This window comes from Delphinapterus leucas, unplaced genomic scaffold, assembly GCF_059928025.1.
Source record: "Delphinapterus leucas isolate spDelLeu-1000000601 "Yukka" unplaced genomic scaffold, BTC_Dleu_Yukka2 spDelLeu_asBTCV2_sq60, whole genome shotgun sequence".
NCBI classification, from domain to species: domain Eukaryota; kingdom Metazoa; phylum Chordata; class Mammalia; order Artiodactyla; family Monodontidae; genus Delphinapterus; species Delphinapterus leucas.
In genome coordinates this window covers 171,880-456,527 of record NW_028322269.1, presented here as the reverse complement: position 1 = coordinate 456,527, position 284,648 = coordinate 171,880, and the positions used below count along the sequence as shown (strand labels likewise).

At 37.0% G+C, this 284,648-nt stretch overlaps 4 protein-coding genes and 2 pseudogenes across 23 annotated transcripts; 5 read left to right on the top strand and 1 right to left on the bottom strand.

Annotated features, from left to right (window-relative positions):
* Window positions 1-49,130: 49,130 nt before the first annotated feature.
* Window positions 49,131-54,839, bottom strand: LOC111168145 (vacuolar protein sorting-associated protein 45-like; annotated as a pseudogene).
* Window positions 54,840-56,551: 1,712 nt separating this feature from the next.
* TMPRSS11E (transmembrane serine protease 11E) lies at window positions 56,552-106,792 on the top strand. Of its 8 annotated transcripts, none has more exons than XM_089906066.1 (10): window positions 56,552-56,661; window positions 78,402-78,526; window positions 83,039-83,160; window positions 85,339-85,406; window positions 88,893-89,056; window positions 96,757-96,795; window positions 98,276-98,453; window positions 99,307-99,566; window positions 100,173-100,315; window positions 102,907-106,376. In XM_089906066.1, the coding sequence occupies exons 1-10, from the start codon at window positions 56,609-56,611 to the stop codon at window positions 103,522-103,524; spliced, it is 1,770 nt and encodes a 589-aa protein (XP_089762192.1). In that variant the 5' UTR covers window positions 56,552-56,608; the 3' UTR covers window positions 103,525-106,376. The 8 variants fall into 8 exon arrangements, with proteins under 8 accessions (XP_089762192.1, XP_030616012.2, XP_089762195.1 ...); XM_030760152.2 differs by lacking the exon at window positions 102,907-106,376 and adding an exon at window positions 106,383-106,792 and having other exon boundaries at window positions 56,553-56,661; XM_089906069.1 differs by lacking the exons at window positions 83,039-83,160; window positions 85,339-85,406 and adding an exon at window positions 77,756-77,827 and having other exon boundaries at window positions 56,554-56,661.
* A 765-nt stretch (window positions 106,793-107,557) lies between these two features.
* LOC149743896 (uncharacterized) lies at window positions 107,558-129,582 on the top strand (annotated as a pseudogene).
* Window positions 127,485-142,763, top strand: TMPRSS11B (transmembrane serine protease 11B; the record flags this gene model as incomplete). Its single annotated transcript, XM_022561719.3, is given in 11 exon segments — window positions 127,485-127,596; window positions 127,599-127,632; window positions 129,571-129,682; window positions 129,763-129,794; window positions 129,796-129,828; window positions 131,031-131,191; window positions 132,578-132,616; window positions 133,427-133,604; window positions 135,127-135,386; window positions 135,746-135,886; window positions 136,525-142,763. Coding segments are annotated over 11 exon segments (1,266 nt in total), but the record flags the coding sequence as incomplete, so codon positions are not given.
* Window positions 142,764-147,324: 4,561 nt separating this feature from the next.
* On the top strand, window positions 147,325-174,206 carry TMPRSS11F (transmembrane serine protease 11F). Its single transcript, XM_030760114.2, is given in 5 exon segments — window positions 147,325-162,736; window positions 166,483-166,653; window positions 166,655-166,740; window positions 167,983-168,125; window positions 172,155-174,206. Coding segments are annotated over 5 exon segments (819 nt in total). The 5' UTR covers window positions 147,325-162,476; the 3' UTR covers window positions 172,314-174,206.
* Window positions 174,207-199,952: 25,746 nt separating this feature from the next.
* Window positions 199,953-259,085, top strand: TMPRSS11A (transmembrane serine protease 11A). Of its 13 annotated transcripts, XM_089906058.1 has the most exons (15): window positions 199,953-200,129; window positions 207,288-207,520; window positions 207,863-208,008; window positions 210,123-210,322; window positions 228,224-228,342; window positions 228,770-228,819; window positions 230,349-230,467; window positions 240,545-240,709; window positions 242,571-242,638; window positions 244,601-244,761; window positions 249,237-249,275; window positions 251,185-251,356; window positions 253,518-253,777; window positions 256,383-256,525; window positions 258,298-259,085. In XM_089906058.1, exons 5-15 carry the CDS (start codon window positions 228,263-228,265, stop codon window positions 258,457-258,459), a joined length of 1,419 nt encoding a protein of 472 aa, XP_089762184.1. In that variant the 5' UTR covers window positions 199,953-200,129; window positions 207,288-207,520; window positions 207,863-208,008; window positions 210,123-210,322; window positions 228,224-228,262; the 3' UTR covers window positions 258,460-259,085. The 13 variants fall into 13 exon arrangements, with proteins under 13 accessions (XP_089762184.1, XP_089762185.1, XP_089762186.1 ...); XM_089906059.1 differs by lacking the exon at window positions 210,123-210,322; XM_089906053.1 differs by lacking the exons at window positions 210,123-210,322; window positions 228,770-228,819 and adding an exon at window positions 227,902-228,130 and having other exon boundaries at window positions 199,955-200,129.
* Window positions 259,086-284,648: the final 25,563 nt, after the last annotated feature.

Sequence of the window (284,648 nt, the reverse complement as noted above, 5' to 3'; positions counted from 1 at the left end):
AGCAATCTTGCCAAAAAACTAAACCTGGATCTCATCAAGACTTTTGTCAGTGGTTCTCTAGCAGGGGGTGGGGGTGGGGGGGGTGATTCTGCCCCCAGGGGACATTTGGCAGTATTTGGAGAACTATGTGGTTGCCACAACAGAGAGCGTGCTGCTAGAATATAATGAATGGAGGCCAGGGATGGTTTTAAACATCCTGTAAGGCACAGGAAAGCCTCCCACTTTAACAAAGAACTATCTGACCCAAATGCCAACAGTGCTTGTGCTGAGAAATCGAGCTCTGGGACACAGACAAAGCACAGGTGACTGTGTTAAGCTATCCCCCACAAATACTATTAGCAAAATCCAGACAGTAGGAAACTCTACAGAACAAACAAGCAGATGTCTTCAAAAATAAATTGCAATGAAGAAGGAAAGAAATAGAGAGGAGTAAGTAATCTATACACTAAAATAAACTTACAAGAAATATAAAAAATGTAAACCAATTGTAGTACATGGATGTTATGGGTTGAATTGTGTTCCCCCAAATAATATGTTGAAGACATAACCTGCAGTACCTCAGATTGCAACCTTATTTGGATATAGGCTTGTTTCATATGTAACTAATTAAGATACGGGTATACTGGAGTAGGGTGGGCCCTTAATCCAATGACTGGTGTCCTTATAAGAGAGGAAAAGAGACACAGAGACAGAAGTACACACGGAAAATTTGGCCATGTGACAAATGGGGGCAGAGGTTGGAGTGACGCAGCTAAAGAATCCCAAGGGTTACAGGCAAAAACCAGAAACTAAGAGAAGCAAATAAAGACTCTCCCCTGCATATTTCTGAAGGAGTATGGCCCTAGTGACATCTTGATTTCAGACTTCTAGCCTCCAGAACTGTGAGACAATAAATTTCTGTTGTTTTAAGCCACCCAGTTTCTGGTACTTTGTTACAGCAGCCCAGGAAACTAATGCCATGGATCTTATTTAGATACTGATTTGAATACGTGAATACACTTGCGTACACACACACACACACACACACATACAGAGTCATACACATATCAGCAAACTTAATATTGAGTGAATGATGATTTTGAAAGAATTGCTATTAATATTTTTAGTTTAATAAGTTAAGTTTAAAAAATAGTTCTCGGGGCTTCCCTGGTGGTGTAGTGGTTGAGAATCCGCCTGCTAATGCAGGGGACACGGGTTTGAGCCCTGATCTGGGAAGATCCCACATGCCGCGGAGCAACTAGGCCCGTGAGCCACAGCTACTGAGCCTGCGCGTCTGGAGTCTGTGCTCTGCAACAAGAGAGGCCGAGATAGTGAGAGGCCCGCGCACCGCGATGAAGAGTGGCCCCCGCTTGCCACAACTAGAGAAAGCCCTCGCACAGAAACGAAGACCCAACACAGCAAAAATAAATTAATGAATTAATAAACTCCTACCCCCAACATCTTCTTTAAAAAAATAATAAATAAAAATAAAAAATAGTTCTCATAATTTCATGATATATACTAAAATATCTGTAGATGAAATGACATGTTATCTGAGATTTATTTCAAAATAAACTTGTATAGGGCAAGGGGATTTGGGTGGCATCATACAAGTCAGCTCATGAGCTGCAGATATGTATACATTCATAGAAAAACATATTCTCTCTACCTTTTTTTAAAAATATTTTAGATTTTCTTTAATAATTTTAAAGAAAGGCAGAGCAAGAGAAACCAATGAAGAAAGTTAAGGCGATATCAAAATGCCATTTTCCCTAATCCATATTTATCCTATCAGAACTAAGAAGTAATTGAAAGTAATCTTTAATGTAATTAGAATTCTATATTTAAATATTTGCTATTAAAATAAGGTTATGTGATCAATGACAACAAGGACCTACTGTATGGCACAGGGAACTCTGCTCAATACTCTGTAATAACCTAAATGGGAAAAGAATTTTAAAAAGAATAGATACATATATGTGTATAGCTGAGTCATTTTGCTTTACACCTGAAACTAACACAACATTGTTAATCAACTATACAATGTAAAATAAAAATAAAAAAAATAAGTTTATGTGAGAACAAGGGTACAACTGTTTAAAAAATGCAGTTTTCATTTCAGTCATGTTAATAAGGAAAAGTTATAGGGGTTATAAAGGACTGAACTCTAGATTTGTTGAACATTCAAGTAAACTATTGTGTACTTATTAAAAGCACAGATTTTGCAGTCATAATAAGCTGGTACAAATTCTGGCTCTGCCATTCACTAGCATGTGATCTAGGAGAAATTAACCTCTAATCTTTAGTGTCTTTATGAATGAAAACTTAGAAATCATTTTCAGAGTTGCTATAATGTTTAAAATGGTTAGAAAAGGGCAGTTAAATGTTCAATAAGCTGGAACTACTGTTATTTTTATCATTTCTGTAGTTCAGGGATGATGGATTGTTTTATCAATTGTTGTTGGTGAACTTAATCAGAAAATGTAGCACCAAATGACTCTAAATAGATTTTTGGCTTAGCTGTCTATGTATACATATGATTTCCTGAGTAAAGATTAGTAAACTAAAAACATACAGCCAAAACTTCTCTTCAGATCTCAGGGATCATCAAAATATTATTTAAAAAATACAATACAGCTTCTAAAGTGGGAAGTTCCTTTTAAACTGATGGTAATGAATTGTGAATTGAAATTAACAGAATTTAGATAGCAGTAAAGTGCCCAGAGCTATACATATGGAGAGAAGAACCATGATAGGATTGATTACCAGATTTCAGTTACTATTGGGTTAATATCAGAACAGAGATATTAGGGGACAAGCAAAGCTAGAGGAGGAGCAGTGGGAGGGAACTTTGGAGATCTAGCCCTTCTGGGGTAGAAATCTCATTCATACCTCCTAATACCCCAGGTATCCACCTGAGACACCAGAAAGGCCACACCATAAGAATAAGGACTTTAGCCTAAAGTAAAGTCTAATCATGACCTACTCAGACAAAGACTAAAACCAAGGCCCAGGAAGACCCACAGGGGAAACAAAATGTGGAAGTTGCATCTTGCATATTAGAAAGTATTTAAAAACTTGGATTGTTCCTATAAAGCATAAGCATACAATCTACACAAGTTCAAGGTGATTAGCCTTCATATGACTGCAGCCTTAATCTGACCTCAACTTCATGAGCCAGAACTGCCCAGCTGAGTGGTTCTGAAATACCTGACCCACAGAAATGGCAAAAGATAATAAAGGTTATTTTTAAGCCACTAAACTTGGGAGTGTGCTGTTTCATAGCACTAGATAAGTAATACACAATGTCATATGTAAAAATCAATTATATTTCTAAATATAGCAATAAACAATTGGAAAATGAAATTTTAAAACATTTACAATAGCATTAAAAAACATAAAATACTTAGCAATACTGAAAACTATAAAAGTGTTGACAGAAAGAAGACCTAAATAAATGAAAAAATACTCATCATGCATTGAAGGACTCAATATTGATGTCACTTCTCCCTAAATTGATCTATAGATTCAAAGCAATCTCATTCAAAATCCCAATGGATTTTCACAAAAGAAATTGACAAGGTGAATTTAAATTTGTAGGGAAATGAAAAGGATCTAGAATAGTCAAAACAACTTTGGAAAACAACAATTTTGGAGCATCAGCATTACCTGATTTCAAGACTTATCATAAAGCCATAGTAATCAAGACAGTGTGGTACTTATTAAAGTAAGACAGGGGCTTCCCTGGTGGCGCAGTGGTTGAGAGTCCACCTGCCGATGCAGGGGACACGGGTTCGTGCCCCGGCCGTGGAGCGGCTGGGCCCGTTAGACATGGCCGCTGAGGCTGCGCGTCCGGAGCCTGTGCTCCGCAACGGGAGAGGCCACAACAGTGAGAGGCCCGGGTACCGCAAAAAATAAATAAATAAATAAAGTAAGACAGATAGATCAATAAATCAATAAAGTATGATATAATCATACCTAGGCATGGAATACAGAATTAAATGTAGAGATAATTTGTTATATTCAAATACAGTTACATAATACAGCATTAAAAATGAACAAGAGCTACATGTACCAACATGGTTAGATTTCAAACACATAATGTTAAGTGAAAAAGGAACTTTCAGATTGCTATGGTAATATTGTTTAAATGTTAAAAACACACACACAAAAATACTATGTATTCTTTTATAGAAATAGATATATGTATGAAAAATACAAAATTATAGACCAGAAGTAATCTTCAAAACAGTGTTTATTTCTAGGAAGGGAGGAAGGAATAGAACTCAGAAGGGGTACAAAAAGGATGAAAAGCTCATCAGATATGCTTTATTTATTTAAAGACAAGAAAGACCTGAAATACATGGCAAAGCAATAACATTAGTGAGCACATGAGGATTACATTACTGTCATCAGTGTCTGAAATATTTCATTTAAAAAAATTACACATGGAATTTCAGGCAAATTTTTAAATGGAACATGTTGCATTATGCAATTGTGTTTAAAATAGTTGCTCAAAGCTGTAGAGAAACTGAGCCTTTGTCTCTTGGCCTTCTCCACTAGAGTCCTTGTTTCTGCTCATTCTAGCTTGATGCAGACTTGACAGCATTTCCTATTCCTAACCAAGTATGTGTAGGTGAGAGGAGAGCACAAGATAGGACTCATATCCTTTACTGAAATGGTTATCTGGATCTCCAGATGCATAAAGCCTAGCTTGCCTTCACAGCCCAGCCCCTCTTCTATTGCCTGCCTGAGTGCCTCTGTAAGCTGCTATGTGAGCTAATGTGCTAGGGCCTGATTTGCTGCTCCTGACACTATATTTTCCCATCTTCACCCATGCCTTGTAAGGATGAGGTGTTTTTATAAAATAGCACATCAAGAAGTTTAACATAATAACGGAATACATTATTAAGAGAGATACAAACTTTCAGCTTTAAGGTGACTAAATTCTAGGATCTAACGTACAGCATGGTGACTATAGTTAACAGTACTGTATTGTATACATGCTTGCCATTGCTTAGAGAGTAGATCTTAAGTGTTCTCACCACACCAAAGGAAAATAAAAAGGTAATTATAACTATGTGAAGTGACGGATGTGTATATTAACTTGATTGTGGGAATCATTTCACAAAGTACATGTACTTTGTACATGTACAAATACAAATACTTTGTATTTCTAAAGTACATTTTAGATCTTAAACATATACAATTTTTACTTGTCAATGATACCTCAATAGAGCTGGGAAAAAAATAAAGTAGAAAAAAAAAGGAGAGGAGTTGTTTGTACTGTAGCTGCTCCACTCTGAAAAAAACATTCGTGAAGGACCTAGGCCTCTTAAGGGCAAGTTGGTCTCTCTAGGCTTTTTCTCTAGGAGAAAAAGAGGCCAAAGTGCTCAAAATCCTGAGGAGGAGAGCAGAAGGCTAGAAAAGAGAGTCTGAAGGAAAGCCTTAGAGAAGGGAACTTCCTGAACCCACTTGAAATAGGTTTATAAAGACTTAAAGATACACCGATAAGAATCATTTAAAATATTTAAATATGTATTCTGCACCACCTTCTGGAATCTGACTGAATTCATGTTTGGCTCCTAGTAAGGACTCGGTCCTTTCTGGTATTGGACTTGCCTGAAGCTCTTACAGAACTTCCCAAACATGAGGAAAGGTTACATTAAATATACCACAGTAAACATTGCTGAACTATTGAGTATAATGCAGCAGAGTCCTTGATATAGCACTGAACTGCTGCCTGCACAATTTAGTATATTATGTAGTCTTAAAATAACTAGCATTTGACTAGCACATTTACTGAGAACTTCTCTTTCACATATCTTATCCCATTTAAACTTCACAACCAGCTTCTGAGTTAGATTCAATAAACATTTATCCTAACAGCAATTATAGTTTTAATTTAAAAAATCAATAAAAATAGGCCTGTTTAAATATTACAGGGTATTTTTAAATTTGGAAATGTATTAATCTTTTGATTTGAAACCAGGTACCTGAAACTGTTCTTCTACACTAAGATGTTAATGTCAAGTTTTCATTTAGTTTTTAAGTGTACCACAGTAGGCAGCCTTGCATTCTTTAACAGAAATTCTATTGGTTTAAGCCTTTTAATAGGAAATAAATTTTCAAAATATAAATACTTCCAAAAAAGAATATAATTTTGCTCAGCTTTTTTAAAAAGTATCTAATCCTGGGATATTTAAAGAATTCTGGAATTTCAAAGTTGTTCTGCTTCCTTTTTAACAACGTTGATAGCTGACATTTACTGAGTACTGACTATATGGAGTCTACTCTGAACTCTGCCTGTGTTTTACTTCCCTTAATCCATCTAACACCCCCATGAGACCTTATTGTTATATTTATTTTACTGAGGATGTAAATTTCTTTTGAGTAAACGCTTAAGCTTTCAGGGTTTTCCTTCTTTTCCTCTTCTCTTTTCTTGGTAGCATCTTGGCACAGGGGTGTGCTGGATCTCTCTGGCTGCCCTGATCCATTTTTCATACACTGTATCCTGCTCTGTACCTTAGAAAGCTGATCCATAGAGACTCGCCAATTGGCTCCCTTCCTTGGTTTTGTTTGAGTGCAGTCAACGGAAGGCACAAACAGAAGACCTGAGAGTAGAGTAAGAGTTGAAACATTTATTTTCGTGACTACCTCCATGCAGGGTTACCAGAGGTTGGCTCTGTTCTTTTATCCATGGTCCCAGTTCCTAGCAGTCAACACTATCTGTACAGTTATCCTAACTGGGCTCTAGTAACTCCAACCTTCATTTGCTCATCCTGGCTTAGGGTACTACTCTGGACTGAACTGTGTCTCCCCAGGACCCTTATGTTGAAGCCCAAACTCCCAATGTGACTGTATTTGGAGACAGATCCTGTAGAACCCAGGGACAGCCCCTGAATACCAAGACAGAATTGTTCCAGTGTCACTCTTAGTCTTCTGCTCTTTTGAGGGGGACTGTAATGGGAATCCAGGCTGACAGACCTGGAGCAAGTTGAGGAGGATTCTGGGAGCTCTACAAAATCAGTAGCAAGTGCTGTGAAAGACACAAGCCAAAAAGGTAAAGGGAACCTGAGGCACTGAGTACCTCTCTGACCTGCTTAGGGCTAGCCCAGTGAAGAAGAAAAACTTAGAAACTCATGTTTACAGAGTTAAATCTGTCAAGCAGGAAGAACCCAGGGTTGGAAACCAGCTCAGTCCTTCAGGTCTGAGAAGTCCAATGCGCCTGACGGTGCTCTACTTTCTGGTTCTTTAAAGAATGCTGTTTTTGTTCCATTCTCCCTGTTTGAATGGGTACAAACTTAGTTCTCTTCAGCAGCTGGAAGACATTCCTCCTACACTTTTCCCTTCTTGGCCCAAGAAAGTACCCACAAGACAGTAGCACCTGGTTTCTCAGGTGCTGAGGACAGTCAGATCACTGCTTGGACTCTGCTTTGAGTAGGGGTGGTAAATATCCTGCCTGAGTAGCTTTCCCTTTCCTTCTCCCCTCCTGTTCCCATGGTGAACTGCTCTGGTTATCACAGAGTTTTACTGAACCCAGCTGCAGCTGCCTGGCCATCTGGATGCTGTCTGCTGCATAGCCATATGATACACTGGAGCGGGGAGGCTGTTCACCTCCCCTGCTCTACAGGATGTTGTGGAAATCAGGGAAGAGAAGGTGGTGAGCCGACCCTTATTTCTCTCTCCACTCCCTCTCTTCTATAATACATTCCCCATCTGTGTCTCTTCTGTTTAAAAGGAGAGGAAGCAGCATTAACGGATGGAGGAGACTATGTGTTACTTATCCACTTCTGAATAAATATTTGTTACTCCTAAAAAAAAGGGGGAAAAGGATATACAGTGTTGGGAAAACTGGATATACACATACAAAAGAATGAAACTGGATCCCTATCTCACATAATACACAAAAATCAACTCAAAATAGTTTGAAGTCTTGAACATAAGACCTGAACCATAAAGCTCCTAGCAGAAAACATAGGGGGTAAGCTTCTTGACATTGGTCTTGGCAATGATTTTTTGGATTTGGCAACTAAAGCAAAAATAAACAAATGGGACTACATCAAACAGCAAAGGAGGGCTTCCCTGGTGGCGCAGTGGCTAAGAATCCACCTGCTAATGCAGGGGACACGGGTCCAAGCCCTGGTCCGAGAAGATCTCACATGCCACAGAGCAACTAAGCCCGTGAGCCACGACTACTGAGCCTGTGTGCCACAACTACTGAGCCTGCGCGCCTAGAGCACATGCTACACAACAAGAAAGGCCACTGCAATGAGAAGCCCGCGCACCACAACGAAGAGTAGCCCCCGCTCTCTGCCCATGCACAGCAACGAAGACCCAATGCAGCCAAAAATAAATAAATAAAATAATTAAATTAAAAAAAAAAACAGCAAAGGAAACCATCAACAAATGAAAAGGTAACGTATGGAATGAGATAGTCATATATCTGATAAGGGGTTAATATTCAAAATATATTTTACAAACTCACAAAAGTCATTAGCAAAAAAACTCAAACGATTCAATTAAAAATAAAGGAAATGAATAGACATTTTTCCAAAAGAGGATGTACAAAGGGCCAATAGGTACATGAAAAATACTCAACATCACTAATCATCAAGGGAAAGCAAGTCAAAACCACAATGAGATACCTCAGATCTGTTAGAGTAACTGTTATCAGAAAGACAAGAAACAGCATGTGTTAGAGAGGATGCGGTGAAAAGGGAACCCTGGTGCACTGTTGGTGGAAATGTAAATTGGTGCAATCATTATGGAAAAGAGAAGAGTAGGGTGGGGTTTCAAAAAATTAAAAACAGAACTACCATATAATCCAGCAATTCCACTTCTGGGTATTTATCCAAAGGAAACAAAAAACACTATCTTGAAAAGATATCTGCACCCCCATGTTCACTGCAGCATTATTTACAATAGCCAAACCACAGAAACAACTGAAACGTCCATCAATGGGTGAATGGATAAAGAAAATGTGGTATAAAAAAAGAAGGAAGGGCTTCCCTGGTGGGAAGTGGCAGTGGTTGAGAGTCCGCCTGCCAATGCAGGGGACACGGGTTCGTGCCCCGGTTCGGGAAGATCCCACGTGCCGCGGAGCGGCTGGGCCCATGAGCCATGGCCGCTGGGCCTGCGCATCCGGAGCCTGTGCTCCGCGACGGGAGAGGCCCACATACCACAAAAAAAAAAAAAAAAAAAAGGACATTTTGCCATTGGCAACGATATGTAGGGACCTTGAGAGCATTATGCTAAGTGAAATAAGTCAGACAGAGAAAGACAAATACAATAAGATCTCACTTATATGTGGAATCTAAAAAAAAACCAAAACCCAAAACCCAGAACCAAAACCAAAGAAACTGAGGTCACGGATATGAGGTAGGGAGAGGGATATGGAGTGGGCAAAATGGGTGAAGGGGGTCAAAAAGTACAAACTTCCAGTTATAAAAAGAGTAAGTCATGGAGATATAATGTATAGCATAATGACTATTGTTAATAATACTGTACTGTATATTTGAAAGTTGCTAAGAAAGCTAAGTTTAAAAGTTTTCATCACAAGATGAAATATGTGGTGATAGATGTTAACTAAACTTAACATGACAATTGTTTCACAATACATACATACATCAAATCATAGTGTTGTACACCTAATACTAATACAATGTTATATGTCAATTATGTCTCAATTAAAAAACAACAACAACAATAGTAAGGTAGGCAGAAGTGGAGAGAAACAGGAAGAGAAGCCAGAGGCCATGAATTTAAAAAAACCATAGGGTCAAGAGCAGAACACTACAGTATGCTGTTAGTGGCGTAAATGGCAAAAATGAATCAAGGCTAACTCGCTGTAATGATGGACTGATAGCAGGAGAAGGAAATAAGAAATTCCCACTTCTGAGATGTATTTATTAGCATTGTTATTAGATCAGTATAACTTGTGAAACAATTAGAGCTATTTTTGTATCCTAAATTATCTTCCAGTTGTTTATTTTTTGTGGCACTTGCCTAAAAGGCTACGAATTGGGAAAATGGCTACTCCCTACAAGGAGCCCAACATACTTCCCAAATGTAACATTTTCTTTCTACTTTCCTTTAATAGAATTTAATTTTAATCAATGTTCTATAAGTGTGTATACTTTGTATAAAGGAAAACTATGTATTTATTTGTATATTTCTCTTTTTTTTTTTGAGATATCATCCAGCCTGCCTCAGTTAACCACTCCCTGCTCTGTAGTCCCATGACACTTTCTGTTCTCACTGTGGTTACTTGTGAACATCGCTATCCAAACTGCTATGTAGCTATCCAAACTCACAGTCATCTCTTAGCAGTAACTTATCCTTAAAACTGCCATCCTATTTTTTGAACCAACTATACTTCAATTTTAAAAATAATTTAAAAAATTGTAGAAGAGGCAACTGTATTGTTATTGTGTTATAGCTAGTTTAAAGGAACCTATCTTCTAGTACAGTAGAAGTAATAGAAGAGAAAAGGGTACTTTGACTCCTTTAATTGATAGTGAGCTGATAGATATTTAACAACCAGCACTCCAGAAGGAAAAACCGTCTTTGTAGTGTTTGACAATTTCTGTGGTATAAGTACTTCCATATTATCATGACCTATTTCAAGCTACCAATATGACACCATATCATTGAACAAAGTTGAGAAGTGTGCAGTAACACACAATTATATAGTATTTTCACCACACACATGCAATAGATGTAAATGTAAATAACCTCAAGAATATAGATAATATTGGATTGGCTCAAGATGGTGGAGTAGAAGTACGTGCACTCACTCCCTCTTGTGAGCGCACTGGAATCACTACTAAATGCTGAACAATCAATGACAGGAAGACACTGGAACTCACCAAAAATAATACTCCACATCCAAAGACAAAGGAGAAGCCGCAATGAGACAGTACGAGGGGCACAATCACAATAAAATCAAATCCCATAACCACTGGGTGGGTGACTCACAAACTGGAGAAAAATTATACCACAGAAGTCCATCCACTGGACTGAAGGTTCTGAGCCCCAGGTCAGGCTTCCCAACCCGGGGGGTTGGGAAACGGGAGGAGGAAATCCCAAAGAATCAGACTTTGAAGGCTAGTGGGATTTGATTGCAGGACTTCGACAGGACTGGGGGAAACAGAGACTCCACTCTTAGAGGGCACACACAAAGAAGTGTGCTCATGAGGACCCAGGGGGAAGAAGCAGTGACCCCATACGAGACTAAGCCAGACCTACCTGCTAGTGTTGGAGGGGCTCCTGCAGAGGCAATGGGTGGCTGTGGCTCACTACAGGGACAAGGACACTGGCAGCAGAAATACTGGGAAGTACTCCTTCCTGTGGGCCTTCCTGGAGTCGGCCATTAGCCCCACCAAAGGCCCTGGAGGCTCCAGGGCTGGGTTAACTCAGGCCAAACAACCAACAGGGAGGGAACTCAGCCACACCCATCAGGAGACAAGCGGATTAAAGTTTTACTGAGCTCTGCCAACCAGACCAACACCCAGCTCTACCCACCACCAGTCCCTCCCATCAGGAAGCTTGCACAAGCCTTTTAGATAGCTTCATCCACCAGAGGGCAAGACAGCAGAAGCAAGAAGAACTACAATCCTGCAGCCTGTGGAACAAAAACCACATTCACAGAAAGAAAAACAAAATGAAAAGGCAGAGGACTATATACCAGATGAAGGGAAAAGATAAAACGCCAAAAAAAAACAACTAAATGAAGTGGAGATAGGCAACCTTCCAGAAAAAGAATTCAGAATAATGATAGTGAAGATGATGCAGGACCTCTGAAAAAGAATGGAGGCAAAGATAGAGAAGATGAAAGAAATGTTCAACAAAGACCTAGAAGAATTAAAGAACAAACAGAGATGAACAATACAATAACTGAAATGAAAAATACACTACAAGGAGTCAATAGCAGAATAACTGAGGCAGAAGAATGGATAAGTGACCTGGAAGACAGAATGGTGGAATTCACTGCCATGGAAGGGAATAAAGAAAAAAGAATGAAAAGAAATGAAGACAGCCTAAGAGACCTCTGGGACAACATTAAACTCACCAACATTCACATTATAGGGGTCCCAGAAGGAGAAGAGAGATAGAAAGGACCTGAGAAAATATTTGAAGAGATTACAGTCGAAAACTTCCCTAACATGGGAAAGGAAATAGCCACCCAAGTCCAGGAAGTGCAGAGTGTTCCAGGCAAGATAAACCCAAGGAGAAACACACCAAGACATGTAATAGTCAAATTGACAAAAATTAAAGACAAAGAAAAATTATTACAAGCAACAAGGGAAAAACAACAAATAATATAAAAAGGAACTCCCATAAGGTTAACAGCTGATTTCTCAGCAGAAACTCTACAACCCAGAAGGGAGTGGCACGATATATTTTAAGTGATGAAAGGGAAGAACCTTTTCACAGACAAGCAAAAGCTGAGAGAAGACAGCGCCACCAAAACCAGCTCTACAACAAATGCTGAAGGAACTTCTCTAAGTGGAAAATACAAGAGAAGAAAAGGACCTACAAAAACAAACCCAAAACAATTAAGAAAATGGTAACAGGAACATGCATATCAATAATTACCTTAAACATGAATGGATTAAAGGCTCCAACCAAAAGACACAGGCTGGCTGAATGGATAAAAAACAAGACCCATATATATGCTATCTATAAGAGACCCACATCAGACCTAGAGACACATACAGACTGAAAGTGAGGGGATGGAAAAAGATATTGCATGCAAATGGAAATCAAAAGAAAGTGCAGTAACAATACTCATATCAGTAAAATAGACTTTAAAATAAAGGATATTACAAGAGATAAGGAAGGACAATACATAATGATAAAGGGATTATTCCAAGAAGAAGATATAACAATTACAAATATATATGCACCCAACATAGGAGCACATCAATACATAAGGCAACTGCTAACAGCTATAAAAGAAGAAATCGACAGTGACACAATAATAGTGGGGGACTTTAACACCTCATTACACCAATGGACAGATCATCCAAAATGAAAATTAATAAGGAAACACAAGCTTTAAATGACACAAAAGACCAGATAGATTTAATTGATATTTATAGGACATTCCATCTGAAAACAGCAGATTACACTTTCTTCTCAAGTGCACATGGAACACTCTTCAGGATAGATCACATCTTGGGTCACAAATTAAGCCTTAGTAAATTTAAGAAAATTGAAATTATATCAAGCACCTTTTCTGCTAATAACGCTATGAGATTAGAAAAAATTACAGGGAAGAAAAGTAAAAAACACAAACACATGGAGGCTAAACAATACCTTACTAAATAATCAAGAGATCACTGAAGAAATCAAAGAGGGAATCAAAAAATACCTAGAAACAAATGACAACAAAAACACGATTATCCAAAACCTATGGGATGCAGCAAAAGCAGTTTTAAGAGGGAAGCTTAGAGCAATACAATCCTACCTCAAGAAACAAGAAAAATCTCAAATAAATTATCTAACCTTACATGTAAAGGAACTAGAGAAAAAAGCACGAACAAAACCCAAAGTTAGTAGAAAGAAAGAAGTCATAAAGATCAGAACATAAATAAATGAAATAGAAACAAAGAAAACAACAGCAAAGATAATAAAACTAAAAGCTGGTTCTTTGAGAAGATAAACAAAATTGATAAACCATTAGCCAGACTCATCAAGAAAAAGAGGAAGAGGACTCAAATCAATAAAATTAGAAATGAGAAAGGAGAAGTCACAATGGACACTACAGAAATACAAAGCATCCTAAGAGACTACTACAAGCAACTCTATGCCAATAAAAGGGACAACTTGAAATAAATGGACAAATTCTTAGAAAGGTGTAAAGTTCCAAGGTTGAACCAGGAAGAAATAGAAAATATGAACAGACCAATCACAAGTAATGAAATTGAAACTGTGATTAAAAATCGTCCAACAAACAAAAGTCCAGGACCAATGGCTTCACAGGTAACTTCAATCAAACATTTAGAGAAAAGCCAACACCCATCCTTCTCAAACTCTTCCAAAATATTGCAGAAGAAGGAACACTCCCAGATTCATTCTACGAGGCCACCATCACCCTGATACCAAAACCAGTCAAAGATACTACAAAAAAAGAAAATTACAGACCAATATCACTCATGAATATCGATGCAAAAATCCTCAACAAAATACTAGCAAACAGAATCCAACAACACATTAAAAGGCTCATACACCATGATCAAGTGGGATTTATCCCCGAGATGCAAGGTTTCTTCAATATATGCAAATCAATCAATGTGGTACACCATAATAACAAACTGAAGAATAAAAACCATATGATCATCTCAATAGATGCAGAAAAAGCTTCTGACAAAATTCAACACCCATCTATGACAAAAACTCTCCAGAAAGTGGGCATAGAGGGAAGCTACCTCAACATAATAAAGGTCATATATGACAAACCCACAGCATACATCATTCTCAATGGTGAAAAACTGAAAGCATTTCCTCTAAGATCAGGAACAAGACAAAGATGTCCACGCTCACCACTATTATTCAACAGAGTTTTGGAAGTCCTAGCCACGGCAAACAAAGAAGAAAAAGAAATAAAAGGAATCCAAACTGGAAAAGAAGAAGTAAAACTGTCACTGTTTGCAGATGACATGATACTATACATAGAGAATCCTAAAAATGCCACCAGAAAACTACTAGAGCTAATCAATGAATTTGGTAAAGTTGCAGGATACAAAATTAATGCACAGAAATCTCTGGCATTCCTATACACTAACAATGAAAGTTCAGAAAGAGAAATTAAGGAAACACTCCCATTCACCACTGCAACAAAAAGAATAAAATACCTAGGAATAAACCTACCTAAGGAAGTAAAAAACCTGTATGCAGAAAACTATAAGACACTGATGAAAGAAATCAAAGATGACACAAACAGATGGAGAGATATAACATGTTTTTGGATTGGAAGAATCAGTGTTGTGAAAATGACTATTCTACTCAAAGCAATCTACAGTTTCAATGCAATCCCTATCAAATTTCCAATGGCATTTTTTACAGAACTAGAACAAAAAAAATCTTAAAATTTATGTGGAGACACAAAAGATCCTGAATAGCCAAAGCGATCTTGAGGGAAAAAAACGGAGCCAGAGGAAGTAGATTCCCTGACTTCAGACTATACTGCAAAGCTACAGTAATCAAGACAATATGGTACTGGCACAAAAACAGAAATATAGATCAATGGAACAGAATAGAAAGCCCAGAGATAAACCTATGCACCTATGGTCAGCTAATCTATGACAAAGGAGGCAAGGATATACAATGGACAAAAGACAGTCTCTTCAATAAGTGGTGCTGGGAAAACTGGAAAGCTACATGTAGAAGAATGAAATTAGAACACTCCCTAACACCATACACAAAAATAAACTCAAAATGGATTAAAGACCTAAATGTAAGACCAGACACTATAAAACTCTTAGAGGAAAACATAGGAAGAACACTCTTTGACATAAATCACAGCAAGATCTTTTTGGATCCACCTCCTAGTGTAATGGAAATAAAAACAAAAATAAACAAATGGGACCAAATGAAACTTAAAAGCTTTTGCACAGCAAAGGAAACTATAAACAGATGAAAAGACAACCCTCTGAATAGGAGAGAATATTTGCAAATGAATCAATGGACAAAGGATTAATCTCCAAAATATATAAACAGCTCATGCAGCTCAATATCAATAAAACAAACAACCCAGTCAAAAAATGGGCAGAAGATCTAAATAGACATTTCTCTAAAGAAGACATGCAGATGGCCAAGAAGCACATGAAAAGCTGCTCGACATCACTAATTATTAGAGAAATGCAAATCAAACCTACAATGAGGTATCACCTCACACCAATTTGAATAGGCATCATCAGAAAATCTACAAACAGGACTTCCCTGGTGGCGCAGTGGCTGAGAGTCCACCTGCCGATGCAGGGGACACAGGTTCGTGCCCCGGTCCAGGAAGATCCCACATGCCGCGGAGCGGCTGAGCCTGTGAGCCATGACCGCTGAGCCTGCACATCTGGAGCCTGTGCTCCGCAACGGGAGAGGCCACAGCAGTGAGAGGCCCGCATACCGCAAAAAAAAAAAAAGAAAGAAAGAAAATCTACAAACAACAAATGCTGGAGAGGGTGTGGAGAAAAGGGGACCCTCTTGCACTTTTGGTGGAAATGTAAATTGATACAGCCACTATGGAGAACAGTATGGAGGTCCCTTAAAAAACTAAAAATAGAAGTACCATATGACCCAGCAATCCCACTACTGGGCATATACTCAGAGAAAACCATAATTCAAAAAGACAAATGCACCCCAATGTTCATTGCAGCACTATTTATAATAGCCAGGTCATGGAAGCAACCTAAGTGCCCATTGACAGATGAATGGATAAAGAAGATTTGGTACATATATAAATGGAATATTACTCAGCCATAAAAAGGAACAAAATTGGGTCATTTGTAGAGACGGGGATGGACTTATAGACTGTCATACAGAGTGAAGTAAGTCAGAAAAACAAATATATACTAACACATACATGTGGAATCTAGAAAAATGGTACAGATGAACTGATTTGCAAAGTAGAAGTAGAGAACAAACATATTGACACCAAGGGGGAAAAGCCGGGGGCAGGGTGTGGTGGTGGTGGTGGGATGAATTGGGAGATTGTCATATATACACTAATATGTATAAAACAGATAACTAATAAGAGCCTGCTGTTGGGACTTCCCTGGTGGCACAGTGGTTAAGAATCCACCTGCCAAAACAGGGTTCTCGGGTTCAATCCCTGATCCAGGAAAATCCCACATGCCATGGAGCAACTAAGCCTGTGTGCCACAACTACTGAAACCCGTGCGTTTAGAGCCTGTGCTCTGCAATGAAGAGTAGCCCCAGCTCACCACAGCTAGAGGAAGCTCAATCACAGCAACAATGACCCAACACAGTCAAAAATAAATTAAATAAATAAATTTATTAAAAAAGAACCTGCTGTATAAATAAATTAATTAAATTAAATTTTTATAAAAGAACATAGTATTAAATTTTAGTTGAAAGAATTAGAAAGCGGTGAGTTTTGAAATTTATTACTTTTGTTTTTGATATAGTTTACTTAACTACAGTTTCATATAATCTAATTTTTAATAATCCCTGTGTTTAACAACCAGTTTGCAAAATTTCTAAAAATCTCACAATTGACTCTCGTAAGTCATTATAAGCCACTTCCAGCAAACCACTGCCCTCAGATACACTGCTCTCAGTGGCCAAATCTGTACAACATCATTGTCTTTCCTGGCCACAGCTAATGAGAGTAATGCAGAATTTAGATGTGAATTAAGACCGAGAATCATTTTCTATGTGTGACTGAAGCTATAATTAACACGTGAATATTTGATCTAATCACTTTTCGACCATAATGTAGACTGAGTAGCAGATAAGACTGATCTTCCAGTAAAGAAGAAGAAATGCAAAGGGAAAGCAAAGGAAAACACCAATCTTGGTTTTCTTACAGTATTCTATTGTCAATAGTTTTCAGCTGCAATTTTTTCTGAGACTTGGCTGCATTTTATCCCTGGATTTGGACAGATAACCTTACATTCTGTGGAATTAATTAATCAAGGAGGCCATTATACTGTGATGGCTCTAATGCCATGGTGGCTGATGTAAGCAAACCAAAACCTAAGCCTGTAAATGCCTCAAGGCTATGAAATCAAACCACTAAGGACAACCCATCACAAATAGCCAACTAGGCTTGAAGCTATAGCCAGTCAAATATATTCCTTTCTTTGTTTTTATGCTTTCTTATATAACGTCTTTCCCCGGACTCTTGTCAGCAGAGTGCTCCTAACCGCTTCCAGTTTGAATCCATGTTTGCTCATTTTTGCTCAAATAAACTAAAAAATTTTAATATGCCTCAGTTTATCTTTTGACACTGGTGACAATGCAAAATGGTACAGCCATTAGAAGGCAGTTTGGCTATTTCTTACAAATTAGACATACTCTTACTACAGGATCCACCAATCATCCTTCTTGGTTTTTACCCAAAGGAGTTGAGAATTTATGCACACAGAAAAACCTGCACATGGATGTTTATAGTAGCTTTATTCATAATTGCCAGAGTTTGGAAGCAACCAAGATATTCCTCAGTAAGTAAATGAATAAACTGTGGTGCATCCAGACAATGGACTATTAATCAGCATTACAAAGAGATGAGCTATTAAGCATGAAAAGATGCAGAGGAATCTTAAACACATTTTAGTAAGTAAAAGAAGCTAATCCGAAAAGGCTACATACTGTGTGACCCCAAATACATTCGGGAAAAGAAAACTGTGGAGACAGTAAAAAGATCAGTGGTTGTCATGGGTTGAAAGTGGGGAAAGGATGAATAGGTGGATCACAGAGGATTTTTAGGGCAGTGAAACTACTCTGTATGAAACTGTAATGATGGATACATGTCATTATGCATTTGTCCAAACCCAAAGAATGTACAACACCAAAGGATTACCTAAGATAAACTGTGGACTTTGGGTGATTATGATGCATCAATTTAGGCTCATCGATTATAACAAATGTACAACTCTAGTGGGGAATGCTGATAATGGGAAAGCCTATGCATATGTGTTGGCAAGGTTTATATGGGAAATCTCTATATCTTCCTCCCAATTTTGCTATGAACCTAATACTATTCTAAAAAAATAAAGTCTTAATATCATTAGGACACTTTTTACTTGGGTAAGTTTGGACTTAAATTGTTCCAGACTTTCTGAAACAGCTTTCAGGTCAAATTTCCAGGAACATTTTAGAAATTCTGTGGGCTAAGTGGAACACAGATGTGCAGCCACTACTTTTGTGAATGTGTGACTAGGACGTCAACACAAGCTGTGCTCCTATACATCAGTGCTTCCATCTAAACGGACTCATTTGACCAGAACAACAAGTTCACCTGCCAGTGCAAGGAGAGAAAGGTATAATAAAAAGAGGAAAAGAATGAAAGGCATTTAAAAGTTGAATAGTTAAAATTACACTTAGTTAATCATTGCATTTGTTTTTCAAGGGCTACAATCTTTTGGAGAAAGAAAAACAAGGCAGAAAACAGATTGAATGTTGGAATTAATATGTGCAGGATTTCTGTAAAGAATCTAGTCTATCTTCCTTATCTCCATATTAAGCCTTAATTTTATCCAAAACTTAAGTAGTCGAACCTACTTCCCCACCTTCCTCCCCTTCTTGCCTCCTTGGGTTTTTTCCCACAAGTATTTATTGTACATCCATTACATGGTAGATACTGCCCAAGACACTGTTTTTTGTGCCAAAATAAGGAGTCTGAACTTGACCCTCTTGATCTGTAGTTCTCAAAGTATACTGTGCATAAGATTCATAAGGAAAATTTATTGAAAATGTAGATTCCTGGTCTTGAACCCAGAAATAAGATTCAGGGGTTTGTTATAAGGCTGGGAACCTGCTAATTTTTTTTTTTTTAATAATTTATTTATTTATTTATTTTTGGCTGCATTGGGTCTTTTGTTGCTGTGCCCGGGCTTTCTCTAGTTACAGAGAGCGGGGGCTACTCTTCAGTGCGATGCACGGGCTTCTCATTGCGGTGACTTCTCTTGTTGCAGAGCAAGAGAACAAGCTCTAGGCACACGGGCTCAGTAGTTGTGGCACACAGACTCAGTAGTTGTGGCACACGGGCTTAGTTGCTCCGCGGCATGTGGGATCTTCCCGGACCAGGGCTCAAACCTGTGTCCCCTGCATTGGCAGGTGGATTCTTAACCACTGCGCCACCAGGGAAGTCCCAAACCTGCTATTTTAACAGGCATCTTGAGTGACTGGAGGGAATAACACGATTGGATCGTTTTAATACGATAACTCTATCAAGTTCTCTACGCATCTAGTAATTTCATTTGCGACAAGCCTGACTCTGCAAGTTTTTGTCTCTCTTTAAGAACTGTGGAATCAGGCTCTCTGTTCTAATCCAGACTCTGCCACTTAGAAGCTATTGATCAAATTAACCTCTTTCAGCTCTGCATCCTAATCTGAGGGTATGTGGAAATCAGAATAGCTGCCTCAAAGAGTTACCTTGCAGATTTAGCAAGGAAAGCATGTATGCCACCTGGTATACAGCAGTAAGCACTTAAAAAATAGAAGTCATTACCATTGTTGTTATTGATAGTAGTTTTACCACAGCTTTATTTTTTAAGAGGGAAGAATAGTAGGACATACAGTTTTTGCCCCAATAATTAGTTGGGCTCCTGGGGCATGACTAGACAGATGATTGCTTCAAAAGAGAAAATGGTTCTGACTGATTCTATTATCTAGAAATAAGGCAGAGATGATTGTGTTAGCAAGAATTTTATTTTACACTTTCCATGTATTTACTTATTAAATCCCTGGATAGTATTTTCTACCATTATTGCTGCTCTGAAAATTTCTTCTCATTGTTTAATTTAAAAGAATTGAAATTATACCTAGCCCAGAGAAGGAAATATCATCTGCTCTTGACACACACCTAAAAGATGTCATTAACAGAGATAAGGAATATAAAAGCAGAATCAGGATTGTAAAGAAGATAAGTTCAGCTTGGGTCAATTTCTTCACCACTTACATACACCTAGGGTCTTATATTCTTAAATGCTAAATTTAATTGCATACATTATCTTATTGATTCTTCATAATCACCCTATGAGGACAGTACATATGCAGAACATATGGGTGTGTCCTCAGGTTTACAAAAGTGTTTGCAAGTGAAAATATGGTGATTTAGAAGTCTTGCAGAATGGAAGTAGAAAAAATCATTTAAAATTAAAATTGACTCTTCTGCTTTTAAGTTCTGTTAAAAGATAAACTGAGACATAGTAAACGTTTTAAGAGTTTATTTCAGCAAAAATCAAATCAGCCAGTACCAATCCAGAAGTAGTTAGGAGAGCTCCATCCACATGAGCTGGGGGAAAGACAGTGAAGGCTGAGTGCAAAGTAAGGAAATAACTGATTGGCTATAGCATAAGGCCTAATTGGCTATTTGTGACTGACTGTCCTTAGGTTTTGATTTGGTAACCTTGGCATTTACTGGGTTAGGTTTTGGTTTGCTTACATAGACTGACATGGCATTTAGAGCCACCTCAGTCTAACGGCCTCCTTGTTTAATTAATTTAACACAACTAAGGGAACAAGCAGAAAACCACTAGATTAATTGTTCAGAAAAAAGTCAAACCTACCCTCCCACCTTCCCCCTTTACCAAGAATTAGCTGAGGAATAGAAACACGGAGGAATGCAGGATTTCTACCATTTACGTGGGTTTGAGCCAAATTTAAACAATACAGAACAGACTACTTTAGTTGATAACTGGATTACACCTAAAAACAAATGCCTTTGAGGGAAACTGGGTAGTGTAGCAACAGAATCGTGGCTTACCTGAAGACAGAAGGGAAATCTTTTTTTTTTTTAATCTCAAAATCTGAAGCTAAATTTTTTAAATTTATCTTTTTTTATATTTTTATACAGTAGGTTCTTATTAGTTATCTATTTTATACATAATAGTGTATAAGGGAAATCTTTTTAAGCGCTGTGTTAAAACATCATTTTTAATTTTCCCTACAACCAGGTTGAACTACTCACATGTGTTCAATTGTTAACTCTTAAAGGTATAGAGGCTCTTTAAGAAAACAGTTTTTGGCGTAAATGATTAAATTATAAATCAGTGAAAAAATGAGCCAGTAAAAATAAAGTTACAGAATTTACTCCTATATCATTAAATATTAACTTTGACCATGGATTTTTAAATTGATGTGTCATATTCCATCGTATGAATGAGCTATTGGCTACGGTCCAGTTGCACACCATTGTATCTAGCTCCAGCAGGAAGGAATTTATTACCCGGTATTAGATGGCTTAAACTTGTAATGGCAGGCGCTAAGGAGCTTCCGGGAACGACTTCCACTCGCCAAAATCACACCGCCAACCCTCACTTCCGAAGCAGCACTGCCACTAGGAAGTCACCAAACCAAGAGGTTTCGGCGGACAGAACAATACTGGCTCCGCCTGGGTTCACAGCATCAAAACCCGCCTCTGCGGCGGTCCAGTGTCCACGGATCTCTTGTCCCTGTGTGGTGGAACCCACTCTCGACCCTAACAGCTAGGGCATCTGGGAAATGTAGTTTTTACTTTCCAACCTCAAAGGCACAGAAAGAATACTAGAAGCCGACTGGAATGCAAGTAGAACATTGTTATAATTTACTTAACCATTCGTTAGATTTTTAGGTTGTTACATATTTTTCTCTATGATAAATAAATAAAATAAATTCCTAAAAGTGGAATCTTAGTCAAACAGTATGAATACTTTTCAAGTTTTTAATAATTATTGCAAAACTCCCCTCTTAAAAACTTATACCAGTTTATATTCTTTCTGGCCATCCTGTTCCATATTGTCAATCATGATTAATGCATTTGCTCATACTTTTAAAAAGGAAAATGACACATCATTTAAAAACTTCTAATTTCTTTTGCTAGTAAATTTGAACAGTTTAATTCTCACTGTAGGTGAAGTACCATCAAGTCCTTAGATTACCCATTTCCCCAGTATTTCTCAGCAATGAATTCATATGCATTATCTCTAATGATGGTAATCATCCATATATATATATATATGGATATATTTTTCCATATATATCCATATATATCATCCATATATAATTACTATTAGTTAAATAAATAACTTTAAGATCTAGTGACCCCTTACTACAGCCCTGTGTTGGTAGGTAAACCATCCTCTTTAGGTCTTTCAAGTAAACACCAAGGAAACTTTCTTCTTTTACTGTCTCCAAAATTAAATTAATTAAAAAATGAATTAAACTTAATTAAAGCCTGTAGACCATAACTTAGAAGTAAGATTATGTAACTTGATTATGATGCCATCACTTTAATTTAGGTGCAAATACTAGACTTGAATCGTAAGCATCTGAATATCTATGGGTATAACTTTATGAGATTTGTGGGTTACACGTGCACGGGTCCAGGCTCTGAATTTCTTGCCACTCACAGTAAGAGCCATGGAAGGAAAGCTGCTTTGTGAGGAAGAGCTCTATAGCTCGGGGAGGTCTGAAAGGTCCAAACATAGGCTGTCATTACATCTGCTTGAATCCACTGACAGAATCACTAGGCCTCCCTGATTTAATGCGGCTCCATGAATTCCCAGGGAACCCCTGGGCTGTCAGGACAACAGTTCCCACATCATTTTCTTCTAGTAGGCATCATGTGAAGCATCTACTCTGAAATGGTAAGAGATTGATTGATTGATTGATTTTTTACTATTCTTGAGGTTAAAGATCCTCTATTTTCTTCCCAAAATAAGCATAAGGAGATTTAGGGAAGGCCTTAATGAATTGTTTGTTTTATTCATATTTAGTGATTTAGAGGAGAAAGAACTTGTTCTAAATTCACCTTTGAAACTAGAATATTGATTTTTCACCAGATTAAGACCCCATACATATGTATTATACTTAAACAGCTATCTTTAAAAGCTGAGTTTACCACAAGAACATAAACTGTCATTACTCTCCATCTAGTGGCAAGATAGGTTATCTGAAAGCAAGAAAAATTCTGAAACTCGAGTACTAGAGCCAAATATTTAAAAATAGAACAGTAAGTATTATAGCATGGAATAAACCTCACCCCTGTTCTGTTAAATTTTGATATAAATAAAAACTCTACGTAGGGGCTTCCCTAGTGGCACAGTGGTTAAGAATCTGCCTGCCAATGCAGGGGAAATGTGTTTGAGCCCTGGTCCGGGAAGATCCCACCTGCTGTGGAGCAACTAAGCCCATGCATCACAACCACTGAGCCTGCGCTCTAGAGCCCTCGAGCCACAACTACTGAGCCCGCATGCCACAACTACTGAAGCCCGCGCACCTAGAGCCCGTGCTCCGCAACAAGAGAAGCCACTGCAATGAGAAGCCTGCATGCCACCATGAAAAGTAGCCCCCGTTTGCTGCAACTAAAGAAAGCCCGTGAGCAGCAATGAAGACCCAGCACAGCCAAAAATAAAAAAGTTTTAAAATACTTTATGTAAAATAATCCATGATTGTAATTTGATATTGTGTCAAGTCATCTAATTTGGAAATGAAAACCCTTGCTGGATGATAACAACCACAGGCCTTTTCTTGAAAGCATTTCTTCTTAACACTTTAAACATTTTATGATCTTAAAAATCTTATTGTTCTTAAGAAAATGCCAAATTATATTTTAATTGTTGCAAGGAGAAGATTTAGAAAATATGTTGCCAAGCAATTTAGAGCAAATCAAAATCAGAATTGGGTCACTGGCAGGATATTTTTGGTGCAAGAACTTTGTAATCTGGAGGTGTTAATCAGAATATGATAGTACATATAATTAGCAAAGGTAGCTGATAGTCCCAGATTAAGCTGACATTCAATATTGAGCCCATATGGAGTGGTTGCAGTGGGCATCTACCTACTCCAATGTGTTCAACATTCTATTAGGATTAGTTCATGCCATCTAGTTATTAAATCATTTGGGTATTACTCCAGATCCTAAGGGACACAAGAAAAAATAACAAACTAGGAGTAATGCAAATAGTATGAAAAGAAAGTAAACAAATTGAGAAATCTTTAGAGGAAGCCAAGTGAATGGACCAGACCAAACAAGAATTTTTTTTTTTTTTTTTGCGGTATGCGGGCCTCTCATTGTTGTGGCCTCTCCCGTTGTGGAGCACAGGCTCTGGACGCGCAGGCTCAGCGGCCATGGCTGACGGGCGCAGCCGCTCCGCGGCATGTGGGATCTTCCCGGACCGGGGCACAAACCTGCGTCCCCTGCATCGGCACGCGGACTCTCAACCACTGCGCCACCAGGGAAGCCACAAATAAGAAGTTTTAAAAGCATAATAAATAACCTTAGAAAGCTAAAGGAGGAAACTGGAAACAGGAAATAAGAAAATCAGTTATGAAGGACCAATTGGAGATATTGAATATGAAAACTCTACCAGATGAAATAGTATAGTAAGAATTGTATCAGAAACACCTTACTACTGTTTTGTGGATACTGTTTATCAGAATGAATATATTTGAAAAACAAATTAGTAAACTGAAAGATCAGGTCAATTAACATTTCTGAAGAAATTAGGAAGGGACAAAGTGGTAATAAAAAAACTGAGAGAAAAGTTAAGACATAGTGACAGAATTTTGCAAGATTAAAGAATGATATTAGTATCTAGATGGAAAGAGTGCAGAGAAAGTGTTGAAACAGGAGAAATTTCAAGGTAGCATTTTAAAATCTAATTAATTATATGTAAGGCCCAAATAAGTTATTGTAAGGTGCACAAGGCCTGAGAAGGCTGACACAGAAATATCCTATTTGAAAACATTGTGGGATGAAGTGTCTGAGCAAGAAAAGGAATGAATCCAAGAGGTAACTAGGAGATGTGGAAAGTGTGGGAGAAGAACTTGTCCTTGGATCAGAAGCTGCTGGAGCATCTTTAATTCAAACAGCTTCAGGGAGAGACAAGATTGGACTGCTTCCTTTACTCCAGAGATTTCATAGAGTATACATATGTGTGATATATGTCACTGGTGTGTGTGTATATTTGCTGGAGGAACAAAGGCCAAAAAAACCTCCCATGAGTTTATTTAGAAGTTGTACATGTGAATATATATGTACTATTTCCTATGATCAGAGGTGATATTTAAAATATATAACATGTAGTACAGCATGGGGCACTGACCCATCAGAGCAGATGTCAGTCAAAGGGCTAGAGTAGATTCCGGGAGGCTCCTGCTTGGTCCTTCACCTGGGGATTAGGGGTAGATTTGGGACAGGCTGGGGCAGTGGGAGGCACAAGGATGGGGCTCAGGGTAGCTTCTATTTACGAACAGATATAGAATTGTTCAAAACTTTAACAGTTGGTATGGTCACGTATACTGGCAGAATAGCAATATGCCTTCATGTTTGATGATGTAATGCAGTTTTCTAAAACGTACTTTACTTTTTTTTTTTTGTGGTACGCGGGCCTCTCACCGCTGCGACCTCTCCCGTTGCGGAGCACAGGCTCCGGACGCGCAGGCCCAGCGGCCATGGCTCACGGCCCCAGCCGCTCCGCGGCATGTGGGATCCTCCCGGACCGGGGCACGAACCCGCGTCCCCCGCATCGGCAGGCGGACCCCCAACCACTGCGCCACCAGGGAAGGCCCTACTTGTTTTTTAAAACAAACCTTGGGTAGATGTTATATTCCTGAGAGATGATGACAGTTCCTGAAGTAAAACGATTTGGTATATTGGAGTGCCTTATCTTCTTTACATGGCAAGTCAGAAAAAATAAATAAGGGATATTAAGTTATAATAAAGAAGAGAGAATAATCAAATAATCTTACTCAAGATATTTTCCTGACAAGTCAGCTTGCTTGGGTTTTCACTAAGTGTTTCTGGGTTATAAATATCATGTACCATTTTCTTTCCTATAGTTTAAAGAAAGGTGACTTAAGACATGAAACCTATTAAGCTAAGGTTTTTAAAAAAACTTTAGGATAGTTTCCTCTCATTGCATACCTAAACCAAACTGCAGGCTAGTGCCAAGCCCAGGAGATCTGAGCAGAGTCACAACTTCCTTCAGACCAGTCTGCACACCCATGAGTGAGAAATAAACGTCGTTTATTCATTGAATTGTTCAGTTGTTTGTTACATAGCAAAAGACATTCCTTTGTCATTTATTAATGTATTCATCATTCATGTGTGCTAGGTATTGCTGTAAAAATCTAAAGTTGGTTTTTCTTGTAAAAGATTGATTAGGCCAGTTTCTGATAAAACTAATGAGGAAAAAGGGAAGAAGATGCAATAAATAACAGCACCCATGAAGTTTGCATTCTGCTATTGAAACAGAAAATACACAACTAAACATGGAAACCCAAATGGCTGATAAGAGTTATTTACCATTACTAGTAATCAGAGAAATGCAAATTAAAGCATCAATTAGAAAGTCTTATATCAAGTAGAGGTGAGAATGTTGGGAAATAAGAAATCTCCCAGGGACTTCCCTGATGGCACAGTGGTTAAGAATCTGCCTGCCAATGCAGAGGACATGCGTTCGAGCCCTGGTCCGGGAAGATCCCACATGCGGCGGGGCAAACTAAGCCCGTGCGCCACAACTACTGAGCCTGCACTCTAGAGCCCATGAGCCACAACTACTGAGCCCACGTGCCACAACTACTGAAGCCCATGCGCCTAGAGCCTGTGCTCCACAACAAGAAAAGCCACTGCAACGAGAAACCCGCGCACTACAAGGAAGAGTAGCCCCCGATTGCCGCAACTAGAGAAAGCCCACGTACAGCAACGAAGATGCAATGCAGCCACAAAATTAATTAATTAATCAAATTAAAAAAAAAAGAAATCTCCCATAAAGCTTGAAAGAAAGTAAGTGCAACCATTCCAGAGAGCAACCTGCAAGTACTTGGTACATTAACTCTACTTATACTCTCTATAGGATGTAGCAATTATATCCTAGGTCTTCTGCACATGTCCCTAAGAATATTTTTTACAGCACTGGGTGTGGTAATAAGAATGGAAGAAGCCTAGATGCCCATCAGGAGAGAAATGAGAAGTAAAGTGAGAGATAGACACATAATAAAGTTATATGCAGTAATCAGAATTAATGTTCTAGATTAATATATAGCTAGGTGGATCTTAAAATATTTTGGCAAGTACAAAAAAAAAGAAACAATATGAGATTTATAAAAGAATATCTTTCAAGGAGATTAAACACACACACTCAGAAAACAACCCTACACTTATTTCTAAGGATACATGTGTATCTAAATAAACATGGAAGAGCATATATTTTAATACATGTATTTTTACACAAGGGTGGAAGAGAGATGATGGATGCGTGGAAAAAATAGTGAAATGAAAGGAGGAAAAATAAGAGAAATTGGACAGATGCTGATAATGTACGGTGAAATGGGAGAGAGTGATTAATTCAACTTTGTGCACTTGATCATCTAAAAGTAATAATACATAGTAGAACCTGAAGTATGGGTTCTGGGGTAATTTGAGAGCATATGAAAGTCAGTGCTATCTGAGCATGAGCATGTTGAATTCTCAGGCTTCTAATGATTCCCTTCTCTTATATTCTTTCTGGGGTAAAGGAAAGATAATAAATATCATAGCAGTTATACTTTAATTCTGTTTTGGCAAATGATAATAACAAAATAAGCTATAAAGCTCTAATTGATGCATCTATGTATACTAGCAAACATAAATGTAGAAAATATATTTAAAAAGAAGATGATGTACCATGATCATCAAAAACTTCACCTTTCCATGTGACAATTATGGTGATTTTTTTCATAGTGGGAATTCTTTTGCAATTATCTCATTAACTGGTGTAACATGAGGCTTAAATTGCATTCTCAGATTTTAATATGTTATCATTAGAAATTACTTCAATTGTAGCTACCATTTTATCTTTCTTTAGTTATCATTCATGACCTTGAATGAGGAATATCTTTGGAACTCAGTGCCTCTAAAAATTATTTGTCTTGCACTTACCCTCTGTTCTATATTCTATTTATTGTCTTGCTTCCTTTGAAAAATCACAAAAGGAAAAGAAGGCAGTGGAGTATACAGCACAGCCTGTTAGAGGAAATAGCTGAAATAATAGTTTCTTAACTGTTGAATGTGAATATTAAGAGGATATTATGCTTCCATGTAGAACATTTAATTATATTCAGTGTGTTTTAACATCACTGACTGCTCCTTAGTTGATGGTGTAGGGAACGTTTGTCATGTGGAAAAATGCCAACTTTACATCTCAGGGAATCTGAAGAATGTCCTTGCTTCCTGATTAAAATGCTTAAAAAAGTTTAAATAGAAGAGTGTGTGTGTTTGTTTTTTGTGGTGAGGAATGATAGACATTACCATTTGAGAAAGAAAAAGCTTGTTATATCACTCAGAGTTGATGATTACAATTCAGCTGTCATCTGTTTTTTTCATCTAACTAGTGAAGGTTAGGTTACTTATTTCTTTGACTAGGTGAATTGAGAAGGCATAGGTTCAGAAAGATTACCTAAGGAAACTGATAGTTGTGGTGAATTGATTTATATTCACTCTGTAAATGGGTGGTGATGTGGCTTTCCTCTTTATTTTCATCATAATTATGCTTTTCTGGTTATTTCATGTGAATGTTTATACATATTGCATTTCAAAATGATTTTATAGTTGCAAAAATGACTATTTTGAAATCTATAGACAGATGAACAAGCTAACCCTTTGGGATCTGACTGTGTTGGAACTATGAGGTCCCGCTTATTTTTCTTAGCATTTGTCTTCTGGTTGCTGATTATTGTTACCATTCCTCATGATTTGCTCCCCAAAGAAGTAGGATCTGTGAGACCTGGTTCCTCCGCTTCTGATTTTGATCCATCCCTACAAAACAGGCTAAGTCACAAACTCCCTGGTTCATTGCCACAATAAGCAGGGTAACTGAGAATGACCTATAGTACTTTCTTTCAGAAGATCAATCATTCAACTCACTGAATGTTAATTACTAATTTAAGCCTGGAGAAGGACATTTCCTTTGTTATTCTCTGTAGGAAGATATATTCTTCAGAGATCCACAGTTCTTTTATATCATAATGTAGAAAAGGTAATATATTCTTTTATGAAACATCTGAAATTCCAGTCTCTATTTAATGACATGACTGTATATGAAAACAGGTGATCCTTCTGCTAGATCAGGAACCAGAGCTTCAGTAGTTAAAGAGAAATCATAGAAACTCATCCACATGTACTGTATTTTTGTAACTTTGGAGTTGCTATCTGCTGATATTCATGAAAAGCTATTGGTTAAAAATGATACTGTGCATATGAGGTCAGATATTTAGGCTCCTATATCTTTGAATAGAGTCAGGTAAAATACTTTCTTTTATAGCTTTTTGGAGGCAAGAACTATTTCATTGACTTCTTTCCCTGGAACCCAGAAATTACCAGGCATAGCTCACTAAGCGCCTGAAGTAAATGTTTGTCTTTTGTTGTTCTTTTTGCCCAGAGTACAAACTCTCTTTATATATTTGGGGAATTCTCCACCATAGGCATCTTTGACAGAAGCCCCAGAGTCCATATGCTCTGTATCCCAACTTCCTTTTCAACTAGGGCACAGGAACATGACCAGGGCTCAACCAATCTGCTGAACCCACTCAACTTTACATTGGGAGCTAGAGGAGAACCTACTCTGATAGTGGTAGCAGTATGTAAGTAACAACCTGTGGCAGGGCACCAGGGAAAGTAGAACCGGTATGGCATATGGTGTCTGGTTGCCAAAAGTGAGTGGCTGTCCAAGTGAGTAGGGGGGCGGGGTGGGGGGGTAGTGGAGCTGGAGCCAGGGCTGCTTGAAGAGCAAAGGGCTGGGAGACCCGGCACCTGCCTGGCTCTCAGCTCGGTGCCCTGCCCGCCGGTGGTGCTGCATCCGCAGAGCTACAGTCCCTGCCAGAGGAGCTGCAGAGGCAGTATGAGCTGCGGGTGCAGAAGGACCTAGATGAGGCTTAGGCGGTGCCTCTAGGACCTGGAAGAGGCCCTGAATGAGTGAGCCTCTGCCACCATCCACCACCGCCCCAGGGGGACTACAGGCTCCTGGGGCACTCTGGCATTTCTGGGTCTCCGGATTCCCCCATGCATGAAATGGGCTATGATTATCAGCACTCCCACCCTGGGGCCCTCTGACCCTCCTTGGTTTCGACATTAGGGGCCCCACTCCCATCAGGGTCCAGGAGCTCCCCACTGCCCCTGCTTGCTGAGGCCCCACAGCCCTCTGACCCCTCTCTGCCCCTCTCGCCTGCAGGCCCTGATCTGTCCATTTGCAGTCGAGGAGGATAACAGACAAGGAAGAGCCTTCCAGAGGTTGAGAACATTGGATAATGGAGTTCTCCCCAGAAAACACAATTGGAGCCTAATCAAGAATCGTGCCTGGGCTTCCCTGGTGGCGCAGTGGTTGCGAGTCCGCCTGCCGATGCAGGAGACGTGGGTTCGTGCCCCGGTACGGGAAAATCCCACATGCCGCCGAGCGACTGGGCCCGCGAGCCATGGCCGCTGAGCCTGCGCATCCGGAGCCTGTGCTCCGCAACGGGAGAGACCACAACAGTGAGAGGCCGGCGTACCGAAAAAAAAAAAAAAATCATTTTAAAAGTTATTAAGAGACTAGATCTATTATTAAAACATTTCTTTTTAACGGTAGGTATTTGGCATGGAGAGTTTAGCTGTATTCAACCCTGTTGATTTGTTCCTGCATTTGTGCAATTTTATTTCTAAGTTTTCTTCAGTTCTTACATATCAAAAGCAAGTGAGAAATAGACTCTGTATGTGCATGTATTCTGAGTTTTTATTAACTGACTGAAAGAGGCTTTTATTTTAGAAAATAAATTATATTTGTATTGTATCTATCCTCATAGTTATTATTCTACATCCAAGTAAGTACCTTGTTACAGCTCTTATCTTTTACCTCTCAAAGTAAGGAAAATGAAAACGTTTATCATTTGACAACTGTCTCAAATCCTTAAGTATACCATACCCTAGATAAAATGTCTACTACTGGTAAGAAGAATGAGCTTTTTATGGATATGATATCAAGAACTGACAATATGGAATAATGGAGAACACACAAAAAGAGTTCCCAGAAAAAGTTCTTAGGGATTTGTATTTCTTGTGCCTTGAATATTTTGATAACTAGCCTAAAGGAAAGGATCTCAAATCTCAGACCGGTTTATAGAAGGGACCACTCACTGTCATTATGGCTCCATGGGTATTCATGGAAAGTCCTTGTTTGGTGGGACTTATGCCTTTTTCTTACATACAAGACCAAGTTCAATCATGCTTCTCTTTTACTTAGACCTCTTACTTCGATCCTCCATTGTTCTCAGGAATGCTGCCCTGCTGCATCCTCAGCCATTCCTTTCACTAATTTCTCATTTGTTCCCTATGCTCATCCCTCATACAGTGGCTCTGATTTTTTGAACCATTGTTTAAAACCTCCTACTTTTGTCCTCAGCATACTCCCAAAACAACCTCTGCCTCACAGATCTTCTGTCTTGAAAGTCACTGTTAATGTCCCCTTAGCCTGATCCAGCAATCTCTTTCTGATTCCCTTTATGGACTCAGATCTGTAGCCAGACGGCCTGTGTCCTAATCCAGCTACGCTATTTACCAACCGGGAGACTTGTGGTATATTATTTATCTTCTCTAGGCTTCTGTTTCTTTATCTGTAAATTGGGCTAATACTTGTTGTGAGTGTTAAGTGAGCTAAACATATAAAGAACTTAGTATAGTGCTCAGCACACTATAGAAAGTTCTCAGCAATTGGAAACCATTATTGCTGTGGTTGTAAATTTTTCTCATTCATTTGTTCAGTAATATGTATTGAATTCCTACTACATGCTAGGCACTGGAGCTATAGAGAAAGGGGTCTAGTCCCTGTGTTAAAGAAGATCATAGTCTAGTTAGGAAAATATACAGGGAAAGAGAAAATAATAATGATGTGAGATGAGAAATACATACAATGAACCACCAAAATTGACATTGGACCTAGATTTACTGATATGGAAAGATATCCATAAAATATTGTTAAATAAAAAATAGATAAAAACCCATTTTTATTACATATTCTATTATTTTTCCTCTAAGCAATGCTGAGCACCTGAAATACTTCAAGTACATGGTAGGCACTGGGAATACAGAGGTGAGTAAGACAGACATACATATGGAGTTCGTAAATTTGGTGGTGGGGAAACTGGTACTGAACACATAATTCCAAGTAGTATGCCTGCTATGAAGTAGATGTAAGAAATGCTATACCAGCTTTTCCAGAGCTAAAGTAGATTAGAAAATCACTTCTCTGAAAATGTAACTTCTAAAGTGAGATTTGAATGATAAATACAAGGTACTTCCATGAAGCGCTGGAGTAAAAGTGTTCACAGCGGAGCGAATAGAATGACAAACTCTAAGGTGGACAGACCATGGTATGTATAAAAAGGTGAGAACTCCAATGTGGCATGAGGAGGAAGAGGTGGGGAGAGCGGCATATAGTAAATATGGAAAGGTAAGTAGTGACCAGATCTTTCCTGGCTTTACAGGTTATAGTAAGGGTATAAAATCTTTCCCTAAAGGCAATATGAAACTTTAAAAGACTATTAAGGAGAGGAAAGGTTTGAATAATCTATAGTTTAAAAAAGATAATTGCCCGCATTGTGGAAAGTAAGAAGGGGCACAAACACACATAGGGAGGAGGATATATAGCAAAATGTGTTCACTTGTGGGCACAAAGTGAATGTCTGGGATAGTAACAGGTTTGACTAATTTGATTCTCTTTAAACTTGTTTTCTATATTTTTTTGAAATTTTCACAGTGGATCAGTATCATTTTTTTAATAATAAAAATCAATAAAACATATATTAAAAATGCTAATACAATATAATAGGTGCTATAGCTAAGGAAAGTACAGATTAGGAAGGACATCTAATCTAGACTGATGGAGAACACCTACCTAGAAAAGGTGAAAGATGAATTAACTGCTGAGGGATGAGTAGTTCAGCCAGACTAAGAAAGGGAAAAGAGATCTTCATCAAAAGCAGAGCATTTATAAAGATATGTTGATTAAAGGGAAGGTAGATCAGAGTGCAAAGTATGCCATGACCAATGATGTGGCTGAAGAGGCAGGCATTAGATATTATGCTAATAAATTTAAAATTTATTCTTCAAATGGTAAATAGTAATTGAAGAAATTTTAGCAAGAGAGTGACATGGTGAGATTAGCATTTGAGAATGATCATCCTAGCAAGAAGTGGGATAATGTACTTCATGAGAACAAGATCAGATATAGAAACACCGATTCGGAGTTTGACTCATGTATTCAATAATAATAGTGCCAAATGCCTCGTAGGTAATAACTATTAGATCAGGCATTTGAGAAACAGTGGTAAACAAGGGAGCTCCAAGGTGCAGAATGGCTCATCAAGAATGTTTCCTCTACAAGTTAATGACATTTTATAGTACAAGTTAATGTTTCCTCTACAAGTTAATGACATTTTATAGTACATGCTCTTAACAAAAGATCATTTCCCCCCCTTCTTTTAAAATAAGATATTTTATTATAGGTACTCTGTCTTTGGTGTGTTTTTATTTGCCCTTCTGAATCCACTGTCCATCCTTCACCCCTCTCTACCTTATTCTTATTCTTCTCTATGCCTTATTCTTATTCTACCTTTGTCCTGGGAAGCAGACCTGTTTAGACAACATTAATAGATTCTTAGACCTTCTGACTTCCATTTAGTTTCAGCCAATAAGGAGGCATAGCAGTAGATCAGGGACGTGGGAAAGGATGAGGTAAGGGTACTTACCTCCTGGCTCCCTCCCTGCAAGTCTGCCTTCTGTGTCCCTCAACTGAAGGTCACTGCTCATCTCAAGCCAAATCACTCTATGTGACTTTTTCTCTCCTTTGACTTCTGGCCTAGGAGCTACAGATTAGCTGCTACAAAACCTCGGGTTCCTACATTATACCTTATAATTCCCCCACATCCACACCTTAGAAAATAGTCTCTTTATAAACAATCCTCCCTGAAAATAATCTATTTAGTTGTGCCATCTATTTCTTCTTGGGACCCTGATTGAAGAAGAGTGAGTTCATTGTCTAATCCATGACTGATATTTTGAAACTTCACATTAGAGTGAGCTGTACTGAAGGATATTGTACAGAAAGCTTGGACTTGAAGAACACTGAGCTCAAAACATTGTATGAGGGAAGGTCTAAAAGAATGACTTCATGTAGTTTCCCGTTGGGCAGGAGGTGGGTGTTTTTGGTGGCACATGAGTTATGCTTGGTGAAGACATTTTTAGAGGTATAAGCATGTCTCTGGATATGTGCTAAGCAATGGAAGAATAGATTGTAGTGAATATCCACTATGGTTCTATTTTATGCCAATAATTTTTCTTTTAATCTTATATTCATAAAATAATCTGGATTAGGACACTTGCTAATTCAGCAAGACTTTTATTAGAACAAAAGAGTATGATAGGACATAAATTTACCTGTCTGGGACTTCCCTGGTGGCACAGTGGTTGAGAATCCACCTGACAATGCAGGGGACAGGGGTTCGAGCCCTGGTCTGGGAAGATCCCACATGCCACAGAGCAACTAAGCCCGTGCACCACAACTACTGAACCTGCACTCTAGAGCCCACAAGCCACAACTAGTGAGCCCATGCACTGCAACTACTGAAGCCTGCATGCTTAGAGCTCATGCTCTGCAACAAGAGAAGCCACTGCAATGAGAAGCCCACGCACCGCAATGAAGAGTAGCCCCAGCTCGCTGCAACTACAGAAAGCCCACGTGCAGCAATGAAGACCCAACACAGCCAAAAATAAATAAATAAATTTATAAAAAATAAGAAAAAAATACCTGCCTGTGCATGAAATCCAAAATGATACGAGTAATTGAGATTTTTTGTTTTGTTTTGTTTTGGCAGTACGTGGGCCTCCCACTGCTGTGGCCTCTCCCGTTGCGGAGCACAGGCTCTGGACATGCAGGCTCAGTGGCCATGGCTCACGGGCCCAGCCGCTCCGCGGCATGTGGGATCCTCCTGGACCGGGGCACAAACCCACATCCCCTGTATCGGCAGGCGGACTCCCAACCGCTGTGCCACCAGGGAAGCCCAGTAATTGAGATTTTGACAGCACTCACCTTAAATTAAGGCAAGTAACCAGGGAAGTAGCACAGATGCATTCAAATTTAGTAGAACACCAATATTCGCAATATTTATGGTTTAATCATGTTCTTTTTATCATGATATGGTATTTGATATGACTATTGAAGTGACTATTCATATTTAAACTATGGCCCCTTTTCACATTTTCTTCACCCATACTAGGAGTCCTTAATAATGAATAAGAATGTTAGGGTTAAAAGAGAAATTATTGTCTAGTCTCTTTAGATAATCCTAATCCTAATGTCGTAATACAATATCCTTTTTGAAAAGATTGCATCCAGTCAAAGAATAATTGGTTAACATGACATATCAAGCTTAAAAAACCCTAAATGGGACCTTCTTAATACCTGTCTTTCCCTACAATAAGCAGAGTTTCTTAAGAGGTCACTATTTTCTGACCCTTCTGAATGATGTGTGAGTATACCAGGAAGACAGTCATAACAAATCTCTTGACACTGAGCCCTACCTTTTCCTGCAGCTCAGTGAGAAGGAACTTTGCATAGCATCCTATATGAGGTGGCAAAATTGTTCTAGTATTGGGTTATAGTAACCTTTTCCCTGATTAAGAGTAGAAAAGAAGACAGTACCATGTAAAACTTCCCATGGATTCATAAGAAAGAACTGCTAACTTGGTGTCAAATCTTGAACTTTAGATACAATGGTTTTGAACATTGTTGCTATCTTATTATAGTGGTCATTCAATGGAGGGGTAGTCCTGCCTTCAGAAAGGGTACTGATATTTAGATCATGTCCTTAATGGATTCATTGATAAAGAACTTCATGCATTTGATAGTACAAGAAGATTGCAATTAAACTTTGGAGATGTTGGAAGAGTATAAGTGCACAATAAAATACTGTATGGGTATTCAAAATGATGCTGTAGAAATGAATTTGTTGACATGGGCAGATGTTCATGATATATATACTTAAGTAGACAAAAAGACTAAACTGAATGTGTGAGTTAGGATAGTTTTGGCAGCAAGTAACAGAACATCCAACTCAAAATGAATTTAAAATGATGTATTTATTATTATAATTATTAGATGTGTTAATCCAATTGATCTAGTCCAGAGACAGGGCAGGCTTTACAGTTGGTTGATTCAGTAATCTAACAATGTTATCAAGGAAACCACGATAGGCAGAGCTTGTTTCTCTTTTTTCTATCACTCAAAATATCTGCTTTATCCTCCAGCTAGTTCCCCAAATAACTGTAAGATGGATTCCAGGTGCCATTTGGTATAACTACTTGATTCCTCATTAACACTCAGATGGAGAAGAAGAGAATGGCTATCACTTGCTGTAAAGACTGAAGAGGAACCTTTTTAGAAGTCTCTAGCAACCACCTCCTCATTTATCATTGGCTAGAATTGCATCATATTCAGATTTCTAAGCTCATAGTTGGCAAAGGGAATGTGACTCTCTTTAGACTAGTCAGGCTTACTCACTGAGCTAATATCAATTTCCCAAACCAGAGTATTGCCATTCAATGGAGTATAGGTGAAATGCATTTGGAGAGTCAAATACAGTTTTAAAAATATCTATCTAATGTCTGTCTTTGAATAGAATAGAAAATTAATCCCACAGTATGATAGCATTGGGCAATGGAATTACATTTCTTTCACATGTTTTCCTTTTCCTTACCTGCATGTAATAGTCTTCTATAACTAAGTATGCATTGTTGTTGTCTCTTTAACCTTTTAGTATGGAAAATTTCAAGTCAATCCAAAAATAAATGAAATAGTACAATGAACCCTCAGGTATCCATCACCTAGCTTCAACAATTATCAACTTGTGACAAATCTTGTTTCATGCATTTTTTTGTAATAAGAAAAAAGTTGATTTTAGTTAAAAAGATGTTAGGATCTAGTCACCTACTTATTTTCTCTAATCCATAGAATTCACCTTTATGCAAATCAGTACGATTAAGCTAAGGATAGCCCAATATTGTTCTTACCAGGTGCTTGAGATACTTCTCAAATTGTGCCCAATGTATTTCTTTGAAAGTTTGGTTTTGCTCAGCTTCTTAGCCTGCCTATCCTTCTCAGAAATTTGTGCTGCAGTATCCCCAACATCAAGAGGAAAAGCACATGACTCTAGGAACTTGGTATCAAAATAAAGTGGCTCACTTGAAAGCATAGAGTTCTTTTGAAATTTCATTTTTACTTTTAAAATCCATGAAGCATTTTAGTCTATGTTTATTAGAAATAGAATGTTCTAAATTACTCACGGTTTAATAAATTTGATACTGTAGGGAAATGGTCCATGTTGGTCTTTTGACTTCCTGTCTTCCGAGGCACCCTGACAAATACCCCTGTGAACACAAGGTCCCCAGTTTGAGAGGCACAGCCTTTTGAGAGGCACAGGCTTTTTTTGCATTTCAGACCCTGATTCTTCCCTCTGACTTTGTTTCCTTGACTTTGAAACCCCATTCTTTTTAAGGACTTCGGAATTCAGTGTTCTTGCTTTTCTCCACTGCAGACCTCCTCAGTTAGTGTACCCTACCCTAGGGACTAATCCTTGGTTGTCAGCCCTACTGACTCACCTTGACCAGGTCTGGCCCAGTACACTGCAGGAAGATCTTGGACCCACAAAAACACAAGGTTGAAGATATGTGTTCGTTTAACAGATCTTTATTGAGTGCCAACTATGTGTCTGGCACTTAGCTAGGCCTTGGGAATAGTGTAGTTAAAAGAAAAGACACAGTTCACTGTCATTAGGGACACAGGAATATACAGACAATTATAAAATGGGCTGAGAAGTGCACGTAACATGAAGTATAGCATCCTATGAAGCTCAGAGCAGGGCTCCTTAAGGGGCTCAGGAATGTCTTCCAAGAATGTGATGCAGTATAATGAGAGGGGAGACAAGGAAGGAGTAGCTTGGTGGTAATTTTCTCTATTTGAATGAAAACTTACTCTGGTTCAACCACACAGAATGGTTTCTTAGAAGTAAAGGGATAGTCAAAAGTGGCATTCAGTATGGGAAATTATTTCCAGGGTTGCTTATTACACTGATCCAGCAAGAAGGGACTAGCACAAAGACTTTGATTACTTACGGGGAGAAATTAGAAAAAAACAATTGTATTCTTTTCAGACTGAATTTTTTTTGTCAACATCTTACAAGTGTATTGTGTATTTTATTCAAGTCTCAGTACTATTTACTCGTGCTGTTTCTTCTTCCCGGAATGAATTTTTTTTATATCTTGGTGAAATCTTAATCACTGGTGAGTCTTTGGCTTTCTATAAAATCTCTGCCAAGCAGAATCAGTTGCTCCATTCTCTCTTTCTCCTTAACCCTTTGTTTCATAACACAGGTGGAGCTTCCATCCCTATCTGCCTCTCCTCCTACGCCTTCCTGCTTGCAAAAAGCAATTAATCATTCTACCTTCTAACCTCAGAACTCTGTATAGTATTTAAATATAATAAATGTTTTAAAGAAATATGTGTATTAAACGGATTAAAATTTAGTTTAATTTTCATAGTCAACTGATTATTTTGATTACTCTATCTTTAAGACTATACTCTCTCGGTATTCAAAAATTTTGTTTATTTTTTCTTTCTTGTTTCCCAACAAAAGAATGAGGTAGTGGTGGTGACGTTGGCATTTGTTCTGAAATCATCTTGATTAGGTGAATAAGACGTGAGACTGATTTCCCACTGAGTAATTCAGAAACAAACACACCCAAGCAATGGTGAACTCCTCTAAGGCGGAGATAGAGGGATAGGCCTTGTCCATGCAGTTAATCAGGGCTGCGTAATGGAGTCGAATGAGAAAACAAATGAAGAAAGGCCTGTGCCTACCCTTTCCATGCTCTTCTACAGATGTATAGTCCTGCACCTCAAGTTACTTAAGCAAAAGACTGTCCTATATTTGGACTTTTTCTTTTCCACTGTTAGCCCTCCTTTCTCTTCCATTTCAGGTATATATCAGATACAAAAATGCTGTAGAGTGACTCTTGATACTGGATGTTCCCCCTTAAATCTTTTTTAGACCATGAAAAAATGGCATAGCAGTTCTGACAGCCTGTTCAGGTGTTCTATTTTTAATAATTTGTATCTCATACTTCCACATATTCCACACAGAGGGCAGATCTCATTATCACTTGTGTATTTTGTTATAACTTTATTAGGCCCAAACAGAGCCACTAATACGTAGGAAAACATATTACTGTAATAAATTAGGATTTGGGATGGTGACAGGAAGTTGTGGCTTTCAGAGACCAAAATAGCCTCGTTTGTGATCTTAGAGGAAAACCAAGAGTTGTTCACTTAGGGACAGTTTTAAACAAGCAGAACATCGTATTTTACAACAATATTTCTGGTAATTTTGCAAATGCTTTTGAGTGATCCTGCTGTACTAGGCACTGTGCTAGATGCTTTGCAGAATAAAAGATGAATAAAATAAAGTTATTTCCTTAAAAGATACTGTAGTATCAGTTAACCTTTCCCTTCACTGTAATCAAAATCATTTGTAACTTCCAAACAGAGACGTATGTGCTAAACACAACCTGCTAGAACTTGTTTAAATAGCTATTCTAGGTTCCACAGTTCAAGTTCAATTAATTTAGCATCACTTAACCTCATTTAATTTGGACACTTCTAGTATTAGAAAATATCTTCTATACTATCATCCATCAAATTATTAATATTGTTAAATATCTACTCCTATCTCTTTTTTAGAATGAGGCTTACATAAAACTATAGGTAAATTTTAAAAAGAAACCAACTAAGACTTTGTATCTTTGGATGTTGAATAGTGAACTCCTCCTCTAAGGCAATTTAGATAATTTACATATATATGTATATGTATATATATATATATATATATATATATATATATTCTCCTTATGATTAGATTTATAGATTCAAAAATGGCAATACTTTTGGTCTTGAATTTAATGACTTATCAAACACAATTTAAAGGTGGAAAACCACCAATCTAGAAGGTAAAAGTGCACTATTAAATTATGGTAGTTAGCCTATAAACAAGAACTAGACTCATTTGGCTCAAATCCAAGATTAGATACCAGTGTGTCACCTAGGTTAAGTTACATAAGTCCTGTCAACACAACCAAAAATAAACAAGTGGGACTACATCAAGCTAAAAAACTTTTGCACAGCAGAAGAAACAATCTACAGAGTTAAAAAACATGAGAGAAAATATTTTCAAACCATTTATCTGATACAGGGTTAACCTTCAAAATACATAAGGAACTCCTACAACTCAAAAGCAAAAATACTAGTAACCTGATTATAAAAATGGGCTAAGTATTTGATACACATTTCTCTAAAGACATATAAATGGCCAACAGATATACAAGATAAAAACATCACTAATCATCAGGGAAAAGCAAATCAAAACCACAATGAGATATTACCTCACACCTGCCTGGCTGGCTATTACAAGAGAAAAAGACATTGGTTAGAATGTGAGGAAATTGGAGCTCTGTGCACTGTTGTGAGAATGCAAAATGTTACAGCTGCTATGGAGAAAAGTATGAGGTTCCTCAAAACATTAAAAATAAAACTACCACATGACCCAGCAATCCCATTTCTGGGTATTTATTCAAAAGAATTAAAATCAGGGTCCCAAAGAGATATCAGCACTCTCATATTCATTGCAGCACTATTCATAGTAACCAAGACATGGAAACAACCTAAGTGTCCATAGTCAGATGAATGGGCGAAGAAAAAGTGGTATAAAAATACAACTGAATACTATTCACCCTTAAAAAAGAAGGAAATTCTGAAATGTGTGACAGCATGGGTGAACTTTAAGGACATGATGCTAAGTGAAATAATTCAGTCACGGAAAGACAAATACTTTATTATTCCAATTATGTGAGGAATCTATAATAGTCAAATTCATAGAATCAAAGAGAATAGTGCTTTTCAGGGGCTGGGGGAGATAAGAAGTTACTAATCAATGAGCATAAAGTTTCAGTTAAACAGATGAATAGTCTCTAGAGATGTGCTGTACAATATTGTACCTATAGTAAACAATAATGTATTAGACATTTAAAAATTTATTAAGAGGTAAGATCTCACATTAAGTGTTCTTATCATAATAAAATACAATTTCAAAAAAGTACATAAATCTTTGTATCTCAGTACCCTTGTCTGCAAAATGGAGATGGTAATAATGCCTATTTTATAGGGTTGTTGTGAAGATTAAATCAATGAATGTGTGAAGTCCTTAGAAGAGGCTATGGCACAGGTAAACACTCCATAAGTGTTACCTGTTACTATTTTTACTTGAGTGTGTGGGCCTGCTCCCTAATTATACCAGTAGTCTCCCACTGTCTCCCACTGTGACACAAAGTGGCTTTGTGTCACTTAGGTGGCTTCCATGTCCTGGCTATTGGAAATAGAGCTGCAATGAATATTGTGGTACATGACTCTTTTTGAATTATGCTTTTCTCAGGGTATATGCCCAGTAGTGGGTTTGCTGGATTGTATGGCAGTTCTATTTTTAGTTTTTTAAGGAGCCTCCATACTGTTCTCCATAGTGGCTGTATCAATTTACATTCCCACCAACAGTGCAAGAGGGTTCCCTTTTCTCCACACTCTCTCCATCATTTATTGTTTGTAGATTTTTTGTGATGATGGTCATTCTAATTAGTGTGAGGTGATACCCCATTGTAGTTTTGATTTGCATTTCTCTAATGATAAGTGATGTTGAGCATCTTTTCATGTGTTTGTTGGAAATCTGTATATCTTGTTTGGAGAAATGTCTATTTAGATTTCTGCCCATTTTGGATTGGGTTGCTTGTTTTTTTGATATTGAGCTGCATGAGCTGCTTGTATATTTTGGAGATTAATCCTTTGTCAGTTGCTTCATTTGCAAATATTTTCTCCCATTCTGAGGGTTGTCTTTTCATCTTTTTTATGGTTTCCTTTCTTGTGCAAAAGCTTTTAAGTTTTATTAGGTCCGATTTGTCTCTAGGAGGTGGGTCAAAAAGGATCTTGCTGTTATTTATGTCATAGAGTGCTTTGCCTATGTTTTCCTCTGAGTTTTATAGTGTCTGGACTTACATTTAGGTCTTTAATCCATTTTGAGTTTATTTTTGTGTATGATGTTAGGAAGTGTTCTAATTTCATACTTTTACATGTAGCTGTCCAGTTTTCCCAGCACCACTTATTGAAGAGGCTGTCTTTTCTCCATTGTATACCCTTGCCTCCTTTATCAAAGATAAGGTGACCATATGTGCGTGGATTTATCTCTGGGCTTTCTATCCTGTTCCATTGATCTATATTTCTGTTTTTGTGCCAGTACCATACTGTCTTGATTACTGTAGCTTTGTAGTATAGTCTGAAGTCTGGGAGCCTGATTCCTCTATCTCCGTTTTTCTTTCTCAGGATTGCTTTGGCTATTCAGGGGCTTTTGTGTTTCCATACAAATTTTGAAATATTTTGTTCTAGTTCTGTGAAAAATGCCATTGGTAGCTTGATAGGGATTGCATTGAATCTGTAGATTGCTTTGGGTAGTATAGTCATTTTTACAATGCTGATTCTTCCAATCCAAAAACATGGTATATCTCACCATCTGTTTGCATCATCTTTAATTTCTTTCATCAGTGTGTTAAAGTTTTCTGCATACTGGTCTTTTGTCTCCTTAGGTAGGTTCATTCCTAGGTATTTCATTCTTTTTGTTGCAATGGTAAATGGGAGTGTTTCCTTAATTTCTCTTTCAGATTCTTCATCATTAGTGTATAGGAATGCAAGAGATTTCTGTGCATTAATTTTGTATGCTGCTACTCTACCAAATACATTGATTAGCTCTAGTAGTTTTCTGGTAGCATCCTTAGGATTCTCTATGTATAGTATCATGTCATCTGCAAACAGTGACAGTTTTACTTCTTCTTTTCCAATTTGGATTCCTTTATTTCTTTTTCTTCTCTGATTGCTGTGGCTAAAACTTCCTAAACTATGTTGCATAATAGTGGTGAGAGTGGGCAACCTTGTCTTGTTCCTGATCTTAGAGGAAATGGTTTCAGTTTTTCACTATTGAGAATGATGTTGGCTGTGGGTTTGTTATATATGGCCTTTATTATGTTGAGTTAGGTTCTCTCTGTGCCCATTTTCTAGAGGGTTTTTAAAATAATAAATGGGTGTTGAATTTTGTCAAAACCTTTCTCTGCATCTGTTGAGATTATCAGATGGTTTTTATCCTTCAATTTGTTAACATGGTGTATCACATTGATTGATTTGCATATATTGAAGAATCCTTGCATTCCTGAGATAAACCCCACTTGATCATGGTGTATGATCCTTTTAATGTGCTCCTGGATTCTGTTTGCTAGTATTTTGTTGAGGATTTGTGCATCTATGTTCATCAGAGATATTGGCCTGTAGCTTTCTTTTTTTGTGACATCTTTGTCTGGTTTTGGTATAGGGGATGGTGGCCTCCCAGAATGAGTTTTGGAGTGTTCCTCCTTCTGCTATATTTTGGAAGAGTTTGAGAAGAATGGTGTTAGTTCGTCTCTAAATGTTTGATAGAATTCACCTGTGAAGCCATCTGATCCTGGGCTTTTGTTTATTTGAAGATTTTTAATCACAGTTTCAATTTCAGTGCTTGTGATTGCTCTGCTTATATTTTCTGTTTCTTCCTAGTTCAGTCTTGGAAGTTGTGGTTTTCTAAGAATTTGTCCATTTCTTCCAGGTTGTCCATTTTATTGGCTTATACTTGCTTGTAGTAATTTCTCATTATCCTTTGTATTTCTGCAGTGTAAGTTGTTACTTCTCCTTTTTCATTTCTAATTCTGTTGATTTGAGTCTTCTCCCGTTTTCTCTTAGGCTGAAATTAGTCTGGCTAATTTTATCTTCCCAAAGAACCAGCTTTTAGTTTTATCGGTCTTTGCTATTGTTTCTTTCATTTCTTTTTTCATTTCTTTCTGATCTGATCTTTATGATTTCTTTCCTTCTGCTAACTTTGGGGTTTTTTTGTTCTTCTTTCTCTACTTGCTTTAGGTGTAAGGTTAAGTTGTTTATTTGAGATTTTTCTTGTTTCTTGAGGTAGGATTGTATTGCTATAAACTTCCCTCTTAGAACTGCATTTGCTGCATTCCATAGGTTTTGGATCATCGTGTTTTTGTTGTCATTTGTTTTTAGGTATTTTTTGATTTCCTCTTTGATTTCTTCAGGGATCTCTTGGTTATTTAGTAGCCTGTTGTTTAGCATCCATTTTTTTAATTTCTTACAGTTTTTTTCCCTGTAATTGATATCTAGTCTCATAGCATTGGTGTCGGAAAAGACACTTGATACGATTTCAATTTTCTTAAATTTGCCAAGGCTTGATCTGTGACCCAAGATATGATCTATCCTGGAGAATGTTCCATGAACACTTGAGAAGAAAGTGTATTCTGTTGGTTTTGGATGGAATGTCCTATAAATATCAATTAAGTCCATCTTGTTTAATGTATCATTTAAAGCTTGTGTTTCCTTATTTATTTTCATTTTGGATGATCTGTCCACTGGTGAAAGCGGGGTGTTAAAGTCCCCTACTATGATTGTGTCACTGTCGATTTCCCCTTTTATGGCTGTTAGCATTTACCTTATGTTTTGAGGTGCTCTTATGTTGGGTGCATATATACTTATAATTGTTATATCTTCTTCTTGGATTGATCCCTTGATCATTATGTAGTGTCCTTTTTGTCTCTTTTAATAGTCTTTATTTTAAAGTCTATTTTATGTGATATGAGAATTGCTACTCCAGCTTTCTTTTGATTTCCATTTGCATGGAATATCTTTTTCCATCCCCTCACTTTTAGTCTGTATATGTCCCTAGGTCTGAAATGGGTCTCTTGTAGACAACATATGTACACTGTTGTTTTTGTATCCATTCAGCCAGTCTATGTCTTTTGGTTGGAGCATTTAATTATTCATATATATGTTCCTATTACCATTTTCTTAATTGTTTTGGGCTTGTTATTGTGGGTCTTTTCCTTCTCTTGTGTTTCCTGCCTAGAGAAGTTCCTTTAGCATTTGTTGTAAAGCTGGTTTGGTGGTGCTGAATTCTCTTAGCTTTTGCTTATCTGTAAAGGTTTTAATTTCTCTGTCAAATCTGAATGAAATCCTTGTTGGGTAGAGTAATCTTGGTTGTAGCTTTTTCCTTTTCATCACTTTAAATATGCCCTGCCAGTCCCTTCTGGCTTGCAGAGTTTCTGCTGAAAGATCAGCTGTTAACCTTATGGGGATTCCCTTGTGTGTTATTTGTTGCTTTTCCCTTGTTGCTTTCAATATTTTTTCTTTGTATTTAATTTTTGATAGTTTGGTTAATATGTGTCTCGGCATGTTTCTCTTTGGGTTTATTCTGTATGGTACTCTCTGTGCTTCCTGGACTTGATTATTTCCTTTCCCATGTTAGGGAAGTTTTCAACTATAATCTCTTCAAATATCTTCTCAGACTCTTTCTTTTTCTCTTCTTCCTCTGGTACCCCTATAATTCGAATGTTGGTGCGTTTAATGTTGTACCAGAGGTCTCTGAGACTGTCCTCAATTCTTTTCATTCTTTTTTCTTTTTTCTGCTCACTGGCAGTTATTTCCACCATTTTATCTTCCAGCTCACTTATCTGTTCTTGTGCCTCAGTTATTCTGTTATTGATTCCTTCTAGAATATTTTTAATTTCAGCAATTGTGTTGTTCATCACTGTTTGTTTGCTCTTTAGTTCTTCTAGATCCTTGTTAAATGTTTCTTGTATTTTCTCCATTCTTTTTCTGAGATTTTGGATCATCTTTACTATCAATACTCTGAATTCTTTTTCAGGTAGTTTGCCTATTTCGTCTTCATTTATTTGGTCTTATATGTTTTTACCTTGCTCCTTCACCTGTAACAAATTTTTTTGTCCTTTCTTTTTTTTTTTAAATGGGTGGTGCTGTATTCCTGTCTTACTGGTTGTTTGGCCTGAGACGTCCACCACTGGAGTTTGTAGGCAGTTGGATAGAGCTGGGTCTTGGTGTTGAGATGAGGACCTCCAGGAAGTCCAGTTGATATTTCCTGGGATCTGAGGTTCTCTGTTAGTCCAGCAGTTGGGACTCAGAGCTCTCACCACAGGAGCTCAAGCCTGACCTCCAGCCTGGGAACCAAGATCCCACAAGCCAGTCACTGGAGGCTCCTCCCATCCCTTTAAGTGTCCCTTTAAGTGTCCGTGGTCCCCTACCGGTGCCTGGTAGGTGCCCTAGTTGTCCAACAAGTATTTGAGTGCTTATGTTTCAGGTGCTCTGTAGGTCCTAGGGATAGAGTCAAAGAGAACAAGATAAAGATTTCAGCTTAAGGGCTTTCATTCTAATGAAGGAAATTGACAATAAAAAAGAAACAAACACATGTATAAATAATTTTAACAATTAATAAGTACTTTGAAGAAAAGGCAGGCTAATGGGATGAAGAGTGATGGGGGGATATTAATGGGACAGACTGTTTCAGATGGAATGGTCAGGACTCTTTTGAGGAGATGATATTTGAGCATAGATATGAGTAAAGTGAGAGAGTAAGTGCTAGGAAAATCAATGAGAAGAAAATTCTAGAAAGTGGGAACAGCAAGTATAAAGGCCATGAGGCAGATCTGAATTCAGGTGTTCAAGAGCAAACAGAAGGCCCATGTGGTGGTAAAGTGAAGTGACATCTATATTTGGAAATGAGGTAGGAGTAGGCAAATAAATTTGGATTAATAGATATATTCAATGAATCAACAAAAATGATGGAGCATTTTGATTAAAAATACCTCAAGAAGTATAAAATATTATAGAAATTAGGGGACATACTAGATATATTTGTAAACAAGATTTTAGCTTGTTGAGTAGGACTTTTTCTGTTGCTTATAATTGAAAAGAAGAGCTAAGTAATACCCTTCGTATGAAAACCTCCAAAGAGATGCCAAAAATTGGGGTCAGTCACTGCCCTCCACCAAGGGTAGGCACACTGTGAGGTAAAATAACCTGCTGTCCTAACAAAAACCAGCACTCAACTCCTCATATGTATAAGGAGAAAACTAGGGAGAAGAGTGGTAAAAGCCAGTAACCCCTGAAGATCACAGACCTCAGAGGAAAAGGTTTCTCCTCTTCCCAAGGGAAGAAGAGAGATTATTCTCTTCTCTTCCTGAAGCCAAATTATGACTGCCCATTGGGAGAATCATGTGTAAAGAATGTTCTCTTTACATTCTGGAGAGCACTAGAATGGTCATTTTGACAGGCCAGTCTGCAAGAAGCAAGAGAGGTCCACCTGGAGCTGCTATGGCAGAGCCCTGTTGTGAAAGTCTTCTTGGGGAAGTTAAGCATTTGCCATCTGATGTTTAAGCACCACCTGTGAACCAAAGACAGCTGCTCACTTCTAGTCTTCACATTTTTGAAGAGGAGGAGCTCACTGCATTAGCTCACATTAACAGGGAAGTAAGGGACTGGAGTTTGTTCCTGAGAGGGAATACATAGCCCCCTCTATCCCATGCTGGTGTTCTGTGGCTCTTGGAGGGTTCAGAAGATGATGTCAGTGGTTACCTTGATTATATTTGAAGCAGCACAGAGGAAAGGAAAGGGGCAGGATAGCTGCTCAGTGAGGCAAGGGAGGCTGGAGCAGAACCAGTGTCAAAGCCCAAAGTGGACATGGTTACTTTTCCCTGAGGAATTCCTCAGTGATTGGGAGGCTCGGATAAAGCTGAACACCATCCAAAGATAACCAAGCACATCATCAGCAAAGAACTCTCAATAACAGAATCTTAGCAGTAGACACAACTGGATTGAACCAGAGAAAGACCTGGGACGCTTTCCCACACCAACACATAGCTGATTATGTAAAATCTCTACTACCCTATCTCCTCTGTCTGACCCCAAGCTAGAAGAAATAAGCACTGAGGAGGAGGGGCCAGACCTCCTTCCAACTTCTCTACTCCAAGCAGCCAGCGTCATAGTTTATGCTTGCGTTAAGGGGAAAAGGAGGTGATCGTATTTATATCAGATTCACTATTGAAGTTTTACACTAGACAAAGGTTTAAAATTAGACTATAATTAATAGAAAATGATCGTATGTACCAAGATTTCTTTAAGGAATATGAAAAGGAGATTTGGCACATCATGGATAGAAGCTTTTATTGGAATAAAGATTAACCTATGGTGCATTTATGCACCTATTGAGATACATTATACAATCCAGCAAACTATGAGACATAATAATACAAACTACACAGGAGCTAATAAGGAGTCAAAGTGCACTAATCTAAAATCATAATCTCATGGGGTTTTATGTTATTTAAAAGTAAAGTTTCCTCCAGCTCCTCAGTTTTGATAAAGTATCGATATTGTCAATTGCCTCTTTGGTGTAACAAAGTAAATTAATCTTCCCTCAATCAGCAATGCATAATCCTAACTCTCCAGGCCTTTGTCAAGGATATGAATTCAGAATCTCCTTTTCTGTTCTTATAAAGGTCTTCTGAGAGAAGTGATATTTAGGAATGTTCATCTAAGGAACATAGTATCCCTAGTTAAGGTAATTCAAGTTCTACCTTTGGATCAAGCTAGACCAAAAAGTTTTTTCTTTTCTATAATGAGAATTGTCTAAGTTTCTGTTGTTATCCTTACTGCCAGGAAGTTCAAAGCCAAATTGTCAGCTCTATCAAAGCAAGTATAAACAATATAGAGAGATAGTATATTTGCATTTGTAGTTTTTCTTGAATTTGATCCTTATTTTATCAATATATTTATACATCTTGGGGTGTCTATTTGTAAAGAGGTAGAGTGTAGATAAATACATTTAATTCATATCTCAGGAAAAGTCTGTTCAGAAGACTGAAAGGTGATCCCTCAACATGAAATTCATAAATCTTTTTTTTATGCTATCAAATACAAGGAATACATTTATTTATTTGATAAAGAAAACATGAGAAAAGTGGGTTGGAATGGGCTCAGACTTATTCTCAACTCACCACTGGAGTCTTGGTGTCTGTGCCAACAGTTCAGGAATCAGCAGGCTACCTGGAGATGGTTTATAACAAGAAGTACAAAACCCAAGGCTCTTCTCCAACACCCCTCTGGTCAGTGGAGAAAGCCTGCAGTGAGGCAAGAGGGGAAGTTGTGCCATTCTTCTCACCTCTCTATCACCATTTCATCTTCTGCTTGCTAACCTTGATGTAACTTGAGAGCTGTCCTCGCTTTGGCTGTGCAGTCCAGAAGCCAGAACTTCGTCTAGGAAGCTTTTCGTGTTATGCACAGTGGTTCCCCCCAGGACAATCCTCACTCCAGGAGTGGTACGGTTCAGGTTATAAACTGTTAGAGCCTCTTCATAGGTGGCTCCTCCAATTATAAACACAATGATATCCTGATGTCTGTCTCTGAGTGTGCTGGGGCCTAGATAAGGATACAGGTTTTCCTTAAGCTTTCCTTTGATGAGATGGTCCAGGTTCTCATGTAAGAAAGGCTGATGCTGAGCATATACATTTTCTACTCCCTTCAATCCTTTGAGGAAATGTTTGGTAATAGCCACAGTGTCTTTGGGGCTGAAGAGGTCACTTCCTCTGACCCGTTTACCACCATATTCAACAACTGTAGACACAAGCTTTCGATACCTCTCAGAAACACCTTTATTCCTAAGGTCCATCATAATCCTGGTAGGCTATTGCTGCTGTGTTGCTCATAATGTAGAGGATAAAGCATCACCAGGCTGCACGCATCAAACTCTGTCACTTTGGGGTTCTGCAGGAGCCTCTTTACATTCTGGAGAGCACTAGAATGGTCATTTTGACAGGCCAGTTCTTGCTCAACCTCCAAAACCTCCAGCAGATTCCACTCACTGACCAACCGAGACAGCTCTCCAACCACTGTCATGTGCTTTGATACAGTCCCAGACATCTTCTTGAATTGTGGGTAATTCTCAACAAAGGCCTTCAGGTCTGCTATTAATTCTAGTTTTTGCTGTTCTTTTGGTTTCTTCTTCTGAAAGACTTCCATGAGATTCTTTATGTTGCTACCAATCTCAGCAAAGTTCAGGTACATATTGTTAGTGTAGAATTCATCATTTTCAGCAGATAGGACCACCTCTCTCATGTCTTTACTGATCCCTGGCACTCTGGAAAGATCAATCGATTGTTGTTTATGCCCAGTAGTTCATGGACCATGGCCTGATATGTCCACTGGTTTAGCAATGGGGTGATGGCATCATCGCAACGATCTAAAATAAGTAGCAAGGGAGGAACCTCAGTCCGCCGGAATTCAAACAGTTCATATTCTTTAGTTATCACTTGCCTAACTCATTCTGCAAGTCTCTTTGCTGCCTCTGATGAAAGCTGGTAACGAATCATGGGACATTTCTTCAGAGATAAAAGGAGAGCTGTCAGTCCTTGAGTTGCTCTGGATAGTTGGACTGGATCCCAATTTCGACCCTGGCAGCAAACCAGTATATTGAGGGAAAACAAATGTGGATTCACAGCAATGTAATCACCATAAAATTCCTGAACCTCAGCCACAACTTCCTGTTCATCAGGTTCAGCTAATGACTTCACATCACTCTTGCTGATCACATTACTGAAATAAATAAAATATATACTGTATTTGGGTCTTCAGAGCTCCTGAATCAGATAATCCACATTCTCCTGCTAGTGTGGGATGGTCTCCTGCAGAGGCAGAGGGTGGCTGTGGCTCACCATGGGGGCAAGGACACTGGCAGCCTGATAAATCTTAAAAATGTTTTTTAAAGACTAATTAAAAAAAAGTTTTAAAATTAAAATGGGTCCAAAAATGTTATCCTCATTCACTCACTAGTTTAACGACATTAACTAGTCTATACTGTATATCCCAATACATTAAACAATAAAGATTGTTTTAGCATTGTTATTGTCTTTTAATTGTAAAAACCATATCTCTGGTTTTTGCTATATGTATCACTATGTATTGTAAAGCTTAGCAGATCCTCATGTCAATGGCCAGGAAAACTATCCCTAGCATAGGAGATAGTTATAGCAGGTGCGAAACATCTTATAGAGGACTTTGTTTTTCATTTCATAAAACTTTATTTGATTAAAAATTTGCCTTTTCTGTGTACACTGGAATGCTTTATTCCCTATGCATTTTACAGAGTTACAATCTCTCATTTTAAATATTACCCCAAAAGTAATTTCAGAAAAAAAAAGGTTTTTTGAAACTAAACTTGACTTTTAAAAAACCATATGGACAAACAACTCTCAAACAAAATTGGATTAATAATATTTCTTGCCTGCTTAACTACATGACAGATTTCTTGTCCCAGTCCCCTTTCTCAAAAAAAACATCATGTGGAAACTAAGCTAGAGAAAAGATTCTTCCCAAGGCAGTTAAGGGAAAGGGAAGGGCCAGAAATTTCTTCGGCAAACAAGTATATGCATAGCCATTTGTGTGTAACTGTTTTGCTTCAAGTACAGTACACTCTTTGGAGGGAAGGCGAGATGTTGTTCAGAGTGGGAGTGGTACTCTCCAACCAGCTGAAGTGCAGGAAGTTATCTACAGCCTCTTCCCCATGCTTGTGGTTGCATCCTGGAATCAACTCTGCCAACCCTATGAGTGCAATACCAGGTTAAAAGCCAATGCTAGTTTGGCTGAGATGGTCTCTTCCACTGCAAAACAATGGATAAGATGGGACTGAGAAACAACCACTACATGATGACATTCAATAAAAAAGGTTTAGGGGAGATAAAAAAAGGATTTCAGAGACAGGGACAGATAGGCTGGTGAAAAACAAATCACATTTTTGCTAAGAAAATTAGATAAAGGAGAGTGACAGAATGGTGATAGCTTGTTCTTCAGAGGAGCTCTGCATGATCTCTTTTTGCTGAAATAGAGGCCAAAGGTTAATTAATTATATTAATGCTCTTTGTTTTCTCAGCTTAAACAAACTAAGGTGCATGGGTACCTTCAAAACAATACATGATAGGAGGAAATGGATCCACAAATGACAAAATAGCTATGTTTACTCTGATAACTAGCTCATTCACTAGTTTAACATTGGTCTGTTTGTTATGTACAACCCAATAAACTGGCCAATGAAAGGATCGCTTTAGCATTACAGAGACATAATCTAGGTATAACTTTGAGGGTTTCCGTAAATTAATCAGATTACTATCCTTAAGCATCCATGCATTGATATTATCAGGCATAAAAGAACTTGGTTCAAGCCAGGGGACTTGAACCACCCATGACTAGCCACACTGGCACTATACCTCTTTAGCATACTCATCCTTGTGGCCATCAGATGCTTCATTGCTATGACATTGCTAAATATGTAAAGAACTATGGAATAGTTTGTTGGCTGGTAAAAATGCCTGTGGTCTAGTTGCTATTTTACTAGTTATGCAATGTGACATATCTACTGTGGGTTTCTAAGAGACTTGAATCCACAAATATATTCCTCCTGACTCTGCTTCTACATTGCACAGAAGGACACAGGTAAGACAGATTGTCGTATCTCAGAAACAAAGAGGTGGATAACTCTGAATACATTTTCTTCACACCATAGCTTAGGGCAAAGGATTGCAGAATAAAATTTATGATTTCAGAAAAACAGTATAAAGAAAATAAATATTTGAATGAAAGAGAAATTTTTGCTCTAAGATACTATTTTTCCCTCTTAGAGATCAATTAATTTAAAACTGATTGGCTTTGTTTTGGTACCCCATAACTCTAAGAATGACTTTTTTTAAATTTTGTTTTATTTATTTTTTTATACAGCAGGTTCTTATTAGTCATCAATTTTATACACATCAGTGTATGCTTGTCAATCCCAATCGCCCAATTCAGCACCACCATCCCCACCCCCCCATGGCTTTCCCCCCTTGGTGTCCATACATTTGTTCTCTACATCTGTGTCTCAACCTCTGCCCTGAAAACTGGTTCATTTGTACCATTTTTCTAGGTTCCACATACATGCGTTAATATATGATATTTGTTTTTCTCTTTCTGACTTACTTCACTCTGTATGACAGTCTCTAGATCCATTCATTTCTCAAAAAATGACTCAATTTCATTCATTTTTATGGCTGAGTAATATTCCATTGTATATATGTACCACATCTTCTTTATCCATTCATCTGTCGATGGGCATTTAGGTTGCTTCCATGACCTGGTTATTGTAAACAGTGCTGCAATGAACATTGGGGTGCATGTGTCTTTTAGAATTATGGTTTTCTCTGGATATATGCCCAGTAGTGGGATTACTGGATTATATGGTAATTCTATTTTTAGTTTTTTAAGGAACCTCCATACTGTTCTCCATAGTGGCTGTATCAATTTACATTCCCACCAACAGTGCAAGAGGGTTCCCTTTTCTCCACACCCTCTCCAGCATTTGTTGTTTGCAGATTTTCTGATGATGCCCATTCCAACTGGTGTGAGGTGATACCTCATTGTAGGTTTGATTTGCATGTCTCTGATAATTAGTGATGTTGAGCAGCTTTTCATGTGTTTCTTGGCCATCTGTATGTCTTCTTTGGAGAAATGTCTATTTAGGTCTTCTGCCCATTTTTGGATTGGGTTGTTTGTTTCTTTAATATTGAGCTCCATGAGCTGTTTATATATTTTGGAGATTAATCCTTTGTCTGTTGATTCATTTGCAAATATTTTCTCCCATTCTGAGGGTTGTCTTTTCGTCTTGTTTATGGTTTCCTTTGCTGTGCAAAAGCTTTGAAGTTTCATTAGGTCCCATTTGTTTATTTTTGTTTTTATTTCCATTACTCTAGGAGGTGGATGAAAAAAGATCTTGCTGTGATTTATGTCAAAGAGTGTTCTTCCTATGTTTTCCTCTAAGAGTTTTATAGTGTCCGGTCTTACATTTAGGTCTTGAGTCCATTATGAGTTTATTTTTGTGTATGGTGTTAGGGAGTGTTCTAATTTCTAAGAATGACTATTAAAGAAATACCTTCAGTGCATGAAAGGCTCCATTCAGTGGATAATTTTGTATAATGTTTCATTCCTCCTTCTTTCCCTGTTATTCTTCAAATTTCTATTAAAAGGTAAGTAATATCATGAAATTTGATGATACGCACCGTTAATGCTCTTTGTGTAGGGTGAATGAAGGCCTTTTATATAGGAAGGAAATCGTTATGGTTATATTTTGACCGACATCCACTCATCCTCTATTTACGTATCCTTAGTCTCTGGTTTTCTATAATTTCTAGCTTATATTCATAGGGTTTTAAAAAAATTCATGAAAGCCGTCTCATTTTTTTTTTCATTTACATGTTCAGGTATACATAAACTTAAGTAACTAGACCATATGAAGGATTTATTTGAGTTTGGAGTCTGGATTTTGGTAAAGAGAAAGAGTCATGGGGTTCTGTTAAAATGAGTCTGACAAGTTTTGGCCCAAAGTCACTCTGAGGGAGAATATGTCTTCCTTTGAAAGCAAGAGTATAATCAATATTTTCATAAAATATTAATATGAAGTAGAATATAGTATGTCAAGCCAGTATTAACATTTCATTAATGAGGATTTCATTTTTTAAAGGCTATATAACAAGAACAGATTAATCTCATAACCTGAAAGTTTTTACTTCATTATTGTTTCTTTATTTCTGGCTAAATTGTACTTTCAAGTGAGTAGACAGAAACATGATACTATATATTAAGTAACTTCAAGTAAATATCCATGCTATTCTTCAGTGTTAAGTGATCTCTTGGCTAATAAAAAGGGTAGATGTGATGCTCTCTCTAGTCCTAAGTACAGTGTGCCCCAACGTAGAGGTTTCTTGAGTTACTGTTAGAGAATGATTCCAATTCTTGGCAGCCTAATCCCACACTTCAGTATGGATCCCAACTTCTACATCTGTTCAGATGAGCCATTGGCTAAATGGCTGTGTAGTAGTATTCAACAATATTTATTTGTCTTCTTTATGGTGATTTTTAGGACTGGTCATACATACCCCCTTCCTCCTTCATCCCCTCTCTCTTTTCCATGCATATTTTTGAGAGCCCATATGTCTTAGGAATAAAGTTACTGTCTGTTAAGAATTCACAGTCTACTGGGGTTGAGATAAAAATAAAAAATTCTAGTACAATATGGTAAGTGTTATGATACCATGAGGACACAGAAGAGAAACACCTTATCTAGTTTATGGGGATTAGGGGAGGCAATTTAAAGATTATACCTGACACAAATACACAGATATTTGCGTATACATGTGTTGGCACACATTTTTAAAAACTAGGTTATTATCATTTCAGAAATAAGGTAGTAATGCCTCAGTGTTGGCTGATATGCCTGTCTCCACCATAGTAAAAGAAACACGCTGTCTTAACTGGGGGTTAATATTTGCAAACTACTTGACTTTTCTAGTAGAACGGTGGCACATAATTTTGAGATATTAATGCTTTTCTAATCTCCGCTGACTTAATCAACAGCTGACTTATAGTAAATACCAAAGTAAAACTTTTATAATATGCATGGTAGGGTGGAAAGCATGTCAGATTAGTTTTAAAAAAAATAGGTGTTAGTCCTATATAGAGGCATTAACTATGTGATTTTGACCAATTTAACTTAATTAAACCTCAGTTTCTTCATTGGAAACATGAAGAAGCTTAGCAAGATGATTTAAAAAAAGTTTTCTTCTAGAGTTAAACATCTGACTTTTATTGAAAAAATCTGGTTTATATTAACATTTTGAAATCATTATAATCAGAAGACAATAGATTTTAAGTTCCCACTCCTAGGAAGTGCTTGTATTATTGATGTTCTCTCCCTCCCTATAAAATTTGACTTCATCTTACTAGTCACACAGTTCCCATCATACTAGCCAAGACTTGTCAGACTGGTTCTAGTTAGATCATCAGTGACTTCTTTCTTCACCTCAGTCTAGCCTACAAAGTTGCTGATAGAGCCTGGATACACACACTTGATGGCAGACCTCGGTCTCCACAGGACCAATCCTTGCTGGTCAGCAATGTATCGGTGAGTTTTCTTCTCTTTTCCTTTGTCTTAAGTTAACTTGCTTAAAGTGGCATGAACCACACCAAGGAATGTGTAGATCTCCAATTTATTATTTGCTTAATGTGGAAAAATACTTTTGATATTTAACATAAAATTATGTCAAGAAATAGGTTTCTCTTCTTTCCATACTAGTGTTCCCTGTCCTCTTGTGACCCATCCCAAATGTTTATGTACTTTCAGAAGAGCTCAACAAAAGATAAAGGCACATGGTGTTTAACAACTGTCTTTTAGTTTGTTTTGTTTTGAGAAAAATAGAATGTGTTTTTAGCTTGGGTTTTATTTGTCCCAAGTTTATTATATTATATTATATTATATATTATATTTAATACTCAAAATTATACATGAGAAAAAAATCTAAAACCATGAAGATCAAACTTACACTTCTTTCTGTAAGTAAATAGTATAAACTAAAAAAAAAATATGTTTTAAAAGAACAAGAAACAGTTTAAGAAGACAATGTGATTAAATTATTATAGTTGGATTTTTAAAATAAATCCAGTGATGTACCTGGTCACAATCAACTTCTCTAATAGAGAAGTCATAATTATTCTGAGGTTGTTTTCTTTAAAAGTTAGAAACTAAACAGTAACAAGATTTCAGTGTACCAGTTTGGGCTCTGAAAATAATTTTATCTTCATGTTAAAAATTCATTTTCTCTGATTGAGATATTGGCATGCTCTTTTTTGTTAATTTCTGTTTTGAGAAGAAAACAGTTTGAAAAGTATAAAGCTTCTAATGGAATCTTAATAGTGAAAAACACTCAGGCTCTGTAGTTGATAGGAAGAAAGTTCTACATAGTCCTCATGAGAAATTTAATACTCTCTATATTTGTTGATGAATCAACTAAGAGCTACAGACATCACAAATTAAATCAGACTTTTCAAGGCTTCCTGCCTTCTGCAAGTGCTTCTCTATAATCCATGATGGTTTTGTGTCCTAGCCTTTTTACCTGGATTATCTTTAAGAATATTACTATAGAAAACAGTGCTTTTATTTAAACATATAATTTCTATCAAACTCAAGATTCTAAACTGATTTCAGGCTTTGTCTATGCTAAATCTGAGTGAGTCTGGAGTTTGTGTAGGGGAATTATAATTTGGAGGTATTGGAACGAATTTTCCTGAGTATAGTCTCTAATTTGAAGCAAAGATGTTTTCAGTCTTGCTTCAGAGTAGATGGAAGATACCTCTCAAGGAAAAACAAACAAACAAAAAACTCCTTCCTGATCTAAAACTTGTATACAAAGTGGAGCATATCGATGTTTGAGTCAGCCTAGGAGATGTTCAGAGAATGGGCTAGAGTGAAAAGGGATTAAATTTATTAGCACATTTGCTGGAATAAGTGTACCAACAAGAATGCTTTGAAAAAAGAGGTATATTGAGATACTTGGCAATTTCTTTTTAAGGCCATTTGCTCATAACTGGGAAGGCATATCAGAAACAGGTGGAGAGTTTTATCAAATGGTATGTTCCTTCCTCTTTGACCAAATTTTTGATAGCCCCTTCCTCACTCCACCTGTTCTAAATGAAAACCACTATGTTAGAATTTAAAGGTTAGAAGAAAGTTAGACCAGGTAAACATTATTCTTCAGATGCTATCATTTTTTCCAAACTCTGATTTTATACTATCCTTTGAATATGAAGAAATCAACACATTAATTTTATAAAAACACATACAACAGAAGGTTATACAAACACATAAAAACACATTAATCAACACATTAATTTTATAAAAACACATACAACAGAAGGTTATACAACAGAAGGTTATACAAACACATAAAAACACATACAACAGAAGGTTAAAGAAGACTTTTTCAGGTATAAGTTTATAGGGAAGAGATTTGAGAAGAGAAGAATATATTTATTCTTCTTGAGAAGAGAAGAATATATTTATTAAATATATTTATTATTGATAGGAATGTCTGCCAACTGTATTCACCAGCAACCACTGACAACCAGCAGACCAAATTTGTAGACATTAATATCTACACATGTTTAGATAGATGAAGGTAAACTGAGTAATATTCAAATGAAACAAAATGGACAACTTTAATTTTTACTTCATAGGGTAAGCATTATCTCTCAACATGTGACCCATGGACCCCCTCCATTAGATTCACTGGGTACTTATTAAAAACAGAAAAGTCCAGTTCCCATCCAAGAAATTCCCGTGAATCTCTGGTTGAGGCATGGGAATTGTACTAAAAGTTACACAAGGTAATTCTTATTTACTGTACAGTTTGAGAAGAACTGATACAGTACAAAGCCATAAAAAAAATGAACTTGTAAGATAGAAAGAAATTAAAGTGGAAATGAAATAGGTCAGTTTTTGAAGTGGTAACTCTTTGTTTTATTTAAACTGGTATAATTATACCTCAATGGGAGGTGTTCTCTCGCAGTTTACCTTTTCCTCCAAGGGAGAAGAGTAGTCATTTATGCAACATAGTGATGATTAAGGAAAAGAGGATAATTTCAGAATGTCTGGAAAACTGAAGGGAGGATACAGACATAATTTGGGTAGTTTGTGTCAGACAGGGAGGGTGGTCTTATTTGGATTAAGAATCTATTTGTTTACAGGCAAAAATCTCAATGTAAAATTAATCTATTGTAGCAACCTCTTCCTTTTTGCCCTGAAATTAGTCAATAGATAATGATACTGAAGGGTCCCTCTACTGAGGTGCAGGTCCAGAGTTGCTTTATGATAGTGTTCCAAGCGTTTAATGCTGTGCCTCACTTCTCCTTCAGCTAAGATCAGTCCTGGTCCATGTAACAACTTTTAATGAGTTCTCATTGTGTACTAAGTTCTGTATGGAAGAAAACTTTGTTGAGCACCTATTATGTATTGCACATTTTGTAAAATGTTATCTGATTGAATTTTGGCAATACTTTGAGAAACCATTATTGTTATCTCTCCTTAAAAAGATGAAATAACTGCAGCTCAGATTGTCCAGGGTTAGTAAGTGTTGGATCTAGAACCTGACCTTGGCATTTCTGGCTTTAAAGTCTATGTTCTTTCTACTGTAACACACTGTCTTATCATGTGTGGGAAGCTAAAAGAAGAGTCTTTGGAAAGTTTGCCCTCTAACAGAGAAATGGAAAACGTGCACACATGCATATACACACACAGAGAAAATGTGTATGTATGTGTAGGCATACATGTTTATATAATGTATAGGCAAAGAAACAGGTCAATACAGGTTAATATGAAAGAATGCACATATGTGCTGACGGAGGAAGGGTGGTGGTATACTTTTACTTTCATTGACAGGTCTTTACAAATGTTTTGAAGAATGCACAGACTACCGTTATATAATTTTCTTAAAACGGTCTCTGTATTTAAACAAGATAAGAACATGACCTAACTTTTCCGCACTATCTCAAAGGTGATCAGTGACTGAGAGTACAGCACTTCAATTATATCATCACTGTTTTCTAAAAAAGATTGCAACATTTGCTATTGTGTGAAAATCAAGTTCATCTTAGTGCAGCATTTTATGGAAGGAATTCATCAGTCTGTAATAATTATAACTGTCTAGTGAACCTTTGTTATTTTTTCATTATTGTCTGCTTTCCTCCAAAAATATAATTGCTTCAATATAATAAGGGAATAAATAGAAACATTCAAGAAAAAAAGCAACATCATGTGCTTCCTTGTCAGCACTGAGATTTATAATTATGCCTGATGCTTTTGTGCCTGAGGATGGGGCTATTGGGCAGTTGTGGAGCAAGTCTTCTAACATGGTCGGTGGTGAAATGAGTGCTCTGTCTGCGTTTCATGGCTTTATCAGGGTTAGATTTTAGAGGAACTCCACTAAGTACGTCTCAAAGCACACTCCTTTGGACATATTCTCATCAAAGATGGTGGATAAGAATTGTGGAGAATGTTCTCACGGTTTCAAGCATAATTTGATAGGTTTGAAATGAGTGGATTAGAGGGTAGGAAAGTTTTAAGAGGTTGAGGAAAAGAAAATACGCTGCAGACATACCAGGTCATGCCAGAACCTGCAAGCCGAACCTTCTCCCAGGTACATATATGGCCTGCATGGTTGAGCAATTTCTGAGAATTTTACAATAGTAATTCTGAGATGATAGAACTAAGTTTAGGGGAATCCAAAGTATCAGTCACCATTAAATTCTATCTTGCAGTCTTTCAACCTTTTATCTGAAGATGTCAGATGATGTCTTTTTTTTGAAGCTGCAAAAGCAAATACAGAAGGATTTAGCACTCTGTTTAAAGTTGAGCTATGATTCAGTGCAGAACAAATAATAATTGCTATCATTTGTTTCACATGTACTGTGTACCAACTACTGTTCTAAAATAGTATGCACATTTAATCTTTATAACGAACAATGGTTATATTATTATACCCATTTCACAGATGAGGAAACTGAGGCTCAGACAGTATTTGCCTAGAGGTGATAATGACAGAACTGGGAATTAACCCTGGTCTATCTGACTCCAACCCATGCTCTTAATCACAATGCTATACCATCCCCACAATTCCTCTTTTATCTACCTAGGTGATGCTACTGCTATGCTGACTTAACTGTTTTACTGTGTTAAAAGATATAAAAGTTATATTTACAAGGAACAATGTTATTGTTCAATGAATAATCTTCTAAGTAGACCTCTGAGGATTGTAGACAGGAAGCATCTCTGTGTTCTATAAATTAAGGGATACCACAGTCAAAGATCAGGTAGTTTGCATGTGGTCACAGGAATGGGTGAGTCAGTCAATACTAAAGCTTGAATCTGTCCTCCCAGTTCACCTGTGTACCGAGTCCAATGTTGTCAAGTAGAAGAGTTAAACCAACACAGGTGTCTACCTGACCCAGGAAATATTGTTATTGTTATTACTATTACCATTTGAATTTGTATAGAATTATACGGACTTTTAAAAATTGGTTATTGCACATTAAAAGCTTAGCAGGTCACAGCAAAATTCAGAGAGGGTACATATAGTAGGATATATATGTATATACACATATATATGTTCTTTACACATAATTCCAACATATATTCTTATTTGATACCTATCAACAACTGTGAGGCAGACAATTTTAATATTATCATGATTTTACAGATAGGAAAACCAAAGGTTAGGAAGACTGAGATTTCCAAATCTCTGAGTAAGTGATTGGTAGAACTGGAGTTTGCCATACATTTCTAACTATGGTCCTGAACTTTCTAATACTCTCTGCTGCCTCCACTACATCATGATCCCTGGAATCACAAGTGTTCCCCTTGGTTAAGCAGGGATAACTTTCCTTTCTCTTTAAACAATTAGCTTAACCCTTGTGTCTCAACTTTCCTAGTCCAGGAAATACCAAAGATAATAAATAATACATCTAAAATATTTCAAACCAATCTTTCAAACCTTACAGTACATTCAAGTTGTAATTAAGCACTTGGATATATATTACTGGATTCAACAGCAAAGCTAGATTTGGGATTCCTTTTTTTTTTAACATCTTTATTGGAGTATAATTGCTTTACAATGGTGTGTTAGTTTCTGCTTTATAACAAAGTGAATCAGTTATACATATACATATGTTCCCATATCTCTTCCCTCTTGCATCTCCCTCCCTCCCACCCTCCCTATCCCACCCCTCTAGGTGGTCACAAACCACCGAGCAGATCTCCCTATGCTATGCGGCTGCTTCCCACTAGCTAGCTATTTTACGCTTGGTAGTGTATATATGTCCATGCCACTCTCTCACTTTGTCACAGCTTACCCTTCCCCCTCCCCATATCCTCACGTCCATTCTCTAGTAGGTCTGTGTCTTTATTCCCATCTTACCCCTAGGTTCTTCATGACCTTTTTTTTTTCTTAGATTACATATATATGTGTTAGCATATGGTATTTGTTTTTCTCTTTCTGACTTACTTCACTCTGTATGACAGACTCTAGGTCCATCCACCTCACTACAAATAACTCAATTTCGTTTCTTTTTATGGCTGAGTAATATTCCATTGTATCATCTCACACTGGTGAGAATGGCCATCATCAAAAAATCTAGAAACAATAAATGCTGGAGAGGATGTGGAGAAAAGGGAACACTCTTGCACTGTTGGTGGGAATGTAAATAGATACAGCCACTATGGAGAACAGTATGGAGCTTCCTTAAAAAACTAAAAATAGAATTACCATATGACCCAGCAATCCCACTACTGGACATATACCCTGAGAAAACCATAATTCAAAAAGAGTCATGTACCAAAATGTTCATTGCAGCTCTATTTACAATAGCCAGGACATGGAAGCAACCTAAGTGTCCATCAACAGATGAATGGATAAAGAAGATGTGGCACATATATACAATGGGCTTCTTAAGTAGAGTTCTAAATCCTTGCACAAAACTGTATATGTCATGGCTGACCATTGGCTTGATGTATAGATTCTTAGAGCTAAAAAGGTCCAAAGATGAGTAGTTTTACACATTTTCTTTACCAGTTGAATCCCTTTCACACATAAGGCTAATGCAAGCCCCTGCTGTGTGGAGCAGTGTTGCTCTGGGTGGAGTGGGAATAAGGCTTGGGAGCCTCACCTGTTCCATCTTCTCCTTATCCCCTCAGTCACATGAGGCAATTTGAGGGATTTTTCAACCTGTTTTGAAAACAAATTAATTCCTCATTATGAAGGAGGAATAATGACAAAGCCAACATTTGCTGTGCATGTACTGTGTACTTGGTATAATGCCAATTGCTCCATAAGCGTTATTCCATTTAATCCTTAGAAGAACCCTATAGTTAGGTTCTATCATTATCCCCATTTATGGGAGGGGAAATGTAGACTTAGAGAAGGTGAGTAACTTGCTTGGAGCCATCTAGCTAGTAAGAGGTAGAGCCGGGGCGAAACCCAAGCTGTTTGACGCAAAAGCCCAGACCTATATCCACTAAGCAAGAAAACAGAAGTCATTTGCTTAAAGTCGTAGAACTTTTTACAATGAGATCGTCGATGAAAACTTGGCCTCCTTATTTATTAGCATCAGATTTATTACTTGTATCTCAAAATTGTGCAGCTAGAAAATATTAAGTAAAAATATTTTATTAAGTAAATATATTTCTTGAATGTCTTCTTCTCCCAAAGATAATTACATAAAAAATCACAATTTACCTTGATTGCAACTAATCTGTTTTGCATATTGCAATAGTATCAGCTTAGATATGAGTGACAGGAAGCTTAGGATAAAGTGGCTTACATAAAATGTCATTTTATTTCAGTTTAATGTAAAACAAGTCTGGAGATAGTCAGGTAGGGGCTGATAGGGAGGTTTACCAAGTAATTAGGAATCTACTGCCGTGCTGTCCTATCAACATGAACATATATCCTCCCAGTCATGGTTTAGTATGGTTGCCAGAGCTCCAACTAGCACATCAGGATTCTACCCACTGGAATAGAGACTCCATTGGTCAGAACTTATATTCACAGGGAGAGTCATGGATAAAGGACGTTATTCTATTTTCCAGGGGGCCATATGCTCAACCAAAAATCAAAGATTCTATTATTAAGGAAAATATTTGGGATAGGCACATATGAGTCTGTAGCACAGACATGCTTAGTTCGAATGATGAGAGGTATATCCTGTTGTGATGAACAGTAGGCAGATGAATATATGGGTCTGAAGTTTAGACAAGTAATCTGTATTTCTAGATTTGGTAGCCATCAGCATTTAGATATGAATTAAAGACATGGACATTAGTGACTGAAAATATTTAGCCCTTTTGGATAAAATAATACTTTTTAAAATAAATTTATTATTTTTGGCTGTGTTGGGTCTTCATTGCTGCTCACGGGCTTTCTCTAGTTGGGGCGAGAGGGGGCTATTCTTCGTTGCAGTGCGCAGGCTTCTCATTGCGGTGACTTCTCTTGTTGCGGAGCACGGGCTCTAGGCGCACGGGCTTCAGTAGATGCGGCACATGGGCTCAGTAGTTGTGGCTCATGGGCTCTAGAGTGCAGGATCAGTAGTTGTGGCGCACGGGCTTAGTTGCTCCGCGGCATGTGGGATCTTCCTGGACCAGGGCTCGAACCCATGTCCCCTGCATTGGCACGCGGATTCTTACCCAGTGCACCACCAGGGAAGCCCTAGATAAAATAATACTTTTATAATTTTATGGTATTTGCACAGTAAATTCTACCTTATTCTAATATGAATCTGAGCATATTTCACTATGTTATTATTAAAATGCCAATATATTAAAGTATAATTAAGTAAATATATTTATATTAAGTAAATATATAATGATCAACTTCACAAATTTGTGTTCCATCCAAAAGTTAAGACTCAATACTTCCATTATATTATAGGTCAACAACTGAGGCAGGAAATTCATTAGTCAAGAAATCCCTCTTTTGGAAGAATAATGCAAACACTAACAAGAGTCAATACATTTCCAGTTGTCTCTCATTGCTAAATTAATTCAGAGAGGGTTTTATTATATACAGAAATTTCTAGATTATCTGAGGGATTCTTTGTGTATGGCTTACAGTACTTGCCAGGGAAACAGCAGCCAGAAGGACACCACACAGTCTAGCACATGTTGCAGCTGGCACACTCCAATTTTAAGGCCCATCAGTGGCTTGCACAAAATGCAGTTTTACAAGTCTAGAAATTTTAAAACTGGCTTAGAATGCAAGTAGTCAAGAAACTTAATGACTTCCTCATATGAAACTTGGATTATTTCAAATGACTTGCAGGCTCTTAATTTGACCATTTCAAATGATCTGGCATGTAGCCATCAGAAAAATAACATGTGAAAAATTATGTTAAAGTTGATTGTTTAAAAAATGCTAAATTTTAATTATAATAATGTTGAGCATTTTTAGGTTATTTGAGGCATGGAAGGCGAGCTTTGGTGGAAACTAAAGAGCAGCTAGATCAATTAAAATTCTCATTGTTTTCTAATAAATGAAGAAAATGAGAGCATACTTCGCATCATTTAAGTTGGGGGTTACAGGATGCTGGAACTTCCGTGATGTTGAATATGCTCTCAGATTTCTCATCTGAGAAACTTAGGACTTAGATGAAAGGACTTAGTCTTTCAATAAAAGTTCTAAGATGGAGACACAGGTCACTGGTCTTCCAGTTCAGAGTTATTTCCACCATATCATGCCAACTTTCATAAGAGGCATCTAGACAAAGTCATGAGAAAGATTTGGTAGAAAGATATCTAATGTTACAAAAAAATTTCTGAAAGGGAGTGCTATACATTAGCAGCTTCAAGAGTGTCTCTAGCTCAGGTTTCTCAACAATTTTTTCTTCTGATACAACAGCCACAACATAGTCACACACTCCCTGTTAATGCTTTTTTTTCCTTCCACATTTTAAAGTGCATACAATTCCCTATGACTAGCTGCAACGGTGTCTCTTGTCAACATTTCTGTGGGAAACTGCTGCTTTTAAAATTGCTTACTCAGATCATTTTGACTTATTATCTTGAACTGCAAAGAGTGTGAAGAAAATAAAGCAAATATGTTAGTGTAATTAAGTGTTAAAGTAGCTCACTTTATAATTCTATAGACCCATACCTAATTACTTAATAATATCTTTAAATTTTTTGCACCCCATCTATCTGTGACTGTAAATTTCTAGACGTCAGGCAGAGTGCCAACCTAAATCTCAGTTTGTAGTTTCCTGTGACACATCATATCTGGCTGGGAACTTAATAAAGAGCTAGATGATAACACAGTGGAGACCAGAGACATTCGTTACAGTTGAATTGTCACTAATAGTTATATAACACACGTGTCCAATAAAAGCCTGATGATACCATATTTGTAATCACAAATTCCTTTTAAAGTAGGTGGGAGGAAACATATTATCACTTGAGTTTTATGGTTAGTTAAATATAGGAGTCATTAAGCTATGGGTTTTACCTAAGTTAACAGTTAGTGGTAGGGTTTTCTTTCATTCCCAATATTTATTAAAAACTTACTATTGCACTTAGTAATACTATGCTTATTAAAAATTTATTATGGTACTAAGTAATAATATATTTTTATGTCTATGATTTCAACTTTTAGGTACTTTATAATGTGAAAGTGCCACACAGAGCCATTTCAATAATTCGCAAAGTGTTGTCAGATATTCAAAAACATTATCTTAGAGCTTGGTATAAATAATTTCACACTGCTTCCCCCACATAAAATTGTTTTTATTGAATAGTCATTGGTGCCATTTTCCAGTATTGAGGGGCATACTAAGAGTATTATAAAATTAATTTTTGTTTCTATGCTAAGAATATTGTGGTGAATAGAGTTCATGATATTACACAGTATTCTTTTTATTAGAATCTGAAAGAATTGTATTGTGGCTAAGTAATTGCTCAGTTTTAATCTTATGGGTGACATGAAGAATGTAACTGAATAGGGTTTAGTTGTTTTCTTGTTTAGTTTTGTTTAGTTTTGCTTTTGAGTTGGCTGCTAGAAAGCTACAAAGTTTGTCATCTGACTTAAGGAAATATCTAGATAGGAATTATGATATGTAGTTTTAGTACTCTTCTCATTTTGTGTTTTCACTTATGTTTTGCTTTATTCTTGCATCTCTATGTTTAATTTAATACCATATATGTAAATGTAATTTAATACTATATATCATTTAATAATTATATAAATGTAAATATATATCTTTATAAGCTACCTTAAATCAGTCTAGAACAAGGTAGAATATAAATAAAAACATTTAGAATAAAAACAATGAGTTTCCCACCATTTGTCTTGGTGCTATTAAAAGAAAATGGAAACAGTTGTCTGGTAATTAGACTACCACCTTGTTATGATTGTAACTTCTCTTTGAGAACTATTCACAGTTATTATGGTAGGGAATGCACACATAATTTAGTCCAAGGGCCTGGCTGATGCTATCAGACACTTTATAGGTATGTTTGTATAACAGTGGACACGACAGCAGTAGGCTATTTGTAATTTATTTTTTGAATTGTATTTATTTTCTTATACAGCAGGTTCTTATTAGTCATCAATTTTATACACTTCAGTGTATACATGTCAATCCCAATCTCCCAATTCATCACACCATCCCCACCCCCCAGCCGCTTTCCCCGCTTGGGGTCCATACATTTGTTCTCTACATCTGTGTCTCTATTTCTGCCCTGCAAACTGGTTCATCTGTACCATTTTTCTAGGTTCCACATATATGCATTAATATACGATATTTGTTTTTCTCTTTCTGACTTACTTCACTCTGTATGACAGTATCTAGATCCATCCACATCTCAACAAATGATCCAATTTCATTCTTTTTTATGGCTGAGTAATATTCCATTGTATATATGTACCACATCTTCTTTATCCATTCATCTGTCGATGGGCATTTAGGTTGCTTCCATGACCTGGCTATTGTAAACAGTGCTGCAATGAACATTGGGATGCATGTGTCTTTTAGAATTATGGTTTTCTCTGGATGTATGCCCAGTAATGGGATTGCTGGATTATATGGTAATTCTATTTTTAGTTTTTTAAGGAAGCTCCATACTGTTCTCCATAGTGGCTGTATCAATTTACATTCCCACCAACAGTGCAAGAGGGTTCCCTTTTCTCCACACCCTTTCCAGCATTTGTTGTTTGTAGATTTTCTGGTGATGCCTATTCTAACTGGTGTGAGGTGATACTTCATTGTAGTTTTGATTTGCATTTCTCTAATAATTAGTGATGTTGAACAGCTTTTCATGTGCTTCTTGGCTATCTGTATGTCTTCTTTGGAGAAATGTCTATTTAGGTCTTCTGCCCATTTTTGGATTGGGTTGTTTTTTTTTCACACACACACACACACACACACTGTATTTTATTTTTACAAGAGATAAATTAACTGACACCAAGCATTATAAATGGATGACTACAACAAAAGCAACAATGATTGCATTTACCAAACACGAAACACACTCAAACTATATCATAATATTGACATTCAGTCCAGTAATCCTCCACTGTAACAGCTCCTTTACTTTGCAGTGAAAATTGATTTGTATATTTTTTGCCTCTGAGTCCTTGTGGGGTTTTTTTGTTTTATTCAAACAGAAATTCACAAAAATTATAATCATCCTCATCAGTTCACTCAGTCCCATGTAATTTTTTTCCTCTTCATCTTTTGTTAGCACTTTTATGAATTCATCAGTTTTCCATTAGAGTTCTGAAAATGCTTATTCATACTGCAGTATAGTCAGTTACTAGAAACCTGTACTTGTCAGTCTTTTCCATGAATTCCTTGAAGATGAAACCCTTTATAGGAACATATTTGCAAAAGCATCCCAGTGGGTTGTTTGTTTTTTTAATATTGAGCTGCATGAGCTGTTTATATATTTTCGAGATTAATCCTTTGTCCATTGATTAGTTTGCAAATATTTTCTCCCATTCTGAGGGTTGTCTTTTCATCTTGTTTATGGTTTCCTTTGCTGTGCAAAAGCTTTTAAGTTTCATTAGGTCCCATTTGTTTATTTTTGTTTTTATTTCCATTACACTAGGAGGTGTATCCAAAAAGATCTTGCTGTGATTTATGTCAAAGAGTGTTCTTCCTATGTTTTCCTCTAAGAGTTTTATAGTGTCCAGTCTTACATTTAGGTCTCTAATCCATTTTGAGTTTATTTTTGTGTATGGTGTTAGGGAGTGTTCTAATTTCATTCTTTTACATGTAGCTATCCAGTTTTCCCAGCACCATTTATTGAAGAGACTGTCTTTTCTTCATTGTATATCCTTGCCTCCTTTGTCATAGATTAGCTGACCATAGGTGTGTAGGTTTATCTCTGGGCTTTCTATCTTGTTCCATTGATCTATATTTCTGTTTTTGTGCCAGTACCATATTCTCTTGATTACTGTAGCTTTATAGCATAGTCTGAAGTCAGGGAGTCTGATTCCTCCATCTCCATTTTTTTCCCTCAAGACTGCTTTGGCTATTTGGGTCTTTTGTGTCTCCCTACAAATTTTAAGATTTTTTGCTCTGGTTCTGTAAAAAATGCCATTGGTAATTTGATAGGCATTGCACTGAATCTGTAGATTGCTTTGGGTAGTATAGTCATTTACACAATATTGATTCTTCCAATCCAAGAACATGGTATATCTCTCCATCTGTTGGTATCATATTTAATTTCTTTCATCAGTGTCTTATAGTTTTCTGCATACAGGTCTTTTGTCTCCCTAGGTAGGTTTATTCCTAGGTATTTTATTCTTTTTGTTGCAATGGTAAATGAGATTGTTTCCCTAATTTCACTTTCAGATTTTTCATCATTAGTGTATAGGAATGCAAGAGATTTCTGTGCATTAATTTTGTATCCTGCAACTTTACCAAATTCATTGATTAGCTCTAGTAGTTTTCTGGTGGCATCTTTAGGATTCTCTATGTATAGTATCATGTCATCTACAAACAGTGACAGTTTTACTTCTTCTTTTCCAATTTGTATTCCTTTTATTTCTTTTTCTTCTCTGATTGCCATGGCTAGCTCTTCCAAAACTCTGTTGAATAATAGTGGTGAGAGTGGACATCCTTGTCTTGCTCCTGATCTTAGAGGAAATGCTTTCAGTTTTTCACCATTGAGACTGATGTATGCTGTGGGTTTGTCATATATGGCCTTTATTATATTGAGGTAGTTTCCCTCTATGCCCACTCTCTGGAGAGTTTTTATCATAAATGGGTGTTGAATTTTGTCAAAAGCTTTTTCTGCATTTATTGAGATGATCATATCTTTTTTATTGTTCCATTTGTTAATATGGTGTATCACATTGATTGATTTACATATATTGAAGAATCCTTGCATCTCTGGGATAAATCACACTTGATCATGGTGTATGATCCTTTTAACGTGTTGTTGGATTCTGTTTGCTAGTATTTTGTTGAGGATTTTTGCATCGATATTCATGAGTGATATTGGTCTGTAATTTTCTTTTTTTGTAATATCTTTGTCTTGTTTTGGTAACACGGTGATGGTGGCCTCATAGAATGAGTTTGGGAGTGTTCCTTCCTCTGCAATTTTTTGGAGGAGTTTGAGAAGGATGGGTGTTAGCTCTTCTCTAAATGTTTGATTGAATTCACCTGTGAAGCCATCTGGTCCTGGACTTTTGTTTGTTGGAAGATTTTTAATCTCAGTTTCAATTTCATTACTTGTGATTGGTCTGTTCATATTTTCTATTTCTTCCTGGTTCAGTCTTGGAAGATTATACTTTTCTAAGAATTTGTCCATTTCTTCCAGGTTGTCCATTTTATTGGCCTAGAGTTGCTTGTAGTAGTCTCTTAGGATGCTTTGTATTTCTGCAGTGACTGTTGTAACAGTTCCATTTTGAACTGTTGAAACTGTTCCATTTTCATTTCTAATTTATTTATTTGGGTCCTCTCCCTCTTTTTCTTGATGAGTCTGGCTAGTGGTTTATCAATTTTGGTTATCTTCTCAAAGAACCACCTTTTAGTTTTATTGATCTTTGCAATTGTTTTCTTTGTTTCTATTTCATTTATTGTTGCTCTGATCTTTATGATTTCTTTCCTTCTGCTAACTTTGGGTTTTGTTTGTTCTTTTTTCTCTAGTTCCTTTAGGTGTAAGGTTAGGTTGTTTATTTGAGATTTTTCTTGTTTCTTGAGGTAGGCTTGTATAGCTATAAACTTACCTCTTAGAACTGCTTTTGCTGCATCCCATAGGTTTTGGATCATCGTGTTTTCATTGTCATTTGTCTCTAGGTATTTTTTGATTTCTTCTTTGATTTCTTCAGTGATCTCTTGGTTGTTTAGTAACGTATTGTTTAGCCTCCATGTGTTTGTGTTTTTTACATTTTTTTCCCTGTAATTCATTTCTAATCTCATAGCCTTGTGGTCAGAAAAGATGCTTGATATGATTTCAATTTTGTTAAATTTACTGAGGCTTGATTTGTGACCCAAGATGTGATCTATCCTGGAGAATGTTCCATGTGCACTTGAGAAGAAAGTGTAATCTGCTGTTTTTGGATGGAATGTCCTATAAATATCAATGAAGTCCATCTTGTTTAATGTGTCATTTAAAGCTTCTGTGTCCTTATTAATTTTCTGTCTGGATGATCTGTCCATCGGTGTAAGTGAGGTGTTAAAGTCCCCCACTATTATTGTGTTAGTGTTGATTTCCTGTTTTATAGCTGTTAGCATTTGCCTTATGTATTGATGTGCTCCTATGTTGGGTGATATATATTTATAATATTTGTTATATCTTCTTCTTGGATTGATCCCTTGATCATTATGTAGTGTCCTTCCTTGTCTCTTGTAACATTCTTTATTTTAAAGTCTATTTTATCTGATATGAGTATTGCTACTCCAGCTTTCTTTTGATTTCCATTTGCATGGAATATCTTTTTCCATCCCCTCACTTTCAGTGTGTGTCCCTAGGTTTGAAGTGGGTCTCTTGTAGACAGCATATATATGGGTCTTGCTTTTGTATCCATTCAGCAAGCCTGTGTCTTTTGGTTGGAGCATTTAATGTATTCCCGTTTACGGTAATTATTGATATGTATGTTCCTATTACCATTTTCTTAATTGTTTTGGGTTTCTTTTTGTAGGTCATTTTCTTCTCTTGTGTTTCCCACTTAGAGAAGTTCCTTTAGCATTTGTTGTAGAGCTGGTTTGGTGGTGCTGAATTCTCTTAGCTTTTGCTTGTCTGTAAAGCTTTTGATTTCTCCATCGAATCTGAATGAGATCCTTGCCGGGTAGAGTAATCTTGGTTGTAGGTTCTTCCCTTTCATCACTTTAAGTATATCATGCCACTCCCTTCTGGCCTGTAGAGTTTCTGCTGAGAAATCAGCTGTTAACCTTACGGGGATTCCCTTGTATGTTATTTGTCATTTTTCCCTTGCTGCTTTCAATAATTTTTCTTTGTCTTTAATTTTTGCCAATTTGATTACTATGTGTGTCAGTGTTTTTCTCCTTGGGTTTATCCTGTATGGGACTCTCTGTCCTTCCTGGACTTTGGTGGCTATTTCCTTTCCCATGTTAGGGAAGTTTTCGACTATAATCTCTTCAAATATTTTTTCTGGTCCTTTTTCCCTCTCTTCTCCTTTTGGGACCCCTATAGTGCGAATGTTTTTGTGTTTAATGTTGTCCCAGAGGTCTCTTAGGCTGTCTTCATGTCTTTTCATTCTTTCTTCTTTATTCTGTTCCACAGCAGTGAATTCCACCATTTTGTTTTCCAGGTCAGTTATCCGTTCTTCTGCCTTAGTTATTCTGCTATTGATTCCTTCTAGTGTAGTTTTCATTTCAGTTATTGTTTTGTTCATCTCTGTTTGTTTGTTCTAGGTCTTTGTTGAACATTTCTTGCATCTTCTCGATCTTTGCCTCCATTCTTTTTCCGAGGTCCTGGCTCATATTCATTATCATTATTCTGAATTCTTTTTCTGGAAGGTTGCCTATCTCCAGTTCATTTAGTTGTTTTTCTGGGGTTTTATCTTGTTCCTTCATCTGGTACATAGCCCTCTGCCTTTTCATCTTGTCTATCTTTCTGTGAATGTGGTTTTTGTTCCACAGGCTGCAGAATTGTAGTTCTTCTTGCTTCTTCTGTCTTCCCTCTGTATTATTTGTAATTTTATAAGTAGTAATTTATTTGTATTTCTTTTAAAAACATAGCAATGAAAACATATGATCCATGAGCATGTATTCAAAATTTTAGTTCTGCCCTGGATATTTTAATAGTCTTGTTCAAGACTAAAATAAGAATCTAATAAGATTGAAGATTTCACCAATGCCAGCTGATATGATTCTTTCACAAAGCACAAAGCATCTGAAGTGTTTGTGTGAACAAGACAAGCAGGCACAATCTATAAGGTAAAGAAATGAGCTAGTGCCAAATACTCAACAAAAACTGAATAAATATTTATTAACTACTATTTTAAAACTTAAGCACTGACTTAGGGAATTAGTAATGTCATGAGGTACTATGCTGTTACTTCATTGTGGTATCTTTCCTTATGCTTTTGTTTGGATATTGTAATTATATACAGACATTCAATGACCACAAATAAGAAGTGTCTCCTGAAATTAATGTCTCCTTATTTTCATTTATCACTTTCTGAACTATGATAATACTTCACAGTAGATAGATAAAATCATAGTTGGAAAATTATATATTTTAAACAGGTGAAATAGACATATCAACCACAAAGCTTGATTATTATATAAAGTGTTTTATGGAAATCAGGTTTTACTTAAATAGTAATTATTCTTCACAACGTCTGACCTTTCCTTTCTTTTTGTAATATTCCAAGTTCTTTTCTAAGACTAAGGCAGAACAGAAGTGCTTTGAGAGAGGTTGAAACCCATATTGTGGTACTGACAAATGGTCAGTTCAATTTGGCTTAATCAACTTCAGTTCAATCCCCTCTGTGAATATATATTGAGCATCAGAGTGGTCAGAGAATAAAGAGATAAGTAAGGCACAGACATTATCCCCAAGGGGCTCAAGATGTATATTATGATGTGATACTTAGGGGTGAATATAGTTTACTGAAATAAAGGAGACTTTTCTGAACTGGCTCTTAAATGCACAAAGGCTTTTATGATGCAAGCAAATTACAGACTCTGAGTTACTCCATATAGGAGGCAGCAGGAACAAAGGCAAAGAGCTAGAAAGCTCGTGGGGAAGAGGGGGAATGCCAGGCTAACTGAGGCCAACTTGGGTTTCAAGTGATCCTAGCCATTGGCTCTATCACTTCCAGAAAGAGCACTTACTGTAATGGACAATGATTCAGAGATTGGGGAGGCAGATGAGAAACCTGTCATCGAGCTGGACGATGAGTTTTAGTGACAATTATCAGAACAAAGTTAGTGGTAATGGGATTGGAGACACACTAAATTAGATTTGCCATGCAGTTGAGACTAAAAAATGAAAAGACTATTATAACTTCCCAACACAATTATCATTGACTTGTAGGCTATTGCTTATGTCAGCCATCAGTAAACTATGGCCCAAGGGTGAAATCCAGCCCACGACCTGTTTTGAGCTTGAGTTAGGAGTGATTTTTATACTTTCTAAATGGTTGAAACAAATCAAAATTTAAAAAATATTTCATGACAAGTGAAAATTATACAAAAGTCAAATTTCAGTGTACAGAAATAAAGTCTTATTGGAACACAGCCATGTTCATTTGTATATATATTGTCTGTAGCTGCTTTTGCAGTACAATGGCAGAGCTGACTAGTTGCAATAGGGAGTGTGTGGTCCAGAATATCTAAAATAGTTACTATCTGGACCTTCACAGAAAACTTTGCTGACCTCTGGCTTAAGTAGTTAATGATGCATTAGCATCACCAACTTTATAGATATTGTGCATGTGTTCATTCAAAACAGCTCAGCTGGACTGAGCTGATGAAACATTCCAACTAAGAATATCAGCACTGCTTACCATTACAGAGAATGGGCAATGAGTTGGACATCTACTATTAATCGGTCCATGGTGGTGGTGTTAGGAAAGCGTTTGTTCTAGTAAACTTTCCTCTGAAGCACTGTGAGCCTTGACTTATGGTTCTCCAGTGCTTGCCATGTGGTTTATTTGTGGTAGTATGTTTTTTCCTCTCCTCTTTTTGTTGTTGTTTCTGCTGCTTTTCTTTCTTATACTATTCTAGAAAAAGACACATTAAGAAGTGATAATGATAATGCACCTCTGGACTTGTCTTCTGGCAATTTGGAGATTATAAAAATATAACCATATTTTAACTGCTATATTCACCTGCTACATTCACCGTCTAATTACACATCCTCAATTGAAAAGAAAAATCATAGAAAGAAATCTGATACCACTGAAGCTATTAGAATTTATCCAGTCTGTCTGAAGGTGGTTTTATAAGAGCAGGTTCATGTAAGTTTCAACAGGCCCCAGTAATGATTGGACAAGTGTTTATGTGCAGGAAGAGGTTAGTTACACAAGTGTCTGTTGATATGTAAAATAGATTTATTCCTCCATTTTACTTATTTTTTTTAGCACACTTCTACTACATCTAATTTGGAGCAATTCAGTATAGAATCACTTGCTGAGAGAGCAAACAAAAAAAGTAATTAAGAAACAGGGTGAATCAGTTTGAAAATCAATCTCATACAGACTGGGAAGGGAAGAGATAATGTTTCAAATGAAAAAATCTCAGTAATGTGGTCATTACCATTCTTATTAATAATTAAAATAATGATGATAATAATAATAGTCCTTACTATTTGTACAATGATTTTCTACTGGGCAGCTCAAAGTAATGAAATACTTCATCATTTTTATCTCTAAGAGCTCATCAACTTAGGAAGGGTCTGGAATTCTTATCCTTGTTTTTCATATGGAGAAAATAAGGGAGAGAAGTGAATCTGCTGGTACCACACTATACAGTAGGTTGGTGGTCAGAAACAGAAACATACTCTCTTAACTGTTTATTCAAAGTGTTTTTGATGGATTCTCTTTTTTCTTTATCCCATACTATCCCTATTATTTCCCTCAAAGCCACCAAAGACAGAGCATCCCTAAAATAGTTTTGAAAGGTGGGAGACAGGAAAAGAAGACACAGCAGTACCTCAAACAAGATAGTGATAGGAACTCCATGAAGAGACATGTATAACCGTCCTCGTTACTTTCTCTCTCTCTCATTTAATTCGAAAGCCATGATTTTTTTTAAATCCATCATAACATAAAAAGTACCTAAATTAAAATTAAAGTTGCTCTCTCACTTCTGTTATTCCACTTCTTACTGTTAAAAATTTTGTGTGTCTTTCTATATACTTCACTATGCACCTACACATATAGCTTTATTGTACAAAAACTGGAACATAGTATGCATATTATTCTGCAATATTTTTTCATTAAAATATATCATTGACATTTTGCATGTTAATATGGGTAGCTCTACCTCATCAATTTAATGGCTGCATTGTTTTAATTTTCTGTCTTGATTAAGAGTTATTGTAGAATAAATAGAACTTCTGTCTTATATTTCACAGTTCTACATATTCTTTTGATGATTATCAATATCAATTGTTTCCTACATTTACAAATTCATATTCTTCATCTGACATGTGTTGAAACTAGTTGAGAAGCCCTTCCCTCCCCATATTCCCTCCAAACTTTTGCTTATGTCTGCTATATGCATCTCCTTTCTTCTGCAAGAAATGAATAGCAAGCATTCAGGCATGAAGGAACAGGAGTCAATTTGTAAGTTTCTTACGCATGTTTTCACGTAAGAAGTGTGCAGAAGAGAAGTGGAGAAGTCTTTTTATATTACAGTAATTGTCATTGTAGGAACAGGTGCTTGGAATCCCACTCAAGGGAGAACTGGAGATGGAAGAGATTGGGGAGAGAAAGATAGTTTCCTCGGCTACAGCCCCATGGGGATATCACAGAAATAAGGGAGGAGACCAAGTAGAGTCCCTGGAGCCTTCCACTACATTCCAGTGACTTCAGCAGGGCAGAGTCATGTAGCGATGAAACTGTTGACTTCTGCAACAGTGTTCCCACCAAACAGGACATTGAGACAGAGCCAAGATGGGATGATGGTATGCCAGGGACCAGAATGATTATGTCACTTCCTGGTCTTGTATCATCAGGAAACAGAGTTCTCTTGATTTCTGTAAGCAACGATTATTTACTGTGAAATGCTTCACAGTTTCCGAGAAGTTTTCACATTCATGATCTCATTCTGGGTCCCACAGTCAACCATGTGCTTTAAACAGAATGGGTAGGCTGTCTCTTATTGACAGATGGACAAACTTAGTTCAGAGTCTAAATAACTTGTCCAAGCTGGTAAGGAAAGGGCTGGACTTGGAATTCTCTTTATTCTGAAGCAACCCCAGGTGCTCATTCAGGATAGCACTTCCCTTTCCCTCAGTTCTTGTACCAGACTGCTCTGGAGATAAGAACACATGCCTTGACTCTACCAACGTGCTAAATACCTCAAGAAATTTAAAATAACAGCATCGTATTTAAACAACTTGGCCAACTCTGACTTATTTCATTTTCCCTAACTTTTGAGTTTGTTTAGCAGCTATTTTAACACAAGGGAATGACAGCTTTACTAATCAAACAAAAATCAGGTTGATCAACATTTTTCAGTAACATGTATTTTTGAAGGCAGAACAAATGGGAGAGGTTGAGGAAGTTTCATGCAGAAGGGATTTCCTGCAGCATTGCTGAAATTTAGAGGTAAGTATTAGCTCAAACACTCAGGTTCTTTAGAAGAGACCTCTGGTTATCTCTTATGTGTATCTTCTAAGTTTGTTTCAGAAAAATAGTAAGAGAATAGAATTAGAAGCTCTGCCCTCAACCTAATATGGTTCAAACTGTAACATATATCATAGGCCATTTAAGATTCTACAGTGGAAGTGCCCGACTTGGTATCTTGCACATAGCTGGCTCAGCAAATCATAGCTAACTCTTAAATAGCACTTTCTACATGCGAGGCACTGTTGTAGGCACTTTACATACAGTAATTCATTTAATCCTTACAACAATCCTATAAGATTGTACTATCATTATCATCTTCATTTTTTGAATGAGGAAACTGAGATACAGAGAAGTCAAATTACCTGCCTAAGGTCAAGCAACCAGAGCCAGGAATGGTTTCAGCAGCCAGGGATTAGGGTGTGTTCTAAAACAAAACAGTACTCTTCCTTCTAACTGAGTGTCCTGAATTAGTTCCCCAGGAATATCTACTTCACCTAAGGAGTGGGTATGGGTGTGCACTGTAATATAATCCATCGTTTGCTTTCTTTCTCAGGCCAGCTGTGGTGAGGGCCAGGAGGAGAGCTTGTTTGGAGCCCTGGGTTATTGGCCTCATCACCTTTATATCCCTGATTGTCCTGGCAGTGTGCATCGGACTCATCGTTCATTATGTGAGATACAGTAAGTATGGGTTGCCCTGGCATCAAGTGATTTACCTCAAATATTTCCTGATTATATACCTGTTTTGATTTGCCTCAAGCTTATTCATTCATTTCTATAATTTGTTTGCATAGCTGGTACAAAGGACTCTTCACCAGCCTTGTTACTCATTTAATCCTCACAAGCCAAAGAGGATTCTTTCTTCTATCTTTGATGTAGCAATACTTCCTGCTGGGAATAGCATGCTAGTTTTCATATTCATTAACAGCAATAATCAAGTCTTAATTAAGGGAAAACCATAGGAAAGCTACAGTCCAATGTTTGGAGTTGTTTGAGGTCATAGGACAATCATCTTGATTTAAAATAACTCCAACTCATTGAAATCCCGACAGCTCAATAAATTGTACAATCAGGGATCATAGGGAAGTAGGCTCTATTTTGTACTAGTAAGTCGGGAAAATGCTTATAGTAATATATTGTTGAATAAATGCCTATTCGTTATTTTAAAATCATCTTGGTATATATTGCAAGTGATTAAAGGAGATAGGATATGCTGAGAATATTAATTACAAAGAGGTTCACTCTGTGGTAATCAGGTACCTCCCTGCTAGATGAACCCTGAACACTGCTATGTTATTAGAAAGGTCCCCAGGGTACTTCAGAACTGTTCTTCTAGGGCATAACAACCCTTCTGAAGTTTCCTTCTTACTCTGTCTCAGGTTTTAATTTGTTGACTCCACTTTGACCTATTTGTTTAATATCTCCCTTAGTGACTAGATAATGCTTTGATGTTCAAGACCCTGTAACCAAAGAAGCTAATCACTGGATTCTAATTGAATTGGGAATTTGTAGCAGTTGCTTTTTTGTAAAGAGAGATGGTGATCTGTAAATTGGTTATCTTCTACTAGCAGACACAAATCCAATCTCAATTTCCTAAACAAGGTGGATTATTCCTGAAAGAAAAAGTATTCAAAGATTTTTTTTTGGGGGGGGGTAGAATTTGCCCACATGCAGTTCTTTGAATTTGGACTATCTGCATTTTGATAATTTCTCTGGAGCATGTTTTTTAGTATAAAAAGAATAGCTAAAATAACTTTATAATTTTACAGTTCTGTTCTGAATATATTAAGTCCCATTATGTTGTAAGCATCATTATTCCTCTCCATGGACGCCTATGTTTTACTCATTTTTATATTTCTAGAACTTATTAAAGAACTTATTAGGCGCATATTAGATAATTAATGTTTACTGAATACTGAATGATAAAAATAAATGAATTATACCTACGATATTTTCTTGGGGCATATTTTGGTTTGTCTGACTTAACAAGGAATTCCTAGTCATGTTAGGGATCTTATTACTTCAGTGAGAGAAAATGTTCTTACTACTTCTCCTTTGCCTCTTCCCAAGCCAAGTATTACAAGGCTTACAAATCTTACTCATATGCATACAATAAAAACCTGGTAAGATTTCAGTAACCTGTTCCTGTGTACCCTATTGTTGGGATGATCAGCTGAGTAATATGGAACACACAACGTCCACGGCCCACACACCACACCTGAATAAACAGCAATTGTTATGATATGTGTTACTGTCATATTTGTGATCTGTCTTTTGTTTAGAGATATAACCTAAGAACAGAGTAGATATAACACATGAGAATTTAGGTGCTGGCACGCCTAGATAACCAAACTGAGCCAAACAAATCTATTGTAGAAACAGGCAGATAAAGATGGAGGTGATCAGACTGCATCATTTTGGCATAAAACCCAGGACAGCATAGAACTGTGTGTTCAGTTTTTATCCAGTGGCCTTTGGGACTGCGTTTCTGTCCCTTTTGTGATTTGACTGACAGCAGGTGAATCTATTATGAACATCACTGTAGGTTATAGAATCACAAAGCTGTTAGAAAATTATCAGCAAACTCATGTTCATCCTTATTTTTCTTTTCTGTTAATATTCTCAATAATATTTTTCAACAACTGCACATGCCATATAATTCTGGTAACTGGAAATATGTTTTGACACCTAGCAACCTATTTGAGTCTATCAGGCAAATTAAAATATTGACTATAGATAAGTTGTTCATTTGGTTGAAGCATATAAAATTGCTGATATTTGACCATTTTTAACCTATATAAATGGCAATTTCAAATAATTCAATCTAATAACGAAAAGAAACAGGTCTAAGGATGTAGAAGAGTATATTTTCCTCCTCTTTAGAACCTTACTATTCAACATGTGGTTAGGTACCAGCAACATCCGCCTCATCTAGGAGTTTGTTAGGAATGCAGAATCTTGGGCCCAACTTTATTTCTTTAATTAATTTTTATTGGAGTATAGTTGATTTACAGTGTTGTGTAGTTTCTGCCGTACAGCAAAGTGAATCAGTTATACGTATTCATATATCCACTTTTTAAAATTCTATTCTCATATAGGTCATTACAGAGTATTGAATAGAGTTCCCTGTGCTATACAGTAGGTTCTTATTAGTTATCTATTTTATATCTAGTAGTGAGTATATGTCAATCCCAATCTCCCAATTTATCCCTCCCCCCATTTCCCCCTTGGTAACCATAAATTTGTTTTCTACATCTGTGACTCTATTTCTGTTTTGTAAATAGGTTCACTTGTACCATTATTTAAAATTCCACATATAAGCAATATCATATGATATTTGTCTTTGTCTGACTTCACTCAGTATGACAATTTCTAGGTCCATCCATGTCACTGCCAATGGCATTATTTCATTCTTTTTTATGGCTTTCTTATTCCACTGTGTATATGTACCACCTCTTCTTTATCCATTCCTCTGTCAATGGACATTTAGGTTGCTTCCATGTATTGTAATAGTAAATTTACAATACAATACAACTTACAATACAACACAATAGCTATTGCAAATAGTACTGCAATGAACATTGGGGTATGTGTATCTTTTTGAATTATGGTTTTCTCCAGATACATGTTGGGCCCAACTTTAGACCTAAAGTAAACTATTGGTCAATATTTAGATAAATTTAAAATGTTACTTGAAATTATGTATATTGTGATCTGCTTGCATTTCAGGTCAAACAGTCCTCAGGGCAAGGGCAAGGTCATTCAGTGAAAGAGAGGGAGAAAGGCAAATCCTCCCTAGACCCTCACTTAAGTGGCTAATGCTCAGGAGACCCTGACCTTTCAGTGTCATCCATCTCCTTTATGCATAACCAACCCCTCCCCAGGCCTTGTCCGAGTCTGACCAGAGGTTTCCCTTTCTGTCCCAACAAATCCTCTGGATGGCTAGAACGTTCTTTTGGAATTTACTGGTAGTTTTTTTTTTTTCTTATATAACTCTCATGTAAAACTAGAGATTTCTCCTATAGTCTCAGTGAGTGTATTTGGTTTTTTCCACTCCAAGAAGCAATATATAATGAAAATTTGTGCTTTGGGAATTAGACCTTAGCTTGAAACCCAGTTCAGTCTTTTCCGGCCATGTCATGTTAAGGTTGGGCAATTTATTTACACTTCTGAGATGGTAGTCCTTATCTGTTAAATGTGGATAATACTACTTTCTTATGGGAGTTATTTTAAATTGAATGAGATATGCAAATATGCTTGGGACACAGGTGTCTAATGTTAGTTTCCTTTCCCTCTGGGGTTTAAGTGAGGGAAAGGTTGAGAAGAGAGCATCTGAGATTGATGAGGCACACTCCATTTTCCTATCATAACCATACGCAACCATCATGTTCCAGATGCTTGGCACAGAGTCTCTCACAGAAAAGATAGTCAGCTGAATATTCATGGAATGAATCTTCTGAGCTCTGTGCTTGCTTCATGTACAGGAGGGTAGAGGAAAAGCTTGAATTGTTGCACTAATTCTTCAGCAGACCAAAAACATGGGCTGCTTGAACTGGATGCAGAAAGTGGAGACAATGGCTAAAGAAACAGACAAACAAATTCCTATGGCTGGTGGGAGAAAATAAATAGAGTGACAAGGGAACCAGGTGAAACTAAGTAGTGTCTCTGGAGGGTTATGTCCAGTGGCAACTCTACCTCCTTAAATTTTTATATACTGAGCTCCTAACATTTTAATCCCTACCCTCATCTCCTTATCCAAAATAAATATTCTTACACTAGAGTCCCTATGGCAAGAATTGATGTGTAGTTTATGGAATTGGAAGAAATCTACTTTTAAAATATAAAAATGCATTTACTCTTGGGAAGCTTCTGAATCTATTCCTGTTGATATGCTCAGATGGTGTGACTTACTGCTTTTTGTGGCTTATTCAGGAATGGATAACACATGACTAATTAGCCTACAGGAACACCAAGCATTTCACATGGCTTTTATACTCTAAATCTTATGATGATGAACGTTGTTGTCTTTTACTTTGAGATAACCATGAAGGTCAGAACAGGATGATAGAGATGTTGACCAGGGTAGCATTGTTTCCTGTCTCAGTCTGTCTAGCAACTACCAAATGGGGAAATGATGATGCTTTACACACATCTGATAAAAAGTATGATGAGTTTTTTCCTCTATCCTTGTAGATAAAAAGACAACCTACAATTACTATAGCACATTGCCATTTACCAGTGACAAACTATATGGTGAGTTCGGAAAAGAGGCTTCTAAAAATTTCACAGAAATGAGCCAGAAAATTGAATCAATGGTAAGCATTTTATTCCCACTTCTAGGGTATTTGCTATCACTTTTTACCATAATTTTTAGTATCCTAGCTTCTCAAACATCCATTCAACTGATCTTGTATATCTTGCAAAATGGGGAGAGGCCCTACCTGAGAGATATAAGACAAAACTAACAATACATGAATTGGAGGAATATGTCTTACAGGGCTAAACCTAGTGACGTTTAGCCATTTCTTTTTGTACCTCCTACTCACCCTTCCTTAGCTAGTGCTACAGTATTGATCAGCAGAGTCTAGAAATTCTGAGAATGTTAGGGTGACCCAAGATACAGTTGTTGTATCATTGATTTCCTAAAGAAGAGACCTTTAGCAAAAGGACACAAGATTGAAACTATTCAGACACATACTTGAGAAGTATCTTAGTATTTTAAAATATCCAACCTTGGACAAGTTTTTGGTACATAAGTCTATAGGAAATCCTTGGATATTCATCTTTATCGTTAGGGCATCAACATTCATCCTGAGGAATGAACTGAATATTTTAAATAGTGGAAAATTTAGCAGTATAGGCCAAAAAAGCAAGAGCCTGGGTGATGACTTCTCTTCATTGTCAGACTACTTAGAGAATAATTTAGACTTTTCCTGGTAGTCTGTGAAGTAATTAGTGAAATGATGTGATGGAAAGCACCCTAAACTAGGAGTTGGGACACCTAGCTCTAGTACCATTTACTAGCCAGTGATGTGTCATTGACATATCTCTTTATCATTCTGGAAAAATTCTCTTATGTGAAAATTAAGGCACTAGACTAGAAAATTTCCAAATTGTCTTCCAGTTCCAATATCCTGAGTGAGAACAGAATGGCAGTGGCCCACCTAGAAACTGCCTGGTAGACTAGGAGCCTGAGGATTTGGATACTTTGCTGAGGAGAGGGTCAAATCCTGGTTGTATTTGTACTTGTAAACACCAAACCAGGGAAATATCAAATAAGCTCTTTTTAAGGAGCTATATTTTAGGATATATATATATATATATATATATCTGCTTAAAATATAACATATATTAAAGGAAAGGAAATAGAACTAAAGAGATCAAGTAAAGATGCAACTATTTTCCTTGTTTTTTGTGCCATTCACTAAAATTTTTATAAGATCCATACTGACTTAAATATATAGGAATATAAATAAGACTCTAATACTCTTAAAAATTAATAATTTTGAAATTGTTTGATAAAAAAATAAACCTTTAAATAAATATTTCCAAGTGAATGCTGTCATTAGAGAACTCATTTGAATTGTGCTGATTTGTCTCATAATTGAAGTAACTTTCCTTGGGCACAAAGACTCAGAAGTCAAACAAAATGTAAGAAAGAATAAAAAGGCTCATTGTTTCTGTCAATCAATTATCAGCTTGTAGTATCTGTATTTGGTAAATATCCATACAGTGAAAACAAGAAACACTTGATATGTTTATCTTGACTTTTACTTTAAAAATTTAAGTTGGCTAGAATTCTTATTTGTAGAAGTAAGAAATACCTCCACAAAATACATTCTTCCACCCTACTAGAATAAACCTTACAGGAGGTATTAGCTATGTATCCCAGTTCACCTGGGCCTTCCTAAGAGCATCTTGAGTGCTGAATTGAGTGCAGATTATGACAGGATATTTGGTAACTTTTTCACCAGGTTTGAGAACCATGTGACACCATTATGCGTTCATTTCCCTCTTCCAAGTACTAATCAAGCCCGACCCTGCTTAGCTTCTGAGATTAGATGAGATCCAGCATGTTCAGGATGGTGTGGCCATAGATTGTCCTTATTTTTATGATCTACCACTTGACAGAGCTTTTTCATTTCCTTTGTTTATCTACTGTAAAAGTCTGTATCTCACGGTGTGGGTGCTTACTCTTACTTTTCAAAACCCAATCTGTTTATTCTCTTTTGTCTCTTTCTGAGTGTAACATAGAAGATGTCACTCCTGGCCCCCCTACTATGGTTCCCCAGCTCCTATAATTCCTAAGGCAGAGTTCAGTTGAAATCACTGAGTAGAATACAAAAAGAGATTCCTCAAGTTTAGCACATTGTGAAATGTCAGTCAATGTGTTTTGTTTTTAAGTTTTTTAAAAATGTTTTTAAGCTTTGAATCAATTTGCAAAATTTCAGAAAATTATCCTTGCCGACGTATTTTGAATATTTTTGGAACAGGTGAATAATGCATTTCATAAATCTTCATTGAGGCAAGCATTTGTCAAGTCTCACATTATCAAGTTCAGGTATGTAGATCTAAAATGCTGACTTCTGAATATAATTTAAAGCTAAAGCTGTTAACCTGGTCAGTAATAAATACTGTCTGAAGTGTTAATGATATGATATAATTCAATTCAATAGACGTTAATTTGGTACCTGCTCTGTATAAGTCATGGGTTACAATGTGCCTTACTCATTCTTTAAATTCAAAAGAAGGCATTTGCAAGATGATTTTGAGGAACAGAAGTGTTATTGGTGGCTATGTTATAGAACTGTTTTTTTGTTTGTTTGTTTGTGTGTTTTTTTGGAATCCCTAATTAGCACAAATAGGAACCTGAGCCACATCCCTCGGTTTAATAGCAAGTAAGTGTCCTATGTAAAATAGTGTAGTAGATGAGATTTTTCTTCTCCTCTTGGTTCTCCTTCCTACCAATTTTCTTTCCTTTCTTTCATTCCACTCATTTTTTCTACAAATACTTAAGATCTCAGATCTGATCATCAACCATCAATAAATAGAATCCAGAACATAACATTTTAAGCAAAATACTATACGAGGATCTTAAGTAATGTATCATCTTAATACAAATTATTTTTATTTTTCAAAATAAAACAAGAGCTATTTCCAACATTATTTCAATGACAAAAACTCCAAGTTACTTCTCAGTCTATTACTTAGTTGACATCTCTGAGGTGTTAGTTTGCTCACTTTCTCCTGAAAATTCCATACTCTTTGGTGTTTGAATTTTTACTTTTTCTTAGATCTGCTTCTCCAGTTCTTAAATTTTCACTCTCTCAAGGGGACTTCATCCACCCACAACATGGTTTCATGTGCTATTGAAACCCAAGTTTCTATTTCCAGTCTAAACTGTTGTCCTGATTTTTAGAACTATATGCCTGCCCACGCACACCTCCACATGGAGGTTTCACAGAAAATTCTTAAACTCAAGAAAAACCCAATCACACTAATGAGAAAACTGGAAGTCATCCCACACTCCTCCCTTTCCTGGGCCCCTCGCACTTTATGAATAACTACCAATTCTGTCTTCCAAATAACTTTCTATTTTGTTTACGCCTTCATCCCAGAAATCTTGCTACTCATTATTCTTTCTTCTGTCACTACAATATGAAGAAGTGTAATTTCTTGGAAAGATAAAGTCAGTCTTAGAGATGTTGATTTGAGGTACTAAGGGACCTTACGAGCCTGAAATATGCGTCTGACGTAAGGGAGGAAATGGAAACTGAGCTGAAGACATAAATTTGCTCAACATCAACTCAAAGTATTAGAAAGTGTGGGTGTCAACAGAATTTCTCAGAAAAGGAGTAATGCAAGAAAAAAAAGGATGATGAAGAAAGCTTGAAGAGTGACAGTATTTAAGGAAATAGAAGAAAAATAGGAACCTAGGAAATAGGGAAGGAGCAGGAAAAATGAAGAAACAAGAGAGGCACCACTGAAGCTAACAACAGAACGTTTCAGGGAGTGAGTGGTCAGAATCAACAAGACTCCTGAGATGCCAAGTAATGTGACTAGAAAGAATCCATTGGAAATGTCAATGAGGAAGTCATTAGTGTTCAAGCAGAGAAACAACTCAGTGGAACAGAAGGGGAGGATGCAGACTGCAGTGAAGTAAATATGAGGCAGAATGTAATTTATCCATTTAAGAAGGTTTTCTGTGATATGAAGGTGTGAGATAGCTGGGGTAGAGGGAGAGTTTTGTTTGTTTTTGTCTCTATTAGCCAGCCAGTATAGGAATAGTTTAAGATAAATAAGAAAGAGTAAGTAATAGATTATAGGGTTGCTGAGGCAGTGAAATGGGATGAGATATATAACAATAATCTCTTTAAAGTCCTATTTGTTTTTTTCAGATTACGAAAACAATAGAAAATTTTATAAAATTCAAATAACACAGTATTACAAAAAATAGAAAGCGAAAGCCCCCTCTCCAATAATTTCACACCCAGAAATGATATGTTTTGTTAACAACTTATATTTAACATTTTCCCAATGACTGCATATAGATCTATTTCATTCTTTAGCTGGCTATATAGTATTTCACTACAAGTATATGTCAAGATTGATTTAGCCAATGCCCTTTTGATGAACACTTGGGTTGTTACATATTTTTCTGATTTAAAAATAAGGTTATGACAACATATGTGTACGTATCTCCTTGCACACAAAAGAGTGTATTTGAAAATTAAACTTCTAAAAGCAGAAATGCTGCATCAAAGAAGATGGATAGTCAAATTTATAACAGATAAACTGCCTTCCAAAAGTGAGATTCTAATTTATATTCACACTTACAGTTTGGGAGCATAGGAGTTGATGCAGTATACAGTGAGGAGTAAAATTGTTTGGGGTTCTGGTTCAAGATGGTGAAGTAGGAAGAACTGAACTCACCTTCTCCTATGGACACACTGAGTCTGCAGCTACATAAGAAACAATTTTCCCTTAAAAAAAAAAAAGTTGGCTGAGTAAATACTACACATTGGGCAAATGAGAAGAAAACCACATTGAAGCAGGCTGGAGACAATGGGACACAATTTTGTCATAAACTCCACCCCAGCAGAGCAACCCACACCAGAAGAAAACTCAAAACCCAGAGATTCTCCCTGGTGACTGAAGGGTTTGAACCCCATATCAGGCACCTCAACTTTTAGGATGTGCACCTGAGAGATGAGCCTCCAAAACAGCTAACTTTGAAAATAAACAGTGCTTGAGTTCTGAGAACCACAAAACTGTAGCCATCTGGGAGATGGCTCTTAAAGGGCCCATGCCCTTAGGCTCACCCATCCCAGGGCCCAGCACTGAGGCAGCTTATTGCACCCAGACTAAAAGGGAACTGATTGCATTTGAAAAGAAAGGGTAGAGTAAGTGACAGAGAATGAGAAAGTGTAGTCAAGGATGATTCCAAAAAAAATAAATAAATAAATAAAGGATGATTCCAAAGTAGTAATTCATTCAAATAATGCTAAAGCTAGTGAACACTCTATCTTGGAAATATAATCACGTGAAGTCAAAACAACTTGCTCAAGCTTTCTAATGTCCTTAGGATTGGGAGTTGTTTAGGATAGCCTGAAGGCTGCTTAGGAGAAATCACTGGATTTACTTAAGCCACTGGAAATTAAGCCTGAAAGCCAAAGCCAGAGTTGATTTCATATTTACCATACATTTTATTTGATAATTTTGAATGGTTGACAAGAGAATTGTTTTTTATATTAATAACCCAAGTATTTAACTAGATCCTATGGTGGTAAGGGAGATCATGAGCATACTAGTTGCTTATCAGAGAGGCTGAGATGGGAGTTCTATATATGACAAACAATAGGAGTATAGAAGAAAATAAATTAAAACTTTTAAAATTGCATTTATGGATTTGTTTTGTGTTTGTGTTTGTGCTTCAAATGAATGATAAAGAAAAAAATAGAATTTGATATTACCATAAATCTTATTTGGAACTTTATCTTTAAAAAACCATCTTTCTCTTTTTTTTTTTTTCCTTTTTGGTCCATAGTCAAGAGGAACATGGAGTATTGGCTCATATGCTGCTGATTTTTAGATTTCCCTCTTCTGAGGATCCAGAAACCATAAATAAAATTATTCAACATGTTCTACATAAAAAGCTGCAAGATGCTGTAGGACCCCCTAAATTCAATTCTGAATTTGTTGAAATTAAAAGTAAGTTTATTTCCTATTATGTAGTTCAATTCTCTTACATAGAATAGCTCCATGTTAAGTTTGGCCTTGGGCACTGATTTTTTAAAACGTTTTTGGATGTCTTTGTAGGGATCTTGCCACCAACAGAATATTTCTTTCGGACTAAATTGGTTCTAATGAAGTTTAAAATTTTTTAATACTACCTTAAACTTACACCACCCATGCAAGTCTGTCATTAACCCCTGAGCCTGTGTTCTTTTTCTATGTTGGGGCTTACACTTTAGCTATAGAATCCAATGATAAATGGAGAAAGTGGCTTTGTGCGTTTATTCCTCTTCTTTTTCTTGTTGCTTACTTTTTATGTTCTGAGTATGATGGATGGAAAGGTTCATGCCATCCACATATTTGCTTTCAAATGTCATTAGCTTCTTTACTTAGGCCCTTTACTGATGAAAAGTTTATAATTTAGTTTCTGGTATAAATTATTTTTGGTATATTTTACAACTAATTTGAAAAATCTGAGGTTTTTGTTTTAGCTTCTTTACTTAGGCCCTTTACTGATGAAAAGTTTATAATTTAGTTTCTGGTATAAATTATTTTTGGTATATTTTACAACTAATTTGAAAAATCTGAGGTTTTTGTTTTTGTCAGGGCAGGGGGACAAGATAAACAGTGATAGGTCCTCATTACTAGAAAGTATAAAAATAGGAGATCCTTAGGGAAAATAAAAGACTGGTTAAAGCTAAGTCATGTGCTATAGAACAATGCTAGTCTGTGGAAATATTGTGCCAGCCACATGTATGATCTTAAACTTTCTAGTAGCCACATTAAAAAAGTAAGAGTAAACATGTGAAATGTATTTAAATAATTTATATATTTAACCCAATATATCCAAAGTAGTACTATTTCAACAAGTAGTCCAATAACTGACTACTGGTTGAAATGCTAATGTAATTTACATTGTATTCACAATGTAATTTATATTGACAAATAGCCCACGTAAATATTACTCGTGAGATTTTTTTTTGTAATAAGTCTTTGAAATCTATTGTATATTTTATATTTACAGCGCATTTCAGTCACATTTCAAGAGCTCACTAGGCGCATGTGGCTAGTGAATAGAATATTGGATATGGCAGCACTAGAAACTACAGAATAGGGGACAAGTAGAAAGAATGAATACAAGTGCTGATATAAAAGCTGACAGATGTAACTAGAGGCCTAACCTGGTGGTCAGCCCCTCTACTTGCTTAGAAAAGGAGGCTCACTTGTCAGGGCCAGCTATGTAATTTGTCGGGCCCAGTGCAAAGTGAAAGTGTAGGACTCTTTGAAAAGCAATTAAACAATGCTGTTAAAGGTACTAAGATATAAGACTTTGCTTTCTTTCATGGTCTCTCTCAACTTATCATGGCATTTTTACTTGTTAATTAATGATTTCTAAGTGAAAAAATCCAAACTTTAAATTACTAGCATGAGTTTTGCTGTTCACCTTTATATTGTGAAATGTCAATTTCAAATGTAAATATAAAAGCATTTAACTTTTATTTGGAATCATGAAAATTATACAACTGTATTTCATAGCTCATCCATGCATGTACTTTGGTTCCATGCAATGGAAACACTACAGAAGTCTAGCTCAACATTTTTTATTTCCCTTCTTGATACAGGCACATTTTACCAATGCTCTCTACCTTCAGCTTATGTGAGGAAGAACCAAAGATCCTTCTATGTCATTATTTTCAGCTGAAGCTGTTGGCTAATACAAAGAAATAACAGGAGCAAGAAAGGATATGAGAGGGTCCCTTAGTCATTCATGTTTATTAGAATGCCATTGCCTTCTTTTGTGTTCTAAGCAAGTTCTGGTTCAAACAGAAAACAGCCTCCTGAGACTGTCACGGCCCTCTGCTTACACAGTGGTAGACATCACACACTTATACTCACTTTGAGTTTGCTAAACATTGTGGGTCCACTGGAATTCTTAGTTCTTAGGATGTTGTGCATGATATATACAAATGGGGTAGCAAGAATCCATGGGCACACCTATTGTGTATATCTCCTCTGCCCATGCCATCTCTATTATCCTGTCAAAATTCACTTCCAAACATGTTATGAGATAAAATTATTATGAATTTCAAGACAGTGAACATTAAACCAAGTGAGATGTCATGCTGAGAGCAGGACTCAGTGCAGATACACAAGTCACACACCCATGAAGTCAGCCCTGTTAGTAGTATTGTATAAAAAAAAAAATTCAAGTAAATAAATTTAAAGATCTAATTGTCTTTATTTAATGATTCACAAATTGTGCAGCATTCTGCCTTAGCAGATAGATAGGAGCTCTGAGGAGCTGTACAAAATGGAAGATTTTTATAGCCAGAAGGAGGTGAGACAAGGAAGCTTTCTAACAGAGTGGACTGTGTCATGAAAGGGCAACTTCATTTGGGAGTAGGTGGGGTCTATCAGACAGATTACTTCACTGGTGCCGACCAGGTAATTCCAGATTGACTGATTAAAGGTCACATTCCTGAGACATGCTGAAACTGCAATTAGGCTAGGTATTAGGTGGTTTGCTGATGTAGGACTTACAACAAGTCACTCCATTTTGAGTCTCCTTATTTCCTTTTTTAACAGTATCAACATGCAAAGCCATTTAAAGCTTGTGTTTCCATATTTATTTTCTGTTTGGATGATCTGTCCATAGTGTAAGTGGGGTGTTAAAGTCCCCTACTATTATTGTGTTACTGTCAGTTTCCCCTTTTAATGTTGTTAGCATTTGCCTTATGTATTGAGGTGCCCCTATGTTGGATGCATAAATATTTATAACTGTTATATCTTCTTCTTGGATTGATCCCTTGATCATTATGTAGTGTCCTTCTTTATCTCTTGTAACAGTCTTTATTTTAAAGTCTATTTTATCTGATGTGAGTATTGTTACTCCAGCTTTCTTTTGATTTCCATTTGCATGGAATATCTTTTTTCATCCCCTCACTTTCAGTCTGTATGTGTCCCTAGGTCTGAAATGGGTCTCTTGTAGACAGAATATATATGGGTCTTGTTAAATAATACAATAGACCAGATAGATTTAATTGATATTTATAGGACATTCCACCCAAAAGTGGCAGAATACTCTTTCTTCTGAAGTGCGTATAGAACATTCTCCAGGATAGATCACATCTTGGGTCACAAATCAAGCAGTGGAAAATTTAAGAAAATTGAAATTGTATCAAGCACCTTTTCCAACCAAAATGCTATGAGATTAGAAATCAATTACTGGAAAAGAAACTGTAAAAAAACAAACACATAGAGGCTAAAAAATATGTCACTAAATAATCAAGAGATCACTGAAGAAATCAAAGAGGAAATAAAAAAATACCTACAAACAAATGACAATGAAAACACAATGACCCAAACCTGTGGGATGTAGCAAGAGGAAAGTTTATAGCAATACAGTGCTACGTCAAGAAACAAGAAAAATCTCAAACAAACAATCTAATCTTACACCTAAAGCAACTAGAGAAAGAAGAACAAAGAAAACCCAAACAGTAGAAGGAAAGTAATCATAAAGATCAGAGCAGAAATAAATGAAATAGAAATGAATAAAACAATAGCAAAGATCAATAAAATTAAAAGCTGGTTCTTTGAGAAGATAAACAAAATTGATAAACCTTTAGCCAGACTCATCAAGAAAAAAAAGGAGAGGACTCAAATCAATAAAATTAGAAACGAAAAAGGAGAAATTACAACTGACACCACAGAAATACGAAGGATCATAAGAGACTACTACAAGCAACTATATGCCAATAAAATGGACAACCTCAAAGAGGTGGACAAATTCTTAGAAAGGTACAATTTTCCAAGACTGAACCAGGAAGAATTAGAAAATATAAACGACCTATCACAAGTAATGAAATTGAAACTGTGATTAAAAATCTTCCAACAAACAAAAGTCCAGGACCAGATGGCTTTACAGTTGAATTCTATCAAATATTTAGAGAAGAGATAACACCATCCTTCTCAAACTCTTCCAAAAAATTGTAGAGGGAGGAACTACAACTGTAGAGGAGGAATTGTAGAGGGAGGCCTCATTCTATGAGGCCACCATCACCCTGATACCAAAACCAGACAAAGATACTACAGAAAAAGAAAATTACAGACCAATATCACTGATGAATATAGATGTAAAAATCCTCAACAAAATACTAGCAAACAGAATCCAACAACACATTAAAAGGATCAAGTGGGATTTAGCCCAGGGATGCAAGGATTCTTCATGATACAAAAATCAATCAATGTGATACACCATATTAACAAATTGAAGAATAAAAACCATATAGTCATCTCAATAGATGCAGAAAAATCTTTTGACAAAATTCAATTCACATTTATGATAAAAACTCTCCAGAATGGGCAAAGAAGAAACCTACCTCAACATAATAAAGGCCATATATGACAAACCCACAGCAAATATTCTCAGTGGTGAAAAACTGAAAGCATTTCCTCTAAGATCAGGAAGAAGACAAGGGTGTCCATTCTTGCCATTATTATTCAACATAGTCTTGGAAGCCCTAGCCATGGCAATCAGAGAAGAAAAAGAAATAAAAGGAATCCAAATCAGAAAAGAAGAAGTAAAACTGTCACTGTTTGCACGTCATGATACTATACATAGAAAATCCTAAAGATGCCACCAGAAAACTACCAGAACTAATTGATGAATTTGGTAAGGCTGCAGGACACAAAATTAATGCACAGAAATCTCTTGCATTCCTATACACAAACCACAAAAGATAATAAAGAAAAATTAAAGAAACAATCTCATTTACCATTGCAACAAAAAGAATAAAATACCTAGAAATAAACCTACCTAAGGAGGCAAAAGACCTGTCTGTACTCAGAAAACTATAAAACAATGATGAAAGAAAACAAAGATAACATAAACAGATGGAGAAATATACCATGTTCTTGGATTGGAAGAATCAATATTGTGAAAATACCTATACTACCCAAAGCAATCTACAGATTCAGTGCAATCCATATCAAATTACCAAAGGCATTCTTCACAGAATTAGAAGAAAAAGTTTTACAATTTGTATGGAAGCACAAAAGACCCCAAAGCAATCTTGAGAAAGAAAAACTGAGCTGGAGGTATCAGGCTCCCTGACTTCAAACTATACTACAAAGCTATAGTAATCAAGACAGGATGGTACTGGCACAAAAACAGAAATCTAGATCAATGGTACAGGATAGAAAGCCCAGAGAGAGACCCATGCACATATAGTTATCTAATTTATGATGAAGGAAGCAAGAACATACAATGGAGAAAAGACAGCCTCTTCAATAAGTGGTGTTGGGAAAACTGGACAGCTACATGTAAAAGAATGAAATTAGAACACTCCTTAACACCATACACAAAAATAAACCCAAAATGGATTAAAGACCTAAATGTAAGACTGGAGACTCTAAAACTCTTGGAGGAAAACATAGGAAAAACACTCTTTCACATAAACCACAGCAAGATCTTTTTTGAACCACCTCCTTGAGTAATGGAAATAAAAACAAAAATAAACAAATGGGACCTAATGAAACTTCAAAGCTTTTGCACAGCAAAGGAAACCATAAACAAGACAAAAAGACAACCCTCAGAATGGGAGAAAATATTTGCAAATGAAGCAACAGACAAACGATTAATCTCCCAAATATACAAACAGTTCATGGAGCTCAAATCAAAAAAAACAAACAACCCAATCCAAAAATGGGCAGAAGACCTAAATAGACATTTCTCCAAAGAAGACATACAGATTGCCAACAAACACATGAAAGGATTCTCAATATCACTAATCCTTACAGAAATGCAAATCAAAACTACAGTGAGGTATCACCTCACACCAGTCAGAATGGCCATCATCAAAAACTCTACAAAGAACAAATGCTGGAGAGGGTGTGGAGAAAAGGGAACCCTCTTGCACTGTTGGTGGGAATGTAAATTGATACAGCCACTATGGTGAACAGTAAGAAGGTTCCTTAAAAAACTAAAAATAGAACTACCATATGACCCAGCTATCCCACTACTGGGCATATACCCTGAGAAAGCCATAATGCAAAAAGACACATGCACCCCAATGTTCATTGCAGCACTATTTACAATAGGCAGGACATGGAAACAACCTAAATGTCCAATGACAGATGAATGGGTAAAGAAGATATGGTACATACGTACAATGGAATATTTCTCAGCCATAAAAAGGAATGAAATTGGGTCATTTGTAGAGATGTGGATGGACCTAGAGTCTTTCATACAGAGTGAAGTAAGCTAGAAAGATAAAAACAAGTATTGTATATTAACGTATATATGTGGAATCTAGAAAAATGGTACAGATGAACCTATATGCAGGGCAGGAATAGATACATAGATGTACAGAACAGATATGTAGACACAGGTAGGGAAGGGGAGGGTGGGACAAACTGAGAGATTAGGATTGACATATGTACACTACCATGTGTAAAATAGCTAGTAGAAACATGCTATAAAGCACAGAAAGCTCGGTGCTCTGTGATGACCTAGATGGGTGGGATGTGGGGTGAGTGGGGTGTGAGGGAGGTCTAAGAGGGAGGGGATATATGTATACATATAGCTGATTCACATCACTGTACAGCAGAAACTAATACAACATTGTAAAGAAAATATACTCCAATTAAAAAAAATGCAAAGCCAGAATTTTCTCTAGGAAAAGCTTGAAATAAAGAACAGGTTATTGAAATAGGGAGACTAGTGGTGGTGTTTTATTTACTGAGAATAAATGGTCACTTCTTCCTCATTTTTGTCATTTTCCCCAAATATAGCCAGAACAGAGAAAGTCAGAAAGAAGCCTCTCAAGAATACAGATTTTTTTTTTTTGGTAAATCAATACTATTAAATACTAAAATAAAAATTAACTTTAAAACTTTTTGCATTTAGAACTCCCATTTACCAGGTTCTAAGAAAATAGGTTGGGCCATTGGAAATCTACTGAGTCAGGAAATTTGAGTTCTTAAAGTTTTATGTATCTGTCGGTTAGTTTAGTGTTTGGATAGCATTAGGGCCTGATTGTTGACAAGTCAACAAACTAAGGAGCCACTGGCTAGAGTTGAATGACAATTTGAGGGCAAACTGTCTTGCTAAAACTTCAGCAGAAAGAAGACCTGGAAAAGGATAACATTTGCTTTTAAATGGGAATAAGGACAAATTTATGGCCACTGGAATATGTTATACAGATGGAACTATGCCTATGAGTTTGGTAAAAAAAAAAAAATCTGAAATAATGGGCAATAAAAATACTATCGCATCTGGGGAATCAATACTCTGGTTTAGAATAGTATGTCCCACGCAAAAGGCTGAACTACCTGCATCTTATTTTTGGCTATAAAATTCAGATTCCTGTGTTTCAGCACAAAGCTACTGAGTCAGAATCACTGGGAAGAGGAACAGGAATTTACAGTATAAAGATGCTCTCTAGGTGACTTTTAGCCACACTAAAGTTTAAGAAACGCTGTTCAAATCTCCCTTCTCCCCAAGACAATGAACGTTTTCTATCTATGATAAACTAACTGTGTTGCTTTTTTTTTAACAACATAGAGATACTATCCAATAATGGAATTGAGCAACCTTTAGTATTTGAAGTACTCAGAGGCATTATGAAATTCTGATGTGCAGACCCTGTTCTATTCACCATTTCTGTGTGTTTCAGAAATCAACAAGACAGAAACAGACAACTTTCTAAACAATTGTAAGTTTAATATATTTATTAAAATTGCATTACCTGAATGAAAAATTTAACTCTGGATTATTTAGGCTTACTTTGTTGGTATTATAGGGTCAGAACAAAGTTTGATCTGTGCACAGCTCATGGTATTTTATCTTATTTCTGAGGCACATTTTATTGCAAAAGGATAAAAACTGGGAGGACTTTGGAATGGGTGTATGGGGCTTGTGGCAGATGTGTAGTGGAAGAGAGTAGTACAGTTGTTAAAGAAAAGGCAAAAATACTTCTCAATGTTCTGATTGCAGATATCTACAATATACTCTCATGAACATTTTCTAAAGATTATATAAAAGTAATCTGTATGTTGCTATTTGTCAGCTAGAGGCAGAAATTTAGTGTTACTCTACACTAAATAAAATCTTGATGTTATTAATCCCTATTGTAAAAATTACAGACAATTATGGGGTTGGAGTATAGACTGATGAAATTATTGAAGGCCCAGATAATATCTTCACCCATATTTTAAAAAAATACTGACTCAAGGCTTAGTATTTCCTTTCCCCTATAGCAGAGTACCCTACCATGATTTAGAGAATACATTTGATATTTAACAGAATTAGTACACAATACATTTATGTTAAAAGATGAAAGGAAGTGTGTTATTCACTAGCTCAGAATGTTGGTTAATTCACAAACTTAACTAAACATAAAAACCAAAGGATAATCCCATTACCTAAATGGCATATATTTTTGTCACCAATATTTAGTGGGAACTTGCTATGTGCTAGTGCTGTGCTAGTCAACAGGGATATAAAATGGATAAGATTTACTCCTTGCTTAAGGCAGCTCATACTCAAGTGAGACTAGATATATGAGACTAATGCATAAACAGAGTTCTAAAATAATAGTTCTCAAACAGGGGCAATTTGGCCCCCAAGTGACTCTGTCCTATTGTGGCATTTTGGTTATCATGATTGTAGTGGGGGGATGCTACTGGTACTAGTGTATATAGGCCAGGGATCCTTTAAACATTCTATTATGCATGAGACGGCTGCCCACACAAGGAATTATCCATCTAACAGTGTCAATAGTGCCAAGATTGAGACATCCTGTTATAAACAATATCCCTCATACTAATATTAGACATATATACATACAATAATATAAACTAATATATATTAATCTATTATATATAGAGAGATATATACACAGAGTATTATTATTGTTATTATTATTTTGATGTAAGCATCAAGAAAGTCATAAGTAATCCAGTCTGGAGGCAAGGGAATTATTAGGGAAGGCATCCTAGAGAAGGTCATGACTGATTTAAATCTTACAAGATGAAAAGGAGTTAAATAAATGGAACACTATAGTTTAAGCAAAGGTAAGCGCAAGAGAAAATATTTGATACTGTTGGAGCACAAAGTATAAGAAATTTGAGACGCAGTAACACAATTTGATACTTAAAAAACAACTGCTAACTAACGCATCATGTCTTTTGCAGGCTGCGGGACACGAAGGAACAAAACTACAAGACAGAGTCTCAGGATTGTTGGTGGGACAGAGGTACAAGAGGGTGAATGGCCATGGCAAGCTAGTCTGCAATGGGATGGGATCCATCGCTGTGGAGCAACTTTGATTAATGACACATGGCTTGTGAGTGCTGCTCACTGCTTTAGAACGTAAGTCCTAAACCTTGAGAATGACTAAGGGTAAGCAAAGTGCACTGCAGCTTGGCAGGAAGGAAATACCTCATAAGAGATGAGTTTAATACAAATTAAAGATCACATACATATGAGAGTGGGAAATTCATAAATCTTAGTAAGAGGTTTTATAGTTTAGAAATGGAAATGGTACCAAAGTACATGTAGATAAATTATCCATTGACAACTACACAATAATTTATCAAAGGAAGCAGGAATTTGAGAGTCATCTATCAGAGATGGAGGCTAGGTGGATTGTAGGTTTGACCCTGATAGGGAAATTCCATGTTGTAAGAAAAAATTAAATATGAAGAAATTTGGTAGTAGCAAATTATACAACTGAATAGGTCGACTAGTTATATTTCAATGAATTTCAATTCAATCTTCCAACCCAGTGCAAAATGCCTACAGTATACAGGATAAGTAATGCTTTGTTAAATTATTGTATAACATTTTTGATTTTCAGAGAAATGTGTGGATAGGCAACATGGTGCACATAGAATACATTCAGTTCTCTCATTCTGTACAGGATATGCTTTCCATATGTCCCCTGGAGTCAACTGATGCCCAGAAATGTCAAAAGGTCCTAGGATCTGGAGTGGGTGACTCAGCATGCTGAGTGGCGTGCATATCCTAAGAAACATGCCAAGGTGGAATTTCCACCTGATCTGACACCTGAGCCTTAGATTGGAAAGAGTTTGTATCTATGCATATAAACCATCATTTTAAAAAGAAAACTTACATTGATACTTTTACACTAAATTATTTAATATAAATAGTTATATTGTTAAAAATGGTAAAGTAGGATTTGTTCCTCATACTTTCTCCTCAGGTATAAGGACCCAGCCAGATGGACTGCTTCCTTTGGAGTAAAAATAGAGCCTCCAAAAATGAAACAAGGCCTCCGGAGGATAATTGTGCATGAAAAATACAAATATCCATCACATGACTATGATATTTCAGTTGCAGAGCTTTCTAGCCCTGTTCCCTACACAAATGCAGTACACAGAATTTGTCTCCCTGATGCATCCCGTGAATTCCACCCTGGTGATGAGATGTTTGTGACAGGATTTGGAGCATTGCAAAATGATGGTGCGCATCTGAGGAGAAAGTCAAATCATAGTAATTTAATTTGGTATTCTAAGGCATTTAAAAAATGGAATGCCATTATGCCAAAATATGTTTGTGGGTTGGTCATATGGACCGGGGCCAAGTCAGGCCCTACTTGTGAACTAAGTCATTTAGAAGACACGTAAATTCCTTCAGGCCTTAGGTTACTATCAAATACATCACTACCACTATAGTAATTGTGCTTGGTAAGGTGTCTGAAAGAGTAAATATATCTGAAATTTTTACTAGGGTATTAACCACATAAGAGATTAGGGATCATTAATACATACACCCAGTTGTGAAGATCAGAGAATCATAAAGCCACCATTCTCCCCTGCTGAAATTATCTTCTAAGCTTAACAATGACAGAGAAATTACTTAAACAACTGGAGCTTCTTTCCTAGGCACCTAACTTCATTTAAAATAGTTAGAAAAGAATTCATTTCCCAAATTTTACTGTACCTGAAAAAATATATATCCTAAGATTCTATGCCACCACCTTATCTAATAATTAATTATAAAAGAATTTCTTGAGGTTTATAGAATATATGTAGATTTATAAATATGAAGTCTATTTTTTTCCTTTAGGAAGTAGTCAAAATCACCTTCGGCAAGTACAGGTGGATCTCATAGACACTAAAATCTGTAATGAACACAAAGCTTACAATAATGCCATAACTCCTAGAATGTTATGTGCTGGATCCTTGAAAGGAAACAGAGATGCGTGCCAGGTAAGTGGTTTGCTACATAATTTTTTGTTCACCTTTTATTTTTAAATAATTACAGCTTTACAGGAAGTTGCAAAGATAGTACAGAGGGGTCTCATCTTCTATCATCACAGAGGTCTGTCTCCCTTTATAATAACATCTATTTCCCTCCCCCAACACTTTACCATCACTAACACCTGGCATTCACCAATCTGTTCGCCCTCTATAATTTTGTAATTTTGAGAGTGTAGCATCATACAGTAACCTTTTTTTAGAATTCCACTTTGATTTATTTATTAGTGTTTTTGACCAGACTCTCTCTTTGTAAGAAAATTGTGTGGTTCCTCTAAGTTAAATACACATAACTTATCCCAGTCTACTGGCACTGAGATTTTACTAGTTTGAGTGGGGTTTAGAATAGAAAATGTACCTCCCTCTAAGTCTCTTTAACCCTCCCTCATTTATAATATTAAATATTAATAAATACAAATATTAAATATTTCCTCTCTATATGCTGAGAGCCACATCAAACAGTGTTTCTGCTTCAAGTGCCAAATGTAACTTAGAAAACTCAAGAGGAGAAGGGAAGTCTATTTACTCATAATTTGTTCTTTCTTTCCCTCTGGTTTTCTAAGATTATTTTTATATCATTTCTTTCCTGTTTCAGAAACTTCCTTTAGCCATTCTTTTAGTGTAGATCTGCTAGTGACAAATTCCCTTAGATTTTCTTTGTTTGCAAAATTCTATATTTCCTATTCATTTCTAAATCATAATTTTGCCAGATATAGAATTTAGGATTGACAATTTTTTTTTCCCAGCACTTAAATCATGGCCTCTGTGATCTCTGATGAGGAATCTGCTGTTATTAGAATTGTTTTTCCCTAAAAGAAGAGGTGTCATTTCTCTTTTGCTGTGTTCAAGGTTTTTTCTTTGTCTTTAGTTTTCAGAAGTTTGATTACGTATCTTGTCATGGATTTCTCTGGGTTATACTGCTTAGGGCTTGCTCAGCTTTTTAATCTGCAGGTTTATGTCCTTTGACAAATTTGGGAAATTTTCAGCCATTATTTATTTGAAAACTTTTTCAGCCTTACTTTCTTTTTTGTCTCTTTCTGGAACTCTAGTAACAGGTACATTAGCTCTTCCATTATGGTCTCAGAGATCTCTAAGCTTCTGTTCTTTTTTTTCCCACTCCTCTTTCTCTCTGTTCAAATTGAGTAATTTCTATCATTCTGTCTTCAAGTTCTTGATTTTTTTCTTCCATCATCCCCATTCTTCTGTTAAGTACTTCTAGTGAGGTGTTTTTGTTTTTGTTTTTTTTTGTAGATTATAGTATTTTTCAGTTCTGAGATTTCCATTTGATCCTTTATGTATGCTATTTCTTTACTGAAACTTCTAAATTTTTTCATTTATTTCAAGCATGGTGGTAGTTGCTCGTTAAGATATTTTTGTGATGGCTGCTTTAAAATCTTTGTCAGATAACTCCAACATCTGTGTCATCTCAGTGTCAGTGTTTATTGATGGCCTTTTCTCACTCAAGTCAAAATATTCCTGGTTCTTGGTATTGAGTGATTTTCAGATATATCCTGGACATTTTGGGTATTATGTTATGAGTCTCTGTATCTTCTGTTTTAACAGGGTTCCTCTGACATGACACCAAAGGGGGTAGGGAAGTGCTATCTTAGTCCCACTCATTGTCCTCTGACACCAGGGTGGTGAATAGTGCTTTGTTACTGCTGGATGGAGGTGGAATTTCAGGCTTTTCACTAGGCGTGGGTTTTTTGGTTGTTTTTTTTTTTTTTTAAAGGTTAGGGAAACTTATTAAATATAATTTTCTTTAAATATTTTCTTTTTCCCATCCTCACCAACTTGTTGGATGAACAGAAAACCCCCCACCCCTTCCACTGAGGGGATTCCACATGTAAAGCCTGAGTTAGTGAGGATGAAGTATCAATAAAAATACCACTCTGGATGGGGGCATCTTGTTACTGCTCCCCTTGTGGTCTCCACTGACCTCATGGGGTAGTGGCCTCATCACTGCTTGGTTCTCCACTAGGCCTCTTCTGACATCACCCTACTGGGAGAGAAAGTTATGCCTCCTTACCATTGGGCAGTAGTCCATGCTCCCCAGCTGGTCACCACAGAGGAGGCAGAGGAGGGCTTCATCATCACCTGGCAGGGATGAAAGAGTGGCTCCTCTCTCAGACTTCTCTGACATAAGTCTGATGGGGGATTGGGCCTCATTAGATCCTGGTAAGGCTGGAAGTCTAGGCTCCCCAATTGGCCTTTGCTTATGGGGGTTGGAATGGGGCCACAGTTTTTTCTGTTATAGGCTGGAGTGTGTACTCATCACCCAGCTTCAACATTATCAACTCATGGTCGATCTTATTTCATTCCTATATATTTTAACCCCCCAACCTTCTTCTCCCCATTCCAAACTCTAGATCTATTTTGAAGTAAATCACAGATGTATATGATTTCACTTGAAAATATATCACCTATTCTACAATGCCATTTTGATAATAGTATTAGATGTGAATGTCTCATAAATTTGGGGAATTAAAGAGGAGAAACCAAGTTTAGCCTTGTGATTATAATATCCTGCTTTTCTATTTCAGGGGGGACCTGGCACCCATTTTTCCCCCTCTTTTATGTCTACTCTCCACAATTTTTGCCACTTTACTGCCTCCATGTATTTTTTTTTTTTTTTTTTTTTTTTGCGGTACGTGGCCTCTCACTGTTGTGGCCTCTCCTGTCGCGGAGCACAGGCTCCGGACGCGCAGGCTCAGCAGCCATGGCTCACAGGCCTAGCTGCTCTGCGGCATGTGGGATCTTCCCGGACCGGGGCACGAACCTGTGTCCCCTGCATCGGCAGGCAGACTCTCAACCACTGCGCCACCAGGGAAGCCCCTTCCATGTATTTTAATATCTCAAAAATCATTAATAACTTTATATGCAAAAACCTTTACTTGGGAGTCCTACTCCTTCCCATCTCAGTGGCATGTGGCTACCTCCTCTTAAAATATGATCTTTCTTTGGGTTCTATGATCCTGAAATATGGTGATTTTCCCCTCCCTCCTTCTCCAACAACTCATTCCTGGTTCCTTATTTTGGTTTCTCTTTCTCTTCCTCTCTCCCTCCCTCTAAGCCTGGCTGTTCCTCAACACTCATTTTTTTTCCTCTCTATATACTCACTCAAAGAAATTATCTTTTCTTTAAGTCAGCTGTCACTTTAATGACTTCCAAATCTACATCTTCAAAATTAACCTCTTGCCCAAATTCAGTCTCACATTTTCATGTACTCCAAAACTGTTTCCATTTATATGTTTTAAGTTGTTAGTATAAGACTAAAATTTATGTACTTGCCATCTTAAACTCAACAGGCATCACGAAATGTTACCTGTTTTTTCATTTCAAGTTTCTCATTTATGTGGCTGGCTTTCATTATTCTTGGAATTTTCTTTTACTCTTAAATCTCCTTCACATGTAATCAATTAAGTCATGAAATATTTTTCCTCTTTACTATTCCTTCCAAATTTATCTCTTTGTCTTTATTCTTTCTTTTAAGACCCTACTCTATTCCTTCATTACTTCATATCTTGATCACTAACATTGGTTTCTAGTTTGGCTTCTTCTAGTTTTAAAAGTTTCTGTTGTGATATATATATATATATATATATATATATATATATATATTCTTTTTTTAAAATTTTTTTATTGGAGTATAGTTGATTTACAATGTTGTGTTAGTTTCTGCTGTACAGCACAGTGAATCAGTTATATCAGTTATACATACACATATTCTTTTATTTTTTCTTTGGCTGTGTTGGGTCTTCCTTGTGGCAAGCTGGCTTTCTCTAGTTGCAGCGAGCACGGGCTACTCTTCGTTGTGGTTCACGAGCTTCTCATTGTGGTGGCTTCTCTTGTTGCAGAGCTCGGGCTCTAGGCGTGCAGGCTCAGTAGTTGTGGCTTGCGGGTCCTAGAGCGCAGGCTCAGTAGTTGTGGTGCATGGGCTTAGTTGCTCCGCCGCGTATGGGACTTTCCCAGGCCTGGGATGGAACCTGTGTCCCCTGCATTGCCAGGCAGATTCACTGTGCCACCAGGGAAGTCCCATACACATATTCTTGAATAAACTTCCTGTTATGTTTCTCACTAAACCACTCACTAAAAATAACTGAATTTATGGTAAAAATAGGGTTAGATACAGACCAACAGACCCCTCAAAGGCTATGCAACTTTGTAACCAGAGAATTAACAACATCGACAACAACAAAAATAATTGCACCTTGAAAAATAACTTAGACAATGTAGGTAGACAGAATGCCCAGGGTGGCTGGTGGCTGACTTAAGGGAAGTTAAAAATGCACAGAAACAATAGAGTAGAAATACTGACTTGCTGAGGCTGAGACAATGCACATGGGAGTATAGCTCTGGGCAGAGGAGGAACTCCGACCTGCCAGGACCCAAGAATTAAGCAAGCCTGGGCTGTGCCACTCTGGGCAGGGAGAGGGCTTCCTCGGCACAGACACTCTTAACATTTTCTTAAAATAGAGCCTCAAAGGCTTCCGACTGTGCAATAGCTGAGCTGAGGCCTTTTCTTCTGAAGATTGCAATTCTACTCCCATTATTCTGGCTCCACTGCCTAAGACAAAAACACATATAAGCCATGAAAACTTCCACCTTATCCTGATATAACTCCCCTATTCACCAATCGCATGTGAGCTAACTAATGTTAACAGAACCCACTATATCTTTCTCTATTTGATACTTGCTGGCATTAACTTAGTTTTCAGCTTGTAATGCTGTTAGACTCACTGCTTTCTTTTTTTCCTTAATTACCGTATTCTCAGACTCATTCACTCCTGTCTCTTAAACAAATTTAAGCTTTGTTGTCTCTGGCATCTTCTATTTCTTTTTCCTAATCTGCTATGTCTTCACATATGCCTGGGTTTCAATTATCAAAATGATTTGTTATCAAATAGCTTCATATAATACATTTTATTTCTATAAGCAGATTGTACACTGCTTGAGAGGAGGGTTCATATGTTTATACTCTTTTTACATCTCCTACCACATATGAGAGTATAAGTAAATACTTATTGGTTAATTGATTAAAAAATTACAAACACATTATTTCTAATTGAGTTATTATTACTATTAGTTAAAATTTTTATGTGGACAAAAGAAAATTCACAAGGAAGTTAGTATAATGTAAGGGGAAAGAAAGCATAGGCTTCTGAGTTAGATCACTCTGGATATTGAATAGCATGTGATATAAGGAAAATTGCTTAACTTCTGTTGGCTTCAGTTTCTTCACTGCTAAAATGGAGAAAATGAAACCTAACTCCATATTTTGTTGCCAGAATTACATGGGTTAATGAAATAATAAATTAATAGTTTCATATAGTGCCGAACACTTAATGGGTGGTCAGTAACTAGAGACCCCAGGATTTTTCGGGAAGATCAGTCGGCACCTTGTTTTTATGACCTGTATAAAGAAACAGCCCACTGGCTGTTTTTCACAAAGCACAAACAATTGGAATTTGTGGTTATATATAATATTTACTAGGTTCTGTTTTGTGCCAGGCTCTATGCTGAGCACATTGCATACACTGTCTTGCATAATCTTCAAAATTATCATTGAAGGTAGGTATTATTAGGAGCGTTACAAATAAGCAAATTAAAGGTCTTAGCCAGCTTCAAAGGGCCAGACTTGAGATTTAAACTCAGGTGTCTGACCCTAATGTCCGTATTCTTTATCAGTAATAAATTCTTCACCCTTCTTTTGGGAGCTGTGTCAAACTGATAAAGAGTATGGGCAGTTATTTTGTCAGATGTATCAGACTAGTACTGTCCTGCCAAGAGGTGGAGTCTTTAATCTCTCTGTACTGAACCCTGAGTCTAAGCTGTTCTCCAGGTAGGGGAGTGCCTCCTTTATGTGAATTACTGGCATAGATAAAAAGCATTGCTTCTCATTTGAGCACACTGAAGATTTTTGAAAACCGCCCCTTTCATTAAACTCATGTTAGAGAAACAGCACATTTCTCTGTGAAAAACTGAAATACTAATTACCAATCTCTCCCTTCTCCTTTAGGGTGACTCCGGAGGACCACTGGTTAGTCCAGATGCTAGAGATATGTGGTACCTCGCTGGAATAGTGAGCTGGGGAGACGAATGTGGGCATCCCAATAAACCCGGTGTTTATGCTAGAGTGACTGCCTTCCGGGACTGGATCACTTCCAAAACTGGTGTCTGAGAGAGAACAACCTAGAAGAATGGAACACATTTTTGTGTAGAGGCCGTTCTTAGAGATATAGAATTGCAGAAGTCATGCAGATCACCTGGATGTGACCGATCGAACTAAACTATCTGCTATTTCCTTCCTAGCTCTGCTTCACTTAGCATCCTGCTTCTGCCAGATGGATTCTGTCCCAACTTGCAGTCACTTGTTTTCTATCATCAAATTTTGGCTTGTTGACATAAATTTCTCATGCATACATACAATCTGAAGCGATCCCCTCCTTCATTTCCCCAGTTTCTCTCATCTCGGTAAATTTCCACTTTCAAGGTGCAGGACAAAGAGTAAAAGGAAGTATGAAAAGGAAAGAGCTACATTTTTATGTACAGGAAAGTATTAGGTGATTTTTTTCTTAATGAAATGAGGAAAGTGATCTTAATCATTATGAAAGCTCAAGCACACAGACAGCGGAATACCAAACACTTCATGACGGCAAAAGAATGGGAACTAAAGTTAAGGGAACAAAGAGAAACTGAAATACAACTTTATTTTCATTTCCAGCAAACAAGAGATAAGTGTGGGGAAGATTCTGTTTTCTTGTGGCCTATAATAATTATACAAACTATATAATGTACTTATTCTAAGTTAAAGCAAATAATATTTATTTAACATTGCACTACTGAGAATGTCAATATATAATAATAAAAAATAAATATCATCAATTTGCTTGATATTATAATATAATAATCCAAGAGGAAGGGGAAGATGGGGAAAATGTCACCAATCAATTTATTGCAAATTCTTTTAAAGTCTGGGGCTAGAATGAAAATTCACTTAAGAACAACCAGCATACCTTATGTGGTAAGATTTTTGTATGGTTGGATAGGAGGAAATAAAAACAGAATCAGTACAAACTACTGAATGAAATGGAATTATCACCAAGTGCTTGTGTATTTGTATTTAAAGCTTTTCCAAACTGCAAGGCCTTGAAGGGGAATAAGGTCCAGGTGTTAGTGTGTAGCTGTAGTTGTGCAAATGAAGCTAGAGGTCAGACCTCTATTTTGAAATGACTGCAGATTCCCCTTCTTACCACTTCCTCCCCCTCCTCCACATTTCCAGTCAGTGCTTGGACCATGGGCCTCTTAGACTCTTCTGGGCTCAGGGGGAAGACATCATCGTGAAAGCTGCCTCCTGCTACCTCTAGCATGACACTGAATTGCTCACTGCCTAGATATAAAGTTGATGAGAAAAAGCCTAATATCAACCACCTTCATAATTTCAGCTTTGGTAAATTATTACTGAGTTGTTAGATACACAACATTCAAGTGATCTAGGCACTGTGAAGTTAGGATCGGTGCCATGGCGTACAGGCCTGTTGGTGGTGAGATTTCACGGAATCTTTCCATTACCCTTTCCTCATTGTGTATAGCTACTCGTGTGAGTTCTGTATTGTACCGTAACCACTTTGAAAGAAACATTAGTAGAAAAAGATTGATTTTTATCAACCTAAATAACGCTGGTATATGAACTGATAAAATTTAGGGACTTGGCTAAAATAAGGTAGGAAATCTGATATGAATTGACAGCATTAAATATTTTGCAAAAACATATTTCATTTAATGAACTCTTTTGAAAAACATTGAGGAAAATGTTGAATTTTAAACAAAGACTTAAGTACATTTCAAACTTAATTTCTCTCAGTGTTCTGTTAAAAATTGGTTCCTCTTGTTTGAGTATGTTTTGCAGTTGGGCCTCTAGGTAGCACACAGGTAGATACAGGGAAGCAAGCCCTTGGGATGTGCAAGTAATAATGAAAACTGTAGTAAAACCGAAAGAATACAATTCATCTTTGCGAAGGCATTTAAAGATGAATCCATATAAATTGACACCATGAGTAGTATATTCCAGATTTCTGGACGTGACTTTCCAAATTAAAATAAATTTTGTAATGTGATAATGAGGAATTTCTTTGGCAAACAAACTTGAAGAGATTTAAATTAAGGAGAAATTTTACAAGTTTAATTTCACAATGGCATCACATTTCTCAGAGAAATATTTCTGATATTTTTTTTTACAAAAGATTTGAGAAATAGAGGTTAGGCCACAGTGAAAATATGAGCAATAGTTCAAATTTTATGTGCACAGAGAAATAGATAATACAGTATCATATTTTTAAAATAACTTTCTTTGAAAGATAACTTATAAAGGGTTTCAGCATTCCTGGACATGTCTGTTTTAACCATCTCGTTGGAAAAAGTTAAGAAGTCATGACTGAAATAATACTTATTAACTGTGCAAGAGGGCAGGCCATTTCTCAGCGACATCTTTTATCTCTCTTCCCACAGTACCTAATAAAGTGCTCTGTATATAATAGTCTTTCAATAAGTGCTGTTGAACTGACCTTTTATTTTTGTATTATGCAGAAAATATAGCTTTGTTATTATTTACACATTGATTTAACACATTTTTGACCGGAGACATATTACGGCCACAGGCGTTAGTTTCTGCAAAAATCCCCCAGTTAATAATGTGTTAAGAAGTAATCCCAGATTTTACATTGTGTGACTTAATCCAGTTATTTATACACACTAAGCCTCAGTATGCTCACTTATAAAACAGGGATAATAATATTTACCTCAAACGCCGTTGTAGAGATTAAAATGAGATATTTCAAAGTGCTTAGCAAAGTTCTTGGAACATAGTAGGTGCTCAAGAAACAGTGTTATTATAACTGTTGCTGTAACTACAGTCTTATTTTATACAATTGCTACTTGATCACAATAGCTTGAATAAGTATTTTCAAAATGAAGAGATGAGTAGGTCAACAGAATGCACTGACTTCTTGTTTAATTTTAATTCTACAAAAGAAGTTTTATTAGGATCATTCCAAAAGAGATTGTCAAGTTGTTCTCTGTTATTCTAATTTTTCATTTCAACTTTTAAAAATGATAAACCTTATTAACCATAGAGTTACTGGATTACATGAAGATCTACAGTCTAATTCAAACGATGCCTCCTCCATGAAGCCTTCCTTGACTCCGTCAAGTGGAGATAACATTCTTTTTTCTGAAATTTCTTACCACTTAAAAATAACGTTTTTATTTTCAGATAATCATAGACTCACACAGAGTTGTAAAATGTAATACAAAGAGATCCTGTGTATCCTTTATCCAGTTTCTGGCAAAGGTAACATCTTGCTTAGCTATAGTACAATATCACAACCAGGAAGTTGACATTGAGACAATCTATTAACCTTTTGACATTTTATGCTTTTAAAACATGCAGTTATTTCCATGTGTGTGTGTATTTAGTTCCATATTGTTTTTTATCTCATGTATGGATTTGTGGGCCACCACCACAGTCAAAATGCAGAATAGTTTGATCACAAGGACCCCTCACGCTACCCATGGCCATCTGGCTCCATCCCTACCCCTGTTCCCAGTCTTTAACCCCTGGCAAACATTAATCTGTTCTCCATCTGTATAATTTTGTCATTTCAAGAATGGTATATAAATGGAATCATACGATATGTAAACTTTGGAGGTTGGCTTCTTCACTCAGCATAATTCCCTTGAGATCAATCCAAGTTGTGTGTGTCACACACACACAATAATTCATTCTTATTTTATTGCTGTGTAGTATTCCACAGTATGGAAGCACTGCAGTTTGTTTAACCATTCATACATTGAAGGGCATTCAAGTTGTTTATAGTTTTTGGCTACTATGAATAAAGCTACTATAACATTTGTATGTGGGTGTGTAGGTTTTTGTGTGAACCTAAGTTTTCATTGTATCTTCCCATTTTTTTCTCAATCTTATATAAAGTACTATGCAAACACACATCAATTGTCAACCCTAACCTCCTTTGGTGTACAAATTTTACATTTACCACTGTTCCTGGTGCATCATCCTATGTACTTACACACTTAGAAACTTTGCAGGACCAATTATATGTTCAAATACAATAAGACTATATCTTAATAATAGTGTTATTATCTTAATATCTTTTCATGTAAACATAAGGAATTTAATAATTAAATTCTGTGACGTTCAAGAAATTCACAAAACATTTTCAAAGAAACAACTTTCAGCAGAAAGCCAGTGCAGCAATAATGTTTTTTAACTCTAGAATATTTCTCTTGTTAGTTCTAGCACTCTGGTGGTATAAATTAACAAACATTACTGATATTCAGGTTTCTTCCTGCAAAATGAAGCAGCCATACCATGGATTGGGTGACTTTAATAAACAACAGAAATGTGTTTCTTGCAGTTCTGGAGGTTGAGAAGCCCAAGATCAAGGTGCCAGTTATAAGACAAATAAGTACTAGAGATTTAATGTACAATATTATTAATATAATTAACACTAAAAAGTAATTTTATATTTAAAAATAAATATGAGGACAGTATTAAATAAATTGCACTCAGGGTGCCATTAAATATGGATTTTTAAAAAATCTAAACAGACATTACTCCAAAGAAGACATACAGATGGCCAAGAGGCACATGAAAAGATGCTCAACATCGCTAATTATTAGAGAAATGCAAATCAAAACTACAATGAGATACCACTTCACGCCAGTCAGAATGGCCATCATCAAAAAGTCTACAAACAATAAGTGCTGGAGAGGGTGTGGAGAAAAGGGAACCCTCTTACACTGTTGTGGGAATGTAAATTAGTAGAGCTACTATGGAGAACAGTAGGGAGGTTACTTAAAAAGCTAAAAATAGAGCTACCATATGATCTAACAATCCCACTCCTGGGCATATATCCAGAGAAAACTATGGTTCAAAAGGATATATGCACCCCAATATTCATTGCAGTGCTGTTTACAATAGCCAAAACATGGAAGCAACCTAAATGTCCATTGACAGATGAATGGATAAAGAAGATGTGGGAAATATACACAATGGAATATTACTAACCCATTAAAAATAATGAAATAATGTCATTTGCAGCAGTATGGATGGACCTGGAGATTATCATACTAAGTGAAGTAAGTCAGACAGAGAAAGACAAATATTATATGATATTGCTTGTATGTGGAATAAAAAAAATGATATAAATGAACTTATTTACAAAACAGAAGCAAACTCACAGACTTAGAAAAAACAAACTTATGGTTACTAAAAGGGAAAGGTGGGGAGGAGGGATAAATTGGGAGTTTGGGAGTGAATACACACTACTATATTTAAGATAGTTAACAATCAAGAGCCTACTCTATGGCACAGGGAACTCAGTATTCTGTAATAACCTAAATGGGAAAAGAATTTGAAAAAGAATAGATATATGTATATGTATAACTGAATCACTTTGCTGTATGCCTGAAACTAACACAACATTGTAAATCAACTGTAGTCCAATATAAAATAAAATTTTTTTTAAAATGTACTTTTTTAGGTCCGCTCTGCAGCGGGCCCAGTGAGGCCCCCCGGAATTCGGGGCAGCCGGGAACTCGGCCTCCGCCCTTGCGGCCCTCTCGCCGGGGAGACCCAGGCCGGCAACGCCGAGCCCTACCCTGGAAGTGCTCACAGCCCGGCGCCTGGACTGGGGACTTGCTGCACTTTGGCGTAAATTGCAATCGATTAGGGATCGTTTCTCAGACTCAAGCTAGAAGTGAGAGTTCAGTTAAGTGAGGCCGCCACTGCTGCTGTGAACACCTCAGAAGGGGAGAATGCATTTATCAGGAGTGAAAAAGAACAGCTTGCTAGGAGTCAAAGAAAAGAATAAAAAGTCCAGCACTAGGGCTCCTTCTCCTACCAAATGCAAAGACCGCTCTGATAAGCAGTCCAAGGATCGCTCTAAAGATAAGGGGGCCACCAAGGAGTCGAGCGAGAAGGATCGTGGCAGGGATAAAACTCGAAAGAGGCGCAGCGCTTCCAGTGGTAGCAGCAGCACCAGGTCTCGGTCCAGCTCGACTTCCAGCTTGGGCTCCAGCACCAGCACAGGCTCCAGCAGCGGCTCCAGCTCATCTTCAGCATCGAGCCGCTCAGGAAGTTCCAGCACATCCCGCAGCTCCAGCTCCGGCAGCTCCCCTGGCTCTCCGAGTCCTTCTCGGGGCAGGCAGGACAAGAGGCAGCGTTCCCGCTCCAAATCCAAACCACCCAAAAGAGATGAAAAGGAAAGGAAAAGGCAGAGCCCTTTGCCTAAACTTACCAAAGTGCACATTGGAAGGCTCACCAGGAATGTGACCAAGGATCATATCATGGAGATATTCTCCACCTATGGGAAAATTAAAATGATTGACGTGCCTGTAGAAAGGATGCACCCGCATCTGTCTAAAGGCTACGCATATGTGTAGTTTGAGAATCCAGATGAGGCCGAGAAGGCGCTGAAGCACATGGACATGGACGGAGGACACATCGATGGCCAGGAGATCACTGCCACGGCTGTGCTGGCCCCCTGGCCTCGGCCAACCCCCTCCCCCAGCCCCCCGGCGATTCAACCCTCCCAGGAGAATGCTGCCACCGCCTCCCATGTGGTGCAGGTCACCCCCACGGATGAGGAGAAGGTCGCGTTCCCCTCGGCGCAGGTCCCCTGGCCGCCGCAGCCACAGGAGCCGCTCCAGCTTCAACTCCTCCCGATACGCAGGGCCACCGAAGCTCTGCCCTGTGACTTGTATCGCATCCAACTCACTTCTGTCATTTTTTTAGCCGAAGGAGGATCGGTAGGAAAGAAATTCCTCACTCAGGGGCAGGCTTCGAAGGTGAAGGCAGTAATTGCCCTGGCGGCAGAGTTCCGGCTGCAGGAGTGTTGTTGGTTTGGGGTCGTGCTTATAAAGATGCCCTCCAGTTTTCTGGCTAGAAATCTTCAACATTTCTAGTTCCTGAGAGTCAGTTTAGTGGCAAAGCCAGCAGGGATGAGCCGGGGGCTCCAGGAGGTGGTACAGCCCCAGACTGGGTGCATGTTTTCCCGTTCCACAGGTGACCTGGGGCCGATCTGGTGGCCTGCTCGTGCCCTAACCTGTTGACCTGCAGGGTCCCACAGGAAAGGGTGTACTTTTATGCAACTGCCGTTCCTGTGAGCCTGGCCCTGCTCTCCTGCTTGAGTCCTCTTCTGACCTCTAGGGCCAAATACCCAAAATGGTTCTTTCCATGTGTACTCATGTGCGTGCACACACACACACACACACACACACACACGTCTTCCTTTCTCTCTGAAACTGGTAAGTTGAGAGCCATCTCTGTCGGGTCATCACAGAAGCCCCCCGTTGTGTTGGTATTCATGGTGGTCGTGCAGGTTACCTTGGCAACATGTACATTGATTTTTGGCTTTTATTGTACAGTCAGTACTATACATTTTCTGTTTTGAGTTTTGTAACTTTGTATGTAACATTTTAGGTAATATTGTGTTTGTATTTTGTAGTGTAGAGGAAAGAATTGTGTTGAATAAACCTAGGATTAGAGTGCCAAAAAAAAGGACTTTTTTGCCCACAGAGATATATGTAGGTAGAACTCTAGATGGTGCTACTAATCTGCAAATCAGAATTTCAGCCAGGAAAGAAGACTTACTGGTCCAGGTGGAATAATTCTGCGGGGACAATTAGAATATCTATACTTAAAAACTATGATAAAAGAAGAGAATTCAATTGCTCTTTGTGATTGCATTCTTAAAAATACTCAGGTGAAGTAGTATAAAATATTAGTATTTTCAGGACACTAAAAATATTTTGCAAACCATAAGAAAATATGTAGTATCTACAACTTCAGTAGTTCTTTCCCCAGTAATTTGGAAAGTATTTGCTAAGGATAAATTTGTAATGTTTAATTATACGAACAAAATCACATTTATCACATAAATATATTTATAGTTATAAAGATTTGACAATAGCCAGGACATGGAAACAACCTAAATGTCCAATGACAGATGAATGGATAAAGAAGATGTGGTACATATATACAATGAAATATTACTCAGCCATAAAATGGAATGAAATTGGGTCATTTGTAGAGATGTGGATGGATCTAGAGTCTGTCATACAGAGTGAAGTAAGCCAGAAAGAGAAAAACAAGTATAGTATATTAACGCATATATGTGGAATCTAGAAAAATGGTACAGATGAACCTATTTGCAGGGCAGGAATAGAGATGTAGACATAGAGAATGGACATGTGAACACAGTGGGGTAAGAGGAGGGTGGCGCGAATTGGGAGATTAGGATTGACATATATACACTACCATGTGTAAAATAGTTACCTAGTGGGAACATGCTATAAAGCACAGGAAGCTCAGCTCGGTGCTCTGTGACAACCTAGGTGGGTGGGATGGGGGGACCAGGAGGTCCAAGAGGGAGGGGATATAGGTATACATACAGCTGATTCACTCCACTGTACAGCAGAAACTAACACAACATTGTAAAGCAATTATACTCCAACTAAAAATAAAAAATTTGAGAGTAGGCGTTTTAAATACCAGCAGTATATTTAAAATTTTACACATTTAGCTATGTAAATAATGGCTACTCATTTTCTTCTCATGAAAACTCCATCTGAAAATGGAGTGCACTGAAATGTGTAACTCTTGACAAGTTTTCTTGGAAAAAGTCATTTAGTTATTATAATAACAATATTCACATATGTTTCAGGTATATTAAATTTCTTATCACATCTAACCTCTTTAGATCGCAGATGCATTCTTTTCTGCATCTTTCATATCTACCTTCACAGCACCTTGCAAGGTGCTCGGCAGTGTAGTAAGTTTTCAGTACATATTGTTGACAGGCTCTTTATTTTGCTTTCATACAGAAATAATTTCCTTTTGAATAGCTTACATATTAATTTTTCAGAAATTTTGCTGTGAAGTATAACACAGAAAAGAACACAGGAGACAAAGGTACAGATCAATACATTGTCACAGAGAGAATAGCCATGTAATTACCACCTAGTCAAGAAATAGTACACTGCCAGCATCCCAGAAAACAGTAACCTAGACTTCTAACTCTATACTCTACATCTAATTGTGTTTGAATATTACAGAAATGAAATCATAAGGTATATATTATTTTGTAACTTTTCATTTGTGAGAATTATCTATGTTTCTGCACGCATCTGAAGTTCTTTTACTTAAAATGCTGTGGAATGTTTTATTATGTAAAAATACCACAAGGTATGGTATTTTGTGGTAATACTTTTTTTTCATTGTGTGAAAACTTTGCTGTCTTCACAGTCATTAAGACTATTTCCTAAATTATCTTCTAAAACTTTATTATTTTTCCTTTTACATTAAGATCTATGATCCTCCTATAGTAGAATGCCATGTAGGGACCAAGTATCATTATTGTTTTTCATAGAGATATCCAATTCAGTCGTTGGGCATATACTTTCATTTAGCAAATTGCCTTTCAGGACCCCAACTCAAAGCATGTTGGGTTTATCAACCACCCTTACCCAGTGTGGGCCCTGGATTCCAATTTTTTATGCTGTTGCCCTGATACTGTCAGATGCCCTACTCAGCTTTAGCATACTTTTCAGAAATAGCAGCTCCAAATGGCAGGCTAACCCAACTTCTTTGAGTTTATCTTCGCCGAGATCTTGGCCCTGAAATTTTTATCTTGTTATCTCTATGACCTCGTCAACAGAATTTCTAACTATTTATTTTACCCATCTTTCCTACTATAATTATCAGAAGTGTTGGTCTGAATTCCTTAGTCCATCATTACAGGAAATGCCAGACCCATGTATTTTTTTTAAAGTGTTTATTGAATTTGTTTGCTTCTGTTTTATGTTTTGTTTTTTTGGCCCCGAGGCATGTGGGATCTTAGCTCCCCGACCAGATCTCGAACCCGCACTCCCTGCATTGGAAGGCGAAGTCTTAACTACTCGACCGTCAGGGAAGTCCCAGACCCATGTATTTAAAAAAAAATTTTATTGGAGTATAGTTGATTTACAATGTTGTGTTAGTTTCAGGTGTACAGAAAAGTGAATCAGTTATACATATATCCACTCTTTCTTATTTTCCCATATAGGTCATTACAGAGTATTGAGTAGAGTTCCCTGTGCTGTACACTAGGTCCTTATTAGTTATTTATTTTATATGTAGTAGTATGTATATGTTAGTCTCCATCTCCCAATTTATTCCTCATCCCCCTTCACCCATAGTAACCATAAATTTGGTTTCTACTTCTGTGACTCCATTTCTGTTTTGTAAATAAGTTCATTTGTTCCATTTTTTTTAAGATTCCACATATAAGTGATATCATATGATATTTCTTTCTCTGTCTGATTTACTTCACTCAGTATGACAATCTCTAGGTTCATCCATGTTGCAGCAAACGGCATTATTTTGTTTTTTTTATGGCTGAGTAATATTCCATTATATCTATGTACCACATCTTCTTTATCTATTCCTCTGTCAATGGACATTTAGGTTGCTTCCATGTCAGTCCCATATATTTTTAAAAAATTAATCTTGATTTCACTACTCACTATCTGGGTGACCTTTGACAAGTAACAAACTCCTTGAAGTTCAATTTGCTCATTTGTAAAATGGGAGTGGCAAAATTTATCTCATAGAATTGTTGAAAAAATTAATATGAAAGGTGTATAGAAGCTTGGAAGATGCAATATAAGACTGATAGTATACCTTCAATGAATGGCAGCTATTATCTTTGTTATATTAGTGATGATAATAATTATTAAGATGATGATGAAAACAGTAAGAGTTCTAAGTACCTCTGTCTACCACATTGCCCTATTCTCCTAATCTAAAAGTGGTATAAAGTTAATGTCACATTTATTTTAAGTGAATCAATATAGTCTTCAAGTAATGATTGCTCCCAGTTTTTAGATTTGCTCAAGACATACTTTTAATAATTTATCCTTGATTTTTTTTTTTACCCAGGATTTTGTCAGACTCAGTGGCAAATGAGTTTCAATAACAACTTTTCTCTTTGCGAAGACCTAGAGGGGTGGGATAGGGAGGGTGGGAGGGAGGCTCAAGAGGGAGGGGATATGGGGATATATGTATGCATATGGCTGATTCACTTTGTTGTACAACAGAAACTAACACAGTATTGTGAAGCAATTATGCTCCAATAAATATCTATTATAAAAAAAATAAACTGTGTTATCTCCACTCTTGTATTCCTCTCATCTTATGATTCATCAAAATTTCATAAACATTAGCTATAATGCTGCACACAGTTTCATTTGTAAGTACTCTTAGTACCTAGGAATGTAATTCATCTTACAAAAGACTGAAACCTATTGAACAGCAGCTTGGTCTCTTACAGTCTTTTTATTAATGTTAGACTTCAGTTCACTATGTTACAAGGGTTGGCAAGGAAAGTCAATCTTCTTTCAACTTTCCTTAGTATGAACAGAGTATATAATGAAGTTATAGTTTTAGCAAAAAAAATTACCAATGCACAAGAAACGGTGTTTTAATCTAGAGGATTTATAGGAAGTGGGCGGGCACTCAAGTATCAGAATATTTGAATTTGATACATATACGTCACTTTTTTATTTTTTTTAAATTTTTGGCCATGCTTCAGGGCATGTGGGATCTTAGCTCCCTGACCAGGGATTGAACCCACGCCCCTTGCATTGGAGGCACGGAGTCTTAACCACTGGACCACCAGGGAAGTCCTACATCACTTATTGACTAACAGACCTATTGACTAGGTTAATAGGTTACCCAGGTTACTTGAGAATATGAAGGTAGCTTCCTAGTGATGGACTCATGCATTCTATAGATAGGGAATACTGTAGCTCCCATTCTAAGTTAACTACATGAAATCTTGGTCAAAAAAATACACCATGAGTTTGATAAATATGAAGTAATTCCCTAGACCTGGATCATGATCGACTATTGATAAAACTGAGCTTCTGGTTTTGCTATTTTGAGAACCAGGTCCTGTTAGAAGTATGCTTATTAAGAAACAGTGTCCTGAAAAAGGCCACTGTTACCTCACTAGACGAGCTAAACCAAATATTATTGTAAATGCAAAAGAAAATAGTATAAGAGCCAAATACTATGTAGGAATAAACAAGCAATAAAGAGAAAGGAGAAGAGGTACTTGCTTCCTGTTCCAGACAATGAACCTGTAAGTGCTTATTGAGAACCTGGAATGTATGAAAAATTAGTAAAATACATAAACCCTGCACTTTAGGATCTTATCATCTTCTTGGGGAAACAAGTATGGCACAAATAGAACAATAAATAGTAATTAGTTGTTGTGAGGTATGTGCAATTTTATGACAGAAAATATTAAAATTAATGTGGACCAGAGTTATTGCAGAAGATTTGGTAGAAAGGTTTAAGGTGGCTTTGAAGGATTTTGAAAATTTTGAAAAGAAATGTATTTGGATGCAAATGTCATGATAATGTTTGTGGAGAAATATAAACCCAGGAAGAGGAAGTGCTGTCATGAGATGGATAATTCCAGCTGCTACAGAGCATTTCATTAATTCTTATCCAAGTTTGTTAAGACACTGAGACTTCATAACTGAATTGAAACTGGGACATGCAGCCTATGGGAAATGTATTGGAACACATGTGCATTCTATAATATACTCATTTATGATGAGTTCAACCAGATCATTAATATATAGCATGACATATTGTGATTTTCCATTACAATTGACAGGACTTTTGTGGTTATGGGACCAAGGGGAGAAAAAGTGCATAAGTACTGAAATTTTAGGCTTTGTTCAAGATGGAAGAAAGGCTTATACTGTTTCAGCAGCAACACTGTTTATCCGTGGAAAGTTGAAGAACCACGTCATTCGGTAGTTGCTATTTTTGACATGAGAAGCAAATCAAAAGAAAAAAGAGATGAATATGAAATGATTGATATCTAATATAAATATTTTATATACATCAGCTTCAAATCTTTAAGTCTTGTTTTAAAAAGATAAATTGACAGTAAATGTCATATAACATCTCTATGAGTCACGGATCATATTTCTATTAGCTGTTTCAACAAATATTGGGTTGGCCAAAAGGTTCATTTGGGTTTTTCCATAAGATGGCTCTAGTAGCACTTAGTTGTCTTTAACTTCATTCAAAACAGTTTTGTTAGATTGTATGTGACAGCTGTCATATCAGCATGCATTTAAAAAAAGACTTCAAAATTGGTGAATTTTTGTGTAGCCATTTTAATATTGAAGATGGAAGAAAAAAAGCAACATTTTCGGCATATTATGCTTTATTATTTCAAGAAAGGTAAAAACACAACCAAAACACAAAAAAAGATTTGTGCAGTGTATGGAGAAGGTGCTGTGACTGATCGAATGTGTCAAAAGTGGTTTGTGAAGTTTTGTGCTGGAGATTTCTCGCTGGACAATGCTCCACGGTCAGGTAGACCAGCTGAAGTTGATAGCAATCAAATCGAGACATTAATTGAGAGCAATCAACATTATACCATGTGGGAGATAGCCGACATACTCAAAACATCCAAATCAAGCCTTGAAAACCATTTGTACCAGCTCAGTTATGTTAATCGCTTTGATGTTTGGGTTCCACATAAGTTAAGTGAAAAAAACCTTCTTGACCGTATTTCCTCATGCGATTCTTTACTTAAACGTAATGAAAACGTTCCGTTTTTAAAGCAAATTGTGACGGGTGATGAAAAGTGGATACTGTACAATAATGTGGAATGGAAGAGATCATGGGGCAAGCGAAATGAACCACCACCAACCACACCAAAGACCAGTCTTCATCCAAAGAAGGTGATGTTGTGTATATGGTAGGATTGGAAGGGAGTCCTCTATTATGAGCTCCTTCCGGGAAACCAAATGATTAATTCCAGCAAGTACTGCTTCCAATTAGACCAACTGAAAGCAGCACTCTACGAAAAGCATCCAGAATTAGTCAACAGAGAACGCATAATCTTCCATCAGGATATTGCAAGACCACATGTTTCTTGGATGACCAGGCAAAAACAGTTAGAGCTTGGGTGGGAAGTTCTGATTCATCCGCCGTATTCACCAGACATTGCACCTTCAGATTTCCATTTATTTTGGTGCACGTTCAGATTTCCTTTTATTTTGGTCTTTACAAAATTCTCTTAATGGAAAAAATTTCAATTCCCTGGAAGACTGTAAAAGGCACCTGGAACAGTTCTTTGTTCAAAAAGATAAGAAGTTTTAGGAAGATGGAATTATGAAGTTGCCTGAAAAATGGCAGAAGGTAGTGGAACAAAGGGGTGAATATGTTGTTCAATAAAGTTCTTGGTGAAAATTTAAAATGTGCCTTTTATTTTTACTTAAAAACTATAGGTAATTTTTGGCCAACCCAATAAATTTCTGAATCTCAGGGAGTTAGTTTATTTTGACTTTGTGCAAAGTCCAAAGGTGGTATGCTTGAAGGGCAGGTAGCATTTCTTAGAGTGGTGATTACGTCAGTTTTGGAGACTTGAATTTTTTTCTAGGAATTTTTTCACTTGATATAAATTTAAAATTTTATTTGCAATAAAATAGTTACTTTCCAACTTGTTTTATAAGGCCAACATAACCTTGATTACAAAACTTAACAATGACATTAAAAGACAATAAAATTATGTCATTCTTTTTCAGAAGCATGGATGCAAAAATCCTAAACAAAATAAGATATGAAACCCAGTGACACACAAAATGTATCATATTTTATTTGCAATCAAGTTGGGGTTATTCTAGAAATACAAGGTTGGTTTAACATTTAAATATCAATCAATGTAATTCACAATATTGGTCAGATAAAAGTAGAAAAATGATATGATTATCTCAATAAATGCAAAAAAAGCATTTGGTCAAATTCAAAATTCATTTATCATAAAAATTAGCAAACTAAAAGTAAAAGAAAACTTCTTTAATCTGATAAAATGATAGCAAACATCCTATTTAATGGTGAAACACTGAAAGCTTTTCCCTGAAATTAGGAACAAGAGAAGGATGCCAGCTATCAACCCTTTCTATTCAACAGTGTACTAGAGTTCTATGATGTAAGGCAATCAATCAACTAAGCAACCAAAAAAAAAAAGAAAATATAATCGATGAAAAGGAAATAATAATACTGTTTTTATTTGAAGATGTAGGTGTATGCTAAAAATCTAAAATAATATACAAATAGAAGGCTTCCCTGGTGGTGCAGTGGTTAAGAATCTGCCTGCCAATGCAGAGGACACGGCTTTGAGCCCTGGTCCGGGAAGATCCCACATGCCGCGGAGCAACTGGGCACGTGCGCCACAACTACTGAACCTGCTCTCTAGAGCCTGTGAGCCACAACTACTGAAGCCCACGGGCCTAGAGCCCATGCTCTGCAACAAGAGAAGCCAGAGCAATGAGACGCCCACACACTGCAACGAAGAGCAGCCCCCGCTCGACGCAACTAGAGAAAGCCCGCATGAAGCAAGGAAGACCCAACACATACAAAAATAAATAAATAAAATAAATAAATTAAAAAATATATATATATATACAAATAGAAAAAATAAAATTAATGAATTAAGTTTTCTCAATACAAGGTCAAAAGACAAAAGTCAATTGTATTCTATATGTCAGCAATAAATATAACACGAAATTTAAGGAATAATACCATTTACACCAGGATAGAATAAATCAAATACATGAGACTGAACCTAGGAGAACATGTATAAGACTTCTATTCAGACACTTGTGAAACACTATTGAGAGAAATTAAAGAAAATCTAAATAAATGAAAGAATGTACCAAGTTCACAGATTGGAAGCTTCAATATATTAAGAAGTCAATTCTTCCCCAATTGATCTATAGGTTCAATGCTATATCAATAAAAGTCTAGAGATTTCTTTTTGGAAATTGATCAGTCAATGTTAAAATTTATAAGTAAAGGCAATGGACTAAAAATAGCCAAAATAATTTAGAAAAAGGAAAACAAATATGGGCTTACATACCAGATATCAAGTGTGAACAGAGAAAAACAAGTGTTTTCTACAAGGATTAAGTCATAACCCACTACATTCGCTGACCTATTGCAATCTGAGAAGAAATTAAGAGGATGACAGGATGAGGCTGTCTAGATAAACATCTCCAGAAGAATTTTAATAACCCCGGATTCCTGCATCTTCCCATACATAGAAAAGCACTAAAATCACTGACTTGAGATATCTGTTCTTTGTGATAGCAGTACACTTTTACCAAGATGTATGCTTGATTGCATGTATTTCCCAGCCAAAAATCATATATAAACTGGTTTCTCCCCTACCTCTTTGCAGCAGTTTCCTCAGAGCTAACTGAGTGGCTAGTCCTCAGTAAGACCTTGAATACAACTTAAACTCACAACTCTTATGTTGTGTGTTTTTCTTTAAGTTGACACAAGACATTCTATAACTTCAATAATTAAGGTGGTGTGATATGGCACAGTAATAAAAAAATAAATCAAAGAAACAATAAAAAATTCAGAAAGAGACCTGCATTTGATTTATACTTGATTTATAACAGAGGTGACTTTGCAGGGCAGTAGATAAAGAATTGCACATGCATGATTTCAATAAGATGTACAGGGTCAATTAATAGTCATATGGAAAAAAATGCACCTTTACTCCTACTTCATAATATACACACAAATGAATGCAATGTGAATTGGTGACTTAAATGCAGATGGTAACACATTAAAGTTTTTAAAATAAAACATACAAGTATATCTTTATAAAAGGCAAGGAATTCTTCAACAAACTACATATATATACACATAAAATACTAACCTTGAAAGGAAATATTGACAAATTTTAAACTAAAATTAAGAAATTCTGTTTTTTAAAAGTCACCAATAACTCGTTCCACTTCCAGCAATGGTGAAATTTCTTATATCAAGCCCTTCTAGAGTTAATATTTATAAACTTTGGAAAAAATATAAAAACCATATGAAGGCAGTACAGAGTGACAAAAAACTGATAAAAACTGTCTCAGAGTCAATTCATGAAGGGAAGGGACTGTACTGGGCAAGATTTACATACATATGGTTTCTTGCCAGAGGGCACTGGCCAGTCCAGGTTATGTAGAGGAGCTAAAAAGTTAAGCAGAAAGCCACAGTCTCACTGGCTTTAAGAGTCAGAACACAAAAATTGGGGTTGCAGCATGGCTGAAAAGTGAAATATGTAAAATAATGATCACAATGATCATTCTCACTGGTAATTAGGGAAATGAAAATATAAACTGCAATTAAATAGAATTTCATTATATCAAAATGATGGCAATATTAGTTATGTTAAAATCGGTACTTTGTGGAAAGTCTTTTGTCAGAAACTTCTACATAGTTACAGGTGGTTTCAGTTGAGGAGGAAGAAGCCAGAATGACGGAATTGGTCAAACACAAGAGTTAGGATTATCCTGATTTACCACAAAGCTGTTTCTTGGGTGTGCATTTTAAGTGACTAGTCCAAGGCTAGGCTATTACTTTTTCTAAATAGCCAAGTCAAGGAAGTTTGTCACCCCCTGGATGACTCCTATCTTGAAACCATAGAAATACGACAGTCATTAACACTAGTTGGACAAGTTTCATCTTATTTGTTCTCTATATTTCAGCCAGCCCATAAAAACAAACCAACCAACACTGGATGTAGCACATAAACCTGTGAAACACTGATCATCTTAAAAGCTACACCAGAAGGCCCTTATTTTTATTACCACTATCATCATTGCCATCATCAATCACTACCCTTGTCCCTGACATCACCACCACAATCAGAACATTATGTTCAGGTAAATGGGATTTTATGTGGGAGATTAAGTCTATAAAAGCTAACAGGTTGCTACAGAGTATTTTCTCATTTTTTGTTAATTGGTTGCTTTTTATAATTAAATTTTTATTTCTGGACCCATGCTATTATTTCTGAGGTCTAGAGGCCCTGTAAAGTCTCTGGGAAAGTTTCAGAAATTTGGAAAAAGAATAATCAAAGTTCAGCAAAATTTTGTTTACTTTTTAAAAATAATCACTCATAAGAATACTACCATTTTTGTTCTCTAATAGTGTAATTAAAACCATATTTTCTAGCTTGAATGTTTTTTAGAAATAATTTAAAAACCTGAATGCCATTATAGATTTTTAGAATAATGTACTTTACAACACAGATCCTAAATTAGCACTTGACAAACTGCAGTGGGCCCACAAAACTTAATAGATTTTCAAGTGAGTTCCTTTCCACCGACTCTTGGCTTTCCTCGAGTTCCAGAAGAAAGTTGGTGGTGGAGGCCATTTGCTTCATTTGATCATTAGTTTCTTTGTTCCTTATTCACAAGCCTCTCCCTAATAATTTAAAGTCCTCTATGAAAAAAAAAAAAAAGGTTTATCTTTACAGAATTTGAGGAATTTTGTTTTGGAATTTTTTTTAACACTCTTCACTGTATAACAGAAATCAGGTTAATCCAATTCAAATGGTTGGAAATGAAGTTTTAATAAATTAAAACTACTGTTTGTAATACTTTGCAGTTTAACTGCTAATGCAGTATCAGAATGTGGCTATAGGGAAGTCTAATCTAGGAAATGATACCTGGTATGGGCTGTAGGAGATAAATTACAGTGAGATTGATGTTTTAAAATTGTGGGGCTTCCCTGGTGGCGCAGTGGTTGAAAGTCCGCCTGCCGATGCAGTGGACACGGGTTCGTGCCCTGGTCCGGGAGGATCCCACATGCCGCGGAGCGGCTGGGCCCGTGAGCCATGGCTGCTGAGCCTGCGCGTCCGGAGCCTGTGCTCCGCAACGGGATAGGCCACAACAGTGAGAGGCCCGCATACTGAAAAAAAAAAAAAAATTGTGAATAATGTAGTTACCATCATTTTTTAACATTATTGTATTTGATTAAGGTGAATGGTTGATTATACCAGAATAGCAATGAGCCCTTCTTTGAAGTAAATTAAATCCAAAAGTGAGTCAGGTATAGTTTAGTTAAGCATATGGAGTTGGTTAAATTCATTGAAGATTAATTTTTAACCTATTCTCTTTGTTAAAAGAGGGGTTCATCCAAGAACTCAAATTCCTACCTTTAAAAAATATTATGGCCCAAAATTTTTTTGATAGATGAGAGAGTAAATTGTTTCGTGAATGGACTTTTTTGGATATTTAGAACATGATTTTAACAATTTCATCTATTATTAAAAAATAATAATCAATTTTTAGAGTCCATACCTCCTATTTACTAGAGGAGAAATTGAATAAATCATAAACTCTTGTGATCTTTTAGATATAAAAAATCTCCTTAATTGTTTTGGACAGGAAGAAATTCACAATGAAGGGGAAAAAGCAATATCAGTGCTATAGTCAACAATATGTATTCTTTAGAACTTTCAAGAACATCTAAAAGGGGTCTTCCAAGAAAGGCATTTTATAAACTGTAATATAGTGATTATTTGTATAGAAACCATCTCAGCTACTTTCTGTACTATGTACATAATTTAGGCTACATAGTGTTTGAGTCCCTCAAACTAATATTCATGTCTCAGAAAGACTAAGCTACCAGGCTAAATTACAACCAGCTAATCCAAAACAAATTTGAGAATTCACTATCACAGTAAATTTTTCTACTCATTAGAAGACACATATGATCAGATATTAATAAGGTTATAAATATTATTATTTACTTTAATTGTATACTCCTTTTAAAGTGTGATTTATCTAGTATAAGAGGACGAGATTAAACAAATGAATTCCAGTATAAAAGCATACATGGAATGTGGGGAGTTTCTTTGAAGAGCTTTGACAATGTTGGCTCAGGGAAACAATTAACAAGTCATCAAAAGAGATAGAAGGAAGAGTAGGATTAAGAACTGAGAACAGAACAGAGAGGAGTAAGAGTGGGTAGAGTTGCACAGGTGTGGCATAGGTACTTATTACTCATTGCTTTTTTTTTTTGCTATACGCGGGCCTCTCACTGTTGTGGCCTCTCCCGTTGCGGAGCACAGGCTCCGGACGCGCAGGCTCAGCGGCCATGACTCACGGGCCCAGCCGCTCCGCGGCATGTGGGATCTTCCCGGACCGGGGCACAAACCCGCGTCCCCTGCATTGGCAGGCGGACTCTCAACCACTGCGCCACCAGGGAAGCTCCTTATTACTCATTTTTAAAGGATCTTCTCTACCTAAAAGTTAATTAGTCCTGGAAGGATAAGAACAAAAATGTTCTCCTGCTCATAGGAAATATCTAATTTGCCAAATATATCCACTGCTTACAAACTCTTCTGTTTTGTAAGTTTTATTTAGGATAATGCAGAGATTGAAGAGATTGAAGAGCTAGTTGAGGCTATTTTGAACCTTGAAATCAGATTTGTGTGTGTGTGTTACAGCTCTTTGTCCAAATGGACTATTTCATGACATCATGTCTTTCAAGATATGAAGAATAACTAATGTCCAAACCTTATAAAAATTAGACTAAGGGTGGCCATATGACCTAACTCTAACCCTAGACCACTCTATCTGTATGATGCCAAGTCACAATATTTTCTGATGATTTTTAATCGAATTGATTGGTTTTGATGATGAAACTTATCTGTTAAATTATGTTATACAAATAATCCTTGTTTATTGTCAAAACATTAGGAAGTATAGTTAAAGAAAAAGTAAACAAAAAGAAAAAAGTCTACCCATAATCTTATAACATGGGAAAGTTGCAATTGACATCATGTTTTCTTACACATTTAATTAAACATATAAATGATGTTATATATGTGTTTATAAATCTATATATGTCCATGTAGATGATGTGGCTATAGTTTGCAAAGATAAAATCAGATCACATGTAATGTTTTGTAACTTTCTTTGGATAAATAAAAAAAGCAAATTAATTTCTCCTCATAAACATGAGTACACAAACCATGCCATTTTGCTCACGGTTGTATCCCTAGCAGCTAACATAGTACTCCAGGATGATTTGTTAAATGAATGAGCATTAGGGTCTATCCTCTTTGACACATTTGAGGCGTCTATGTTTTAAGCTAATATAAAGACCTGATGCATAAGTTATAGATTGTGTTGTATGAGTTGGCAGAGAGACAGATTTAGAATATTTATCATCTGATTTGAGCCACTTTCCTCCTATCGTAGGTACAACATATCTTCCCAGAGAAGATCTTGGCCACTGTGGATGACAATCCTTATTTTTCTTGGGGTGATGACAATCTTGGCAGTAACTTTGGTCTCGTTGTCCATTTTCTGGCAGTTGGTCAGTATTGACACTTCAATTTTCACCCTTACTACTAAATCTCTTTTAACTCTTAGAAATTGACAAGAAACAACAGGAATATTAAATTTCTTTATGGAAACTTTCTCATCTACTTACTACTTTATTTCAACATAATAACTTTATATTATTTGACACCAAAGTTTATAATATTTTGGAATCAGATGCCTCTTTGATCCAGTCTATAAGTCATATCAACAGTTATGGGAGTATGGGCAAGACTGAAATGCTCAGTACTTTGATGCCAATATTCATTGTCAATAAAAGTGCTTATATAGTAGGTTTGTAGTTAAGTTGTACATCTTTTAGTAAATATACCTCAAACTTTGGAGATCCCTACTCTTCTTGGCTCATTTCTGATATTGGTTGTTAAGATATAATTGATAAGCAGCAATGGATAATCCACTAATGGCTCTTCTAATAGTGAATAGTCAAGAGTGGTTAAATGGCTGAATGCTCATACTAACTTGATCTTATTTTTAATAACTTTTATTAACCCTACATCCAGAAAAGCATGTTTTTTCAGCTTATTTTTACCTTTCAGAAAAGTAAACCTTTAAATCTGTGTAACCATTTAACGTTTTTAAAGAAATTTGATATCCATTATTCTGATTGATCCTCATACTAATCCTTTGAGCCTGGGAGGGCAGGTTTTACTATCATCCTTATTCTCATATGCAAGAAACTGAGGCTCAGTAAAGCCAAGTGACTTCCTAGATATCACAGGCTTTTCAGTGGCATAGCTGAGCACAAATCCACATCTTAATACTTTAAGTATATTATTCTATTGACTTTATCATGATTTTTCTGTTTTACTCCTCTGAAATATATCATCCTATACAATAATGCAGTGTGGATACATTTTGCTTGATTCAATGAAAATTCCAGTTCTCTTCCAACCTAACCTCTTCTCCTTTGCTTCTCCCCAACCATCTTAGTTTCAAATTTAAAAACTTATCCTTCAGAAGCATAGTGGTTGTTCAGTCTCTTGCCTGCCATGTCTACCCATGAACTCTCTGTAGTCTGAATCTTTCTATCCTCTTCTTGGCTCTACTCACTAAAAAATAACTTTATTGGGTCTTCCCTGGTGGCGCAGTGGTTGAGAGTCCGCCTGCCGATGCAGGGGACACCGGTTCGTGCCCCAGTCCGGGAAGATCCCACATGCCGCAGAGCGGCCAGGCCCGTGAGCCATGGCCACTAAGCCTGCACGTCCGGAGCCTGTGCTCCGCAACGCGAGAGGCCACAACAGTGAGAGCCCCGCATACCGCAAAAAAAAAAAATATATAATAATAATAAAATAACTTTATTCACAAAATTTCCTTATGTATAGTGCTCTGAGTTTTCCAAATCAAACCCTCGTAAAGAAGCCCTGTCAGCATGTTAGTGAGGACCAGTAGCTTAATTAGCTATCCTTCCAAAATATAGTTTGCATTTAACATTGTTTCTTCTTCTGGGGGAACAGTGACTTAGTGGAAAGGAGTGATGCAAAAGGGAGGACCGCAGGCATCCTGGCTTGAGCAGGAAGTGTGTGGATGAGAATTTACTCTTGAATTTCTCTATATGATCAACTATCTACAATTTCAGATACAAGGCTGGACGAGCTTATATTTCCTGAAGTTAAATTAGTTGAACTGGGCTTCTTGAAGTAAAAATAGACACTCAAACTCTGTTGTAAAAGTTGTTTGAAGTCATTTTGGAAGATGGGTTTACTCTAGGATTCTGGCTTAGGAGCTAACACAATCTTTGTTAATACTGACAGTAACTAGAGTTGGATGAAAGCTAGGGGAATCTCTCATTCAAGTGGTAGTAAATTAATTTCCCTGTCTGAGTATATCCATTGAATATTAATTTTGAGATAAAGATATGGAGGGACTTGAGGTCACTTTCTATTTTAAAATTTTCTAAGTATTTCTTTATTTCACAGGAAAGACTATTACCAAGGTGATTTTCATATTTCTGGAGTCATATACAATGATAATTGTGAAAAAGCAGTTTCACAAGTCAGCACAGATCTGAGAAAATATATTGAGACTATGGTAAGTCAGAGATTTATCTTACTAATTTTACTATAAATTTGATTGAAACATGTGGTGGCTTTGTTTTTTTCTCTTGACAGATGTCTGATGCATTTCAAAATTCTGGTGTATACAGAGTATATCAACTCTCAAGTCATCAAACTTCTGTAAGTACAAATTCATTCAAGATCTTATGGAACAAAAAAATAATTAAAAAGAAAGATCTTATGGAATGAGAAGCAGGTAATATGTCATATCAGCTCCAGTTTTAAATAACAACAACAGCAAGAAACAGAAAGAGAGATAGAGGGAGCAAAAGAGAAGGAAGGAAGGGAGGAAAGAAGGGAAGAAGGAAGGAAGGAAGGGAGGAAGGAAAGAAGGGAGGAAGGGAGGGAGGGAGGGAAGGGATAAAGAGCTCCCCATAAATTAAAGTATCACTGTATTTAACAAATTTTTATTCAGTGTAGGAAGTGTTCTGTACATATCTTTAATCTCTGTACTTGAAGGAGAATTGTAAGGTTTTTGGTGGCAGTCAGTCCTAATTGATTTCTATGATAAAAGATAACTGTAACTATGCAAAACAAGGAGTCTGATCTGATTGTTTTGCTACCTATATACTAGCCACCTCTTCTCCCATCCATACCCATCTGGCCATATCTTTCCTAAAATAATCCTCTTTTGGTCTCTTTAATAATTACCATCACTGTAATGCCTGTGAACAAAAGTGAATCTTTTGAGATAACATTTGTCTAAATATGTATTGTAAGTGTGCTTGATGGTGGTAGTGGTGAGGGCTGCAGGGAGACAGGTATCACAGGGCATAGGGGATGAGTGATAAAAGGAGAGACACCTGTAATTTGATAACTGCCAATATCTATTCTGGGGAAGTCTGAACTCTCCAAACAAAACAAAACAAAAAATCCAGCTAGCCAACCAACGGACCAACCAATCTACTTACCTACAGACAATATCTTTTGAATGCTTCCTGGCCCTGCATTTAAGTTCTCATTTATCTCTTTCTCTAAAACTAAGTTATTAGAAAATATCTGTACAAGAACACTTTTGTTTTTACTGTATTATTATAAAATCTCAAGTCAATTATTTGTTGGTCAGTACTCAGTTTCTCAAATGTGTTTGAAATATTCTGATTTCTAGTTTGTGGTTCATATCCTCTTTCATGAACAATACCTCTTAACCAGTTAAATTTTTAGGGACCATTGCACTTTATTTATACTGAGACAATATCTGTGTATTTTTTTAATATGTATGTGAAGGCAATATAATAATTAAAATGTGGCAAATCCAATGTGTTCATGAAACATCTAAAAAATCAAGAAACAACACACTAGAACATTTCTGTTGCTTCTAGTTCTTATCCCAATGGTTCAAGTGTACAGTTACAGTTGACATTCAAGTTTCCTCCAGCAAAAAAGAATAGCATGAGGACTAAAATCAAGACTATCTTACATCTGATGTTGAAGGACAACATGGCATCTTGGAATGCAGTTCCCACTTCCATCAAACTTATAGGTATTTCACTTATTTTCTACTACTTAACTATCTAGACTATTAAAAAAAAGTACTGGAAAAAAAAATGAACCAAGAGTTTCAGGAATTTGCTTAGGAAAAACTAGTCTTCCCAACTGTGGCACTCCTACCATTGAGGTGGTAGTGGAGAAGGCAGTGCTATAGAATCTGTCTGCACAGTGACAGAAATAAGTGTTAAGCTACAGGTATGCTTGTGAGTTTGGAAGGGTTGGCTGTAATGGATGGAGAGGGGGTGAAAAATAATAATTGAAGCATTATTCCTCCCTACTTCTACTTTTGTCAGGAACTCATTATAGGAAACAGACAGGGTTTTCTTGATCATTAAGCGTGAAGACTGCAGAAGTCAGTGTGAAGTTGAGGACGGGGGTTCTCATTGTTTCTTGTGGAAGAATGGAAGTAATACTATTAAAGATAAAATCTGTCTGAAATAATTCCCTAGAAAACAAGGGAAGAAAATGATAGGATTTTGCCCCAGTACAGAAAGTAAAGTTTGTAAACATTCAAAGGTCCTACGAAGTTCTTCAAACGTTAAATTGGATTGTTAAAAGGTCTATTAGGTGATAAGCTTGTGTTTCCAGAGCCGTTTTGTGCTTCTTCCAGACTGACAAGTTGATCCAGAAGCTCTGATGGCTGCCAGCTGCCAGTTACAGCTCTTTTGCCTCAGAACATAGTCCCTGTCACCAATGGGCCACTCATGAGAAGTGAGTTTGAGGTAGAGGTTCTGAAAGGAGCGATACGATTCCTTTGTGGGTAGTCATTGGGAAAGAAGGCTGTATAAGTTACTGCCCCTCTGTATCCCAGGGATTCAGAGTCAGCACTTTCTGATGTGTCTTTTTTTAGTTCTCTCTTCTCTTTCTCTCTAAAGCCTCTTCCCAATAGAAAAGAGACTTGAATTTAAGTTAAATTCTCAAAATTTCATAATTCAGTCTTAGTAATGAGATGACTTCTAAAGAGCAGGATAGGTCTAATTAAATGTAATTTGAATTGGGTTTTTTTCTTTAAAATATAGATAACTACATTTCAGAGTAATGAGAATTATCATAGGGAAAAAAAATCCAAAGATTATGCCCAGTGCCGTTTTTAGTAAGAGTGTCAGCTTCTTACTTCACTAAATATTTTACTTCAACCATCATAAAACTGAGAGCTTTGCTTTTTTATTTCCTTTTCCCTTTTCCTATACTACCTGGTAGAGATGCGGAGAGATGGCCAAAATATAACAAGTAGAAGTGAGAGGGGTTGATAGACAATACATGAACTAGTCTGAATAGTTAAATGTTGGGAGTAATTGGGTTAGGAAATTTAGTCCTTGGGCTGAAGAGAATTGCTTGGTGATATTTTATCAACCTTATGTTTTTATTTTAATTTCAGAAATCAGCAAGGCTAATGCTGAAATGCTTACCAATAACTGTAAGTTTAGAAACTTTATTATAAATTTAACACATTCACAAATAGTTCCCCATCATTTTGCTAAAAAGGATCTAGAAGTACTTAATGTTGGAAATCTATAGTAGTTTTTCAAAATTATTGGATATACCACATATCTATCTGGCATTTCTTTTTGAAAAACACTGACCATTTATAATGGGTTGTCCAAAAGGGTGAAATGAGAACTGTTTCCAAAGAATGGAATCATGAAGAATATCATGTCTGAATTAGTTTTTAAAAAAAAGTGAAGGAAGAAAGAACAACTTAAGGATAATAAGAAAATGCAAAACTAGGCTATATCAAATATATTTATTATAAGGTAAATAATAGTTCTGTACCCTTTAAGCAAATTCTCTTTAGAGTATCATGAGGCCTACAGTGTGATACATACATGTATTCATTCGTTCAGTGGATATTTATGGAGTATCTGTTGTCTACATGGGGCTTTACAGACAGCATTGCATATGCTATACAAAATACAGACCTTAATGAAGCAAAGTCTCCACCTTCAAGAATTATGCAATCTACTTGGGGAGACTAGAGTTATAACAGATAGATACAACAAAAATCAGTAGTTGAAAAATGCTTGAAACTGGAAAAGAGGAAAAGTAAAAGTCACCCAAACAAGGATGGAATGGGCTATCATGATAAGGGTACATTCCAGGAAAGAAACAACATTGATTAGGAGATGCTGGACAATCATTGAAGGGTTTCAAATAATGTTTTAAAATATATTTCTTAAAAAATATAATGAAAGATACATGCTCTTATATAAATAAATCCTTTCTTCAGGTTGTGGGGGACGACTGACCAATAGTATCACAGCAGGCAACCGAACTGTGAATGGGGAAAATGCCCTGACGGGGGCCTGGCCATGGCAGGCAAGTATGCAGTGGAAAGGCCAACACCACTGTGGTGTTTCTCTGATCAGCAGTAGGTGGCTCCTATCTGCAGCTCACTGCTTTGCTAAGTAAGTTTGAAAGTCTGACTAAATGCAGGATTCTGGTTGTAGGCCTATTTGGGAGGTCTGTGGGGTTAACCTAAATGTGTGAGGTTCTGCCAAGACCATATGAAATTTACAACCACTTACATAATTGAAGGGCAGCAAAGACATTTAAATTGGGCAACTAAGGGAAAAGTGAATGGAAGCAATTAACATTTTCCAAATAGGGGCTTTGGCCTGATGTTAAGTACTTTACTTACACCATTTTATTTAATCATAACAATAATTCCATATGAAAGGTATACTTTAACCTATTTAAAGATGAGGAAACTAGGGTTTAAAAATGGTGATGTAACTTGACCAAGATCATATAGCTCTTAAATAAAAGAAACTGAGTGTGAACTTGGGTATGTCTGACTCCAGTTACAGGGTGCTTATTTGTCTTACCCTCTGGGGGTTTACAGTCTAGTTGAAGAAATTTAAACGTGATATATTAAAGGTATAAGGCAGCACAGTGTAGTAAGTGTCACATGTACAACACAGATAGCACGTGCTATGGAAACTTGGTGAAGAAAGAGAACACAATCTAGCTGAGGTATTCAGTTGTAAGATTTGATCTAGACTCTAAAGATATAAGCTTTGATTGATTGGGGTAGGTAGATCAGAAAAAAATAATATGCATTTCGAGTTGGAAAAATAGCCTTCTTCAAATGTGTTGAGATGGAGCAACACAAGTTGTATTCTATGGACAGCAAACAGAAAGAACTATTTGAAGTAGAGAAGATTTGTAAAAGGAAACGTTAGAAAATATGCTTAGAAAATGTAGTTTTATTCATTGGGGACACCTCTAAATGACAAGATGCTTACTTACTGGAGAAACACAGCTAATGAATGTGTGGAGTCACTGAAGATTTCAGAAGGAGAGAAGGACTGAAGAGGGTCACAGTTACATGAAGGTCTTGAAACCTTAAAAAAAAAGGCACCTGACATTTTGAGGAAGTGACAATAGTTAAATAGGATCTTAGGGCCTAAACTGAGAAAGAATCTCAGGGGAACTGGAGAAACTGGTCAGAAAATCTAAATTAGAAGCCAAGATGCATTGACTTGGTAAACATAATGGGGTGATTGGGTGAGAACAGATTGCAATTGTTTATGTATGCAGACGGATGCCCAGAGCCTGCCACAGGCTCCTGGAGCCCAGGGTATATGACAGTATGAGTGATTCTGGACTCCATCCACTGAGACTGCTTATATGATTCCTACCCAACTCAAATGCATAGAAACCAGATGGGGCTGAACTAGCAGGAGACATCAGTGACTCTAGTTAGGAGGATTTGAAGAAGGCTGACAGCTGTAATAGTCCTTAGCACTATTTTTATGTGTCTGTAGCATTTATGACATCCCCACATCAAAGACATTTTAAAAATAAGAATTTAAGTGCTTTATAGTGTTGTTTGGGAAACTCACACCTTCAAGTGATAAGATAATCACTGTGAATACCGTTTTGGCCCCCAAACTGAGTGTATTTTAATTAAATTGTGTCCTCCAGGAAAAATAATTCAGAAGATTGGACTATCAACTTTGTAACTATAGTAAATAAACCATATATGACACAGAAAGTCCAAAACATTCTTTTTCATGAAAATTATAGCAGAGCTGGGGTTCATGATGATATTGCCCTTGTGCAGCTTGCTGAAGAAGTCTCTTTTATAAAGTACATTCATAGGATTTGTTTTTCTGAAGCCAAAATGAAGCTCTCAGAAAATGACAGTGTTGTAGTTACAGAATGGGGAACACTTTATATAAATGGTAAGTTTTTCTGTAAATATGTAATAGCTTCATAATAATAATTATTTAATCAATCAATCAATCAATCATTCTTTCACACAATTAACCAGTCCATAAATATACTGAAAAGAAAACCAAGTGATGGGACCAAAGGCATGGTGTTGTCTTCAATTTCTGAAATATCTCTGGGAATAAGAATTGGAAAATTTGGAATTTATGTGTGAGGCAGCCAGCTCTAATAAACATTAGAAAGAAAGCAATCTAGCCTGGGACTGGTCTGGCTCTTGGTGACCAAGAGAATCTGCTTTATTCCATAGATGTTCTTTGTCTCAAAAAACAAGGTTAAGATCTCCATGATATGCAGAATTTATTGCCCTTAGGTTCTCTTCCAGTGATACTTCAGCAGGCTTTTTTGAAGATTACTGATAACATAGTTTGCAATGCTCCACATGCATTGTCTGGCTTGGCAACTGATACAATGCTGTGTGCTGGATTTATGTCAGGAGAAGCTGATGCCTGTCAAATACTTCTAGATACATTATCAAATCATTTTTTTCCCAAGTACTAATTCAATGAAAGTTTTTATCACCATAATTTTTTTTGTCTTAATGATTTTCACAGAGTAGCTTCTTATTTCAATCCACATAACAAACATTTATTAATCTCATTAATGTACCAGAACCCAGCTCATAAGCTGGAGATGCAGTGGTGAACACAATCCCTGTTCTCATGGAGTTTTCAGTCTAGGAATCCATAGTTACAAGGTAATAAAATAAATTTGGCCCTATTTTCTGGGCAACCTGCAGAACTAGAATGCTTGCCTCTCTCTTATCAGGAGATGCAGCAGGAGGCTTTACAGGTGCACATGTCATGCATTCCTCAGAGGCTTCATCATGGAGCCTCTGAGTCACTTTCTCCAGAGTTAAGTTTGGACTCATTAAAAAGTCAGCTTCTAGTCTTCCCAATCCACTCCAGTCCAGCTGTAGGTAATATACTCTGGTTTGTAGTTGCCCTGGGTTTTGAAGAAATTCAAGAGTCCCACGGTTCTAAGCCCAAAGAGGGTGGATTGTCTCACTGCCTAGAGGCTGTTGACAACTCCAGAGGAGAGATAGAAAGAAATGTTTCAGGACAAGAAACATTTTTTTTCTCTTTTTATTCTAGAATGATTCTGGTGGACCACTAGCTTATCCCAACTCTAGGAATATCTGGCACCTTGTTGGAATAGTAAGCTGGGGTGAAGGATGTGGGAAAAAGAATAAACCAGGTGTCTATACTTGAGTGACTGCTTATCGTGGATGGATTACCTCCAAGACTGCACTCTGAAAGAGAAGTAACTTTGAAATGGAAAAAAAAGACAATTATAGGGTATTCTTATCCATTGCTTCAAAATCTTTTTCTTTTGATTGTTGGTATACCAATCATTTTCTTATATACAAATACATAAAGGTCTTGATTAATGTTTTATTTTATCTAAAACACTATCCATTTATTTATCTATTTAACTAATATAGTAAACAGAAAGAAAAGAAAAAGGCCAAAATATTTTTATTCATAGCCTAGTTCTGATTTATCTTACCTTTATATTTGGAATAGACCTTAATTTATTTTTCAGAATTTAAAAAAATACAGATTTTGTTAGTATGAGAACATGAATGCTGGATCTACCAAATATATTATTTTTAATTCTATAAATCATAAATTTATAGATTTATAATTCTATAAATTATAAATTCATTTTGTTAAACTGGAATATGTAAGGCAAATAATGTACATTCACACTTTGTTTATATTTGAGATAGTTTGTGTATCTTGTAAAATCATATAATCTTGGAATGGAGAAGGGGTAACATAGGTTCAGTTAGACCAAGTCTCTTAATTTACAGAGTGAGGAACACTAAGAAAAACAATTATTTGCTTGAAGTCATTCTTCAGCCTCTCTGATAAGTTGTAACCCTCACATGAATTTTCCCTCATAGAATTTAAATCCAAAATTAGTCAGGAATTTAAAAATGATTTTTAACTTGCAATTATTTATATAATATTTTCTTCATGTCCTTCTTTTGTCATCTGTTCGCATTTTCTTGCAGCAAAAATAATGTGAGATCCTCAAGGGGAGAGGACGGTGTGGCATCTATTGCAGTAGCTCTCCTGATAGTGCATGTGAAATTGTATGGAGGGCTGATTTTGTAATCTCTGCAAATAATTCACCTTTTAACTCTCCTAAAAATAAAACAAGTACCTTAAAATTTTAAAAACTGCTAAAACAAACTAAAAATTATCTTCCTTCAAGTGTTTGTGACATTACTTTTATTTTCTCTTTATTATAAATTATTGACTCAGGGCAGAAGCAAGAAGAACTGCAAACCTGCAGCCTGTGGATCAAAAACCACATTCACAGAAAGATAGACAAGATGAAAAGGCAGAGTGCTATGTACTAGATGAATGAACAAAATAAAACCCCAGAAAAACAACTAAATGAAGTGGAGATAGGCAAACTTCCAGAAAAAGAATTCAGAATAATGATAGTGAAGATGATCCAGGACCTTGGAAAAACAATAGAGGCAAAGATCGAGAAGATGCAAGAAATGTTTAACAAAGACCTAGAAGAATTAAAGAACAAACAAACAGAGATGAACAATACAATAACTGAAATGAAAACTACACTAGAAGGAATCAATAGCAGAATAACTGAGGCAGAAGAACGGATAAGTGACCTGGAAGACAGAATGGTGGAATTCACTGCTGCGGAACAGAATAAAGAAAAAAGAATGAAAAGAAATGAAGACAGCCTAAGAGACCTCTGGGACAACATTAAACGCACCAACATTCACATTATAAGGGTCCCAGAATGAGAAGAGAGAGAGAGAAAGCACCCAAGAAAATATTTGAAGAGATAGTCGAAAACTTCCCTAATATGTGAAAGGAAATAGTTAATCAAGTCCAGGAAGCACAGAGAGTCACATACAGGACAAATCCAAGGAGAACCATGCCAAGACACATATTAATCAAACTATCAAAAATTAAATACAAAGAAAAAACATTAAAAGCAGCAAGGGAAAAACAACAAATAACATACAAGGGAATCCCCATAAGGTTAACAGCTGATCTTTCAGCAGAAACTCTGCAAGCCAGAAGGGAGTGGCAGGACATATTTAAAGTGATGAAGGGGAAAAACCAAGATTACTACAACCAAGATTACTCTACCCAGCAAGGATCTCATTCAGATTTGATGGAGAAATTAAAACATTTACAGACAAGCAAAAGCTAACAGAATGCAGCACCAACAAACCAGCTTTACAACAAATGTTAAAGGAACTTCTCTAGGCAGGAAACACAAGAGAAGGAAAAGACCTACAATAACAAACCCAAAACAATTAAGAAAATGGTAATAGGAACATACATATCGATAACTACCTTAAATGTAAATGGATTAAATGCTCCAACCAAAAGACATAGGCTGGCTGAACGGATTCAAAAACAAGACCTGTATATATGCTGTCTACAAGAGACCCACTTCAGACCTAGAGACACATACAGACTGAAAGTGAGGGGATGGAAAAAATATTCCATGCAAATGGAAATCAAAAGAAAGCTGGAGTAGCAATTCTCATATCAGCCAAAATAGACTTTAAAACAAAGACTATTACAAGAGACAAAGAAGGACACTACATAATGATCAAGGGATCAATCTAAGAAGAAGATAAAACAACTGTAAATATTTATGCACCCAACATAGAAGCACCTCAGTACATAAGGCAAACACTAACAGCCATAAAAAGGGAAAACAAGAGTAACACAATCATAGTAGGGCACTGTAACACCCCACTTTCACCAATGGACAGATCATCCAAAATGAAAATAAATAAGGAAACACAAGCTTTAAATGATACATTAAACAAGATGGACTTAATTGATATTTATAGGACATTCCATCCGAAAACAACAGAAAACAATTTCTTCTCAAGTGCTCATGAAACATTCTCCAGGATAGATCATATCTTGGGTCACAAATCAAGCCTTGGTAAATTAAGAAAATTGAAATCATATCAAGTATCTTTTCTAACCACAATGCTATGACACTAGATACTAATTACAGGAAAAAATCTGTAAAAAATACAAACACATGGAGGCTAAACAATACACTACTTAATAACCAAGAGATCATTGAAGAAATCAAAGAGGAAATCAAAAAATACCTAGAAACAAATGACAATGAAAACACAATCACCTAAAACCTATGGGATGCAGCAAATGCAGTTCTAAGAGGGAAGTTTATAGCAAAACAATCCTACCTTAAGTAAAAAGAAACATCTAAAATAAACAACCTAACCTTACACCTAAAGCAATTAGAGAAAGAAGAACAAAAAACCCCCAAAGTTAGCAGAAGGAAATAAATCATAAAGATCAGAGCAGAAATAAATGAAAAACAAAAGAAGGAAACTATAGCAAAGATCAATAAAACTAAAAGCTGGTTCTCTGAGAAGATAAACAAAATTGATAAACCATTAGCCAGACTCACCAAGAAAAAAAGGAAGAAGACTCAAATCAATAGAATTAGAAACGAACAAGGAGAAGTAACAACTGACACTGCAGAAATACAAAGGATCATGAGAGATTACTACAAGCAACTATATGCCAATAAAATGGACAACCTGGAAGAAATGGACAAATTCTTAGAAATGCACAACCTTCTGAGACTGAACCAGGAAGAAATAGAAAATATGAACAGACCAATCACAAGTACTGAAATTGAAACTGTGATTAAAAATTATCCAAAAGCCTAGGACCAGATGGCTTCACAGGAGAATTCTATCAAACATTTAGAGAAGAGGTAACACCTTTCCTTCTTAAACTCTTCCAAAATATAGCAGAGGGAGGAACACTCCCAAACTCATTCTACGAGGCCACCATCACCCTGATACCAAAACCAGACAAAGATGTCACAAAGAAAGAAAACTACTGGCCAATATCACTGATGAGCATAGATACAAAATTCCTCAACAAAATACTAGCAAACAGAATCCAACAGCACATTAAAAGGATCATACACAATGATCAAGTGGGCTTTATCCCAGGAATGCAAGGATTCTTCAATATATGCAAATCAATCAATGTGATACACCATATTAACAAATTGAAGGAGAAAAACCATACGATCATCTCAATAGATGCACAGAAAGCTTTTAACAAAATTCAACATCCATTTATGATAAAAATCCTCCAGAAAGCAGGCATAGAGGCACCTTACCTCAACATAATAAAGGCCATATATGACAAACCCACAGCCAACGTCGTCCTCAATGGTGAAAAACTGAAACCATTTCCACTAAGATCAGGAACAAGACAAGGTTGCCCACTCTCACCACTATTATTCAACATAGTTTTGGAAGTTTTAGCCACAGCAATCAGAGAAGAAAAAGAAATAAAAGGAATCCAATTAGGAAAAGAAGAAGTAAAGCTGTCACTCTTTGCAGATGACATGATACTATATGTAGAGAATCCTAAAGATGCTACCAGAAAAGTACTAGAGCTAATCAATGAATTTGGTAAAGTAGCAGAATACAAAATTAATGCACAGAAATCTCTTGCATTCCTATACACTAATGATGAAAAATTTGAAAGTGAAATTAAGAAAACACTCCCATTTACCATTGCAACAAAAGAATAAAATACCTAGGAATAAACCTACCTAAGGAGACAAAAGATCTGTATGCAGAAAATTATAAGACATTGATGAAAGAAATTAAAGATGATACAAATAAATGGAGAGATATACCATGTTCTTGGATTGGAAGAATCAACATGTGAAAATGACTCTACTACCCAAAGCAATCTACAGATTCAATGCAATCCTTATCAAACTACCACTGGCGTTTTTCACAGAACTAGAACAAAAAATTTCACAATTTGTATGGAAACACAAAAGACCCCGAATAGCCAAAGCAATCTTGAGAAAGAAAGAAGGAACTGAAGGAATCAGGCTCCCGGGCTTCAGACTATACTACAAAGCTACTGTAATCAAGACAGTATGGTACTGGAACAAAATATAGATCAATGGAACAGGATAGAAATCCCAGAGATTAACCCACACACATAGGGTCACCTTATCTTTGATAAAGGAGGCAAGAATATACAGGGGAGAAAAGACAGCCTCTTCAATAAGTGGTGCTGGGAAAACTGGACAGTTACATGTAAAAGAATGAAATTAGAACACCCCCTAACACCATATATAAAAATAAACTCAAAATGGATTAAAGACCTAAATGTAAGGCCAGACACTATCAAACTCTTAGAGGAAAACATAGGCAGAACACTCTATGACATAGATCACAGCAAGATCCTTTTTGATCCACCTCCTAGAGAAATGGAAATAAAAACAAAAATAAACAAATGGGACCTAATGAAACTTCAAAGCTTTTGCACAGCAAAGGAAACCATAAACAAGACGAAAAGACAACCCTCAGAATGGGAGAAAATATTTGCAAATGAAGTAACTGACAAAGGATTAATGTCCAAAATTTACAAGCAGCCCAAGCAGCTCAATATCAAAAAAACAAACAACCCAATCCAAAAATGGGCAGAATACCTAAATAGACATTTCTCCAAAGAAGATGTACAGATTGCCAACAAACACATGAAAGAATGCTCAACATCATTAATCATTAGAGAAATGCAAATCAAAACTACAATGAGATATCTTCTCACACTGGTCAGAATGGCCATTATCAAAAAATCTACTAACCGTAAATACTGGAGAGGGTGTAGAGAAAAGGGAACACTCTTGCACTGTTGCTGGGAATGTAAATTGATATAGCCACTATGAGAACAGTATGGAGTTTCCTTAAAAAACTAAAAATAGAACTACCATACGATCCAGCAATCCCACTACTGAGCATATACCCTGAGAGAACCATAGTTCAAAAAGAGTCATGTACCACAATGTTCATTGCAACTCTATTTACAATAGCCAGGACATGGAAGCAACCTAAGTGTCCATTAACAGATGAATGGATAAAGAAAATGTGACACATATATACAATGGAATATTACTCAGCCATAATAAAAAACGAAATTGAGTTATTTGCAGTGAGGTGGATGGACCTAGAGTCTGTTATACAGAGTGAAGTAAGTCAGAAAGAGAAAAACAAATACCGTATGCTATATATATGGAATCTAAAAAGCAAAACAAAAAATGGTCATGAAGAACCTAGGGGCAAGACGGGAAGAAAGACACAGACCTACTAGAGAATGGACTCGAGGATATGGGAAGGGGGAAGGGGAAGCTGGGACAAAGTAAGAGAGTGTCATGGACACATATACACTACCAAATGTAAAAGAGATAGTTAGTGGGAAGCAGCCGCCTAGCACAGGGAGATCAGCTCGGTGCTTCGTGTCCACTTAGAGGGGTGGGATAGGGAGGGTGGGAGGGAGACGCAAGAGGGAGGAGATATGGGGATATATGTTTATGTATAGCTGATTCACTTTGTTATAAAGCAGAAAGTAACATACCATTGTAAAGCAATTATACTCCAATAAAGATATTAAAAAAAAAAAGGCACTTATAAATGAGTTGCATGAGGCCTGTGGGCTTGAGGGTGTTTATCTCTACTATAAACTCTTTTGTCTGCACTCTTGTAGTCAGCCTACTATGTTAGCTTTGCCAGATGCATATCCTTGATCTTAAATTATCTATAGCAGTGGTTCTCAAACTGTGAGCTCTTAGGATCGATTTATATTCTTCAAAATTATTAAGAACCCCAAAGAGCTTTTGCTTATATAGGCTATAACTACTGATATTTATCATATTAAAAGTTAAAAGAGAAAAGTATTTAAAATATTTAATCCACTTAAAATAACAATAATAAACTCATTACATGTTAATATAACAGAATTTTTATTTAAAAAAAGCTCGATTTTCCAAGACAAAAATATGAGAAAAATGGCATTGCTTTATAGTTTTGCAAATGTCTTTAATATATAGCTTAATAGAAGACAGCTGGATTCTCATATCTGCTTTTCTATTAAACTTTTTGTTTTGGTTAAAGTACATGAAGAAAATCTGACATTTACACAGGTATGCAGTTGAAAAAGGGAAGAGTATGGCAATAATATTTCTAGATATTCTCCATTGAAAATACTACTCAACAAGTGGTAGTTTCTTCCAATGTGGAATTTAACCTTATCAATGAACTTTTGGTGCTGTTCCAAGTATTGACAGCTTTCATTATATAATACCAAAAAAATCATATTCATCAATATCAGAACCAACCTCATCATAAAGTCTTTCATTATCTGGGGGCTGTCAAGTTCACAGGGGCACATATACACTTACCACAATTCTAACTTTTCACAATAAATCTCAATTTTTATCATTAACAACAAATACTGTTAGTTGTTTTCCTTGTTTACTTTATACATTTTCAAGGTAATGTCTACCAAATACTGATTCTAAATAACCACAGTTTTCAGTCATTCTTTTCAAATAAAATGTTGTTGCATTACAAAGGTGGTGACTTCAGCTTATAAACTGTACAATTGCTCAAGTGTTGTCCCTCAAGATAGCCATTTTAATTTAGTATGCAGCAAAAGTGCTTATGTGTACTTCTCATTTTGTCATTTAGAATATTACAAAGACAGATACTCAGTGTCAAGATTTTATACAATTTATAATTTTTAATGTTTCATTCAGGGCATTCTTGATTAAACTTGATATTTTCCCCTGTGAATATGTGGCAGTGAAAAATACTATGATACAATGACTCCTATTATAGTTTGATTCCACTAACTTGATTTGCTAAAGTACTAGCAGTTTTAGCGGTTACTGCTTTCACACCATTGGTTTAATTTCACAGACCTCTTGAAAGGATCTTAGAGACCCTCAGGGGTTAACAGACCACACTTTTAAAACCACTGATCTATGCTAATTGTTCTCAAGGGAAGTGTACATAACCAATATCCAAAATAATCTTATCAATCCATACAAAACCAAAAATCACTAATCTATATACTCATGTATGACAGAAGCATGTGGAAGAGGCAATTAACCCAGAAAGGGGGATGAGGGCAACCAAAGGTTTATCAGAGGACGTGCCCCTGAGATGAACAAGAAGATGAACAAGAAAAATCCAGGAAAAGACTTCCTGGTAAAGGGGTGGAGGTGCTTGGGAATGGCACCCAAAACAGAGAAAACATACTGTCAAACACCGTGACTGGACATAGCATCGTGTATTAGTCAAGATAGGCTAGATCATATTGTGCTAATACACAACTAAATCTCCATAGTTTAGCACATCAAAATTTATTTCTCCCTCATTGACTATTACCAGTAGGACAACTCTCTAAGGCAACTGGATCAGCAACCCAGGCTTGTGTTGTGGCTATGCCATGTGAACATGTGGCTTCAGAATCCATGGCAGAGGAGGAGAAAGCTGCTAATAATAGCTCCACTAATAGAACTGAACAAATATCCGCTAATGTTCCTAGACCATTAGCCATAACCCCTCAAATGGCCGCTTCTAACTTTAAGAGGCTGAGAAATATGAGAGAGGGCTTGGATATTTGGAGAGCCTTACATTTCTATGGCTTAACCTATTTCCTTAAAAGAGATCCCTGGCACACATAATTTCTAAGAGTAAAGAGTTAAGGGCTCTGTTACTCAACCATAATGATGACTAGTAGAAAGATTCACACTGCAGTTTCAGACCAAAAAGGAGCATAAGTAGAGGACAGGAGATCAGATAAAAAGCGAGAGATTCTTTATGGTATAAAGATCAAAATCTCCCTCTGATATTGGAGAGCTAACTTTTTTCTTTAAATGGGTTAAAGAGGGAAAGAGAAACAGGTACTATGTAGAGAGAAGTCTAGAATTACACAAATTTATATCATAATGCTAATAGAAAAAATGTTATACTAAACTACTATGTAGTTTGTCCCTACTGTGTAAAATATGCATAAAAAGACTAAAAGGAAATACAGGATGATTTCAACAGTTAATTCTGGTGATATTTCTATTTTCCATAATGAGCATGTTTACATTGTAACCAAGGGAAAAACTTGTTTCATTTTAAAAATGCCAATCTAAATGATAACATTTTCTACAAATAAGTCTGATATTGAGATGAGATATTCATTAATACAGTGAACATACTTTCCCCCACCTTAAATTGGGATGTGTGGCTTGATATAAATTTGACAAGATTGAAAATTTTGCATTAAAGAGTCTTGGAAAATCATATGGCTGCATAGCCACAAAGAACTAAAAAGCTGTAATTATTCTTCTTTAAGCGCAAATGGGACATATTTACATATATGTATATATACATAACATACATATAATGTGTATATACATATACATATGTATATATGTACATAATGTACATATATATATTTTAACATACATCCTTGCTCTCCACAGAGGTGTTACTGAAATTTGTGTTAATCCAATTTCTGTAAACTGAATTATGTTTTAAATCACCAAAATAGCTTGGTATTTAAATAATGCATTATTTTGAATTATTTTTCTATAGAAGATATACACACACACACACACATATTTGCTTAAAGGATAATAAGCATCTAATTTTTACCTCTGAAATCTGGGCTTTTTTTTTTTTTTTTTCTTTTGCAAACAGGAGAGAACACCTATGTTCTATCATTTCTCCCAGCAGAGGGCACTACAACCCAAGCATCATGCTTCACAAATTAAATCTTTATTTTGGGTAAAGGAGGAATATAAGCTGAGGTGATTTGTGCATATTCTTATCAATTTGTGCCAGACGTCAAGTGTGTGGAGACAGACAGCTAACAGCCCAGAGGGCACAGAGTTTTAATGAGGGTGTCATCACATCTAGGGAAGGTTAAAAATGGTTCTGGGAAGAAGCACAGGTTAAGTTCATTTTTTAAAATCCACTCTTGCAAAGGACAATATCAAGTTCCATGATAAATAAAGATATATCTATTAAGTAATGGATTCTGTTCTAAAAAAACACATGATCTAGTGAAGATAAAGTATAAATACCCAGCAAACTCAGATGCAAGATAGCTGTAATAACTGCCAGTTTTAGACCTCTAAATACCATTTAATATCTCTGGACACCCCTGAGGCAGATGCCCCTGCAGGAGAAGACATGGCACAGCGGTGTGTGTTTCTTCTTGCACTTCATGCCCAGGGGACAGCAATCTTTGAGGATGTCGGTGCAGACCTCTGCCTGAGGGACACGTAGACGTGCCTATAGGGACAGTAGCTGTTACGGCAAATCCCCTGAGGCAGGGGCAGTGCTCTCCTCAGTTGCACCTGCCCAAGTGGATGCAGTAAGTGCAATACTCCTCCTTCTTCTGCTGCTTCTGCCTGGCCTACCAGATGATGGTCAGGCTGCACTGGCTGGCCTGGCTAGCCAGGGAGCAGCTGCAGGTGCCGGTAGACTCTAACCCACCTGTGTGCAGGAAGGGACTGCTGCCCCCATTGCAGGTTTACCACCAAGTATTTTCTGAATTTATATTTGTTCAGAACCATAAACATTGTTATTGAATCTGTTGAAGAAGTACAAAATATGTTTGTTGCCTACAAACTTGGGGAGTATAAACTAAATACTATATGAAATATTAGTGGACAAAGCAAGGCAGAACAAAGTTGGGAAGTGTACTTTCTGTCAGCATTCTAAGATGGTAAAATCATATCAAGATGGAATAGTTGTCCCAGAATGATTTAAAGCATGGATGTCAGAATCATCAGACCTGAACTGGAATTCTGTCCCTGCTGCCCAGCTGTATGAATTTGGCAAGTTTCTTAAGCTCCACAAGTCCCCATGTCCTTGTCTACAAAGTAGGAATGATAATAGTACCAAGGCTCATAAATAACATAATGAATGTAAAGTATTTAACACAGTGCCTAGTGCCCCACCATACGTGTACGCATGCACACACACACACATACACACACACACACACACACACACCTGCCCCAAATGGTGATCTATTGTTAGAGAAGCTTTAGGGAAGTTTAGGCCTTGATGGAAAGGGAGAATCTGGACAGGTAGAAACCATGGGAAAAGGCTGGCATTTTGGGTGAGGGGAATAATGAACTTGAACAAAGCAACGATGGTGGCACATTTGAGCACACTAGGAAAGAAATGCACATTAGGGAGCATAGGGATGGGATCTGGCATATGGGGTTAATCTAGAGAAGGGCTTCTCAGCTTTGGAGCCCTAAAGGAGGGAGTGGGATGTGTAGCTATTATAAGGAATCCTCAAATCTATTAGTGCTCCAAACAATGCCTTAAAGTGAATAATATGTATTACTTCCCACTTCCAAATATGTATAGATGCTATTGAAATTCATAAAATATAAATTTATTTAAAAGAACTGTTGAATTAAAGCTATTTTAACATTTATCAAAGAACACCATTCTTCAGGTCTCAACTTAAATCTCACATCCTCAGAGATTTTTCTCCTCATTCCACTACTTGAAATAGTGCCCAGGTCCTCATCACTTTCTGCCCTCATTTGCTTTAATTTGTTTTTTAGCATCAAAACCAACCTGGAATTATGTGTTTATTTGTTTACTCCCTGTCTCCTCTCTTTGTAAGCCACCATGAAGGCAAGGACTTTGTCGTATTCACTACCAAAACACCAGCACCCAGAACAGTGCCTCTACATGGTGGGCTTCCAGTAAATATTTGCTGAATAAATGAACAAGTCTACAAAATACTAGATTCAAATGCATGCTACAAGGCAAATAAATTATGTTATATGCATCATCTTTGCCTTCTCAATGAATAATTTAAAGTAAAATTGCAGCAGAAGACTCTTCACTTCCTCTTTATAGTCATCATCAGCCCTTTTCATGAAATGACAATTTCTTATTAATATAAGAGATGCCACAGAAGAATTGGCCCAATTATGACACACATAAGAGGGAATGAATCTTTGTTCTAAGAGGCTGCAGCTTAATCACGTGAAAGAATATTGCTTTTGAGATATAAGTATATGACCTAACTATTCATTTCAGTGTTGAAACGATAAAGACATTAATCAGAGTTTCCCCTAACCTCACACAGGTTAAACCTCTACCATATTATTTAAAATTAGGTAATATGTATTGTCACTTGGATGCCTAGTCATCTATTACCAATACATTTTGAACTCCTACAACCCCAGACACCTTAAGAAAATGATCGTATGTCATGATATTGTTTAAAGATGTGATAGAAACAAGATCTGTTATTATATATTAAACAAGCAGGTCATCAAAGGATATACTGAACATTTGATGAGAAATTTGGTGTGATCCAAAGTACTCAATATATAGCATTATGTCAGGAGGCATCTGAATTTTTAATAACAATGTCATATTATTGTTCCCTGGTCATGTTTATTCATTTCCCTGACCTTTATTCTGACATAATTAGATTACCGCTAATTGTAGGGCAAAAGTTGATAGTTCATTGAAGTATTTTATGTTACTGAGCTTCCTCTCCCAAGAATTTGACAGGGTTGTTTTCACTTCACTGTCTTCCTATGAGAAGAATGTGAAAATAGTGGTCATGCTGCGCTCTTTTCTTCTCTCTATCTGGCTGTTATTATTTAAACACATTACATTAGCAAATTTGCCCTGGTTATTTGGCCACAAATGAATGGTGTGCATTAATATTAATCAAATAGTAATCAAATAAACAATTACACATGGGATAACCTGTTTATCTATATACTCACCTATTACTACATCAGAGTTTCTGATATGTCTGTCCCTAAAACATCCTAAACTCTACCTCTTGCAAATCAAGTAAGATTTTTTACAGTGCTAATGACTTGAATAGTTGTATGTATAACTCCCTTCCACCCACCAAACCATCTGTTAACCTATGAAATTTGTCATGGTTCTCCTAGTAGGACAATCTCATCTACTTTCTTGGAGCCCAGTAAATATGATTCTTCTGTTCCTCTTTTATCTCTCAATAAATTAACTTTAGGTAAGTTCACAAAGATTCTGTTTCTGCAATTTAAAACTATTGCTGGTCTTTTTTAATAAGGTGAATAGGACTTGACTCTAGGCAGAAACCCTAATCACAGGGGATCTTAGGATCACCAACTATCTTAGTCTGGATTTCTTAGAAAACAGAGCCTGAAGCAGAAAGCCTTACTTTGGGGGGTTTGCAATTCTAGGGAAGGAAGAGTGAGGGAAAGGGGCCAATGAGCAGGGAGGTATGGAAAGCAAATGCAACGAGTCAGATTACCAGTCTGGCTAGAGCTTTATAGCAAGCTAATACAATATCTTCAGAATATCTATATGAGCTACTGTGTTTCTGCAAAGACTGACCAGGGAGAGAGAGGAAGATGAGTTTATCCACCTTCTCCTATCTACCTCTGAACAAAGTTCACCATACAGTGAATCAACAGTGACACACTTTTAGGTTGTACCACCTGGTCTTTCCAGTAGCCATGGGAAACCTAAATCCCAAGACAGCAGTGACAGCATTCATAACACCAGCCACACTGCATGAGGTGAGCTAGTGAGCAGAAGCAAGTCAGTGATACTGCCTACCTGGCCATGTATAGGCTTCAATCTCATAGGCCCAGCTGGGCAAGCCAGTGCACCTCCTGTGTGTCTCAGGCAAAGGAAGAGCCCAAATGGGAAGCATGAGGTATAGTGTAAAGAATGAGACAACATGTTGTCAGTCTTGCTTGAGAATCCCATGAACGAGGGACTGGGAGCAGTCACCCCAATGTGACTGCCTGGCCAAGCAAGCAGAATACCATGAAAACATGGCTCCCACCACAAAGCCATCAGCAAGCTTTCCTCCAACAAAGTCTGAAATTCCTCTTCTATGGTCTATGTTAATGTGTAGGTGCCAGGAAATCTGGAGGATTATTAGGACCAACCAGAGAAAACTATGGTCTAGAATCCAAAGGTTGAACAAAAACTGGGTCTAGTCATAACCCAACAGAGCTGGAAGGGAGTGAGCTCATGTAAGAGTATTGTGGCCATTATAAGAAAAAACCCCACTATTTATGGAAATTAAGCTTATAAAAGAAGTAGGGGAATAAGCCACTCTTAATTCTTACCTGTTCAAACTAAGTTCATTAAAGATATCCAACGATTTTGCAGTATTCACTAAAATGAGGCAATGTAAACCAAAGCAAGTAGTACCCCAAAGAATACATACAGATGGCCAACAGGCACATGAAAAAATGCTCAGCATCACTAATCAGAAGAGAAATGCAAATCAAAACCACAATGAGATATTACCTCACACCTGTCAGAATGGCTATCATCAAAAAGACCACAAATAATAAATGTTGGTGGGGATGTGAAGAAAGGGGAACCCTTGTATACTGCTGGTGGGAATGCAAATTGATACAGCCACTGTGGAAAATAGTATGGAGGTTCCTCATAAAACTAAAAAATAGAACCACCATATGATCCAGCAATTCCACTCCTGGGTATATATATCTGAAAAAAAATAAAAACATTAATTTGGAAGGATATATGTACCCCAATGTTTATAACAATATTATTTATGATAGCCAAGATATGGAAGAAGCCTATGTGTCCATCAACAGATGGATGGGTAAAGAAGATGTGGTATATATATACATATATATATATATAATATACTCACACACGTGCATACATGCACACACACACACACACACACACACACACACACACACACAATGGAATACTACTCAGTCATAAAAAAGAACGAAATTTTGCCATTTGCAACATCATGGGTGGACTTGAAGGGTATTATGCTTAATAAAGTAAGTCAGAGGAAGACAAGTACTGTAGGATATCACTTATATGTGAAATCTAAAAAATAAAACAAACTAGGGCATATAGCAAAAAAAAAAAAACAGACTCACAGATATAGAGAAAAAACTAGTGGTTACGAGTGAGGAGAGGGAAGAGGGGAGGGGCAAGATAGGAGTTTGAGAGGATTGAGAGGTACATACTACTATGTATAAAATAAATGAGCTACAAAGATATATTGTAAAGCACAGGGAATATAGCTAATATTTTATAATAACTATAAATGGAGTATAACCTTTAAAAATTGTGACTCACTATGTTGTACACCTGAAACTTATAGAATATTGTAAGTCAACTATACCTCAATAAAAAAGAAAACAGTACCTGCACCATGGGAAATGTGAGGCACTGTGAGGTAATGAAAAGAAAACTACTTGGAAGTAAGAAAAACTGGATTCCAGTCCCAATTCTGTTACTCATATTGTGGCTTGAGAAGTTTACTCAACTTCCCTGATCTCAGTCTGCTTTCCAGCTTTGTGCTGTACACTTCACAGTGATGTGAGGATTAAAGGAAACGAAGTACTGAAAATGTTCATTACAGCAACAGGAAATCAGCAAATCTTGTTTAAATCAGAAACTGCTCCTGAACTATATTTTGTCACAAATTTTTTTCTTCTCCAATATTTAACTTTACATGCAAATATGTATACTAGTATCTCTCACCATCTATGTGACATTAATTGGTTGGATCTTGCTATGAATTAGTTATTTTGCTTTGAATGAGTGAATTAGTGAAAAATTCAACTGAGGTGTTACAAACATTCTCTGAAGAATGACTGTTCTCAGGCATGAATATCTGGCCACTGACAATAACTCCTCAATAACAATACTTAACTATTTATTGGGCACTTCTTGTGTAACAGGTGGTAACCTAAGTGCTTAATATAGGTAATATCATTTAACTTCCTAGTAGCCCTATGATGTAGAAACAGGTCAGCTACATAATTTGTAAGGCCTAATGAAATGTGAAAATTTGAGGTCCCTTAAGCTTTTTCCTCTAAAAACATTTTATTACTGATGAAACATAATAGGGATATTGGTGTTGTGTGAGTAACATTACAAAATAATAAAGGGCAAAATATATAATTATTGCTATCACAATAAATAGCAACACTTTGTAATATATTTGTTATAAAAATTTGGGGTTTACTTTTATAAAAACTCATTTGTTAGCTTATTAAAATTTATACTTTTATCAACCTTGTTTTCAACTGGTATAATTAAAATTTATGTCAGTAGCTCTTGGCAAGATCACAATTTTTTTCTTTTTTAAAAGGTAAACAATTTAGTTAAAAGTTTATTTTAAATAAACATAATTTTTGACAGTTGTACGTTTACAGAAAAGTGCAGTGTCCATGTCCCCACACAGTTCTCTCTATTGTTACCATCTTACATTAATATGGTTTATTTCTTATAATTATTGAACCAATATTAATACATTATTATTAAATAAAGTCCATACTTTACTCATATTACTTCAGTTTTTTTTCCTAAGTCCCTTTTCTGTTCTTGGACCCCATCCCGGCTACCATAATATATTTAATTGTCATGTCTCCCTAGGATCATTTTGTCTGTGACAGTTTCTCAAACTTACCTTATTTTCATGACCTTGATAACTTTGAAGAGTACTGGTCAGGTATTTTGTAGAATGTCCCTCAACTAGGGTTTGTCTAATGTTTTTCTCATGATCAGATTGGGGTCACAGGTTTGGGGGAAGGATACCACAGAGGTACAATGTCATTATGTGCCATTAACGTGATTTATTACCGTTGATGTTGACCTTGTTCAACTGGCTGAGGTAGTGATCATGTGGTTTCTCCACTGTAAAGTTACTCTTCCTCTTCACCTTCCCAAAGGGTACTCTTTGGAAGGAAGTCACTCTTTGCAGCCTCCCTTAAGGAGTGGAGAGTTACATTCCACTTCCTTGAGAATGGAGTATCTACGTAAATTATTAGGAATTCTTCTACATGAGAGATTTGTCTCTTCTCCCTCACTTCTTTTTTTCTTCCAAGCATTTACTTATATCAGTATACATTCATGGATATTTATTTTGTACGTTGAGTTATAATCCAATACTTTGTTGCTCAAATTGTTCCAAACTTAACCTTTGAAGCTCTTTTTTTTTTTTAGTAAATTTATTTATTTATTTATTTATTTTGGGCTGTGTTGGGTCTTCGTTGCTGCACAAGGGCTTTCTTTAGTTGTGGCGAGCGGGGGCTACTCTTCGTTGCCATGCACGGGCGCTTCACTGCGGTGGCTTCTCTTGTTGCGGAGCACGGGCTCTAGGCGCACGGGCTTCAGTAGTTGTGGCATGTGGGCTCAGTAGTTATGGCTCATGGGCTCTAGAGCACAAGCTCGGTAGTTGTGACACACGGGCTTCAGTAGTTGTGGCATGTGGGCTCAGTAGTTGTGGCTCGCGGGTTCTAGAGTGCAGGCTCAGTAGTTGTGGCGCACAGGCTTAGTTGCTCTGCGGCATGTGGGATCTTCCTGGACCAGGGCTTGAACCCGTATCCCCTGCATTGGCAGGTGGATTCCTTTTTTATTTTAACATCTTTATTGGAGTATAATTGCTTTACAATGGTGTGTTAATTTCTCCTTATAACAAACTGAATCAGCTATACATATACATATATCCTCATATCTCCTCTCTCTTTCGTCTCCCCCTACATTGTTACATTCTTTCTTTTTTCTTTCTTTATTTTTATTGGAGTATAATTGCTTTACAATGGTGTGTTAGTTTCTGCTTTATAACAAAGTGAATCAGTTATACATATAAATATGTTCCCATATCTCTTCCATCTTGCGTCTCCCTCCCTCCCACCCTCCCTATCCCACCCCTCTAGGTGGTCACAAACCACCGAGCAGATCTCCCTGTGCTATGCGGCTGCTTCCCACGAGCTATGGCAGGTGGATTCTTAATCACTGTGCCACCAGGGAAGTCCTAGAAGCTCTTTTAGTTGCCTCCTGTGTCCAAACTAGGTGACATACTACCATCACGTTTTTTTGTTTTGTTTTTTGGGGGCTTTGTTTGTTTGTTAGCACTTTCTTTCTGGAATTACAAGGTACTGGGAGCTCATCTCATGTATTTCCTGTCCCAGTCCTAAACTCAGCCGTTTCTCCATGGAGCCCTGGTGACTTTTATTGGAGAATGGTATTAGAAATCAAGATCTGGGAGCTAAGTGTGTTTGTGGCTACTGTGTTTCCTTGCTTCTAAATCCTCTCAGCTGAAAGAAGGAGGAAATATGCCTACATATATACATACATAGTATATACATAGTAAATATATGTTTGTATACATATGTGTTATATACTATGTATACATATTTACAAGCATAGTGTATACATAGTAAATATATGGGTGTATATGTATATATATATATCCAGTGTATATGTGTCTACAAATATCTCTCTGTGTAGCAATTTGTATCCATATTAAACTAAACATGAATTCATACTTATGTCTCTAAATCTAATCCATTACCACATGGATCTTTCTAGTCTTAAAATTTTTGAGAATTTTTAATTTTGAGAAAGCTCTTTTCACTGATGCGACTGCTACTTGACCTCTTAAGAGTATTTTATACAATCTGACATCATTTAGATAAATTTCTAATAAATTATTTAAAAATATAAGTTTTAGTATCTCTAGAGCTGATGATTCTCACATAACTAAAAAGATTTTTCTAAAAAGAGTTAACTTTTCATAGAAATCAGTTCTGAGTAAGTCTGAAATTAATTTTAAATTCAAATTTATACAATGAAATTTTAATGTTTCTTCAGACATTTCTTGTAACTTGTGGAAGCCATACAAAAAATTGAAAGTGGCATCATGATTTGTATATAATTCAAAGTGCCTATACAAAGAAAACTTAATTAAAAAAAACTTTTTTTGTTTGTTTTTTTTTCTTTTTTTGCAGTACGCAGGCCTCTCACTGTTGTGGCCTCTCCCATTGTGGAGCACAGGCTCCAGACGCCCAGGCTCAGCGGCCATGGCTCAAGGGCCTAGCCGCTCCACGGCATGTGGGATCTTCCTGGACCGGGGCACGAACCCGTGTCCCCTGCATCAGCAGGCAGACTCTCAACCACTGCGCCACCAGGGAAGCCCCTAAAATTTTTTTCATTAATAATCACTTCATTCAAAGTACCATGTGAAAATAGTTTTCTTTTCCATTGAATGAAATGATCTTTAAAGACAATTTCTACTTCTAAGACTATAGGTATTTGTTTTGCAATGGTGGAGCAGTTTTCAAAATTGGAGACTCTATACCTTTTTAAGAATTCTAATAACTCCCTGATATACTTTATTGCAAGGTCCATGTGTATGACTTTATTTTGTAATAATTTACTGGGAAAGTTTATTGATTGAATGCTTGCAGTCCTTCTGACAAAGCTCAGGCTAGAGAGTTAATATTTGTGCAGACTTTGCAGGGGGAGCTCTGGAACAGGAGGATGAGCTGGTCTTCTACCACCATCTCATCCCTGTGTCCATGTGAGGACCTTTCTTGTGCAATGGCCACTACCACTGCTACTGCTACCTCTATTGCTGCTGCCACAATTGTCACTACCAACCTGAACCAAGGTCCCATTCTGGCAGCCCGCTCAGACATGTACATGTGCTCCAGACAGTGAGGCTCACAGCTTGTCACCTATACTGCCCGTGGTGCCTTGGGACTTGAGCCTACAGATGTGAGCACTACTGCTTGATCACAATCATATGTGCTCACTGTTACCCAGTGTATTGCCTCTGCTCATGCACATGTTCACAGTTAAAATAACTAAGAATTTCAAGATGGCACAGTAGAACATTAAACCAAGTGGGAGCCCTTCTGGTAGGAAGTGTCCTGTAAGACTATGCAAGTTGTACTCTCATGAACCTGTCAGTAGGATAGAGACTCTTAGTAGCCTTGTTTAAAAAAATTAGAAAACTAAGGTTTGAAAAGTCACCTGCCCAAGGTTATACAGCTAGTAAACAGCAGAGCTAGGGATTAAACCCAAACATATCTAATCCGAAAATTAAATTCTTAGTTATGTGCTGAGCCATATAGAAAAGCTCACTCCATCATAAATTTCTGGTTGGTCACAGAAACTGCTGATGGCTTATTCTGTTGGAGCAGTAGCACTGTCTTTCTATAGGGTAATGTCTTATTCCTAATTCCAAATAAAAATAAAAATTAAAAAAATAGGTCTGTGGTACTGACATCTTTAGTAGATTAAATGTTATAAAATGAATGAATGGTTGTGGATATGGCTTATTCCTTCAATTAAGTGGTGGAGGAACCATATAAACCACACTCCAGGGGTGCACTAATCAGATTTGAATCCCAGTGGGGCCACTAACTTACTAGGTGACCTTGGACAAGTTGCTTAATTTCTCTTTGCCTTTTTCTCCCACCTGTAAAATGGTAGGAACAATAATACCTACCTCATAGGGTTTTCACTGAGAATTTAGTGAGTTAATTCCCATGAAGCACTTAGTAAGCTACCTGGCATATATATTTAAGTACTTAATAAATGTTAGCATTTGTATATCTTTAAATTTTTATAATAATTTTATATTTGTAGGTATGAGGAGTGAAGAGAAAGAAAAATTCGGGCATAACTCAGAATTTTAACAGCGATTACCTCCAGGTGATGAGATTGTGGATTTAAAATTTTTCTTTACACTCTTATGTATTTTCAAAATTTTGTGTAACATATATATCAATATTATTATAATACAAAGAAAAATAAATTCTATTTTAGAAACTTAAAATAATATTTCTTACACTTACTCCACCTGGAGTCATCTACATTTCATCCCTGTCTCTCTCCACACAAGCACACACACACACACACACACACACACACACTCATGACAATACACATCCAGAGAAATATATTCACAGATCAATCACACTCTGTTTAATTTGAATTTCAGTAAACAAAAAATAGTTTTTTAGTATAAGTATATTTCAAATATTGCTTGTCCTTGCAAATAAATGGCTCAGCTGGGTTTTAAACCTGGGCTGTGCAGCTGTGGAATGTGGGAGGATATCAAATATGGCATAAAATATACTTACACTAAAAATTTATTTATTGTTTATACGAATTTCAAATTTAACCAGGTATCCGACATTTTATCTGTCAACTTAACTTCTTAGGCCCCATTGATAGACTAATTCTGATTTTCCTCTGTTTTTCTAACCAGATCTAAATATAACCAATGGAATGAATTTTTTCAAATCTTTTGTTTAGAGTTGGCAGCTCAATATTACTCAACAAAAATAAAACAAAATGCTTCAAGATTCAAACATATAATTTTTGCTTCCCCTCCAGCCCTGAGTTCTTGTTCTATCATATACACAAACACACACAAAACCACACACTCAGGAACATTTCCCTCCTCCTCCACCACCGCATCATCTCCTCATCTCTTCCTCATCATAATGACCCACCATTTCCATTCTTGTGGTCTATAATATTTTTTTAAGGGAGAGAAGGAAACAGAACTAAAACATCATACTAAGGAAGTAAAGTAAAATAGTTTGAATCAGAGTAACATATCCTGTTTTTCTTGTCCCTTGTGTCTGTGAGGTGTTTTTTCAATTACTTTGTGAGTCATGCTCCTTCCTATGCTTTGCTGAATCACAGATAGTCCTTATGTAAATGCTCTAGTGTCAGTTGTTATACTGATAAAGAACTTTTTTTTTTGAGAGCTAAATGAGCCCTGAGCTGAGTTCTTCATTCCTTTGCTGCTTGTTTCTTTGCTTATCATTTTCACTGGTTTCTTTTCAGCTGAAGACACATGGGCATTGCTATGGGTTTTTAATTTCCCCCCATATATGTATTATCATGTTGGATCTTTTCCAAAACATGAAAGGGTAGGTATTATTTCCACCATTTTAAGGAAACTAGACTCAAGTAAGATGTCAGACATGGGACTAGCAAGCCTTGGGGGAAGAATTAAAGTACAGGTATCCTGACTCCCAGAGGTCTTTACTGGTCAGTTATGGGGGTTAGCTTCTATAGTATCAAAGAAACAGACATCTTTATGAAGGTTGACCCCTGTTGGAAGAACCATTGACATGAACTGTAAAGAGGTTCTCTAGTTTATTTCCAATTTTAAACAATTTCTTATTCATCTCATCATTGAGTCCTCACAACACAAACTCAGAAAAGTTCTCGTTTTATTTTCCCCCAAAAGTGGAAGAAAATGAAGTTCAAAAGGTTATGAAACTAAAACTACCTCACAACTGGTTGGAAACCAAACTGAGAGACATTTCTATTTTTCTATGCCAACATATAATTAGAGAAAGTAAAATAATGTGTTTCAAATAAGATTGTAAGTGCCAAGGTAAGGGACTGTGTCTTTTTATTTTCTTACTCCTCCCCCTGAACTCTAGTATACGTCTCACAGGCATTAGGTGTTCCAGCTCTGTTCATTGCTTCCAATTAAGTATTTCCAAGTGTAGTTACTTCTGACTTAATACCAAAAAATAAGGCTTGTCCTTTGGACCTAGAGTCTTTTCTCCTCCCAGCAGCCATGAAGTGAAGAAACAGATCATCTAAAGTGAATTTCTCTATTGTTAGACATCAGGAAAATCCTTTAAATACATTTTGAGATAGAATCTCCACACATAATAGTGACAACTTCTTCCTGAAGTAATTAGAAATGATGAAGAGTATGGTATCCACCTTTATTTTTAATCAATTATATTCCAAAGAAAAATATGACATTTTCCAGCACGCTGTAAATGGCAATCTCAAACTAAATCTCAATTCCTAATAATATAATTTCCCTAATACGTGATTATATAAGCTAAAGTAAAATATCCATCATAAAAAATGTTAAAATTGTAGAGTTTCTTATTTTACAATTTTTAAAAATCACTTTTCGGCCTTCTTGGTCATGTATACTGACTTTTTACTATAAAGGTTGTTTTAATATCAAAATAACGATATTCTATGACCATCCTCAATAACCAAAATTCTACCACATATATTTTCTTCTGCCACATACATAGCTCTCATTAAATGAAGAGAAGTGAAATGTCCAGGAAATCTATTAATCTATTAATATTCTTTTTCAAAATATCATGTTCCATTTTATCCCAATATTACAATTATTTACCCATCACTAAAGACTCTTGTTATATTTTTACTATTTCTCCTCTTGAGTCTTGATTTAAATTCACCTTTTTGCTTGCTGAACTCTATCTTCAAGTTATTTTTTTTCTTTTTTCTGTTTCTTTTTTTTTAAACATCTTTATTGGAGTATAATTGCTTTACAATGGTGTGTTAGTTTCTGCTTTATAACAAAGTGAATCAGCTATATTCAAGTTATTTTTAAACAAGAAAATTATACAGATGGTATATTTTCTGAGAACTCACATGTCAGAATCTCTTTCTACTTCCTTTTTCTCATTTTATAGGAATATTGGACCATAAACTTTCCCAAATAATTGTATATACATTATTGCCTTGTATTCTAGTGTTTTTGTTATAGAGTAGAAGTCTAAGGCTGGTGTGATTTTTATTCTTATATAGGTTACCTTTTTGGTTTCTGGATGAAGATAGGAAATCTTTATCCTATAACTTTTTATCTTTTCTTTTTTTTTTTTTTTTGCCAAGAGATCTAGATGTGGTTATATTTGGCACTAAACTTTGGGAAATTATGAGCATTTTCAATGTTCTCATTCTGGAAAAATGTTCTTCCTCTATAAATTTGATGATTGATTCTGTTCCAATTGTTCTTTTTTTTCTTCCTCAGGAACAAAAATGATTTATTACCTGAATGTCCATTTTCTGCTCTCCATGTCAATCATTATTTCTAGTTCCAGCTCAGGTTACTTTCCTCTGCATTCTGAAAGATCTCATCAGATCTATACTCCCAAAAACCACTTATCTCTGTTATTTGGCGTCACTTTTTCTTTTTACTACTTCTACATGGATTTTATATGTTATGACATTTCTGTGATATTTTGAATTTTCTTTAGTGACAGACACCTCTTTCGTTATGTGTACTCTTATCACAGTATATTTTCCCCTTATGTTTGGCTACTTTTTTTTTTTTTTTTTTTGTGGTACGCGGGCTTCTCACTGCTGTGGCCTCTCCCATTGTGGAGCAACAGGCTCTGGACGCCCAGGCTCAGTGGCCATGGCTCATGGGCGCAGCCGCTCCGCGGCATGAGGGATCTTCCCAGACTGGGGCATGAACCCATGTCCCCTGCATCAGGACTCTCAACCACTGCGCCACCAGGGAAGCCCATGTTTGGCTACTTTTGTTTAATAAGATCATGTCTTCTTGCATATCTTTGCTGATACCAAGCACATGTCCTAAAATTTTTTGAAGAAAACTTTCTGAGATATGTCTGTCTTCTGAGTTTATATATCATCTGATTTAGAGGACCTTAACCATGACATACAGTTAGATGCAGGATTAATTTCTGATCTTACAAAGAGAGTATATGAAAACTACATCAACCACCCATTTTAGAGTACCACCAGCTCCAGCATTCACTGGTGCCAGTGCTCTTTCTTTCTCTGTTTAAATTGCTTTTCATTAGTCCATTCCTTGTGTGATAACAAAATACCATAGATTGGGTAGTTTATAAACGGCAGAAATATATTTCTCACAGTTCTGAAGGCTAGAAGTCTGAAATCAGGGTGCCAGTATGGTCCGGTGAGGGCCCTCTTCTGACTCAGACGTCTTGCTGTATAGTCAAATGGTGGAAGAGGCTAGGGATCCCTGTGCACACTCTTCCGTAAGGCCCTAATCCCATTCATGAGAGCTCCATCCTCATGACTTAAGCACCTTCACCTACTAATACCACCACCTTTAAGGGTTAGGATTTCAACTATAAATTTTGGGGTACACATTCAGACCATTTAATAAAATAACTACATTTTCATAGAACTTTTCATCTTTCCTGTGTCCCTAGATAGGATGGTATGCTGGACAGTGTGGCTTCTTTTGAACACACACAGAGAGAAAAGACTTGATGGGTCACAACTGGATGGTTCAAACTATAGTTTCTATTTGGCTAGCTTTATTCCCTGGGCTAGGGAATCAAAATAGCAGTGGCTTTGTCAGAATTGTTGGGGTTCTCCACACAATTCTGGTTCAGGGATATAGCTTGGGTCATCTAAGAAGTTGCTTTTTAAACCAACCAACCGAACACTGCAGTTACTGAAAATTACCACCAGAATTTATAATTTTTCTTATCCTTTCTTAATTTCTGGTGATTTTGCTCCTTTTGCCTTTGAACAATACCATAGACTCAATTTTTTTCATCTGCAATATGAGGATAATAACATCTAACATAGAGGGTTGTTATAAAAATTAGGGAAAATATATGTAACACTATGTACAGGGCCTGGCTCATAACTAGTAGATATTATTTTTATTATTATTATCTTCATGCTTACTTTAAGGGGAAGTTGGGAGAGCAAGTATTAGGCACTACTGATATGGCACCATATTAACCTAGACACTCTATTTGTTCAATTTTATGGTCACCTTAAGCTAAAGCTATTTAACACTAAGGGAGTTATGATAAATTTGTAAATATGATTTCAGGCAACTATTTTTACCTGTTTTTGAATAAAACCCCTTTTTGTAAAAAAAAAACAAAACACTTGTATTCTTAACAAAATATAAATAATTAAAAAGCACATTAATAAAGTATGCTAATATACTTTCAAGTATTACTTAAGGTTGATTTGAAGTCTAATCAATTGAGGGTTTGCTATCAGGGAATCAGAATTTTTTTTAAAACTAGTCTTTTAAATTTTAGAAAAGCAAAAAAGTCATTGTATTTAAGACTTAAATATCAGGGCTTTACAAAGACAGTCTACAGATTCATGTCAAGGCAGAATCATGACCGACATTCAGTGTTGGGCTCTCTCTCAGTAGTAAGAATACAAGCTTTGATGTGGATCCTTCTAATTTTATATACAACTCTGTCATTTACCAGCTGGGTGACCTCCAGTAGTTTACGTTCTCCTCCAGAGCCGAGTTTTCTCATTTGAAAAGTATTTTGCTATAAATGTATCTGAAACCCTTAGCAGAGGATCTATACATTTTTATGCTCAGTAATTTATCTACCCACCTGTTTATTCATCCGTATATGCTTTATATGGAGACCGAAGTTAATTCCTGGTTTCGATGCCTTGAAATGTTGGTAAATATTTCTTCTGAACCTCAATAGGATTAGTAGGACCCCTACAGAATAACCCCAGAGACTGAGTGCTAGGTAGGAATGGGTTAAAGAATAGCAGGTTCAATGGACTGTCTAACCATCTGCACGCAGTGCAAATCAGGATGTGCTTTTCTTCCACTCCTTTTCATGAAAGCAAACTAACGCATGTTTCTGTGACAGACTGTGGAATAAGGATGACGTCTTCATACATGCCATTACTAGCATCCTCTTCTACTGAAAGTGTTGTCCAAGGAAGTGAAACAGCTATGGAAGGGGAGTGGCCATAGCAGGCCAGCCTCCAGCTCATAGGGGCAGGCCATCAGTGCGGAGCTAGCTTCATCAGTAACACTTGGCTGCTCACGGCCGCTCACTGCTTCCGCAAGTAAGTTTATTAGAGCTGTTGCTAGTCTTCCTTACTCAGTTATTAATTACCGTCAATTTAGTGCTGGGAAGAGTCCAATCTCACCAGCTTAGCCTCTACTCCATTCTGGATGGACCCTGTCCCCTAAATACATTATGGTTACTCTATGCCCCAATCATACTCATCCCCTCACCCTTCTCTCCGTATCTATCATGTTTGGTTTGCATCATTCTTACGGCTCTTACAACATATTCTCTTGTAGCATCATGACACCAGTGTGATCTTTTCTACTATACCATAAATTATTTTAGTTTAAAGACTATCATATATGTAACAAATTTAAACTCTTCTACCTATTTAAAGAGAAAATTCAGCCACTTTAAAAAATATTATTCCATCTATCCTCCAACTATCAACATCCACCATCACTTTAGTAAGTGATGAGAAAAAAATCAAATAAGAAAAAAGAAAAAAATCAAAGGTATGACTCTTGAAGCTCTCCCTTCCAATTGCATTATCCAAGAACTGTGTGGGCTTTTATGGACCAGAGAGGTGTGTGGATGGTGAGAGAGACCAGCCAGCCTTTATCACTGCCCTCATAGAATGTAAGACTGATCACACACAATCTAAAAGGAGCTCTCTGCTTGGGCTTTCACAGTTGTAGCTCTTAACACTCAGCTATATCACTTCACATACACAGACATGCACAGGCACGCTATTGCCCCAAGACCAGGGACACACTATCTTTTCTCCCTGAGGTTTCACTATCAGGGTACAGAAAGTTTTTCCTTTTAAACCCTCAAAACACAAAAGCTCTGAGTAAAGCCCTGGCCAGTGGCACTGTTCACACACCCTTTCAGAGGAAACTATCCTTGGTGTGTCTAGGAGGTGCTTGATCATCCTTCTGTGGTAACACCCAAATTGTTTCAAGATGCCTACACCTTTATTTATGGAGCAGACGTGCAATGAGAATAACCTAATGAATTTAAGGTGATTGTCACTCTCTCATGAAAGAAGAGAAAAGGGACTCACACAAATTCACAACCCTGAAAATGACTAGCATCATGCCTTAGGTAAACTTGAGTCTCACTAATTTTTCAAGGCTTTCTGATTTTTTTTCATGTTTACAGACTCCTCCAATCTTCACACTCGTGTTTGGGAGTGTCATCTATTTTGCTTTGTAACTGATCTTTGCTTATATAAATTAAAAATAAATAAGCCCAGAATGTCAATACATTTAGTGAAGAATATAAGCTATAATGACTGAGATACATTTTCGGCAGGTCCAGTGCCATCTCTGTGTGTTGGCAGACCTACATGGGGATTGGCCATTGAGTTTGATAAAAATAGAGATAACTGGTGACCTTGATAAAAGAAACTGTGATTATATGATGGGAATGGGAATGAATTCAAGAGAGAAAAGAAGGAGAAGGATTGGATGTAGTGAGTTTAGATGCCACTTTCAAGGAGTTTTTAAATGAATGGGAGCAGAGAAATTTGACAGTTGGGGGTGGTTGTGGACTCAAAGGAAGGATTTTTTAAAATATGAGAAATGTAATAGCATATTTTATGCCAGTAATAATAATAATATAAAAGAGTTGGGAAAGGTAATGATCCTGGAGAGAAAGGGTTCCATTTCGCAGGTGATATAATTTCATGTAACTGCATAATGCAGTGTACTGTTGTGAAGGAAAAATAAGGATTCTTTGAAGACAATTTCACAATTATCCAAATACTTTTAAACTTTTTATGTTTTTTTCCCTACAGAATTAGTGTATTTTTAAAATTTTTATTTAAGACAAATGTTAGTACCTTTATGTCCATGAAAAATGATCCCAGTCTTTGTGAAACAAGAGTGTGTAGGGAAAAAGTTCTTGACAGGATATCATGAGACCTAGGCCATCTCTCTCTGACAGTAACCAGGTGGATACGTGACTTACCTGCGCAAGCCATTTAACTTCTTAGTGAGTCTTAGTGTTCTTATCCACAAAACATATTGAACTGTGCCTATGACTGGAGACTCCCTTTCTGGTTGATGATGCATGAAGAGATGGGTATTCCTGTTTTGTCCACTCCATTAGCTTACAAGCTCCTTAAGGACTGAAGTAACATATGTCTTTGTAGCTTCCAGAATTCTAGTTTTCAAATGAATGCTTCAGCCCTAAGATTTCTGCTTTGAATAAAATCTCCCTTTAAAGTGTAAATAAGTAAAACACATGAGAGGCACTTCCCTGGTGCCGCAGTGGTTAAGAATCCGCCTGCCAATACAGAGGACACGGGTTCAATCCCTGGTCCGGGAAGATCCCATATGCCGTGGAGCAACTAAGCCCATGCACCACAACTACCGAGCCTGCACTCTAGATCCTGCAAGCCACAACCACTGAGCCCACACGCCACTACTACTGAAGCCTGTGTACCCTAGAGCCTGTGCACCACAACTACTGAAGCCCCCACGCTCTAGGGCTTGCGGACCTCAACTACTGAGCCCACGTGCTGCAACTACTGAAGCACGCACGCTTAGAGCCTGTGCTCTACAGCAAGAGAAGCTGCCCCAATGAGAAGCCTGCACACTGCAGCGAAGGGTAGCCCCCGCTCACCACAACTAGAGAAAACCCGCGTGCAGCAATGAAGACCCAACGCAGACAAAAAGAAAAAACAAATTATATACATAACCAAGTGGAAATTAAAAAACAAAAACAGATGAGAGAGGAGCCCTCCCCATATCCCAATCCCTCCACCCCTAGGCTCTGCCTGCTCATCCCTGGGGCAGTGCAGAGTACTCTGAAAACTACTGATCTTTCAGGTTTTTCATTATACTTAAAAGTTATGATTCACCAACACAGTAATCCTGCATGAACAAGGAAATCCCCTTTCTGAATTCTCTTCTGTGTGATTTGCTTTTAAATAATTTTCTTCTACATAGAGAATTTCAAGTTTCTATATATTTCTAGTCATTCTTGAAAGGGATAATTAGACAAAGAGGGAACTGGGCTTTAGATTAGAATAGGGAGGTAAAGAGATGATAGGAGTAGACAGAATTTGCTTGTTATGTAACCTTGTGGTACAGAAAAGCATCTGTGTTAAGGAAGAGCCTCAAAAATAGTAAGAGGGACTGATTAGGCCAGGTCAAAGGCGGTGGGAGCACTAACAACATGACACTGAATAGGGCCGCTTAGCCCTTGAGTATTGGGGCAGGGTATGGGCCTTGGGTGGAGAAACAATCCTGTGTACATATGAGGGTTTGTGAAACAGACAAATTGCACTTTATCTCAAAGGTCAAGGTAAGACCCAGTAAACAAGAACTGACAGGTGAGTCATAAAATAAGAATGGATGGAGTGTCTCATATAGAAGGAAAATACCTCTTATGGTGCATAATATCCAAAACAAATCAAAATTAATTTCTACATACTTCACTGAAATTATAGAAGAAATCAAATTTGAAGAGTTTCTAATAAACAAGGAATTAAAATATTAGAAACTAATTGTATAGTAGCCATTACTATTATTATTCCAAACATAGCATGGAATTCCATTTAGTTACTGTACTCTCTTTAATTTTAGAGTATGTAAAATATTTTAAGGGCTTTCATACTCTCATTTGTATCAATATTTTAACCTCTTTTTTCCATAAGGTCATCAACTGCAAATTCTCTCACCATAGGGATTTTTCAGGAGCATAATTCCAATAGTTGGGGAGAATATGGTCTCAATCTTTTTTTAAAGGATAGAGTTAAGCATCACACATTTTACCCTTTATATTTTGCAGACATAAAGACCCAAGTCAATGGATTGCTACTTTTGGCACGACTATAACACCACCCGCAGTGCAACGAAGTGTGAGGAAAATTACCTTTCATGAGAATTACCATAGAGAAACAAATGAAAATGACATTGCTTTGGCTCAGCTTGCTACCCGAGTTGAGTTTTCAAAGGTAGTTCAGAGTTTGCCTCCCAGATTCATCCATAAAGTTGCCGTCTAAAACAAGTGTATTCGTCACAAGGTTTGGATCCATTGTAGATGATGGTGAGCTGTTCAACATAATTTACTTCTTAGTACAATTTTATCTTGGGATCTAATGAGGCATCTAGGGGATACCGCTTTAGACTCTTCATTAAAATGTGGATGTTTCTAATGTGTATGGCTCTGAGAAGAACAAGGTACTGTGGGTTAAAAAGTAAAAGGAATCAGATACCTGTCCTTGAGGAGTTCACAATTAATTGGAGCAGTGGTGAGGAAAGGGAGAGGTCAGTAACATGATGAACAGAACAGACCGTTTTAGATACTATAAGGAACAAAATGCTATGGGAGTACAAGGGAGTAAAGGATTACAAATTGTATATTTGCCAGATGTAAACACTCCCGGCTAGCATATACTTCATATACTTTTTTTGGTATAAATTCTTCCTAATTTTAATGAGGATATATAATGATCATAAACATGAAAGTGTTTTGTAAATGTTTTGAGACTCAGTTGTGCAGTATTCTCTCCTCCTAACCACTGGCCTTACTCTCTGCTGGTGTCATATTGTTGCTGTATCTTGGGCATTTGTTTTGTTTCTCATGTTTTGAAACACCTGAAATAACATGCAGGGGTCCCCAACCCCCAGGCCGTGGCCCGGTAGCAGTCTGTAGCCTGGTAGCAGTCTGTAGCCTGTTAGGAACTGGGCCGCACAGCAGGAGGTGAGCAGTGGGCAAGTGAGAGAAGCTTCATCTGCTGCCCCCTATCGCTCGCATTACCAACTGAACCAACGCTTACACCCACTGGTCCATGGAAAAACTGTCTTCCACGAAAACGGTCCCTGCTGCCAAAAAGGTTGGGGACAGCTGCTATACAGCATAGAGTAGGACAAATAGACCTGTGCTGCTTGTACCCTGGTTTCTTCTTGAGTAGCTTTTGGAAAATCAATGAACTCCTCTGAGCCTCAATTCCCTTACATGGAAAAATGTGAAGTTGGACAAGATCAGTGTGATGAACCCTCTTCTCATGAAAAAAAAAGGGCATACACACACAATGTTGCATGTAGTTTTGAGGGTTCCAATAACTCTTGAAGAGCCAAAAATATGATATAATATTGGGTCACGTATGTGTATTGTTCCTTGCATGTAGGCATTTTTGACACAGAAAATAAAATTAGACAATAATTAAATAATAAAAATCTTAATGCTTTTGTTCCTAGGAATATACAATTTATGTGTCTTCTGAGTCTTAGATATAACTCTATTCAAAGAACATGTTTTTCGTTTTTACATTTGTTTGTGTAATAGGACCTACACAAAATAGACTTCGGCAAGCCAGGGTGGAAACCATAAGCACTGATGTGTGTAACAGAAAGGATGTGTATGATGGCCTGATAACTTCAGGAATGTTATGTGCTGGATTCATGGATGGAAAAGCAGATGCATGTAAGGTAAGTCCAAAGTCAAGGTCAAAACTTTAAAAGGAAAGTTTCCATTAACTATTTCTAATTTGGGCATATACTTTACCTGGGAGAAAAAAAAATGACATGAATTTTACCAAAGACACAGTTTGCTTAAATAGACATGATAACAAAAATGATTGTACTGAGTGTTTACTATGCCAAAACAATGCTAAGCACTTTCTATACATTATTTCATTTAATATAATGAGATTGAAGCATTACTATAATTATCCCTATTTTACAAATTAGGAAATTAAAGTCTATTGCTCCAAATTTCTGGTTCACACAATAACTCTTATGCTCTATTGTTATTTTCTTAAACAAATTTGGAATCAAAAGACAGAGAAACCTCTCCTCTGAAGACCACTTTATTCAGCTCTATCATCATCTCTCATGCATCTTGTTTTTATTCCCCCACCTCCAAATCTCTCTTTGTCCCTTTCATTCTTTCATGACTGACACCTGAAACAGATTTTGTCTCCATCCCAAGGCCTGCAATATTAACGTCAACTCACTTAAACGCTGGATTCTTAGTTCCTAGATCTCCTAACCTCCAGTGATCTTCACTCCTCCTCAGTCACCTATTCTTAGGGTCACACCTTGAGCTTTGTCACCAAAAACTATTCCATTTCCAGCAACACTAAATCCCCAAGTCATCCTATTTAACAACAATCCTCAATCCTTCTGCCTGCTTTTCAACTACTTCTGTTTCTTTGGCCACACTCTGTTACACCCCAACCTTCCAACCCTCACCCCCCCAACATACACAACTTACACATATATTCTTTGTGTACCTTCTCTGTTTTATTTTTATCTTTAGCTCTTGTACCATTCAGCACACAATATATTTTATTTAACTGGCTTATTATCTGTCTCTTTCACTAACCTAGAATGTGAGCTCCATGAAGGCACACATTTTAGAGCATCTATTTTATTTTACTGCTGTATTACCAACACCTAAAACAGTGCCTGGCACAAATATTTGTTGGCTGAATATCATCCTTCAATTTCATAGAGACCTGTAGAGCACAGCTTCTCTGCTATTTCACATCCCATTAATCCTTTCCTTTCATCTACCATCCACTTGTCCAATTTAGATTTCACTGTGATCTTTTTTTTTTTTTTCGCCACGCCTTGTGGCATGTGGGATCTTAGTTCCCCCACCAGGGATCAAACCCCTGCCCCCTGCAGTGGAAGCATGGAGTCTTAACCACTGGACCGCCAGGGAAGTCCCTGTGATCATTTTTTAAACACTTTTGCTAATACCCCAAGCCCACCTGATGCTCTCTCTTCCCAGTATTTCTGTCTGACAAAGTCCCAAACGTGGAAGAACTCAATTATTTAGTCTCTCTCTCTCTCTGACTGTATCTGGAAAGTCAAATGCTCCTGGAAGAAATACAAGAGAACCCATGGTTCCACTATAGGTTCCAGATAACAAAACTGACAACCTTACTCTTTTTGTTAGTTTGTTTTTTTCTAAATCTACCTTTCTCTGAATTCTTCCGCCATTTTCTACTTTCCTTAATTTTCAGTTTCTCCTGCCTGTTTATTCTCAACTGATGATTTTGTTTCTCAATTTTCAAAGAAAAATATAAGTCGAAAGAGGGGAGTTTCCCATCTTCCCAGCACCAAGCATACAGACATGCCTTCATCCGGACCCTTGTCATCCACCTTCAGCTTAGATCACAACAGAGGAGCTGCCTCTTCGCTAAGGCTGGTCCCTTCTCCTTTGCTCCATTTCTTCTTCTTGCTGGCCTCTGGGGAAGTTTACACTGGCAATTATGTCCTCTCTCTCTCTTTTCAGACTCAACGTTTCTCTTGTAACTAGATCCTTCTCTATTCAGATCTCTTAAGTTAGGGAAAAAAAGAAATAGCCAATTCTTTTTTGACCCATAATGCCTCCAGCTAGCTTCTCATCTTATCTCTTGACCACCAAATATTTGTGAAAATGTCTCTACCCATGGTCTCAATTTCCTCACCTCCCACTAACTCCTCAAACCATTTCAATATGGTTTTTGCCCTATTACTTCATCAAAATCTCTCTTCCTGATGTTTTCAATGAACCACTAATGACGTTATACAAATTTTTTGGTCTTCTTTTTTTTTTAACCTCTTAACAGCATTTAATAATGCTTACCACTCCCTCTTTCTTGAAATATTGTCTTCCCTTGGCTTGTAATGATTTTCATCCTACATCTGTCTGCTCCTTCTCTGTCTCCTTTTCAGGCTCATTCTCTTAATCCCATCTAATACATGTTAATCTATCCTATGCCTGTTTCTTTTTTCACTCTATACTTTCTCCCCAGAGAATCTAATTCTCTCTCATACCTTCAATTATCATCTTTTTGTTGATGTTTCATACATTTATACTTTTAGTCCTAACCTCCTTTTTAATCTCCAGACTTATATATTCTATTCCTGCTTGGCAGCTCCAGTTGGATGTTTCAAAGGCATCTCAGATTCAAATGTTGTACATGATTCTGTTCTTATTCCCCTCCCCACCTGATCTTCTTCCTATGTTTTGTATCTCTATGAATGGAATCCCCTTTCATTATGTTAAATAAGCCAGAGTCTAGAAATCATTCTAATTTCTCTCTTTATCCCATATCCAATTGATTACCTAATCCCATGGGTTTTACCTCCTAAAATCTCTCTCCACCATCTCTTGCCTTTCTCTCTTCTCTCAACCTCCCTCTCCTCCCCTTCCCTTCCCTCCAACCCCCAACCACATTAACCATCTAGTTTCTCTCCCTTATATTCATTGTTATGCTCCTTTAGTGCATTAGTCAAATGAATGCCAGGACAGTTTCTAACAAGATGTAATCTGATCATGTCAACCCCCTCCTTAAAACACTTAAAACTTCAGTGGTTTACCTTTGCTTTTATCTTACGATAAAAATCAAAACCGTCTGTAAAAGACCCATAGGGCTCCATATAGACTAGTCTCTCCTTACCTCTATGGCCTCATTATGTACCACTTGCCCCGTTGCTGTCTTCTCTCCAGTCCCCCTTTCTACAGGCCTTTGCATATGCCAGGCTCCTTCATGCCCAGAGCATTTGTCATGCTGTTCCCTCTGTCTAGAACACATTTTATCCACACCTTTCTTTTCATGATTTCCTCCTCTTTAGATATCAGCTCAATTACATCTCATCAAGGCAAACATCCCTTTCCTCCCTGACTAGTCGAATCCCCTTTTTTACAAATTTTGCATATTTGTAGGCTTATTTAATATTGTGGGTTTTTTAACCTAAATGTCAAGCTCTATGAGCATAGGGACCGTTCATTTTTGGTCATCGTTTTATCCTCAATGTCCATCAGAATGCCTGGGACACATAATAGGAATTCAATAAATAGCTGATAGAAGAAAAAATAAATGAAGGAGGTGGAAGAGGCACAGAGAGGTTACCCTGTGTATCTTACCTCAGGTCACACAACCAGTAATTAATAGAACTAGACCTGAAACTTGGGCAGTTCAACTACTGAGACCACAATTTTAATCTCTACACTTACAACTGTTTATTTACTTAATCTTCCTTGATCCAAAAGAGATTTAATCTATATAAAATTCAGAAAGCAAACATAAATTAGAACTAGGTGAGTAACAGAAAAGGAGACCAAGATTAGGTCCATAAAATACAGTCAAGCTAAGACATTCAGAAGAGATCACAGAAAATTTCTACCTAGGCACAAATACCAACCTCATGTTAAATATTTTAGATAAATGCTTACTAAACCCCATGCTTAAAGGGTCTAATAATACTAGCAAAAAAAATCTAGGGATGCTGAACCAGAAATAATGTAACCATTCCATATGAATGAGTGTTAGTCTTTCTAGAAAACAATTCACTTTAAAGTTTAGCACAAAATTTTAACTCAGTTGAGAGAAACATCATATAATCTGTCTCTAGTTTGGTTGCATATTCTGTGTACCAGTTTCCATTTTTCCTGTGGAAGAGAGATGACTGCAGTGGCCTTCCTATTGATGTTAACAATTTTAAATATATTTTTTTCTCTAGGGAGATTGTGGTGGACCTCTGGTTTATGATAATCATGACATCTGGTACCTTGTCAGTATAGTAAGTTGGGGACAATCATGAGCTCTTCCCAAAAAACCTGGGGTCTACACAAGAGTGAGTTAGTATCGAGGCTGGATTGCCTCAAAGACGGGTATCTAGTGTGAATTGACCATGAATTTTATCCATGGCACACAGAGCTAAAACTCCTGCATATTGTGTATTATTTATATTCTTGTGGTTTGAATCAGTGCTTGTGCTGGATGTCAAGAAGTCCTTCAGAGTCAGACCAATCTAATATCATGAGGTGGACTTTGTATACACGTGACAGAAGTATTTCTCTACCCTAAGCAAAGAAGACACAGCAAATGACACAAGTAGCACCAACTCCTCACTCACAAGAGAACTGTGATCTTATTAATCAGATGAATATTTATAAATGCTTTCCCCCAAGTGAAGATGGGGAACATCACTTTCCACAGGATATGAAGAGCTGCCAGGGCTGTCAAAATCTTACCTCATACACTACTTGGAGCACTTGGGATTCATATAGCAAAATATCAAACAGCAATCATCCCTGAGGATTCAGGGCTTCAACATTCTAGGACTGATGACTGGACATTCAATGGCTAGAATGGAGAAGTGTGGGTTTTGTAATATAATTTGAACTCTAACCTGGGTTTATAAATAGTAATACAGATCATTATCATTAACCACGAGAGTCGCCATTTAAAAGATGTTTAAATGTATCTGAACTTGCTGTTAACATTGGGTTATACACACAAGCACTAGCTTCAGGATGCATGTTGTATTGTTACTAAGCATTTCTGATTTATTCTTTAACAGCATCTTGCCATCCATGCATCATTTGGAGTTAGACCAAAAAGGAGAATAAAGACAACTCTTGGGAACACTCTTCCATGGGTAGAAGATAAAAGGAACCAATGGGACCAAGGCTAGAAGAGTTGAGTTTCAAATGATTAATAACAAAACAAGCACTCTAGGGCTTCCCTGGTGGCGCAGTGGTTGAGAGTCCGCCTGCCGATGCAGGGGACACGGGTTCGTGCCCCGATCCGGGAAGATCCCACATGCCGTGGAGCGGCTGGGCGCGTGAGCCATGGCCGCTGAGCCTGTGCGTCCGGAGCCTGTGCTCCGCGACGGGAGAGGCCATAGCAGTGAGAGGCCTGCATACCGCAAAAAAAAAAAAAAAAAAACAAGCACTCTAGATTTTTGTTGGAATGAGACATCCAATTATTTATTTAGATATACCTACATTAGCATATGGTGCTTTCATAAGTCTTCAGTTCTCTGTCAAGTCAGATGCCTACCAGAATGTCAGGTTAGGAGAGTTGATTTGTACAAAGCACTTAGGATAGTGCCTGGCATATATTATACATTATATAAAGGTTTGTTATAATGGAAAGGAATGTCTCTATGAGTTTTAATGTAAATAAACTTAATTTGTCAAATAAGTGAATGACGTTGGGGCTTAAACCAGCCCCAAGTCTAGGGGTGGAGAGCACAGGCTTTGGCACCAGGCTGCCTGAGCTTGAACACTGGCTTTGCCACGTATAAGTTGTGTCCTTAACATCTCTGTGCATTAGTTCTTTCATTTCTGCAGTGAGAATAAAAATAGTACCTACCTAAGATCATCATGAGGATTAAATGCATGCTTACAAGTAAATTACTTGGAACAGTGTCTGTACACAGCAGGCTCTCAATATAGACTAGGGACTATCAACTATTATTCATTTGTTTAGGACTCAATAAAACAATATACTTTTAAAAAACTGTATCTTTCTTCTTTAAAATCATGTACTTGATTTCAGAATACTTAAAATTACGTTGTAAAAACAATTAGGTGAATTACTAGGTTTTCAAAATCACTTTTTATGTCTCATTAATGTATGTTGAACCAAGGCTTCTTATACACAAGTAGTCATAGGATACAAGGTCATCTGTCACCAGGGTTGTGACTACAGATGCAGCTGTTTTCACATCCAGGTCTCAAATGTAAGACCTCAAACACTAGACTTGTTGCTCTGATTTACTGGAGAAAAGTTTAGCCTCTTAGTTTCTTTAATAACTAAAACTTTTAATTTACATGTATATGTGTTATATGTAATATATGCAAACAAGATAAATATAACTAAAAAACTCCTAGTTATTATTTAATATCAATATTAAGATATAATAAACATGAAAGGGTCATCACACACACTTTTTAAAAGAAAAGGTCACCAAATTTCTGAGTTGATGACTACTAACAATTAAATATCAACAGGAAAAACAGAGTAAAAATTTAAATTCTTATGCTTCCTTTTGTACGTAGAGAAAAAGCCAAAGCTTTCTGGAGAATATTTAGCATATTCAAGATGTGTTTGACTGATGATATATCTTTTTTTATGTTAAAGCCTAATGCATCATTTGGTAAAAACAAGAAAACAAATCTGCCTACAAAAAAATTATTTTCTACTAATTAATTTCTATAAGAATGGATATGTGCTTTTGTGTACCTCTATTTATATTTCAGAAGACTGTGATAACTTTTTGCAAATGTCTGTGAAACTATATACTTATTTAAATAATTATATGATTAGTTTAATTCAACTCAATGACATTTTAAAACAAATGAGAAATGCAAAAGGCTACAGGAAAATCTAAGAAATGGAAAAGTAGATTTTAAAATAGGATTTATGTATCCTATTTCTAGTTTGATCCTGACTTATTGACTGGTGTTATGGGAATCATGCGATAACTTTTGACTCATATTTTCCATCTACCATAAGGGACATTAAGCTATTTACCCCATGGTATTGTTGTGAGGCTTTCCTGTTGAATAATAAAGTTGAAAAGTCAAATATTTAAAACCTGCTCAAAAAATGCAAAGTATATTATTGCAAACTGATATCAGTACAGATGATACTGCAAATGCATTAAGATTATAAAGAAGGTGCCTTTTTTTTTTTAGTGTTAGCATTTTTATTTATCAGTATTATTGCTTGGTGAATTTTACATATATATTGTGGTTAAAAAAAAACCTGGGTTTTGTCTCTTATGCTGTGACTGCTATAATGATATATCTTTTCATAGGTAAAAAACTCTACAATTTGACTCGTTTTAAAAGACAGGTCAGGGCTTCCCTGGTGGTGCAGTGGTTGAGAGTCCACCTGCCGATGCAGGGGACACAGGTTCGTGCTCCGGTCTGGGAAGATCCCACATGCCGCGGAGCGGCTGGGCCCATGGGCCATGGCCGCTGAGCCTGTGCGTCCCGGAGCCTGTGCTCTGCAACGGGAGAGGCCACAACGGTGAGAAGCCCGTGTACCGCAAAAAAAAAAAAAAAAAAAAAAAAAGACAGGTCAAATTCATTAGGTTGACAGTAAATGATACAGCACATAACCTCTGTGGAATGCCATGAGAACTAAAGGGTTAGTTTTTAATACTAGAGTAAGAATTGAACAAAACTTATTGCAATGCTTAACCACCTCTCAGTTAAATCTTCATGATTCAATAACAATAAGAACAAAAATATATTAATAGCAATCGCCCAGTGAACTTATTGCTTTGTTCATATATTTATTTGACAGAGAGGGGATGTGTGCAAGGCATTCCTTCATGCCATCATGGAAATGAAAAATAAACTTGTTACAAATTATTGAAGTTAATGCCAGAATTATAGCTGTTAGAGCTGGGAGAGACCTAAAAGACTGTCTATATCAACCTCCTTTTTTGACTCATGTGAAATCAAAGCCAAGAGAATTTCCCCGAAGAATACAGTAGGTGATAGCCAGTAGAGGAACAGAATCCAGGAGCTCTTTCATCCAGTTCAGTCTTCTCTGCACTACTCTGTGTTATGCACATTCACTAGCCAGGGATATTGCAGTTCTAGAAGTCACTGGGATTAAATGATTGTTGCCAAACAGATGTTTCTCCTTGGAAAAAATGTAAGTTAAACTCACATGGTGTTTAGCAAAGTATATCATTTAACCAAACCAGTTTTATGGTTAAGACAAATACTACCACTTAAAACTATATCCAACTATACCTAAGGAAATGAAGGATGATTTTAACATAGGCAAAGCTGCAGAGCCAATTAAATTGGCAGGTGAGAACACTCCATGGAAAGCTTACCCTCCAAATCTATATCTTACCCCATCCCTTTCTCACCCTCCACACTAAGCTTATGAAGTAATTTAAAGACTTGATGTGGTATAAATTATATACCATATTTTAAAATAAGGAGCAGCAAAATAGTTCAAACCCTGCTGAAACAACAAAAGTTTGTTTTGAATTTTGCTCTTTTTAATGCCTTATTAGAAAATCTGTTTTATAAACAAAACTACAGGAAGCACACTAAAATGCAGCAAACTAAAAAGTTTTGATTAAGATGATTTTGTAAATACTTACAATAAACATTCTTTTACAGGTTTCAGTATTTTTCTTGCCTGAAAGTTTTAACTATGGCTAATAAGAAATGAGAAAAATGTAATCTTGTCACACAATTAAGAAGAGAAATACATCTTTACTCCCAACTGTCCTTATCCTGTTAAATGGAACTTAATCTATCTCCTCACGATGTTATGAGGCTTTCCTCTTGAATAATAAATTAAAGTCCAAATTCAGAGAATGTTTCAAACTGTTTGAAAAGTGCAAAGTATATTATTATAAATTGGTATCAGCACAGCTGATGCTGCACATGCACTAAGATTGTCATTGTTTTTATACAATGTCAGCATTATCATTAGTATTGCTTTATGTATTTTGCAAATACCACTGTTTTGTTGAAATTATATTTAGCATTTTCTTGAAGAGAAATAATATATAATACAGCTCATATGGTTAATATTAATTTATCACAAAAAGAAAAGTACCAAGCAAATCAAATTAATTGTTGTTCACTTGATAGCTTTAAGACTGAATATAGTCCCAACTCATTTTATTTACAGCATATTTTATGACAACTTGTTGGAGAATTCTATAATTAATCACTGTATAGCATAGGGAACTCTACTCAATACTCTGTCATGACCTATATGGGAAAAGAATCTAAAAAAGAGTGGAGATATTTATATATATTATATATATGTATAACTGATTTGCTTTGCTGTACACCTGAAACTAACACAACATTGTAAATCAACTATACTCCAATAAAAATTAAAAAAAAGAAAAAATCAACCGGGAACATTGTTAAAGTTATTACATAGCTGACAATGGAAAATACCAAAATCATTCCAAAGTCAGAATTTAACAAAGTATATTTTAAAGACTCTGCTTAGTAATATCTTAGTCTACATTCTGAATTATTAAAGATTCTTTAACTTAAGTCACAGAGCTATGTAATTGTGAGTATGCTAACCAGATGTCATAGGTTTCCTGTGAAGTTCTATTTTTATACATTTTGTTCCATTGTTAGAATCTATGTCCCAACTTTTATTTAAAATTTAGTTTTGGAGATGAGGAGATCACCCTGTTAGATCTTTCTTCTCTTTCCATTCCCAAATGTCAGTGCTCTCCATGCAAGATGTTCAGATGCCCCCCTAAGAAATGTTTTCAGGAGGAGAAATGTCAGAAATGCATAGGATTACCTTCCTAATGGTTTCAGCTACCCTTCATCTGTGTTAAAAACTAATACTTTCTGCTGAACCTCAAACCCATATTTTCCTGTTTAGATCTAGGTGGAGATTACTGAATTCTTGGGATAATTTTTTAAATCCTCTAGTGTTTGTCCTACAAGTAATAATCCTTAGGGAAAGAGGATTAGGAAGTTGAATGAATAGGCTGAAAGGCACTTTGAAGAAAAGAAGAATTTAAAAGTGGAGAGAAGAAATAAATAGAACCTGAAAGTTAAGGCCATTGGAAAGGCAAATATTAAGCCACAGCCACTTTATAAAAGTTTTGTAGGAAAAAACATAGTTGCATTACAGAATAAAAGTTTTTTTTTAATTAAAGGAAATTAATGGGATTTACTTATCCCACTACACACACACAAAAAAACCCTGTGGGAACATTATAACTAATACTTTTTAGAAGGAGAGGGCACACAATTGTATCAACTTACAACTATTTTTATTTTTTACCTTCCTATTCTTGTATATATACCTACATATATTTGACAAAATTGACACAATAGCATATATAAAATTATGTATTTCTCCATCTGACACTATATGTTTTCCAATGACCACATGTTTGGTATTATTATCACTTCTAATGGCTATCTTTGAGTTGATACATTAAATAGTTACACCACATAGACCTTGCCCAGAACATTAGGATAGCCTGCTAGCAACTAAATTTTTCACCAGGGTCATGAATCATAAAGTATGGTGTCTTACCCTTCCTCACTCCATGAACCCTCTTGCACTGCACCAAATGAAGCCCACTGTGATCACGTATCCTTACCTCTGCTTTGCTTCTTTCTCATAATGCCTGTGGTTTCTTTTCCCTCTCACTACACTGCTCATTGTCTTTCCCACTGGTTTAACACCTCACTACTACCCTTTTTCTCAGCTGATTCCACTTAGTCTTTCTTTTTTTTTTTTTTTTTTTATCAGAATGTTCCTATACCTTCAACCTTTCACAGAACGCTCCCTCAACCTCTTACTCAAGTCTGGATGTCCCTATCTAACACAGCCTTTCATTGTAACCCTCTCAAGTGATTGCTCTTTCTCCCTGGCTCTAATACTAAGTCAAAATTCTTCCAACACCCATTTAAAAGCTTCCAAATGTTTGTGTAGTCTTCCAACAATTACTGCTGCACAATAGTATAAAAATATACACTATTTTTAGTATATAGGCTCATGCCTCTAACCGTACCACATATTGCCCCTCCTAATCACTTCCAAGCTCTGGACACCCCCCACATTAACTGAGGTACTAGGCACCTGCTCAGAATGGACCTATGTATCTGACTCCTATCTTCATTGTTGTCAGTTTCAACATCCAATTAGATAATCCACACCCAGCCTCAATTCTTTGAAGTCATAAATCCAAATGATCTTAACTTCTTTTCCACTTCCATCATCTCCTTCTAAACTGTTGGAAGAACCTCAAAATGATCTTCTTTCTCTAATCTTGAAGTCCTATAGTCCATGTCCCTGCATTTCTAATTTCAAATACCTCTAATTTCTCCAACTCCTACAGAAGATGTACTTAATCTAGAAAACTCCTACAGAAGATGTACTTAATCTAGAGCACAACTTGGATAGGAAAAAAAATCTTCTTTATCTTCACTAACTTTTAACAGAAACTTACTATTTCTTTCCATTATAAAATAGGCAAAAAAACCCCCAACAACCCAGTAACATAAGTTGTATCAGTGACTTTGTCACCAAGAGAAATCATAGATATTTTAGTTTCATTTAATAGTTGTTGCATATGTATCAAAATATATTTATTCTCATTGCAACTTTGAAATTGTTACTAGACTCATTGCTAAATCCTGTTATTTAATATGTTAAAAGAGAAGCATATTTATTTCTATTCAAAAATTTCAAAACTGTTTTGATAACCACATCACCATATACTGGTTTTAGTATAATTCTATGTATTTTATTTTATGCATCTAAAAACATTATTATGAGAAGGGGTCCATAGTCTTCACCAGACAGCCAAAGATGACCATGGACATGGCATAAAAAGAAATGATGAGACCTTAACCTATAGCGTAAAGACAAAACATAGTTTCTAGATGTACAAAACTTCCATGATTATCCCCTTCCTATTTTCCATTTTAATCTCTCATCTTGGCTTCTTTCCTTTTGCTATTCTTAATTTTCATTTTTTAAAGAGGTATTCTAGTGCTCTAAACACACTATAATGTTGCATGTACACATGAATCCCTTCACATAAATGTTCTTCCCTCCTTACCACTTTAATAAGTTTGCATTCTTGAAAGAGTTGTACCAACTGACTATACCCCCAGAGTATGTGAATGTTGAATTTTTACTAAATATCTAACATTATTAAACATATAGTTTAAAAGGGGGAAAACAATCTTTTTTTTTTTAGTATTGTGGTAGACAGAATCTTTTTTTTTTTTAATGGTCCTCCAAGATCTTCTGCCCTAATCTTACTGTGAATATAATGAGAAATCATACCCATGCTTATGTTACATTACATGGCAAAAGGAGTTTTGTAGATATGATTAAGGTTACTAATCACCTGACTTTGAGTTAATAAAAAAGGAGATTTTTCCAGGTGGGTTTAAGTCCAATCCTTTAGAAGCAGAGTCCCTTAGAAGCAGAGAATTTTCAGTTAGCCTCCAGAAACTGTGGGAAGCCCAAGATGATAGGGAGCAAAAAAACAGGGACCTTAGTCCTTCTGAAATGAACTTAATTCTACCAACAGACTAAATATACTAGCAAGTGATTCTTTACCACAGCCTCCAGATAGAAACCCACCTGAGCCCACTTCTTGCTTTTAGCCTTTAAACACTAAGCAGAGAACAAAGTTGGGCCCACCTGGACTTCTGACAAACAGAATAAAAACAAATAATAAATGGCTGTCATTTTAAGTGGTTAAGATTGTAGTAAGTTGTCAAACATTAGTAAAAAGTTGACAAAGGTATAGAATTTTTATTTATTAGCCAATTTGAACATTTTCCCAAATGTTAATTTATTCATTGTAATTTTATGTGCCTGTTTTGCCAAAAACTTCTTCTCAAAAGAGGTATTGAAATATGAATTTAAATGTTGATTGTCAAATTGACTAAAAGAAAGATTCAGTAAACATTTAATGTCAAAGTGTTTACAGAGGTGATAATAAGTGCATTCATTCAAAGATGTCACAGTTTCTGGCCTCAAATCTTCCACTGTCTAAAAGGAAGAATATTTTGAAAATAAAGAAAACTAAAACTAGGTTCCTGCTTGAAGGGAAAGCATGGGTCAAGGGCTATTTGGACAGTAGGGAAATTACAGGAAAACATCCAGGACGCTGTGTAATAAGATTCTAACTAAATGTCTTGAATCTTACAGTGAAGTGGATTTTTAATTGAGAACTGTATTACAAAGAAGGAAAACAATATTCTAGGCATGTGGGCAAAGACACAGTGGGGAAAAAAAAAAGATCTGATGGACAGAAAAGAAAACTCAAAGTCAATAAAAGTAGGCACTGCTGTAGCTACAAAGGAAATCACAAGGAGAGTTGGGGAAGTCCTTGAAAGTGGCAGTTGGCACAAATACATTTTCACTTTCCCACCTTAAAGCTGGATTCCCCTTTAAGCAGATACAAAAGAATTACTGGGCCAGACCCAGACAGGTACCATTGCACTAAGAAAAGCAAGTCAAGGGCTATCAAACCTTTTATGAAAGTCTCTGATCTTGTTTCACACTTGCCTCTAAAAGGAGAAAAGGCATAGCCTGAAGACCAAAACGTAATGACTCAGAACAAAGAGTGCCATCTCTTGAAAGACAAACACAAAACTGCTCCAAGTATTCAAGGGTTTTGCTTAGGTTTTGGACATTATATTGTTTCTCATTTAATTAGCCAGAATCAGGAAATATTTACTTCCTAAAACAAAGATTATCAAGTGATTCTTCACCTCAAACCATACTATTGGTTAAAGTTTACCATCCAAACTTGTTAAACTAGTTTATTTTAAATCCTTAAGTATATTCTTTCTTTAGTCACCTTACAAGTCTGAAAGAATGTCCAGATGCTACTTATTTGATGAGAAATCACAAAGAAGCATAGAGGTGGAAGAGTGTGCATTCTCAACAGTGGATGATGTATCAGTAAGTTTAATTTTATTTCATGTTTAAAATATCTGTTTCAGATTTGTGGTTTCCAATTCCAGAAATTATTCTGAGTTGTGAATTTAAGAGTTTTTTTTTCTCTACCACTGGAGAAAATATTAACTTGGTAATGTTAATATTCTTTATTTCAGGAAACCATGTTAACAATTTTTTATTTAAGATTCGAAAAGTCTAACATGTTGGATTTTAATTGGAAAATTTAATGTGAAAATGACATAATTACAGAGAAAGGGAGGAAAAACATAGAGCCTGAGGTAAAATTGTGTAAGTTTGCAGGCATGGAAAGATGGAGCAAGTAAGAAAGTGTTTTCTCACCCTCATCCCAGTTTAGAATATATAAGGCTGTTTGTGATCTTTCTAAATTATGCATTTAGTTGATACACTGAAAACAGAATATATGTTGTATAAGAAGTATTATATTTTAACCCCCTTCTGAAATTCATAAATATAATTAAAATATCAAAAAATAATAAGATTTTAATGTCCTTTGAGAAATTCTTTGCCTTTTAAAATAAAAAAATTAAAGAACAATATTAAAGATATTGGTTCAAGATGGCAGAGAAGGATGTGCACTCACTCCCTCTTGCGAGAGCACTGGAATCACAACTAGCTGCTAAACAATCATCGACAGGAAGACACTGGAACTCACCAAAAAATATACCCCACATTCAAGGACAAAGGAGAAGCCGCAATGAGACAGTAGGAGGGGCATAATCACAATAAAACCAAATCCCATAACTGCTGGGTGAGTGACTCAAAAACTGGAGAACAATTATACCACAGAAGTCCAAGTACTGGAGTGAAGGTTCTGAGCCCCATGTCAGGCTTCCCAACCTGGGGATGCAGCAATGGGAAAAGGAATTCCCAGAGAATCAGTCTTTGAAGGCTAGCGGGATTTGATTGCAGGACTTTGACAGGACTGGGGGAAACAGAGACTCCACTCCTGGAGGGCACACACAAAGTAGTGTGCACATCAGGACCCAGGGGGAAGGAGCAGTGACCCCATAGGAGACTCATCCAGACCTACCTGCTAGTGTTGGAGAGTCTCTTGCAGAGGTGGGGGGTTGCAGCTGTGGCTAACCACAGGGAGAAGGACATTGGCAGCAGAAGATCTGGGAAGTACTCCTTGACCTAAGCCCTCCCAGAGTCCACCATTAGCCCCACCTGTGCTGGGTCACTTCAGGCCAAACAACCAACAAGGATGGGATTCAGCCCCACCCAAGAGCAGACAAGCAGATTAAAGTTTTATTGAGCTCTGCCCACCAGAGCAACAGCCAGTTCTACCCACCACCAGTCCCTCCCATCAGGAAGCTTGCACAAGCCTCTTAGACAGCCTAATCCACCAGAGGGCAGACAGCAGAAGCAAGAAGAACTACAATACTGCAGCCTGTGGAATGAAAACCATATTCACAGAAAGATAGACAAAATGAAAAGGCAGAGGACTATGTACCAGATGAAGGAACAACATAAAACTCCAGAAAAACAACTAAATGCAGTGGAGATAGGCAAGTTTCCAGAAAAAGAATTCAGAATAATTGTAGTGAAGATGATCCAGGACCTTGGAAAAACAATAGAGGCAAAGATTGAGAAGATGCAAGAAATGTTTAACAAAGACCTAGAAGAATTAAAGAACAAACAAACAGAGATGAACAATACAATAACTGAAATGAACAGTACACTAGAAGGAATCCATAGTAGAATAACCGAGGCAGAAGAACGGATAAATGACCTGCAAGACGGAATGGTAGAAGTCACTGCTGCAGAACAGAGTAAAGAAAAAAGAATGAAAAGAAATGAAGACAGCCTATGAGACCTCTGGGACAAAATTAAATGTACCAACATTCGCTCTATAGGGGTCCCAAAAGGAGAAGAGAGAGAGAAAGAGATGAGAAAATATTTGAAGAGATTATAGTTGAAAACTTCCCTAACTTGGGAAAGAAAATAGCCACCCAAGTCCAGGAAGGGCAGAGAGTCCCAGGCAGGATAAAGCCAAGGAGAAACATGCCAAGACACACAGTAATCAAATTGACAAAAATTAAAGACAAAGAAAAATTATTAAAAGCAACATGGAAAAAACGACAAATAACATACAAGGGAACTCCCATAAGGTTAACAGATGATTTCTCAGCAGAAAATCTACAAGTCAGAAGGGAGTAGCACGGTATATTTAAAGTGATGAAAAGGAAGAACCTACAACCAAGATTACACTACCCGGCAAGGGTGTCATTCAGATTTGATGGAGAAATCAAAAGCTTTACAGACAAGCAAAAGCTAATAGAATTCAGCACCACCAAACAAGCTCTACAACAAATGCTAAAGGAACTTCTCTAAGTGGAAAACACAAGAGAAGAAAAAGACCTACAAAAACAAACACAAAACAATTAAGAAAATTGTCATAGGAACATACATATCAATAATTACCTTAAATGTGAATGGATTAAATGCTCCAACCAAAAGACACAAGCTCTCTGAATGGATACAAAAACAAGACCTATATATATGCTGTCTACAAGAGACCCACTTCAGACCTAGGGACACATACAGATTGAAAGCGAGGGGATGGAAAAAGATATTCCAAGCAAATGGAAATTTAAGAAAGCTGGGGCAGCAATACTCATATCAGATAAAATAGACTTTAAAATAAAGAATGTTACAAGAGACAAGGAAGGACACTATATAATGATCAAGGGATCAACCCAAGAAGAAGATATAACAATTATACATATATATGCACCCAACATAGGAGCACCTCAATACATAAGGCAACTGCTAACAGCTATAAAAGAAGAAATTGACAGTAACACAGTAATAGTGGGGGACTTCAACACCTCACTTACACCAATGGACAGATCATCCAAAGAGAAAGTTAATAAGGAAACACAAGCTTTAAATGACACAATAGACCAGATAGATTTAATTGATATTTATAGGACATTCCATCCGAAAACAGCAGATTACACTTTCTTCTTAAGTGCACAAGGAATATTCTCCAGGACAGATCACATCTTGGGTCACAAATCAAGCCTCAGTAAATTTAAGAAAACTGAAATCATATCAAACATCTTTTCTGAACCACAATGCTATGAGATTAGAAATCAATTACAGGGAGAAAAACGTAAAAAACACAAATACATGAAGGCTAAACAATACTTTACTAAATAACCAAGAGATCACTGAAGAAATCAAAGAGGAAATCAAAAGATACCTTGAAACAAATGACAATGAAAACACGACAATCCAAAACCTATGGGATGCAGCAAAAGCCGTTCTAAGAGGGAAGTTTACAGCAATAAAATCCTACCTCAAGAAACAACAAACATCTCAAATAAACAATCTAACCTTACACCTAAAAGAACTAGAGGAAGAAGAACAAACAAAACCCAAAGTTAGCAGAAGGAAAGAAATCATAAAGATCAGAACAGAAGTAAATGAAATAGAAACAAAGAAAACAATAGCAAAGATCAATAAAACTAAAAGCTGGTTCTTTGAGAAGATAAACAAAATTGATAAACCATTAGCCAGACTCATCAAGAAAAAGAGGGAGAGGACTCAAATCAATAAAATTAGAAATGAAAAAGGAGAAGTTACAACAGACACCGCGGAAATACAAAGCATCCTAAGAGACGACTACAAGCAACTCTATGCCAATAAAATGGACAACCTGGAAGAAATGGACAAATTCTTAGAAAAGTATAACCTTCCAAGACTGAACCAGGAAGAAATAGAAGATATGAACAGACCAATCACAAGTAATGAAATTGAAACTGTGATTAAAAATCTTCCAACAAACAAAAGTCCAGGACCCAATGGCTTCACAGGTGAATTCTATCAAACATTTAGAGAAGAGCTAACACCCATCCTTCTCAAACTCCTCCAAAAAATTGCAGGGGAAGGAACACTCCTAAACTCATTCTATGAGGCCACCATCACCCTGATACCAAAACCAGACAAAGATACTACAAAAAAAAAAAAATTACAGACCAATATCACTGATGAATATAAATGCAAAAATCCTCAACAAAATACAAGCAAACAGAATCCAACAACACATTAAAATGATCATATACCATGATCAAGTGGGATTTATCCCAGGTATGCAAGGACTCTTCAATAAATGCAAATTAATCAATGTGATACACCATATTAACAAATTGAAGAAGGAAAACCATATGATCATCTCAATAGATGCAGAAAAAGCTTTTGACAAATTTGACACCCATTTATGATAAAAACTCTCCAGAAAGTGGGCATAGAGGGAACCTACCTCAACATAATAAAGGCCATATATGACAAACCCACAGCAAACACCATTCTCAATGGTGAAAAACTGAAAGCATTTCCTCTAAGATCAGGAAGGAGACAAGGAAGTCCACCCTCACCAATATTATTCAACACAGTTTTGGAAGTCCTAGCCACAGCAATCAGAGAAGAAAAAGAAATAAAAGGAATCCAAACTGGGAAAGAAAAAGTAAAACTGTCACTGTTTGCAGATGACATGATACTATACATAGATAATCCTGAAGATGCCACCAGAAAACTACTAGAGCTAATCAATGAATTTGGTAAAGTTGTAGTATACAAAATTAATACACAGAAATATCTTGCATTCCTATACGCTAATGATGAAAAATCTGAAAGAGAAATTAAGAAAACACTCTCATTTACCATTGCAACAAAAAGAATAAAATACCTAGGAATAAACCTACCTAGGGAGACAAAAGACCTGTATGCAGAAAAGTATAAGACACTGATGAAAGAAGTTGAAGATGATACCAACAGATGGAGAGATATACCATGTTCTTGAATTGGAAGAATCAATATTGGGAAAATGACTCTACTCCCCAAAGCAATCTACAGATTCAATGCAATCCCTGTCAAATTACCAATGGCATTTCTTACAGAACTAGAACAAAATATCTTAAAATCTGCGTGGAGACAAAAAAGACTCCGAATAGCCAAAGCAGTCTTGAGGGGAAAAAATGGAGCTGGAGGAATCAGGCTCCCAGACTTCAGACTATACTACAAAGCTACAGTAATCAAGAGAATATGGTACTGGCACAAAAACAGAAATATAAATCAATGGAACAGGATAGAAAGCCCAGAGATAAACCCACACACCTATGGTCAACTAATCTATGACAAAGGAGGCAAGGATATACAATGGAGAAAAGACAGACTCTTCACTAAGTGGTGCTGGGAGAACTGGATGGCTACATGTAAAAGAATGAAATTAGAACACACCCTAACACCATATGCAAAAATAAACTCAAAATGGATTAGGGACCTAAATGTAAGACTGGACACTATAAAACTCTTAGAAGAAAACATAGGGAGAACACTCTTTGACATAAATCACAGCAAGATCTTTCTGGATCCATCTCCTGGAGTAATGGAAATAAAAACAAAAATAAACAAATGGGACCTAATGAAACTTAAAAGTTTTTGCACAGCTAAGAAACTACAAACGAGACAAAAAGACAACCCTGAGAATGGGAGAAAATATTTGCAAATGAATCAACGGACAAAGGATTAATCTCCAAAATATATAAACAGCTCATGCAGCTCAATATTAAAAAGCAACCAACCCAATCCAAAAATGGGCAGAAGACCTAAATAGACATTTCTCCAAAGAAGACATACAGATGGCCAAGAAGCACATGAAAAGTTGCTCAACATCACTAATTATTAGAGAAATGCAAATCAAAACTACAATGAGGTATTATCTCACACCAGTTAGAATGGGCATCATCAGAAAATCTGCAAACAACAAATGCTGGAGAGGGTGTGGAGAAAAGGGAACCCTCTTGCACTGTTTGTGGGGATGTAAATTGATACAGTCACTCTGGAGAACAGTATGGAAGTTCCTTAAAAAACTAAAAATAGAATCACCATATGACCCAGCAATCCCACTACTTGACATATACCCAGAGAAATCCATAATTCAAAAAGACAGATGCATCCCAATGTTCATTGCAGCACTATTTACAGTAGACAGGACCTGGAAGCAACCTAAATGCCCATCGACACATGAATGGATAAAGAAGATGTGGTACATATATACAATGGAATACTACTCAGCCATAAAAAGGAATGAAATTGGGTCATTTGTAGAGACGTGGATGGATCTAGAGACTGTCATACAGAGTGAAGTAAATCAGAAAGAGAAAAACAAATATGTCTTATTAACGCATATATGTGGAACCTAGAAAAATGGTACAGATGATCCGTTTTGCAGGGCAGAAATTGAGACACAGATGCAGAGAACAAATGTATGGACACCAAGGGGGAAAGTGGTGGCGGTGGTGGTGTGATGAATTTGGAGATTGGGATTGACATGTATACACTAATATGTATAAAATGGATAACTAATAAGAACCTGCTGTATAAAAAATAAATTAATTAAAATTCAAAAAAAAACAAACAAAAAAACATAACAGTCAACAAATTTAGAAAATGATGACATACCTTTTCTGATTCAGATTTTAATAAATGTTTTTATGCATACCTACACAGTTTTATTATGTCAATAAATGTAATCAACTCAGGAAAAAAAAAACATTCAGGATAAAACCTCCTCAACAAACAAAGAAACAGGAAGGAACTTCTTCAACCTCATACAGGGCATCAATAAAAACCTACAGCTATCAAAAAAGAAAAAAACATGTATCCAGACATTGCCAAATGTCATCTGAGGGGCAAAATCGTCCCAAGTTGAGAACCACTGCCATTGGGTCAGTAGTCAGAGGAAAAGAGTCACTCTTAAAAATCTTGCACCCACAATTTCTTTACATGAGTTTGAAAATGTCTTTCTTCTCCCCTTTTATGTAATGCTGATGCACTGAGAACTCTAAAAGACCATCTATCATGATCACACTCATATCTAAAAAATCCTAGCCAAATTAAGATCATTTGGAAACTGAACCTTGCTGGAGAAAGAAGGCAGTTTGAAGACTGAGTTGCTACAAGCAAATAATTCATCTCTAGATGGATGAATGTATGTATGTATGTATGGATAGATATAGATGTACATAGAGAGATCTATCTATATAGAGATACAGAGAGATTATGTAGAGATATATCTATATAAATATGTAGCTAGTGAAATAAATGTCAAGCACATAAATCCTGCATAATTGCCTCATGTTTATTTATTCAGTATCCTCAAAATGCATAAACAGATACTATTTGAAAGAGTATTACATAATCAACTGAGGCAGAATGGCTCAGTCCATCATTCACTAACATTTCAGAGTGGAGAATAGAAAATCATGTAGCATTACTGTATACTAAAATCTGTACTGTCCAATATGGTAGCCACCAGCTAGATGGCGCTATTTAGATATAAATTAATTTAAATTAAATACAATTAAAAATTTATTTTTCAGTCATACAAATCACATTTTAAACACAAAATAACTACATGTGGCTAGTGGCTACCATATTGGGTAGCACAGATATACATCATTTTCATCATCGCAGAAAGTTTTATCGGACATCACTGACCCAGAGGATTCTACACAACTACTTGCATAATCAGCTATTCATCTAACAAACATTTCTTAAACCTCTATGTGTCATACATTGGGTATTCTAGACAATGGGTATACAGTTTTGTATAAAACTGAGTCCTTTCTCAAGACTACATAAAGAGCCAGAAGTGTTTTTGATAACTGCTGTTAAAAGTAGCAGACCCTTTGGAGAGTGTGGTTAGCCAGGCATAGCATGACCACTTTTCAACTCTCCTTCCTCTGGGGGTGCTGGTCCACTAGTGGAGATGGGATCTGTATGAGCTACAGAAGGCCCACCAGGGACCCACAGGTAGAAATTGTTTTTTTCTATCTCCCTCAGACAAAGATCCCAGAACTTCCCCAAGTAATGGTATATTAAAGAATCAACGAGTGTTTCTGGTTGCTTTTTAAATCAACAGGGAATTTCCTGTAACCCCAAAAGCTATGTTAATGACAACCAAACACAAGAGTAGCAAATAGTGGAGGAGTATCAGAGTGACTTAGTCACAAAGGTAAAAAATATCAAATGATAATTTAAGCAAGAAGCCAACCCAAAGAAAACAAGGATTGGATTGTGCAATCAGTTAATATTGATTTATTATAGATGAATCTAAGAAATACAGAAACAACAGATCACTGTGACCCACACCTATGTTCATTTAAATGCTGCAAGGCACTAAGAAACTTAGACCAAAGATGTTAATATGCTGCCACCTCCTGGTCCATGTTATTTTTATTTTTATTTATTTTTATTTTTTTTGTGGTATGCGAGCCTCTCACTGCTGTGGCCTCTCCCGTTGCGGAGCACAGGCTCCGGACGCACAGGTTCAGCGGCCATGGCTCAAGGGCCCAGCCGCTCCGCGGCATGTGGGATCCTCCCAGACCGGGGCACGAACCCGTGTCCCCCACATCGGCAGGGGGACTCTCAACCACTGCGCCACCAGGGAAGCCCCATGTTATTTTTAAAATATATTTTATTGTAATTTCATTTCAGGAGATGAAGTTACATGAGCTGTTTTCTAAACATAGAGTACTATAAAGAAAACTCTGGCGACCTCTCTCCAATTTCCTCTTTAAATAACCCAAGTTTAAAATGTCATATATACCTTCATATCGTTCCTTCTGTATAAAAACATAAACAGTTATATCTGTTTGCTTATAAAGGGCTTACCCACTTTTTATTTTTCAAAAATGGCATTATTTTTTACACTCACATAGTGTGCATACACACACACACACACACACACAATCACATGAGTATATCTGGGCTTTTGTTTCTGCCAAAATGGTAAACTAGCATAGGATACTTACTCCCTTCTCCAAATCAATCAAATCAGATAAACTAAGAATAAAGAAGTAAACATGGATTCTAGATCAGGAAATCATAACAAAAGTGAGATACTGGGAGATGGGGCCATCTTGAATGGGAGTATGTAGGAAGGGTGGGTGGCTGAAGCCTAGAATTTAATGAGAGTAAAGTTGAAGGAAAAGCTTTTTAAGTTTTACTCTGTCCCCCAGCACCCTTACTTGCCCTGTATTACCTTGAAGGCTCAGCACATTCCTAGCTGAGTTACTGGCCTGATTGTCAATTGAGGAGGAGAGAATATCTCTTGAGGAGGCATCTGTTGCCTTGTGGGGGAGAGGGCTCTGCAGCATCTTTCACCATGGGAGAAGGGCTAGCTCTTACTAAGGAACAAGGGACTACTTCTACAAACTCTGAGGTTCAAGGAATCTGCAGGACCAATACCAATATCTATCCACCTGTCTCCATTTTACATTTCAAGGTCCCAGATTTTTCTCTACCAGGTCCTAACCTAAGCAGAGCAGATCTGCTTTGACTAAGTATTCAAACTCTGGGAAACTAACTATTAAATCTTTAGTCTACTCTTCCTCTGCAGGAGGTAGGCGTCTCTCTGTAACTGGCTCTCATGCTTAGCCTTTAACTGATTTTAAACAACCCTCATTTCTCCTTATCTCTCTGTGGGGCAACAATACAATTTAGCAGTAACCAGCCAATTCCACTGTTTTTGTAGGCATTCTTCCTTCTCATCTCTTTTAATTGCCTGAACCATCATCCTGCAACAGGGTCCCCTCCACCAGGAAGTTTTCCCAGATCACCATTGGTGAAGTCTTTAGCAATTCAGTTGTCACCTTATGCTAGGGATTATCTGTGCCCTGCATGCCACTCAGAATGTCCTCTTTACCCAATAGGCAGGGAAATGAGTTTGATGGTCCTCAATTTTCTGAGCTCACTCAATCAGACCCAAAAGTTGGATTTGAGGTACAAGAGATTTATTGGGGAAAATTTCTGTGAAGAAAATGAGATACATGTTGGAGGAGGCAAAGAGACCCCTCAGGATGCAGTTCAAGTCCAACACTTGTACAGGAGAGGAGAAAGGGAGAAGAGTTAGAAACAGTCTCACATGGCAGTGCAGGTCCAAGAAAATTTGGCCAAGCCTATGGGGAGTCCTCAAGTTAAAGTCACCCATCAGAGAAGACCCACATTTCCTAGGAATATTCCTGCCTTAACAAGCCTGCTGTGTTGGTCCAAGGCCAGGAGAAGCCTGTAGGAAGCATGGTCTCAGTATGAGTGCTGTGGAGGGCTCAGAGCACAGAAGCTGGGGCCATCTGTCAGTTACATTCTCCTAGATGGGAGATCTCAGAAGAAGCACACTTCCACCATCACCACAACCATGGATCCCTGCCTAAAACTACGCACAAAGGTAGACTCCAGAAATGGAGTAGAAACATAAGTGAGAGGGAAAAAAATGACGAATACAAAAAAAAAGGGAGAATGTCTTTATGACCTAGGATAAGGAATAGATTGTTAAAGTTAAACACAGGGAATATTAACTGTAAGGCAAAAAAATAAATAAAAAATACATGTGACTGTTCACTGCTTCTGTTAGGTAAATAACAGTATGGATAGAATGGAAGTAGATATTTAAAATATTTAAAACTGAAAAGGTAGTGATAACCTTATCAAAATATACAAAATACTCTTGCAAATCAACAAGGAAAGGAACAACCACATTAGAAATTTGGGAAAATAATACAAAAGGGCAATTTTTAAAAAAGAAGTAAGCATATAAAACAAATGCTCAAAGAATTAGTGTTCAGAGAAATACAATGAAAACAAAAGTAAGGCATCATTTTATACCTAATAAGCAAGTAGAATAATGGCAAAGTGCAAGCAAGGATGTACACCATTCATGACTACGGATGTTATCAGTCAATTTTAGTTAAATTATGTATACACATGTCCTCTGACACCCAAATTCTATAATCTATCATATAATACACAAAGTGAATTTCAAATTGTTTCCTTCTACATCTTCTTCAGATCAGATTAGCTGGAAAGGTTTTAATTTCCCGTATAATTTGAAGTGCAAGCCAGAAATCAAGAACACAGGAAGTTTTCGTTTCATAATAGTTTAGCTATGAGAATAGGAGACTTACAGCAGAAGGAAAAACACACATTCTCAAGTGATGCTGTCAACCTTCACAGTCTTCAGAATTGATGACCCATCTCTATGTAATTGTTGAAGGACGGAGAGTGTTTTCTCAGAATAAACTTCCCTAGGTTGTTAGAGTAGGCAGTAAAGGATGACCCTAGCATTCTGTGCAAAACAAATGACATATATTACATCTCTCAAAGGTGCAGGGAGTAGACGGAGAAAGGTTTTATACATCACTCTTAATTTAAATAGATTCTAATATTTATAACTAATACCTGTAACTAACTGCACTAACTGGCAATATTGATTGAAATAAATACATTAACACATTTTCTTCTTTTTGCTCTACTTAATGCAAAGTATAGACAGTATGATATCTATGCCTATGATATTCCTAGATTATAATCTAAGGCAGGTCCTTTCCTTTCCACAGAACAGGGTAAACAGTCTCCTGAAACCTCTAGGGCAATAGCTTTCATGGGGACCATCTCTCAGGAGATGGAGATTCTAAGTAAGTGGGATTCCAGTTATGCCCTGCTCACCTCAACCAGAACTGCTTCAGTGTGATTTGTTTCATGTATTTAGCTTCAGCATAAAATTCATTTAGAGCAAATAGTTCCACTGCTTTCTCTCCCCCACCCCCAATAACCGTTGTAATTCCTTGTTTTAGGAGGACATTTGTTATATTTTGTGACTTAGTAGAGTTGGAGTATAGATTCTTATATAATGAGAAGGTGATTTTGAAGAGAATAAATGCAAGTCATAAAAATTCAATGGATGTGGGAGACCCAGGAATGGATGGAGGGGAGTTAGAGAGCAATATCTTGTTTGGGCATATTGAATTTGAAATATCAGAAACAGATCCACATAGGACTATTCCAGGAGGCAGAACTTTAAGTCAGAAGAATTATAACAAATATTTAAAAAGACTTGTGGGTCAAATGCACACATATGATATTTAAATCTGTCACAGTGGATTAGAAAGCACAGAAGATAAACTTCATGATATGAATTTGGAAATCACTTCTTGGACATGACACCAAAAGAACAGGTGACAAAAGAAAAAACAGATAAACTGGACTCCGTCAAAATTTAAAAATTTGTGTATCAGTGAACACTATTGACCGAGTGAAAAGACAACCCACAGAATGAAAGTAAATATTTGAAAATCATATAACTGTAAGGGGTTAGTAGCCAGAAATATATAAAGAACCTCTACAACTCAACAACTAAATTCAAATTCAAAAATGGGCAAAGTACTTAAAGAGCTATTTCTCCAAAGAAGATACACAAATGGCAATAGACACGTGATATGTTGCTCAACATCACTAATCATTAGGGAAATGCAAATCAAAACCACAGTGAGATACCACTTCACATCCATCAGGATACGAAAAACAAAAAACAGAAAATAGCAAGTGTTGGCAAAGATGTGAAGAACTTGGAACACTTCTGCACTGTTGGTGGAATATGAAATGATATAACTGTAATGGAAAATGGTATGGAAGTGTCTTAGTCCATTATGGTTGCTATAACAAAAATATCATAGACTGGGTGGCTTACCAATAAACATTTATTTCTCACAGTATGGAGGCTGGGAAGTTCAAGGTCAAAGTGCAGGCAAATCCATGACTGGTGAAAGCCTGCTTCCTGATTCTTAGATGGCCATCTTCTTGCTGTGATCTGACATGGCAGAAGAGGCAAGAGAGTTCTCTGGGGTCTCTTTTATTAGGGTACTAATCCCATTCATGATGGCTCTACCCTCATAACCTCATCACCTGCCAAAGGCCCTACCTCTTAATACCATCACACTGGGGGTTAGAATTTCTATATATGAATTTTGAGAAAACACAAACATTCAGTCCATAACAAGTTGTTCCTCAAAAAAAGTGAAACATAGAATTACCATATGACCAATGATTTTACTTCTGGGTACATATCCAAAAGAACTGAAAGCAGGGACAGATATTTGTTTTGGGTATTTTTTGTTTTTCTTTTTTAAAAAAAATCTATTTTATTGAAGTATAGCTGATTTACAATGTTGTGTTAATTTCTGCTGTACAGTAATGTGAATCAGTTATACATATATATTCTTTTTCATATTATTTTCCATTATGGTTTATATCAGGATATTGAATATAGTTTCCTGTACTATACAGTAGGACCTTGCTGTTTATCCATTCTATATATAATAGTTTGCACCTGCTAACCCCAAACTCCCAACCCATCCCTCCTCCACCCCACCTTGGCAACCACAAGTCTCTTCTCCATGTCTGTGAGTCTGTTTTTGTTTCATAGATTAAGTTCATTTGTGTTATATTTTAGATTCCACATATAAGTGGTATCATATGGTATTTGTCTTTCTCTTTCTGACCGACTTCACTTAGTATGATAATCTCTAGGTCCATCCATGTTGCTGCAAATGGTGTTATTTCATTATATTTTATGGCTGAGTAATATTCCCTGAAGAAAATCTTTATGATAAAAGATGAAGGAAGTTCATTGTGGTATCCAGATTATTACATATTCTCTAAAACACTGACCCTTCCAGGGTTGGGAGGTTGTTTAGGACTCTTTTCCTTTATTGAGTTTGAAACTGGTAGCTGTACTTTTTTCCCATTACACCTTCTTTTCTCTCTTCTCTTACTCGTTATTACCATTGCTATTACTACAACCAGCAGCCTTCTCCCTTCCTCTCTTCTCAGTTCAGCTTATTGAATCAATAGCTATTTATTAAGCACCTAATGTGTGGCTGTGAATCTGCTCTAGGCTTGAAGAGCTGATATCCCAGCTGGTTAGATTAGGGTTTAAAGCATGAGACACACCCATGGAGTAAGGAATCACTGATTAGTAAAACAACACTTCAGTGTGTGGATTTTGCAAACTGTGTTTTGGATTCAGAGTGAGCAAGTAGATGCCTGGCTCTCTGCTGTGATCCAGAACAGCTGGTTGAATAACTGAGCAGGGGATGAGTTTGGTACCACTGAACTTATAGCTTCTAGAAGAGAATTGATAGCAGGAGCAAGGAAAGGATTTGCTTCATTCTGCAGTGAAATCAAGTTGCAATTTAGTATCCTGTCTTCTTTTCTCTTGATTTTGCCATTAAAGCATGTTGTCTTCTTATAATAAATCATTAATGAGGTCACTAAAATAATGGAGGAAAGCAAGGTAAGAAAACCATAAAACCATACTTTGCTAGGACTAATGATGCAATATTGGCAAGAAATTAACGAAGTCTTTTTTCATTCCTTTATAGCAAGGGAAAACAAAAGGAGTGACCAGTTACATAACCTTTCTCATGAAAATTTTCATACAGAAAATGTACAGAATAGGCAATGTAATACCTCCAGTAGTGATGGAGTAGAGATTTCTCTTATCTAAAATGTAGTAATAGCTCACATATCAGTGTCTAGGGCAATAAACAACTACATCATTAATTTCTACCTTAGAATCATGAATGATTTCACCTTCTATCTCCAAAAAGGGACAGATATTTGTATACTCATGTTCATAGCAGCACTATTCTCAATAACCAAAATGTGGAAAAAATTCACCATTCACAGATGAATAAACAAAATGTCATATGTATGTACATAAAATGGGATATAATTCCACCTTTAAAAAGAAGAAATCCTGACACATGCTACAACATGGATGAACCTTGAGGACATTATGCTAAGTGAAATAAGCCAGTCACAAAAAGACATACTATATGATTACACTTACATGAAGTACCTATAAAGTACTTAGGGTCATCAAATTAATAGAGACAGAACGTAGAATAGTGGTTGCCAGAGGCTGGGGGAAGGGGGAAATGGGGAGTTAGTGTGTAATGTGTACAGAGTTTCAGTTTGGGAAGATGAAAAAGTTCTAGAGATGGATGGTGGTGATGGTTGCAGAGCAATGTGAATGCTCTTAATGGCAAAGAACTGTACATTTAAAAATGGTTAAGATGGTAAATGTTGTGATCTGTATATTTTATCACATTAAAAAAAGAGAGACAGAAAAGGAGGGAACAAAGAGAGAACAAAGAAGATATTCATGTCAAGACTGAGACAGAAATTGGAGTTTTTAAATACAAGCCAAGGAACTCCTGGAGCCACCAGAACTAGAAGAGGCAAGGAAGGGCTCCCTGGCTCCCTTGAGCCTTTGGAGGGAGTGCAGTCCTGATGACACCTTAATTTCAGACTTCTGGTCTCCTGAACTGTGAAAGATTACATTTCTGTGTTTGTGGTAATTTGTTACAGCAGCCTCTGGAACCTAACACAATGATGTAGGAAGCAAGGTCATCAGCTAAGAGTGAGAAGTGAGGGGGTTTGAGAAAAGATGAGAGGTGAGAAATTGTTGACCAGGAGTGTGGGAAAGGGAACAGCCTACGAACTATAAAATGACTGTCTGCAGCACTAGGAGCCCACTTTAGGATCACGGACAGGAATTTAAAATTAGATCAATCAGTTTGTGTGTTTTTCTAGAGGCCGGTTTATCTGCACAAGGGTACAGGTGAGGAATCATATAAAGTTGGCTTTATCCAAGGTTATCCTTTCATCAAGAGAGTACAAAGTAAAAGAGAAGTTAAGGAGTTGATGATGTATGTAAGGAAGTAATTTTAATAAATTTTTTTAACTGCTCTAATCTCCAAGTACCCAAAACGTACCCTGGCACATCATAGGAACTGGGAAAATATCTATTTAATGAAGTACTGAATGCCATGATGTTACCGTGTTAGGCTTCTCTGAAATAACCATCACACAGTGGAGTCTGAGCTACTATGTACAATGACTCCTAAGCTATGTGATGCCTTCCATCTGTTCATTTCCAACATGACAACACTTGTTTGTCACCTGGTATCAGTCCTGTAATTTCCCCTTAGCAGAGAGAGGACAAAAATATCAGTTGAAAAAAAATATCATTCAGAGAAATATCTTACATCTCACTCAAGAAAGGTATATTGCTATCATCTCATGATATAATCCTTATGCATTATAATAGTTTTTAGTATTCATATTTCAGTATTTCATATTCAACCAGTTAGTCCTCTACCTTCCTGTAAACAAAGACCCAGAAACCTAAGAAGCCAGATGACGTCAGGGCCTACAGAAAAGTTCGAAGCAAACTTCTTGCCATGTTCTGCCATGCTGACATTCAGGGTAATCATCTTTTGATCTCAGTACACTTCTCTGTTCAGTTCTTATATATGCCAGTTAGTGTGGGTGACATTACATGTACTGTTACATTCATTCCTACAATAGCCCGGAAAGCTGTTATTAATTTCATGTACAGACGGGGAAGCTAAGATGCAGAAGAGCTAAGCAGCAGCTATGTGGGGATCCAGGATTTAGTCAGGTGTATCTCCCTCCAAGTCTGGGCTCTGTCTACCAGGGCTTCTTCCACCAACAGTGGAAGCTGTGATTTATTACCAGATATCGTGCTAGGCAGTTCCACACACATTATGTTGTTTAATTCTAATAAAAGTATTGCACATAAATGGTATCAGCTCATTTCATATAGAAGGAAACTGATGCTCAAAAGATCTAAGTAGCCTGTCCAGGTTCACATAGCTTTCAGAGTGTCAGAATTCCATTTTAAGTCAGGCCCCATTTCACGGAAGTGAAGCACTCTGTCAAGAACAAAGGAGGGAAAAGAAGGAAGGGAAAGAAAGGAAAAGAAAAGAAAGGGATGAATGAAACTATGTGTACTCCTTGTATAGTTCAATAGAATATGCTCCATTAAGTGTTTCTCTCTTAAATAGTAAGAAAATACATGCATATAAACTACAGGCCTAATAACAATAATGCTTAATATTTCTGTGGTGCTGCAATTGCACAAAGCACTATTCTAAGCATTTTACATTTATTAACATATTTACATTTCAAAAAACCCTACAAGGTACTCACTAGCATTATTCCTATTTTACAGACATGGAAACTGCTAAGATTTGAACCCTGGCATTCTGATTCTAGAGTCTATGCACTTAAAGCACTATGTGGTACTAAGATTATTTCAATAGTGTTAGAAGCAACTAGAAGCAATGACTGCTGAAAACCCTTATTTAAAGTAGTGTTTCCCTTTAAATGGGTATCACTGGGTTGTAAGATTATAATCAAGGCTAAACACTATGTATATTCATATTTCATGTAGCTGTTAAAAAGAATAAGGTAGGTAGATCTGTGTCTCCAAACACAGAAAGATCTTCTAAATATTAAGTAAAGAAAGAGCGGGTTGCCCAAGGGTGTTTGCATCATGACATTGTTTAATTAACATTCATATATATTTTTCTCGAATATATGTGTGTATATGTCTGTGCCCATAAATGCTTAGTATGTTCCATGAAAAGATGGACCCTAATAACAATGGTTGCTTCTGAGGAGAAGGAAATAAATCATGATTAGGACATGGTCAAACAGAGTTTCAGCCTCATTTCTAATGTTTTAATATTCACAAAGAGTTGGTATTCATGTTGTCTAATTGAAAATATTATCTGTTTCCCTTATCTTCTCTTTTTATTTTCTTCATTATAATAAATCTCTCTCTCCCTCTCTCCCCCTCTGTGTGTGTGTGTGTGTATACACACACATACACACATATATGTACATAAATATAGATATATATGTATAAATATATATTATATAAATTAAATTACACTTATTACATTAAGTCATTTAGGGAAAAAATCTGGTTTGATATGAATTTATTTGTATGTACTCTGAGAAATAGGTATTTTTAAAAAGTAAAATGATTATGTATTAATAAACCCACTATACCCCTGATACATGGAGATAGCTGTTGTTCAACAAAAATTTAAGGAGTATTTCCTGAGTCATATTATGAATCTCGGTTTTAAGAATATCTAATTGCTTTCATTGAGAGCTTTTTATGTGAAGGTTTCTTTAAGATATTTGTATACCTGCCAATAATCTTCTTTAAACTCTTAATCCTAGTGCATTCTTAAAGTATTTCTCATTCAAATCCCTGAAAACAGTTCCTTCTCCTTTAACAAAATTAGTCAATACCAAAAAAAGAAATATTGCTTTCTTGTTGGGACTATGCTGTCTCTGGAGCTATTCTATGGGTTGAGGCTTCTCTGTTCAGACTTGTCAAACTAGTTTTATTTCAAGTACTTGTAATTTGTTTCCTTATGTCTTCCAGCCATAGACCTCTAATATATCTAGAGATGTCATATTGTTGATTAGAAAGTCAAAGTGAGTGGGCACAGACCTCTAAGATCATATTCTTCCTCCCACAGATGATGTATCGGTAAGTTCAGTTTTGTTTAGTAATGGCTTGTTTGTTCTACTGTCTGTCAGTGGCTAGATCCCCGGAATGTCAGAGGACTGCCTACATTGGATGTTATGAAGTTTGTGGAATTATTATAGCAGCTGGATTAATTAATCTCTGTAGTTAAAATCAATATTTTTGTATTAAAAATCATTATTAACATTATTTCATGTTACCAAGTTCAACAGTTGGGATTTTAGAGGAAGTTAATGAAAAACTATATTACATTGTTGTTTTGACTGCTTCTGATTTTGGAGGGGGATGGGGGAGAAAGGTGTTAATTTGTTTTAAGAAAAGCCTCCTTTCCGTAATCTGACTAAACTTAGCTTCTGTAATACTTTCCTTCAGCTCCTTTTCCTCATACCTTATAGTCAGTCATTGGGAACTAATGCAGATTGGGAGGTCAAAATCTGCCGAGACACCTGCCTTCATAGATATTTCAGGACTTCTTGGGGGGAGAAAGGAGACGAGATCCTGATTAGGGAAACTGTTCACTCTCTCAAATTTTTCATGTTAAATATTAAAGAGAAAAGAAAACTATAAATTATTTCAAGTTTTTTTTTCAAAGTAAGGTTTGCCACATGCAAAGGAGAGGAAAAAAATAAGACTTCTTGGTATAACCTTTGATACAATTAAAATAGTGATTTTAAACATCAATGACAATAATATTTCAAGATTGCTTAGATGTATGCCATTTTCAAAACATTTTTACACATTTTATTTCATTTAATAGTCAGGACACCCCTTTAAGATCAGCAGAACAGTTACCAACTACCATTTTAAAGTGATGAATCTAAGAGAAACAGATCTTAAGGGGCTTCTCTGTATCGACAGAGCTGTGATGTCAAGATCAGAGCACTGCAACCCACAACTCCTTAAATCCAGTCTTCCTGGATTCTTGCAGCCTCTCTAGGTGGCAAGGATTCCATCTGGGGCCTTTCAGAGATGAGAACTTGACATTAGGTCAGCCCCTAAATTAGTGAACTTCACTGGGCTTCCTTCCCCACTAATAAAATGCACATTTGGATCAGTCCTTTAGTAAGCAAATAGTAATTGCCAGAGGGTCTCTGACATCCTTATGCAGGGTCTACAGTGCTTCACACATAATTGGCACTCCACATATTTGTTGAACAAATTAATGAATAAACAAATGTAAATATCTAGCATTAGTGTTTTGCTTATTAAAATTCATTGAATTTGAAAATGCATATTCCATGTCTATGGAAATCATGATATTATAGAGCAGTAGTTCCAACCTTTCGTATTTCACATTCCCCAAATTATTCTTTTAAAAAATCAAGTCTCATGATTATGGACACCAAAAGTCTTCTTTTCTAATGCATATTTATGTGTTTAGAGGACTGTTTCCAGCTTAAGGGAAGTAAATTATAGGAGTAATATTTGGGGTCAGTGCAATTGTTCAGGACATCCATGACAAAGAAAGGGGACAGTGAAAAACACTGAATGTTTATGGTTTCTTTAAGATAAACTAATGGAACATTAATCCAGGATTTGGAGGATTTGCAGGAGATGGCCAGGCAGTCTTAAGGACTGAGGCAAAGCAAATGCTTAATAATTACTATGACACCCTATGTCTCACCTACACTAATTTTACAGTACATTCTATAGTCGTGTTGGCCATCCTTACTTCTCCACTAACAAGAAACTCAGTGTGGAAGCTGTGTCAAAATGTACTTCATTCATCTTTGCTGTTTCTGGTCTGTTGAAACTTGGATCTCTTTTCTATGGGTTTTTGACCCTCCTCTCTACCTTTCAGAGATAGTATTTAGTGTTCCAACTTTGCTGTGAATATCCATTTGCATTTGCCTTTAGCAATATCCATACGTCTACTCTTTCCTATAAATTGATTAGTTGGGTGATATATTCACTGAAAATCTCAATTATTTCTCTTATAAAAGATAAAATATCAAATGACTTCTTCATCTGAGATTGCTGTCCTATTCCCAGATGACGGGCATCTCTCTCCTCCTATTGCCATTATCTTCAGCATTGCTTAATAAATGCAAAAATTAGATTTCTCCTTGTCACTATCCTCATTTGGAGAAAATGCTTCTCAAGCACTCATGTTGTACATTTTAATTTCATTTTGAATACTCATTTAAATCAACTTGTTAATTTGCCAAGTTCATTCTCTAATATACTCAAAAACTATATCTTCAGAGTTAAAGCCAAAATAACAAGGTAAAACCTCCATGTTACTTACTGATCACTAAACTTTGTGTAAATTATCAATTAAATGTTACTGTTTTGTTAGTTTTTCGCAAACTCATAGTGCTTGCTGGGTGCCACATATGCATGTTATATTACCTCATTTAATTCTCACAACAATTCTATGATTAGGTACTATTATTATCTCCATTTTATAGATGAAAAAGTAACTAGCCCTACATCACAGGCTAATGAGTGGAAGCTGGGATTTGAGGCAGTCTAGAACTCAAGCCTGAGCTTAACTATTAGGATATCCTGTTTTGTTCAAGAGAAAAAAATCAATTTTTCCATTTTAATTTAAAGTTTGAGTAAGAGATTCATAATGTTAGTTATGCAGTAAAGCTTTACCTATATATGTATTCAAATCATTGAAATTTAAAGGCTAGTTTATAGCATCCTCTTCTTTCTTTTGCTTTTCTTCTTTCCAATTGTCTGTCATACAAAGAATAATGTATTTGTAGATAAAATAGGGAGGCTGGCAAATATGTATACAAAATATTTGGAAACCAAGATAATAGAAATTTATGTTCAGATAAGCATATATGAATCTATAGTAGGTGGTAGTTTATTTGTAATTACTGTAATAGCATCTACCATTTATTACCTATTTACAAAATATTCATCATTTTCCATATATTATCTCATTTATTTACAATCCTCATATAAGTTAGCTATTATTATCCCATTTTACAAAAAAAGAAAGCAGCCCTAGATCATAGAGTTATTCAGCTTTAAACCCAAGCTATACACACCATCTTACCCCCAATACATTCATAACTGTGCCTCTGAAACATCTGGGCAACGACAGGAAATTGACCCACTACGGATACAAAAATAATATAAGCAACAACTGAACAGCGTACTACTAAAGGCTTTCACATTCATGATCAGAGTGGCCTGGTTACAAATGGTACTGATAGATTTGAAGTCAGAAAGATAAGGCCTCCCCTTAGCTTTGGAACCTGTGTTGATTTTCCTCTCTGATCCTCAGTTCCTTATTAGTGAATGGTGGTAAGACACACCTCACCAAGCTGTGGCAACAAATACATCAGATAGCTCCTATGAAAACTCCTGACCCAGAGTAGGAATTTGATATGTGCTAGAGTCTTTCATATACTCATTTCACTACCTCACATCCTTGGGTAGTATTTATTATCACCATCTTACAGGTGAGAAAACTGAAATTCAGAGAGTTTCATTAACTTCTCAAGATACATGTTAAAGAGTTATAAGCATGGACTGAAGCCCAAGTCCTTTGACTCTAAAAGGTAGGGCAGATCTGCAATACAAATAGGCCTAGAGAAGGTTTTTCCAGGCAGGTAAAAACTTAAAGGAATTAAAAAAAAAAATCTTTGTATTGGGAAAACTGTGTTTTTCTTTACTATCACACTATTACCACACACAATACTTCTGACATCAGCTGGGTAGGGTTTTCCCCCAAGTAATTCTCCAACACCAGCTGGGAATCTTACAATTCAATTCAATTATGACACTAACCAGAGTTAGTGCAGGCCCCACAGGTTAAGGGCTGAGTCCCATAAGACTGCCCGTGCTGCCACTTCAGATGTCAATCCCAAGTCCCAGTTGTTACCTGTGTTCCTGACTGGTGGGCTATAAAATGGAGCTTCCTACAATCCCCTCGTCCGATTTGAGTAATTTGCTAGAGTGACCACAGAACTCAGGAAACCAGTTTACCTACTAGATTACCAGTTTATTACAAAGGTTATTAAAGGATATATATAAACAGCCAGATGAGGCAATATATATGGTGAGGTCTAGAAGGGTCCCCAATGCAGGAGATTCTGTCCTCAAAGAGTTGAGATGCTCCCTCCTCCCAGCACGTAGATGTGTACACCAACCCAGAAGCTCTTTCATCATATACGACTGGGATTTTTGTGGAGGCTTCATCACATAGGTATGAATGATTATTAACTCGATCTCCAGCACCCTTCTCTTCCCAGAGGATAGAAGCGGGTGGTGGAGCTTAAAGTTCCAAGCTTCTAATCATGGCTTTGTCTTTCTGGCCCCCAGAAAGACTAGCCCCCATCTTGAAGCCATCTAGGAGCCCATCAAGAGTATCTAACTGGAATAAAAGACACTGCTATCACCCAGGAAACTCCAAGGGCTTTAAGACCTCTATCTCAGGAACTGGGGCCAAAGACCAAATATTAGAACAAAAGATGTTCCAAGTGCTCTTCATCACTTGGGAAATTACAAAGGTTTTAGAAGGAACTGGGGGCAGAGACCAATATATATATATTCTATTATTTCATAATCTTTAACTCTCATTTTTGTTACCTTAATGGAAATTCATTATTTGTGATATTTTAAATATTTATAGAAAAGAAGTTTACAATACTTAATTATTATCATCCATATGGCACAGATTGAGACAAAAGCATTATATGTTGTATCATGAGTTACATGAGGGTAGAAACCATATTTTATTCATCCTTGCCTCCCTAAGCCCTGCATGATTCCTTAAAACATAATAAAGACTCAATGAAACGTTGTGGAAAAGAAAAATAGTTGGGTAAATGGACAGATGGATGAATAGTTGAATGGATACATAAAAGAACAAATTAAAGGACAAAGGAGGAATAAGAAATATTGCAATATATGATTAATTCTCAGTAGTTTGCTAGGACATATTTATGGTATATAAGGCTCTGATCCAGGCATTTGTATACAAACAACTCATTTTGCACATATGCATAGACTCCTAGCCTAGACCTTAACCTCTAACCTGAGACATATTTTACAAACCTTAATAGGTAGGACTGCACTTTGCATCAAAAACATGCTAGACTAAGCCAACACACACATCACACAACTCCATAACATCTGGTGCTGTCTACCTTTTCTAGTAAATTAGAACATCTGTAATAAATTTCTGTTTTGTTACTGAATCTGTTTTTCCCTTATTAATAGTGTACTTGTAAAACAGGATTTCTATTTCATTGTGTCAATCAGGGCCACCCAAGGACACATTTTTTGTTGATTAACATTGCATTTAAAATATTTGGGGGATTTCCTAATATACTACCTATCTAAGCTTTCTCTTGCAGGGCCACTCCAAGATGATCCTAAATTCCAAAATGCTACTGGTATAAAAATTACCTACCACGAATATTCTAAGGGTGAAATGCCCACTTTCTCAGCATGGCGAATTTCTAACAAGTGTGTAATATTAAGAAGAACAAAAATACTGATAATAGCTCATATTTATATAGCATTTACAATGTGCTGGTCATTTCACATGAATTAATGCACTTAATTTTCATGGAAATCCTGTGAGGTAGGTATTAATTTCATCTCCATTTTACAAATGGGGGAACTAAAACAAAAAAGGGTCAAATATGTTGCCACAGAGCTAGCAAGTGGCAGGGCTAGGATTTGAACTCTGGTAGTTCAGCTCAAGAGATTGGGCTCTTATCCTTAACACTATACCACCCCCTGTAGAAGTGAGTTCAATCATGTTGCATTAATTTAAACTAACATGTGACTATGCTCTACCTCTAATGCAAAATCTAAGTTCAACACCATTTAAGAAAGACTATGTGGGACCTCCATGGTGGTCCAGTGGTAAAGAATCCGCCTTCCAATGCAGGGGACGCGGGTTCCATCCTTGGTCAGGGAACTCAGATCCCACATGCCGCGGGGGCAAATAAGCCCGCGTGCCACAACTACTGAACTCGTGCGCCTTAATGAGAGAGCCCACGTGCCGCAAACTACAGAGTCCATGCACTCTGGAGCCCACAAGCCACAACTAGAGAGAGAAAACCCACACGCCACAACTAGAGAGAAGCCCGTGTGCCACAACAAAGAGCCTGTGCCGCAACAAAAAGATCCCACATGCTGCAAAGAGGATGAATATATCATTTCAAAATAAAATGAAAGACTTTGTGCTAAACTAGCACAATAAAACTCCCTATTTTGCTTATTTATGAAGGTGAGAGAATTAAATGCCAGTCATTTCTTAGAATAAGGCTAGAGAATGCCTCCTTACTGAACCAGGACAGGGAAACCTAGAAGGGATAAGAATCTGAAATTAATTTAACTCACTAGGGCTGGGTAGATGCTAGAGGAAAGATAGAGCTGCCAGGATTTGGAGTAAATCCAGCCCAGCAGGTCAGATGTGATAAAGAATGAGTAATTGTGTTCCCGTCAGGAACTGTCAGGGGTGGGAGTATCCCTCCAAGAGGAAGAAGTACATCCATGCGGAATCCAGGAGAGGTATTCTCAATCCCCTTTAGGTCACGTTTTCTTCTTCCAGCTCAAAATTCTCAGTTATGCTCCCTTTTTGCCAGTGTGCCTAATTTCCACCCCTGGGACCAGGATGAAGGCATTTCCCTAGATATGTGAAGAAGTTGAGTCTTGTCTTTTCTGGCATCCTCATTTTCTTTTTCTGAGTCCCCTGAATTCAGCTCAGCCTGAAACTCTTCATTATTTTCTACAGAAGATGTTCTTTGGTCTAGACTCACAGTGGTATTTTATTCAATTCTGCCCTTCTCTCTTTGTCCCAACCCTCACTCCATTCATATCTGGGAGTTAAATATAGAAGGAATATCAGAAGTTTTCTTTGTTTCTTCTTTTTTTTTTTTTTAACCTCCTGACAATAAAGCATTCCATGGAGCAGCACACTGGTGTAAATACATCTAGAGCCATGTTTTCAAAACTGTGTTCTGTGGAATATCAGACCCCCATGAGATACCACTAGATAGGGTGATTTTTAATGAGCACATTTGGAAAACTTTTATTTCAGTCCAATTCATTAAATAGTATTCAAGTATTTACCAAGAGTCAGATAATGTATTTGGTACTGGGGTTTTATCAGTTAACAGGATATATGCAAAACCAAAGCAGAAATGTCTCACCTTTACTCCCTTTTTTTTTTTTTTTTTGCAGTACGCGGGCCTCTCACTGCTGTGGCCTCTCCCGTTGCGGAGCACAGGCTCCGGACGCGCAGGCTTAGCGGCCATGGCTCACGGGCCCAGCCGTTCCGCGGCATATGGGATCTTCCCGGACCGGGGCACGAACTCGTGTCCCCTGCATCGGCAGGTGGACTCGCAACCACTGCGCCACCAGGGAAGCCCCTTTACTCCCTTTTAAAGCCATTAAAGGCTCTAAGACTTCTAGAAGTGAGAATCCTATTTAACTTTCTTTAACCCATTTTTTTCCAAACCTATTTAAATATGGGAAACCTCCCTTTACCCCACTACCTGGGAACACTTCTTGAGAATGCCTCAATGCTGTATATGACTTACTCACTGTCTTCAAGATATTCCGCACTTTGGGGCAAGAAGATAGGTGTACACATAATGTCTCAAGAAATAAAACTTATAAAGAACATATGGCAGCATGGAAAAAGTGTCAAATTAAATAAAAGCCTCCAAAGTTTACAGACAAGCCCAAATATGGTAATTAATTCTCCTCGTACATGCCTGCTTTCACAGCCCTCTTTCCTTCCTCCTCCCTTCTAGATGACCTCTGCTACTGTCTGGAGAGGGATAAGGGAATACTTACTTCTTGAGAGTTCACAAGAATTTAAAGCCAGTAGAAAGGAAGAAGAAGTGAAAGCAAAAACAAATTCAAGACTTGACCACAATGGACGTGGGTGGTCCCTCTGGTCAGTAAACCAACCCTTGCTTTCACTTCATAAAACTCTTCACCTGCCTTTTATGCTTCTTGATATTCCACATATTATTCTTTTGGATTAATAGGAAGTCTGTTCTGTAAAAGGGAAAAAATCACTCTCAAAAGAAAATATCATACTACAGAAAAAAAGGGCTTCTGAGTCACAGTGGCCAGAGCTAGGTTCTGCCTCTGCTTCTGGCTGCATGAATTGAGCAAGTTGTTCACCTGTAAAATGAAGATAAATCATTCTACTGACAAGAGCATTTAAAGGAAAAAATCAACACATCCTACGAAGTCAGCACTTACTAAATAGTAGCTCTTGTTCTTATCACTTTTAGTACTAAACGGTCATTCTAAAATAGTCACAGGAATATCAGAGCATATTAGGTCACCACAAAAGGTTGCTTTTCTGTAACAAATGACTGAGTTCAGCCACTCAAAGGGAATGACAATTTTCACTGGTGGAAGGAGAGTTTGGCACTTTAGTTCTATAAGAACTTTCCTCCAGGGGTGGGAGCCAGGCTAGGAAAAGAAGAGCAAATTTTCTGCACCGTCTCCCAGGAATTCAGTGCATTTAGCACCTTTGACAGTTTATATTAGGAGTTCAGTAGACTTGTAGGTTGGCCTGGGAAACTAACCAATAATTTCTTTTTAAATCAGATAGTATATCTTAAACACCAGAAAACTCTCTCTATGAAGATTTATGGGAACATAACCTGTCTGTAAATTGGCATTTTTATAATAATCACATGTATCTACATTTGTATAATGGTAAAATATAACTACAAGAAAGCAGAAAAATAATCCTGAAAAGGAAAGATTTGGAGCTTATAGCAAAAATGATAAAGGGCATGTAGTTGACTGTGGAGTGAGCCAAAGTTACTGCCTTCAAGGGAGGTCTTTATAGGAAAAGGAAGATCCATGTGGAATAGGGGGTTCATGGTGTCTTCTGCTAACTCAAGGCATCTTTGAACTCACATATATAGAAGTCATCAGCTTAGAGGGTTTTTTTTTTTCTTTTTTAAAATATTTATTTATTCATTAGGCTGTGCCAGGTCTTAGTTGCGGCACATGGAATCTTCGTTGCCATGTGTGGGATCTTTAGTTGTGGCATGCGGGATCTAGTTCCCTGACCAGGGATCAAACCCAGTCCCATTGCATTGGGAGCGCAGAGTCTTAATCACTGGACCACCAGGGAAGTCCCCAGCTTAGAGTTTTGTTACTAAGGAAATGAATATCCCAACTCTGATCATTAACGATTCATACTGCTCTATATATTCTTCAAGGTGTATATCTTTCGTTCTTCAAGGTTGCAGAAGACAAAGTCACAAAATTATTCATATTATCACTATGTTTTTATTGATAACATCTTTGGAAAAATCATGCCATAAATACACCCTTCTAAACACTGAATAATCAAAGTTAATGAAGGTGTAATGGATATGATAAATTGGATTTCACACAGATTATAGGTTACTACTCTGAATAAATATCTGCTGTACTTGCCCTCTCCTTAAAGGAATGCAAAGTGCTAATTAGGTCATGATCAGGGATTACTTTTAGCTTTTTTCCTACTTTAATTTAGAAGAGTTCACTTTGTATTCCCCCCAAGTTGTTACTTGAATAAAACAGTCGTCTTCTAATTTTATGCTTAAAATAGAATTCCCTTTTAATGAAATAGTTCTGCCCCAACTCCACAAAAATTAGAGAAGATTTTAAATCTCACATGTTTTTCTTTGAAAGCTGTAGATTTCTGTCCCTTTTTATGAAAGTCGTAATATTTTCAGTTGTGGAAAACTTCTAAGATCCTCCAAGATTCCCAACCCTTGGGGTATACACTCCTTCACCCAATTATTCAAACACTAACCTAGGTGCTGCTGTGAGGGGATTTTGCAGATATAATGAAGGTCTCAAGTCAGTTGACTTTTAAATGAAGAGATTCTAATTTGTAGGCCTAACCTAATCAGGTGACACCTTAAAATAGAACAAGGCTCTACCTGGAGAAAGAGATTCAGAATGTGAAAGAAATTTGATGGGAGGAGATACCCCATTGCTGGCTTTGAAGATGGAGTGGGCTACATGGCAAAGAATGTGGGTGACATTTAGGAGCTGAGAGCCCTCTGACTGACAGCCAGCAAGGGAACAGGAACCCCAATTCAGCTTCAAGGAACTGAGCTCTGCCTCAAACCTAAGTGAGCCTGGAAGAGGGTCACATACGTCAGATGAGATTGCAGCCTCAACCAACACCTTGATTTCACCCTCCTGAGATCCTGAGCAGAGAACTCAACCATGCCACATACGGAACTGTGAGTGAAGAAGTGACTGTTGTTTTAAGCTGCTAACTTTGTGGTAATTTGTTACACAGCAACAGAAAATTAATATACCAGTGTTTGTTTTATGGGTGCAGGTAAAGCAGGAAAAAAATGCTTGAGCATCTCTACCTACATACAGGCTAGATTCCAAAGGCTTTACTGAGTATATTTCCTTTCAAATCTGTAGTGATATTATGCAAATCATTAATAGGACCTCTCCAGAATAGGAGGTTGTTGATGCATATTTGTTTTCATGCCTTGCTTGTTCATAGTCATGAAAGTTGATACTAAGTTGCAAGTTTATTCATATAGGATTAAGTAGTTACAGCTTTAACCCATGGCTCCTGCAGCGTTTGTAATTTGGTCTTGCGCACCTGTTACATTCCCCAAAAGTTTTCTCAAAAGGAGAAACACTCTGACAGCTGATCACCCCTGTTTGTTGGCCACCATTTCTCGCAAGATGTTAACAGCTCCTTGTATTGCATTTTTGGACATGACCTCCATGGCACTTGAAGCAGTGTATCAGTGAGTGTTGAACCACTCTTCTGCCTAGTGTCTCACAGCCTGTAATAGTGTGAGTTTGTGTGCATCTTGGTGGTGGGGACGTGATCTTCCTGCATCTACTTTCTCCATTTGTCCTACTCAGAGGAACTATGTTATCATGGGAAGATAGATTTGAAAGCTTGTAAATCTGCTTGAGGTCTAGCCTTTCTCCTTTGGTCCATTGTTGGTTTTGAATGACTTGAAGACACACTGATAAGATTCTCTAAGAAAATAAATGGTCAAATAAATGAAGAATGAATAAGTGAAGAGATGAATATATAAATAATAAATCTAGTTAAGAATTAAAATACAATCAATGGGGAGGTACTCTGGCACTGAGAAAAAATAGCATACTACAAGTTAGAAGACATGAGTTTGAGATGACTACTAGCTTTATTATACTGGAGAAGGCACTTAATCATCTCTAGGGCTCAACTTCCCCAACTGGAAAATGTGTTACATTGTACTAAATAGTCTTTAAATTATGCTTCACTTCTGAATCTAGGTTTTAAGCCAATTAAGAGGCTAAATAATGTCATATCCCAGGAAGCTTCTATTTGTTGTTTTTTTTAACATCTTTATTAGAGTAGAATTGCTTTACAATGGTCTGTCAGTTTCTGCTTTATAACAAAGTGAATCAGTTATACATATACATATGTCCCCATATCTCTTCCTTCTTGCATTTCCCTCCCTCCAACCCTCCCTATCCCAGCCCTCTAGTTAGTCACAAAGCACCGAGCTGATCTCCCTGTGCTATGCGGCTGCTTCCCACTAGCTATGTATTTTACATTTGGTAGTGTGTACATGTCCATGCAACTCTCTCACTTTGTCCCAGCTTACCCTTCCCCCTCCCCATATCCTCAAGTCCATTCTCTAGTACGTCCGCATCTATGTTCCCATCTTGCCCCTAGGTTCTTCTGACCATTATCATTTTTTTTTAAGATTCCATATATATGTGTTAGCATACAGTATTTGTTTCTTTCTTTGTGACTTATTTCACTCTGTATGATAGTCTCTAGGTCCATTCAGCCCACTACAAATAATTAGGTTTCATTCCTTTTTATGGCTAAGTAATATTCCATTGTATATATGTGCCACATCTTCTTTACCATTCATCTGTCGATGGACACTTATGTTGCTTCCATGTCCTGGCTATTGTAAATAGAGCTGCAATGAACATTTTGGTACATGACTCTCTTTGAATTATGGTTTTCTCAGTGTGCATGCCCAGTAGTGGGATTGCTGGGTCATATGGTAATTCTATCTTTAGCTTTTTAAGGAAAATCCATACTGTTCTCCATAGGGGCTATATCAATTTACATTCCCACCAACAGTGCAAGAGGGTCCCCTTTTCTCCACACCCTCTCCAGCATTGTTTCTAGATTTTTTAATGATGGACATTCTGACCGGTGTGAGATGATATCTCATTGTAGTTTTGATATGCATTTCTCTAATGATTAATGATGTTGACCATTCTTTCATGTGTTTGTTGGCCATCTGTATACCTTCTCTGTTGAAATGTCTATTTAGGTCTTCTGCCCATTTGTGTATTGGGTTGTTTGTTATTTTGATATTGAGCTGCATGAGTTGCTTGTATGTTTTGGAGATTAATCCTTTGTCAGTTGCTTCATTTGCAAATATTTTCTCCCACTCTGAGGGTTGTCTTTTCGTCTTGTTTATGGTTTCCTTTACTGTGCAAAAGCTTTTAAGTTTCATTAGGTCCCATTTGTTTATTTTTGTTTTTCTTTCCATTTCTCTAGGAGGTGGATCAAAAAGGATCTTGCTGTGATTTATGTCATAGAGTGTTCTGCCTATGTTTTCCTCTAAGATTTGATGGTGTCTGGCCTTACATTTAGGTCATTAATCCATTTTGAGTTTATTTCTGTATATGGTGTTAGGGACTGTTCTAATTTCATTCTTTTACATGTAGCTGTCCAGTATTCCCAGCACCACTTATTGAAAAGGCTGTCTTTAATCCATTGCATATTCTTGCCTCCTTTATCAAAGATAAGGTGACCCTATGTGTGTGGCTTTATCTCTGGGTTTTCTATCCCGTTCCATTGATCTATATTTCTGTTTCTCTGCAGGTGCCATACTGTCTTGTTACTGTAGCTTTGTAGTATAGTGTGAAGTCACGGAGCCAGGTTCCTTCAGCTCCATTTTGCTTTCCCAAGATTGCTTTGGCTATTCGGGGTCTTTTGTGTTTCCATACAAATTGTGAAATTTTTTGTTCTAGTTCTGTGAAAATTGCCAGTGGTAGTTTGATAGGGATTGCATTGAATCTGTAGATTGCTTTGGGTAGTAAAGTCATTTTCACAATGTTGATTCTTCCAATCCAAGAACATGGTATATCTCTCCATCTATTTGTATCATCTTTAATTTCTTTCATCTGTGTCTTATAATTTTCTGCATACAGGTCTTTTGTCTCCTTAGGTAGGTTTATTCCTAGATATTTTATTCTTTTTGTTGCAATGGTAAATGGGAGTGTTTTCTTAATTTCAGTTTCAGATTTTTCATCATTAGTGCATAGGAATGCAAGACATTTCTGTGCATTAATTTTGTATCCTGCTACTTTACCAAATTCATTGATTAGCTCTAGTACTTTTCTGGTAGCATCTTTAGGATTCTCTATGTATAGTATCACGTCATCTGCAGACAGTGACAACTTTACTTCTTCTTTTCCGATTTGGATTCCTTTTATTTCTTTTTCTTCTCTGATTGCTGTGGCTAAAACTCCCAAAACGATGTTGAATAATAGTGCTGAGAGTGGGCAACCTGGTCTTATTCCTGATCTTAGTGGAAATACTTTCAGTTTTCCACCATTGAGGACGATGTTGGCTGTGGGTTTTATGGCCATATAAAGGCCATATATGGCCTTTACGATGTTGAGGAAAGTTTCCTCTATGCCTACTTTCTGGAGAGTTTTTAACATAAATGGGTGTTGAATTTTGTTGAAAGCTTTCTCTGCATCTATTGAGATGATCATATGGTTTTTCTCCTTCAATTTGTTAATATGGTGTATCACGTTGATTGATTTGCATATATTGAAGAACCCTTGCATTCCTGGGATAAACCCATCTTGCTCATGGTGTATGAACCTTTTACTGTGCCTTTGGATTCTGTTTGCTAGTATTTTGCTGAGGATTTTTGCATCTATGTTCATCAGTGATATTGGCCTGTAGTTTTCTTTCTTTGTGACATCTTTGCCTGGTTTTGGTATCAGGGTGATGGTGGCCTTGCAGAATGAATTTGGGAGTGTTGCTCCATCTGCCATATGTTGGAAGAGTTTGAGAAGGATAGGTGTTAGCTCTTCTCTAAATGTTTGATAGAATTCGCCTATGAACCATCTGGTCCTGGGCTTTTGTTTGTTGGAATATTTTTCATCACAGTCTCAACTTCAGTGCTTGTGATTGGTCTTTTCATATTTTCTATTTTTTCCTGGTTCAGTCTTGGAAGGTTGTGCATTTCTAAGAATTTGTCCATTTCTTCCAGGTTGTCCATTTTACTGGCATCGAGTTGCTTGTAGTAATCTCTCATGATCCTTTGTATTTCTGCAGTGTCAGTTGTTACTTCTCCTTTTTCATTTCTAATTCTATTGATTTGAGTCTTCTCCCTTTTTTTTTTTATTTTTTTATTTTTTTAAACATCTTTATTGGGGTATAATTGCTTTACAATGGTGTGTTAGTTTCTGCTTTATAACAAAGTGAATCAGTTATACATATACATATGTTCCCATATGTCTTCCCTCTTGCGTCTCCCTCCCTCCCACTCTCCCTATCCCACCCCTCCAGGCTGTCACAAAGCACCGAGCTAATATCCCTGTGCCTTGCGGCTGCTTCCCCCTAACTATCTACCTTACTACGTTTTTTAGTGTGTATATGTCCATGACTCTCTCTCGCCCTGTCAAAGCTCACCCCTCCCCCTCCCCATATCCTCAAGTCTGTTCTCCAGTAGGTCTGCGTCTTTATTCCTGTCTTACCCCTAGGTTCTTCATGACATTTTTTTCCCCCTTCAATTCCATATATATGTGTTAGCATACGGTATTTGTCTTTTTCTTTCTGACTTACTTCACTCTGTATGACAGACTCTAGGTCTATCCATCTCATTACAAATAGCTCAATTTCATTTCTTTTTAAGGCTGAGTAATATTCCATTGTATATATGTGCCACATTTTCTTTATCCATTCATCCGATGATGGGCGCTTAGGTTGTTTCCATCTCCGGGCTATTGTAAATAGAGCTGCAATGAACATTTTGGTACATGACTCTTTTTGAATTTTGGTTTTCTCAGGGTATATGCCCAGTAGTGGGATTGCTGGGTCATATGGTAATTCTATTTGTAGTTTTTTAAGGAACCTCCATACTGCTCTCCATAGTGGCTGAACCAATTCACATTCCCACCAGCAGTGCAAGAGTGTTCCCTTTTCTCCACACCCTCTCCAGCATTTATTGTTTCTAGATTTTTTGATGATGGCCATTCTGACTGGTGTGAGATGATATCTCATTGTAGTTTTGATTTGCATTTCTCTAATGATTAATGATGTTGACCATTCTTTCATGTGTTTGTTGGCATTCTGTATATCTTCTTTGGAGAAATGTCTATTTAGGTCTTCTGCCCATTTTTGGATTGGGTTGTTTGTTTTTTTGTTATTGAGCTGCATGAGCTGCTTGTAAATTTTGGAGATTAATCCTTTGTCAGTTGCTTCATTTGCAAATATTTTCTCCCATTCTGAGGGTTGTCTTTTGGTCTTGATTATGGTTTCCTTTGCTGTGCAAAAGCTTTGAAGTTTCATTAGGTCCCATTTGTTTATTTTTGTTTTTATTTCCATTACTCTAGGAGGTGGGTCAGAAAGGATCTTGCTGTGATTTATGTCATAGAGTGTTCTGCCTATGTTTTCCTCTAAGAGTTTGATAGTTTCTGGCCTTACATTTAGGTCTTTAATCCATTTTGAGCTTATTTTTGTGTATGGTGTTAGGGAGTCATCTAATCTCATACTTTTACATGTACCTGTCCAGTTTTCCCAGCACCATTTATTGAAGAGGCTGTCCTTTCTCCACTGTACATTCCTGCCACCTTTATCAAAGATAAGGTGACCATATGTGCGTGGGTTTATCTCTGGGCTTTCTATCCTGTTCCATTGATCTATCTTTCTGTTTTTGTGCCAGTACCATACTGTCTTGATTACTGTAGCTTTGTAGTATAGTCTGAAGTCAGGGAGCCTGATGCCTCCAGCTCCTTTTCTTGTTCTCAAGATTGCTTTGGCTATTTGGGGTCTTTTGTGTTTCCATACAAATTGCGAAATTTTTTGTTCTAGTTCTGTGAAAAATGCCAGTGGTAGTTTGATAGGGATTGCATTGAATCTGTAGATTGCTTTGGGTAGTAGAGTCATTTTCACAATGTTGATTCTTCCAATCCAAGAACATGGTATATCTCTCCATCTATTTGTATCATCTTTAATTTCTTTCATCAGTGTCTTATAATTTTCTGCATACAGGTCTTTCGTCTCCTTAGGTAGGTTTATTCCTAGATATTTTATTCTTTTTGTTGCAATGGTAAATGGGAGTGTTTTCTTGATTTCACTTTCAGATTTTTCATCATTAGTATATAGGAATGCCAGAGATTTCTGTGCATTAACTTTGTATCCTGCTACTTTACCAAATTCATTGATTAGCTCTAGTAGTTTTCTGGTAGTATCTTTAGGATTCTCTATGTATAGTATCATGTCATCTGCAAACAGTGACAGCTTTACTTCTTCTTTTCCGATTTGGATTCCTTTTATTTCCTTTTCTTCTCTGATTGCTGTGGCTAAAACTTCCAAAACTATGTTGAATAAGAGTGGTGAGAGTGGGCAACCTTGTCTTTTTCCTGATCTTAGTGGAAATGCTTTCAGTTTTTCACCATTGAGGATGATGTTTGCTGTGGGCTTGTCATATATGGCCTTTATTATGTTGAGGAAAGTTCCCTCTATGCCTACTTTCTGCAGGGTTTTTATCATAAATGGGTGTTGAATTTTGTCGAAAGCTTTCTCTGCATCTATTGAGATGATCATATGGTTTTTCTCCTTCAATTTGTTAATATGGTTTATCACATTGATAGATTTGCGTATATTGAAGAATCCTTGCATTCCTGGAATAAACCCCACTTGATCATGGTGTATGATCCTTTTAATGTGCTGTTGGATTCTGTTTGCTAGTATTTTGTTGAGGATTTTTGCATCTATGTTCATCAGTGATATTGGCCTGTAGTTTTCTTTCTTTGTGACATCCTTGTCTGGTTTTGGTATCAAGGTGATGGTGGCCTCGTAGAAGGAATTTGGGAGTGTTCCTCCCTCTGCTATATTTTGGAAGAGTTTGAGAAGGATAGGTGTTAGCTCTTCTCTAAACGTTTGATAGAATTCACCTGTGAAGCCATCTGGTCCTGGGCTTTTGTTTGTTGGAAGATTTTTAATCACAGTTTCAATTTCAGTGCTTGTGATTGGTCTGTTCATATTTTCTATTTCTTCCTGATTCAGTCTTGGCAGGTTGTGCATTTCTAAGAATTTGTCCATTTCTTCCAGATTGTCCATTTTATTGGCATAGAGTTCCTTGTAGTAATCTCTCATGATTTTTTTTATTTCTGCAGTGTCAGTTGTTACTTCTCCTTTTTCATTTCTAATTCTATTGATTTGAGTCTTCTCCCTTTTTTTCTTGATGAGTCTGGCTAGTGGTTCATCTATTTTGTTTATCTTCTCAAAGAACCAGCTTTTAGTTTTATTGATCTTTGCTATCGTTTCCTTCATTTCTTTTTCATTTATTTCTGATCTGATTTTTATGATTTCTTTCCTTCTGCTAGCTTTGGGGTTTTTTTGTTCTTCTTTCTCTAATTGCTTGAGGTGCAAGGTTAGGTTGTTTATTCGAGATGTTTCCTGCTTCTTAAGGTGGGCTTGTATTGCTATAAACTTCCCCCTTAGAACTGCTTTTGCTGCATCCCATAGGTTTTGGGTCATCATTTCTCCATTGTCATTTGTTTCTAGGTATTTTTTGACTTCCTCTTTGATTTCTTCAGTGATCACTTGGTTATTAAGTAGTGTATTGTTTAGCCTCCATGTGTTTGTATTTTTTACAGATCTTTTCCTGTAATTGATATCTAGTCTCATGGAGTTGTGGTCAGAAAAGATACTTGATACAATTTCAATTTTCTTAAATTTACCAAGGCTTGATTTGTGACCCAAGATATGATCTATCCTGGAGAATGTTCCATGAACACTTGAGAAGAAAGTGTATTCTGTTGTTTTTGGATGGAGTGTCCTATAAATATCAATTAAGTCCATCTTATTTAATGTATCGTTTAAAGCTTGTGTTTCCTTATTTATTTTCATTTTGGATGATCTGTCCATGGGTGAAAGTGGGGTGTTAAAGTCCCCTACTATGAATGTGTTACTGTCGATCTCCCCTTTTATGGCTGTATTTGCCTTATGTATTGAGGTGCTCCTATGTTGGGTGCATAAATATTTACAATTGTTATATCTTCTTCTTGGATCGATCCCTTGATCATTATGTAGTGTCCTTCTTTGTCTCTTGTAATAGTCCTTATTTTAAAGTCTATTTTGTCTGATATGAGAATTGCTACTCCAGCTTTCTTTTGGTTTCCATTTGCATGGAATATCTTTTTCCATCCCTTTATTTTCAGTCTGTATGTGTCTCTAGGTCTGAAGTGGGTCTCTTGTAGACAGCATATATAAGGGTCTTGTTTTTGTATCCATTCAGCCAATCTGTGTCTTTTGGTGGGAGCATTTAGTCCATTTACATTTAAGGTAATTATTGATATGTATGTTCCTATTCCCATTTTCTATATTGTTTTGGGTTCGTTATTATAGGTCTTTTCCTTCTCTTGTGTTCCTTGTCTAGAGAAGTTCCTTTAGCATTTGTTGTAAAGCTGGTTTGGTGGTGCTGAACTCTCTCAGCTTTTGCTTGTCTGTAAAGGTTTTAATTTCTCCATCAAATCTGAATGAGATCCTTGCTGGGTAGAGTAGTCTTGGTTGCAGGTTTTTCTCCTTCATCACTTTCAGTATGTCCTGCCACGCCCTTCTGGCTTGTAGGGTTTCTGCTGAGAGATCAGCTGTTAACCTTATGGGGATTCCCTTGTGTGTTATTTGTTGTTTTTCCCTTGCTGCTTTTAATATGCTTTCTTTGTATTTAATTTTTGACAGTTTGATTAATATGTGTCTTAGCGTATTTCTCCTTGTATTTATCCTGTATGGAACTCTCTGTGCTTCCTGGACTTGATTAACTATTTCCTTTCCCATATTAGGGAAGTTTTCAACTATAATCTCTTCAAATATTTTCTCAGTCCCTTTCTTTTTCTCTTCTTCTTCTGGAACCCCTATAATTCGAATGTTGGTGCGTTTAATGTTGTCCCAGAGGTCTCTGAGACTGTCCTCAGTTCTTTTCATTCTTTTTTCTTTATTCTGCTCTGCAGTAGTTATTTCCACTATTTTATCTTCCAGGTCACTTATCCGTTCTTCTGCCTCAGTTATTCTGTTATTGATCCCATCTAGAGTACTTTTAATTTCATTTATTGCGTTGTTCATCGTTGCTTGTTTCATCTTTATTTCTTCTAGGTCCTTGTTAACTGTTTCTTGCATTTTGTCCATTCTACTTCCAAGATTTCGGATCATCCTTACTATCATTATTCTGAATTCTTTTTCAGGTAGACTGCCTATTTCCTCTTCATTTGTTAGGTCTGGTGCATTTTTATCTTGCTCCTTCATCTGCTGTGTGTTTTTCTGTCTTCTCATTTTGCTTATCTTACTGTGTTTGGGGTCTCCTTTTTGCAGGCTGCACGTTCGTAGTTCCCGTTGTTTTTGATGTTTGTCTCCAGTGGCTAAGGTTGTTTCAGTGGGTTGTGTAGGCTTCCTGGTGGAGGGGACTAGTGCCTGTGTTGTGGTGGATGAGGCTGGATCTTGTCCCTCTAGTGGGCAGGTTCACATCTGGTGGTGTGTTTTGGGGTGTCTGTGGCCTTATTATGATTTTAGGCAGCCTCTCTGCTAATGGGTGGGGTTGTGTTCCTGTTTTGCTAGTTGTTTGGCATAGGTTGTCTAGCACTGTGGATTGCTGGTCGTTGAGTGAAGCTCGGTGCTGGTGTTAAGATGGAGGTCACTGGGAGATTTCCGCCGTTTAATATTATGTGGAGCTGGGAGGTCTCTTGTTGACCAGTGTCCTGAAGTTGGCTCTCCTACCTCAGAGGCAGAGCCCTGACTCCTGGCTGGAGCACCAAGAGCCTTTCATCCACACGGCTCAGAATAAAAGGGAGAAAAAGTAGAGAGAATTAGTAGAAGTATGAGGAAAGAAAGAAGGAAAGGAGGAAAGGAAGGAAGGAAGAAAGAAGCAAAGAAGGAAAGACAGGAGGGAGGGAGAGAGGGAGGAAGGAAGGAAGGAAGGAGGGAAAGAAGGAAAAAAGACAGAAAGAAAGAAGATACAGTAAAAATAAAATAAAGTATAATATAGTTATTGAATTAAAAAATATTTAGAAAAAAAAAAAAGGGACGGATAGAACCTTAGGACAAATGTTGGAAGCAAAGCTATACAGAGAAAATCTTACACAGAAGCATACACATACACCTTCACAAAAAGAGGTAAAGGGGGAAAAATCATAAATCTTGCTCTCAGAGACCACCTCCTCAATTTGGGGTGATTCGTTGTCTAAAGGAGGGAAGGAAGGAAAGAAAGAAAGAACGAAGATAAAGTATAATAAAGTTATTACAAATAAAATTAATTATTGAGAAAAAAAATTTTTTTTTTAAAAACCATGGACGGATAGAGCCCTAGGACAAATGGTGGAAGCAAGAGTATACAGACAAGATCTCACACAGAAGCATACACGTACACATTCACAAAAAGAGGAAAAGGGAAAAAAATCATAGATCTCGCTCCTAAATTCCACCTCTTCAATTTGGGATCATTTCTTGTCTATTCAGGTATTCCATAGATGCAGGGTATATCAAGTTGATTGTGGAGCTTTAATCCGCTGCTTCTGAGGCTGCTGGGAGAGATTTCCCTTTCTCTTCTTTGTTCTCACAGCTCACAGGAGCTCAGCTTTGGATTTGGCCCTGCCTCTGCGTGTAGGTCGCTGGAGGGCGTCTGTTTTTTGCTCAGACAGGACGGGGTTAAAGGAGCCGCTGATTCGGGGGCTCTGGCTCACTCAGGCCGGGGTTGGGGGGCGGAAGGAGGGGCACTGCGTGCGGGGCGGGCCTGCGGCGGCAGAGGCGGCGTGATGTTGCGGCAGAGACCGGCGTGACGTTGCACCAGCCTGAGGTCCGCCGTTCGTTCTCCCGGGGAAGTTGTCCCTGGTTCCCGGGAACCTGGCAGTGGCGGGCTGCACAGGGTCCGCGGAAGAGGGGTGTGGAGAGTGACCTGTGCTCGCACACAGGCCCCTTGGTGGCGGCAGCAGCAGCCCCAGCGTCTCCTGCCCGTCTCTGGGGTCCGCGCTTTCAGCCGCGGCTCGCGCCCGTCTCTGGGGTTCGCGCTTTTAGCCGCGGCTCGCGCCCGTCTCTGGAGTTCCTTTAAGCAGCGCTCTTAAACCCCTCTCCTCGCGCACCAGGAAACAAAGAGGGAAGAAAAAGTCTCTTGCCTCTTCGGCAGGTGCAGGCTTTTCCCCGAACTCCCTCCCGGCTAGTCGTGGTGCACTAACCCCTTCAGGCTATGTTCAAGCCGCCAACCCCAGTCCTCTCCCTGCGCTCAGTCCAAAACCGAAACCCGAGCCCCAGCTCGCAGCCCCGCCCGCCCCGGCGGGTGAGCAGACAAGCCTCTCGGGCTGGTGAGTGCCGGTCGGCACCGATCCTCTGTGCGGGAATCTCCCCGCCTTGCCCTCCGCACCCTGTTGCTGTGCTCTCCTCCGCGGTACCGAAGCTTCCCCCTCCGCCTCCCGCAGTCTCCGCCCGCGTAGGGGCTTCCTAGTGTGTGGAAACTTTTCCTCCTTCACAGCTCCCTCCCACTGGTGCAGGTTCCGTCCTTATTCTTTTGTCTCTGTTTTTTCTTTTTTTCTTTTGCCCTACCCAGGTACGTGGGGAGTTTCTTGCCTTTTGGGAGGTCTGAGGTCTTCTGCCAGCCTTCAGTAGGTGTTCTGTAGGAGTTGTTCCACGTGTAGATGTATTTCTGGTGTATCCGTGGGGAGGAAGGCGATCTCCGCGTCTTACTCTTCCGCCATCTTCCCAACTCCCTTCCCTTTTTTTTCTTGATAAGCCTGGCTAATGGTTTATCAATTTTATCTTCTCAAAAAACCAGCTTTTAGTTTTATTAATCATTGCTATCGTTTCCTTCATTTCTTTTTCATTTATCTCTGATCTGATCTTGATGATTTCTTCCTTCTGCTAACTTTGAGGTTTTTTTGTTCTTCTCTCTCAAATTCCTTTAGGTGTAAGCTTAGTTTATTTGAGATGCTTCTTGTTTCTTAAGATAGGCTTGTATAGCTATAAACTTCCCTCTAAGAACTGCTTTTGCTGCATCCCATAGGTTTTGGGTCATTGTGTTTTCATTGTCACTTGTTTCTAGGTATTTTTTGATTTCCTCTTTGATTTCTTCAGTGATCTCTTGGTTATTAGGTAGTGTGTTGTTTAGCCTCCATGTGTTTGTATTTCTTACAGATTTTTTCCTGTAATTGATATCTACTCTCATAGCATTGTGGTCAGAAAGGATAGTTGATACGATTTCAATTTTCTTAAATTTACCAAGGCTTGATTTGTGACCCAAGATGATCTATCCTGGAGAATGTTCCATGAGCACTTGAGAAGAATGTGTATTCTGTTGTTTTTGGATGGAATGACCTATAAATATCAATTAAGTCCATCTTGTTTAATGGATCTTTTAAAGCTTGTGTTTCCTTATTTATTTTCATTATGGATGATCTTTCCATTGGGGAAAGTGGGGTGTTAAAGTCCCCTGGTATGATTGCGTTACTGTCAATTTCCCCTTTCATGTCTGTTAGTATTTGCCTTATGTATTGAGGTGCTCCTATGTTGGGTGCATAAATATTTACAATTGTTATATCTTCTTCTTGGATTGATCCCTTAATCATGCTGTAGTGTCCTTCTTTGTGTCTTGTCATAGTCTTTCTTTTAAAGTCTATTTTGTCTGGTATGAGAATTGCTACTCCAGGTTTCTTTTGATTTCCATTTGCATGGAATATCTTTTTCCATCCCCTCACTTTCAGTCTGTATGTGTCCCTAGGTCTGAAGTGGGTCTCTTGTAGACAGCATATATATGAGTCATGTTTTTGTATCCATTCAGCCAGTCTATGTCTTTTGGTTGGAGCAATTAATCCATTTACATTTAAGGTAATTATTGATATGTATGTTCCTATTACCATTTTCTTAATTGTTTTGGGTTTATCATTGTAGGTCTTTTCCTTCTCTTGTGTTTCCTGTCTAGAGAAGTTCCTTCAGCATTTGTTGTAAAGCTGGTTTGGTGGTGCTGAATTCTCTTACCTTTTGCTTCTCTGTAAATGTTTTAATTTGTCCGTCAAAACTGAATGAGATCCTTGCTGGGTAGAGTAATCTTGGTTGTAGGTTTTTCCCCTTCATCACTTTAAATATGTTCTGCTACTCCCTTTGGGCTTGCAGAGTTTCTGCTGAAAGACCAGCTGTTAACCTTATGGGGCTTCCTTTGTGTGTTATTTGTTGTTTTTACCTTGCTGCGTTTACTATTTGGTCTTTGTATTTAATTTTTGATAGTTTGATTAATATGTGTCATGGCATGTTTTTCCTTGGATTTATCCTGTATGGGACTCTGTGTGGTTCCTGGACTTGCTTAAGTATTTTCTTTCCCGTATTAGGTGAAGTTTTAAACTATAATCTCTTCAAATATTTTCTCAGTACCTTTCTTTTTCTCTTCTTCTTCCTGGGTCCCCTGTAATTCAAATGTTGGTGTGTTTAATGTTGTCCCATAGGTCTTTGGGACTGTCCTAAATTCTTTTCATTATTTTTTCTTTATTATGCTCTGCAGTCGTTATTTCCACTATTTTATCTTCCAGGTCATTTATCCGTTCTTCTGCTTCAGTTATTCTGCCATTGATCCCTTCTAGAGAATTTTTAATTTCATTTATTGTGTTGTTCATCACTGTTTGTTTGCTCTTTAGTTCTTCCAGGTTCTTGTTAAATGTTTCTTGTATTTCCTCCATTCTATTTCCAAGATTTTGGATCATCTTTACTATCATTATTCTGAACCCTTTTTCAGGTAGACTGCCTATTTCCTCTTCATTTGTTAGGTCTGGTGGGTTTTTGCCTTGTTCCTTCATCTGCCATGTGTTTCTCTGTCTTCTCATTTTGCTTAACTTACTGTGTTTGGGGTCTCCTTGTCACAGGCTGCAGGTTCATAGTTCCCGTTGTTTTTGGTGTCTGTCCACAGTGGCTAAGGTTGTTTCAGTGGGTTGTGTAGGCTTCCTGGTGGAGGGGACTGGTGCCTGTGTTCTAGTGGATGAGGCTGGATCTTGTCTTTCTGGTGGGCGGGTCCACGTCTGGTGGTGTGTTTTGGGGTGTCTGTTGAGTTATTATGATTTTGGGTAGCCTCTCTGCAAATGGGTGGGTTTGTGCTCCTGTCTTGCTAGTTGTTTGGCATAGGGTGTCCAGCACTGTAGCTTGCTGGTTGTTGAGTGGAGCTGGGTCTTGGCATTGAGATGGAGATCTCTGGGAGATTTTCACCGTTTGATATTACATGGAGCTGGGAGGTCTCTTGGGGACCAGTGTCCTGAACTTGGCTCTCCCACCTCAGTGGCACAGCACTGACTCCTGGCTGGAGCACCAAGAACCTGTCCTCCACAAGGCTCAGAATAAAAGGGGAAGAAAAAGAAAGAAAGAAGATAAAATAAAGTTATTAAAATAAAAAATTATTATTAAGAAAAATAATTTTTAATTAAGAAAAAAAAACGGACAGACAGAACCCTAGGATAAATGGTAAAAGCAAAGCTATACAGACAAAATCACACACAGAAGCATACACATACACTCTGACAAGAAAAGAAAAAGGGGAAAATATATATATATCGTTGCTCCCAAAGTCCACCTCCTCAATTTGGGATGATTCGTTGTCTATTCAGGTATTCCACAAATGCAGGGTACATCAAGTTGATTGTTGAGATTTAATCCGCTGCCCCTGAGGCTACTGGGAGAAATTTCCTTTTCTTTGTTCGCACAGCTCCCGGGGTTCAGCTTTGGATCTGGCCCTGCCTCTGCGTGTAGGTCGCCTGAGGGTGTCTGTTCTTCAGGACAGGATGGGGTTAAAGGAGCAGCTGGTTCTGGGGCTCTGGCTCACTCAGGCACGGGGGAGGGAGGGGCACGGAGTGCGGGGCGAGCCTGCGGTGGCAGATGCCGCTTAACATTGCACCAGCCTGAGGCGCGCCATGTGTTCTCCCGGGTAAGTTGTCCCTGGATCACGGGACCCTGGCATTGGCAGGCTGCACAGGCTCCCGGAAGGGGAGGTGTGGATGGTGACCTGTGCTTGCACACAGGCTTCTTGGTGGCTACAGCATTAGCCTTAGGATCTCATGCCTATCTCTGGGGTCCGCGCTGATAGCCACAGCTCGCCCCTGTCTCTGGAGCTCCTTTAAGCTGCGCTCTTATTCCCCTCTCCTCACGCACCAGGAAACAAAAGGGGCAATAAAAAGTCCCTTGCCTCTTTGGCAGCTCTAGACATTTTCCCAGATTCCCTCTCAGCTAGCTGTGGCGCACTAGCCCCCTTCAGGCTGTGTTCACACCGCCAACTCCAGTCCTCTCCCTGGGATCCGACCTCAGAAGCCCAAGCCTCAGCTCCAGCCCCACCCGCCCCGGCGGGTGAGCTGACAAGCCTCTCAGGCTGGTGAGTGCTGGTCAGCACCAGTCCTCTGTGTGGGACTCTGTCCGCTTTGCCCTCCGCACCCCTGTTGCTGCACTCTCCTCTGCGACTTCGAAGCTTCCCCCTCCACCACCTGCAGTCTCCGTCCACGAAGGGGCTTCTAGTGTGCGGAAACCTTTCCTCCTTCACAGCTCCCTCCCACTGGTGCAGGTCCCGTCCCTATTCTTTGTCTGTTTTTTCTTTTTTCTTTTGCCCTACCCAGGTACGTAGGGAGTTTCTTGCCTTTTGGGAGGTCTGAGGCCTTCTGCCAGCGTTCAGTAGGTGCTCTGTAGGAGTTGTTCCACGTGTAGATGTATTTCTGATGTATTTGTGGGGAGGAATGTGGTCTCCGAGTCTTAATCTTCCGCCATCTTGAAGCTCCTCCTGTTTGTTGTTTTTATGTTCTGGAACCTTAGGTCTTGTCCATCCAAAACTGCCTTTCAACAGCCAGTTGTCTAGATTTTTTTAAATCAGTCAATGTGCATTGTCAGTATTTTCCATACACATCAAAATTCATGTCTCTCAAGTTTCACTAGTGGTAAGTTGTTACACAGCAAGCAACAGAAGATTAATACACCAGTGTTTGTTTTATGGGTGCAGGTAAAGCAGGAAAAGAATGCTTGAGCATCTCTACCTACAAACAGGCTAGATTCCAAAGGGTTTACTAAGTATATTTCCTTTCAAATCTGAAGTGATATTATGCAAATCACTAATAGGACCTCTCCAGAATGGGAGGTTGAGGATGCATATTTGCTTTCATGCATTGCTTGTTCACATTCATAAAAGTTGATATTATGTTGAAAGTTTATTCATATAGGATTAAGTAGTTTATTGGCTAAATGTATTACTTATGCCAAAACTATTACCTTCTTAACTATTTAGGTCCAAACAATTTATATCTTTCATGCTGGCATTTATGTATAAAAGTATTTTATATTAAAAAAAATTCCTGTAAATCAATCAATATTTATTAAAAGTCTACTTAGAGTAAATCAATGCACTAAATATTGTGAAACATGAAAAATACCTCTGCCCCCAAAGAATTAGCTTTTCAATACACACACAAAAAGATAAATTCTAATGAAAGAGATAAATTAAGTTGACTACAATGGCAAGTTGCAGAGAAGGAGCACTAGAAAATGCGTTAGATGACCTGGGTCCTTTTAAGTCTCCTGGCTCTAATAAATAAGGCATCTTCTCTCTCAGCCTCTGTTGTTTCATATGTAAGGTTGGTATAATACCTGCCTGATTCTCATGGATTTATAAAATTCCTACTCTGTACCAGGCACCTTATTAGGTCTTAATGATTAAAAGATGAACATGACTAGTTTAACCCATTGAGTTCACTGTTACGTATAGGTTAATATACTTGAAAATAAACAGTTACTACAATGTGATTATCGCTATTGTTGAGCATAACTAGAGGAAGAGCAAAGAGTTACCTTTTTTCTCCTAAACTGTGGAAATTTCCTCTAATCCAGAGGTGATGCAATATAAAGTATATAGCATCACTTTTGAAGTATTTTTGCCAAATTAATTTAAATCTAATCAAATCTTTAGATCTAAATTTAAGCTTATAAGAAATGAGGGGGATAGAACAAGTTAAATGAGATCACAAGAAAGCATTCAGACAAGTCCAGAAGGTGGACATTCTAAAGAAAAACTGGCTTGATCTCTTCAACAAGTCAATGCCATTAAAAATTAAAAAGCAAGCTGGACTCTTTTATATTAAAAAAGACTTAAAAGACATAACAACCAAGGTACTATGAGGTCCTTGATTTGTACAATCCATCTGTAAATAGGGACAATAAAGGAAATCTGAAGATGGACTTTGTTTAGAAGATAAAAAGATTAGAGAAATACTGTTAATTTTTTAAGAGTGTTATGGTATTGTGGTTATATTGTAAATATCCTAATTGCTTATAATAATGATTTGGTAAAAACTCATGAAGTCCTATTTTACATTAAAATACAGCAGAAAATAATGAATGAAGCCATTATAGCAAAAATGTTAACTGACAAAATGATGTGATGAATATAGGGGTGTTCTACTATACCATTCTTTCTAAATTTCTGTGTCTGAAAAATTTCATAATAGTTAAAAATGAAAGATAAAGAATAAATGAGACAATATATTTGAAATCACTTTGTAAACTTTAAAAGGATAAAAGAGATTTTTTTTTTTAAAGAAATTGTTGGAGAAAGAAGGAATGGTTTTTTTTCAAGCATGTGTGCTACTTTGGACCACACTGCTGAGAGAAGTCAGGAATGGCCACCACAGAGATCCACCCAGTGCCTCTAGAAATAGAAACCAGGAGCAATAGCATGGATTCCCAGATACTGATCTTTTTAATACCTCCCTTCATGCCGAGATGACCTTGACCAAAATTGAAGACAAATGTCTTCTTGCTGGGAAAGGTGGGCTAAAGCAACCTGCACTTATCCAAGAAGAAGCAGAAAACCTGTAACCATTACAACATGAGAGTAACTGGTGAGTTTTCCTTTTTGCAGATCGGTAGGATTTGGCACCCAAAGCAGAGGTTTGAAACCATGGATGATTGCCCTTATTGTGTTATTACTGACAGTGGTAACTGTGGCCACTGGTCTTCTGGCTTACTTCTTAGTCTCTGGTAGGTAAAATTGTGGATTTTGCTCAGTTTGATTTCAGTTTTCTGTAAAGCTTCATTTGAATAAATGTAAATTTATTTCCATCCAAAAATAATGTACTTTCACTAGTAAATGTCCACATTTTGAATTTTTTAATTTATTCAGTCATTTCATCAACAAATAACTACTGAATGTTTAGTATGTCCAAGTACTTTTCAGGGCACTCAAGAAACAGCATTAAGCAAAGCAGATAAATTTCCCACCTCCTTGGAGCTCACAGTCTAGTATTCTTTTCAGAATCTATACAAAAGACCAAAATAGTAATTGTCTAAAATTTACTAGTAATCACAATAAACTCTAATCATTCATGTATATGCAAGTGAAAAATTATGAATTAGTTATTAAAATTGGCTCTTTTACTCAGCATTTTCTGCCCATTAACATTTCTAGGGAAAAAGAAAAGCACGTGTCCAATGAAATAATGAATTGTAAAATTATTGGTAAAGTATAAATATGATACAGTATTATTACTTTTTTTTTTTTTTTTTTTTTTTTGCGGTACGTGGGTCTCTCACTGCTGTGGCCTCTCCCGTTGCGGAGCACAGGCTCCTGACGCGCAGGCTCAGAGGCCATGGCTCACGGGCCTAGCTGCTCCGCAGCATGTGGGATCTTCCCGGACCGGGGCACGAACCCGTGTCCCCTGCATCGGCAGGCAGACTCTCAACCACTGCGCCACCAGGGAAGCCCCTATCACTTATTTTTAGAGAAAACATTTTACTCTTTCCAAAACAATATCGAGAGATTATTTTTCTATTGCCTGATATATTTATAATCCCACAAAAATTCATTGCAGAATTCTCTTTTTATATTGCATCACTCTGCAGAGTGCAAACCATTTACATTTTTGACAAATGTCCACAATGTCAATCTCACACAGATGTATGTGATAAGACAACTAGTTCAGGGGACTTACTTGAATGGACTTATCTGTTGTCTCTTTCCTCAGACTTGATGGGGGAGTCAAGATTCTTTTAGGAGCTTTAAAGGGCTTAAGAACATAGTTCTGGGGCCCATATAACTACCCCATCTGTAGTTTACACCAATGGCAAAAGATTCTCAGGTCAGCTAATTTAATGTATAGAAGCCCCTTTTCTATGAGTAGGGGGTTCAATTACAAATGGACTATATAGATTAGTAATCGGGGGACCAAAAAAGCACTACAGAGTCCAGAGATGTCCCTAGGAGACAGACCATCCTGAGGTCCTCTTTCTTTCCTAGATCCACAGCTTCCCAAGGAGAGATATGCTTCTGTGGTTGCTCCATTTTCTATCTTTAACTCTTTGTAGATTTCTTGCCCCACCAGGGCCATACTCCTAAGATTACCACACTCCTCCACTACTCTGTTTTTTATAACCTTTCCTGAGAGACAAGCAGAAATCTGATTGATTCATCCCTTTTACACACTGTTCTCACCTCCCACAGGCAGTTTTTTCCCTGCCTTTCTTTTCACACCTTTCTTAGTGTGCCTGGCTCTTCCATTAAAAACCAAAATTTACAAGAACACTTATTTACCTCTACTTCCAGTAGAGTACAAGGTGGTATACATTTCACCGCAGCAAGAAGCAATACAGTAATTAAATATTCCAGCTCTAGAGCCACACTTGTCTGGGTTTAAACTTGGAGAGGCCACTAACTAGCTGTATAGCACAGAGCAAGTTACTTAATGCCTCCTGCCTCACTTTCTTCATCTGTAAAATGAAGGTGATGCCAGTCTTAGAGAGCTTAGTGAGAGTCAAATGAATTAATACATATAAAGTGCCCAGAACAGAGCTTGGCACATAGTAGGCACTGAATAAATACCAGCTACTATTAACATATAACATTAATCATTATTTTTATTATATTTATTATTAAACTAAAGTCTCAGAGATATATTCAAGACTTCATATTAGCCCCATTATAGTTGGGCCTTAGATCCCAAAATCTACCCTCAAACCACTTAATTTCCTACTTTTTCTTTTCATCACAGGCCAGAAAATGGAGTATTATCATGGCATCTTTAAAATTTCAGATCTACGAGTCAAAAGTAATTCTGGACAAAGCAGCCCATACCAGCTTAAGGACTTACAGGAGATGAGTGAAAACTTGGTAAGTCAGATAAAATTGTTTCTATCATAAAATATTGCAGGAGGAAGGGATTTTGTGCATCATTTTCCCCACTATTTCTTAAAACATGATTTTCAGACAATTTGCATCAGAATCATCTTGCAGATTCCCAGGTCCCACTCCAGATCTTCTGAATCAGTGTCTGATGGGGTGGGTGGGTAGGGAGAGGGGAGTAAGGGAATCTGCATTCTAGCAGATTGGTGATTCTGATAAACCACTTTTTAAACCACCTCATTTAAAAGTGAGAGAACGGAAGCCAAGGTATCCCAGCCCTTCGCTCCCCCATTCCACCACAATACTACCCAACTGAAAAGCTTAAACATACCAGAAGTGGTTATTTGTAAAACTACATGCTTTTTTTGTTAGACCACATTTTAAGACTTAAAATATTTTTTAAATACATGAAAAAAGGAAAGAGGATTATAAATGTTCATTTTATCTCAAAAACACACTAATTAAGATAAAATACCCAGACCTATTGTGCAATATTCAAATGAACTGCTAACGATTTTGTTAAAACTGAAATACAAGACTGTCCCCACCCCCACCCCCCCTAAAAAGTAAACTCAGTTGCATAACAGCTCTGCTCACGATGTGTGTGAACCCTCACTCAAAAACTAAGGTCAAGTTAACTGCCTTGACAAAGAAGCACAGAGCATAAAATTATCTTAAAAGGGTGGAAATGTCAGGTGTTGGTTTGTTTTAGTCAAAGAATCATTTTTTACTCAAAACATTTCCTTTCTTTCTCAAACCATTTTCATTTTTTCATGCCACTATTTGATCTTTGTCCACATGCATACCCAGTTGCTACATATTCACAGCCACATCACAAATGGAGTTTTTAATCTATATTTTCAATTCTCATTAAATTATGCAATTTTTTTTATTTTGCAGTCTCATCCCCCCAGATCAATAATTACATTTATAGATTGATATATATCCTCCATTCTTTTATATTCAGAGCACCTTAGAAAATAGCATTTGTGATCATTTCTTGAGGAATGCCAGGAAAAACTTGGATACGTACCCTAGTACCTCTTTTATTCCTCTGACCCTGAGTGACTCCACATAACCTCCTCAATGTAAAAATATTAATAATAAATTATTTATTAATTTAAAAATTAATAAATTAATCTTAGTTAAAAGAATATACAATTTCTTTGAATGTTGAAAAAATATTTATAATTTAACAGGAAAGTTTAAAATTTGTTTTCTTTATGCTTTACAGCCAATATTGTTGGCATTGTTTTAGGCTAAGACATTGTTTCTACTGAAGTAAATGGACAGGAATGAAGTAGGTCTTTTTAAAAAAAGTGAAAGAAATTCACTTATAGAGGTATGTGTTTGAAGGTGAACTTTGAAGCTTCACTAAAGCACACGTTTTTAGGTGTGAAAGAACCTCAGGTACAAAGGCTGAGTTACGTGATGAAACATTATCATCATAAGGACCTACAAGGCCTTTCTCTAGTTGTCATTATTTATTTCTTCTCTTTTATTTTCATACCACACTCTCATTCTCCTCCCCCTGCAGACAACCATACTGTATTTCATATGTATTCTTTTATTAGTATTCATTCTTGCAAAAATGCATTTTCTTGTTTTGTGCAGAGCACATGGTTTTAATTTATTCTTTGTGTTATAAATCCCTTGTTTTAGTTAGTTTGGGCTGCTATAAAAATGTACCATAGTTTGAGTGGCTTATAAACAACAGAAATTTATTTCTCATAATAATGGAGGCTGGAAGTCTGAAACCATGACACTAACATGGTCAGGTTCTGGCAAGAACCCTCTTTCTTGTTGCAGACTTCAGACTTCTTGGTGTATCCTTACATGGTGCAGAGCAGGGAGCTAAAGAGCTCTCTAGGGTCTCTTTTCTAAAGTACTGATCCCATTCATGACCTAGTCACCTCCCAAAGGCTGCACCTCTTCATATATGGCCTTCATTATGTTAAAGCAGGTTCCCTCAATGCCCACTTTCTGGAGGGCTTGTAACATAAATCAGCATTGGATTTTGTCAAAAGCTTTTTCTGCATCTATTGAGATGATCATATGGTTTTTATTCTTCAGTTTGTTAATGTGGTGTATCACACTGACTGATTTGCAGATACTGAAAAATTCTTGTATCCCTGGGAAAAATCCCACTTGATCTTGGGGTATGACCCCTTCAATGTATTGTTGGATTCGGTTTGCTAGTATTTTGTTGAGGATCTTTGCATCTATATTCATCAGTGATATTGACCTGTAATTTTCTTTTTTTGTGGTATCTTTGTCTGGTTTTGGTATCAGGGTGATGCTGGCCTCACAGAATGACTTTAGGAGTGTTCCTTCCTCTGCAATTTTTTGGGAAGAGTTTCAGAAGGATAGGTGTTAACTCTTCTATAAATGTTTGATAGAATTTGCCTGTGAAGCCATCTAGTCCTGGACTTTTGTTTGCTGGGAGTTTTTTAATCAGTTTCAATTTCAGTACTGGTGATTGGTCTGTTCATATGTTCTATTTCTTCCTGGTTCAGTCTTGGGAGGTTGTACCTTTCTAAGAATTTGTCCATTTCTTCTAGGTGTTTATTTTATCAGTATATAGTTGCTTGTAGTAGTCTCTTAAGATCTTTTGTATTCCTGTGGTGTCCATTGTATAATAACTTTCTCCTTTTCCAGTTCTAATTTTATTGATTTGAGCCCTCTCCCTCTTTTTCTTGATGAGTCTAGCTGAAGGTTTATCAATTTTGTTTATCTTTTCAAAGAACTAGTTTTTAGTTTCATTGCTCTTTTCTGTTTTCTTCATCTCTATTTCATTTATTTCTGCTCTGACTTTTATGATTTCTAGATAGGAACAGTTTGTTGGTAGTAGACATTGCACTTATCCATTCCATCTTTTATTAATTTGGACCATATTGCCCTTCATAAAACAAAAATCCATAATTTTTAAGTAATCATATTTATCAGTTTTCTCAGCCTTATGGTTGTGTTTTTAAAGATTTTTTTAAAAAGTTATTTCCTCTTTTAAGTTATAAAATTATTTTACTGTATTTTCTTCTATTAAACTATTAAACTTCTACCTTCTACAGAAGGTTTTTAATGCATCTGAAGTCCACCTTTGAATGTGATATTAAGTAGGAACCCAGGTAGTGATCCAGTTTTCCCAATGTAACTAACTAAACAATCTGTCTCACCATATGGTATGATTATTCAGCTTATGACACTTCTTAGACCCTGAGTCTTACAGAAAAAAAACGATGATCCTCATCTCTTCAAACTGCTTCCCATCTCCTTGGAGAGATGATAGTAACACACATGAAACTGAACAGCATGACATGATATGGTTAAGGACTAAACTGTATGTTGAGGACTATAAGTGCAGAAGAACTTCAAAGAAAAGGAAGATCAACTAGGGTTCACGTGGTCAGGAAAGGCTGTGTATTATTTTAGCCCTGTTTAAGTGAGACAATGTCCCTTTCCCTCCAATCCCCACCAATTTACCTTCAGGAGAATTACAGGAAGTGTTCATGCCTCATCCTGAGCCACTCCTTTTTATTGTTGCTAAATCCCAATGAGTGAAACCAGATTCTTCTCTCTGACCTATGTGTGTGCTAATTAGACAGCCAAGAAATACAGGTTGTAGGTCCTGTTCTTCCTCATAATTGGGGATTCACTGATTTGAATGGAAACGGAGATGCAAATATAAAATGAGTTCATGCTCAGATACTGCTAAAACCCATTCAAGTTCCTTGAGATAGCACCACAGACATATCTCATCTTTCATACCATTCTTCAGAGAATACTCCAGTAACCAGACACCATGATATTCCTAAATAGGTAGGTCATTTTTATTATTATTATAAGTTTGAGTAGGATCACTGACTGAGCGAGCACTTCATTTGAAGAAATATATTTCAGAAATATTTTTAAAGTATAGGATCATTACAAATGTGAAAGTTAAAAACTTGTAACACTATAGCAATAACACTAGCTAACATATACTGAATGCCAAGCACTCAATTAGCTTAGCACATTAAGCACTGTATCTGTATTATTTTAGTTAATCCTCAAAAACAAACTTGTAAGTATAATTATTATCACAATTTTACAAATTGAAAAATCAAGGTACACAAAAGTTAATTTACCCAAGATCATTCAGCTAGTAAATGATACAGTTAGGGTTTTAGATTACATTTTCTTAATACATTTTCGTCATCCATAAGAATCATCTGTGTGATTTTACTTCCCATCTACCATCCCACAAAACACCAGAAATCAAGTAATTATCCCTGGTACATTATTCTCTTTCAGTTACAGTTGACCCTTGAACAACATGGGTTTGAACTGTGCAGGTTCACTTACATGCAGTCTTTTCAATAAATACGTGCTATAAATAAATAAATAAATATGTGCTACAGTACTACATGATTGGTGGTTGGTTGAATTTACAGATGCAGAACCAGGGATACAGAGGGCCAACTATGAAGTTATATGCAGATTTCTGACCCAACCCCCAACATGGTTCAATGGTCATTGAATACTGTATAGTATTAGCATGTGCCAGTGACCACCATCTGAATTAACAATGGCATCAGTTAGGAATTTTCTTAGTGTTGTCTCCAAAAAAACTCACTTCTCCTGTGCCCAAAGAAGTCCTAAATTTTATCTTCTTTGTACCCAGGAACACCAGAAACAGTGCCTGAAATGATCCTCAAACTATCCTTTGGACTATGTGTCTAGAGTTGTAGAGACAAAGAACTTGGAAACAGAAGTGATGTAAGGAGATAATGTAGTTTAGGAACACTCTCTAAAGGAACTTGAAGACACCAATGAGAGACTTGGCTCTCTGAAGCAGGAAGCTCTTCTCTTGAGAAAAGGCAACTGGGTCAAGGTAAACAACTTAGCAAAGGTATTAGACTACCTAAAGTTTGGAGTTGCATAATGTAAGAGAAGTAAGAGGCCCAATGCCTGGTGTAGGCCTATGGTCCTATGCTCAGAGAAGAAATGAATTTGAAAGCTTATTTGAAAGCTTAGAAAAGAAAGTAAGCAGCAATTATTTAAAAAAACAAAAAAAAACCTTTGTGTTCAGAGGTTAGAAAAATTGGGTGTAGAATGTGACTGAGTTCTTACTTGGGAGCTCAAACTCACATTCATTTCATAACTGAAGATTAGGTATGACTAAAAGAGGAAAATGTGTATCACAACCTCTGCCTTCAATGTGTTAAATTTGAATACTGAAAGAAAAAGCTAACTGTTGTATATTTCATGTCTAATCTTCAATATAACACTGCAAAGGAGGCATTGTTATTCACACTTTATAGATAGATAAGAGAGCTAAGCCTCTGAAGATAAGGTCCACAGTTGGTAAATCAAGGAGGGGAGATTTGAAGCCATATAGGTTAACTCCAACAGGTGCCATCTCCACTAAATTGTTCTATTTGTCAGGAAGGGACTAAGCTATAATAGGAAGTTCAGTTCTACATCAATTCTTCTCCCATTTAATTTTTAAATCCATAAAGATTATAAATTTATATGCTTTGTCAGACCACTTTTACTTAGCCAACACATTGGGATTACATTACTAATTATATAAAGATGTCTTCATTCTTAGTTTCTTTATTTCCTTGTATCAATTTTTTCAGCTTTATTAAAATATAATTGACATATAACATTGTGTAATTTTAAGGTGTAAAATGTGATGATATGATACATTTATGTTGCAAAATGATTATCACTATAACACCTCCATCATGTCACATAATTACCATTTTTTTTGTGTGGTGAGAACACAAGATCTACTGTCTTAGCAACTTTCAAGTATATAACACAGTGTCATTAAGTATGATCATTACAATGTACATGGGATACCAGAACTTATTAATTTGTAACCAGAAGTTTGTACTCTTTGATCAATATTTCTCCATTTTTCCCATGCCCTAGCCTTAGTAAGTACCATTCTACTATCTGTTTCTATGAATTCTGCTTTTTAGATTCCACATAAAACTGGAATAAAGTATTTATCTTTGTCTGACTTACTTCAGTTAGTGTAATGCCCTCAAAATCCATCCATGTTGGCAGAATTTCATTCTTTCTCCTGGCTGAGGAATATACAGCTGACCTTTGAACACTATGGGCTTGAATTGCAAGGGTCCACTTATATGCAGATTTTTTTCATTAGTAAATACTGTAGGATTATATGATTTGACCCATGGTTGGTTGAATCCACAGATGCAGAACCATGAATACAGAGAACCATATGGGAACTGTGGATAAAGAGGGATGTTATGCTATATGGGGATTTTCAACAGCACAGGGGGCAGTACCTCTAACCACGACATTGTTCAAGGGTCAACTGTATATATATGTATATACATATTCTTTATCCATTTATTTTTTGACAGACACTTAGGTTGTTTCCGTATCTTGCCTATTGTGGATAATACTGTGATGAACATGAGAGTGCAGATATCTCTCTTGAGATCCTGTTTTAATTTCCTTTGGATCTATACCCAGAAGTGGGATTGCTGGCTCAGATGGTAGTTTTAGTTTTTTGAGGACCCCCCCATGCTTTCTCCACAGTGGCTATGCCAATTTACATTCCCACCAACCGTGCATGAGGGCTCCTTTCACCAAAGTCTTGAAGTTTCATTGTTAAGATCTTTCACCTCCTTAGCTAAATTTATCCCAAAGTATTTTATTGTTTTTGATGCTATTATGAATCACGTTGTTTTATTTCTTCTTCAGATATATTGTTGTTATTGTATAGAAACACAACTAATTTCTATACACTATGAATGTTGATTCTATATGTTTGATTTCTCTTGATATGTATGCAACTTTACTGAATTCATTGGTCAGTTCTAACAGTGTTTTGGTGGCATATTTAAGATTTTCTATATATAAAATTATATCATCTGCAAATAAAGGCAATTTTACTTCTTCCTGTCTGATTTTAATGCCTTTTATTCTTTTTCTTGCCTGATTGCTCTAGCTAGAACTCCCAGTAACATGGTGAATAGGAGTGGTGAGAGTGGGCACCCTTCTTATCTTGTTCCTGATCTTAGAGGGAAAGATTTCAATCTTTTACTGTTGAGTTTTGGTGTAAGCTGTGCATTTGTCATATATGGAGTTTATTATGCTGAGGTATGTTCCTTCTACACGTGATTTGTTGAGTGTTTTTATCATGAAAGAACCTTGTATTCTGTCAAATGCTTTTTCTGCATCTATTGAGATGGTCATATGATTTTTAGCTTTCATCCTATTGATGTGTTGTGTCACATTTATTGATTTGCATATGTTGAACCATCCTTGCATCCCAGAGATAAATCTCACTTGATCATGGTATATGATCCTTTTAATGTGCTGTTGAATTTAGTTTGCTAATACACTGTTGAGAATTTTTGCTTCAGGAATATTGGTCTGAAGTTTTATTTTCTTGTAGTGTCCTTATCTGGCTTTGGTATAAAGGTAATGCTGGCCTCACAAAATAAGTTTGGGTGTGTTCCTTCTTCTTTGATTGTTTTGGAAGAGTTTGAGAAGGACTGGCATTAATTCTTATTTAACTGTTTGGTAACATTCACCAGTGAAACCATCTGGTCCTGGGCTTTTCCTTTTGAGGAGGGTTTTGATTACTGATTTAATCTCCTTATTCATTATTGGTCTCAGATTTTCTGTTTCTTCATGTTTCAGTCTTGGTAGGTTGTATTTTTCTAGGAATTTATCCATTTCTTCTAGATTATCCAATTTGTTGGTTTATAATTGTTCATAGTAGTTTCTTATGATCCTTTGTATTTTTGTGTTATAATGTCTACCCTTGCATTTCTGATTCTGTTTGAGTCCTCTTTTTTCTTTTAGATAGTCTCACTAAAGTTTTGTCAATTTTGTTAATCTTTTCAAAAACACAGCTCTTAGTTTTGTAGATCTTTTCTATTGTTTTTCTGATCTTTATTTCATTTATTTCTTTTCTTGTCTTTGTTATCTCTTTCCTTCTGCTAGCCTTGGTCTTAGTTTGTTCTTTTTCTAGTTCCTTGAGGGGTAAAGAGATCAAAAGACCAATAAGCCTCAAAATCCTGTGAGCACCATCAGTGCTCAGGTTGGCCATGTTCTACATAGGCTTAGGATAATGATTCACAGCTGACTTCTTAAATCTTGGGTTTTGCCAAAAATCTGGATTTTAAATAGATAGAATAACAACTTTAAAGGATTGCAATAAGAACGATCAAGATTATGGTCTTTATTTTTAGAGGGCAAAGAATATAGGCTGCCTTTGGAGAGGGGTAACAATTACATGTTGCTTGTACATATCAATGGGTAGGAGCTCTTAATCCATAGGAATCAAATTACTGAAAATGTCAACAAGGAGAAAAAATTCCCCTCAAATACTTCATGTGCAGCTTTCTTTTTTCTCTAGGAGCACTGATCTCAATCTGATGTAAATCTCATTAAAAGCACTAATAAAATCTTCCTGATAAATGCAAGGCTTTCTGATAGATAAATTTTCACTTCCTTTTATTAATTCATTCAAAAAATCATGCTGAATTCTTACATATTGTAGAGTATGAAAAGAAGAATGATTGTCCCTATCCATAAAAGGTTTGCAGTTTAGTAGAGGAGATAATATATTTTCATAAATAACTATATTAAGGAGTAGAAGATATAAGAGGAATAAGAACAATTAGGACAGGAAGAGGAAAGATTACTCTGAGGTTCAAGGAATAAACCCAAAGTAGGTCTTATCTGAAATAGACTGTGAAGGAGAGTTGTGATTCAGAAAAGCAGAGGCAGCAGAATCAGAGAGGGGACTACAGACCAAAGGAATAGCCTGAGAAGGGCAAGTACAGAGGGAAACAGGACATGCCTGAAAACAGCACTACCAAGCATGAAAGGTAATGGTGGTGTTGATGGGGGTTGTGGGTGTGGGGATGAATGACAGATGGTGAGGCCCTTGAACATATGACTCTGTGACCAGAGACTCAAATGCAATTGTGCTCTAATCTCTATTTCTACCTTGAGTTCAGCCCTGGAGTAAAGCAACTTCAATTAAACCTTATTTAAGGTTAAAGGTGTGTTTTTTAAAAGCATCTCTTATACCATCCTTTGTGTGCCACTCTTATTATAACTAGGAGAAAGCAACAGGATCTGAATTTTTTTCTTGGCATGTTTTGGCTCTAAACTTTTAGTTATCAGGCACTCATCTGGTGAGATGTTGGTAGAAACTGCCTTCATATTCCATTGGCCAGTCTTCAGTGGCACATCTCTCTGAAGTTAGTGGTCTCAGCTCTGAAACACCCCTATGTGAGTACAAAGACTGCTGTGAGAGGAGCAAGCTGGGAAGCATCTAAACTGAAAGGCGGGCTACATGTGTGAACAGAGGTAGTCTGGGAATGAGAGCTAAATTGCTGGGCCCGTCTGTTTGAATTGAAGGCCTCTCCCTAACTCTTCCATTAAACATCCAACTAACCTGCAGTTGCCCTCTTAGAACTTAGTGCAACTTCCAGCATTTCAAAATCATCAAATATAAAGAGGTACTACCTTGAAAAAAGGTCTTTTGTTCAATATGAGGGACTAACTCCAACTACAAAACTCTACAAATGGCTCCAAATGGGAGCAAGATAGATTTATAAATCACTAACTCTATTAAGATATGTAAATAATAAACTTAGAACAAGCTGGCACACAGCTTTAAAAAAGTGTCCTTTGAAACTTCTGAGAATTTAGAATTAGAATGCCAAAGTGCTGGCAGAATGTTTCTGATGAAATAGGCCTTAATCTGCCAGGGAAACATTTTTGGGTGGGGTCTCTAGAAAGCTAGTTCTTACATAAACTCCATTCAGCAATAAAGTTTACGTTCATGTTTTCTCTGATTTCCCTGTTTTAAATTCCTTTAGTGTAGGAACCCTGTTAGCTAGTCTCTGTGCCCCAGCATCTTTTAGGATAACATAAAGATCCTGGGCTTCACCCCAGACCCAACCAATGAGGCTTTATAGGGACACGGTCCTGGAATTTGAATTATAGAGAAGAGACTTCTGTATTTCTGTGATTACCAAAGTTACTTCTACCTAGATTCTTCTTATGTTATTCTTTCAGCTCCTATCTTCCCAGACACCTGAACTATTCAAAGATGGAATGGATGCTGGGGCTAGATATTCTTCTCAGCGGGTATTTTGCCAGATGAATGATGTCATCCAGAGTCAAAAACTTAATCCAGTACCTTCACCAACAAGTCACAAACAGCCAAGGGATCTATTGCGGGTAGAATTTCAGAGGATAATTACAAACCAAACTTCTTTAGATACCCAAACACTTTTTTTTCCTTTTAATACTGGTCATTTTTCTCCCCTTTGTTTTGGTTAGTCTTTTCTTTTCTTTTGGATTTCCCCCAGATACTGAGTAATAGGACTGGCTGTGTATGTCGGAAGAGAAATGATTAAAACAATTAGTGGTCTTGCAAAAACATATCTTACAAAATAATTTCATTTCTAACATATAAACCCCACATTTCTTCAGCCCATTTAAACTTCTCTTATTTAAGTACAAGTAAGTGTATATTCTGGATACAAGCAATTTCTCTATTTTCTAAATACTGTCTTTGATCTAAAGTTTAAAAATATATTACCAAATATATGTTTAAAAGTTTTATACTTTAAGTCAATCGACTGTTTATGTTATAACTTATTGTTGTATGTTCTATGAAAGAAATTGAAGTAAAATGTACATCACATTTAACAAGGAGGTTGTGTAATTGATAAGAGATGGACCTAGAGACAGAAGACCTAGATTTGAGTCCCAGTTTACTAATCCACATGATGCTAGGGAAATTCACACGATGTCTCCGAGTGTCAGTTTCCTCTTCAAATGAAATAAGAATCAAAATAATTCTTATTTCATACAGTTATTATAAGGAGTAAGGGGGATATATATTTTGTTTCCTGATTAAGCTTTTTACGAATGCCTGATACTGCTAAGGAAGTCACAACTTGTTCCTTGATCTCTGAAACAGTCTTCTTTTTTATTTCCATTCTTTGGGTTTTTCAAAATGAGAGGTGGTTTTCTTGTCTCTTTCTTAAGGATTTAGGACATAATTTTTGTCCTAAATAGATGAGCACATTTGGCTCATCTACTATCAAATATGAAATGCAGTGCCTGCATTCAGATGACACTGTTGCCACCAGGTGGTCACTGGGGGATACTGCAAGCAAAAATCTAGGTGTGATAAGTCACAGCATCGTAATGTCTTGGCAGGCAATTAAAATTCTGTGCAAATGGACCCCGAACAGTTTTTGTTCTCCTCCCCTGTTGACATAAACTGAGGAACACAACTTTGACCTAAACCTGTAAAACCACCTTACTCTTTCTTCCTTCCTGACCTACCCTAGGGCTCAGAATCAACAACAATTAGAAAATTGTTAGCTCTTTCCTAAATCTCTAATGCCTCTTCCCTGTACTTACAGCCAAAGACCTGCAGAGAAATCTGAGACCTGTGATGCCAGAATGGGGACTAACCTGATCCACCGGCAGTCTACTACCAAAATATACCCAGCATTTTATATGTGTTTAATCCTTACAACCCTATGAGTAGCATAGCAATATCTTTGCTTTAGAGGTTAGGATACTGAGGCTCAGCTTGGTTCAGCAACTTTTCCAAGGTCACCCAGTTCAAGAGCAGCAGGATAAGCAGGCTTCAAACCCAGCACTGAGCCACGGTTCTCTCCACCACTTCTCAAGGCCTCCCTCCATGTCCCATCTCTGCTCTGCAACTTTCTGCTTCACCTTCTGTGGAGTTTTAGGAAGATAACCTTTACCCCAGATACCTATGTCAGCACATTAGAGTCACCTGGGGAGATTTTTACAAATACAAATGCCTAGGTTCCATCCAGACGATTTATAACCAAAATTCTGGGAGAGGGGCCCCAGCGCCCCAGCATCTTAAGTCATTTTTTTTTTTAATTCTGCAAATGATTCTGTTGCACAGTTGGAATTGAGAACCACTGGTTTAAATCATGATATTACTCATGTTAAAACATTTTTCTATCGCTTTAACATTTAATCAGGGGTATATTCTTCTTATAAAATATCTTATTAACACATAGTTTCTCTCTTATTGTAATAACAGGTGGATGATATATTTATAGATTCGGCCTTGAACAAGCATTATATCAAGAACCAAGTAGTCAAACTGACGTATGTATGTTAGGGCAAAGGTGGATTCACATCCTGGAGTGACAAAGGGCAAAAGAGATAGGAACCCTCATATACTGTTGCCTCTATGAGCTTGGCTTTTGGCTAGGATTTCTTAAAAATATTATTTCGACAACAGTCTCGAGATACAGGGCCGACCACCAGTTTGTAAACACAAAAACTAAGACTCTGGGAGGTTAAGTGATATGTTCAAAATTCCACAAGTGACAGAACCAGGATTCAAATCCCATCAACTGATTATAAGGCCTGGGACTACCAGAAACCATAGCTTTGGGAAAACCCAGCAGCATGTCACTGAATGCACCAAGCTGTATTCTTTCAATACACATGTCATTTCAAAAGTATTAAGAAGGCAAAGTTGACTACAAAATGGGATCATAAGTCTTACCTGTAATGAAGCCCTAGTTAGAGGAGCCATGCCCAAACAAAAAGATGTTCCTGTTTTAATGAATTTCTGCTTGTTGTGGTGGAGAGGGAAGACTCCTGTCATTTGCAGAAATTGCTCAGAGGTTTCAATTGTGTTATTTGGAAAGCTCATAGCAGAACATATACGTAACAGATACAAACATATGGGCCTATGTGACTCATCTTCTTAAAGAAAATGAATATAGTCAGACAGATCTATTTGAAGGAAATAATAATTGGTTTTCTCATCAATAGGCTAATGCTTTATTGGCAGACTTACCCCAAGTTCCTTATACCTTTATCGAGTAACTAGTGACCTCCAGAAGGATTTTACAATATATATTGGATAAATTTTATAATATTTAGGAGATAAAAAGCATGTATTTGCCGAAACTTTCTACATTTCATGCCCTCCGCTTTTAAATTCTGACTTGCCATAGCATCCTAGCAAAATTATCGTAGTCTTAAGAACTCCTTTGAATTTGTAGCCACTATCATTTTGTAAGCTTTTGTGTGGGTCCAGGGAAATCCCACTTGGTAAACAATGTTTTCCCTCTGATTTAAAAAGAGGGAAAATTACTGGATTGTATATTTACCAATTTGACATAAAATTCTGTTTATTTGTATCTTCACATTCCAAAGCCTACATGAACCACAATATATAAAATGCCTTTAAACTGATATGATTCCCTCTTTTTTTAAATCGAAGAATTCAGGAAAATAGGGCTTCAGTGCTTTTTAGAGCTTGGATCTTTTGAAATGTAAAAATAAAAGACATGGCAGATCAACACATAGGTTTCCATTTTTCTTAAAGCCCTTTAATTGTTTGGTTTTCCTACTTTAAGAGTATGGAAAAATTCAACCCCACAAGTGAAGGGGCTTGAACTTGTGTATATGAAAAAAGTTCAAGGAACTGGACATGTGTAATCTGGAGAAGACTCAGACACCAAGAATATCACTGTCTTCAAATATTTTATGTGGAAGAGGGAACTGATGTTTTATGTATGTCCCAATTGGTAGACCTAAGCCTATGGAATGTAAGCTTTAGGGAGACATATTTCAACTCCAAGTGAAGAGCTCTCTTAAAATCAGAGCTGACCAAAGAGAAATACCCTCTTTAGAGAAGTAAATCTTTTTAATTACTGTGCTGGGGTTAGATGACCACTTATCATGGCAGCTGTAGAGCTGATGAAGGTATCACACGAGGGACTGGCCAAAGACACCATTAAAGTTTTTTCCAATCCTCAGGGTTTATAATTTTGATGATAAAATTTTGGTGTCTGAGTCTAACTCAAATGCTATAGCAAGCCTTCAAATTAATGGGGAAAATTCACTCAGAACATAATGAAAACTTGAAGAGGGAACATATGAAATGATCTTGAGTCAGAAAGTGACATATATGAGTTATCAATGTGAGATGATTAGTTCTTGACACTTTCAACAACTGAGGCATAATTCAGGAGAAGACAATACAGAAAAGAGAGTTAATTAATACTGGATGTATTTTTTGAACAAGTACCTTTCTTTTGTGTGTCACAGTCCAGAGGAAGATGGTGTGACAGTAGATGTCATTATGGTGTTCCAGTTCCCCTCTGCTGAGTCAAGGGCAGTGAGAAAAAGGAAAATCCGTAGCATGTTATATAAGAAGATAAGTAACACCAGAGCTTTGTTAATAAATGCCTCGTCAGTTGAAGTTAATGGTAAGTAGGTACCTTTCTATATGATGTGAAGTTCTCTATTAAGTCCATTTTTTGTCTAATCATAAACTTATTTACCATTATTTCTATTCCAAATAATGGCTAGAATTCAGATGGAAAAAATTTCAAGTTAAAAAAGTGACTTTTAAAGGTTTTATTAGTCTCTGATGAAAGCATGTCTGAAGTTAGTTGTCAAGTGATTTTTTCTGTAGTAATTGACTGGCACTCATCCAGAAATAAAATCAAACCTTTACCACTAACATAGTCAATCTGAGCCAGCCACTTCCTCCATGACTAAGCAGGTGAAAATACCAAGTGTTTAGCAAAAACTGTTTTTCTGTTTCTAAAACATAAACTCATTTGTTGCCTTTTAAAAATATGAATAGTTTCTGTAAACAGTGAAATTATGGAGTTTATGTTAACTTTTTTTCCTATGGGCATTTGAGAAAATGGTAAATCAATTCTGGAGCCACTAAAGCCTTCTTATAAGTAATGCTTTAAAAATCACTAAACTAGAAAAGAAATCATAGGAACGAGAAGTAATCTTTATCAAGGCCCTTCTCTATATCCTTTACATGCAGCATCTAATTTCTATATTCTTATGAATTAGGCAAATTCACCTTTATAGATGTGAAAGAGGGGCAAAAAAGGCTAAGGACTCCAATAATTAAATGGAGCAAACATTCGGGACTTCCGTGGTGGTGCAGTGGTTAAGAATCCACCTGCCAATGCAAGGGACATGGGTTTGAGCCCTCGTCCGGGAAGGTCCCACATGCCGCAGAGCAACTAAGCCTGTGCACCACAACTACTGAACCTGTTCTCTAGAGCTCTCAAGCCACAACTATTGAGCCCGCATGCCACAACTACTGAAGCCCGTGCACCTAGAGCCCGTGTTCAGCAACAAGAGAAGCCACTGCAATGAGAAGTCCGTGCACCACAACGAAGAGTAACCCCCACTCGCTGCAAATAGAGAAAGCCCGTGTGCAGCAACAAAGACCCAGTGCAGCCAAAAATAAATAACTTTTTTAAAAAAAGGAGCAAATATTCAAATCTAGATTACTAATTTCTTGAGAGGCTTGTGAAAAAAGGGTGTGGTCAAATGCATTTCAGAAATTCAGTCCATGATATTCACCTCTTGGAAATTCATCCCTTATATTAGCATACTAAAGACTCTGAGGAGACCAGCTAGACAGAAACCTGTTCAACCCTGTACATTAAGCTGCTTCCACAAGCATCCATTTCTGGAAGACAAGTGCAGATTTCCCGTACAAATTCCAGGGGACACCAGACTTATGAGTCACAGAAGAGATTCAGAGTAAGTGTGATTAATATCAGATGTGAAACAGAAGGCCCTGCCCTTGCAAGGGTCTGTTTGACCCTTTAAGAGGAAACCTGACCAGGAAGTGAAAACCTGCAGGAATGGGATGGGCAGGAGTTTGCTGATGAGACAAAGAGTCAGCTAGTCAGGGAATAAACCTGGGGACCTCTCCCAACCCAGGAGGGAAGAACCTGTCAAGGGCTTAATCCACCTTCTTTGTTTTCTTGCTTGTGGGGAAACAAATGAATCGAGGTTGTGAAATAGTGCAAGCTCTGATAAATTACATGATGTGTTCTATGTAATTTCCAACAACCAGTTAATCTGCCAGGAACTTAAAAGCCTGAACTATCTGAAACCAGAAATGAAGTATGAAATGGTCATCAGTTGTCTGGGCTTTTTGTTTCTTATAGGTTCAGTTTGTGACCTGCAGCTTATTTTAATGACTATAGTAGATTAAAGGGCAGGATGTGCTGATGGAGAACCTGATTTGAGAGTTACCTAATTCTAACTCCACTGAGTCACTGCAGGAACACCCAAGTAATTGGCCCATGCCTTTGCCTCCATCTTCTCATCTATAAACTTGCAATGATAATGTTTGTTATTCCTGAAGTCACAGAAATACCATGAAGATACACAAGAAAATAGAATATGGAACATATAGGCCATTACCTCTTAGAAAGCTAGCAAATTGTGCATATGCGTTGGAAACCTGAAAGCATTAATGTGAGTAACTGGTTGTAGAAAAAGCTATAACTTTGAAGTTTTCCAAATTTCCAAATATAAAAAGAGCAGTGTTTACTAGTACTTAGGAAAGGTCCATTTAGTAGAAAGCTCAGTAGAATCCTCAAGGCAATTCTTACAGACAAAAACATTGCTCTCCAGCAAAACTTAATTTGGGGGACTTCAAATGAATGGAGAACTGCAGAAATTCTAGACCAAGTCTAGAAACAACCCTGCAGCCCAAGATTTATCCATAATTTGTCAAGAATCTGTGTTTTGGCTTGACAAATAAGTGTGTGGTGTGGGTCTTTCACGTGATGTAATGTGTCAGAGCAAAATTAAAATCAGCTCCTTTGAATTGCAAACACCATGGCTGTGGAAGAGCGGCTCACCGCCTACATGTTGTTGATGTGTGTTCCAGTTATCATCATGTTACTTGTAGCATGTACTGACCTGAATATGATTACTCCCAACTCAGAAGTGTGTTAGAGGGTCACTTTCAAAACTAAGGTGTTAATGTTTCTTTTCACTTCTAGACGTGGAAAGTAAAAGCATTTGGTCAAAACTGGAAATGTGAAACAGCTAGTTACTTGTGTATGGGTAGTTCGGTTCCAGGTGTAATCATTCTCTTTCCTTAAAAATTCAATTACACTCCCAACTATTACACTCACCCTGGTATCATTCCTGGAAAGGGGTGATTTGCATCTTGCTCAAACTAAGCTGAAGAAGTTTTAACTGAAGAAGTCTAACATTATACTATTTTCCATTTCAATTTATTACTAACATGTGGCATATTAAAATACCTCTTTTTATTTCACTTCCCTTTATTGCACTTCAGAGATGTTGTGTTTTTATAAATTGAAGGTTTGTGGCAACGCTGTAGTGTCAGATAATTTTTAGCATGTTTTAGCAATGAAGTATTTTAAAATTATATATATATATATATATATATAGTTTTTTCAAGACGTAATGCTATTGCACACTTAATGGACTACAGTATAGTGTAAAAGTAAACTTTTATATGCACTGGGAAATCAAAAACTTTGTGACTTGCTTTATTGCAATATTCACCTTATTGCAGTGGTCTGGAACCGAACCCACAATATCTCCAAGGTATGCCTACATTTAAAAACATAAAATAAGAAATTTACTACCTTAAAACTATATTTGAATGAAAATTGAGTTCCTTTCATAAGTAAGTACTGAGAATCTGACCTGAGAAATTGATTCTTCACCATATAATGATTTAGGTATGCCTTTAAGGATATCCCTGAATTGGATATTCTCAAGAGCTCCCACTTTGTAGAGTTCATTATCACTAGTTTCCCAAGTGAAATTTATAGAAGGTAAGTAGAAAGAAACATTCTTATTGTGTATAATGAGAAATTAGATACAAAGAATATGAGTCTGAGAAACATGGCATTGGTAGAAATAAGTAAAGCCAATCTACCCTCATTCTACTCATTAAGCCCTTTTATTTTGAAAAACATCACAGTTTTCATGCAGCTGTCCGTCAGCTTAAGTTTAAATGTTTGTATTTCCTTTATCAGATTCCTAACTTTGTTGGAAGTGACAGAATTTAATCTTAGATTCTGTCCAATAATTGGCCTTTACCAATATCCAGCCGGTGTTTGATAAGAATATACAGTAGTTTATACCTCAGAAAAAAATAATTTTAATAATTCAGGAACTGTGTTTTAGAAGTATTTTAAATATAGTTTATGTGGTAGTTTTCAAAGTTTTTTTTTTTTTCCATTCCCAAACCCTTTGACCAAAGAAAGGCTTATGCGAAATCTTAAATAAAGAGAGGAGATAGGGCTTCCCTGGTGGCGCAGTGGTTGAGAGTCCGCCTGCCGATGCAGAGGACACGGGTTCGTGCCCCGGTCCGGGAGGATCCCACATGCCACGGAGCAGCTGGGCCCGTGAGCCATGGCCGCTGGGCCTGCGCATCTGGAACCTGTGCTCCGTAACGGGAGAGGCCACAGCAGTAAGAGGCCCGCGTACCGGTAACAAAAAAAAAAGAGAAGAGATAAAAGACCTGTTCTGGTTGAGCCTGGGTTTGAACCTGAAGACCCCATCTAGTTGCTCCCTCTTTCCCCTCTTTCTCTGTTTCCTTAAATAAAATCCAAAGAAGCTTTATCCTGCACCATTGGAAAACCACTGTTCTGTATTAATACAAATGATTTGTGGGTTTTAATCATCCAATATTTGTGCCTTAATTACCTACTGCTTGTATTACCCACCTAATCAGCGGTTGCCTATAAATCTCTACAAAAACTGTACACATATTCTGTTATATCAGATAACCACTTTCCTGACTGATCTATATGCTCAAGTTTCTAGAATCCATATGCAGTCAGTATCCTCTGATAATTTCTGGTCATTGAGACCAACCAGAAGAATATCAAATTATCATTCTTTGCTCTATTTTGTTTTTCAGCAATGAGCTCATCGACAGGGAAGCTAACTGTCCAGGCATGTAAGTCTAGTTAGCTTATAAAAACAAGTTCAATTTCCATATCAGGGAGGATAATATCTTCAAATATTACCTCATAATCTCCCACCCATGTCCCACATTTTCTTTGGGAGAGAATAACAATTGAGTAAGAAACGAAAATACTTTTTTTCCCTAAGACCAATCTTTTTGTAATGTTCAAGAAAAACATTTTACATGGTGGGAATTTGGGGGCAGTTTGAAGAAATTATATATTTCTGGTTTGGAATAAATAAACTTGCCTTGCTAATTTTTTGAATGCTATGAAATATGAAATATGCTTTCTACTGAGAAATAAAATGAGAAAGTGATAAATGGGAAAGAGATAGACCCCATAATTTGTGACTGACCTATAAAATTTACTTATTATACCCATCTTGATGGTTGACAGCAGCTCCACTCACTCACTTTATATCACTGTGACCTAAATTTTGAAAGATTTTATAATAGCAGTGATGAATTTTAGGAAAGTTGTTCTTTCATTTTCATCTGTGTCTTGCAAACACACTATACATTTTATTCATTCATTCAATAAATAATTTTTTAACATCTACCAAGTGCCAGAAAGTGAATACAAGTGTCAATAAGACATGATTCCTCCTCTAAAGTTAGGAGTTTGAAGGTAGGGGAAGACATAAATAAATCAGGAAATGTTAAAACAGTGTGATAAACGCTATGACAGAGACAGAGCACAGTGCTATGAGAGTCAATCAGAGCCAGCTAACCTGGTCTTGTGGGGTCAGAAAGTGATCCTTGAGGTGAAAGGAAGGATGGAAAATCAAGTGACAAGTGGAATGAGTGTCTCGGGCAGGGGGAGCAGAATGTAAAAATGTCTTCAGAAAAGCAAGAACACGGTCATTTCTTGTCATTGAAAAATGTCAGTGTGGCTGTAATATAGAATAGGGTGGGCATGGGAAAGGGGTGTGATTAATAATGATCAAGGACCAGAACCATGCTGAAACATTTCGACTTTGTTCGGAGGGCAACGAGAAGTCACTGAAGGGTTTTACACACATCAGAAAGGTCACTCAGTTTTCAGTGTGGAGAATGGACTGGAAGAGCAAAGCGGGAGGCAGGGAGATGAACAGGGAAGCTATTGCAGTCCTTCAGATGAGAAAAACGGTAGTCTAAACTAGCGATGGCAGAGTGATGGGGATTTCTAAAATGACTGGCCACAGAAGGAGTGTAATCAGTACCAGTAAAGTGAATTTCCTTTTTGATACCTAATTTGTTGGAACAAGAATTGAACCTACCATGTTTTCTTTATGAGCACCATGCTTTAAACAGGCTTAATTCTTAGCAGGAACCCTAAGCATCAAACTAATCTCTGATCTGATGCACATAATAAAGTACATATTTATTCCTACCAATAGTGAATGTGATGTTTATGTGGAAACATAGAACCCTCCACCCCAAAGAGTAAGAGACTGGTCATGATACATTAACCCGTGCTCACTTTAGGAACTAGTCACTCAGAAAACTGTATGGGGGTAGGAGTTCCAAGGAATTAGCAATTACTTCTCTGACTAGTTCTTTTGGTGAGGGCTTCATGTCAGAGTAACATGGTGGGAACATCTAAAACTGGGAAACAATAATCTTAGTAGGAGCTCCCAGAACATCTGGATAATTGACACTGCAGGTCCTCAGGACATACACTTTTTGGTGTGTCAACACTTTACAGCCTTACATAGCTTGAGTAGGCAATATATATCCACATCTATAAAGGGAGGGTGTAAGCAAAACATCAACTATCAGGAAATACAGAGGATGGATATTAATATTGTACATGTTTATATAATGACATGCAAATATTGCACTGCAGTACTCTACTAGTTTCTCTGTATCAGGGATTATAGAGATGTTTCTTACAACCTAATGATCTCATCTCTTTCAGGTTGTGGTAAACGAGCTGTTCCATTAATAGTGAACAGAATAACATCCGGAGAGATTGCGGGCAAGTCTTCCTGGCCTTGGCAAGCTTCCCTTCAGCATAATAACATACATCAATGTGGGGCCACTTTGATTAGTAATACGTGGCTTGTTACCGCAGCGCACTGCTTTAGGATGTAAGTGATTGACGTTAACTTACTACTACTGCTGCTACTACTACTGCTTAAAAAAAACCTCTGAGTTTTATCATCTTCTGAGTAATAATCAATGTCCTCAAATATTACTGAGGTAAAATGAGAAAAACTTCTTTCAGTTTCTTTTCTAAAATTGTGTTACACTTACACTTATTTGGAAAGTCAGTAGGGGTAGTAGTCATTATCCTAGTATCAGGTCCTTAAGGTTTTAAATAAAGAAACTGTGGCTGAACAGAGTGTGGAGAAAAGGGAACCCTCCTACACTGTTGGTGGGAATGTAAATTGGTGCAGCCACTATGGAAAACAGTATGGAGGTTCCTTAAAAAACTAAAAATAGAGCTACCATATGATCCAGCAATCCCACTCCTGGGCATATATCCAGAGAAAACTTTATTCGGAAAGATACATGCAACCCAATGTTCATAGAAGCACTATTTACAGTAGACAAGACATGGAAACAACCTAAATGTCCACCAACAGGTGAATGGATAAAGAAGATGTGGTATATATGTACGATGGACTATCACTCAACCATAAAAAAGAATGAAATAATGTCATATGCAGCAACATGGATGGACCTAGAGATTATCATACTAAGTGAAGTAAGTCAGACAGTGAAAGACAAGTATCATATCACTAATATGTGGAATCTAAAAAAAAGATACAAATGAACTTATTTACAAAACAGAAATAGACTCACAGACATAGAAAACAAACTTATGGTTACCAAAGGGGAAAGGGAGGAGGGATAAACTAGGAATTTGGTATTAACAGATACACACTACTATATGTAAAATAGATAAACAAGAACCTATGTATAGCACAGGGAACTATAATCAATATCTTGTAATTAACGCTAATGGAAAAGAATCTGAAAAAGAATACATATATATATATAAAATGAATCACTTTGCTGTATACCTGCAACATTATAAATCAGCTATACTTCAATTTTTAAAAAAAAGAAATAATTAGGTTGAGAAACAAGTGTCTATATCAGCAGTACCTGTCTCTTTGCTTACCCCTCTTGGATGATGTTAGTTCAATTAATTAGTTAAGGAACATTAATCTCATTATTAATAATACATTTTGGTGGAAGATGGTGTCCTATAAAGAACAGAGAGAGACAAGCAGACATGTGATACTAGGCATATAATTTAAACCATCTAGGCCCTATTTTCCTTAAGTATAAAACAAAGCCTTTACTAGAGGACCTTTCATTACTAGATGACCTTCCCAGTCCCTGTATGTGCCATGATCTACCAGCTGCTCAAGCCCATAAGCTAGAAGTCACCCACACTTGGTCATCTCTCATAGGACTTATGACAACTTTGCCTCATTCACTCTTGCCCTCTAACAATCTACTCTCTAGAAAGAAACAATGTGATTTTTTTTTAACATGAGACTACATTATGCTTGGCTTAAAATCATCCAGTGAATTGCCATATCACTTGAATAAAATCTAAGCACTTTATTCATGACCTATAAGACACTCTAAAATCTGGCCCCCGCCTACCTCGCCGATCTCATCCCCCACCATAATTCCCTTGTGTCCTGAACTGCAGCCTGTCTGGTCTAAGCCCTTGAGATGTTTGCCTGAAAACTTGTCACCCCACCTTCTCACAGCTGACTCCTCATCAACCGTGTGTCAACCCAAATGCCATGATCTCAAGAGACTTATCTAACTACCCCCTTGTACTCTATTCCATTGCCCTATTTTATTCATAGACCTTATCACTGTGGGAAATTATTTATCTATTCATTAATTTGTTTTGCTCTTTTTCCTTCACTGAAATCAAATACACCCACCAGCAGGGACCTTTCTATCTTGTTTGCCACTTTATCCCCGGCACTTCAAATAAGGTTCAACATGTAGATGTTTAATAAATATTTGCTGAAGAAATAAATGAATAATATTTTATGTGCTTTACAGTTCTAAAATTCAATAATTCTATACTGAATTTCAGCTCAAAGATGCTGTTTGTATACATTTTATCTTTCAAAACAGTAGTAAAAGACTATATGGTCAAAGAAAACTATCATCACAACCAAGTGTTTTAGGGTGGAATTTTCTCCTTTATTAGCCTGCATGCAATTATTGTAATGCAGTTCATATATTCTGTTCATTTCTAATCCTTTCCAGTAAATCAAATCCACATCAATGGACTGTTAGCTTTGGAACAACAATCAACCCTCCATTAATGAAAAGAAATATCGAAAGAATTATTGTCCATGAGAGATATCACTTCCCAGCAAAAGAATACGACATTGCTGTTGTGCAATTATCATCCAGCGTCACCTTTACTGATGAGATCCGAAGAGTTTGTTTGCCAGAAGCCTCTGTGTCCTTCCAACCAAATTCAACTGTCTATGTCACAGGATTTGGAGCACTTTTTCATGGTGGTGGGTATCCCAAAATGAATCATGGAGCACTAAGCCGTATTTATGGCAGTGTGATTTAATGTCCATCAATATTATTCTGTCAGACTTTTCCACACAGTTTGGTTGGATTAGTTAGGGTAAAAGAATGGAAATCACACATAGTATGCTCTCTGATGATAATGGAATCAAACTAGATACCAGTAACAGATAACAGGAAAATCTCTAAATGCTTAAAAATTAAGCAATACACTTCTAAATAATTCATAGGTCAAAGAGAAAATCTTGAAGAAAATTGTAAGTATACATAGAATAAAATGAAAATGAAAAAATATCAATACATGAAGGATGTATCTAAAACAGTAAAGAGAGAGGGAAACATAGCAAATGCATACATTAGAAAACAAGAAAGGTCTCAAATCAATAACATAAATTCTCATTTCAAGAAACTAGAAGAGCAAAATAAACCTAAAATAAACAGGAAGAAGGAAATAATGAAGGTAAGAGTGAAAATGAATTCTATCAAAAGCAAAAAATAGAGAAAATTAATGAAATAAAAAGCTGATTCTTTGAAAAAATCAGTACTTTCTGAGAAATGTCATTAAGCATTCCCACAATAGTTGAGAAACAGTTCAGGGATGTATAGGACTTATAGGCTATACTTTTTGTTTGTTTGTTTCCTATGGGTTTTTTTTTAATTTAATTAATTTTTATTGGTGTATAGTTGATCTACAGTGTTGTGTTAGACTACTTTTTATAACTTTTTGCCAACTAGTTTTATGAAAAATTTATGAATTTACACTGTCACCTACAATATGCATTTCAACCCTTCCCGGCACTGGACATGAATTTTTTTTTTTTTTTTTTTTTTTTTGCGGTACACGGGCCTCTCACTGTTGTGGCCTCTTCCGTTGCGGAGCACAGGCTCTGGACACACAGGCTCAGCGGCCATGGCTCACAGGCCTAGCCACTCTGCGGCATGTGCGATCTTCCTGGACCAGGGCACGAACCCGTGTCCCCTGCATCGGCAGGCGGACTCTCAACCACTGCGCCACCAGGGAAGCCCAACATGAATTATTTCTAATTGATAATGTAGTAGGCAAAAAAAATTACACCAATTATATTCAAAGAACAGAATAATTTGAGCATTTTTAAAACATTTTAGCAAACACACCTGTCCAGAAATAAATCCCGAATTGGCATTCTACAGAAATTAGTATCTATATTAGTTTTCTACTGCTGTGTAACAAATTACCACAAATTTAACAACTTAAAAGAGCACACATTTATTATCTCACAGTTTCCATGAGTCAGAAGTTCAGACATAGCTTAGTTGGGTTCTCTTCTCAGGGTCTCACAAAACAGCAATCAAAGTGCTGGCTGGGGTTGTGGTCTCATCTACAGCTCTGAGTTCTCTTCCAAGCTGGTTGTTGATGGAACTCAGTTTCTTGCAGCTGCAGAACTCATGGCATCTTGCTTCTCCAACACCATTAGCGAAAACTCTCTGAATTTAGGGAAGGCCTAAGCCCTTTTTAAAAGGGCTCACAGGATTAGGTCAGGCCCACCTTCGAAAATCTCCCTTTTTATGAACTCACTGTCAGACTGACTACATCTTAATTAATCTGCAAAATTCCCTCTCCTGTGCCACAGAACATAACCTAATCATGAGAATGACATCCATAATATTCACAGATCCCACCCATACCTCAGAGAAAGGAGATCACATAGGAATCTTGGGGATCATAGTAGAATTCTGTCTACTACAGGGTCAGTTTCCCAATCAACGTATGGTTGATATAAAGAAACCCTGAATGCTTGTGATATTATTGTGTTCCATCATAAATAGTTGTCTTCTGCATTAATACTGGTTTCTATAACTCAGGATCTAGTTTATGATCTGGAGTCCCAAAATTGTAAGAGGTAATGAAATCATTGCCTTTAAATGTCATCATGTATGCGAAAGTTCTTCATAAAATGTAAAGGATAAAGTAAATGTATATAGTTATTTTATCAAGCCAGGGGAGCAAACTAGGCCTGAAAAGTTTCTGGGAACAATCTGGAACATACAAATACAAACTTTATTTTTTTAAAAATGCCGTCCTGGGCTTCCCTGGTGGTGCAGTGGCTGGGAGTCCGCCTGCCGATGCGGGGGACACGGGTTCGTGCCCTGGTCCGGGAGGATCCCGTGTGCCGCGGAGTGGCTGGGCCCGTAAGCCATGGCCGCTGGGCCTGCGCATCCGGAGCCTGTGCTCCGTGACGGGAGAGGCCGTGGCAGTGAGAGGCCCGCGTACCGCAAAAAAAAAAAAATAAATAAAAATAAATAACTAAATAAAATTTAAAATGCCGTCCTAAATACATTAACTGATTGTTTTTTAAGGTACAAAGGTTCCAGGAAAAGAAACAAAATGTTTTTCTTGCTAGTATAGGTATTTATAAAAATGAGATAAGGACAATTATCATTTACATATACCAGATATTAAACAGAATTTTTTTTCTTTAGGAACTGCTTACATTAACCTCATTCTGTATCAACAATTTTAGTATGAAAAAAAAATCGGGAAAAGGTCCACACTTCATTCTAGCTAAGATGTTTACTGTAAACACTAAAATTACTTTGTTCTTCCTTAAGGTGGATCCCAAAATGATCTTCACGAAGCCAGACTGAAAATCATAAGTGATGATGTGTGCAAGCAGCCACATATGTATGGCAGACATATAAAATTTGGAATGTTTTGTGCTGGCTATCTGGAAGGAATTTATGATGCCTGTATGGTAGGTGGAGAGAGATTATTTTGATATCATGAACTCAAAAAATGTATCTGGCTCAAAATGCTCTTTATTTTAGTAAAATACAGAGATCTTGTCTGTTCAAAAATTTATAAATGCAAATCTCAAACACAAACATATCTTTAAATGTTTTATTAAGCAAAACAAAATAAGCAAAGAGTTTCTTTGATGCTATCAACCAACCAATAAAATTAAATTTTCTTAATACCAGAAATCCACAGGTTCATAAAGCAGAGTCCCTTTCCTTAAAGAGCTCACATTTAGAAAGGAAACAATCATGAACAATGAGCTATGATGTAATGTTATAAATTATATAACAGAGAACAAAAATTTTTATTAAAGTATAGTTGATTTACAATATTGTGTTAGTTTCAAGTGTGGAGAACAAACATTTTTAGCTTGAAGGAACATTTCTGGAACAAGTATTAGAGAGATGATACTTCAATGAGGCCTGAAGGATAAAGAGCACTTACCCTATAGAATAAGAGGGGAATATTATAGAAAAGAGAAAAAGCATAGCTAAAATTCTGAAGGTGTGAAATTATAATTCATATTTGAGGCAACTCCAAGTACTCTGTTGGGTCTCAGCCTAAGGAGGATGAGAGCTGAGAAGCTGTTAATGCTGAGAAGGCGGATTAGGCCATGGTGTGAATATCTAGTCCCCTTTCCAGTGGCCTACTCTGTTGTCCAGCATCTATCCTGCATGTATATTTTTGGACAAAGGAGTAAAGTGTGTTTCTTCCTGGAGGCACTTGCTTTATAATGTGAGATTCTTGAAAACTCCAAGGAGGTGATTCCACATGCTAAAATGATGGGAATTGTATTGTTATCAGGTGGCAGAAAGCCCTGCGCAGAGTCCCACCAATTACACAACATAGAAAACCTCTGTCAGAAAAATAGCAGGGAGTTTTGCAAGCATACACGCTGGGCAAGAGCAGAACCTAGCCCCAGTTGCTCTCCCCAGAGAATGTGGAGGAGGCATCTAGAATTCAGGGAATCCAAAGAGAGGTTCATGCCATGACAGGCAAGTGGGAGGTGGTGACAGAAACACACTGAAAATGAGAATCTAGACGAACAGTAAAATCAGTGATAAGCCTCTGGAAAGATTGGTGGTCATAAAGAGCTTTCACTGGACTGGGGAGCAGAGGTAAGATTCCTGCCCCATGACTGTTCAGTGCATAATAAGGCAAAGCTCTATTCATAGAAAAATTGGGGAAGTTATCGAGGAAGTGACTCAGGCACAAGGGTCTAAGCAGGAATACAGGGATTGCTACTGGGGTACATTGGGAGGTGCTTTGTCTGATAAAACAGAAGCCCAGGCACCTTACTTGAAGTCAGAAAAAACTAACATCAGATTGACTTTCTGTGTTGTGTACTTGAAATCTGCTAAGAGTAGACCTTAAGCATTCTTACTACACACATACACCCACACACACACAAAGTATTGTGAGGTGATGGGTGTGTTAATTAACCTGATTGTGGTAATCATTTCACAAAGTATATATGTCAAATTATCACGATGTACACTTTAAATATATATGTTTATTTGTGAATTATTCATCTATAAAGTTGAAAAAATAAAATGTGGAAATTGAATTTTATAACTTTTGAAACCCATGTTTCAACCAATTATCCTAGAATTGGTAATCTATACATATACTGTCTAATAATAAAATATGTGGTTCATCAAACTATCTTAAGTAATAAGTTTTACATTTAGCTAATTTTCTTTCTCTTTTTTCTTTTTTTATTTTCAGGGTGATTCTGGGGGACCTTTAGTTGGAAAGGATCTTAAAGATACCTGGTATCTCATTGGAATTGTGAGCTGGGGAGATAACTGTGGGCAAAAGAACAAACCTGGAGTCTACACAAAAGTGGCTTATTACCGAAACTGGATTACTTCAAGAACAGGCCTCTAATTCACTATACAAGTTAAACATTGAGAGCTGTATGCAGGTCATACATGTATGAGAATCCATATATTCTGTGGCTGTAGTACAATGAAGTGAGATTAAATGATATGATTTATTTCAGAATCACTTTAATCAATCAAAATCCCATAGCCAATTTGTAAAGGATTTAAATTTATAAGGTAGTGGGTCAGTTTAGCCTGGCTTGAAAAATACAGCAGAGATACTGAGCTCTTTAAATCAGCAAGCTAGAGTATAAAAGAGGAGCAATGCAAATTTTTGAGGATAATCTGTATGATTTTTACAGTGTCTTTTTCCCTTAAGTGAGAAACTTTTTGAACTCTGAGTTTAGGAAACCCTTACATAATTTTCTATCATTTCTCTAGAGGTCACAAATACTTTTTTCTAGTTCTTACAGGTTTTCCAAAGAAATTTTCCATACTTTCAATTTATAAATCCATTGGAGGGATCCTAATTTTTAAAAAAGTTATATCTAGGAAACAAATTATGGTGATAAATCAAGCCAGAGATCTTATAACCTTTGTCTGCTGCAAAATCTCCCTAATTTTTCAGTGATTCTTTAACATACATACACACACACACACACACACACACACACACACACACAGATTATCCCTACCTTCAGATATACCCAGAAAAAGCCTGCTTAATGAATATATATGGTAATTAGCTAATCAAAGATGTATTTTTGTTACAAAAATTGGGGGGAAGGTGATAGTAACTTCATGAGCAGTCCGAAAAAAATGGCACAAAAATTGGATATTTTATAGATGCGTTTACATGTTTGGACCACCAGGAGGCAGCTTTGTACATTATTGTTGTACGCTTAAATGCCTAGAAAAAATGAGAATTTGTTAATAGGTTGAAGAATTAATGAGCATTATCCTTCCACACAGAAAGAAAAAGTTTATTCCTGTGTATTGCTGCAGCCAATTATCTCCTAAGGCTTGCAGCAACAGCCTGACTATTGCAACCATGAAACAATAGTTTTTGTTTTAATTTAATAAATATAAATTTTGAGGACCAACCATACAGAACACATGAACAAAGTGATTAAATGAACCCCCTAAGTGTCTCATGAAGACATTAGGTGAGTCAGGCTCATGTATTCCATGATACAATTAAATGAAGATTTTGTGGAAACTGTTACTCTGTGTGACAATGCTGACTAAACATCAGGGTTTATAGGTGGGGCGTCGTTTACTCATGCAGTCCAGATATAAGCCAAACTGTTAGAAAATTGAGTGATTTTATAACAATCTCCCCCATGTGCTATTAATAAGGCATAAAAATAATCCTAAAAGCAACGAAGACCCAACGCAGCCAAAAATAAAATAAATTTTTTAAAAATCCTAAAATAATCTAAAAGAGATTTAAAATTTATTCACCATAAAAATTGATCCATAACTTAGACTCACAGAATTTTAAAGCTTAGGAGAGACTACACGTCATGTGGGCCAGTACACTTAGGGTTCAAAGAACTGAAGCCAGGAAAAGTAAATAACTTTGTGAAGCTGTAGGTAATGTGTATCCCCAGTGGGCCTAGAACCTAGGTACAAATTTCACAGGCCCTTTTCTTACAAAGTATCTTTATGATTGTCCATATTTATTGAATCATCAGCTGTATAAAAATTTCAGTGAGTTCTATTGAATCTGTTTTAAATTGAATTTTAAACGGTGTGATTCACTTAGGCGGCTGGCTGCCAATTCTCTGAACTCACTTCAAGATAAAGCTGCTTTTTCTTATATAAAAATATACATAGGCATATAAATTATTCGATATTATGGTGGCAAGATATAATTCTGATTTCTAGTGTTAAGGTTCAAGAAATGATCTTAGAGTTATAACTTTATATTTCTAAACTGTTTTGTGAAGCACTTAATCCTGGGTCACGTGTAAACAAATACTGATATATTATTTAAAATCTAATAATAAAGTTGGTGATCAGAGCATTCTACAAATAATATCACTGAATCTGTGTTAGGCCAATAGCATGAACCTTTCTTTCAACTTCTGTTAAAAATTACATTTCTTTTAAATAACTAGTTTGGGTCACTCTGAAGCAGAATTTCTCAACTTTGGCACTTTTGACCCTCTGGTCTGGATAGTTCTTTGTTTTAAGAGGCTACTCCATGCATTGTAGAATTTTAGCAGCACCCCTGACCTCTGCCTTCTAGATGCCTGAAATACACTCCTTCCCTCCAAATTATGATAACCAAAAATTCTCCAGACATTGGCAAATGTCTCCTAAGGGGTGAACTTGTTCCCTTTTGAGAACTACTGTTCCAAAGACATTTGATTATTTTCAGAAATGCCAGCGATATCTCAAAATTATGACACTGAGCATTCAAAAACTATAGTCTCCTGGTCAAACTGTATGTTCACTATCATGTTCCTAAAAGAAACAGCAGAATAAGTGACTGATGCTTTAGTCAGTGGCTATTTCAAATACAGAGTGATCTTCCCACACACAATGTGCCTAGTGTTTCTCTCATACCCCTGCCTACAGTATATTCATAGAGAACCATCAACCACTACTATGAAGATAGCTTTTCTATGAATATACCCTCTAGTAGAGTTTCTCTATCTTGACCACAATCCACAGCAAGAAATATATTTTACATCACAGCTCCATAAATATGTAACAAAATACTATGTATGAAAAAATGAAACAGAAGTTTCATAAAACAATACCTACCTTATTAAATACAATAAAATCTAATATTTCTATTCTATTCTATTTCATATTTTTAAATGCTTGCCCCACCAACTAAACTGATTTCACAATCTAACAAGTCAGTTAGATTGTGAATCTGCAGTTCCTATAACACATTCTGGAATGATCATTCACTATTATTAACGCCATATTGTTATTATCTCACCTCTTCCCACTGCGTTCCCCACCTTCAACCTCTCTCTACTGCATTTAGCAAATTGTAGCTAGATTATAATGCTATTCAATAATGCTATTCTCACGCACTCAAATCTTCACTGATTTCCCCTTTGCCTGACAAATAGAGTCTAAATTCACATCACCATAGCTTGTAAGGTCCTTTACAATCTGCCAACAACGAATAAAATTTTTGTTTCACTTGTACTCAGTGCTCTTATAATACTGAATGTTACTCTTTATTTCCTGAACACATATATAGTGGGGCATGCAATGTTCTCTTCACTCTATAAGATCTAGCTCAAATATCACTTCTACTGAGAATACCTTTTTTATCCCAGACAAAATTACTCTTTTTGAATGTTTTTGTTCTTCCCCTAGAGCATTCCTCATACTTTACTCTGTATTACAGCTTATATGTAAATTTATTATCTCTGCAAACATTTTAAGTTCCATTAAAGACTGCTTTGCTCATTTTTGTATTCCCTACAGTATTTAGGACAATATGCTGTATATATTGTGTTTAATGAAGGAATAAATTAATAGAGGTTAATTATGATTTCTATGAAGGAAAGACACCTCAGTTCTCAGTTGTTAACTGCTTCCCCCAGGTCACCTTCTTTTACACTGCTTTACAATCTGTGCTGGTCCTGCTTTGCACATTCTTGAATGTTTCTAAAGATCTCCTGCTCTCTGCCTACACCAGAAGCAATCAAATTACAGTAAGGCAAGTCCCTGACATTTCAGGACCTCCTCTAAATCAAAAACTTCTCCCTATATCCCTTAAATGAGCACATTCCAAACCCATAGGGATATTTGGAAATAAGGCCAACAAGCAAATCTCCCATTTCCTTTTTTTTGTTTTTATTTGATCTACAAGGACTGTCCCTTTCCTCCTTTTTCTTTCATGGACCTCACAAAAGAGGTCTGGGTACTTCCAAAAAGCCTTGTTAGATATCCATGGTTATTTTTTTCTGATCAAAGCCCTTCTTTGTTGAATTTGCCTAATGGGAAACAATAGAGATAAAACTAAAAATCATATACAATATCTATTTTTGAAAGCTCACAGAAATAAAAGGATTAGAATTTCATGATAAACATGACATTTGGTTCAACAATTTTAATTATCCATAAGCCTGTTCTTTCATATCCATTAGTAATCAAGATTTAACTGATTAACTTTTTAAAACTGATTTTGTTGTTTTCCAAGTTCAGGAGACTCCTCCCACACCTGAAGTCACTAAATTAAATAAACGGAAAAAAATCCCAAATGTCGCACTGAAATCTAAATACATACTAATGAAAATGATCAGGGGCTCATGGGCTAAAAGAGGAGAGACAGTAAGAGTGTCAAGACTGTTTGCATAAGTACATGCCTGGGACATCTAAGCTTGAATAAAGATGCTACCTTTTAGGCTCAGTAACTTATCCATGAACTGTGGTATTTTGAGCTAAAGTTGGAATTTCTGAGGTCCTGATTTAGAGAGAAGCCAAATCGAAAGACATCTTATAGATTTTTAATCTGAAGATTAAAGACAGTGGGGAGAGAAATCTAAATACAAATCCACTTAGAAACAAGGAAAGTCTGAAAGAGAATAAGTTCAAAGGAAAGTCTGGAAATTCAAAACCTAATTATTAGACCAACTAATGGAAAAATGAAGCTGATTTTACTAGAGTAATAATATTATTTGCAAAAATAATGATGGATGAGTTAAAGAGACTATCTCAGGTTTATCCATTGAAAAACCCAAAGGTGCTTGCTACATTTCTAAGGTTGGTGCTACAACAGCACCTTCCTCCAGCCTGTACACTTTTCAGTAGACAAAAATAGGAGTCAGCTGGGAACCTCTTAACATACTTGGGTTTTCTGCCTCAGGTTAATGTTGTTGGGATATGTAGGCATAAGCTATAGTGGGGTCTTAGTTAATTGGCATAGGGGAGAGCTGAGGAAGAAAGGAGGGATGTCAACGAATGAGGCAACTGAAGCTGAAAGTTATGAGATTAATATTATTAGTTACTAACACCTCAAAGCAGTCCCACAGAACTTTAAATCATAACACAGGCTAGAAGGACATCAAAGAGTATATTCTACATAGTAGTCTTCCCTAAGTTTAAAAAGTCAGCATCCCTAAAGATGCTACACAAATGCCAAAACATTTGCACCTGATCTTGATACCATGGAGACTATGGTGGTGTCACTTCCTTATGGCCTGTACATTTCTCAAGTGCTAAAAAGCTACCGGGGAATGCAAAATGGTATGGCCACTTTGGAAGAAAGTTTGGCAGTTTCTTACAAAACTGAACATACTCTTACATACAATCCAGCAATTGTGCTCCTTGGTACTTAACCAAAATGAGTTGAAAATCTATGTCCATACAAAAACATGCACAAGAATATTTATAGCAGTTTTATTCATAGTTACAAAAATTTGGAAGTAACCAAGACAACCTTCAATAGGTAAACAGATAAACTGTGTTACAAGCAGACAGTGTAATATTACTCAATGATAAAAAGAAATGAGCTATAAAGCCATGAAAAGATGTGGAGGAAGCTTAAATGCGTGTTACTAAGTGAAAGAAGCCAATCCGAAAAGGTTACACACTGTATGATTCCAACTAGATGACATTCTGAAAAAGGAAAAACTATGGAAACAGTAAAAATATCAGTGGTTTCCAGGGATTGAGGGGAGGGAGGGATAAATAAGTAGAGCATGGAGGACTTTTAGGGTAGTAAAACTATTCAGTATAATACTCTAATGGTTGTCAAAACTCATAGATTATCAAAACCAAGAGTTAATGTTAATATAAACTTTGGACTTTGGGTAATAATGATGTGCCACTGTAGGTCCATTGATTGTAAAAAATGTACCACTCTGGTTCAGGATGTTGATAGTGGGGAAGCTGTGCACATCAGGGGGTAGTTGGTATATGGGGGCTCTTTGTACTTTCTGTTCAATTTTGCCGTGAACCTAAAATTTCTCTAAATATAAACTCTGTTCCTCTATTTTTTAACAAAAGTTGCTAGAGCCTCAGAGGCCCTTGAGGATGTGGTAAAATATAAAGGAATATTGAGTTCTGACTCACAAGGAGTTAGTATAAGGGAATTCTTCTGTAGCTGAATTGTGTTGTTTGCAGGAAACATACAACAGGAGAGTTTTCTAATTACCAAGCTGAAAGTCTTTTTATCAATCGGTATAGGCAAAAAAAAAGAGGAACTAAACGTATTTTTCTTAAATGAATAGCTGAAAATTATATTTAAAAATTCTGTGGAAACTGATAGTGATGGTGAGGATAGAGGTCCAGTATAGGGATTAACAACTTCATGAGTGTAGTGAAGACCTTCAATGTTAGTGAGGGAAAATCAAAGATTAAAATGCAGGCTTTCAGGAGTCAGAAAAAAAAGGAAAGAAACAAATGAACAGCAGTTCCTCAAATTAACCTAAACTGTATTTAGCCTTGAAATAGGTGTTATGGGTTTAGGCATATAGATGATATTATGTCACATGCAGGGCCCCTGAAAATTCCTACATAACCTGTTGAATACTTTGTATGGGCTACAATGATCAACTGTGGTAACAACATGGTACAGAAAAAACACTAAGCTGAGCATGTCTCTGACTGAGTTATGTGGTCACTGCCCTCATAGAGTGGACCACCTATGTAGCCTGTGCCTCCCAGGGCCATCTCAGGAGGTTCTGCCATTCAGTGAGGCACTATTATCCACATGATTCTCCTGCTATCCTTTAAGGGATCATGTGCTTTAGATGGAACCTGGGAACTAGATGTCTTCAAAATTCTCAAGATTTCCCAAAGAAAAAATTCCCTTACCAATCTCTGTTAACCTGGCTTCCAGGATTAGAGGAGCCATCCGGCAGGTTTGCTTTATCTACTTCAGCGAAAGCAACTCACCAAAAATGACAGTGACAGTAACCATGGTAGAACAAACCATGAAAGTCTAGAGACATGATGCTGGCCCCCCTCAAAGGGATAGTTCTAAATCTTGAAAGTGTGCTTGATATTGAATAAATAAGGTATTTTACCTTTGTGGGAATGCTCTCCTGGAAAATCATATATAATGTTGGTCCCTGAGCAAAGATAAGTCCAATTTCAATGATGGAAGGTAGGGGTAGTTTAGAGGAGGAGATTGGAGTAATTTCTGTCATTGTCTATAGAAAGTACACAGTTGTCTCTGGGGTTCCAGACAAACCTCCTTCCCATGTAAAGTTTTGTTATTGTTTTGTTTTGTTTAAGTGACCATGGCAGAAAAGTATGAAATGAATCACTGGGGGGACCTTAAATATTTTTGCCCAACCTTGAAGATTCCCACTTATAAAACTGTCATCAGTTATCTGGCTGGGATCATGTCTGGATAGAGAGAACATTCAGGGTTCCTGTCAGTGCTCTTCTTGAAACTGTACTAAAAGTGGTAACATAATCTGGCTCCATGATACACTACACAATGGTGGTCCAGCACAAACCTTTAGCTAGGCCTCCAACACTCTTCCTGCTTTCCCTGGATGGACAACTGGGAAGTAGGATGGAGACCATTCTAGGTCAGAAGTCATGCCACAGCTGACCACAGCTCTGTTTCCTCTCTCTCATGGTGTCTGAGGCAAAGGACAGTATTCTTGGTGCAAAAGCACAAACTTTACTTCTGGATTTCCATGAAAACCACTCTAAATACAGCCTAGCTCTCACATTGCCTTTCATTGGGCCATTTTAAGAACCTAACCATCAAATAGGAGATAATTACACCATCTCCTATTTGATCCACATTCCTCATTTCCTTCTCAGTTAGATGCCTCTGAAAAAATAATCAGATCAACAGACTCCAGCACAAGACAAATAAAGCAAACATTAAAAAAAAAGACACAGACTGAATTCCAAGGTGAGCTGGTAGCTTCTCCCTGTTCCATGACTACAGACTATTCCTAATCATCAAAACTATCATAGTATTAAATGTTCTTGTTCAAAAGCCTGGGAAAACAAATAAGGGTAAATCAGTGGAAATGCACCAGTATTACTAAAAAAAACAACTCAAGTACTTTCTCTTCGAACAGTAAGTGAGAATTGTTATCTTTGTGTCAAAATGATGTCATCATGCACATTCATGGTTCCAAATGACCTCAAACCCTGTTCATGTACCTCCCTACAATAACATATTTCACAGATTGGTGAAAGAGTTCAACACTAATAGAAAACCTGGCCATTGATGCTCATTTGAATCAACTGGATTATTAAATATAGGTTTAAAAAATCTTTCAAAATGTTCGTAAAAGATTACACTACCAAATCATACAATTGCTGGATAGTGAGCAGTAAAACACAGAAGTAAACAATATGAAGTTAAAAAGAATTTATTTAAAGAAAAAGAAAAAGAATTTATTTGAATTTCAGCTCCATAGCCTACCAGCTGAGTGACTATGGGTGTGTTATTTGAACTCTATGATGGTTAGTTTTACATGTCATCTTGACTGGGCCACAGTGCCCAGATATGTATCAATAGTTAAACATTATTTTGGATGTTTCTGTGAGGGTGTTCTGGGTGATATTAACACTTTTCCAGCTTTATAGAAATATAATTGAAAAAACTGTATGTATTTAAAGTATACAACATGATAACTTGATTGTATATATACATTGTGAAATTATTACATTAAGTTAATTAACACATCCATCATCTAACATGTATTTGTTTTTGAGTGAAAATGCTTAAGATTTACTCTCTCAAAAAATTTCAAGTATACAATACAGTATAATTAACTATAGTCACTATGCTAAACATTAGGTTGCCAGGAGTTGGGGGCAGGGGAAATGGGGAGATGTTGGGTGAAAGGGTACAAACTTTTAGCTATGAGATGAATAACCTCCAGGATCTAATACACAGCATAGTGATTATAGTCAATACTGTATTATATACCTGAAAGTTGCTCTGATGTACCCAAAACAACAACAGCAATGAAATGGTAATTATGGAAGGTGAAGGATGTATTAACTAACCTGACTGTGGTAAATATTTTGCAATGTATATATGTATGAAATCATCACATTATATACATTAAACTTACACAGTGTTATATATCAATTATATCTCAATAAAGCTGAGGGGAAAATCAATAGATTGTCTTGAAGTTAGCACTAAACAAACAGAAAACGAAATGGAAAATTAACCTATTCAAAATGACAACAAAAACAAATCCAACAAAACAAACTCAAGAAATCTGCTTTGACCATTCCCAGGGACAAAGCAGGAAAAACCCAAGTTCTATGAAACGTCTGTGTAGGGGGAGATTCAAAATGGCGGAAGAGTAAGATGAGATCCCCTTCCTCCCCACAAATACATCAGAAATACATCTACATGTGGAACAACTCCTACAGAACACCTACTGAATGCTGGCAAAAGACCTCAGACCTCCCAAACGTCAAGAAACTCCCCACGTACCTGGCTAGGGCAAAAGAAAAAACAGAAACAAAAGAATAGGGACGGGACCTGCACCAGTGGGAGGGAGCTGTGAAGGAGGAAAGGTTTCCACACACTAGGAAGCCCCCTCGCGGGCGGAGACTGCGGGTGGCGGAGCGGGGAAGCTTCACAGCCATGGAGGAGAGCGCAGCCACAGGCGTGCGGAGGGCAAAGCGGAGAGATTCCCGCACAGAGGATCCGTGCCGACCAGCACTCACCAGCCCGAGACGCTTGTCTGCTCACCCGCCGGGACAGGTGGGGGCTGGGAGCTGAGGCTCGGGCTTCGGAGGTTGGATCCCAGGGAGAGGACTGGGGTTGGCTGTGTGAACATTGCCTGAAGGGGGCTAGTGCGCCAGAGCTAGCCGGGAGGGAGTCTGGGAAAAAGTCTGGAGCTGCCGAAGATGCAAGAGACTTTTTCTTCCCTCTTTGTTTCCTGGTGCACAAGGGGAGGGGATTAAAAGCACTGCTTAAAAGAGATCCAGAGACGGGTGTGAGCCACGGCTATTAGCGCGGACCCCAGAGACGGCCGTGAGATGCTAAGGCTGCTGCTGCCGCCACCAAGAAGCCTGTGCAGCCCGCCACTGCCAGGGTCCTGTGATCCAGGGACAACTTCCCCGGGAGAATGCACAGCGTGCCTCAGGCTGGTGCAACGTCACGCCGGCCTCTGCCACCGCAGGCTCGCCCTGCGTTCCGTACCCCTCCTCCCCCCAGCCTGAGTGAGCCAGAGCCCCCAAATCTGCTGCTCCTTTAACCCCATCCTGTCTGAGCAGAAAACAGACGCCCTCGGGTAACCTACAGGCAGAGGCGGGTCCAAATCCAAAGCTGAACCCCAGGAGCTGTGGGAACAAAGAAGAGAAAGGGAAATTTCTCCCAGCAGCCTCAGGAACAGCAGATTAAAACTCCACAATCAACTTGATGTACCCTGCATCTGTGGAATACCTGAATAGACAACAAATCATCCTAAACTGAGGAGGTGGACTTTGGGAGCAATGATATACGTATTTTTTTTCCAATTTTCTCTTTCTGTGAGTGTGTATGCTTCTGTGTGTGATTTTGTCTGTAGAGCTTTGCTTTTACCATTTGTCCTAGGGTTCTGTTTTTGTTTTTTGGGGTTTTTTTAGTATGGTTTTTAGCACATGTTATCATTGGTGGATTTGTTTTCTGGTTTGGTGGCTCTCTTCTTTCTTTCTTTTTTTATAATTACTTTAAAAACTTCTTTTTTCATAATTATTTTTAATTTTAATAATTTTTTTATTTTATGTTATTTTATTTAATTTTCTTGTTTCTTTCTTTTTTATTTTTCTCCCTTTTATTCTAAGCTGTGTGCATGACAGACTCTTGGTGCTCCAGCCAGGCATCAGGGCTGTGCCTCTGAGGTGGGAGAGCCAACTTCAGGACACTGGTCCACAAGAGACCTCCGAGCTCCACATAATATCAAACAGCGAAAATCTCCCAGAGATCTCCATCTCAACGCCAAGACCCAGCTCCACTCAATGACCAGCAAGCTCCAGTGCTGGACACCCTATGCCAAACAACTAGCAAGACAGGAACACAAACTCACCCATTAGCAGAGAGGCTACCTAAAATCAAAATAAGTCAACAGACACCCCAAAACACACCACTAGACATGGACCTGCCCACTAGAAAGACAAGATCCAGCCTCATCCACCAGAACACACGCACTAGTCCCCTCCATGTGGAAGCCTACACAACCCACTGAATCAACCTTAGCCGCTGGGGGTAGACACCCAAAAAAACGGGAACTACAAACTTGCAGCCTGCGAAAAGGAGACCCCAAACACAGTAAGTTAAGCAAAATGAGAACACAGAGAAACACACAGCAGATGAAGGAGCAAGATAAAAACCCACCAGACCTAACAAATGAAGAGGAAATAGGCAGTCTACCTGAAAAAGAATTCAGAATAATGACAGTTAAGATGATCCAAAATCTTGGAAATAGAATGGAGAATACAAAAGAAGTGTTTAACAAGGACCTAGAAGAACTGAAGAGCAAATAAACAGTGATGAATAACACAATAAATGTAATTAAAAATTCTCTAGAAGGGATCAAGAGCAAAATAACTGAGGCAGAAGAACAGATAAGTGATCTGGAAGATAAAATAGTGGAAATAACTACCGTGGAGCAGAATGAAGAAAAAAGAATGAAAAGAATTGGGGACAGTCTCAAAGACCTGTGGGGCAACATTAAACACACCAACATTTGAATTATAGGGGTCCCAGAAGAAGAAGAGAAAAAGAAAGGGACTGAGAAAATATTTGAAGAGATTATATTGAAAACTTCCCTAATATGGGAAAGGAAATAGTTAATCAAGTCCAGGAACCACAGAGAGTCCTATACAGGATAAATCCAAGGAGAAACACGCCAAGACACATATTAATCAAACTATCAAAAATTAAATACAAAGAAAACATATTACAAGCAATGAGGGAAAAACAACAAATACCACACAAGAGAATCCCCATAAGGTTAACAGCTGATCTTTCAGAAGAAACTCTGCAAGCCAGAAGGGAGTGGCAGGACATATTTAAAGTGATGAAGGGGAAAAACCTACAACCAAGATTACTCTACCCAGCAAGGATCTCATTCAGATTTGATGGAGAAATTAAAACATTTACAGACAAGCAAAAGCTAAGAGAATGCAGCACCAACAAACCAGCTTTACAACAAATGCTAAAGGAACTTTTCTAGGCAGGAAACACAAGACAAGGAAAAGACAATAACAAATGCAAAACAATTAAGAAAATGGTAATAGGAACATACATATCGATAATTACCTTAAAAGCAAAAGGCTTAAATGTTCCTGCCAAAAGACACAGGCTGGCTGAATGGATACAAAAACAAGACCCATATATGCTGTCTACAAGAGACCCACTTCAGAGCTATGGACACATACAGACTGAAAGTGAGGGATGGAAAAAGATATTCCATGCAAATGGAAATCAAAAGAAACCTGGAGTAGCAATTCTCATGTCAGACAAAACAGACTTTAAAAGACTATTACAAGAGACAGAGAAGGACACTACATAATGATCAAGGAATCAATCTAATAAGAAGATATAACAATTGTAAATGTTTCTGCACCCAACACAGGAGCACCTCAATACATAAGGCAAATACTAACAACCTTAAAAGGAGAAATAGACAGTATCAGAATCATAGCAGGGAACTTTAACACACCACTTTCACCAATGGACAGATCATCCAAATTGAAAATAAATAAGGAAACACAAGCTTTAAATGATACATTAAACAAGATGGACTTAACTGACATTTAGAGGACATTCCATCCAAAAACAACAGAATACACTTTCTTCTCAAGTGTGCATGGAACATTCTCCAGAATAGAGCACACCTTGGGTCACAAATCAAGGCTTGGTAAATTTAAGAAAATTGAAATCGTATCAAGTATCTTTTCCAACCATAACGCTATGAGACTAGATATCAATTACAGGAAAAAATCTGTGAAAAATACGAACACATGGAGGCTAAACAATACACTACTTAATAACCAAGAGATCATTGAAAAAATCAAAGAAGAAATTTAAAAATACCTAGAAACAAATGACAATGAAAACACAACGACTCAAAACCTATGGGCTGCAGCAAAAGCAGTTCTAAGAGGGAAGTTTCTGGCAAAACAATCCTACCTTAAGAAACAAGAAACATCTCAAATAAACAACCTAACCGTATACCTAAAGCAATTAGAGAAAGAAGAACAAAAAAACCCCAAAGTGAGCAGAAGGAAAAATATCATAAAGATCAGATCAGAAATAAACGAAAAAGAAATGAAGGAAACAATAGCAAAGATTAAAACTAAAAGCTGGTTCATTGAGAAAATAAGCAAAATTGATAAACCATTAGCCAGACTCATCAAGAAAAAAAGGGAGAAGACTCAAATCAATAGAATTAGAAATGAAAAAGAAGTAACAACTGACACTGCAGAAATACAAAGGATCATGAGAGATTAATACAGGCAACTATATGCCAATAAAATGGACAACCTGGAAGAAATGGACAAAATCTTAGAAATGCACAACCTGCTGAGACTGAATGAGGAAGATATAGAAAATATGAAAAAACCAATCACAAGCACTGAAATTGAAACTGTGATTAAAAATCTTCCAACAAACAAAAGCCCAGGACCAGATGCCTTCACAGGCAAATTCTACCGAACATTTAGAGAAGAGGTAACACCTATCCTTCTCAAACTCTTCCAAAATATGGCAGAGGGAGGAACACACCCAAATGCATTCTACGAGGCCACCATGACCCTGATACCAAAACAAGACAAATATGTCACAAAAAAGAAAGCTACAGGCCAACGTCACTGATGAATATAGATACAAAAATCCTCAACAAAATACTAGCAAACAGATTCTAACAGCACATTAAAAGGATCATACATCATGATCAAGTGGGGTTTATCCCAGGAATGCAAGGATTCTTCAATATACACAAATCAATCAATGTGATACACCACATTAACAAACTGAAGAATAAAAACTGTATGATCATCTTAATAGATGCAGAAAAAGCTTTTGACAAAATTCAACACCCATTTATGATAAACACTCTCCAAAAAGTGGGCATAGAGGGAACCTACCTCAACATGATAAAGGCCATATATGACAAACCCACAGCAAACATCATTCTCAATGTTGAAAAACTGAAAGCATTTCCACTAAGATCAGGAACAAGACAAGGATGTCCACTCTCAACACTATTATTCAACACTTTTGGAAGCCCTAGCCACAGCAATCAGAAAAGAAAAAGAAATAAAAGGAATCCAAATAGAAAAAGAAGAAGTAAAACTGTTTGCAGACGACATAATACTATACATAGAGAATCCTAAAGATGCTACCAGAAAACTACTAGAGCTAATCAATGAATTTGGTAAAGTAGCAGGATACAAAATTAATGCACAGTAATCTCTTGCATTCCTATACACTAATGATGAAAAATCTGAAAGTGAAATTAAGAAAACTCCCATTTACCATTGCAACAAAAAGAATAAAATATCTAGGAATAAACCTACCTAAGGAGACAAAAGACCTCTATGCAGAAAATTATGACATTCATGAAAGAAATTAAAGATGATACAAATAGATGGAGCGATATACCATGTTCTTGGATTGGAAGAATCAACATTGTGAAAATGACTCTACTACCCAAAGCAATCTACAGATTCAATGAAACCCCTATCTAATTACCAATGACATATTTCACAGAACTAGAACAAAAAATTTCACAATTTGTATGGAAACACAAAAGATCCTGAATAGCCAAAGCAACTTGAGAAAGAAAAACGGAGCTGAAGGAATCAGGCTCCCTGACTTCAGACTATACTACAAAGCTACAGTAATCAAGACAGTATGGTACTGGCACAAAAATAGAAATACAGATCAATGGAACAGGATAGAAAGCCTAGAGATAAACCCACGCACATATGGTCACCTTATCTTTGATAAAGGAGGCAAGAATATACAGTGGAGAAAAGACAACCTCTTCAATAAGTGGTGCTGCGAAAACTGGACAGCTACATGTAAAAGAATGAAATTAGAACACTCCCTAACCCCACACACAAATGTAAACTCAAAATGGATTAAAGACCTAAATGTAAGGCCAGACACTATGAAACTCTTAGAGGAAAACATAGGCAGCACACTCTATGACATAAATCACAGCAAGATCCTTTTTGACCCACCTCCTAGAGAAATGGAAATAAAAACAAAAATAAACAAATGGGACCTAATGAAACTTAAAAATTTTTGCACAGCAAAGGAAACCATAAACAAGACCAAAAGACAACCCTCAGAATGGGAGAAAATATTTGCAAATGAAGCAACTGACAAAGGTTAATCTCCAAAATTTACCAGCAGCTCATGCAGCTCAATATCAAAAAAACAAACAACCCAATCCAATAATGGGCAGAAGATCTAAATAGACATTTCTAGAAAGAAGATATACAGATTGCCAACAAACACATGAAAGAATGCTCAACATCATTAATCATTAGAGAAGTGCATATCAAAACTACAATGTGATATCATCTCACACCAGTCAGAATGGCCATCATCAAAAAATCTACAAACGATAAATGCTGGAGAGGGTGTGGAGAAAAGGGAACCCTCTTGCACTGTTGGTGTGAATGTAAATTGATACAGCCACTATGGAGAACAATATGGAGGTTCCTTAAAAAACTCAAAATCGCACTACCATACAACCCAGCAATCCCACTACTGGGCATATACCCTGAGAAAACTATAATTCAAAAAGAGTTATGTACCACAATGTTCACTGCAGCTCTATTTACAATAGCCAGGACGTGGAAGCAACCTAAGTGTCCATCAACAGATGAATGGATAAAGAAGATGTGGCACATATATACAATGGACTATTACTCAGCCATAAAAAGAAATGAAATTGAGCTATCTGTAGTGAGGTGGAAGGACCTAGAGTCTGTCATACAGATTGAAGTAAGTCAGAAAGAGAAAAACAAATACCATATGCTAACACATATATATATAGAATCTAAAAAACAAACAAACAAAAAATGGTCATGAAGATCCTAGGGACAAGATGGGAATAAAGATGCAGACCTACTAGAGAATGGACTTGAGGATATGGGGCGGGGGAAGGGTAAGCTGGGACAAAGTGAGAGGGTGGCATGGACATACATACACCACCAAATGTAAAATAGCTAATGGGAAGCAGCCGCATAGCACAGGGAGATCAGCTCGGTGCTTTGTGACCACCTAGAGGGGTTGGATATGGTGGGTGGGAGGGAGGGAGATGCAAGAGGGAAGAGATATGGGTATATATGTATATGTATAACTGATTCACTTTGTTATAAAGCAGAAACTAACACACCATTGTAAAGCAATTATACTCCAATAAAGATGTTAAAAAATAAAATAGAATAAATAAATCTATTATGGATGCATGTTAAAAAAAAAAAGGTCTATGTAACTAAAGATCTAGTAAGACATGTCATGTATATTGCAAGTAAAACCAAAAATGTATATGCGATTTTCAAATACCAACCCCAAATCAAAGATCAAAAGGGCAAACACTCCAAATTACACGTGTTTGGTCTGTAGTCTAGATAAGCTACATAGGCAACCCTATGTAGCTTATCTAGAAAAGATAGACCCAGGGGTTTATTAATTCAAATATGTTAATAATTCCTCAGGGGTAGACTGGTACATTTCTTAGTGTCTTATCAAGATTTTTATTAACCAAGATAATGTCAGCAGTGTAAAATTCACGGAAAAGTTTTCAGCATGTTCTATACTTGGGAACAGTTAAGAGAGCATAGGAAATAACAGTTTCTTGAAAACACTGAGTCCTGATGCTTTTAGGAAAGAAAAGTTTATATAATCTTTTCTATTTCTTCCATACTTAGTTATTTTTCTGTTCAAGTTTCCTAGTTCTTGATTCAATTTCAATAATTTTAACTTTTTCAGAAATTTATTTTCTTGAGACTAAATATTTTTGGTATAGTTTCACATATTCTTATCTATTCTACATCAGCTGTTATCTTATTCTCAGTTTTTAAATTGCTGCATTATATATTTGTGTGTTTTTATCAATATAAATAACCCTCTTTATCCTGGTTACTGTTATTGCTTTGGACCTCTATCCTTACTATCTCCGTATACTTGCTTGCTATCTTTGTTCCTTCTCTTTAACTTTTTGTTTTAGTTGTATATCTGACAATGTACAGGCTTCTGAAAACTGGATTTTCTTTTTAAAACCATCAAAGAGTCTTTGCCTTTTACTCCATCTGTTGAAACTACTCATGTATATTAGCATAAGTTTTATGTTTGGTATAACTCTGTCACCTTTCTTTCTACCATTTATTTCTTATGTTTCTTATGGCTAATTTCTTCATTATATTTTATTCCCCAAACACACACCCATCCCCAGAGCAATAAAGACCTCAGTAAATACTTCTAGATACTTCCCTCCCTTGGTGGGAGATTTTCTACATCTTATTCATAATAGTCTAATCATTCTGTTTTAGACAAATATGCTTTGTTCCTTTAAAGCATCTAAAAACAAAAATGAAAAATAATTTTTTATACTAATACTTTATGTAATTTTATCTCCCCAAACACCCCTACTTGTCCCAGCTCTCTAGTGAAATCCCCCCTATTGTGACTTAACTTTGGTAATAGGCTTGGCAGCCAGGAGAGAAAATGGATGCAGCTCCTGGAGAGGACAGCTATTGCCTTGTGAGGAAGAGGCTTCTGCAATATCCCTGCATAATGCTAGCTCAACAGAGAGAGAGAACCCACTTCTGCAAACTCAGAAGGCTCAAACAAAAAAAGTTTGCAGAGTCAAAAACTTCAGGTTATCTAGCCCAATAGCCACATCCCATGTGTCAGGTCCCAAGTTTTACCAACTAGGGCTCTGACTTTGGATCACCAGATCTATGTTGAGCATCCAACCATCACTGCAGTTCAACCACTCCATCCAGTCCTGTGTTTGGTATTCAGTTTTTCCTGCTCACCCACTGCATGAGATGAGAGCTTTTTAATAATCTACCAAAGAGAATCTCTGGATCTCAAACTCAGCTTTCAATTATGTTAATTGCCCTCCACTTTTCATTATCCACCTTTTGCACATAATTGCAAACTAGTAGCAACCATGCAATTCCACTGTCCTTATGTTTATCACCTCTAACCCTAAAATGTATGAACTGGCACTGACTTGTGCACTCACCTCTACTACCAGTGCCAGTGGTGAAAGTTTTAACAATCACACCACTGCCTGAGCTAGAAGCTGTCAGCATGCCACCTACCACCAAATTCTCATTACCAGCACCAGCTGAGTGGTGATTGATCCAGTCCCCAAATCTCATCTTAACATTAGTTTTCTTGGAGCTCTTTCAGTACTACCTACTACCTACTACAAATTAGGCTTTCTGGGTACCAGACACTTAAATAAAGTAAATGTGCAAAGGTTTATTGAGAAGTAACACCTGTTAAAGGAAAAGAGAGGAAGCAGGATCTGGCGGGGAAAGCTATCAGACAGCAACGCCAATCTGACAAAAGTCTCTTCCAGACCAACTGGTAACTATGGAGTAAATAATGTGTTAGAGAAATCCACACTGGGTGGAAATGACTAAACCTTTATACCACTACCTTGCTCAGTCATTGGCTGAGGGCTACCCAGAGAAGAAAATGCCCTGAGCTTGAAAACTGAGGCAAACCTTGACAAAGCTAACAGCTAGAGTCTGTCAGGTTGTATTAAGCATATATTTTTACTCTGATACTTTGATATCTGAGGGCTTGCTGACCCTGGAGGGAATGCCTCTTCCAGGGCCAGCTAATTCCCAGAGACGGCAAATGACTCCACTGTGAGCATGTCCTCCATATGCAAACCAACCAACCCAGAGCTTATAACCCAATCATCTCCTTTTTTTGAGCTCTTATACTCTGGGCCATCATTCCTCTGCCAGGGAATAGTGTACGCAGTATTATAGCGTACCCACACCAGGGCCAGGTACCGGACAACTGGGGACAGCCCCTATGCCACAGAGCCCACTGAAATTATTTCAACTAGCCAAGCACAGCCTGCTTACCCTGAATCATCTGTCCTTCTGATGGAAATCACAATAAAGGCTCTTGCACATAGTTCTTTCTTTTTCCCTCTGCCTCCTGACTCTGCTTCCCCATGTGACCCTGCATGGTGTGACATGTCCCCTTCTTGGGAACAGTAAATAACAAACTATCTTTTCAATCAATGGCAATCATCTCCTGATCTGCTACCCTCACCTTATCTAAATAAAAATGAAATCTATGTTTTAAAATATAGGTACTCATACTCTTTGCAGTTGAGCAGTTTGTCTTGAAAAACGATCTGAAGGCTACCTCCGTGTGTCCTACAGGAGTGATTTTTTTAAAGTGGATCAATCATAGCTGTAATACTTCAGAAAGCAGTGAATTTTTATTCACTATTTCATTCACTACTTTTTTAATTAACCACATACCAGTTAGGGATGACTGGCTCTGAAAACATAGCAGTCCTTTCCCCCATGGGCCCTATGGTCTACTGTAGAATAATTTCAAAAGGTGTGCTGAACACTGTAATGAGTATGAGAAGAGAAGCAAACAGATGTGGGATCACAATGAAGAGGAACCAACCTCTCCTAAATGTGAAGAAGCCCTCATGGATGGAAAAGCATATAAGCATTCCTGAAAGACTATTCAGATTTGGACACTAAAAAGAAATTTGTTGAAAGAGGTATGAAACAATAGGGAAAGCTGAGGGAACAGAGCTGGAGGAGACAGAGAGGGCAGTATATTCAAGTAACTAAAGGAAATTCAGTGTATAGTGTAGAGTTCTAGAAGCAGGGTGGGAAAGGAGGGTGAAAAGGTACGCAAAGTCTAGATGCTGCAGGGCTCTGCCACCCATGTTAAGGAGAGTGAACTCTCTTAAATGCAAGGGAAGCTACTGAAGAATTTTTAAGAGGGTAGTGACATAACTCAATGTGTAATGATCACTCTTGTTGTATGAAAAAAAGACTAGAGTGGAAAAAAAAATATGGGCAGAAAAGCTAATCAGAAGACTGCGGCAGTAATCCAGCTAAAAGATCAGAGTGGCCTGGAGTCATATAGTGGCAGTGGGTATAGGGACAAGGGGAAAATGGGTTCAATAAATATTTATGCACATAAGACATTAAGAAAAGAGATGGAGTCAAGGATGACACCCAGATTTCTGGTGTGAGAAAATGGGTGAATGGAAGGTGACTTATAGAGATAGGAAATACTGGAGAAGCATTTTAGGAAGAGGAAGCATAAAGATGTGCATGTAAAGAACAAGTAAAAAGATTAGCCTCCCAAGGGAGGACAAAAACATCTTCCACTATAATAAGAAGGATATAGGCAGATGCATAAAATTTACAGATACAATAACAAGTAGCTGAGGGAGTGTCCATCTGAAGGTGGTTCTATCTTCACCTGTTGATAGAAAAAGTTCTATCTTTTTCTCCAACAGTAGAACTGTAAGTCATCTGTTGAAAGCAAATGCAGAGAGTAAGGGATAGAAAATAAACATTTGGGGAAGAATAGATAAGATATGAAATGGTTTTTGTAAATACTAAACACTGACCATGGAAACCTAGCTATATTGCTGGGCAGTAGTGAAGAGCCAGATAAGACCAGCAGTTATAAATTGATAATGGGGTCAATCTTAAACTAGATACTTACAACAGTTATGTATATTCATACTCTTCTTATTATCGACCAAATAAAAGATCACTTAAAGCCTTTTGTGGATATATTGGGTAATTTTAATTTGAGTTTACCAGCCGGACCTTTCAGTTGATCAGATGACTTACGTTGTATATTAATATGTACTTTATTTATTTGCCCTGATTGCCTCTCTGAATGTGGAGGGAAAAGAGCAAGAGTCAAACTTTCATATGTATATAGGAAGACAGAAATTACCCTTTATAAAGGAGAAAATGACTCTATGCAGCTCAAGGGAGACTGAAGTGGAGAACTTAGGAGAGAGGTAAAGGATACATGCTTCCTCCTCTAACAAGATAAAAAGGTATCTATAACCAAGATGCTTCTTTGACCTCTTAGTATTAGAAACTGGCTTAAAAAAATTTACATGTGGAAAGCACAAGAAAATAGTTGGCTCTCAACATAAAAGCCATCACAGATTGTAATAAGCTTCTTTGGATTTCTTAAACCATGTTTGAAGGAATGCTGTAGGAATAAGATTACTTTGGAGAAGCATGGTCACATATGTGAATCTAGGGAGGGGGTATTTTAGAAACACCCAGGGCCATTTTCAAACTGTATGTGCTTTCCACCTCTCAGCAATTGTGACTTCTACACATGTATACACACACTGCCTTGAGAAATAGTGTTGAAGGAGTGACCACATTACAAATTGTTGCATTGCCAGGTGCTTTACATTTGTTAGTTCATTTGATTGGATTTGACTGAATTTTCATTTTCCATGAGAATGGTATTTTAACTTCATTTGTATGTATAAGAAAACTGAGGCATACACAGATAAACAATTTTGTTGGACCCCACTGGGTAGTAAATATTGGGTGGGCCAAAAAGTGCTTTTGGTTTTTTAAGTAAAAATAAAAGACACATTTTTCATTTTCACCAAGAACTTTATTGAACAACATATTCACCCTTTAGTTCCACTACCTTCTGCCATTTTTCAGGCAACTTCATAATTCCATCTCCCCAAAACTTTTTATCTTTCTGAGCAAATAATGGTTCCAGGTGCCTTTTACAGTCTTCCAGGGAATTGAAATTTTTTTCCATTAAGAGAATTTTGTAAAGGCCAAAATAAATGGAAATCTGAAGGTGCAATTTCTGGTGAATACAGAAGATGAATCAGAACTTCCCACCCAAGCTGTAACAGTTTTTGCCTGGTCATCAAAGAAACATGCGGTCTTGCATTATCCTGATGGAAGATTATACATATTCTGTTGACTAATTCTAGATGCTTTTCGTTGGGTGCTGCTTTCAGTTGGTCTCAGTGGGAGCAGTACTTGTTGGAATTAATCGTTTGGTTTCCTGGAAGGAGCTCATAATACAGGACTCCCTTCCAATCCCACCATATATACAACATCACCTTCTTTGGATGAAGACCGGCATTTGGTGTGGTTGGTGGTGGTTCATTTCGCTTGCCCCACAATCTCTTCCATTCCACGTTGTTGTACAGTATCCACTTTTCATCACCCATCACAATTTGTTTTAAAAACAGAACGTTTTCATTACGTTTCAGTAGAGAATTGCACATGGAAATAAGGTCAAGAAGGTTTTTTTCACTTAACTTATGTGGAACACAAACATCAAAGCAATTCACATAACCAAGCTGGTGCAAATGATTTTTAATGCTTGATCTGGATATTTTGAGTATGTAGGCTATCTCCCTCATGCTATAACATTGATTGTTCTGAATTAATATTTTGATTTGATTGCTATCAACTTCAACTGGTCTACCTGACCGTGGAGCACTGTCCAGCAAGAAATCTCCAGCACGAAACTTTGCAAACCACTTTTGACACATTTGATCAGTCACAGCACCTTCTCCATACACTGTACAAATATTTTTTTGCATTTCAGCTGCATTTTTACCTTTCTTGAAATAATATAGCATAATATGCCAAGAATGTTGCTTTTTTTCCATCTTCAATATTAAAATGGCTACACAAAACTTCAGCAATTTTGATAAGTCTTTTTTTAAATGCATGCTGATATGACAGCTGTCACATACTACTTAACAAAATTGTTTCGAATGACATTAAACACAACTAAGTGCTACTAGAGCCATCTTATGGAAAAAAACAAACGTTTTGGCGCACCAAATAGAAGAACCAAGATTTGATTCCAGGTGTATTCTAACTCCAAAGAGTGTACTGTTTCTACTACATGCCTTCTGAATAGATAAAAGCCTTTGAAACATAGTAGGACATACTTATTCCCTTACCTCCCACTGCCTACAAGTCATAATCCACAAAATATACAAACAGCTCATGCACCTCAAAATCAAAACAACCAAACACCCCGATCAAAAAAGTTGGCAGAAGACCTAAATAGACATCTCTCCAAAGAAGACATACAGATGGCAAACAAACACATAAAAAGATGCTCAAAGATTCTACCAAAACAGACAAAGATAGCAAAAAAAAAGAAAATTACAGGCCAATATCACTGATGAATATAGATACAAAAATCCTCAAGAAAATGCTAGCAAACAGAATCCAACAGCACATTAAAAGGATCATACCCCATGATCAAGTGGGATTTATCCTAGGGATGCAAGGATTCTTCAATATACACAAATCAAACAATGTGATACACCACATTAACAAACTGAAGAATAAAAACTGTATGATCATCTTAATAGATGCAGAAAAAGCTTTTGACAAAATTCAACACCCATTTATGATAAACACTCTCCAGAAAGTGGGCATAGAGGAAACCTACCTCAACATGATAAAGGCCATATACGACAAACCCACAGCAAACATCATTCTCAATGGTGAAAAACTGAAAGCATTTCCACTAAGATCAGGAACAAGACAAGGATGTCCACTCTCAAAACTACTGTTCAACAGTTTTGGAAGTCCTAGCCACAGCAATCAGAGAAGAAAAATAAATAAAAGGAATCCAAATTGGAAAACAAGAAGTAAAACTATCACTGTTTGCAGATGACATGATACTATATATAGAAAATCCTAAAGATGCCACCAGAAAACTACTAGTGCTAATCAATGAATTCGGTAAAGTTCTAGGATACAAAATTAATACACAGAAATCTCTTACATTCCTATACACTAACAAAGAAAGATCAGAAAGAGAAATTAAAGAAACAATCCCACTTGCCATTGCAACAAAAAGAATAAAATACCAGGGTTTAACCTACCTAAGGAAGCAAAAGACCTGTATGCAGAAAACTGTAAGATACTGACAAAAGAAATCAAAGATGATACTCACAGATGGAGAAATATAACATGTCCTTGGACTGGAAGACTCAATATTGTGAAAATGACTATACTACCCAAAGCAATCTACAGATTTAATGCAATCCCTATCAAACTACCAATGGCCTTTTTCACAGAACTAGAACTAAAAATTTTACAATTTGTATGGAAACACAAAAGACCCTGAATAGCCAAACTAATCTTGAGAAAGAAAAATGGAGCTGGAGGGATCAGGCGCCCTGACCTCAGACTATACTACAAAGCTACAGTAATCAAGACAGTATGGTACTGGCACAAAAACAGAAATATAGATCAATGGAACAGGATAGAAAGCCCAGAAATAAGCCCACGCACCTCTGGTTACCTAATCTATGACAAAGGAGGCAAGAATATACAATGGAGAAAAGACAGTCTCTTCAATAAGTGGTGCTGGGAAAACTGGACAGCTCCATGTAAAAGAATGAAATTAGGACACTCCTTAACACCATACACAAAAATAAACTCAAAATGGATTAAAAACCTAAATGTAAGGCCGGACACGATTAAGCTCTTAAAGGAAAACATAGGAAGAACATTCTTTGACATATATCACAGCAAGATCTTTTTTGACCCACCTCCTACAGTAATGAAAATAAAAACAAAAATAAACAAGTGGGACCTAATGAAACTTAAAAGCTTTTGGACAGGAAAGGAAAACATAAACAAGACCAAAAGACAAAACTCAGAATGGGAGAAAATATTTGCAAATCATGCAACTGACAAGTGATTAATCTCTAAAATATACAAACAGCTCATGCAGCTCAATATCAAAAAACCAAACAACCCAATCTAGAAATGGGCAGAAGACTTAAATAGACATTTCTCCAAAGAAGACGTACAGATTGAGGTATCACCTCACACTGGTCAGAATGGCCATCATCAAAAAATGTACAAACAATAAATCCTGGAGAGGGTGTGGAGAAAAGGGAAGCCTCTTGCACTGTTGGTGGGAATGTAAATTGATACAACCACTATGGAGAACAGTATGGAGCTTCCTTATAAAACTAAAAATAGAACTACCATATGACCCAGCAATCCCACTCCTGGGCATATACCCTGGGAAAACCATAATACAAAAGGACACTTGCAATGTTCATTGCAGCACTATTTACAATAGCCAGGATGTGGAAGCAACCTAAATGTCCATCAACAGAAGAATGGATAAAGAAGATGTGGTACATATATGCAATAGAATACGATTCAGCCATAAAAAGGAGTGAACCTGTGCCATTTGCAGAGACATGGATGGAACTAGAGACTGTCATACAGACTGTACTAAGTCAGAAAGAGAAAAACAAATATCATATAATATTGCTTACATGTGGAATCTGAAAAATGATAAACTTATTTGCAAAACAGAAATAGAGACACAGATACAGAGAACAAAGGTATGGATACCAGGCAGGGAAAGAAGGATGGGATGAATTGGGAGACTGGGATTGACATATATACGGTACTATGTATAAAATAGATAACTAATGAGAACCTACTGTATAGCACAAGGAACTCTACTCAATGCTCTGTGGTGACCTAAATGGGGAGGAAATCCAAAAGGAGGGGATATATGTATAGCTGATTCACTTTTCTGCACAGTAGAAACTAACACAACATTGTAAAGCAACTATACACCAATAAAAATTAATTTAAAAAAAAAGAACCTGCACATAGTAAGAAACAAAATAAAATAGACTTGGCCACACTTAGAAAATCCAATTACTACCTCACTTTTAAATTTACACTTATACTAAATGTAAACATTTCTGTTTAAACAATATTTACAACTTTCAAATGGTGGGCACATCCATTATCTTTCTTTTTCTATCTATATAATAACTCTGTGAAGGAGGTCATGACAAATTCATTACCAGCCATAGCCATACGAAAGAGCTGCCCTGGACATGATGACTAAACAATCTCCAAATTCAAAGAAAACACTCTGGCCCACGCCTTCTTACATCATCTGCCTTTTGGTTGTTTTCTTCTGCTCATATTGCTGTGACGGGTTCCACTGAATGACTCATACTTCTTTTAAACCTAGGTCTATTTTCAGACATTTGTGTATTTGGAGATACTGTCTTTACCATGATCTCCCCACTCAGCCTAGGCAGGCAAAAGAACCAATCTTGATATCGTTTACACTACATGATTTATCCTCCATCAAAACAAATGATCTCTTCTATTGATATTTCTCTGAAGCTTGTTCCTGTCAGTCTTAGGTCACATTGTCTTGGTTTTGTGAATATGCAGCTGGAGGAATAAAATCAAGCCTATGGCAGGGAAGAAGAGGATTCTGAT

Bases quoted from the DNA above. Each gene is read 5' to 3' on its own strand.
- TMPRSS11E (XM_089906066.1), top strand. From the start codon at position 56,609: ATGGCAGACCTCGGTCTCCACAGGACCAATCCTTGCTGGTCAGCAATG. The intron at 78,527-83,038 runs GTAAGTATGGGT...CTATCCTTGTAG, and splicing joins CGTTCATTATGTGAGATACA to ATAAAAAGACAACCTACAAT. The intron at 99,567-100,172 runs GTGCGCATCTGA...TTTTTCCTTTAG, and splicing joins TGGAGCATTGCAAAATGATG to GAAGTAGTCAAAATCACCTT.
- TMPRSS11A (XM_089906054.1), top strand. From the start codon at position 228,111: ATGTCTTCTTGCTGGGAAAG. The intron at 249,276-251,184 runs GTAAGTCTAGTT...CATCTCTTTCAG, and splicing joins GAAGCTAACTGTCCAGGCAT to GTTGTGGTAAACGAGCTGTT. The intron at 256,526-258,297 runs GTAGGTGGAGAG...TTTTATTTTCAG, and splicing joins GAATTTATGATGCCTGTATG to GGTGATTCTGGGGGACCTTT.